This window comes from Somniosus microcephalus, unplaced genomic scaffold, assembly GCF_052327205.1.
Source record: "Somniosus microcephalus isolate GS21.2 unplaced genomic scaffold, FLI_Smic_1.0 scaffold476, whole genome shotgun sequence".
NCBI classification, from domain to species: Eukaryota; Metazoa; Chordata; class Chondrichthyes; order Squaliformes; family Somniosidae; genus Somniosus; species Somniosus microcephalus.
Window position 1 is genome coordinate 1 of NW_028225663.1, and position 222,781 is coordinate 222,781.

At 54.8% G+C, this 222,781-nt stretch overlaps 2 protein-coding genes across 2 annotated transcripts; both read left to right on the forward strand.

Moving 5' to 3' along the window:
- Positions 1-9,646: 9,646 nt before the first annotated feature.
- On the forward strand, positions 9,647-150,000 carry LOC147081739 (KIF-binding protein-like). Its single transcript, XM_085980731.1, has 6 exons — positions 9,647-10,134; positions 15,676-15,755; positions 144,528-144,711; positions 145,142-145,235; positions 147,681-147,793; positions 149,026-150,000. Exons 1-6 carry the CDS (start codon positions 10,081-10,083, stop codon positions 149,902-149,904), a joined length of 1,404 nt encoding a protein of 467 aa, XP_085836857.1. The 5' UTR covers positions 9,647-10,080; the 3' UTR covers positions 149,905-150,000.
- A 56,036-nt stretch (positions 150,001-206,036) lies between these two features.
- On the forward strand, positions 206,037-208,384 carry LOC147081740 (KIF-binding protein-like; the record flags this gene model as incomplete). The annotated part of the gene is made up of 2 exons (XM_085980732.1): positions 206,037-206,177; positions 207,410-208,384. Coding segments are annotated over 2 exons (1,020 nt in total), but the record flags the coding sequence as incomplete, so codon positions are not given.
- Between the last annotated feature and the right edge of the window lie 14,397 nt (positions 208,385-222,781).

The following is a 222,781-nucleotide window of genomic DNA, read 5'->3' on the forward strand; positions in this document are numbered from 1 at the left end:
CCTCAAAAAATTCAATCAAATTAGTCAGACATGATCTTCCCTTGACAAAGCCATGTTGACTATCCCTGATTAATCCTTGCCTCTCCAAGTGGAGACAAATTTTGTCCCTCAGGATTTTTTCCAATAATTTTCCTACCACTGATGTTAGGCTCACTGGCCTGTAGTTCCCCGGTTTTTCCCTACTACCCTTCTTGAATAATGGAACTACATTAGCGGTTCTCCAGTCCTCTGGCACATCCCCTGTGGCCAGAGAGGTCCTGAATATATGTGTTAGAGCCCCCGCAATCTCCTCCTTTGCCTCACACAGCAGCCTGGGATACATTTCATCCGGGCCTGGGGATTTATCCATTTTTAGGCCAGCTAAAACCGCCAATACCTCCTCCCTCTCGATGTTAATATGTTCGAGCATATCACAGTCCCCCCGCCCTATTTCTATGTCTACATCGTCCTTCTCCATAGTGAAAACAGATGCAAAAAATTCATTTAGAACCCCTCCTACATCTTCCGGCTCCACACACAGATTGCCACTTTTGTCCCTAATGGGCCCTATTTTTTCCCTAGTTATCCTCTTACCCTTAATATACTTCTAAAACATCTTCGGATTTTCCTTTATTTTGCTCGCCAGTGTTATTTCATGGCCCCTCCTTGATCTCCTAATTTCTTTTTTAAGTATCCCCCTGCACTTTTTGTACTCCTCTAGGGCTTCCTCCGTCTTTAGCCTTTTGTATCTACCAAAAGCCCTCCTTTTTTTCCTAATCCATTCTCGTATATCCCCTGACATCCAAGGTTCCCTGTGGTTTTTGGAACCACCCTTGACCTTTACGGGAACATGTTGCCATTGTATGATCTCAATCTCCCTTCTGAAAGCCTCCCATTGCTCCGATGCGAATTTTCCTACAAGTAGCTGATCCCAGTCCATTTTGGCCAGATCCTGCCTTATCCTATTAAAATCGGCTTTCCCCCAATTTAGAACCTTTATTTCCGGCCCATCCCTGTCCTTTTCCATGACCACCTTAAATCTTACCATATTATGGTCACTATCACCAAAGTGCTCACCTACTAGCACTTTTTCCACTTGGCCGGCCACATTCCCTAGAATTAGGTCCAGTACCGCCCCCTCTCTTGTAGGACTTTCTACATGCTGGCTCAAAAAGCTCTCCTGGATGCACTTTAAGAATTCTACACCCTCTGAGCCTTTCACACTCTGACTATCCCAGTTAATATTGGGGAAGTTGAAATCCCCCATTATTATTACCCTATTATTTGCACATTTCTCTGAGATTTGCCTACATATCTGTTCCTCTATCTCCCCCTGACTGTTTGGAGGCCTATAGTACACTCCCAGCAAAGTGCTTGCCCCCTTTTTGTTTTTAAGCTCCACCCATATGGCCTCATTAGAGGACCCTGCTAATATATCATCCCTCCTTACTGCAGTAATTGACTCCTTAATTAATATTGCGACACCCCCTCCTCTTATACCTCCCCCTCTGTCTCGCCTGAAGATTCTGTACCCCGGAATATTGAGCTGCCAGTCTTGCCCTTCCCTCAACCATGTCTCCGTGATAGCAACAATATCATACTCCCATGTGTTTATCAACACCTTCAGTTCATCCACCTTATTCGCAAGACTCCTTGCATTAAAATAGATGCCATCCAGCCTTGCCCTTATATATTTGCCCTGTCTACCAAGCTGACTTGTTTTTTTCTCTATAATTGGCAGCACATCCCCCCCTATTTCAGCTCCCCTCTGTATCCCATCCCCCTGCCAAGTTAGTTTAACCCCCCCAACAGTGCTAGCAAACCTCCCCGCAAGGATATTTGTCCCGCTCTGGTTCAGGTGCAACCCGTCCGACTTGTACAAGTCCCACCTTTCCCAGAAGCAGGCCCAGTGATCCAGGAAAGTAAAACCCTCCCCCCCCTACACCAACTCTTTAGCCACGCATTCATCTGCTCTATCCTCCCATTCCTATACTTACTAGCATGTGACATCTGGGGACTTGTGCCAAAATTGGGAGAGTTGTCCCACAGACTAGTCAAACAACAGCCTGACATAGTCATACTCACAGAGTCATACCTTTCAGCCAATGTCCCAAACTCCTCCATCACCATCCCTGGGTATGTCCTGTCCCACTGGCAGGACAGACCCACCAGAGGTGGCGGTACAGTGGTATACAGTTGGGAGGGAGTGGCCCTGGGAGTTCTGAACATAGACTCCGGACCCCATGAAGTCTCATGGCTTCAGGTCAAGCATGGGCAAGGAAACCTCCTGCTGATTACCACCCTAGTTGATGAATCAGTACTCCTCCATGTTCAACACCACTTGGAAGAAGCACTGAGGGTAGCAAGGCCACAGAATGTACTCTGGGTGGGGGACTTCAATGTCCATCCCCAAGAGTGGCCCAGTAGCAGGTGGTGAGAGAACCAACACAAGGGAAAAAACCTTCTTTACCTCGTCCTCACCAATCTACCTGTTGCAGATGTATCTGTCCATGACAGCATTGGTAGCAGTGACCTCCGCACAGTCCTTGTGGAGACGAAGTCCCGTCTTCACACTGAGGACACCCTCCATCGTGTTGTGTGACACTACCACTGTGCTAAATGGGATAGATTCAGAACAGATCTAGCAGCTCAAAACTGGGCATCCATGAGGTGCTGTGGGCCATCAGCAGCAGCAGAATTGTATTCGACCACAATCTATAACCTCATGGCCCGGCATATCCCTCACTCTACCATTACCATCAAGCCAGGGGACCAAACCTGGTTCAATGAGGAGTGCAGAAGAGCATGCCAGGAGCAGCACCAGGCGTACCTAAAAATGAGGTGCCAACCTGGGGAAGCTGCAACACAGGACTACATGCATGCTAAAAAGCAGAAGCAGCACGTTATAGACAGGGCTAAGCGATCCCACAATCAACGGATCAGATCAAAGCTCTGCAGTCCTGCCACATCTAGTCATGAATGGTGTTGGACCATTAAACACCTAACGGGAGGAGGGGGCTCCATGAATATCCCCATCCTCAATGATGGTGGAGCCCAGCACATGAGTGCAAAAGACAAGGCTGAAGCGTTTGCAACCATCTTCAGCCAGAAGTGCCGAGTGGATGATCCATATCGGCCTCCTCCTGAGGTCCCCATCATCATAGAAGCCAGTCTTCAGCCAATTCAATTCACTCCACATGATATCAAGAAACAGCTGAGTGCACTGGATACAGCAAAGGCTATGGCCCCCGACAACACTGGCATCTATCCGACAATGTGGAAAACTGCCCAGGTATGTCCTGTCCACAAAAAGTAGGACAAATCCAATCCAGCCAATTACCGCCCCATCAGTCTACTTTCAATCATCAGCAAAGTGATGGAAGGTGTCGTCGACAGTGGTATCAAGCGGCACTTACTCACCAATAACCTGCTCACTGATGCTTAGTTTGGGTTTCACCAGGACCACTCGGCTCCAGACCTCATTACAGCCTTGGTCCAAACATGGACAAAAGAGCTTAATTCCAGAGGTGAGGTGAAAGTGACTGCCCTTGACATTAAGGCATCATTTAACCGAGTGTGGCATCAAGGAGCCCTAGTAAAACTGAAGTCAATGGGAATCAGGGGGAGAACTCTCCACTGGCTGGAGTCATACCTAGCAAAAAGGGAGATGGTTGTGGTTGTTGGTGGTCAATCATCTCAGCCCCAGGACATTGCTGCAGGAGTTCCTCAGGGCAGTGTCTTAGGCCCAACCATCTTCAGCTGCTTCATCAATGACCTTCCCTCCATCATAAGGTCAGAAGTGGGGATGTTCGCTGATGATTGCAGTGTTCAGTTCCATTTGCAACTCCTCAGATAATGAAGCAGCCTATGCCCGCATGCAGCAAGACCTGGACTTGGGCTGATAAATGGCAGGTAAGATTCGCGCCACACAAGTGCCAGGCAATGACTATCTCCAACAAGAGAGAGTATAACCACCGCCCCTTGACATTCAACGGCATTACCATCAATATCCTGGGGGTCACCATTGACCAGAAACTTAACTGGACCAGCCACATAAAGAGTGGGTCAGAGGCTGGGTGTTCTGCAGCGAGTGTCTCACCTCCTGACTCCCCAAAGCCTTTCCACCATCTACAAGGCACAAGTCAGGAGTGTGATGGAATACACTCCACTTGCCTGGATGAGTGCAGCTCCAACAACACTCAAGAAGCTCAACGCCATCCAGGACAAAGCAGCCCGCTTGATTGGCACCCCATCCACCACCTTAAACATTCACTCCCTCCACCACCGGCGTACCGTGGCTGCAGTGTGTACCATCTACAAGATGCACTGCAGCAACTCCCAAACCCGTGACCTCTACCACCTAGAAGGACAAGGGCAGCAGGCGCATGGGAACACCATCACCTGCAAGTTCCCCTCCAAGTTCCAAACCATCCTGACTTAGAAATATATTGCCGTTCCTTCATCGTCAATGGGTCAAAATCCTGGAACTCCCTCCCTAACAACACCACCACCTTCTTGAGGGCAATTAGGAATGGGCAATAAATGCTGGCCTTGCCAGCGACGCCCACATCCCCATAACAAACATAAAAAAAATAGGGACATAGGAACAGGAGTAGGCCATTGAACCCCTCGAGCCTGTTCCGCCATTCAACGAGATCATGGCTGATCTGTGACCTAACTCCATATACCCACCTTTGGCCCATATACCTTCATACCTTTGGTGAACAAAAATCTATCAATCTCAGATTTAAAATTAACAATTGATCTAGCATCAAATTGCCATTTGCGGAAGAGAGTTCCAAACTTCTACCGCTCTTTGTGTGTAGAAGTGTTTCCTAATTTCACTCCTGAAAGGTCTGGCTCTAGTTTTTAGACTGTGCCCCCAGTCCTAGAATCCCCAAGCAGCGGAAATAGTTTCTCTCTCTCTACCCTATCTGTTCCCCTTAATATCCTGAAAACTTCAATCAGATCACCCCTTAACCTTCTAAATTCTAGGGAATACAACCCTAATTTGTGTAATCTCTCCTCTTATCTTAACCCATGGAGTCCGGGTATCATTCTGGTAAACCTACGCTGCACTCCCTCCAAGGCCAGTATATCCTTCCTACGGTGTGGTGCCCAGAACTGCTCACAGTACTCCAGGTGTGGTCTAACCAGGGCTTTGTACAGCTGCAGCATAACTTCTACCCCCTTGTACTCTAGTCCTCTCGATATAAAGGCCTGCATTCCATTAGCCTTTTTGATTATTTTCTGTACCTATTCGTGACATTTTAATGATCTATGTACCTGAACCCCCCAAGTCTCTTTGGACCTCCACTGTTTTTAGCTTTTCACCATTTAGAAAGTACCCTGTTATATCCTTTTTAGGTCCAAAGTGGATGACCTCACATTTGCCTACATTGAAATCCATTTGCTACAGTTTTGCCCATTCACTTAGTATTAGATTAAAAGAAGAAGCTTATAATGTTGCGAAGAATAGTAGTAAATGTGAGGATTAGGAGAGCTTTAGAAACCAGCAAAGGATGACCAAAAAATTGACAAAAAAGTAGAAAATGGAATATGCAAGTAAACTAGTAAGAAATATAAAAACAGATTGTAAGCTTCTACAAGTATGTAAAAAGGAAGAGAGTAGCAAAAGTAAGCGTTGGTCCCTTAGAGGCTGAGACAGGCGAAATTATAATGGGGAATAAGGAAATGGCAGAGACTTTCAACAAATATGTTGTATCTGTCTTGTGAAGACACAAAAAGTGTACCAAAAATAGTGGGGAACCAAGGGGCTAATGAGAGTGAGGAACTTAAAGTAATTAATATCAATAGAGAAAAAGTACTTGAGAAACTAATGGGACTAAAAGCTGATAAATCCCCTGGACCCGACGGCCTACGTCCTAGGGGTCTGAAAGAGGTGGCTGCAGAGATAGTTGTGATCTTCCAAAATTCCCTCGATTCTAGAATGGTCCCAGTGGATTGGAAGGTAACAAATGTAACCCCGCTATTCAAGAACGGAGGGAGAGAGAAAACAGGGAACTACAGGCCAGTTAGCCTGACATCAGTCGTCAGGAAAATGCTGGAATCCATTATTAAGGAAATTAAGCTCAATATAGAAAGTTCAGAGGGGAAGTGAAAAAGGAAATAAGAGGGTCAAAAAGAGTATGAGAATAGATTGGCAGTTAACATAAAAGGGAATCCAAAATTCTTCTATAGGCATATAAATAATAAACTCGGAGTAAGAGGCCGGGCCGGGCCAATTAGGGACCAAAATGGAGACCTACACATGGAGGCAGAGGGCATGGCTGAGGTTCTAAATGAGTACTTTGCATCTGTCTTTACCAAGGAAGAAGATGCTGCCAAAGTCATAGTGAAAGAGGAGGTAGTTGAGATACTGGATGGGATAAAAATCAATAAAGAGGCACTAGAAAGGCTGGCTGTACTTTAAGTAGATAAGTCACCAGGACCGGATGGGATGCATCGGGAAGTAAAAATGGAAATTGCGGAGGTACTGACCATAATCTTCCAATCCTCCTCAGACACGGGGGTGGTGCCAGAGGACTGGAGAATTGCAAATGTTACACCCTTGTTCAACAAAGTGAGTAAGGATAAATCCCGCAACTACAGGCCAGTCAGTTTAACCTCGGTAGTGGGGAAACTTTTAGAAACAAAACTAACAGACAAAATTAACAGTCACTTGGACAAGTGGATTAATTAAGGAAAACCAGCACGGATTTGTTAAAGGCAAATCGTGTTTAACCAACTTGATTGAGTTTTTTGCTGAGGTAACAGAGAGGGTTGATGAGGGCAATGCGGTTGATGTGGGGTACATGGACTTACAAAAGGCATTTGATAAAGTGCCACATAATAGGCTTGCCAGCAAAGATGAAGCCCATGGAATAAAAGGGACAGTGGCAGCATGGATATGAAATTGGCTAAATGACAGGAAACAGAGAGTAGCGGTGAATGGTTGTTTGTCGGACTGGAGGAAGGTATACAGTGGTGTTCACCAGGGGTCGGTACTAGGACCACTGCTTTTCTTGATATATATTAATGACTTGGATGTGGGTGTACAGGGCACAATTTCAAAATTTGCAGATGACAAAAAACTTAGAAGTATAGTGAACAGTGAGGAGGAGAGTGATAGACTTCAAGAGGACATAGACAGGTTGGTGGAAAGAGCAGACATGTGGCAGATGAAATTTAATGCAGAAAAGTCCGAAGTGATACATCTTGGTAAGAAGAACGAGGAGAGGCAATATAAACTCAAGGGTACAATTCTAAAGGGGGTGCATGAACAAAGAGACCTGGGGGTATATGTGCCCAAATCGTTGAAGGTGGCAGGGCAGGTTGAGAAAGTGATTAAAAAAGCATACGGGATCCTGGGCTTCATAAATAGAGGCATAGAGTACAAAAGAAAGGAGGTTATGATGAACATTTATAAAAGACTGGTTTGGCCTCGACTGGAGCATTGGGCCAAAAATTCGGGTCGGGGGCTCCCCGCGGGTGCAAGCCCCCGATCTGCACTCACCCTGCGCGCTGACATCTGAAGCCCGGGCCTGCTTGCATTTCCTGTCCCTGGCCCGGTTCAGATGTCAGCGCACTGTGCTTACCTGATCCAGTGGCGTAGTTAGTGCGATGTGCCGGCTGGGATCAGGTGAGCACTGTACAACCAATCGGGAGGGGAAGGTTCATTCATGAGTTTGAGAGTAAGAACTGTCAAACTCATGAAAACTACGGGGGCCCAAAACACTATTTAAACTTTAAATAAAAATTTAAAAAACATCCCAATCATTAAATTAAGTATAAATAAGTTAAAAAAAAAAAATTTAAACAATTTTTTTTTTGAAAAAAATAAATTTTTAATAAAAAGGGTCTAAAACTAAACTTACCTTATTGTAGATTCTTTAAAATAATAAACCTGTGGGAAAAAAATTCTAAATTACACTAAAACACCACTTACCTGTAAAAATAAATACTTACGTGTGCTTTTTACAAGCATAAAGACCGGAGGCCTTTACACATGCGCAAATCCCCCAAAACAGAGGAAATCCAAGACGCACGCGCTGCCCCCTACAGTGCTAGCCTCTTCAACTCTTGGGTTGGAGGAGAGGAAATGCCGGTTTTCAGCGCATGCGCTGTGCATGCTGAAAACCGGCATTTCCTCCAGCCAGACGCGTGAGTACCCCTTCCGTACTCACGCGTTTGGGGAGGAATTTCTGCCCCAATGTGTCCAATTCTGGGCACCGCACTTTAGGAAGGATGTGAAGGCCTTAGAGAGGGTGCAGAAAAGATTTACAAGATTAGTTCCAGGGATGAGGGACTTCAGTTACACGGATAGACCAGAGAAGGTGGGGTTGTTCTTGGTGCAGAGAAGATTGAGAGGAGATTTGATAGAGGTGTTCAAAATCATGAGGGGTCTGGACAGAGCAGATAGAGAGAAACTGTCCCCATTGGCAGAAGGGTCGAGAACCAGAGGACACAGATTTAAGGTGATTGACAGAAGAACCAAAGGCGACATGAGGAAAAACTTTTTTACACAGCGAGTGGTTAGGATCTGGAATGCACTGCCTGAGAGGGTGGTGGAGGCAGATTCAATCGTGGCTTTCATAAGCGAATTGGATAAGTACCTGAAGGAAAAAAAATTGCAGGGCTACAGGGAAAAGGCGGTGGAGTGGGACTAGCTGAAGTGCTCTTGCAGAGAGCCGACACGGGCTCGACGGGCCGAATGGCCTCCTTCTGTGCTGTAACCATTCTTTGATTCTGTGAAATGGTAACGGTACTTAGAAAATCATAACATGATTAGGCAGAGTCAACATGGTTTTATGACAGGGAAATCGTGTTTAACACACTTATTAGAGTTTTTTGAGGATGTAACTAGCAGGGTAGATAAAGGGAAACCAGTGGATATAGTATATCTGGATTTCCAAAAGGCATTCGATAAGATGCCACATAAAAGGTTGCTACGCAAGATAAGGGCTCGTGGGATTGGGGGTAATATACTAGCATGGATTGAGGATTGGTTAACGGACAGAAAACAGAGAGTAGTGTAGGGGGGTGGCGTGTGTGCGCCCAGTCAGCTTCGCCTCTGACTGTCCCTTGAGCGGTTCGAATCGCTCCCACACCCCTGGGTTCTAGACACCGGACTTAGGTACAGGCGGCGATACAGAAAGTTGAGTAGGCAAGTGGTTTGGTGTAAGAAAACCAAGATTTTATTAAAACAGAATGCAACAATCTTATGAAAAATTACTGGTATAAAATACAGGCATGAAACAATTACACTTATATGGGAATGGGGAACACACAGCACATCGAGGGAAAAACAACTGCATTAACAATCCCCTTATCTCTATCCCACCCCCTATACCTAACTAGATTAAGCTATGAGGGGCCAGGAATTCATGCTCACCAATCCAAAACCTGTTGCTTTAACGGTTGTGAGTTTTGAGGTCTGGTCCTGCTGTCCTTTGGGGTACCCCGTCGCCACGTGGTCTCAGGGCGCGGCGCTGGAGTTGCTGCTGTGACACACCTTCCCTCTCCTCAGCTACCGTCGTCGTCTCGTCGCGATGGGTTTTCTTCTTCTACCTCGGGCGGTCGCCGGCGGTAATGTCGTGGTTGGGGGTCGGTTGACGGTTTTCACTGCTTATTTGATTTTACTACCCATCCTTTGAACGCCAGTATATTCGTTGCGGCATGGACACCCGCGTCTAACGCCAGCTTATTCGCAGTGTTCTAACGCCAGCTTATTCCCACTGTCCATACATACACTGCTAATTTCTTCCCCAAACGCCAGCTTATAACTAGGCGTTTGGTGTTTACCAATGCGTCTTTTGCTGCCCTTCTCTGCTCTTGTCGGTTTTACCTTCTTCGTCTCGTCTCGTCTCGTCTCGTCTCTTTTGCCCCTTTTCGGCCTGTGTGTCCGGTGTTGTATTAAACTCGGGTCTCGTTCTTCTCCCGCGTTTGGCCCCAGTGTAATGGGCGTCCTCGGTTGTTGAGCGGTGCGGGGAGCGAGAAGAGAGCCCGCCACGAGGCCAGGGCGCGAGTACGAGCGGCAGCCGGCCAAGGCCACAGACGAGTCAAAGTCAAGAGCAAGGGTCAAGAGAGCGATTGTTACTGATGGGCCTCCAATTATACCCGTTTCTTCAACTCCTTATCTGCGCGCCAAATCAGGTCAGTCCATTGTTTAACTTTTGGCGGGCGTTTTAAATGATTACAACCATTTGTTTTAACGACTTTAGGAGTGGTTATCTCCGGGTCTAATGGCCCCGATGTCCTGGTTGCTTTGTCATGGATAAGACTTAATTGTCCCCATCCTGACTTGATCGCTACTGTGAGCTGTTATCGATTAAACATGCAGGAAACTAATGGCCACGATCATAGGCCCATTCTATTTTGATTTGATTCAAGTCGAACAAATGTGTATTCAGTGTTTACTTTGTCTGGCTGGCTCCAAAGAGTCCCTGCTCACAGATTCCTGCATTTTAATGTTTCGTCTCCGGGCCTGCTTGTTGGCAGAGCCTTGCTTTTAAAATCCTGTCAGTATTGGTCACGAGGTTTACAGAAGCCATTTTGGGTACCCTGTTTTTAATAACTTGTCTAAAACAGGGCCCCTTGATCCATAACTTGGGGAGTGCGGGAATTTTGAGAACCCTGCAACTTCCACTAGGAATAAACAGATCATTTTCAGGTTGGCCAGCTGTAACTAGTGGGGTACTGCAAGGATCAGTGCTTGGGCCTTAGCTATTCACAATCTATATCAATGATTTGGATGAGGGGACCAAATGTAATATATCCAAGTTTGCTGATGATACAAAGCTGGGTGGGAATGTAAGTTGTGAGAAGGATGCAAAGAAGCTTCAAGGGGATAGAGACAGGTTAAGTGAAGTGGGCAAGAACACGGCAAATGGAATATAATGTGGAGAAATGTGAAGTTATCCACTTTGGTAGGAAAAATAGAAAAGCAGAGTTTTTTAAATGGTGAGAGATTGGGAAATGCTGGTGTTCAGAGGGACCTGGGTGTCCTTGTACACGAATCACAAAGTTAACATGCAGGTACAGCAAACAATTAGGAAAGCAAATGATATGTTGGCCTTTATTACAAGAGGATTTGAGTATAAGAGTAAAGACGTCTTACTGCAGTTATATAGGGCCCCGGTAAGACCATACCTGGAGTATTGGGTACAGTTTTGGTCTCCTTACTTAAGGAAGGATGTACTTGCCATAGAGGTAGTGCAACGAAGGTTCACCAGACTGGTTCCTGGGATGGGGGGATTGTCCTATGATGAGAGATTGAGTAGACAAGGCCTATATTCTCTCGAGTTTAGAAGAATGAGAGGGGATTGTTAAGTCTGTGAATTATTTAGTTAATTAAGACACAGACTAATGAGTAACAATAAAACAGGTCTTTACTGGTTGGAGGTAGGGACTATACTGAATACAAGATTACTGCACAGTGCTTATATACCGGTGTGTTCACCCCCGGTATTACGTCTACAGCAGCCTGAGAAAGTAGTACATCTCTTAAGGTGGAACAGGCTTAAGCTCTCCTAAGGTGGAACAGGTTACATACACAACACTCCTCCCTTCCTAGCTTTATAGTCATCCCCCCCATTTAACATAACGTAATAACATATATACATATATAACTTCATGTTTAACGTAACATATCACAGATTCAGTCTCTGCGGAAAACAGTTCACAGATTCAATCTCTGTGGTGTAGTCGGTTCACGTTACTCATTCAATAGTCCTTTCATGGATTTAACAGCTTGAACTTCCGAACTGATTTGGCTCCGTTCGGAGGGACCACGTGTGTGATCTGGTAGAGGTGATAATGGTTCAGATGGGTCATCTTCTGTTTTTACTTTTCCTTTTCTGCTTCTTGGAGACTCTCTGGGCTCCATTGTCAGCTGCCAGCTGCATGCGCAGTTCCTCCTTCTCTTCCTCCTGTTTCCGTCGTAGAGCCAGCTTCTCCCGATGTTCCGTAGACTTTTGGTGCTCCTCCATGATTTCTGCACTTTGGGAGTCGAAGTTACAAGCTGGGCAGGACAGGACATCGTAATATTCGGTGTCGTCCACCAGGTCATGGTAATATTCGGTGTCGTCCTGAGCTAGACCAGTGAGAGGGTCGTCTATTTCCTCCATACCCAGCTGGACGTTAGCCAGCTCTTGTTCCAAATCCAGACATCTTTCCTGAAGAGACTTCTTCATGTGTACCTCTGCATCCAGCTTTTTCTGGGCTTTCAGCAAGTCGTTTACTAGTGACCTCATTTGTGATTTTAATACTTCAACTTCCTTTGGAGATTGATTGATCGGACTATGCAATCCCTCTACCGGAGCAGCTGTTTCAGCGGTCTGTTGTTCTACATTGACGTGAGTCAGCGTACTTTTGGCATCCAATGGCTGCTCTGTTGCAGTCGTTTCAGTCTGTGTCGTCACATCAGCCATCTCAATGACTTTTGAGAGCTCCGAACCCTTTTCCTTTGAAGATCGCAGCTCGTGTTCAAGTTTTTCCCATTTCAGAGTCTTGTCCCTCAGCATATGAAGGAGTTGGCTGACCGTTAACTCTTCTGACACCAGATTATGGCACGCACCTTCAGAACCTGAATCAGCTTTGATTCGTTCGGCCTCCTCGCGCAGATGGTTGGTGTGCTCCTGCTCCATTTTCTCCCACTCTGTAACAAAGAACTTTTTTATTTCATTCATCTCTTGCTCAAAACGGCGAATCATTTGTTCTAATTGCTGTTGTAGTTTGAAATGGAGTTGAGTTCGAGCCCAGTGTCCCTCAAAAATGTGCATATCAGTAGACTTGACAGACTCAGAATTCTCTGTTAAACTATGTTGTTGTTGCTCAGTGGAATTCTGTGCTGAAACTTTGTCTTTTGCACATGGGTTGGTCTTACCATCATCAGTTCTAGAGTCTGGGCTGATTATCTGCACCGAGTTCTCACTCTTTATGGCTTTTAGCGAATGCCAGTCCATATTTATGTTTCTAAACCACTCCCGGCCTAGTAGTGGTGGACCTCCCTCCGGTAGCACATATAAGTCCATTATTTGACTTCCTTCGCCCTTGTTGGCCACTGCAACCTTTATTGTCCCGATGGGGTACACTCTCTGCCCCGTGTAGGTTGTCAATATAATCTCCGTATCCTGTAGGGGAATATGTTGGAATAACCTTCTGTAATCTTTCTTATTCATGGCCGACAATGCCGATCCAGTGTCCAATTCCATTTTTACTTGGACTCCTTCTATCTGAAGAGTAACCCAAATTGTCTGGAGGTCTGCACCCTTACCAACGTTGAGTACCCTTAAGCTAGCCAGTTCAATACTGCTTAAGCCAGCCAGTTCATTACTGCTAGCGTCTGAATCGGACTCCTGTTCGGCCACCTTGTGTACCTTTGCGTATTTTCCTTGCGGTGACTTCTTGTTGCTGGTCTTCTTCCCTGACCTGCATACTCTAGCTATATGTCCAAGCCTACCACATGTTCTGCATTCTTGGTTTTTAAACCAACACTGGTTCTGATCATGCGTTGTCTTTCCACAACGATAACATTTGCCAGAACTCTCACCCAATTTGTGTGCACTGAGCTCCGGTGACCGTAGCTGCATTACTGCCGTGCCTCTCGCTGCGGCTTCGTGTGCTGCTGCCATAGTGACCGCCTTCTCAAGCGTCAGCTCATTCTCCTCGAGCAGTCGCTTTTGTGTATCCTGTTTAAATAAACCACACACAAATTTGTCTCGTAGTGCATCTGTCAGTCCCGTTCCAAACTGGCAATATTTCGCTAATTTACGCAATTCCAGCAAATATTCAGCATTGCTTTCATGCTGTAGCTGCCTTCTGTCGTAAAATTTAAATCGTTCCGCTAGCATCAGCGGCGTGGGGTTTAGATGATCTTTCAGGACAGTAACAATCTCATCGAACGTCTTATCCGCCGGTTCATCTGGTGATAACAGGTGTTTCAATTGCCCGTATGTCTTCGCACCCATTAAATTTAATAATGTTAGAGCTTTATCTTGGTCACGAATTTTATTGGCCTTACAATAATTTTTTACTCTTTCAACATATATGGCCCAATCTTCGAGGTCACTATCAAAGGTGCTAATATTCCCGTGTTTAGGCATTGTAGATTTGCAATTTCTCAGATTTTATTTTGTTTACTTGTTATCAAAGATGGCGGCTTCCCGCTCTTGCCGTCGTCCTCCGCCCACAAAATGGCGGTTTTCCCGCGCTTGGCAGTCTTCACCCGTCCCCCGACGCCGTCTCCCTTCAGCCCCCGAGTGCGGCCCTTATCTTCGCCGCGATCGCCCGAGTGCGGCCCTTATCAGCGGATGCGATCGATGGCCCGGCTGCGCCTCGCACTTGAAAGCGGCCCGGCCCTTATCAGTGCTTGCGATCGATGGCCCGGCTGCGCCTCGCACTCCAAAGCCCTTATCTCCCGATCGCGATCGATGGCCCGCGCTGTGCACCGCGGCTCTCGCGCCTTCAATTTCTGCAGCCGCTGCCCTTTCAGCCCGAGTGCGGCCCTTATCGGTGGTTGCGATCGATGGCCCGGCTGCGCCCCTCACTTCAAAGCGGCCCGGCCCTTATCTGCCGATCGCTATCGCCCTGTACCTCTGTCTTCCCCCAGCCCTGTCTTCTACTCCGGTTCACAAGCTGATGGAGGCTTAAGGGTCCTAATGCCTGTCGCTTCCATTGGGGTGGTGTGGTTTGAAACCTCTCTTCAACCGCCGTGGAATAACTGCCGCAGGGTAAGAACCTGACTCGTCGCCAGTGTTAAGTCTGTGAATTATTTAGTTAATTAAGACACAGACTAATGAGTAACAATAAAACAGGTCTTTACTGGTTGGAGGTAGGGACTATACTGAATACAAGATTACTGCACAGTGCTTATATACCGGTGTGTTCACCCCCGGTATTACGTCTACAGCAGCCTGAGAAAGTAGTACATCTCTTAAGGTGGAACAGGCTTAAGCTCTCCTAAGGTGGAACAGGTTACATACACAACAGGGATCTCATTGAAACATACAACATTTTTACAGGGCTTGACAGGGTAGATGCAGGGAGGATGTTTCCGCTGGCTGGGGAGTCTAGAACCAGGGGTCACAGTCTCAGAATAAGGGGTCGGCCATTTAGGACTGAGATGAGGAGAAATTTCTTCACTCAGAGGGTGGTGAATCTTTGGAATTCTCTACCCCAGAGGGCTGTGGAGGCTCAGTCGTTGAGTATATTCAGGACAGAGATCGATGGATTTTTGAATATTAAGGGAATCAAGGGATATGGGGATAGTGCAGGAAAGTGGAGTTGAAGTAGATGATCAGCCATGATCTTATTGAATGGCGGAGCAGGCTCAAGGGGCCAAATGGGCTACTCCTTCCCCTAATTCTTATGTTAGTTTCATGGTCACCATTACTGATACTAGCTTTTTATTCCAGATTTATTTAAATAACTGAATTTAAATTCCCCAGCTGTCGCGGGATTTGAACACATGTCTCTGGATGATCAGTCCAGGCCTCTGGATTACTAGCCCAGTGACATAACCACTATGCATCCGTTCCTGGGTGAGGTGCCCGCCAGCTGCTGTGAAACTGGTGCCTTCAGGAGAGGAGGGGGAACTGGGTGAAGAAAGGAACACTGGCCAGTGATTGCAGAGGAAGGAGATGTGTGAATATAAGTCAGCAGCTGTGTAAAGCCAGTGTGTTATTTATTGTTTAGATCGGGACTCCACCGTTGGATACCCATGAGCACTTCCTGGCAGAAGAAGAGAGGCTGAGTGAGCAGGAGAGACATAAAAGGTAGGGTGGTTCTAGACGTGCATTCGTCAGAGATTGGACATTGAGTTTGTTTGTAAACTCCTGAGAGTCTCGCAAGTTCTGAGTGCCAGGAAGTGTGTTACTAAGATTATATAGAAACTTTGTGTGCCAACTCATGACAGAGCAAATGAGACTGAAGTTCAGCGACTTATTAGTTTATCTTTTACCTCTTGTCTAACGAACCTAGTTGAATTTTTTGAGGGGGTAACTAACATGGTAGATAAGGGAGTGTCAATGGATGTTATTTATGTGGACTTGGAGAAGGCATTGGACAAGGTTCCACACAAGAGACTGTTAACAAAAATGAGCGCATGGAATTGGAGGCAACCTATTGACATGGGTAGGGAATTGGTTAGGAGGTCGGAGACAGAGTAAGCATAATGGGTGTGTACTCAAATTGGCAGGATATGACTAGTGGTGTCCCCCGGGGGCGTGTCCTGGGGCTTCAGCTTTTCACTATGTTTATAAATGTCATGGATGAAACAATAGAGAGCCAGATCTCGAAGTTTGCTGATGACACTAAGTTAGGTGGCACAGTGTAGTGTAGATGGGATCAGAAAGTTGCAAAGCGACATTGATGGATTGAGTGAGCGGACAAAACTGTGGCAGATGCCGTTCAATGTGGGGAATTGTGAGGTCCTCCATTATGGACCTAAGAAAGATAAATCGGAGTATTTTCTCAATGGCAAGAAGCTCAGAACTGTGGAGGAGCAAAGAGATTTAGGGGCCCAAGTGCAGAAATCACTAACAGCTAGTGGACAAGTCCAAAAAATAATGAAACAGGTGAGTGACATTTATCTCAAGAGGGCTGGAATACAAAGAGGTGTAAAGTGATGTTGCAGCTGTACAGAGCTCTGGTTAGACTCCATCTGGACACTGCGTTCAGTTCTGGGCACCGGGCCTCAGGAAGGATAGGTTGGGCTTGGAGGAGGTGCAGCGCAGATTCACCAGAATGATATCGGGGAACCTTCCAGTGAACAAATGATCCTTAGCACAAAAACCCTTCCTGCAGAATTCTGCAATAGGGATCCATCTCCTGCGAGGGGCCGAGGAACTTTTAGACTTAGCTTCAAAATTGATCGGCTCTCTCATTTGCTTTAGTTGGTAAAGATACTGCCCCGTGTGTAAATGACCATTCACCGCCCCATGTGTAACTTAACCATTCACCGCCCCGTGTGTAACTTACCATTCACCGCCCCATGTGTAAATGACCATTCACCGCCCCGTGTGTAACTTACCATTCACCGCCCCGTGTGTAACTGACCATTCACTGCCCTGTGTGTAACTGACCGTTCACTGCCCCGTGTGCAACTGACCATTCACCGCCCCGTGTGGAACTGACCGTTAACCGCCCCGTGTGTAACTGACCGTTAGCCGCCCCGTGTGTAACTGACCGTTCACGGCCCGTGTGTAACTGACCGTTAGCCGCCCCGTGTGTAACTGACCATTCACCGCCCCGTGTGTAACTGACCGTTCACGGCCCGTGTGTAACTGACCATTCACCGCAATGTGTGTAACTGACCATTCACCACCCTGTGTGTAACTGACCATTCACCGCCCCGTGTGTAACTGACCATTCACCGCAATGTGTGTAACTGACCATTCACCGCCCCGTGTGTAACTGACCATTCACCGCAATGGCCCAGTAATTCGGGTCCAAATGCGTGAGTACGGTCTGGGTACTCACGCATCTGGCCGGATGAAATGCCGGCGTTCAGGAAACACCGTGCATGTGGAGAACGCCGGCATTTCCGGTCCTCTGAACGAAGGGGTTCAGAGGCACAGCGCGTGCGACTGCACAGGCAGCGCGTGCGCAGTGAACTTCGTCGATTTCATTCATGGATTCAGTGAGGGTAAGTCCTTACAAGTTACACTTGAAAAAAGCATGTGTAAAGTTGTTCCAAGGCTGCGGAGGAAGATATATTTTATCGTGGAGCTTCTGAAAGGCAATATTTTTGTTTGGGAAAGTGAGGAAAGTTATTTTAAGAAATGCTGAGGTTAGTTTTAAAGTGAAATTTTTTTTTTTAAACGGGTTTTCAGTACAGTAGGTAGAAGGAGCAATTGTGGCTGTGTGAATTGAATGTGAGAATGAGTGTTCTAAAATGAGTAATGTAACATTTCCAACACTTTTAAGATAGAAACTTTTCATCAGTAATAAGTGATTATGTATGTATGTCCGCATATATTCCTTTCCGTATATGTATGTATGTTTTATATTCCTTTACTTATGTGTATGTATGTTTTTAATTATGATTTTCCAATAAGTTACTTTCTCTGAAAGTCATAATTAAATACATACATTCATACACATAAGTAAAGGAATATATACATACACGCAAAGGAATATATACAGACATACATACATAATTACTTAAAAGAATATATTACTGATGAAAAGTTTCTTTCTTAAAAATGTTGGAGTCATTTTCACATTTAATGAACACAGCAAATTCAATTCACATTGCCACAATTGATCCTTCTACCTACAGTACTGAAAACCCGTTTTAAAAAACAAAAATAAACTTTAAAACTTACCTCAGCATTTCTTAAAATACCTTTCCTCCCTTTCCCAAACAACCGCAGCCTCTGGAGCAACTGTACTCATGCTTTTTTCATGTGTAAGTTGTAAGGACTTGACCTCACTGAAAGCACGAATGAAAGCGGCGAATTTTACTGCGCACGCGCTGCCTGTACAGTCGCACGCGTTCTGCCTCTGAACCCCTTCGTTCAGAGGACAGGAAATGCCGGTTTTCCCCGCATGCGCTGTGCATGCTGAAAACCGGCATTTCCTCCGGACAGACGCGTAAGTACCCCGACCGTACTCGCGCGTTTGGAAGGGAATTACTGGGCCAACATTTTACATGTCAATAAAATGAAAAATTTAACAATTGCACGATTTGCCCCCTCGCATCTGCGACTGAGGGTCCAAGGAGGTGCATTGCGCAACAGGTCATCGTCGTACGTATCCTCACACTGTTCCCTTTCGGGAACTGTATGAAGTGGTGGAAGGATTTCTGGCCACGTTAACACTCCTTCCGTGACCATAACCATCTTCATACCAGTCATTAGGGTGGTTAGTCCTATGGCGTGAGGGTTTTACGGGCTCCCACAACCCATCTGATGGGGGGGGGGCCACCCACACCCGCGGACGCAAGTATCCCGCTGGATGCCCACCCAGAATTTATAGTTGGAGCTCCGACTCCACTTGCCGGGACTGTCTGGAGCGGGGTTCGAAACCCTACTCCTTCTGGCCCAGCGGCGGGGATGCTTACCGCTACGCAAAAGGCCCACTCCGCGCAAAAGGTGACACCCATACGTTTCCTGCGCCTTTTCCCTTCCCGTGACTGGAGCTCTATGCTGCCACTTGAAAGACCAAGCTATCGTCTGTCCTTTTTGCGGCGCCTTTGACTTCTCATTACCAATGATGAGCAGGCGCTGCGCCTCCACCTCTTTGAGGAGATTGCTGAGGTCATCATCAGTTCAATTGTGAGTTCTTTTAATGCCGTGAATTGTGCTCATTCCAGCCATTTCACGTTGCTAATCGGATTGGGCCTTTGGCGTAGCGGTAGGATCCCCGCCGCTGGGCCAGACGGGGTAGGGTTTCGAACCCCGCTCCACACAGTCCCGGCAAGTGGAGTCAGAGCTCCGGCTCTAAATTCTGGGTTGACATCCAGTGGGATATTTGCGTCCGTGGGTGTGGGTGGCCCCCCCTCCTTGTATAGCTTGTGGGAGCCCGTAAAACCCTCCCGCCATAGGACTAACCACCCTAATGGCTGGTTCAAAGATGGTTACGATCACGGAATGAGTGTTAATCACGGCCATAAATCCTTCCACCGCTTCATACAGTTCCCCAAAGGGGTACGTATGACGACGACATTGGTAAATAAATAAATGGAATAAAAAAAATTATTTTAGGGCTTTTAAAAGTCTTTAAATTGCTTTAATTCTGTTTAAAACTACTTCAGATTCTTCAAAATAATGTAAACGTTTTTAAAAGCTTATAAAAGTTACCAAAAGCTTCATAAAAATACCAAAAACCTATTTAAAATGCTGCTTTGCATGTAAAAATGCTTAGCAGCTTGTGAGAAACATTGGGGGCGTGCCCTATTAAACTGAGACCTCAAGGGGCGTGTCTCACTTGCACAGCGCGCTCCAGGCTTCGCGCTGGCTGCACTCCTGGGCGGCCTGACGTCAGACGCTGCCCGGGATTCTTCTTTTTCAAACACGAATTCCAGGCGTCCCTGGAGGTGAAATGTCAGCGCGTCGGGTAAGTGCATATACGGGGCTTGCGCGCGCGGCAAGCCACCGACCCGAATTACTGGGCCAATGTGTATAACTGACCATTCACCGCCCCGTGTGTAACTGACCATTCACCGCCCCGTGTGTAACTGACCATTCACCGCAATGTGTGTAACTGACCATTCACCGCCCCGTGTGTAAATGACCATTCACCGCAATGTGTGTAACTGACCATTCACCGCCCCGTGTGTAACTGACCATTCACCGCCCCGTGTGTAACTGACCATTCACCGCAATGTGTGTAACTGACCATTCACCGCCCCGTGTGTAACTGACCATTCATCGCCCCTGTGTAACTGACCATTCACCGCCCCGTGTGTAACTGACGATTCACCGTCCGGTGTGTAACTGACCACTGACCACCCCGTCTGTAACTGACCATTCACCGCCCCGTGTGCAACTGACCATTCACCGCCCCGTGTGTATCTGACCATTCACCGCCCCGTGTGTAACTGACCATTCACCGCCCCGTGTGTAACTGACCGTTCACCGCCCCGTGTGTAACTGACCGTTCACCGCCCCGTGTTACTGACCGTTCACCGCCCCGTGTGTAACTGACCGTTCACGGCCCGTGTGTAACTGACCGTTCACCGCCCCGTGTGTAACTGACCGTTCACCGCCCCGTGTGTAACTGACCATTCACCGCAATGTGTGTAACTGACCATTCACCGCCGCGTGTGTAACTGACCATTCACATTCCGGTGTGTAACTGACCACTGAGCGCCCCGTGTGTATCTGACCATTCACCACCCCGTGTGTAACTGACCGTTCACCGCCCCGAGTGTATCTGACCATTCACCGCCCCGTGTGTAACTGACCACTGACCGCCCCGTGTGTATCTGACCATTCACCGCCCTGTGCGTAACTGACCGTTCACTGCCCCTGTGTAACTGACCGTTCACAGCCCGTGTGTAACTGACCGTTCACCGCCCCATGTGTAACTGACCATTCACCGCCCCGTGTGTAACTGACCATTCACCGCCATGTGTAACTGACCATTCACTGCCCTTTCTGTAACTGACCATTCACCGCCCTTTCTGTAACTGACCGTTCACCGCCCCGTGTGTAACTGACCATTCACCGCCCCGTGTGTAACTGACCATTCACCGCCCCGTGTTTAACTGACCATTCACCGCAATGTGTGTAACTGACCGCTCACCGCCCCGTGTGTAACTGACCCTTCACCGCCCCGTGTGTAACTGACCATTCACCGCAATGTGTGTAACTGAGCATTCACCGCCCCATGTGTAACTGACCATTCACTGCCCCGTGTGTAACTGACCATTCACCGCAATGTGTGTAACTGACCATTCACCGCCCCGTGTGTAACTGACCATTCACCGCCCCTGTGTAACTGACCATTCACCGCCCCGTGTGTAACTGACCATTCACCGCCATGTGTGTAACTGACCATTCACCAGCCCGTGTGTAACTGACCATTCACCGCCCCGTGTGTAACTGACCATTCACCGCAATGTGTGTAACTGACCATTCACCGCCCCGTGTGTAACTGACCATTCACCGCCCCGTGTGTAACTGACCATTCACCGCCCCGTGTGTAACTGACCATTCACCGCAATGTGTGTAACTGACCATTCACTGCCCCGTGTGTAACTGACCATTCACCGCCCCTGTGTAACTGACCATTCACCGCCCCGTGTGTAACTGACCATTCACCGCCCCGTGTGTAACTGACCATTCACCGCCCCGTGTGTAACTGACCATTCACCGCCCCGTGTGTATCTGACCATTCACCGCCCCGTGTATAACTGACCACTGACCGCCCCGTGTGAAACTGACCATTCACCGCAATGTGTGTAACTGACCATTCACCGCCGCGTGTGTAACTGACCATTCACCGTCCGGTGTGTAACTGACCACAGACCGCCCCGTGTGTATCTGATCATTCACCGCCCCGTGTGTAACTGACCGTTCACCGCCCCGAGTGTATCTGACCATTCACCCCCCCGTGTGTAACTGACCACTGACCGCCCCGTGTGTATCTAACCATTCACCGCCTTGTGTGTAACTGACCGTTCACAGCCCGTGTGTAACTGACCGTTCACCGCCCCATGTGTAACTGACCATTCACCGCCATGTGTAACTGACCATTCACCGCCCTTTCTGTAACTGACCGTTCACCGCAATGTGTGTAACTGACCATTCACCGCCCCGTGTGTAACTGACCATTCACCGCCCCGTGTGTAACTGACCATTCACCGCCCCGTGTGTAACTGACCGTTCACCGCCCCGTGTGTAACTGACCCTTTACCGCCCCGTGTGTAACTGACCGTTCACGGCCCGTGTGTAACTGACCGTTCACCGCCCCGTGTGCAACTGACCATTCACCGCAATGTGTGTAACTGACCATTCACCGCCCCGTATGTAACTGACCATTCACCGCCCCGTGTGTAACTGACCATTCACCGCCCCGTGTGTAACTGACCATTCACCGCCCCGTGTGTAACTGACCATTCACCGCCCCGTGTGTAACTGACCATTCACCGTCCGGTGTGTAACTGACCGCCCCGTGTGTAACTGACCATTCACCGTCCGGTGTGTAACTGACCATTCATCGCCCCGTGTGTAACTGACCATTCACCCCCCCCCCATGTGTAACTGACCATTCACCGCCCCGTGTGTATCTGACCGTTCACCGCCCCGTGTGTAACTGACCGTTCACCGCCCCGAGTGTAACTGATCGTTCACCGCCCCGAGTGTAACTGATCGTTCACCGCCCCGTGTGTAACTGACCATTCACCGCCATGTGTAACTCACCATTCACCGCCCTTTGTGTAACTGACCGTTCACCGCCCCGTGTGTAACTGACCATTCACCGCCCCGTGTGTAACTGGCCGTTCACCGTCCAGTCTGTAACTGACCGCTCACCGCCCCGTGTGTAACTGACCATTCACCGCCCCGTGTGTAACTGACCATTCACTGTCCAGTCTGTAACTGACCATTCACCGCAATGTGTGTAACTGACCATTCACCGCCCCGTGTGTAACTGACCATTCACCGCCCCTGTGTAACTGACCATTCACCGCCCCGTGTGTAACTGACCATTCACCGCCCCGTGTGTAACTGACCATTCACCGCCCCGTGTGTATCTGACCATTCACCGCCCCGTGTATAACTGACCACTGACCGCCCCGTGTGAAACTGACCATTCACCGCAATGTGTGTAACTGACCATTCACCGCCGCGTGTGTAACTGACCATTCACCGTCCGGTGTGTAACTGACCACAGACCGCCCCGTGTGTATCTGATCATTCACCGCCCCGTGTGTAACTGACCGTTCACCGCCCCGAGTGTATCTGACCATTCACCCCCCCGTGTGTAACTGACCACTGACCGCCCCGTGTGTATCTAACCATTCACCGCCTTGTGTGTAACTGACCGTTCACTGCCCCTGTGTAACTGACCGTTCACAGCCCGTGTGTAACTGACCGTTCACCGCCCCATGTGTAACTGACCATTCACCGCCATGTGTAACTGACCATTCACCGCCCTTTCTGTAACTGACCGTTCACCGCCCCGTGTGTAACTGACCATTCACCGCCCCGTGTGTAACTGACCGTTCACCGCCCCGTGTGTAACTGACCCTTTACCGCCCCGTGTGTAACTGACCGTTCACGGCCCGTGTGTAACTGACCGTTCACCGCCCCGTGTGTAACTGACCATTCACCGCAATGTGTGTAACTGACCATTCACCGCCCCGTATGTAACTGACCATTCACCGCCCCGTGTGTAACTGACCATTCACCGCAATGTGTGTAACTGACCATTCACCGCCCCGTGTGTAACTGACCATTCACCGCCCCGTGTGTAACTGACCATTCACCGTCCGGTGTGTAACTGACCACTGACCGCCCCGTGTGTAACTGACCATTCACCGTCCGGTGTGTAACTGACCATTCATCGCCCCGTGTGTAACTGACCATTCACCCCCCCCATGTGTAACTGACCACCGCCCCGTGTGTATCTGACCGTTCACCGCCCCGTGTGTAACTGACCGTTCACCGCCCCGAGTGTAACTGATCGTTCACCGCCCCGAGTGTAACTGACCGTTCACCGCCCCGTGTGTGACTGACCATTCACCGCCCCATGTGTAACTGACCGTTCACCGCAATGTGTGTAACTGACCGTTCACCGCCCCGTGTGTAACTGACCATTCACCACAATGTGTGTAACTGACCGTTCACGGCCCGTGTGTAACTGACCGTTCACGGCCCGTGTGTAACTGACCGTTCACCGCCCCGTGTGTAACTGACCATTCACCGCAATGTGTGTAACTGACCATTTACCGCCCCGTATGTAACTGACCATTCACCGCCCCGTGTGTAACTGACCATTCACCGCAATGTGCGTAACTGACCAGTCACCGGCCCAGTGTGTATCTGACCATTCACCGCCCAGTGTGTATCTGACCATTCACCGCCCTGTGTGTAACTGACCATTCACCGCCCCGTGTGTAACTGACCATTCACCGCCCCGTGTGTAACTGACCATTCACCGCCCCGTGTGTAACTGACCATTCACCGTACGGTGTGTAACTGACCACTGACCGCCCCGTGTGTAACTGACCATTCACCGTCCGGTGTGTAACTGACCATTCACCGCCCGGTGTGTAACTGAACACTGACCGCCCCGTGTGTAACTGACCATTCACCGCCCCGTGTGTAACTGACCGTTCACCGCCCCGTGTGTAACTGACCGTTCACCGCCCCGTGTGTAACTGACCGTTCACCGCCCCGTGTGTAACTGACCGTTCACCGCCCCGTGTGTAACTGACCGTTCACCGCCCCGTGTGTAATTGACCGTTCACGGCCCGTGTGTAACTGACCGTTCACCGCCCCGTGTGTAACTGACCATTCACCGCCCCGTGTGTAACTGACCATTCACCGCCCCGTGTGTAACTGACCGTTCACCGCCCCGTATGTAACTGACCATTCACCGCCCCGTGTGTAACTGACCATTCACCACAATGTGTGTAACTCACCATTCACCGCCCCGTGTGTAACTGACCATTCACCGCAATGTGTGTAACTGACCGTTCACCGCCCCGTGTGTAACTGACCATTCACCGCAATGTGTGTAACTGACCATTCACCGCCCCGTATGTAACTGACCATTCACCGCCCCGTGTGTAACTGACCATTCACCGCAATGTGTGTAACTGACCGTTCACCGGCCCGTGTGTAACTGACCGTTCACGGCCCGTGTGTAACTGACCGTTCACCGCCCCGTGTGCAACTGACCGTTCACCGCCCCGTGTGCAACTGACCGTTCACCGCCCCGTGTGTAACTGACCATTCACCGCAATGTGTGTAACTGACCATTTACCGCCCCGTATGTAACTGACCATTCACCGCCCCATGTGTAACTGACCATTCAGCGCAATGTGTGTAACTGACCATTCACCGCCCCATGTGTAACTGACCATTCACCGCCCCGTGTGTAACTGACCATTCACCGCCCAGTGTGTATCTGACCATTCACCACCCCGTGTGTAACTGACCATTCACCGCCCCGTGTGTAACTGACCATTCACCGCCCCGTGTGTAAGTGACCATTCACCGCCCCGCGTGTAACTGACCATTCACCGTACGGTGTGTAACTGACCACTGACTGCCCCGTGTGTAACTGACCATTCACCGCAATGTGTGTAACTGACCATTCACCGCCCCGTATGTAACTGACCATTCACCGCCCCGTGTGTAACTGACCATTCACCGCCCCGTGTGTAACTGACCATTCACCGCCCCGTGTGTAACTGACCATTCACCGCCCCGTGTGTAACTGACCATTCACCGTCCGGTGTGTAACTGACCACTGACCGCCCCGTGTGTAACTGACCATTCACCGTCCGGTGTGTAACTGACCATTCATCGCCCCGTGTGTAACTGACCATTCACCCCCCCCCCATGTGTGACTGACCATTCACCGCCCCGTGTGTATCTGACCGTTCACCGCCCCGTGTGTAACTGACCGTTCACCGCCCCGAGTGTAACTGATCGTTCACCGCCCCGAGTGTAACTGATCGTTCACCGCCCCGTGTGTAACTGACCATTCACCGCCATGTGTAACTCACCATTCACCGCCCTTTGTGTAACTGACCGTTCACCGCCCCGTGTGTAACTGACCATTCACCGCCCCGTGTGTAACTGGCCGTTCACCGTCCAGTCTGTAACTGACCGCTCACCGCCCCGTGTGTAACTGACCATTCACCGCCCCGTGTGTAACTGACCATTCACCGCCCCGTGTGTAACTGACCATTCACTGTCCAGTCTGTAACTGACCATTCACCGCAATGTGTGTAACTGACCATTCACCGCCCCGTGTGTAACTGACCATTCACCCCCCCCATGTGTAACTGACCACCGCCCCGTGTGTATCTGACCGTTCACCGCTCCGTGTGTAACTGACCGTTCACCGCCCCGAGTGTAACTGATCGTTCACCGCCCCGAGTGTAACTGATCGTTCACCACCCCGTGTGTAACTGACCATTCACCGCCATGTGTAACTGACCATTCACCGCCCTTTGTGTAACTGACCGTTCACCGCCCCGTGTGTGACTGACCATTCACCGCCCCATGTGTAACTGACCGTTCACCGCAATGTGTGTAACTGACCGTTCACCGCCCCGTGTGTAACTGACCATTCACCGGCCCGAGTGTAACTGACCATTCACCGCCCCGTGTGTATCTGACCGTTCACCGCCCCGTGTGTAACTGACCATTCACCGCCCCGTGTGTGACTGACCATTCACCGCCCCGTGTGTAACTGACCATTCACCGCCCCGTGTGTAACTGACCATTCACCGCCCCGTTTGTAACTGACCCTTCACCGCCCAGTGTGTAACTGACCGTTCACGGCCCGTGTGTAACTGACCGTTCACCGCCCCGTGTGGAACTGACCATTCACCGCAATGTGTGTAACTGACCATTCACCGCCCCGTATGTAACTGACCATCACTGCGCCGTGTGTAACTGACCATTCACCGCAATGTGTGTAACTGACCATTCAGCGCCCCGTGTGTAACTGACCATTCACCGCCCCGTATGTAACTGACCATTCACCGCGCCATGTGTAACTGACCATTCACCGCAATGTGTGCAACTGACCATTCAGCGCCCCGTGGGTAACTGACCATTCGCCGCCCCGTGTGTAACTGACCGATCACCGCAATGTGTGCAACTGACCATTCACCGCCCCGTGTGCAACTGACCATTCACCGCCCCGTGTGTAACTGACCATTCACCGCCCCGTGTGTAACTGACCATTCACCGCAATGTGTGTAACTGACCAGTCACCGCCCCGTGTGTAACTGACCATTCACCGCCCCGTGTGTAACTGACCATTCACCGCCCCGTGTGTAACTGACCATTCACCGCCCCTTGTGTAACTGACCATTCACCGCCCGGTGTGTAACTGACCACTGACCGCCCCGTGTGTAACTGACCATTCACCGTCCGGTGTGTAACTAACCATTCGCCGCCCCGTGTGTAACTGACCGTTCACCGTCCGGTGTGTAACTGACCACTGAACGCCCCGTGTGTGACTGACCATTCACTGCCCCGTGTGTAACTGACCGTGCACCGCCCCGTGTGTAACTGACCGTGCACCGCCCCGTGTGTAACTGACCGTTCATTGCCCCGTGTGTAACTGACCGTGCACCGCCCCGTGTGTAACTGGCCATTCAGTGCCCCGTGTGTAACTGACCGTGCACCGCCCCGTGTGTAACTGACCGTGCACCGCCCCGTGTGTAACTGACCATTCACCGCCCCGTGTGCAACTGACCGTTCACCGCCCCATGTGCAACTGACCGTTCACCGCCCCGTGTGTAACTGACCATTCACCGCAATGTGTGTAACTGACCATTTACCGCCCCGTATGTAACTGACCATTCACCGCCCCATGTGTAACTGACCATTCAGCGCAATGTGTGTAACTGACCATTCACCGCCCCATGTGTAACTGACCATTCACCGCCCCGTGTGTAACTGACCATTCACCGCCCAGTGTGTATCTGACCATTCACCGCCCCGTGTGTAACTGACCATTCACCGCCCCGTGTGTAACTGACCATTCACCGCCCCGTGTGTAACTGACCATTCACCGCCCCGCGTGTAACTGACCATTCACCGTACGGTGTGTAACTGACCACTGACTGCCCCGTGTGTAACTGACCATTCACCGCAATGTGTGTAACTGACCATTCACCGCCCCGTATGTAACTGACCATTCACCGCCCCGTGTGTAACTGACCATTCACCGCCCCGTGTGTAACTGACCATTCACCGCCCCGTGTGTAACTGACCATTCACCGCCCGGTGTGTAACTGACCACTGACCGCCCCGTGTGTAACTGACCATTCACCGTCCGGTGTGTAACTGACCATTCATCGCCCCGTGTGTAACTGACCATTCACCCCCCCCCATGTGTAACTGACCATTCACCGCCCCGTGTGTATCTGACCGTTCACCGCCCCGTGTGTAACTGACCGTTCACCGCCCCGAGTGTAACTGATCGTTCACCGCCCCGAGTGTAACTGATCGTTCACCGCCCCGTGTGTAACTGACCATTCACCGCCATGTGTAACTCACCATTCACCGCCCTTTGTGTCACTGACCGTTCACCGCCCCGTGTGTAACTGACCATTCACCGCCCCGTGTGTAACTGGCCGTTCACCGTCCAGTCTGTAACTGACCGCTCACCGCCCCGTGTGTAACTGACCATTCACCGCCCCGTGTGTAACTGACCATTCACCGCCCCGTGTGTAACTGACCATTCACCGCCCCGTGTGTAACTGACCATTCACTGTCCAGTCTGTAACTGACCATTCACCGCAATGTGTGTAACTGACCATTCACCGCCCCGTGTGTAACTGACCATTCACCCCCCCCATGTGTAACTGACCACCGCCCCGTGTGTATCTGACCGTTCACCGCCCCGTGTGTAACTGACCGTTCACCGCCCCGAGTGTAACTGATCGTTCACCGCCCCGAGTGTAACTGATCGTTCACCACCCCGTGTGTAACTGACCATTCACCGCCATGTGTAACTGACCATTCACCGCCCTTTGTGTAACTGACCGTTCACCGCCCCGTGTGTGACTGACCATTCACCGCCCCATGTGTAACTGACCGTTCACCGCAATGTGTGTAACTGACCGTTCACCGCCCCGTGTGTAACTGACCATTCACCGGCCCGAGTGTAACTGACCATTCACCGCCCCGTGTGTATCTGACCGTTCACCGCCCCGTGTGTAACTGACCATTCACCGCCCCGTGTGTGACTGACCATTCACCGCCCCGTGTGTAACTGACCATTCACCGCCCCGTTTGTAACTGACCCTTCACCGCCCAGTGTGTAACTGACCGTTCACGGCCCGTGTGTAACTGACCGTTCACCGCCCCGTGTGGAACTGACCATTCACCGCAATGTGTGTAACTGACCATTCACCGCCCCGTATGTAACTGACCATTCACCGCGCCGTGTGTAACTGACCATTCACCGCAATGTGTGTAACTGACCATTCAGCGCCCCGTGTGTAACTGACCATTCACCGCCCCGTATGTAACTGACCATTCACCGCGCCATGTGTAACTGACCATTCACCGCAATGTGTGCAACTGACCATTCAGCGCCCCGTGGGTAACTGACCATTCGCCGCCCCGTGTGTAACTGACCAATCACCGCAATGTGTGCAACTGACCATTCACCGCCCCGTGTGCAACTGACCATTCACCGCCCCGTGTGTAACTGACCATTCACCGCCCCGTGTGTAACTGACCATTCACCGCAATGTGTGTAACTGACCAGTCACCGGCCCGTGTGTAACTGACCATTCACCGCCCCGTGTGTAACTGACCATTCACCGCCCCGTGTGTAACTGACCATTCACCGCCCCTTGTGTAACTGACCATTCACCGCCCGGTGTGTAACTGACCACTGACCGCCCCGTGTGTAACTGACCATTCACCGTCCGGTGTGTAACTAACCATTCGCCGCCCCGTGTGTAACTGACCGTTCACCGTCCGGTGTGTAACTGACCACTGAACGCCCCGTGTGTAACTGACCATTCACCGTCCGGTGTGTAACTGACCATTCACCGCCCGGTGTGTAACTGAACACTGACCGCCCCGTGTGTAACTGACCATTCACCGCCCCGTGTGTAACTGACCATTCACCGCCCCGTGTGTAACTGACCGTTCACCGCCCCGTGTGTAACTGACCATTCACCGCCCCGTGTGTAACTGACCGTTCACCGCCCCGTGTGTAACTGACCGTTCACCGCCCCGTGTGTAACTGACCGTTCACCGCCCCGTGTGTAACTGACCGTTCACCGCCCCGTGTGTAACTGACCGTTCACCGCCTTGTGTGTAACTGACCGTTCACCGCCCCGTGTGTAACTGACCGTTCACCGCCCCGTGTGTAACTGACCGTTCACCGCCCCGTGTGTAACTGACCCTTCACCGCCCCGTGTGTAACTGACCGTTCACCGCCCCGAGTGTAACTGACCGTTCACCGTCCCGTGTGTAACTGACCATTCACCGCCTTGTGTGTAACTGACCGTTCACTGCCCCTGTGTAACTGACCATTCACCGCCCAATGTGTAACTGACCGTTCACCGCCCCGTGTGTAACTGACCATTCACCGCAATGTGTGTAACTGACCATTCACCGCCCCGTGTGTAACTGACCATTCACCGTCCGGTGTGTAACTGACCATTCACCACCACGTGTGTAACTGACCACTGACCGCCCCCTGTGTATCTGACCATTCACCGCCCCGTGTGTAACTGACCGTTCACCGCCCCGAGTGTAACTGACCGTTCACCGTCCCGTGTGTAACTGACCATTCACCGCCTTGTGTGTAACTGACCATTCACTGCCCCTGTGTAACTGACCGTTCACAGCCCGTGTGTAACTGACCGTTCACCGCCCCGTGTGTAACTGACCATTCACCGCCCCGGTGTGTAACTGACCATCACCGCCATGTGTAACTGACCATTCACCGCCCCGTGTGTAACTGACCGTTCACCGCCCCGTGTGGAACTGACCGTTCACCGCCCCGTGTGTAACTGACCATTCACCGCCCCGTGTGTAACTGACCATTCACCGTACGGTGTGTAACTGACCACTGACCGCCCCGTGTGTAACTGACCATTCACCGTCCGGTGTGTAACTGACCATTCACCGCCCGGTGTGTAACTGAACACTGACCGCCCCGTGTGTAACTGACCATTCACCGCCCCGTGTGTAACTGACCATTCACCGCCCCGTGTGTAACTGACCGTTCACCGCCCCGTGTGTAACTGACGGTTCACCGCCCCGTGTGTAACTGACCGTTCACCGCCCCGTGTGTAACTGACCGTTCACCGCCCCGTGTGTAACTGACCGTTCACCGCCCCGTGTGTAACTGACCGTTCACCGCCCCGTGTGTAACTGACCGTTCACCGCCCCGTGTGTAACTGACCGTTCACCGCCCCGTGTGTAACTGACCGTTCACCGCCCCGTGTGTAACTGACCGTTCACCGCCCCGTGTGTAACTGACCGTTCACCGCCCCGTGTGTAACTGACCGTTCACCGCCCCGTGTGTAACTGACCATTCACCACAATGTGTGTAACTGACCGTTCACGGCCCGTGTGTAACTGACCGTTCACGGCCCGTGTGTAACTGACCGTTCACCGCCCCGTGTGTAACTGACCATTCACCGCAATGTGTGTAACTGACCATTTACCGCCCCGTATGTAACTGACCATTCACCGCCCCGTGTGTAACTGACCATTCACCGCAATGTGCGTAACTGACCAGTCACCGGCCCAGTGTGTATCTGACCATTCACCGCCCAGTGTGTATCTGACCATTCACCGCCCTGTGTGTAACTGACCATTCACCGCCCCGTGTGTAACTGACCATTCACCGCCCCGTGTGTAACTGACCATTCACCGCCCCGTGTGTAACTGACCATTCACCGTACGGTGTGTAACTGACCACTGACCGCCCCGTGTGTAACTGACCATTCACCGTCCGGTGTGTAACTGACCATTCACCGCCCGGTGTGTAACTGAACACTGACCGCCCCGTGTGTAACTGACCATTCACCGCCCCGTGTGTAACTGACCATTCACCGCCCCGTGTGTAACTGACCGTTCACCGCCCCGTGTGTAACTGACCGTTCACCGCCCCGTGTGTAACTGACCGTTCACCGCCCCGTGTGTAACTGACCGTTCACCGCCCCGTGTGTAATTGACCGTTCACGGCCCGTGTGTAACTGACCGTTCACCGCCCCGTGTGTAACTGACCATTCACCGCCCCGTGTGTAACTGACCATTCACCGCCCCGTGTGTAACTGACCATTCACCGCCCCGTATGTAACTGACCATTCACCGCCCCGTGTGTAACTGACCATTCACCACAATGTGTGTAACTCACCATTCACCGCCCCGTGTGTAACTGACCATTCACCGCAATGTGTGTAACTGACCGTTCACCGCCCCGTGTGTAACTGACCATTCACCGCAATGTGTGTAACTGACCATTCACCGCCCCGTATGTAACTGACCATTCACCGCCCCGTGTGTAACTGACCATTCACCGCAATGTGTGTAACTGACCGTTCACCGGCCCGTGTGTAACTGACCGTTCACGGCCCGTGTGTAACTGACCGTTCACCGCCCCGTGTGCAACTGACCGTTCACCGCCCCGTGTGCAACTGACCGTTCACCGCCCCGTGTGTAACTGACCATTCACCGCAATGTGTGTAACTGACCATTTACCGCCCCGTATGTAACTGACCATTCACCGCCCCATGTGTAACTGACCATTCAGCGCAATGTGTGTAACTGACCATTCACCGCCCCATGTGTAACTGACCATTCACCGCCCCGTGTGTAACTGACCATTCACCGCCCAGTGTGTATCTGACCATTCACCACCCCGTGTGTAACTGACCATTCACCGCCCCGTGTGTAACTGACCATTCACCGCCCCGTGTGTAAGTGACCATTCACCGCCCCGCGTGTAACTGACCATTCACCGTACGGTGTGTAACTGACCACTGACTGCCCCGTGTGTAACTGACCATTCACCGCAATGTGTGTAACTGACCATTCACCGCCCCGTATGTAACTGACCATTCACCGCCCCGTGTGTAACTGACCATTCACCGCCCCGTGTGTAACTGACCATTCACCGCCCCGTGTGTAACTGACCATTCACCGCCCCGTGTGTAACTGACCATTCACCGTCCGGTGTGTAACTGACCACTGACCGCCCCGTGTGTAACTGACCATTCACCGTCCGGTGTGTAACTGACCATTCATCGCCCCGTGTGTAACTGACCATTCACCCCCCCCCCATGTGTGACTGACCATTCACCGCCCCGTGTGTATCTGACCGTTCACCGCCCCGTGTGTAACTGACCGTTCACCGCCCCGAGTGTAACTGATCGTTCACCGCCCCGAGTGTAACTGATCGTTCACCGCCCCGTGTGTAACTGACCATTCACCGCCATGTGTAACTCACCATTCACCGCCCTTTGTGTAACTGACCGTTCACCGCCCCGTGTGTAACTGACCATTCACCGCCCCGTGTGTAACTGGCCGTTCACCGTCCAGTCTGTAACTGACCGCTCACCGCCCCGTGTGTAACTGACCATTCACCGCCCCGTGTGTAACTGACCATTCACCGCCCCGTGTGTAACTGACCATTCACTGTCCAGTCTGTAACTGACCATTCACCGCAATGTGTGTAACTGACCATTCACCGCCCCGTGTGTAACTGACCATTCACCCCCCCCATGTGTAACTGACCACCGCCCCGTGTGTATCTGACCGTTCACCGCTCCGTGTGTAACTGACCGTTCACCGCCCCGAGTGTAACTGATCGTTCACCGCCCCGAGTGTAACTGATCGTTCACCACCCCGTGTGTAACTGACCATTCACCGCCATGTGTAACTGACCATTCACCGCCCTTTGTGTAACTGACCGTTCACCGCCCCGTGTGTGACTGACCATTCACCGCCCCATGTGTAACTGACCGTTCACCGCAATGTGTGTAACTGACCGTTCACCGCCCCGTGTGTAACTGACCATTCACCGGCCCGAGTGTAACTGACCATTCACCGCCCCGTGTGTATCTGACCGTTCACCGCCCCGTGTGTAACTGACCATTCACCGCCCCGTGTGTGACTGACCATTCACCGCCCCGTGTGTAACTGACCATTCACCGCCCCGTGTGTAACTGACCATTCACCGCCCCGTTTGTAACTGACCCTTCACCGCCCAGTGTGTAACTGACCGTTCACGGCCCGTGTGTAACTGACCGTTCACCGCCCCGTGTGGAACTGACCATTCACCGCAATGTGTGTAACTGACCATTCACCGCCCCGTATGTAACTGACCATCACTGCGCCGTGTGTAACTGACCATTCACCGCAATGTGTGTAACTGACCATTCAGCGCCCCGTGTGTAACTGACCATTCACCGCCCCGTATGTAACTGACCATTCACCGCGCCATGTGTAACTGACCATTCACCGCAATGTGTGCAACTGACCATTCAGCGCCCCGTGGGTAACTGACCATTCGCCGCCCCGTGTGTAACTGACCAATCACCGCAATGTGTGCAACTGACCATTCACCGCCCCGTGTGCAACTGACCATTCACCGCCCCGTGTGTAACTGACCATTCACCGCCCCGTGTGTAACTGACCATTCACCGCAATGTGTGTAACTGACCAGTCACCGCCCCGTGTGTAACTGACCATTCACCGCCCCGTGTGTAACTGACCATTCACCGCCCCGTGTGTAACTGACCATTCACCGCCCCTTGTGTAACTGACCATTCACCGCCCGGTGTGTAACTGACCACTGACCGCCCCGTGTGTAACTGACCATTCACCGTCCGGTGTGTAACTAACCATTCGCCGCCCCGTGTGTAACTGACCGTTCACCGTCCGGTGTGTAACTGACCACTGAACGCCCCGTGTGTGACTGACCATTCACTGCCCCGTGTGTAACTGACCGTGCACCGCCCCGTGTGTAACTGACCGTGCACCGCCCCGTGTGTAACTGACCGTTCATTGCCCCGTGTGTAACTGACCGTGCACCGCCCCGTGTGTAACTGGCCATTCAGTGCCCCGTGTGTAACTGACCGTGCACCGCCCCGTGTGTAACTGACCGTGCACCGCCCCGTGTGTAACTGACCATTCACCGCCCCGTGTGCAACTGACCGTTCACCGCCCCATGTGCAACTGACCGTTCACCGCCCCGTGTGTAACTGACCATTCACCGCAATGTGTGTAACTGACCATTTACCGCCCCGTATGTAACTGACCATTCACCGCCCCATGTGTAACTGACCATTCAGCGCAATGTGTGTAACTGACCATTCACCGCCCCATGTGTAACTGACCATTCACCGCCCCGTGTGTAACTGACCATTCACCGCCCAGTGTGTATCTGACCATTCACCGCCCCGTGTGTAACTGACCATTCACCGCCCCGTGTGTAACTGACCATTCACCGCCCCGTGTGTAACTGACCATTCACCGCCCCGCGTGTAACTGACCATTCACCGTACGGTGTGTAACTGACCACTGACTGCCCCGTGTGTAACTGACCATTCACCGCAATGTGTGTAACTGACCATTCACCGCCCCGTATGTAACTGACCATTCACCGCCCCGTGTGTAACTGACCATTCACCGCCCCGTGTGTAACTGACCATTCACCGCCCCGTGTGTAACTGACCATTCACCGCCCGGTGTGTAACTGACCACTGACCGCCCCGTGTGTAACTGACCATTCACCGTCCGGTGTGTAACTGACCATTCATCGCCCCGTGTGTAACTGACCATTCACCCCCCCCCATGTGTAACTGACCATTCACCGCCCCGTGTGTATCTGACCGTTCACCGCCCCGTGTGTAACTGACCGTTCACCGCCCCGAGTGTAACTGATCGTTCACCGCCCCGAGTGTAACTGATCGTTCACCGCCCCGTGTGTAACTGACCATTCACCGCCATGTGTAACTCACCATTCACCGCCCTTTGTGTCACTGACCGTTCACCGCCCCGTGTGTAACTGACCATTCACCGCCCCGTGTGTAACTGGCCGTTCACCGTCCAGTCTGTAACTGACCGCTCACCGCCCCGTGTGTAACTGACCATTCACCGCCCCGTGTGTAACTGACCATTCACCGCCCCGTGTGTAACTGACCATTCACCGCCCCGTGTGTAACTGACCATTCACTGTCCAGTCTGTAACTGACCATTCACCGCAATGTGTGTAACTGACCATTCACCGCCCCGTGTGTAACTGACCATTCACCCCCCCCATGTGTAACTGACCACCGCCCCGTGTGTATCTGACCGTTCACCGCCCCGTGTGTAACTGACCGTTCACCGCCCCGAGTGTAACTGATCGTTCACCGCCCCGAGTGTAACTGATCGTTCACCACCCCGTGTGTAACTGACCATTCACCGCCATGTGTAACTGACCATTCACCGCCCTTTGTGTAACTGACCGTTCACCGCCCCGTGTGTGACTGACCATTCACCGCCCCATGTGTAACTGACCGTTCACCGCAATGTGTGTAACTGACCGTTCACCGCCCCGTGTGTAACTGACCATTCACCGGCCCGAGTGTAACTGACCATTCACCGCCCCGTGTGTATCTGACCGTTCACCGCCCCGTGTGTAACTGACCATTCACCGCCCCGTGTGTGACTGACCATTCACCGCCCCGTGTGTAACTGACCATTCACCGCCCCGTTTGTAACTGACCCTTCACCGCCCAGTGTGTAACTGACCGTTCACGGCCCGTGTGTAACTGACCGTTCACCGCCCCGTGTGGAACTGACCATTCACCGCAATGTGTGTAACTGACCATTCACCGCCCCGTATGTAACTGACCATTCACCGCGCCGTGTGTAACTGACCATTCACCGCAATGTGTGTAACTGACCATTCAGCGCCCCGTGTGTAACTGACCATTCACCGCCCCGTATGTAACTGACCATTCACCGCGCCATGTGTAACTGACCATTCACCGCAATGTGTGCAACTGACCATTCAGCGCCCCGTGGGTAACTGACCATTCGCCGCCCCGTGTGTAACTGACCAATCACCGCAATGTGTGCAACTGACCATTCACCGCCCCGTGTGCAACTGACCATTCACCGCCCCGTGTGTAACTGACCATTCACCGCCCCGTGTGTAACTGACCATTCACCGCAATGTGTGTAACTGACCAGTCACCGGCCCGTGTGTAACTGACCATTCACCGCCCCGTGTGTAACTGACCATTCACCGCCCCGTGTGTAACTGACCATTCACCGCCCCTTGTGTAACTGACCATTCACCGCCCGGTGTGTAACTGACCACTGACCGCCCCGTGTGTAACTGACCATTCACCGTCCGGTGTGTAACTAACCATTCGCCGCCCCGTGTGTAACTGACCGTTCACCGTCCGGTGTGTAACTGACCACTGAACGCCCCGTGTGTAACTGACCATTCACCGTCCGGTGTGTAACTGACCATTCACCGCCCGGTGTGTAACTGAACACTGACCGCCCCGTGTGTAACTGACCATTCACCGCCCCGTGTGTAACTGACCATTCACCGCCCCGTGTGTAACTGACCGTTCACCGCCCCGTGTGTAACTGACCATTCACCGCCCCGTGTGTAACTGACCGTTCACCGCCCCGTGTGTAACTGACCGTTCACCGCCCCGTGTGTAACTGACCGTTCACCGCCCCGTGTGTAACTGACCGTTCACCGCCCCGTGTGTAACTGACCGTTCACCGCCCCGTGTGTAATTGACCGTTCACGGCCCGTGTGTAACTGACCGTTCACCGCCCCGTGTGTAACTGACCATTCACCGCCCCGTGTGTAACTGACCATTCACCGCCCCGTGTGTAACTGACCATTCACCGCCCCGTATGTAACTGACCATTCACCGCCCCGTGTGTAACTGACCATTCACCACAATGTGTGTAACTCACCATTCACCGCCCCGTGTGTAACTGACCATTCACCGCAATGTGTGTAACTGACCGTTCACCGCCCCGTGTGTAACTGACCATTCACCGCAATGTGTGTAACTGACCATTCACCGCCCCGTATGTAACTGACCATTCACCGCCCCGTGTGTAACTGACCATTCACCGCAATGTGTGTAACTGACCGTTCACCGGCCCGTGTGTAACTGACCGTTCACGGCCCGTGTGTAACTGACCGTTCACCGCCCCGTGTGCAACTGACCGTTCACCGCCCCGTGTGCAACTGACCGTTCACCGCCCCGTGTGTAACTGACCATTCACCGCAATGTGTGTAACTGACCATTTACCGCCCCGTATGTAACTGACCATTCACCGCCCCATGTGTAACTGACCATTCAGCGCAATGTGTGTAACTGACCATTCACCGCCCCATGTGTAACTGACCATTCACCGCCCCGTGTGTAACTGACCATTCACCGCCCAGTGTGTATCTGACCATTCACCACCCCGTGTGTAACTGACCATTCACCGCCCCGTGTGTAACTGACCATTCACCGCCCCGTGTGTAAGTGACCATTCACCGCCCCGCGTGTAACTGACCATTCACCGTACGGTGTGTAACTGACCACTGACTGCCCCGTGTGTAACTGACCATTCACCGCAATGTGTGTAACTGACCATTCACCGCCCCGTATGTAACTGACCATTCACCGCCCCGTGTGTAACTGACCATTCACCGCCCCGTGTGTAACTGACCATTCACCGCCCCGTGTGTAACTGACCATTCACCGCCCCGTGTGTAACTGACCATTCACCGTCCGGTGTGTAACTGACCACTGACCGCCCCGTGTGTAACTGACCATTCACCGTCCGGTGTGTAACTGACCATTCATCGCCCCGTGTGTAACTGACCATTCACCCCCCCCCCATGTGTAACTGACCATTCACCGCCCCGTGTGTATCTGACCGTTCACCGCCCCGTGTGTAACTGACCGTTCACCGCCCCGAGTGTAACTGATCGTTCACCGCCCCGAGTGTAACTGATCGTTCACCGCCCCGTGTGTAACTGACCATTCACCGCCATGTGTAACTCACCATTCACCGCCCTTTGTGTAACTGACCGTTCACCGCCCCGTGTGTAACTGACCATTCACCGCCCCGTGTGTAACTGGCCGTTCACCGTCCAGTCTGTAACTGACCGCTCACCGCCCCGTGTGTAACTGACCATTCACCGCCCCGTGTGTAACTGACCATTCACCGCCCCGTGTGTAACTGACCATTCACTGTCCAGTCTGTAACTGACCATTCACCGCAATGTGTGTAACTGACCATTCACCGCCCCGTGTGTAACTGACCATTCACCCCCCCCATGTGTAACTGACCACCGCCCCGTGTGTATCTGACCGTTCACCGCTCCGTGTGTAACTGACCGTTCACCGCCCCGAGTGTAACTGATCGTTCACCGCCCCGAGTGTAACTGATCGTTCACCACCCCGTGTGTAACTGACCATTCACCGCCATGTGTAACTGACCATTCACCGCCCTTTGTGTAACTGACCGTTCACCGCCCCGTGTGTGACTGACCATTCACCGCCCCATGTGTAACTGACCGTTCACCGCAATGTGTGTAACTGACCGTTCACCGCCCCGTGTGTAACTGACCATTCACCGGCCCGAGTGTAACTGACCATTCACCGCCCCGTGTGTATCTGACCGTTCACCGCCCCGTGTGTAACTGACCATTCACCGCCCCGTGTGTGACTGACCATTCACCGCCCCGTGTGTAACTGACCATTCACCGCCCCGTGTGTAACTGACCATTCACCGCCCCGTTTGTAACTGACCCTTCACCGCCCAGTGTGTAACTGACCGTTCACGGCCCGTGTGTAACTGACCGTTCACCGCCCCGTGTGGAACTGACCATTCACCGCAATGTGTGTAACTGACCATTCACCGCCCCGTATGTAACTGACCATCACTGCGCCGTGTGTAACTGACCATTCACCGCAATGTGTGTAACTGACCATTCAGCGCCCCGTGTGTAACTGACCATTCACCGCCCCGTATGTAACTGACCATTCACCGCGCCATGTGTAACTGACCATTCACCGCAATGTGTGCAACTGACCATTCAGCGCCCCGTGGGTAACTGACCATTCGCCGCCCCGTGTGTAACTGACCAATCACCGCAATGTGTGCAACTGACCATTCACCGCCCCGTGTGCAACTGACCATTCACCGCCCCGTGTGTAACTGACCATTCACCGCCCCGTGTGTAACTGACCATTCACCGCAATGTGTGTAACTGACCAGTCACCGCCCCGTGTGTAACTGACCATTCACCGCCCCGTGTGTAACTGACCATTCACCGCCCCGTGTGTAACTGACCATTCACCGCCCCTTGTGTAACTGACCATTCACCGCCCGGTGTGTAACTGACCACTGACCGCCCCGTGTGTAACTGACCATTCACCGTCCGGTGTGTAACTAACCATTCGCCGCCCCGTGTGTAACTGACCGTTCACCGTCCGGTGTGTAACTGACCACTGAACGCCCCGTGTGTGACTGACCATTCACTGCCCCGTGTGTAACTGACCGTGCACCGCCCCGTGTGTAACTGACCGTGCACCGCCCCGTGTGTAACTGACCGTTCATTGCCCCGTGTGTAACTGACCGTGCACCGCCCCGTGTGTAACTGGCCATTCAGTGCCCCGTGTGTAACTGACCGTGCACCGCCCCGTGTGTAACTGACCGTGCACCGCCCCGTGTGTAACTGACCATTCACCGCCCCGTGTGCAACTGACCGTTCACCGCCCCATGTGCAACTGACCGTTCACCGCCCCGTGTGTAACTGACCATTCACCGCAATGTGTGTAACTGACCATTTACCGCCCCGTATGTAACTGACCATTCACCGCCCCATGTGTAACTGACCATTCAGCGCAATGTGTGTAACTGACCATTCACCGCCCCATGTGTAACTGACCATTCACCGCCCCGTGTGTAACTGACCATTCACCGCCCAGTGTGTATCTGACCATTCACCGCCCCGTGTGTAACTGACCATTCACCGCCCCGTGTGTAACTGACCATTCACCGCCCCGTGTGTAACTGACCATTCACCGCCCCGCGTGTAACTGACCATTCACCGTACGGTGTGTAACTGACCACTGACTGCCCCGTGTGTAACTGACCATTCACCGCAATGTGTGTAACTGACCATTCACCGCCCCGTATGTAACTGACCATTCACCGCCCCGTGTGTAACTGACCATTCACCGCCCCGTGTGTAACTGACCATTCACCGCCCCGTGTGTAACTGACCATTCACCGCCCGGTGTGTAACTGACCACTGACCGCCCCGTGTGTAACTGACCATTCACCGTCCGGTGTGTAACTGACCATTCATCGCCCCGTGTGTATCTGACCATTCACCCCCCCCCATGTGTAACTGACCATTCACCGCCCCGTGTGTATCTGACCGTTCACCGCCCCGTGTGTAACTGACCGTTCACCGCCCCGAGTGTAACTGATCGTTCACCGCCCCGAGTGTAACTGATCGTTCACCGCCCCGTGTGTAACTGACCATTCACCGCCATGTGTAACTCACCATTCACCGCCCTTTGTGTCACTGACCGTTCACCGCCCCGTGTGTAACTGACCATTCACCGCCCCGTGTGTAACTGGCCGTTCACCGTCCAGTCTGTAACTGACCGCTCACCGCCCCGTGTGTAACTGACCATTCACCGCCCCGTGTGTAACTGACCATTCACCGCCCCGTGTGTAACTGACCATTCACCGCCCCGTGTGTAACTGACCATTCACTGTCCAGTCTGTAACTGACCATTCACCGCAATGTGTGTAACTGACCATTCACCGCCCCGTGTGTAACTGACCATTCACCCCCCCCATGTGTAACTGACCACCGCCCCGTGTGTATCTGACCGTTCACCGCCCCGTGTGTAACTGACCGTTCACCGCCCCGAGTGTAACTGATCGTTCACCGCCCCGAGTGTAACTGATCGTTCACCACCCCGTGTGTAACTGACCATTCACCGCCATGTGTAACTGACCATTCACCGCCCTTTGTGTAACTGACCGTTCACCGCCCCGTGTGTGACTGACCATTCACCGCCCCATGTGTAACTGACCGTTCACCGCAATGTGTGTAACTGACCGTTCACCGCCCCGTGTGTAACTGACCATTCACCGGCCCGAGTGTAACTGACCATTCACCGCCCCGTGTGTATCTGACCGTTCACCGCCCCGTGTGTAACTGACCATTCACCGCCCCGTGTGTGACTGACCATTCACCGCCCCGTGTGTAACTGACCATTCACCGCCCCGTTTGTAACTGACCCTTCACCGCCCAGTGTGTAACTGACCGTTCACGGCCCGTGTGTAACTGACCGTTCACCGCCCCGTGTGGAACTGACCATTCACCGCAATGTGTGTAACTGACCATTCACCGCCCCGTATGTAACTGACCATTCACCGCGCCGTGTGCAACTGACCATTCACCGCAATGTGTGTAACTGACCATTCAGCGCCCCGTGTGTAACTGACCATTCACCGCCCCGTATGTAACTGACCATTCACCGCGCCATGTGTAACTGACCATTCACCGCAATGTGTGCAACTGACCATTCAGCGCCCCGTGGGTAACTGACCATTCGCCGCCCCGTGTGTAACTGACCAATCACCGCAATGTGTGCAACTGACCATTCACCGCCCCGTGTGCAACTGACCATTCACCGCCCCGTGTGTAACTGACCATTCACCGCCCCGTGTGTAACTGACCATTCACCGCAATGTGTGTAACTGACCAGTCACCGGCCCGTGTGTAACTGACCATTCACCGCCCCGTGTGTAACTGACCATTCACCGCCCCGTGTGTAACTGACCATTCACCGCCCCTTGTGTAACTGACCATTCACCGCCCGGTGTGTAACTGACCACTGACCGCCCCGTGTGTAACTGACCATTCACCGTCCGGTGTGTAACTAACCATTCGCCGCCCCGTGTGTAACTGACCGTTCACCGTCCGGTGTGTAACTGACCACTGAACGCCCCGTGTGTGACTGACCATTCACTGCCCCGTGTGTAACTGACCGTGCACCGCCCCGTGTGTAACTGACCGTGCACCGCCCCGTGTGTAACTGACCGTTCATTGCCCCGTGTGTAACTGACCGTGCACCGCCCCGTGTGTAACTGGCCATTCAGTGCCCCGTGTGTAACTGACCGTGCACCGCCCCGTGTGTAACTGACCGTGCACCGCCCCGTGTGTAACTGACCATTCACCGCAATGTGTGTAAGTGACCATTCAGCGCCCCGTGTGTAACTGACCGTGCACCGCCCCGTGTGTAACTGACCATTCACCGCAATGTGTGTAACTGACCATTCACCGCCCCGTGTGCAACTGACCATTCACCGCCCCGTGTGTAACTGACCATTCACAGCTCCGTGTGTAACTGACCGTTCACTGCCCCGTGTGTAACTGACCATTCACCGCCACGTGTGTAACTGACCGTTCACCGCCCCGTGTGTAACTGACCGTTCACCGCCCCGTGTGTAACTGACCGTTCACCGCCCCGTGTGTAACTGACCGTTCACCGCCCCGTGTGTAACTGACCCTTCACCGCCCCGTGTGTAACTGACCGTTCACGGCCGGTGTGTAACTGACCATTCACCGCCCCGTGTGTAACTGACCGTTCACCGCCCCGTGTGTAACTGACCGTTCACCGCCCCGTGTGTAACTGACCGTTCACCGCCCCGTGTGTAACTGACCCTTCACCGCCCCGTGTGTAACTGACCCTTCACCGCCCCGTGTGTAACTGACCGTTCACCGCCCCGTGTGTAACTGACCGTTCACCGCCCCGTGTGTAACTGACCGTTCACCGCCCCGTGTGTAACTGACCGTTCACCGCCCCGTGTGTAACTGACCGTTCACCGCCCCGTGTGTAACTGACCGTTCACCGCCTTGTGTGTAACTGACCGTTCACAGCCCGTGTGTAACTGACCATTCACCGTCCGGTGTGTAACTGACCGTTCACCGCCCCGAGTGTAACTGACCGTTCACCGTCCCGTGTGTAACTGACCATTCACCGCCTTGTGTGTAACTGACCGTTCACTGCCCCTGTGTAACACCATTCACCGCCCAATGTGTAACTGACCGTTCACCGCCCCGTGTGTAACTGACCATTCACCGCAATGTGTGTAACTGACCATTCACCGCCCCGTGTGTAACTGACCATTCACCGTCCGGTGTGTAACTGACCACTGACCACCCCGTGTGTAACTGACCATTCACCGCCCCGTGTGTAACTGACCATTCACCACCACGTGTGTAACTGACCACTGACCGCCCCGTGTGTATCTGACCATTCACCGCCCCGTGTGTAACTGACCGTTCACCGCCCCGAGTGTAACTGACCGTTCACCGTCCCGTGTGTAACTGACCATTCACCGCCTTGTGTGTAACTGACCATTCACTGCCCCTGTGTAACTGACCGTTCACAGCCCGTGTGTAACTGACCGTTCACCGCCCCGTGTGTAACTGACCATTCACCGCCCCGGTGTGTAACTGACCATCACCGCCATGTGTAACTGACCGTTCACCGCCCCGTGTGTAACTGACCGTTCACCGCCCCGTGTGGAACTGACCGTTCACCGCCCCGTGTGTAACTGACCATTCACCGCCCCGTGTGTAACTGACCATTCACCGCCCCGTGTGTAACTGACCATTCACCGTACGGTGTGTAACTGACCACTGACCGCCCCGTGTGTAACTGACCATTCACCGTCCGGTGTGTAACTGACCATTCACCGCCCGGTGTGTAACTGAACACTGACCGCCCCGTGTGTAACTGACCATTCACCGCCCCGTGTGTAACTGACCATTCACCGCCCCGTGTGTAACTGACCGTTCACCGCCCCGTGTGTCACTGACCGTTCACCGCCCCGTGTGTAACTGACCGTTCATGGCCCGTGTGTAACTGACGGTTCACCGCCCCGTGTGTAACTGACGGTTCACCGCCCCGTGTGTAACTGACCGTTCACCGCCCCGTGTGTAACTGACCGTTCACCGCCCCGTGTGTAACTGACCGTTCACCGCCCCGTGTGTAACTGACCGTTCACCGCCCCGTGTGTAACTGACCGTTCACCGCCCCGCGTGTAACTGACCGTTCACCGCCCCGTGTGTAACTGACCATTCACCACAATGTGTGTAACTGACCATTCACCGCCCCATGTGTAACTGACCATTCACCGCCCCGTGTGTAACTGACCATTCACCGCAATGTGTGTAACTGACCGTTCAGCGCCCCGTGTGTAACTGACCATTCACCGCAATGTGTGTAACTGACCATTCACCGCCCCGTATGTAACTGACCATTCACCGCCCCGTGTGTAACTGACCATTCACCGCAATGTGTGTAACTGACCGTTCACCGCCCCGTGTGTAACTGACCGTTCACCACCCCGTGTGTAACTGACCGTTCACCGCCCCGTGTGTAACTGACCCTTCACCGCCCCGTGTGTAACTGACCGTTCACGGCCCGTGTGTAACTGACCGTTCACCGCCCCGTGTGTAACTGACCATTCACCGCAATGTGTGTAACTGACCATTTACCGCCCCGTATGTAACTGACCATTCACCGCCCCGTGTGTAACTGACCATTCACCGCAATGTGTGTAACTGACCAGTCACCGGCCCGTGTGTAACTGACCATTCACCGCCCAGTGTGTATCTGACCATTCACCGCCCCGTGTGTAACTGACCATTCACCGCCCCGTGTGTAACTGACCATTCACCGCCCCGTGTGTAACTGACCATTCACCGCCCCGTGTGTAACTGACCATTCACCGTACGGTGTGTAACTGACCACTGACCGCCCCGTGTGTAACTGACCATTCACCGTCCGGTGTGTAACTGACCATTCACCGCCCGGTGTGTAACTGAACACTGACCGCCCCGTGTGTAACTGACCATTCACCGCCCCGTGTGTAACTGACCATTCACCGCCCCGTGTGTAACTGACCGTTCACCGCCCCGTGTGTAACTGACCGTTCACCGCCCCGTGTGTAACTGACCGTTCACCGCCCCGTGTGTAACTGACCGTTCACCGCCCCGTGTGTAATTGACCGTTCACGGCCCGTGTGTAACTGACCGTTCACCGCCCCGTGTGTAACTGACCATTCACCGCCCCGTGTGTAACTGACCATTCACCGCCCCGTGTGTAACTGACCATTCACCGCCCCGTATGTAACTGACCATTCACCGCCCCGTGTGTAACTGACCATTCACCACAATGTGTGTAACTCACCATTCACCGCCCCATGTGTAACTGACCATTCACCGCCCCGTGTGTAACTGACCATTCACCGCAATGTGTGTAACTGACCGTTCACCGCCCCGTGTGTAACTGACCATTCACCGCAATGTGTGTAACTGACCATTCACCGCCCCGTATGTAACTGACCATTCACCGCCCCGTGTGTAACTGACCATTCACCGCAATGTGTGTAACTGACCGTTCACCGGCCCGTGTGTAACTGACCGTTCACGGCCCGTGTGTAACTGACCATTCACCGCCCCGTGTGCAACTGACCGTTCACCGCCCCGTGTGTAACTGACCGTTCACCGCCCCGTGTGTAACTGACCATTCACCGCAATGTGTGTAACTGACCATTTACCGCCCCGTATGTAACTGACCATTCACCGCCCCATGTGTAACTGACCATTCAGCGCAATGTGTGTAACTGACCATTCACTGCCCCATGTGTAACTGACCATTCACCGCCCAGTGTGTATCTGACCATTCACCGCCCCGTGTGTAACTGACCATTCACCGCCCCGTGTGTAACTGACCATTCACCGCCCCGTGTGTAACTGACCATTCACCGTACGGTGTGTAACTGACCACTGACTGCCCCGTGTGTAACTGACCATTCACCGTCCGGTGTGTAACTGACCATTCCCCGCCCGGTGTGTAACTGAACACTGATCGCCCCGTGTGTAACTGACCATTCACCGCCCCGTGTGTAACTGACCATTCACCGCCCCGTGTGTAACTGACGACTGACCGCCCGTGTGTATCTGACCGTTCACCGCCCCGTGTGTAACTGACCGTTCACCGCCCCGTGTGTATCTGACCATTCACCGCCCCGTGTGTAACTGACCGTTCACTGCCCCGTGTTTAACTGACCATTCACCGTCCGGTGTGTAACTGACCATTCACCGCCCCATGTGTATCTGACCATTCACCGCCCCGTGTGTAACTGACCATTCACCGCCATGTGTAACTGACCATTCACCGCCCTTTGTGTAACTGACCGTTCACCGCCCCATGTGTAACTGACCGTTCACTGCCGCGTGTGTAACTGACCATTCACCGCCCCGTGCGTAACTGACCATTCACCGCAATGCGTGTAACTGACCATTCACCGCCCCGTGTGTAACTGACCATTCGCCGCCCCGTGTGTAACTGACCAATCACCGCAATGTGTGTAACTGACCATTGACCGCCCCATGTGTAACTGACCATTCACCGCCCCGTGTGTAACTGCCCATTCACCGCAATGTGTGTAACTGACCAGTCACCGGCCCGTGTGTAACTGACCATTCACCGCCCCGTGTGTAACTGACCATTCACCGTCCGGTGTGTAACTGACCATTCACCGCCCCGTGTGTAACTGACCATTCACCGTCCGGTGCGTAACTGACCATTCACCGCCCCGTGTGCAACTGACCACTGACCGCCCGTGTGTATCTGACCGTTCACCGCCCCGTGTGTAACTGACCGTTCACCGCCCCGAGTGTAACTGACCGTTCACCGCCCCGTGTGTAACTGACCATTAACCGCTCCGTGTGTACCTGACCGTTCACCGCCCTTTGTGCAACTGACCGTTCACCGCCCCGTGTGTAACTGACCGTTCACCGCCCCGAGTGTAACTGACCGTTCACCGCCCCGTGTGTAACTGACCATTAACCGCCCCGTGTGTAACTGACCGTTCACCGCCCTTTGTGCAACTGACCGTTCACCGCCCCGTGTGTAACTGGCCGTTCACCGTCCCGTCTGTAACTGACCATTCACCGCCCCGTGTGTAACTGACCATTCACCGCCCCGTGTGTAACTGACCATTCACCGTCCGGTGCGTAATTGACCATTCACCGCCCCGTGTGTAACTGACCACTGACCGCACGTGTGTATCTGACCGTTCACCGCCCCGTGTGTAACTGACCGTTCACCGCCCCGAGTGTAACTGACCGTTCACCGCCCCGTGTGTAACTGACCATTAACCGCTCCGTGTGTACCTGACCGTTCACTGCCCCTGTGTAACTGACCATTCACCGCCATGTGTAACTGACCATTCACCGCCCTTTGTGCAACTGACCGTTCACCGCCCCGTGTGTAACTGGCCGTTCACCGTCCCGTCTGTAACTGACCATTCACCGCCCCGTGTGTAACTGACCATTCACCGCCCCGTGTGTAACTGACCATTCACCGTCCGGTGCGTAATTGACCATTCACCGCCCCGTGTGTAACTGACCACTGACCGCACGTGTGTATCTGACCGTTCACCGCCCCGTGTGTAACTGACCGTTCACCGCCCCGAGTGTAACTGACCGTTCACCGCCCCGTGTGTAACTGACCATTAACCGCTCCGTGTGTACCTGACCGTTCACTGCCCCTGTGTAACTGACCATTCACCGCCATGTGTAACTGACCATTCACCGCCCTTTGTGTAATTGACCGTTCACCGCCCCGTGTGTAACTGGCCGTTCACCGTCCCGTCTGTAACTGACCGTTCACCGCCCCGTGTGTAACTGACCGTTCACAGCTCCGTGTGTAACTGACCGTTCACTGCCCCGTGTGTAACTGACCATTCACCGCCCCACGTGTAACTGACCGTTCACCGCCCCGTGTGTAACTGAACATTCACCGCCCCGTGTGTAACTGACCATTCACTGCCCCGTGTGTAACTGACCATTCACCGCCCCGTGTGCAACTGACCATTCACCGCCCCGTGTGTAACTGACCATTCACCGCCCCGTGTGTAGCTGACGGTTCACCGCCCCGTGTGTAACTGACCGTTCACCGCCCCGTGTGTAACTGACCGTTCACCGCCCCGTGTGTAACTGACCATTCACCGCCACGTGTGTAACTGACCACTGACCGCCACGTGTGTAACTGACCACTGACCGCCCTGTGTGTATCTGACCATTCACCGCCCGTGTGTATCTGACCGTTCACCGCCCCGTGTGTAACTGACCGTTCACCGCCCCGTGTGTACCTGACCATTCACCGCCCCGTGTGTAACTAACCGTTCACAGCCCGTGTGTAACTGACCATTCACCGCCCCGTGTGTAACTGACCATTCACCGTCCGGTGCGTAATTGACCATTCACCGCCCCGTGTGTAACTGACCACTGACCGCACGTGTGTATCTGACCGTTCACCGCCCCGTGTGTAACTGACCGTTCACCGCCCCGAGTGTAACTGACCGTTCACCGCCCCGTGTGTAACTGACCATTAACCGCTCCGTGTGTACCTGACCGTTCACTGCCCCTGTGTAACTGACCATTCACCGCCATGTGTAACTGACCATTCACCGCCCTTTGTGCAACTGACCGTTCACCGCCCCGTGTGTAACTGGCCGTTCACCGTCCCGTCTGTAACTGACCATTCACCGCCCCGTGTGTAACTGACCATTCACCGCCCCGTGTGTAACTGACCATTCACCGTCCGGTGCGTAATTGACCATTCACCGCCCCGTGTGTAACTGACCACTGACCGCACGTGTGTATCTGACCGTTCACCGCCCCGTGTGTAACTGACCGTTCACCGCCCCGAGTGTAACTGACCGTTCACCGCCCCGTGTGTAACTGACCATTAACCGCTCCGTGTGTACCTGACCGTTCACTGCCCCTGTGTAACTGACCATTCACCGCCATGTGTAACTGACCATTCACCGCCCTTTGTGTAATTGACCGTTCACCGCCCCGTGTGTAACTGGCCGTTCACCGTCCCGTCTGTAACTGACCGTTCACCGCCCCGTGTGTAACTGACCGTTCACAGCTCCGTGTGTAACTGACCGTTCACTGCCCCGTGTGTAACTGACCATTCACCGCCCCACGTGTAACTGACCGTTCACCGCCCCGTGTGTAACTGAACATTCACCGCCCCGTGTGTAACTGACCATTCACTGCCCCGTGTGTAACTGACCATTCACCGCCCCGTGTGCAACTGACCATTCACCGCCCCGTGTGTAACTGACCATTCACCGCCCCGTGTGTAGCTGACGGTTCACCGCCCCGTGTGTAACTGACCGTTCACCGCCCCGTGTGTAACTGACCGTTCACCGCCCCGTGTGTAACTGACCATTCACCGCCACGTGTGTAACTGACCACTGACCGCCACGTGTGTAACTGACCACTGACCGCCCTGTGTGTATCTGACCATTCACCGCCCCGTGTGTAACTGACCGTTCACCGCCCCGAGTGTAACTGACCGTTCACCGTCCCGTGTGTAACTGACCATTCACCGCCCTGTGTGTAACTGACCGTTCACTGCCACTGTGTAACTGACCGTTCACAGCCCGTGTGTTACTGACTGTTCACCGCCCTGGTGTGTAACTGACCATTCACCGCCCTTTGTGTAACTGACCATTCACCGCCCTTTGTGTAACTGACCATTCACCGCCCTTTGTGTAACTGACCGTTCACCGCAATGTGTGTAACTGACCATTCACCGCAATGTGTGTAACTGACCACTGACCACCCCGTGTGTAACTGACCATTCACCGCCCCGTGTGTAACTGACCATTCACCACCACGTGTGTAACTGACCACTGACCGCCCCGTGTGTATCTGACCATTCACCGCCCCGTGTGTAACTGACCGTTCACCGCCCCGAGTGTAACTGACCGTTCACTGCCCCTGTGTAACTGACCGTTCACAGCCCGTGTGTAACTGACCGTTCACCGCCCCGTGTGTAACTGACCATTCACCGCCCCGGTGTGTAACTGACCATTCACCGCCATGTGTAACTGACCGTTCACCGCCCTTTGTGTAACTGACCGTTCACCGCCCCGTGTGTAACTGACCGTTCACCGCCCCGTGTGTAACTGACCATTCACCGCCCCGTGTGTAACTGACCATTCACCGCCCCGTGTGTAACTGACCACTGCCCGCACGTGTGTATCTGACCGTTCACCGCCCCGTGTGTATCTGACCGTTCACCGCCCCGTGTGTAACTGACCGTTCACCGCCCCGAGTGTAACTGACCGTTCACCGTCCCGTGTGTAACTGACCATTAACCGCTCCGTGTGTACCTGACCGTTCACTGCCCCTGTGTAACTGACCGTTCACAGCCCGTGTGTAACTGACCATTCACCGCCATGTGTAACTGACCATTCACCGCCCTTTGTGTAATTGACCGTTCACCGCCCCGTGTGTAACTGGCCGTTCACCGTCCCGTCTGTAACTGACCGTTCACCGCCCCGTGTGTAACTGACCGTTCACCGCCCCGTGTGTAACTGACCGTTCACAGCTCCGTGTGTAACTGACCGTTCACTGCCCCGTGTGTAACTGACCATTCACCGCCCCACGTGTAACTGACCGTTCACCGCCCCGTGTGTAACTGAACATTCACCGCCCCGTGTGTAACTGACCATTCACCGCCCCGTGTGTAACTGACCATTCACCGCCCCGTGTGCAACTGACCATTCACCGCCCCGTGTGTAACTGACCATTCACCGCCCCGTGTGTAGCTGACGGTTCACCGCCCCGTGTGTAACTGACCGTTCACCGCCCCGTGTGTAACTGACCGTTCACCGCCCCGTGTGTAACTGACCGTTCACCGCCCCGTGTGTAACTGACCCTTCACCGCCCCGTGTGTAACTGACCGTTCACGGCCGGTGTGTAACTGACCGTTCACCGCCCCGTGTGTAACTGACCGTTCACCGCCCCGTGTGTAACTGACCATTCACCGCAATGTGTGTAACTGACCATTCACCACCCCGTATGTAACTGACCATTCACCGTCCGGTGTGTAACTGACCACCCCGTGTGTAACTGACCGTTCACCACCCCGTGTGTAACTGACCGTTCACCGCCCCGTGTGTAACTGACCATTCACCGCAATGTGTGTAACTGACCATTCACCGCCCCGTGTGTTACTGACCATTCACCGTCCGGTGTGTAACTGACCACTGACCACCCCGTGTGTAACTGACCATTCACCGCCCCGAGTGTAACTGACCATTCACCGCCACGTGTGTAACTGACCACTGACCGCCCTGTGTGCATCTGACCATTCACCGCCCCGAGTGTAACTGACCGTTCACCGTCCCGTGTGTAACTGACCATTCACCGCCCTGTGTGTAACTGACCGTTCACTGCCACTGTGTAACTGACCGTTCACAGCCCGTGTGTAACTGACCGTTCACCGCCCCGGTGTGTAACTGACCATTCACCGCCCCGGTGTGTAACTGACCATTCACCGCCCTTTGTGTAACTGACCATTCACCGCTCTTTGTGTAACTGACCGTTCACCGCAATGTGTGTAACTGACCATTCACCGCAATGTGTGTAACTGACCATTCACCGCCCCGTGTGTAACTGACCATTCACCGCCCCGTGTGTAACTGACCATTCACCGTCCGGTGTGTAACTGACCACTGACCACCCCGTGTGTAACTGACCATTCACCGCCCCGTGTGTAACTGACCATTCACCACCACGTGTGTAACTGACCACTGACCGCCCCGTGTGTATCTGACCATTCACCGCCCCGTGTGTAACTGACCGTTCACCGCCCCGAGTGTAACTGACCGTTCACCGTCCCGTGTGTAACTGACCATTCACCGCCTTGTGTGTAACTGACCATTCACCGCCCCGTGTGTAACTGACGGTTCACCGCCCCGTGTGTAACTGACCGTTCACCGCCCCGTGTGTCAATGACCATTGACCGCAATGTGTGTAACTGACCATTCACCGCCCCGTGTGTAACTGACCGTTCACCGCCCCGTGTGTAACTGACCGTTCACCGCCCCGTGTGTAACTGACCGTTCACCGCCCCGTGTGTAACTGACCGTTCACCGCCCCGTGTGTAACTGACCGTTCACGGCCCGTGTGTAACTGACCGTTCACCGCCCCGTGTGTAACTGACCGTTCACCGCCCCGTGTGTAACTGACCATTCACCACAATGTGTGTAACTGACCATTCACCGCCCCATGTGTAACTGACCATTCACCGCCCCGTGTGTAACTGACCATTCACCGCAATGTGTGTAACTGACCATTCACCGCCCCGTATGTAACTGACCATTCACCGCCCCGTGTGTAACTGACCATTCACCGCAATGTGTGTAACTGACCGTTCACCGCCCCGTGTGTAACTGACCGTTCACCGCCCCGTGTGTAACTGACCGTTCACGGCCCGTGTGTAACTGACCGTTCACCGCCCCGTGTGTAACTGACCGTTCACCGCCCCGTGTGTAACTGACCATTCACCGCAATGTGTGTAACTGACCATTTACCGCCCCGTGTGTAACTGACCATTCACCGCCCCATGTGTAACTGACCATTCACCGCAATGTGTGTAACTGACCATTCACCGCCCCATGTGTAACTGACCATTCACCGCCCCGTGTGTAACTGACCATTCACCGCAATGTGTGTAACTGACCAGTCACCGGCCCGTGTGTAACTGACCATTCACCGCCCCGTGTGTAACTGACCATTCACCGCCCCGTGTGTAACTGACCATTCACCGCCCCGTGTGTAACTGACCATTCACCGCCCCGTGTGTAACTGACCATTCACCGTACGGTGTGTAACTGACCATTCACCGTCCGGTGTGTAACTGACCACTGACCGCCCCGTGTGTAACTGACCATTCACCGCACCGTGTGTAACTGACCGTTCACCGCCCCGTGTGTAACTGACCGTTCACCGCCCCGTGTGTAACTGACCGTTCACCGCCCCGTGTGTAACTGACCGTTCACGGCCCGTGTGTAACTGACCGTTCACCGCCCTGTGTGTAACTGACCGTTCACCGCCCCGTGTGTAACTGACCATTCACCGCAATGTGTGTAACTGACCATTCACCGCCCCATGTGTAACTGACCATTCACCGCCCCGTGTGTAACTGACCATTCACCACAATGTGTGTAACTGACCATTCACCGCCCCATGTGTAACTGACCATTCACCGCCCCGTGTGTAACTGACCATTCACCGCAATGTGTGTAACTGACCGTTCACCGCCCCGTGTGTGACTGACCATTCACCGCAATGTGTGTAACTGACCATTCACCGCCCCGTATGTAACTGACCATTCACCGCCCCGTGTGTAACTGACCATTCACCGCAATGTGTGTAACTGACCGTTCACCGCCCCGTGTGTAACTGACCGTTCACCACCCCGTGTGTAACTGACCGTTCACCGCCACGTGTGTAACTGACCCTTCACCGCCCCGTGTGTAACTGACCGTTCACCGGCCCGTGTGCAACTGACCGTTCACCGCCCCGTGTGTAACTGACCGTTCACCGCCCCGTGTGTAACTGACCGTTCACCGCCCCGTGTGTAACTGACCATTCACCGCCCCATGTGTAACTGACCATTCAGCGCAATGTGTGTAACTGACCATTCACCGCCCCATGTGTAACTGACCATTCACCGCCCCGTGTGTAACTGACCATTCACCGCAATGTGTGTAACTGACCAGTCACCGGCCCGTGTGTAACTGACCATTCACCGCCCCGTGTGTAACTGACCATTCACCGCCCCGTGTGTAACTGACCATTCACCGTACGGTGTGTAACTGACCACTGACTGCCCCGTGTGTAACTGACCATTCACCGTCCGGTGTGTAACTGACCATTCCCCGCCCGGTGTGTAACTGAACACTGATCGCCCCGTGTGTAACTGACGACTGACCGCCCGTGTGTATCTGACCGTTCACCGCCCCGTGTGTAACTGACCATTCACCGCTCCGTGTGTACCTGACCATTCACCGCCCTGTGTGTAACTGACCGTTCACCGCCCCTGTGTAACTGACCGTTCACCGCCACGCGTGTAACTGACCATTCACCGCCCCGTGTGTCACTGACCATTGACCGCAATGTGTGTAACTGACCATTCACCGCCCCGTGTGTAACTGACCGTTCACCGCTCCGTGTGTAACTGACCGTTCACCGCCCCGTGTGTAACTGACCGTTCACCGCCCCGTGTGTAACTGACCGTTCACGGCCCGTGTGTAACTGACCGTTCACCGCCCCGTGTGTAACTGACCGTTCACCGCCCCGTGTGTAACTGACCATTCACCACAATGTGTGTAACTGACCATTCACCGCCCCATGTGTAACTGACCATTCACCGCCCCGTGTGTAACTGACCATTCACCGCAATGTGTGTAACTGACCATTCACCGCCCCGTATGTAACTGACCATTCACCGCCCCGTGTGTAACTGACCATTCACCGCAATGTGTGTAACTGACCGTTCACCGCCCCGTGTGTAACTGACCGTTCACCGCCCCGTGTGTAACTGACCGTTCACGGCCCGTGTGTAACTGACCGTTCACCGCCCCGTGTGTAACTGACCGTTCACCGCCCCGTGTGTAACTGACCATTCACCGCAATGTGTGTAACTGACCATTTACCGCCCCGTGTGTAACTGACCATTCACCGCCCCATGTGTAACTGACCATTCACCGCAATGTGTGTAACTGACCATTCACCGCCCCATGTGTAACTGACCATTCACCGCCCCGTGTGTAACTGACCATTCACCGCAATGTGTGTAACTGACCAGTCACCGGCCCGTGTGTAACTGACCATTCACCGCCCCGTGTGTAACTGACCATTCACCGCCCCGTGTGTAACTGACCATTCACCGCCCCGTGTGTAACTGACCATTCACCGCCCCGTGTGTAACTGACCATTCACCGTACGGTGTGTAACTGACCATTCACCGTCCGGTGTGTAACTGACCACTGACCGCCCCGTGTGTAACTGACCATTCACCGCACCGTGTGTAACTGACCGTTCACCGCCCCGTGTGTAACTGACCGTTCACCGCCCCGTGTGTAACTGACCGTTCACCGCCCCGTGTGTAACTGACCGTTCACGGCCCGTGTGTAACTGACCGTTCACCGCCCTGTGTGTAACTGACCGTTCACCGCCCCGTGTGTAACTGACCATTCACCGCAATGTGTGTAACTGACCATTCACCGCCCCATGTGTAACTGACCATTCACCGCCCCGTGTGTAACTGACCATTCACCACAATGCGTGTAACTGACCATTCACCGCCCCATGTGTAACTGACCATTCACCGCCCCGTGTGTAACTGACCATTCACCGCAATGTGTGTAACTGACCGTTCACCGCCCCGTGTGTGACTGACCATTCACCGCAATGTGTGTAACTGACCATTCACCGCCCCGTATGTAACTGACCATTCACCGCCCCGTGTGTAACTGACCATTCACCGCAATGTGTGTAACTGACCGTTCACCGCCCCGTGTGTAACTGACCGTTCACCACCCCGTGTGTAACTGACCGTTCACCGCCACGTGTGTAACTGACCCTTCACCGCCCCGTGTGTAACTGACCGTTCACCGGCCCGTGTGCAACTGACCGTTCACCGCCCCGTGTGTAACTGACCGTTCACCGCCCCGTGTGTAACTGACCGTTCACCGCCCCGTGTGTAACTGACCATTCACCGCCCCATGTGTAACTGACCATTCAGCGCAATGTGTGTAACTGACCATTCACCGCCCCATGTGTAACTGACCATTCACCGCCCCGTGTGTAACTGACCATTCACCGCAATGTGTGTAACTGACCAGTCACCGGCCCGTGTGTAACTGACCATTCACCGCCCCGTGTGTAACTGACCATTCACCGCCCCGTGTGTAACTGACCATTCACCGCCCCGTGTGTAACTGACCATTCACCGCCCCGTGTGTAACTGACCATTCACCGTACGGTGTGTAACTGACCACTGACTGCCCCGTGTGTAACTGACCATTCACCGTCCGGTGTGTAACTGACCATTCCCCGCCCGGTGTGTAACTGAACACTGATCGCCCCGTGTGTAACTGACGACTGACCGCCCGTGTGTATCTGACCGTTCACCGCCCCGTGTGTAGCTGACCATTCACCGCTCCGTGTGTACCTGACCGTTCACCGCCCTGTGTGTAACTGACCGTTCACCGCCCCTGTGTAACTGACCGTTCACCGCCACGCGTGTAACTGACCATTCACCGCCCCGTGTGTAACTGACCATTCACCGCCCCGTGTGTAACTGACCATTCACCGCCCCGTGTGTAACTGACCATTCACCGCCTCGTCTGTAACTCACCATTCACCGCCCCGTGTGTAACTGACCGTTCACAGCCCGTGTGTAACTGACCGTTCACTGCCCCGTGTTTAACTGACCATTCACCGTCCGGTGTGTAACTGACCATACACCGCCCCATGTGTATCTGACCATTCACCGCCCCGTGTGTAACTGACCATTCACCGCAATGTGTGTAACTGACCAGTCACCGGCCCGTGTGTAACTGACCATTCACCGCCCCGTGTGTAACTGACCATTCACCGTCCGGTGTGTAACTGACCATTCACCGCCCCGTGTGTAACTGACCATTCACCGTCCCGTGTGTAACTGACCATTCACCGTCCGGTGCGTAACTGACCATTCACCGCCCCATGTGTAACTGACCACTGACCGCCCGTGTGTATCTGACCGTTCACCGCCCCGTGTGTAACTGACCGTTCACCGCCCCGAGTGTAACTGACCGTTCACCGCCCCGTGTGTAACTGACCATTAACCGCTCCGTGTGTACCTGACCGTTCACCGCCCTGTGTGCAACTGACCGTTCACTGCCCCTGTGTAACTGACCGTTCACAGCCCGTGGGTAACTGACCGTTCACCGCCATGTGTAACTGACCATTCACCGCCCTTTGTGCAACTGACCGTTCACCGCCCCGTGTGTAACTGGCCATTCACCGCCCCGTGTGTAACTGACCATTCACCGTCCGGTGCGTAACTGACCATTCACCGCCCCGTGTGTAACTGACCACTGACCGCACGTGTGTATCTGACCGTTCACCGCCCCGTGTGTAACTGACCGTTCACCGCCCCGAGTGTAACTGACCGTTCACCGCCCCGTGTGTAACTGACCATTAACCGCTCCGTGTGTACCTGACCGTTCACTGCCCCTGTGTAACTGACCGTTCACAGCCCGTGTGTAACTGACCATTCACTGCCATGTGTAACTGACCATTCACCGCCCTTTGTGTAATTGACCGTTCACCGCCCCGTGTGTAACTGGCCGTTCACCGTCCCGTCTGTAACTGACCGTTCACAGCTCCGTGTGTAACTGACCGTTCACTGCCCCGTGTGTAACTGACCATTCACCGCCCCATGTTTAACTGACCATTCACCGCCACGTGTGTAACTGACCATTCACCGCCCCGTGTGTAACTGAACATTCACCGCCCCGTGTGTAACTGACCATTCACTGCCCCGTGTGCAACTGACCACTGACCGCCCCGTGTGTATCTGACCATTCACCGCCCCGTGTGTAACTGACCGTTCACCGCCCCGAGTGTAACTGACCGTTCACCGTCCCGTGTGTAACTGACCATTCACCGCCTTGTGTGTAACTGACCGTTCACTGCCCCTGTGTAACTGACCGTTCACAGCCCGTGTGTAACTGACCGTTCACCGCCCCGTGTGTAACTGACCATTCACCGCCCCGGTGTGTAACTGACCATTCACCGCCATGTGTAACTGACCGTTCACCGCCCTTTGTGTAACTGACCGTTCACCGCCCCGTGTGTAACTGACCGTTCACCGCCCCGTGTGTAACTGGCCGTTCACCGTCCCGTCTGTAACTGACCATTCACCGCCCCGTGTGTAACTGACCATTCACCGCCCCGTGTGTAACTGACCATTCACCGTCCGGTGCGTAACTGACCATTCACCGCCCCGTGTGTAACTGACCACTGCCCGCACGTGTGTATCTGACCGTTCACCGCCCCGTGTGTAACTGACCGTTCACCGTCCCGTGTGTAACTGACCATTAACCGCTCCGTGTGTACCTGACCGTTCACTGCCCCTGTGTAACTGACCGTTCACAGCCCGTGTGTAACTGACCATTCACCGCCATGTGAAACTGACCATTCACCGCCCTTTGTGTAATTGACCGTTCACCGCCCCGTGTGTAACTGGCCGTTCACCGTCCCGTCTGTAACTGACCGTTCACCGCCCCGTGTGTAACTGACCGTTCACCGCCCCGTGTGTAACTGACCGTTCACAGCTCCGTGTGTAACTGACCGTTCACCGCCCCGTGTGTAACTGAACATTCACCGCCCCGTGTGTAACTGACCATTCACTGCCCCGTGTGTAACTGACCATTCACCGCCCCGTGTGCAACTGACCATTCACCGCCCCGTGTGTAACTGACCATTCACCGCCCCGTGTGTAGCTGACGGTTCACCGCCCCGTGTGTAACTGACCGTTCACCGCCCCGTGTGTAACTGACCGTTCACCGGCCCGTGTGTAACTGACCCTTCACCGCCCCGTGTGTAACTGACCGTTCACGGCCGGTGTGTAACTGACCGTTCACCGCCCCGTGTGTAACTGACCGTTCACCGCCCCGTGTGTAACTGACCATTCACCGCAATGTGTGTAACTGACCATTCACCACCCCGTATGTAACTGACCATTCACCGTCCGGTGTGTAACTGACCACCCCGTGTGTAACTGACCGTTCACCACCCCGTGTGTAACTGACCGTTCACCGCCCCGTGTGTAACTGACCATTCACCGCAATGTGTGTAACTGACCATTCACCGCCCCGTGTGTAACTGACCATTCACCGTCCGGTGTGTAACTGACCACTGACCACCCCGTGTGTAACTGACCATTCACCGCCCCGTGTGTAACTGACCATTCACCGCCACGTGTGTAACTGACCACTGACCGCCCCGTGTGTATCTGACCATTCACCGCCCCGTGTGTAACTGACCGTTCACCGCCCCGAGTGTAACTGACCGTTCACCGTCCCGTGTGTAACTGACCATTCACCGCCCTGTGTGTAACTGACCGTTCACTGCCACTGTGCAACTGACCGTTCACAGCCCGTGTGTAACTGACCGTTCACCGCCCCGTGTGTAACTGACCATTCACCGCCCCGGTGTGTAACTGACCATTCACCGCCCTTTGTGTAACTGACCATTCACCGCCCTTTGTGTAACTGACCGTTCACCGCAATGTGTGTAACTGACCATTCACCGCAATGTGTGTAACTGACCATTCACCGCCCCGTGTGTAACTGACCATTCACCGTCCGGTGTGTAACTGACCACTGACCACCCCGTGTGTAACTGACCATTCACCGCCCCGTGTGTAACTGACCATTCACCACCACGTGTGTAACTGACCACTGACCGCCCCGTGTGTAACTGACCGTTCACCGCCCCGAGTGTAACTGACCGTTCACCGTCCCGTGTGTAACTGACCATTCACCGCCTTGTGTGTAACTGACCGTTCACTGCCCCTGTGTAACTGACCGTTCACAGCCCGTGTGTAACTGACCGTTCACCGCCCCGTGTGTAACTGACCATTCACCGCCCCGGTGTGTAACTGACCATTCACCGCCATGTGTAACTGACCATTCACCGCCCTTTGTGTAACTGACCGTTCACCGCCCCGTGTGTAACTGACCGTTCACCGCCCCGTGTGTAACTGACCATTCACCGCCCCGTGTGTAACTGACCATTCACCGCCCCGTGTGTAACTGACCATTCACCTTACGGTGTGTAACTGACCACTGACCGCCCCGTGTGTAACTGACCATTCACCGCCCGGTGTGTAACTGAACACTGACCGCCCCGTGTGTAACTTACCATTCACCGCCCCGTGTGTAAGTGACCGTTCACCGCCCCGTGTGTAACTGACTGTTCACCGCCCCGTGTGTAACTGACCGTTCACGCCCCGTGTGTAACTGACGGTTCACCGCCCCGTGTGTAACTGACCGTTCACCGCCCCGTGTGTAACTGACCATTGACCGCAATGTGTGTAACTGACCATTCACCGCCCCGTGTGTAACTGACCGTTCACCGCCCCGTGTGTAACTGACCGTTCACCGCCCCGTGTGTAACTGACCGTTCACCGCCCCGTGTGTAACTGACCGTTCACCGCCCCGTGTGTAACTGACCGTTCACCGCCCCGTGTGTAACTGACCGTTCACCGCCCCGTGTGTAACTGACCGTTCACGGCCCGTGTGTAACTGACCGTTCACCGCCCCGTGTGTAACTGACCGTTCACCGCCCCGTGTGTAACTGACCATTCACCACAATGTGTGTAACTGACCATTCACCGCCCCGTGTGTAACTGACCATTCACCGCAATGTGTGTAACTGACCGTTCAGCGCCCCGTGTGTAACTGACCATTCACCGCAATGTGTGTAACTGACCATTCACCGCCCCGTATGTAACTGACCATTCACCGCCCCGTGTGTAACTGACCATTCACCGCAATGTGTGTAACTGACCGTTCACCGCCCCGTGTGTAACTGACCGTTCACCACCCCGTGTGTAACTGACCGTTCACCACCCCGTGTGTAACTGACCCTTCACCGCCCCGTGTGTAACTGACCGTTCACGGCCCGTGTGTAACTGACCGTTCACCGCCCCGTGTGTAACTGACCGTTCACCGCCCCGTGTGTAACTGACCATTCACCGCCCCGTGTGTAACTGACCATTCACCGCAATGTGTGTAACTGACCATTCACCGCCCCATGTGTAACTGACCATTCACCGCCCCGTGTGTAACTGACCATTCACCGCAATGTGTGTAACTGACCAGTCACCGGCCCGTGTGTAACTGACCATTCACCGCCCCGTGTGTAACTGACCATTCACCGCCCCGTGTGTAACTGACCATTCACCGCCCCGTGTGTAACTGACCATTCACCGCCCCGTGTGTAACTGACCATTCACCGTACGGTGTGTAACTGACCACTGACCGCCCCGTGTGTAACTGACCATTCACCGTCCGGTGTGTAACTGACCACTGACCGCCCCGTGTGTAACTGACCATTCACCGCCCCGTGTGTAACTGACCGTTCACCGCCCCGTGTGTAACTGACCGTTCACCGCCCCGTGTGTAACTGACCGTTCACGGCCCGTGTGTAACTGACCGTTCACCGCCCTGTGTGTAACTGACCGTTCACCGCCCCGTGTGTAACTGACCATTCACCGCAATGTGTGTAACTGACCATTCACCGCCCCGTATGTAACTGACCATTCACCGCCCCGTGTGTAACTGACCATTCACCACAATGTGTGTAACTGACCATTCACCGCCCCATGTGTAACTGACCATTCACCGCCCCGTGTGTAACTGACCATTCACCGCCCCGTGTGTAACTGACCATTCACCGCTATGTGTGTAACTGACCGTTCACCGCCCCGTGTGTAACTGACCATTCACCGCAATGTGTGTAACTGACCATTCACCGCCCCGTATGTAACTGACCATTCACCGCCCCGTGTGTAACTGACCATTCACCGCAATGTGTGTAACTGACCGTTCACCGCCCCGTGTGCAACTGACCGTTCACCGCCCCGTGTGTAACTGACCGTTCACCGCCCCGTGTGTAACTGACCATTCACCGCCCCATGTGTAACTGACCATTCAGCGCAATGTGTGTAACTGACCATTCACCGCCCCATGTGTAACTGACCATTCACCGCCCCGTGTGTAACTGACCATTCACCGCAATGTGTGTAACTGACCAGTCACCGGCCCGTGTGTAACTGACCATTCACCACCCAGTGTGTATCTGACCATTCACCGCCCCGTGTGTAACTGACCATTCACCGCCCCGTGTGTAACTGACCATTCACCGCCCCGTGTGTAACTGACCATTCACCGCCCCGTGTGTAACTGACCATTCACCGTACGGTGTGTAACTGACCACTGACTGCCCCGTGTGTAACTGACCATTCACCGTCCGGTGTGTAACTGAGCATTCCCCGCCCGGTGTGTAACTGAACACTGATCGCCCCGTGTGTATCTGACCGTTCACCGCCCCGTGTGTAACTGACCATTCACCGCTCCGTGTGTACCTGACCATTCACCGCCCTGTGTGTAACTGACCGTTCACCGCCCCTGTGTAACTGACCGTTCACCGCCCCGCGTGTAACTGACCATTCACCGCCCCGTGTGTAACTGACCATTCACAGCCCCGTGTGTAACTGACCATTCACCGCCCCGTGTGTAACTGACCATTCACCGCCTCGTCTGTAACTGACCATTCACCGCCCCGTGTGTATCTGACCATTCACCGCCACGTGTGTAACTGACCGTTCACCACCCCGCATGTAACTGACCGTTCACAGCCCGCGTGTAACTGACCGTTCACTGCCCCGTGTGTAACTGACCATTCACCGCCCCGTGTGTAACTGACCATTCACAGCCCCGTGTGTAACTGACCATTCACCGCCCCGTGTGTAACTGACCATTCACCGCCTCGTCTGTAACTGACCATTCACCGCCCCGTGTGTATCTGACCATTCACCGCCACGTGTGTAACTGACCGTTCACCACCCCGCATGTAACTGACCGTTCACAGCCCGCGTGTAACTGACCGTTCACCGCCCCGCGTGTAACTGACCATTCACCGCCCCGTGTGTAACTGACCATTCACAGCCCCGTGTGTAACTGACCATTCACCGCCCCGTGTGTAACTGACCATTCACCGCCTCGTCTGTAACTGACCATTCACCGCCCCGTGTGTATCTGACCATTCACCGCCACGTGTGTAACTGACCGTTCACCACCCCGCATGTAACTGACCGTTCACAGCCCGCGTGTAACTGACCGTTCACTGCCCCGTGTTTAACTGACCATTCACCGTCCGGTGTGTAACTGACCATTCACCGCCCCATGTGTATCTGACCATTCACCGCCCCGTGTGTAACTGACCATTCACCGCCATGTGTAACTGACCATTCACCGCCCTTTGTGTAACTGACCGTTCACCGCCCCATGTGTAACTGACCGTTCACTGCCGCGTGTGTAACTGACCATTCACCGCCCCGTGTGTAACTGACAATTCACCGCCCCGTGTGTAACTGACCATTCACCGCAATGCGTGTAACTGACCATTCACCGCCCCGTGTGTAACTGACCATTCGCCGCCCCGTGTGTAACTGACCAATCAGCGCAATGTGTGTAACTGACCATTGACCGCCCCATGTGTAACTGACCATTCACCGCCCCGTGTGTAACTGACCATTCACCGCAATGTGTGTAACTGACCAGTCACCGGCCCGTGTGTAACTGACCATTCACCGCCCCGTGTGTAACTGACCATTCACCGTCCGGTGTGTAACTGACCATTCACCGCCCCGTGTGTAACTGACCATTCACCGTCCGGTGCGTAACTGACCATTCACCGCCCCGTGTGTAACTGACCACTGACCGCCCGTGTGTATCTGACATTTCACCGCCCCGTGTGTAACTGACCGTTCACCGCCCCGAGTGTAACTGACCGTTCACCGCCCCGTGTGTAACTGACCATTAACCGTTCCGTGTGTACCTGACCGTTCACCGCCCTGTGTGCAACTGACCGTTCACTGCCCCGTGTAACTGACCGTTCACAGCCCGTGTGTAACTGACCGTTCACCGCCATGTGTAACTGACCATTCACCGCCCTTTGTGCAACTGACCGTTCACCGCCCCGTGTGTAACTGGCCGTTCACCGTCCCGTCTGTAACTGACCATTCACCGCCCCGTGTGTAACTGACCATTCACCGCCCCGTGTGTAACTAACCATTCACCGTCCGGTGCGTAACTGACCATTCACCGCCCCGTGTGTAACTGACCACTGACCGCACGTGTGTATCTGACCGTTCACCGCCCCGTGTGTAACTGACCGTTCACCGCCCCGAGTGTAACTGACCGTTCACCGCCCCGTGTGTAACTGACCATTAACCGCTCCGTGTGTACCTGACCGTTCACTGCCCCTGTGTAACTGACCGTTCACAGCCCGTGTGTAACTGACCATTCACTGCCATGTGTAACTGACCATTCACCGCCCTTTGTGTAATTGACCGTTCACCACCCCGTGTGTAACTGGCCGTTCACCGTCCCGTCTGTAACTGACCGTTCACCGCCCCGTGTGTAACTGACCGTTCACAGCTCCGTGTGTCACTGACCGTTCACTGCCCCGTGTGTAACTGACCATTCACCGCCCCATGTGTAACTGACCGTTCACCGCCACGTGTGTAACTGACCATTCACCGCCCCGTGTGTAACTGAACATTCACCGCCCCGTGTGTAACTGACCATTCACCGCCCCGTGTGCAACTGACCATTCACCGCCCCGTGTGTAACTGACCGTTCACCGCCCCGTGTGTAGCTGACCGTTCACTGCCCCGTGTGTAACTGACCGTTCACTGCCCCGTGTGTAACTGACCGTTCACCGCCCCGTGTGTAACTGACCCTTCACCGCACCGTGTGTAACTGACCGTTCACGGCCGGTGTGCAACTGACCGTTCACCGCCCCGTCTGTAACTGACCGTTCACCGCCCCGTGTGTAACTGACCATTCACCGCAATGTGTGTAACTGACCATTCACCACCCCGTATGTAACTGACCATTCACCGTCCGGTGTGTAACTGACCACCCCGTGTGTAACTGACCATTCACCGTCCGGTGTGTAACTGACCACCCCGTGTGTAACTGACCGTTCACCGCCCCGTGTGTAACTGACCATTCACCGCAATGTGTGTAACTGACCATTCACCGCCCCGTGTGTAACTGACCATTCACCGTCCGGTGTGTAACTGACCACTGACCACCCCGTGTGTAACTGACCATTCACCGCCCCGTGTGTAACTGACCATTCACCGCCACGTGTGTAACTGACCACTGACCGCCCTGTGTGTATCTGACCATTCACCGGCCCGTGTGTAACTGACCGTTCACCGCCCCGAGTGTAACTGACCGTTCACCGTCCCGTGTGTAACTGACCATTCACTGCCCTGTGTGTAACTGACCGTTCACTGCCACTGTGTAACTGACCGTTCACTGCCACTGTGTAACTGACCGTTCACAGCCCGTGTGTAACTGACCATTCACCGCCCCGTGTGTAACTGACCATTCACCGTCCGGTGTGTAACTGACCATTCACCGCCCCGTGTGTAACTGACCATTCACCGCCCTTTGTGTAACTGACCATTCACTGCCCCGTGTGTAACTGACCGCCCGTGTGTATCTGACCGTTCACCGCCCCGTGTGTAACTGACCGTTCACCGCCCCGAGTGTAACTGACCGTTCACCGCCCCGTGTGTAACTGACCATTAACCGCTCCGTGTGTACCTGACCGTTCACCGCCCTGTGTGCAACTGACCGTTCACTGCCCCTGTGTAATTGACCGTTCACAGCCCGTGTGTAACTGACCATTCACCGCCATGTGTAACTGACCATTCACCGCCCTTTGTGCAACTGACCGTTCACCGCCCCGTGTGTAACTGGCCGTTCACCGTCCCGTCTGTAACTGACCATTCACCGCCCCGTGTGTAACTGACCATTCACCGTCCGGTGCGTAACTGGCCATTCACCGCCCCGTGTGTAACTGACCACTGACCGCACGTGTGTATCTGACCGTTCACCGCCCCGTGTGTAACTGACCGTTCACCGCACCGAGTGTAACTGACCGTTCACCGCCCCGTGTGTAACTGACCGTTCACAGCCCGTGTGTAACTGACCATTCACTGCCATGTGTAACTGACCATTCACCGCCCTTTGTGTAATTGACCGTTCACTGCCCCGTGTGTAACTGGCCGTTCACCGTCCCGTCTGTAACTGACCGTTCACCGCCCCGTGTGTAACTGACCGTTCACAGCTCCGTGTGTAACTGACCGTTCACTGCCCCGTGTGTAACTGACCATTCACCGCCCCATGTGTAACTGACCGTTCACCGCCACGTGTGTAACTGACCATTCACCGCCCCGTGTGTAACTGAACATTCACCGCCCCGTGTGTAACTGACCATTCACTGCCCCGTGTGCAACTGACCATTCACTGCCCCGTGTGTAACTGACCATTCACTGCCCCGTGTGTAACTGACCATTCACCGTCCGGTGTGTAACTGACCACTGCCCGCCCCGTGTGTAACAGACCATTCACCGTCCGGTGTGTAACTGACCATTCACCGCCCGGTGTGTAACTGAACACTGACCGCCCCGTGCGTAACTGACCATTCACCGCAATGTGTGTAACTGACCATTCACCACCCCGTGTGTAAACTGACCATTCACCGTCCGGTGTGTAACTGACCACTGACCCACCCGTGTGTAACTGACCATTCACCGCCACGTGTGTAACTGACCACTCACTGCCCCGTGTGTAACTGACCATTCACCGCCCCGGTGTGTAACTGACCATTCACCGCCCTTTGTGTAACTGACCATTCACCGCCCTTTGTGTAACTGACCGTTCACCGCAATGTGTGTAACTGACCTTTCACCGCAATGTGCGTAACTGACCATTCACCGCCCCAAGTGTAACTGACCATTCACCGCCCCGTGTGTAACTGACCATTCACCGCAATGTGTGTAACTGACCGTTCACACGCCCCGTGTGCAACTGACCATTCACCGCCCCGTATGTAACTGACCATTCACCGCCCCGTGTGTAACTGACCGTTCACCGCAATGTGTGTAACTGACCGTTCACCACCCCGTGTGTAACTGACCGTTCACCGCCCCGTGTGTAACTGACCCTTCACCGCCCCGTGTGTAACTGACCGTTCACGGCCGTGTGTAACTGACCGTTCACCGCCCCGTGTGTAACTGACGTTCACCGCCCCGTGTGTAACTGACCATTCACCGCAATGTGTGTAACTGACCATTCACCGCAATGTGTGTAAAACACTGAACCATTCACCGCCCCCGTGTGTAACTGACCATTCACCGCCCCGTGTGTAACTGACCGTTCACCGCCCGTGTGTAACTGACCGTTCACCGCCCCGTGTGTAACTGACCGTTCACCGCCCCGTGTGTAACTGACCGTTCACCGCCCCGTGTGTAACTGACCGTTCACCGCCCCGTGTGTAACTGACCGTTCACCGCCCCGTGTGTAACTGACGGTTCACCGCCCGTGTGTAACTGACCGTTCACCGCCCCGTGTGTAACTGACCGTTCACCGCCCCGTGTGTAACTGACCGTTCACCGCCCCGTGTGTAACGGACCGTTCACCGCCCCATGTGTAACTGACCATTCACCGCCCCGTGTGTAACTGACGATTCACCGCAATGTGTGTAACTGACCGTTCACCGCCCCGTGTGTAACTGACCATTCACCGCAATGGGTGTAACTGACCATTCACCGCCCCGTGTGTAACTGACCATTCACCGCAATGTGTGTAACTGACCGTTCACCGCCCCGTGTGTAACTGACCATTCACCGCCCCGTGTGTAACTGACCGTTCACCGCCCCGTGTGTAACTGACCGTTCACCGCCCCGTGTGTAACTGACCGTTCACCGCCCCGTGTGTAACTGACCGTTCACCGCCCCGTGTGTAACTGACCGTTCACCGCCACGTGTGTAACTGACCGTTCACCGCCACGTGTGTAACTGACCGTTCACGGCCCGTGTGTAACTGACGTTCACCGCCTCGTGTGTAACTGACCATTCACCGCCCCGTGTGTAACTGACCATTCACTGCCCCGTGTGCAACTGACCATTCACCGCCCCGTGTGTAACTGACCATTCACCGCCCCGTGTGTATCTGTCCATTCACCGCCCCGTGTGTACCATGACCATTCACCGCCCCGTGTATAACTGACCGCTGGCCGCCCCGTGTGTAACTGACCGTTCACGGCCCGTGTGTAACTGACCATTCACCGCCCCGTGTGTAACTGACCATTCACCGCCCCGTGTGTAACTGACCATTCACCGCAATGTGTGTAACTGACCGTTCACCACCCCGTGTGTAACTGACAGTTCACCACCCGTGTGTAACTGACCGTTCACGCCCCGTGTGTAACTGACCGTTCACAACGCCCCGTGTGTAACTGACCATTCACCGCAATGTGTGTAACTGACCATTCACCGCAATGTGTGTAACTGACATTCACCGCCCCGTGTGTAACTGACCATTCACCGCCCCGTGTGTAACTGACCATTCACCGCCCAGTGTGTATCTGACCATTCACCGCCCCGTGTGTAACTGACCATTCACCGCCCGTGTGTAACTGACCATTCACCGCCCCGTGTGTAACTGACCATTCACCGCCCCGTGTGTAACTGACCATTCACCGTCCGGTGTGTAACTGACCATTCACCGCCCGGTGTGTAACTGAACACTGACCGCCCCGTGTGTAACTGACCATTCACCGCAATGTGTGTAACTGACCATTCACCGCCCCGTGTGTAACTGACCATTCACCGTCCGGTGTGTAACTGACCACTGACCACCCCGTGTGTAACTGACCATTCACCGCCACGTGTGTAACTGACCACTGACCGCCCTGTGTGTATCTGACCATTCACCGCCCCGTGTGTAAACTGACCGTTCACTGCCCCGAGTGTAACTGACCGTTCACCGTCCCGTGTGTAACTGACCATTCACCGCCCTGTGTGTAACTGACCGTTCACCGCCCTTTGTGTAACTGACCGTTCACAGCCCGTGTGTAACTGACCGTTCACTGCCCCGTGTGTAACTGACCATTCACCGCCCCGGTGTGTAACTGACCATTCACCGCCCTTTGTGTAACTGACCATTCACCGCCCTTTGTGTAACTGACCGTTCACCGCAATGTGTGTAACTGACCATTCACCGCAATGTGCGTAACTGACCATTCACCGCCCCATGTGTAACTGACCATTCACCGCCCCGTGTGTAACTGACCATTCACCGCAATGTGTGTAACTGACCGTTCACCGCCCCGTGTGTAACTGACCATTCACCGCAATGTGTGTAACTGACCATTCACCGCCCCGTATGTAACTGACCATTCACCGCCCCGTGTGTAACTGACCGTTCACCGCAATGTGTGTAACTGACCGTTCCAACACCCCGTGTGTAACTGACAGTTCACCGCCCCGTGTGTAACTGACCCTTCACCGCCCCCGTGTGTAACTGACCGTTCACGGCCCGTGTGTAACTGACCGTTCACCGCCCCGTGTGTAACTGACCGTTCACCGCCCCGTGTGTAACTGACCATTCACCGTCCGGTGTGTAACTGACCATTCACCGCCCCGTGTGTAACTGACCATTCACCGTCCGGTGCGTAACTGACCATTCACCGCCCCGTGTGTAACTGACCACTGACTGCCCGTGTGTATCTGACCGTTCACCGCCCCGTGTGTAACTGACCGTTCACCGCCCCGAGTGTAACTGACCGTTCACCGCCACCGTGTGTAACTGACCATTAACCGCTCCGTGTGTACCTGACCATTCACCGCCCTGTGTGCAACTGACCGTTCACTGCCCCTGTGTAACTGACCGTTCACAGCCCGTGTGTAACTGACCATTCACCGCCATGTGTAACTGACCATTCACCGTCCGGTGCGTAACCTGACCATTCACCGCCCCGTGTGTAACTGACGTTCACCGCCCCGTGTGTAACTGACCATTAACCGCTCCGTGTGTACCTGACCGTTCACTGCCCCTGTGTAACTGACCGTTCACAGCCCCGTGTGTAACTGACCATTCACCGCCCTTTGTGCAATTGACCGTTCACCGCCCCGTCTGTAACTGACCGTTCACCGCCCCGTCTGTAACTGACCGTTCACAGCTCCGTGTGTAACTGACCATTCACTGCCCCATGTGTAACTGACCGTTCACCGCCACGTGTGTAACTGACCATTCACCGCCCCGTGTGTAACTGAACATTCACCGCCCCGTGTGTAACTGACCATTCACTGCCCCGTGTGCAACTGACCAATTCACCCGCCCCCGTGTGTAACTGACCATTCACCGCCCCGTGTGTAACTGACCATTCACCGTCCGGTGTGTAACTGACCACTGACCACCCCGTGTGTAACTGACCATTCACCGCCCCGTGTGTAACTGACCATTCACCGCCACGTGTGTAACTGACCACTGACCGCCCTGTGTGCTGACCATTCACTGCCCCGTGTGCAACTGACCATTCACCGCCCCGTGTGTAACTGACCATTCACCGCCCCGTGTGTAACTGACCATTCACCGTCCAGTGTGTAACTGACCACTGACCACCCCGTGTGTAACTGACCATTCACCGCCCCGTGTGTAACTGACCATTCACCGCCACGTGTGTAACTGACCACTGACCGCCCTGTGTGTATCTGACCATTCACCGGCCCGTGTGTAACTGACCGTTCACCGCCCCGAGTGTAACTGACCGTTCACCGTCCCGTGTGTAACTGACCATTCACCGCCCTGTGTGTAACTGACCGTTCACTGCCACTGTGTAACTGACCGTTCACAGCCCGTGTGTAACTGACCGTTCACCGCCCCGTGTGTAACTGACCATTCACCGCCCTTTGTGTAACTGACCATTCACCGCCCTTTGTGTAACTGACCGTTCACCGCAATGTGTGTAACTGACCATTCACCGCAATGTGTGTAACTGACCATTCACCGCCCCGTGTGTAACTGACCATTCACCGTCTGGTGTGTAACTGACCACTGACCACCCCGTGTGTAACTGACCATTCACCGCCCCGTGTGTAACTGACCATTCACCACCACGTGTGTAACTGACCACTGACCGCCCCGTGTGTATCTGACCATTCACCGCCCCGTGTGTAACTGACCGTTCACCGCCCCGAGTGTAACTGACCGTTCACCGTCCCGTGTGTAACTGACCATTCACCGCCTTGTGTGTAACTGACCGTTCACTGCCCCTGTGTAACTGACCGTTCACAGCCCGTGTGTAACTGACCGTTCACCGCCCCGTGTGTAACTGACCATTCACCGCCCCGGTGTGTAACTGACCATTCACCGCCATGTGTAACTGACCATTCACCGCCCTTTGTGTAACTGACTGTTCACCGCCCCGTGTGTAACTGACCATTCACCGCCCCGTGTGTAACTGACCATTCACCGTACGGTGTGTAACTGACCACTGACCGCCCTGTGTGTAACTGACCATTCACCGTCCGGTGTGTAACTGACCATTCACCGCCCGGTGTGTAACTGAACACTGATCGCCCCGTGTGTATCTGACCGTTCACCGCCCCGTGTGTAACTGACCGTTCACAGCCCGTGTGTAACTGACCGTTCACTGCCCCGTGTTTAACTGACCATTCACCGTCCGGTGTGTAACTGACCATTCACCGCCCCATGTGTATCTGACCATTCACCGCCCCGTGTGTAACTGACCATTCACCGCCATGTGTAACTGACCATTCACCGCCCTTTGTGTAACTGACCGTTCACCGCCCCATGTGTAACTGACCGTTCACTGCCGCGTGTGTAACTGACCATTCACCGCCCCGTGTGTAACTGACAATTCACCGCCCCGTGTGTAACTGACCATTCACCGCAATGCGTGTAACTGACCATTGACCGCCCCGTGTGTAACTGACCATTCGCCGCCCCGTGTGTAACTGACCAATCAGCGCAATGTGTGTAACTGACCATTGACCGCCCCATGTGTAACTGACCATTCACCGCCCCGTGTGTAACTGACCATTCACCGCAATGTGTGTAACTGACCAGTCACCGGCCCGTGTGTAACTGACCATTCACCGCCCCGTGTGTAACTGACCATTCACCGTCCGGTGTGTAACTGACCATTCACCGCCCCGTGTGTAACTGACCATTCACCGTCCGGTGCGTAACTGACCATTCACCGCCCCGTGTGTAACTGACCACTGACCGCCCGTGTGTATCTGACCGTTCACCGCCCCGTGTGTAACTGACCGTTCACCGCCCCGAGTGTAACTGACCGTTCACCGCCCCGTGTGTAACTGACCATTAACCGCTCCGTGTGTACCTGACCGTTCACCGCCCTGTGTGCAACTGACCGTTCACTGCCCCTGTGTAACTGACCGTTCACAGCCCGTGTGTAACTGACCGTTCACCGCCATGTGTAACTGACCATTCACCGCCCTTTGTGCAACTGACCGTTCACCGCCCCGTGTGTAACTGGCCGTTCACCGTCCCGTCTGTAACTGACCATTCACCGCCCCGTGTGTAACTGACCATTCACCGCCCCGTGTGTAACTAACCATTCACCGTCCGGTGCGTAACTGACCATTCACCGCCCCGTGTGTAACTGACCACTGACCGCACGTGTGTATCTGACCGTTCACCGCCCCGTGTGTAACTGACCGTTCACCGCCCCGAGTGTAACTGACCGTTCACCGCCCCGTGTGTAACTGACCATTAACCGCTCCGTGTGTACCTGACCGTTCACTGCCCCTGTGTAACTGACCGTTCACAGCCCGTGTGTAACTGACCATTCACTGCCATGTGTAACTGACCATTCACCGCCCTTTGTGTAATTGACCGTTCACCGCCCCGTGTGTAACTGGCCGTTCACCGTCCCGTCTGTAACTGACCGTTCACCGCCCCGTGTGTAACTGACCGTTCACAGCTCCGTGTGTAACTGACCGTTCACTGCCCCGTGTGTAACTGACCATTCACCGCCCCATGTGTAACTGACCGTTCACCGCCACGTGTGTAACTGACCATTCACCGCCCCGTGTGTAACTGAACATTCACCGCCCCGTGTGTAACTGACCATTCACCGCCCCGTGTGCAACTGACCATTCACCGCCCCGTGTGTAACTGACCGTTCACCGCCCCGTGTGTAGCTGACCGTTCACTGCCCCGTGTGTAACTGACCGTTCACCGCCCCGTGTGTAACTGACCGTTCACCGCCCCGTGTGTAACTGACCCTTCACCGCCCCGTGTGTAACTGACCGTTCACGGCCGGTGTGCAACTGACCGTTCACCGCCCCGTCTGTAACTGACCATTCACCGCCCCGTGTGTAACTGACCATTCACCGCAATGTGTGTAACTGACCATTCACCACCCCGTATGTAACTGACCATTCACCGTCCGGTGTGTAACTGACCACCCCGTGTGTAACTGACCATTCACCGTCCGGTGTGTAACTGACCACCCCGTGTGTAACTGACCGTTCACCGCCCCGTGTGTAACTGACCATTCACCGCAATGTGTGTAACTGACCATTCACACCCCCGTGTGTAACTGACCATTCACCGTCCGGTGTGTAACTGACCACTGACCACCCCGTGTGTAACTGACCATTCACCGCCCCGTGTGTAACTGACCATTCACCGCCACGTGTGTAACTGACCACTGACCGCCCTGTGTGTATCTGACCATTCACCGGCCCGTGTGTAACTGACCGTTCACCGCCCCGAGTGTAACTGACCGTTCACCGTCCCGTGTGTAACTGACCGTTCACTGCCACTGTGTAACTGACCGTTCACAGCCCGTGTGTAACTGACCATTCACCGCCCCGTGTGTAACTGACCATTCACCGTCCGGTGTGTAACTGACCATTCACCGCCCCGTGTGTAACTGACCATTCACCGCCCTTTGTGTAACTGACCATTCACTGCCCCGTGTGTAACTGACCACTGACCGCCCGTGTGTATCTGACCATTCACCGCCCCGTGTGTAACTGACCGTTCACCGCCCCGAGTGTAACTGACCGTTCACCGCCCCGTGTGTAACTGACCATTAACCGCTCCGTGTGTACCTGACCGTTCACCGCCCTGTGTGCAACTGACCGTTCACTGCCCCTGTGTAATTGACCGTTCACAGCCCGTGTGTAACTGACCATTCACCGCCATGTGTAACTGACCATTCACCGCCCTTTGTGCAACTGACCGTTCACCGCCCCGTGTGTAACTGGCCGTTCACCGTCCCGTCTGTAACTGACCATTCACCGCCCCGTGTGTAACTGACCATTCACCGTCCGGTGCGTAACTGACCATTCACCGCCCCGTGTGTAACTGACCACTGACCGCACGTGTGTATCTGACCGTTCACCGCCCCGTGTGTAACTGACCGTTCACCGCACCGAGTGTAACTGACCGTTCACCGCCCCGTGTGTAACTGACCGTTCACAGCCCGTGTGTAACTGACCATTCACTGCCATGTGTAACTGACCATTCACCGCCCCGTGTGTAACTGGCCGTTCACCGTCCCGTCTGTAACTGACCGTTCACCGCCCCGTGTGTAACTGACCGTTCACAGCTCCGTGTGTAACTGACCGTTCACTGCCCCGTGTGTAACTGACCATTCACCGCCCCGTGTGTAACTGACCATTCACCGCCCCGTGTGTAACTGAACATTCACCGCCCCGTGTGTAACTGACCATTCACTGCCCCGTGTGCAACTGACCATTCACTGCCCCGTGTGTAACTGACCATTCACTGCCCCGTGTGTAACTGACCATTCACCGTCCGGTGTGTAACTGACCACTGACCACCCCGTGTGTAACTGACCATTCACCGCCCCGTGTGTAACTGACCATTCACCGCCACGTGTGTAACTGACCACTGACCGCCCTGTGTGTATCTGACCATTCACTGCCCCGTGTGCAACTGACCATTCACCGCCCCGTGTGTAACTGACCATTCACCGCCCCGTGTGTAACTGACCATTCACCATCCGGTGTGTAACTGACCACTGACCACCCCGTGTGTAACTGACCATTCACCGCCCCGTGTGTACCTGACCATTCACCGCCACGTGTGTAACTGACCGTTCACCGTCCCGTGTGTAACTGACCATTCACCGCCCTGTGTGTAACTGACCGTTCACTGCCACTGTGTAACTGACCGTTCACAGCCCGTGTGTAACTGACCGTTCACCGCCCCGTGTGTAACTGACCATTCACCGCCCCGGTGTGTAACTGACCATTCACCGCCCTTTGTGTGACTGACCATTCACCGCCCTTTGTGTAACTGACCGTTCACCGCAATGTGTGTAACTGACCATTCACCGCAATGTGTGTAACTGACCATTCACCGCCCCGTGTGTAACTGACCATTCACCGTCTGGTGTGCAACTGACCACTGACCACCCCGTGTGTCACTGACCATTCACCGCCCCGTGTGTAACTGTCCATTCGCCACCACGTGTGCAACTGACCACTGACCGCCCCGTGTGTATCTGACCATTCACCGCCCCGTGTGTAACTGACCGTTCACCGTCCCGTGTGTAACTGACCGTTCACCGCCTTGTGTGTAACTGACCGTTCACTGCCCCTGTGTAACTGACCGTTCACAGCCCGTGTGTAACTGACCGTTCACCGCCCCGTGTGTAACTGACCATTCACCGCCCCGGTGTGTAACTGACCATTCACCGCCATGTGTAACTGACCATTCACCGCCCTTTGTGTAACTGACCGTTCACCGCCCCGTGTGTAACTGACCGTTCACCGCCCCGTGTGTAACTGACCATTCACCGCCCCGTGTGTAACTGACCATTCACCGTACGGTGTGTAACTGACCACTGACCGCCCCGTGTGTAACTGACCATTCACCGTCCGGTGTGTAACTGACCATTCACCGCCCGGTGTGTAACTGAACACTGACCGCCCCGTGTGTAACTGACCATTCACCGCCCCGTGTGTAACTGACCATTCACCGCCCCGTGTGTAACTGACCGTTCACCGCCCCGTGTGTAACTGACCGTTCACCGCCCCGTGTGTAACTGACCGTTCACCGCCCCGTGTGTAACTGACCGTTCACCGCCCCGTGTGTAACTGACCGTTCACGCCCCGTGTGTAACTGACGGTTCACCGCCCCGTGTGTAACTGGCCGTTCACCGTCCCGTCTGTAACTGACCGTTCACCGCCCCGTGTGTAACTGACCGTTCACAGCTCCGTGTGTAACTGACCGTTCACTGCCCCGTGTGTAACTGACCATTCACCGCCCCATGTGTAACTGACCGTTCACCGCCACGTGTGTAACTGACCACTGACCGCCCTGTGTGTATCTGACCATTCACCGGCCCGTGTGTAACTGACCGTTCACCGCCCCGAGTGTAACTGACCGTTCACCGTCCCGTGTGTAACTGACCATTCACCGCCCTGTGTGTAACTGACCGTTCACTGCCACTGTGTAACTGACCGTTCACAGCCCGTGTGTAACTGACCATTCACCGCCCCGTGTGTAACTGACCATTCACCGCCCCGGTGTGTAACTGACCATTCACCGCCCTTTGTGTAACTGACCATTCACCGCCCTTTGTGTAACTGACCGTTCACCGCAATGTGTGTAACTGACCATTCACCGCAATGTGTGTAACTGACCATTCACCGCCCCGTGTGTAACTGACCATTCACCGTCTGGTGTGTAACTGACCACTGACCACCCCGTGTGTAACTGACCATTCACCGCCCCGTGTGTAACTGACCATTCGCCACCACGTGTGCTACTGACCACTGACCGCCCCGTGTGTATCTGACCATTCACCGCCCCGTGTGTAACTGACCGTTCACCGCCCCGAGTGTAACTGACCGTTCACCGTCCCGTGTGTAACTGACCATTCACCGCCTTGTGTGTAACTGACCGTTCACTGCCCCTGTGTAACTGACCGTTCACAGCCCGTGTGTAACTGACCATTCACCGCCCCGTGTGTAACTGACCATTCACCGCCCCGGTGTGTAACTGACCATTCACCGCCATGTGTAACTGACCGTTCACCGCCCTTTGTGTAACTGACCGTTCACCGCCCCGTGTGTAACTGACCGTTCACCGCCCCGTGTGTAACTGACCATTCACCGCCCCGTGTGTAACTGACCATTCACCGTCCGGTGTGTAACTGACCACTGTCCGCCCTGTGTGTATCTGACCATTCACTGCCCCGTGTGCAACTGACCATTCACCGCCCCGTGTGTAACTGACCATTCACCGCCCCGTGTGTAACTGACCATTCACCGTCCGGTGTGTAACTGACCACTGACCACCCCGTGTGTAACTGACCATTCACCGCCCCGTGTGTAACTGACCATTCACCGCCACGTGTGTAACTGACCACTGACCGCCCTGTGTGTATCTGACCATTCACCGGCCCGTGTGTAACTGACCGTTCACCGCCCCGAGTGCAACTGACCGTTCACCGTCCCGTGTGTAACTGACCATTCACCGCCCTGTGTGTAACTGACCGTTCACTGCCACTGTGTAACTGACCGTTCACAGCCCGTGTGCAACTGACCGTTCACCGCCCCGTGTGTAACTGACCATTCACCGCCCCGGTGTGCAACTGACCATTCACCGCCCTTTGTGTAACTGACCATTCACCGCCCTTTGTGTAACTGACCGTTCACCGCAATGTGTGTAACTGACCATTCACCGCAATGTGTGTAACTGACCATTCACCGCCCCGTGTGTAACTGACCATTCACCGCCCGTGTGTATCTGACCGTTCACCGCCCCGTGTGTAACTGACCGTTCACCGCCCCGAGTGTAACTGACCGTTCACCGCCCCGTGTGTAACTGACCATTAACCGCTCCGTGTGTACCTGACCGTTCACCGCCCTGTGTGCAACTGACCGTTCACTGCCCCTGTGTAACTGACCGTTCACAGCCCGTGTGTAACTGACCATTCACTGCCATGTGTAACTGACCATTCACCGCCCTTTGTGTAATTGACCGTTCACCGCCCCGTGTGTAACTGGCCGTTCACCGTCCCGTCTGTAACTGACCGTTCACCGCCCCGTGTGTAACTGACCGTTCACAGCTCCGTGTGTAACTGACCGTTCACTGCCCCGTGTGTAACTGACCATTCACCGCCCCATGTGTAACTGACCGTTCACCGCCACGTGTGTAACTGACCATTCACCGCCCCGTGTGTAACTGAACATTCACCGCCCCGTGTGTAACTGACCATTCACCGCCCCGTGTGCAACTGACCATTCACCGCCCCGTGTGTAGCTGACCGTTCACCGCCCCGTGTGTAACTGACCGTTCACTGCCCCGTGTGTAACTGACCGTTCACCGCCCCGTGTGTAACTGACCCTTCACCGCCCCGTGTGTAACTGACCGTTCACGGCCGGTGTGCAACTGACCGTTCACCGCCCCGTCTGTAACTGACCGTTCACCGCCCCGTGTGTAACTGACCATTCACCGCAATGTGTGTAACTGACCATTCACCACCCCGTATGTAACTGACCATTCACCGTCCGGTGTGTAACTGACCACCCCGTGTGTAACTGACCATTCACCGTCCGGTGTGTAACTGACCACCCCGTGTGTAACTGACCGTTCACCGCCCCGTGTGTAACTGACCATTCACCGCAATGTGTGTAACTGACCATTCACCGCCCCGTGTGTAACTGACCATTCACCGTCCGGTGTGTAACTGACCACTGACCACCCCGTGTGTAACTGACCATTCACCGCCCCGTGTGTAACTGACCATTCACCGCCACGTGTGTAACTGACCACTGACCGCCCTGTGTGTATCTGACCATTCACCGGCCCGTGTGTAACTGACCGTTCACCGCCCCGAGTGTAACTGACCGTTCACCGTCCCGTGTGTAACTGACCATTCACTGCCCTGTGTGTAACTGACCGTTCACTGCCACTGTGTAACTGACCGTTCACAGCCCGTGTGTAACTGACCATTCACCGCCCCGTGTGTAACTGACCATTCACCGTCCGGTGTGTAACTGACCATTCACCGCCCCGTGTGTAACTGACCATTCACCGCCCTTTGTGTAACTGACCATTCACTGCCCCGTGTGTAACTGACCACTGACCGCCCGTGTGTATCTGACCATTCACCGCCCCGTGTGTAACTGACCGTTCACCGCCCCGAGTGTAACTGACCGTTCACCGCCCCGTGTGTAACTGACCATTCACCGCTCCGTGTGTACCTGACCGTTCACCGCCCTGTGTGCAACTGACCGTTCACTGCCCCTGTGTAATTGACCGTTCACAGCCCGTGTGTAACTGACCATTCACCGCCATGTGTAACTGACCATTCACCGCCCTTTGTGCAACTGACCGTTCACCGCCCCGTGTGTAACTGGCCGTTCACCGTCCCGTCTGTAACTGACCATTCACCGCCCCGTGTGTAACTGACCATTCACCGTCCGGTGCGTAACTGACCATTCACCGCCCCGTGTGTAACTGACCACTGACCGCACGTGTGTATCTGACCGTTCACCGCCCCGTGTGTAACTGACCGTTCACCGCACCGAGTGTAACTGACCGTTCACCGCCCCGTGTGTAACTGACCGTTCACCGTCCCGTCTGTAACTGACCGTTCACCGCCCCATGTGTAACTGACCGTTCACAGCCCGTGTGTAACTGACCATTCACTGCCATGTGTAACTGACCATTCACCGCCCCGTGTGTAACTGGCCGTTCACCGTCCCGTCTGTAACTGACCGTTCACCGCCCCATGTGTAACTGACCGTTCACAGCTCCGTGTGTAACTGACCGTTCACTGCCCCCTGTGTAACTGACCATTCACCGCCCCGTGTGTAACTGACCGTTCACCGCCACGTGTGTAACTGACCATTCACCGCCCCGTGTATAACTGAACATTCACCGCCCCGTGTGTAACTGACCATTCACTGCCCCGTGTGCAACTGACCATTCACTGCCCCGTGTGTAACTGACCATTCACTGCCCCGTGTGTAACTGACCATTCACCGTCCGGTGTGTAACTGACCATTCACCGCCCCGTGTGTAACTGACCATTCACCGCCCCGTGTGTAACTGACCATTCACCGCCACGTGTGTAACTGACCACTGACCGCCCTGTGTGTATCTGACCATTCACTGCCCCGTGTGCAACTGACCATTCACCGCCCCGTGTGTAACTGACCATTCACCGCCCCGTGTGTAACTGACCATTCACCATCCGGTGTGTAACTGACCACTGACCACCCCGTGTGTAACTGACCATTCACCGCCCCGTGTGTACCTGACCATTCACCGCCACGTGTGTAACTGACCGTTCACCGTCCCGTGTGTAACTGACCATTCACCGCCCTGTGTGTAACTGACCGTTCACTGCCACTGTGTAACTGACCGTTCACAGCCCGTGTGTAACTGACCGTTCACCGCCCCGTGTGTAACTGACCATTCACCGCCCCGGTGTGTAACTGACCATTCACCGCCCTTTGTGTAACTGACCATTCACCGCCCTTTGTGTAACTGACCGTTCACCGCAATGTGTGTAACTGACCATTCACCGCAATGTGTGTAACTGACCATTCACCGCCCCGTGTGTAACTGACCATTCACCGTCTGGTGTGCAACTGACCACTGACCACCCCGTGTGTCACTGACCATTCACCGCCCCGTGTGTCACTGTCCATTCGCCACCACGTGTGCAACTGACCACTGACCGCCCCGTGTGTATCTGACCATTCACCGCCCCGTGTGTAACTGACCGTTCACCGTCCCGTGTGTAACTGACCGTTCACCGCCTTGTGTGTAACTGACCGTTCACTGCCCCTGTGTAACTGACCGTTCACAGCCCGTGTGTAACTGACCGTTCACCGCCCCGTGTGTAACTGACCATTCACCGCCCCGGTGTGTAACTGACCATTCACCGCCATGTGTAACTGACCATTCACCGCCCTTTGTGTAACTGACCGTTCACCGCCCCGTGTGTAACTGACCGTTCACCGCCCCGTGTGTAACTGACCATTCACCGCCCCGTGTGTAACTGACCATTCACCGTACGGTGTGTAACTGACCACTGACCGCCCCGTGTGTAACTGACCATTCACCGTCCGGTGTGTAACTGACCATTCACCGCCCGGTGTGTAACTGAACACTGACCGCCCCGTGTGTAACTGACCATTCACCGCCCCGTGTGTAACTGACCATTCACCGCCCCGTGTGTAACTGACCGTTCACCGCCCCGTGTGTAACTGACCGTTCACCGCCCCGTGTGTAACTGACCGTTCACCGCCCCGTGTGTAACTGACCGTTCACCGCCCCGTGTGTAACTGACCGTTCACGCCCCGTGTGTAACTGACGGTTCACCGCCCCGTGTGTAACTGACCGTTCACCGCCCCGTGTGTAACTGACCATTCACTGCCATGTGTAACTGACCATTCACCGCCCTTTGTGTAATTGATCGTTCACCGCCCCGTGTGTAACTGGCCGTTCACCGTCCCGTCTGTAACTGACCGTTCACCGCCCCGTGTGTAACTGACCGTTCACAGCTCCGTGTGTAACTGACCGTTCACTGCCCCGTGTGTAACTGACCATTCACCGCCCCATGTGTAACTGACCGTTCACCGCCACGTGTGTAACTGACCACTGACCGCCCTGTGTGTATCTGACCATTCACCGGCCCGTGTGTAACTGACCGTTCACCGCCCCGAGTGTAACTGACCGTTCACCGTCCCGTGTGTAACTGACCATTCACCGCCCTGTGTGTAACTGACCGTTCACTGCCACTGTGTAACTGACCGTTCACAGCCCGTGTGTAACTGACCATTCACCGCCCCGTGTGTAACTGACCATTCACCGCCCCGGTGTGTAACTGACCATTCACCGCCCCGGTGTGTAACTGACCATTCACCGCCCTTTGTGTAACTGACCATTCACCGCCCTTTGTGTAACTGACCGTTCACCGCAATGTGTGTAACTGACCATTCACCGCAATGTGTGTAACTGACCATTCACCGCCCCGTGTGTAACTGACCATTCACCGTCTGGTGTGTAACTGACCACTGACCACCCCGTGTGTAACTGACCATTCACCGCCCCGTGTGTAACTGACCATTCGCCACCACGTGTGCTACTGACCACTGACCGCCCCGTGTGTATCTGACCATTCACCGCCCCGTGTGTAACTGACCGTTCACCGCCCCGAGTGTAACTGACCGTTCACCGTCCCGTGTGTAACTGACCATTCACCGCCTTGTGTGTAACTGACCGTTCACTGCCCCTGTGTAACTGACCGTTCACAGCCCGTGTGTAACTGACCGTTCACCGCCCCGTGTGTAACTGACCATTCACCGCCCCGGTGTGTAACTGACCATTCACCGCCATGTGTAACTGACCGTTCACCGCCCTTTGTGTAACTGACCGTTCACCGCCCCGTGTGTAACTGACCGTTCACCGCCCCGTGTGTAACTGACCATTCACCGCCCCGTGTGTAACTGACCATTCACCGTCCGGTGTGTAACTGACCACTGACCACCCCGTGTGTAACTGACCATTCACCGCCCCGTGTGTAACTGACCATTCACCGCCACGTGTGTAACTGACCACTGACCGCCCTGTGTGTATCTGACCATTCACCGGCCCGTGTGTAACTGACCGTTCACCGCCCCGAGTGCAACTGACCGTTCACCGTCCCGTGTGTAACTGACCATTCACCGCCCTGTGTGTAACTGACCGTTCACTGCCACTGTGTAACTGACCGTTCACAGCCCGTGTGCAACTGACCGTTCACCGCCCCGTGTGTAACTGACCATTCACCGCCCCGGTGTGCAACTGACCATTCACCGCCCTTTGTGTAACTGACCATTCACCGCCCTTTGTGTAACTGACCGTTCACCGCAATGTGTGTAACTGACCATTCACCGCAATGTGTGTAACTGACCATTCACCGCCCCGTGTGTAACTGACCATTCACCGTCTGGTGTGTAACTGACCACTGACCACCCCGTGTGTAACTGACCATTCACCGCCCCGTGTGTAACTGACCATTCACCACCACGTGTGTAACTGACCACTGACCGCCCCGTGTGTATCTGACCATTCACCGCCCCGTGTGTAACTGACCGTTCACCGCCCCGAGTGTAACTGACCGTTCACCGTCCCGTGTGTAACTGACCATTCACCGCCTTGTGTGTAACTGACCGTTCACTGCCCCTGTGTAACTGACCGTTCACAGCCCGTGTGTAACTGACCGTTCACCGCCCCGTGTGTAACTGACCATTCACCGCCCCGGTGTGTAACTGACCATTCACCGCCATGTGTAACTGACCATTCACCGCCCTTTGTGTAACTGACCGTTCACCGCCCCGTGTGTAACTGACCATTCACCGCCCCGTGTGTAACTGACCATTCACCGCACGGTGTGTAACTGACCATTCACCGCCCGGTGTGTAACTGAACACTGACCGCCCCGTGTGTAACTGACCATTCACCGCCCCGTGTGTAACTGACCATTCACCGCCCCGTGTGTAACTGACCGTTCACCGCCCCGTGTGTAACTGACCGTTCACCGCCCCGTGTGTAACTGACCGTTCACCGCCCCGTGTGTAACTGACCGTTCACGCCCCGTGTGTAACTGACCGTTCACCGCCCCGTGTGTAACTGACCATTCACCGCAATGTGTGTAACTGACCATTCACCGCCCCGTGTGTAACTGACCGTTCACCGCCCCGTGTGTAACTGACCGTTCACCGCCCCGTGTGTAACTGACCGTTCACCGCCCCGTGTGTAACTGACCGTTCACCGCCCCGTGTGTAACTGACCGTTCACCGCCCCGTGTGTAACTGACCGTTCACCGCCCCGTGTGTAACTGACCGTTCACCGCCCCGTGTGTAACTGACCATTCACCACAATGTGTGTAACTGACCATTCACCGCCCCATGTGTAACGGACTATTCACCGCCCCGTGTGTAACTGACCATTCACTGCAATGTGTGTAACTGACCGTTCAGCGCCCCGTGTGTAACTGACCATTCACCGCAATGTGTGTAACTGACCATTCACCGCCCCGTATGTAACTGACCATTCACCGCAATGTGTGTAACTGACCGTTCACCGCAATGTGTGTAACTGACCATTCACCGCCCCGTATGTAACTGACCATTCACCGCCCCGTGTGTAACTGACCATTCACCGCAATGTGTGTAACTGACCGTTCACCGCCCCGTGTGTAACTGACCGTTCACCACCCCGTGTGTAACTAACCGTTCACCACCCCGTGTGTAACTGACCGTTCACGGCCCGTGTGTAACTGACCGTTCACGCCCCGTGTGTAACTGACCGTTCACCGCCCCGTGTGTAACTGACCATTCACCGCAATGTGTGTAACTGACCATTCACCGCCCCGTGTGTAACTGACCATTCACCGCCCCGTGTGTAACTGACCATTCACCGCCCAGTGTGTATCTGACCATTCACCGCCCCATGTGTAACTGACCATTCACCGCCCCGTGTGTAACTGACCATTCACCGCCCCGTGTGTAACTGACCATTCACCGCCCCGTGTGTAACTGACCATTCACCGTACGGTGTGTAACTGACCACTGCCCGCCCCGTGTGTAACAGACCATTCACCGTCCGGTGTGTAACTGACCATTCACCGCCCGGTGTGTAACTGAACACTGACCGCCCCGTGCGTAACTGACCATTCACCGCAATGTGTGTAACTGACCATTCACCACCCCGTGTGTAACTGACCATTCACCGTCCGGTGTGTAACTGACCACTGACCACCCCGTGTGTAACTGACCATTCACCGCCACGTGTGTAACTGACCACTCACTGCCCCGTGTGTAACTGACCATTCACCGCCCCGGTGTGTAACTGACCATTCACCGCCCTTTGTGTAACTGACCATTCACCGCCCTTTGTGTAACTGACCGTTCACCGCAATGTGTGTAACTGACCTTTCACCGCAATGTGCGTAACTGACCATTCACCGCCCCAAGTGTAACTGACCATTCACCGCCCCGTGTGTAACTGACCATTCACCGCAATGTGTGTAACTGACCGTTCACCGCCCCGTGTGTAACTGACCATTCACCGCAATGTGTGCAACTGACCATTCACCGCCCCGTATGTAACTGACCATTCACCGCCCCGTGTGTAACTGACCGTTCACCGCAATGTGTGTAACTGACCGTTCACCACCCCGTGTGTAACTGACCATTCACCGCCCCGTGTGTAACTGACCCTTCACCGCCCCGTGTGTAACTGACCGTTCACGGCCCGTGTGTAACTGACCGTTCACCGCCCCGTGTGTAACTGACCGTTCACCGCCCCGTGTGTAACTGACCATTCACCGCAATGTGTGTAACTGACCATTCACCGCAATGTGTGTAACTGACCGTTCACCGCCCCGTGTGTAACTGACCGTTCACCGCCCCGTGTGTAACTGACCGTTCACCGCCCCGTGTGTAACTGACGGTTCACCGCCCCGTGTGTAACTGACCGTTCACGGCCCGTGTGTAACTGACCGTTCACCGCCTCGTGTGTAACTGACCATTCACCGCCCCGTGTGTAACTGACCATTCACTGCCCCGTGTGCAACTGACCATTCACCGCCCCGTGTGTAACTGACCATTCACCGCCCCGTGTGTATCTGTCCATTCACCGCCCCGTGTGTACCTGACCATTCACCGCCCCGTGTATAACTGACCGCTGGCCGCCCCGTGTGTAACTGACCGTTCACGGCCCGTGTGTAACTGACCATTCACCGCCCCGTGTGTAACTGACCATTCACCGCCCCGTGTGTAACTGAACACTGACCGCCCCGTGTGTAACTGACCATTCACCGCAATGTGTGTAACTGACCATTCACCGCCCCGTGTGTAACTGACCATTCACCGTCCGGTGTGTAACTGACCACTGACCACCCCGTGTGTAACTGACCATTCACCGCCACGTGTGTAACTGACCACTGACCGCCCTGTGTGTATCTGACCATTCACCGCCCTGTGTGTAACTGACCGTTCACCGCCCCGAGTGTAACTGACCGTTCACCGTCCCGTGTGTAACTGACCATTCACCGCCCTGTGTGTAACTGACCGTTCACCGCCCTTTGTGTAACTGACCGTTCACAGCCCGTGTGTAACTGACCGTTCACTGCCCCGTGTGTAACTGACCATTCACCGCCCCGGTGTGTAACTGACCATTCACCGCCCTTTGTGTAACTGACCATTCACCGCCCTTTGTGTAACTGACCGTTCACCGCAATGTGTGTAACTGACCATTCACCGCAATGTGCGTAACTGACCATTCACCGCCCCATGTGTAACTGACCATTCACCGTCCGGTGCGTAACTGACCATTCACCGCCCCGTGTGTAACTGACCACTGACCGCACGTGTGTATCTGACCGTTCACCGCCCCGTGTGTAACTGACCGTTCACCGCACCGAGTGTAACTGACCGTTCACCGCCCCGTGTGTAACTGACCGTTCACAGCCCGTGTGTAACTGACCATTCACTGCCATGTGTAACTGACCATTCACCGCCCCGTGTGTAACTGGCCGTTCACCGTCCCGTCTGTAACTGACCGTTCACCGCCCCATGTGTAACTGACCGTTCACAGCTCCGTGTGTAACTGACCGTTCACTGCCCCCTGTGTAACTGACCATTCACCGCCCCGTGTGTAACTGACCGTTCACCGCCACGTGTGTAACTGACCATTCACCGCCCCGTGTATAACTGAACATTCACCGCCCCGTGTGTAACTGACCATTCACTGCCCCGTGTGCAACTGACCATTCACTGCCCCGTGTGTAACTGACCATTCACTGCCCCGTGTGTAACTGACCATTCACCGTCCGGTGTGTAACTGACCATTCACCGCCCCGTGTGTAACTGACCATTCACCGCCCCGTGTGTAACTGACCATTCACCGCCACGTGTGTAACTGACCACTGACCGCCCTGTGTGTATCTGACCATTCACTGCCCCGTGTGCAACTGACCATTCACCGCCCCGTGTGTAACTGACCATTCACCGCCCCGTGTGTAACTGACCATTCACCATCCGGTGTGTAACTGACCACTGACCACCCCGTGTGTAACTGACCATTCACCGCCCCGTGTGTACCTGACCATTCACCGCCACGTGTGTAACTGACCGTTCACCGTCCCGTGTGTAACTGACCATTCACCGCCCTGTGTGTAACTGACCGTTCACTGCCACTGTGTAACTGACCGTTCACAGCCCGTGTGTAACTGACCGTTCACCGCCCCGTGTGTAACTGACCATTCACCGCCCCGGTGTGTAACTGACCATTCACCGCCCTTTGTGTAACTGACCATTCACCGCCCTTTGTGTAACTGACCGTTCACCGCAATGTGTGTAACTGACCATTCACCGCAATGTGTGTAACTGACCATTCACCGCCCCGTGTGTAACTGACCATTCACCGTCTGGTGTGCAACTGACCACTGACCACCCCGTGTGTCACTGACCATTCACCGCCCCGTGTGTCACTGTCCATTCGCCACCACGTGTGCAACTGACCACTGACCGCCCCGTGTGTATCTGACCATTCACCGCCCCGTGTGTAACTGACCGTTCACCGTCCCGTGTGTAACTGACCGTTCACCGCCTTGTGTGTAACTGACCGTTCACTGCCCCTGTGTAACTGACCGTTCACAGCCCGTGTGTAACTGACCGTTCACCGCCCCGTGTGTAACTGACCATTCACCGCCCCGGTGTGTAACTGACCATTCACCGCCATGTGTAACTGACCATTCACCGCCCTTTGTGTAACTGACCGTTCACCGCCCCGTGTGTAACTGACCGTTCACCGCCCCGTGTGTAACTGACCATTCACCGCCCCGTGTGTAACTGACCATTCACCGTACGGTGTGTAACTGACCACTGACCGCCCCGTGTGTAACTGACCATTCACCGTCCGGTGTGTAACTGACCATTCACCGCCCGGTGTGTAACTGAACACTGACCGCCCCGTGTGTAACTGACCATTCACCGCCCCGTGTGTAACTGACCATTCACCGCCCCGTGTGTAACTGACCGTTCACCGCCCCGTGTGTAACTGACCGTTCACCGCCCCGTGTGTAACTGACCGTTCACCGCCCCGTGTGTAACTGACCGTTCACCGCCCCGTGTGTAACTGACCGTTCACGCCCCGTGTGTAACTGACGGTTCACCGCCCCGTGTGTAACTGACCGTTCACCGCCCCGTGTGTAACTGACCATTCACTGCCATGTGTAACTGACCATTCACCGCCCTTTGTGTAATTGATCGTTCACCGCCCCGTGTGTAACTGGCCGTTCACCGTCCCGTCTGTAACTGACCGTTCACCGCCCCGTGTGTAACTGACCGTTCACAGCTCCGTGTGTAACTGACCGTTCACTGCCCCGTGTGTAACTGACCATTCACCGCCCCATGTGTAACTGACCGTTCACCGCCACGTGTGTAACTGACCACTGACCGCCCTGTGTGTATCTGACCATTCACCGGCCCGTGTGTAACTGACCGTTCACCGCCCCGAGTGTAACTGACCGTTCACCGTCCCGTGTGTAACTGACCATTCACCGCCCTGTGTGTAACTGACCGTTCACTGCCACTGTGTAACTGACCGTTCACAGCCCGTGTGTAACTGACCATTCACCGCCCCGTGTGTAACTGACCATTCACCGCCCCGGTGTGTAACTGACCATTCACCGCCCCGGTGTGTAACTGACCATTCACCGCCCTTTGTGTAACTGACCATTCACCGCCCTTTGTGTAACTGACCGTTCACCGCAATGTGTGTAACTGACCATTCACCGCAATGTGTGTAACTGACCATTCACCGCCCCGTGTGTAACTGACCATTCACCGTCTGGTGTGTAACTGACCACTGACCACCCCGTGTGTAACTGACCATTCACCGCCCCGTGTGTAACTGACCATTCGCCACCACGTGTGCTACTGACCACTGACCGCCCCGTGTGTATCTGACCATTCACCGCCCCGTGTGTAACTGACCGTTCACCGCCCCGAGTGTAACTGACCGTTCACCGTCCCGTGTGTAACTGACCATTCACCGCCTTGTGTGTAACTGACCGTTCACTGCCCCTGTGTAACTGACCGTTCACAGCCCGTGTGTAACTGACCGTTCACCGCCCCGTGTGTAACTGACCATTCACCGCCCCGGTGTGTAACTGACCATTCACCGCCATGTGTAACTGACCGTTCACCGCCCTTTGTGTAACTGACCGTTCACCGCCCCGTGTGTAACTGACCGTTCACCGCCCCGTGTGTAACTGACCATTCACCGCCCCGTGTGTAACTGACCATTCACCGTCCGGTGTGTAACTGACCACTGACCACCCCGTGTGTAACTGACCATTCACCGCCCCGTGTGTAACTGACCATTCACCGCCACGTGTGTAACTGACCACTGACCGCCCTGTGTGTATCTGACCATTCACCGGCCCGTGTGTAACTGACCGTTCACCGCCCCGAGTGCAACTGACCGTTCACCGTCCCGTGTGTAACTGACCATTCACCGCCCTGTGTGTAACTGACCGTTCACTGCCACTGTGTAACTGACCGTTCACAGCCCGTGTGCAACTGACCGTTCACCGCCCCGTGTGTAACTGACCATTCACCGCCCCGGTGTGCAACTGACCATTCACCGCCCTTTGTGTAACTGACCATTCACCGCCCTTTGTGTAACTGACCGTTCACCGCAATGTGTGTAACTGACCATTCACCGCAATGTGTGTAACTGACCATTCACCGCCCCGTGTGTAACTGACCATTCACCGTCTGGTGTGTAACTGACCACTGACCACCCCGTGTGTAACTGACCATTCACCGCCCCGTGTGTAACTGACCATTCACCACCACGTGTGTAACTGACCACTGACCGCCCCGTGTGTATCTGACCATTCACCGCCCCGTGTGTAACTGACCGTTCACCGCCCCGAGTGTAACTGACCGTTCACCGTCCCGTGTGTAACTGACCATTCACCGCCTTGTGTGTAACTGACCGTTCACTGCCCCTGTGTAACTGACCGTTCACAGCCCGTGTGTAACTGACCGTTCACCGCCCCGTGTGTAACTGACCATTCACCGCCCCGGTGTGTAACTGACCATTCACCGCCATGTGTAACTGACCATTCACCGCCCTTTGTGTAACTGACCGTTCACCGCCCCGTGTGTAACTGACCATTCACCGCCCCGTGTGTAACTGACCATTCACCGCACGGTGTGTAACTGACCATTCACCGCCCGGTGTGTAACTGAACACTGACCGCCCCGTGTGTAACTGACCATTCACCGCCCCGTGTGTAACTGACCATTCACCGCCCCGTGTGTAACTGACCGTTCACCGCCCCGTGTGTAACTGACCGTTCACCGCCCCGTGTGTAACTGACCGTTCACCGCCCCGTGTGTAACTGACCGTTCACGCCCCGTGTGTAACTGACCGTTCACCGCCCCGTGTGTAACTGACCATTCACCGCAATGTGTGTAACTGACCATTCACCGCCCCGTGTGTAACTGACCGTTCACCGCCCCGTGTGTAACTGACCGTTCACCGCCCCGTGTGTAACTGACCGTTCACCGCCCCGTGTGTAACTGACCGTTCACCGCCCCGTGTGTAACTGACCGTTCACCGCCCCGTGTGTAACTGACCGTTCACCGCCCCGTGTGTAACTGACCGTTCACCGCCCCGTGTGTAACTGACCATTCACCACAATGTGTGTAACTGACCATTCACCGCCCCATGTGTAACGGACTATTCACCGCCCCGTGTGTAACTGACCATTCACTGCAATGTGTGTAACTGACCGTTCAGCGCCCCGTGTGTAACTGACCATTCACCGCAATGTGTGTAACTGACCATTCACCGCCCCGTATGTAACTGACCATTCACCGCAATGTGTGTAACTGACCGTTCACCGCAATGTGTGTAACTGACCATTCACCGCCCCGTATGTAACTGACCATTCACCGCCCCGTGTGTAACTGACCATTCACCGCAATGTGTGTAACTGACCGTTCACCGCCCCGTGTGTAACTGACCGTTCACCACCCCGTGTGTAACTAACCGTTCACCACCCCGTGTGTAACTGACCGTTCACGGCCCGTGTGTAACTGACCGTTCACGCCCCGTGTGTAACTGACCGTTCACCGCCCCGTGTGTAACTGACCATTCACCGCAATGTGTGTAACTGACCATTCACCGCCCCGTGTGTAACTGACCATTCACCGCCCCGTGTGTAACTGACCATTCACCGCCCAGTGTGTATCTGACCATTCACCGCCCCATGTGTAACTGACCATTCACCGCCCCGTGTGTAACTGACCATTCACCGCCCCGTGTGTAACTGACCATTCACCGCCCCGTGTGTAACTGACCATTCACCGTACGGTGTGTAACTGACCACTGCCCGCCCCGTGTGTAACAGACCATTCACCGTCCGGTGTGTAACTGACCATTCACCGCCCGGTGTGTAACTGAACACTGACCGCCCCGTGCGTAACTGACCATTCACCGCAATGTGTGTAACTGACCATTCACCACCCCGTGTGTAACTGACCATTCACCGTCCGGTGTGTAACTGACCACTGACCACCCCGTGTGTAACTGACCATTCACCGCCACGTGTGTAACTGACCACTCACTGCCCCGTGTGTAACTGACCATTCACCGCCCCGGTGTGTAACTGACCATTCACCGCCCTTTGTGTAACTGACCATTCACCGCCCTTTGTGTAACTGACCGTTCACCGCAATGTGTGTAACTGACCTTTCACCGCAATGTGCGTAACTGACCATTCACCGCCCCAAGTGTAACTGACCATTCACCGCCCCGTGTGTAACTGACCATTCACCGCAATGTGTGTAACTGACCGTTCACCGCCCCGTGTGTAACTGACCATTCACCGCAATGTGTGCAACTGACCATTCACCGCCCCGTATGTAACTGACCATTCACCGCCCCGTGTGTAACTGACCGTTCACCGCAATGTGTGTAACTGACCGTTCACCACCCCGTGTGTAACTGACCATTCACCGCCCCGTGTGTAACTGACCCTTCACCGCCCCGTGTGTAACTGACCGTTCACGGCCCGTGTGTAACTGACCGTTCACCGCCCCGTGTGTAACTGACCGTTCACCGCCCCGTGTGTAACTGACCATTCACCGCAATGTGTGTAACTGACCATTCACCGCAATGTGTGTAACTGACCGTTCACCGCCCCGTGTGTAACTGACCGTTCACCGCCCCGTGTGTAACTGACCGTTCACCGCCCCGTGTGTAACTGACGGTTCACCGCCCCGTGTGTAACTGACCGTTCACGGCCCGTGTGTAACTGACCGTTCACCGCCTCGTGTGTAACTGACCATTCACCGCCCCGTGTGTAACTGACCATTCACTGCCCCGTGTGCAACTGACCATTCACCGCCCCGTGTGTAACTGACCATTCACCGCCCCGTGTGTATCTGTCCATTCACCGCCCCGTGTGTACCTGACCATTCACCGCCCCGTGTATAACTGACCGCTGGCCGCCCCGTGTGTAACTGACCGTTCACGGCCCGTGTGTAACTGACCATTCACCGCCCCGTGTGTAACTGACCATTCACCGCCCCGTGTGTAACTGAACACTGACCGCCCCGTGTGTAACTGACCATTCACCGCAATGTGTGTAACTGACCATTCACCGCCCCGTGTGTAACTGACCATTCACCGTCCGGTGTGTAACTGACCACTGACCACCCCGTGTGTAACTGACCATTCACCGCCACGTGTGTAACTGACCACTGACCGCCCTGTGTGTATCTGACCATTCACCGCCCTGTGTGTAACTGACCGTTCACCGCCCCGAGTGTAACTGACCGTTCACCGTCCCGTGTGTAACTGACCATTCACCGCCCTGTGTGTAACTGACCGTTCACCGCCCTTTGTGTAACTGACCGTTCACAGCCCGTGTGTAACTGACCGTTCACTGCCCCGTGTGTAACTGACCATTCACCGCCCCGGTGTGTAACTGACCATTCACCGCCCTTTGTGTAACTGACCATTCACCGCCCTTTGTGTAACTGACCGTTCACCGCAATGTGTGTAACTGACCATTCACCGCAATGTGCGTAACTGACCATTCACCGCCCCATGTGTAACTGACCATTCACCGCCCCGTGTGTAACTGACCATTCACCGCAATGTGTGTAACTGACCGTTCACCGCCCCGTGTGTAACTGACCATTCACCGCAATGTGTGTAACTGACCATTCACCGCCCCGTATGTAACTGACCATTCACCGCCCCGTGTGTAACTGACCGTTCACCGCAATGTGTGTAACTGACCGTTCAACACCCCGTGTGTAACTGACCGTTCACCGCCCCGTGTGTAACTGACCCTTCACCGCCCCGTGTGGAACTGACCGTTCACGGCCCGTGTGTAACTGACCGTTCACCGCCCCGTGTGTAACTGACCGTTCACCGCCCCGTGTGTAACTGACCATTCACCGTCCGGTGTGTAACTGACCATTCACCGCCCCGTGTGTAACTGACCATTCACCGTCCGGTGCGTAACTGACCATTCACCGCCCCGTGTGTAACTGACCACTGACTGCCCGTGTGTATCTGACCGTTCACCGCCCCGAGTGTAACTGACCGTTCACCGCCCCGTGTGTAACTGACCACTGACTTCCCGTGTGTAACTGACCGTTCACCGCCCCGAGTGTAACTGACCGTTCACCGCCCCGTGTGTAACTGACCATTAACCGCTCCGTGTGTACCTGACCATTCACCGCCCTGTGTGCAACTGACCGTTCACTGCCCCTGTGTAACTGACCGTTCACAGCCCGTGTGTAACTGACCATTCACCGCCATGTGTAACTGACCATTCACCGTCCGGTGCGTAACTGACCATTCACCGCCCCGTGTGTAACTGACCGTTCACCGCCCCGTGTGTAACTGACCATTAACCGCTCCGTGTGTACCTGACCGTTCACTGCCCCTGTGTAACTGACCGTTCACAGCCCGTGTGTAACTGACCATTCACCGCCCTTTGTGCAATTGACCGTTCACCGCCCCGTCTGTAACTGACCGTTCACCGCCCCGTGTGTAACTGACCGTTCACAGCTCCGTGTGCAACTGACCATTCACTGCCCCATGTGTAACTGACCGTTCACCGCCACGTGTGTAACTGACCATTCACCGCCCCGTGTGTAACTGAACATTCACCGCCCCGTGTGTAACTGACCATTCACTGCCCCGTGTGCAACTGACCATTCACCGCCCCGTGTGTAACTGACCATTCACCGCCCCGTGTGTAACTGACCATTCACCGTCCGGTGTGTAACTGACCACTGACCACCCCGTGTGTAACTGACCATTCACCGCCCCGTGTGTAACTGACCATTCACCGCCACGTGTGTAACTGACCACTGACCGCCCTGTGTGTATCTGACCATTCACTGCCCCGTGTGCAACTGACCATTCACCGCCCCGTGTGTAACTGACCATTCACCGCCCCGTGTGTAACTGACCATTCACCGTCCAGTGTGTAACTGACCACTGACCACCCCGTGTGTAACTGACCATTCACCGCCCCGTGTGTAACTGACCATTCACCGCCACGTGTGTAACTGACCACTGACCGCCCTGTGTGTATCTGACCATTCACCGGCCCGTGTGTAACTGACCGTTCACCGCCCCGAGTGTAACTGACCGTTCACCGCCCTGTGTGTAACTGACCATTCACCGCCCTGTGTGTAACTGACCGTTCACTGCCACTGTGTAACTGACCGTTCACAGCCCGTGTGTAACTGACCGTTCACCGCCCCGTGTGTAACTGACCATTCACCGCCCTTTGTGTAACTGACCGTTCACCGCAATGTGTGTAACTGACCATTCACCGCAATGTGTGTAACTGACCATTCACCGCCCCGTGTGTAACTGACCATTCACCGTCTGGTGTGTAACTGACCACTGACCACCCCGTGTGTAACTGACCATTCACCGCCCCGTGTGTAACTGACCATTCACCACCACGTGTGTAACTGACCACTGACCGCCCCGTGTGTATCTGACCATTCACCGCCCCGTGTGTAACTGACCGTTCACCGCCCCGAGTCTAACTGACCGTTCACCGTCCCGTGTGTAACTGACCATTCACCGCCTTGTGTGTAACTGACCGTTCACTGCCCCTGTGTAACTGACCGTTCACAGCCCGTGTGTAACTGACCGTTCACCGCCCCGTGTGTAACTGACCATTCACCGCCCCGGTGTGTAACTGACCATTCACCGCCATGTGTAACTGACCATTCACCGCCCTTTGTGTAACTGACCGTTCACCGCCCCGTGTGTAACTGACCGTTCACCGCCCCGTGTGTAACTGACCATTCACCGCCCCGTGTGTAACTGACCATTCACCGCCCCGTGTGTAACTGACCATTCACCGTACGGTGTGTAACTGACCACTGACCGCCCTGTGTGTAACTGACCATTCACCGTCCGGTGTGTAACTGACCATTCACCGCCCGGTGTGTAACTGAACACTGACCGCCCCGTGTGCAACTGACCATTCACCGCCCCGTGTGTAACTGACCATTCACCGCCCCGTGTGTAACTGACCGTTCACCGCCCCGTGTGTAACTGACCGTTCACGCCCCGTGTGTAACTGACGGTTCACCGCCCCGTGTGTAACTGACCGTTCACCGCCCCGTGTGTAACTGACCATTCACCGCAATGTGTGTAACTGACCATTCACCGCCCCATGTGTAACTGACCGTTCACCGCCCCGTGTGTAACTGACCGTTCACCGCCCCGTGTGTAACTGACCGTTCACCGCCCCGTGTGTAACTGACCGTTCACCGCCCCGTGTGTAACTGACCGTTCACCGCCCCGTGTGTAACTGACCGTTCACCGCCCCGTGTGTAACTGACCATTCACCACAATGTGTGTAACTGACCATTCACCGCCCCATGTGTAACGGACCATTCACCGCCCCGTGTGTAACTGACCATTCACCGCAATGTGTGTAACTGACCGTTCAGCGCCCCGTGTGTAACTGACCATTCACCGCAATGTGTGTAACTGACCATTCACCGCCCCGTATGTAACTGACCATTCACCGCCCCGTGTGTAACTGACCATTCACCGCAATGTGTGTAACTGACCGTTCACCGCCCCGTGTGTAACTGACCGTTCACCACCCCGTGTGTAACTGACCGTTCAACGCCCCGTGTGTAACTGACCATTCACCGCAATGTGTGTAACTGACCATTCACCGCAATGTGTGTAACTGACCATTCACCGCCCCGTATGTAGCTGACCATTCACCGCCCCGTGTGTAACTGACCATTCACCGCAATGTGTGTAACTGACCGTTCACCGCCCCATGTGTAACTGACCGTTCACCACCCCGTGTGTAACTGACCGTTCACGGCCCGTGTGTAACTGACCGTTCACGCCCCGTGTGTAACTGACCGTTCACCGCCCCGTGTGTAACTGACCATTCACCGCAATGTGTGTAACTGACCATTCACCGCAATGTGTGTAACTGACCATTCACCGCCCCGTGTGTAACTGACCATTCACCGCCCCGTGTGTAACTGACCATTCACCGCCCCGTGTGTAACTGACCATTCACCGCCCCGTGTGTAACTGACCATTCACCGCCCCGTGTGTAACTGACCATTCACCGTACGGTGTGTAACTGACCACTGCCCGCCCCGTGTGTAACTGACCATTCACCGTCCGGTGTGTAACTGACCATTCACCGCCCGGTGTGTAACTGAACACTGACCGCCCCGTGTGTAACTGACCATTCACCGCAATGTGTGTAACTGACCATTCACCGCCCCGTGTGTAACTGACCATTCACCGTCCGGTGTGTAACTGACCACTGACCACCCCGTGTGTAACTGACCATTCACCGCCACGTGTGTAACTGACCACTGACCGCCCTGTGTGTATCTGACCATTCACCGCCCCGTGTGTAACTGACCGTTCACCGCCCCGAGTGTAACTGACCGTTCACCGTCCCGTGTGTAACTGACCATTCACCGCCCTGTGTGTAACTGACCGTTCACTGCCCCTGTGTAACTGACCGTTCACAGCCCGTGTGTAACTGACCGTTCACTGCCCCGTGTGTAACTGACCATTCACCGCCCCGGTGTGTAACTGACCATTCACCGCCCTTTGTGTAACTGACCATTCACCGCCCTTTGTGTAACTGACCGTTCACCGCAATGTGTGTAACTGACCTTTCACCGCAATGTGCGTAACTGACCATTCACCGCCCCATGTGTAACTGACCATTCACCGCCCCGTGTGTAACTGACCGTTCACCGCCCCGTGTGTAACTGACCATTCACCGCAATGTGTGTAACTGACCATTCACCGCCCCGTATGTAACTGACCATTCACCGCCCCGTGTGTAACTGACCGTTCACCGCAATGTGTGTAACTGACCGTTCACCACCCCGTGTTTAACTGACCGTTCACCGCCCCGTGTGTAACTGACCCTTCACCGCCCCGTGTGTAACTGACCGTTCACGGCCCGTGTGTAACTGACCGTTCACCGACCCGTGTGTAACTGACCGTTCACCGCCCCGTGTGTAACTGACCATTCACCGCAATGTGTGTAACTGACCATTCACCGCAATGTGTGTAACTGACCATTCACCGCCCCGTGTGTAACTGACCATTCACCGCCCCGTGCGTAACTGACCACTGACCACCCCGTGTGTAACTGACCATTCACCGCCCCGTGTGTAACTGACCATTCACCGCCACGTGTGTAACTGACCACTGACCGCCCTGTGTGTATCTGACCATTCACTGCCCCGTGTGCAACTGACCATTCACCGCCCCGTGTGTAACTGACCATTCACCGCCCCGTGTGTAACTGACCATTCACCGTCCAGTGTGTAACTGACCACTGACCACCCCGTGTGTAACTGACCATTCACCGCCCCGTGTGTAACTGACCATTCACCGCCACGTGTGTAACTGACCACTGACCGCCCTGTGTGTATCTGACCATTCACCGGCCCGTGTGTAACTGACCGTTCACCGCCCCGAGTGTAACTGACCGTTCACCGCCCTGTGTGTAACTGACCATTCACCGCCCTGTGTGTAACTGACCGTTCACTGCCACTGTGTAACTGACCGTTCACAGCCCGTGTGTAACTGACCGTTCACCGCCCCGTGTGTAACTGACCATTCACCGCCCTTTGTGTAACTGACCATTCACCGCCCTTTGTGTAACTGACCGTTCACCGCAATGTGTGTAACTGACCATTCACCGCAATGTGTGTAACTGACCATTCACCGCCCCGTGTGTAACTGACCATTCACCGTCTGGTGTGTAACTGACCACTGACCACCCCGTGTGTAACTGACCATTCACCGCCCCGTGTGTAACTGACCATTCACCACCACGTGTGTAACTGACCACTGACCGCCCCGTGTGTATCTGACCATTCACCGCCCCGTGTGTAACTGACCGTTCACCGCCCCGAGTGTAACTGACCGTTCACCGTCCCGTGTGTAACTGACCATTCACCGCCTTGTGTGTAACTGACCGTTCACTGCCCCTGTGTAACTGACCGTTCACAGCCCGTGTGTAACTGACCGTTCACAGCCCGTGTGTAACTGACCGTTCACCGCCCCGTGTGTAACTGACCATTCACCGCCCCGGTGTGTAACTGACCATTCACCGCCATGTGTAACTGACCATTCACCGCCCTTTGTGTAACTGACCGTTCACCGCCCCGTGTGTAACTGACCGTTCACCGCCCCGTGTGTAACTGACCATTCACCGCCCCGTGTGTAACTGACCATTCACCGCCCCGTGTGTAACTGACCATTCACCGTACGGTGTGTAACTGACCACTGACCGCCCTGTGTGTAACTGACCATTCACCGTCCGGTGTGTAACTGACCATTCACCGCCCGGTGTGTAACTGAACACTGACCGCCCCGTGTGCAACTGACCATTCACCGCCCCGTGTGCAACTGACCATTCACCGCCCCGTGTGTAACTGACCATTCACCGCCCCGTGTGTAACTGACCGTTCACCGCCCCGTGTGTAACTGACCGTTCACGCCCCGTGTGTAACTGACGGTTCACCGCCCCGTGTGTAACTGACCGTTCACCGCCCCGTGTGTAACTGACCATTCACCGCAATGTGTGTAACTGACCATTCACCGCCCCATGTGTAACTGACCATTCACCGCCCCGTGTGTAACTGACCGTTCACCGCCCCGTGTGTAACTGACCGTTCACCGCCCCGTGTGCAACTGACCGTTCACCGCCCCGTGTGTAACTGACCGTTCACCGCCCCGTGTGTAACTGATCGTTCACCGCCCCGTGTGTAACTGACCATTCACCACAATGTGTGTAACTGACCATTCACCGCCCCATGTGTAACGGACCATTCACCGCCCCGTGTGTAACTGACCATTCACCGCAATGTGTGTAACTGACCGTTCAGCGCCCCGTGTGTAACTGACCATTCACCGCAATGTGTGTAACTGACCATTCACCGCCCCGTATGTAACTGACCATTCACCGCCCCGTGTGTAACTGACCATTCACCGCAATGTGTGTAACTGACCGTTCACCGCCCCGTGTGTAACTGACCGTTCACCACCCCGTGTGTAACTGACCGTTCACCGCCCCGTGTGTAACTGACCATTCACCGCAATGTGTGTAACTGACCATTCACCGCAATGTGTGTAACTGACCATTCACCGCCCCGTATGTAGCTGACCATTCACCGCCCCGTGTGTAACTGACCATTCACCGCAATGTGTGTAACTGACCGTTCACCGCCCCATGTGTAACTGACCGTTCACCACCCCGTGTGTAACTGACCGTTCACGGCCCGTGTGTAACTGACCGTTCACGCCCCGTGTGTAACTGACCGTTCACCGCCCCGTGTGTAACTGACCATTCACCGCAATGTGTGTAACTGACCATTCACCGCAATGTGTGTAACTGACCATTCACCGCCCCGTGTGTAACTGACCATTCACCGCCCCGTGTGTAACTGACCATTCACCGCCCCGTGTGTAACTGACCATTCACCGCCCCGTGTGTAACTGACCATTCACCGCCCCGTGTGTAACTGACCATTCACTGTACGGTGTGTAACTGACCACTGCCCGCCCCGTGTGTAACTGACCATTCACCGTCCGGTGTGTAACTGACCATTCACCGCCCGGTGTGTAACTGAACACTGACCGCCCCGTGTGTAACTGACCATTCACCGCAATGTGTGTAACTGACCATTCACCGCCCCGTGTGTAACTGACCATTCACCGTCCGGTGTGTAACTGACCACTGACCACCCCGTGTGTAACTGACCATTCACCGCCACGTGTGTAACTGACCACTGACCGCCCTGTGTGTATCTGACCATTCACCGCCCCGTGTGTAACTGACCGTTCACCGCCCCGAGTGTAACTGACCGTTCACCGTCCCGTGTGTAACTGACCATTCACCGCCCTGTGTGTAACTGACCGTTCACTGCCCCTGTGTAACTGACCGTTCACAGCCCGTGTGTAACTGACCGTTCACTGCCCCGTGTGTAACTGACCATTCACCGCCCCGGTGTGTAACTGACCATTCACCGCCCTTTGTGTAACTGACCATTCACCGCCCTTTGTGTAACTGACCGTTCACCGCAATGTGTGTAACTGACCTTTCACCGCAATGTGCGTAACTGACCATTCACCGCCCCATGTGTAACTGACCATTCACCGCCCCGTGTGTAACTGACCATTCACCGCAATGTGTGTAACTGACCGTTCACCGCCCCGTGTGTAACTGACCATTCACCGCAATGTGTGTAACTGACCATTCACCGCCCCGTATGTAACTGACCATTCACCGCCCCGTGTGTAACTGACCGTTCACCGCAATGTGTGTAACTGACCGTTCACCACCCCGTGTTTAACTGACCGTTCACCGCCCCGTGTGTAACTGACCCTTCACCGCCCCGTGTGTAACTGACCGTTCACGGCCCGTGTGTAACTGACCGTTCACCGCCCCGTGTGTAACTGACCGTTCACCGCCCCGTGTGTAACTGACCGTTCACCGCCCCGTGTGTAACTGACCATTCACCGCAATGTGTGTAACTGACCATTCACCGCAATGTGTGTAACTGACCATTCACCGCCCCGTGTGTAACTGACCATTCACCGCCCCGTGTGTAACTGACCGTTCACCGCCCCGTGTGTAACTGACCGTTCACCGCCCCGTGTGTAACTGACGGTTCACCGCCCCGTGTGTAACTGACGGTTCACCGCCCCGTGTGTAACTGACCGTTCACCGCCCCGTGTGTAACTGACCGTTGACGGCCCGTGTGTAACTGACCGTTCACCGCCCCGTGTGTAACTGACCGTTCACCGCCCCGTGTGTAACGGACCATTTACCGCCCCATGTGTAACTGACCATTCACCGCCCCGTGTGTAACTGACCGTTCACCGCAATGTGTGTAACTGACCATTCACCACCCCGTGTGTAACTGACCGTTCATCGCCCCGTGTGTAACTGACCGTTCACCGCCCCGTGTGTAACTGACCGTTCACCGCCCCGTGTGTAACTGACCGTTCACCGCCACGTGTGTAACTGACCGTTCACCGCCACGTGTGTAACTGACCGTTCACGGCCCGTGTGTAACTGACCGTTCACGGCCCGTGTGTAACTGACCGTTCACGGCCCGTGTGTAACTGACCGTTCACGGCCCGTGTGTAACTGACCGTTCACCGCCTCGTGTGTAACTGACCGTTCACCGCCCCGTGTGTAACTGACCGTTCACCGCCCCGTGTGCAACTGACCATTCACCGCCCCGTGTGTAACTGACCATTCACCGCCCCGTGTGTATCTGACCATTCACCGCCCCGTGTGTAACTGACCGCTGGCCGCCCCGTGTGTAACTGACCGTTCACGGCTCGTGTGTATCTGACCGTTCACCGCCCCGTGTGTAACTGACCGTTCACCGCCCCGTGTGTAACTGACCATTCACCGCAATGTGTGTAACTGACCATTCACCGCCCCGTGTGTAACTGACCATTCACCGTCCGGTGTGTAACTGACCACTGACCACCCCGTGTGTAACTGACCATTCACCGCCCCGTGTGTAACTGACCATTCACCGCCCCGTGTGTAACTGACCATTCACCGCAATGTGTGTAACTGACCGTTCACTGCCCCGTGTGTAACTGACCGTTCACCACCCCGTGTGTAACTGACCGTTCACCACCCCGTGTGTAACTGACCGTTCACGGCCCGTGTGTAACTGACCGTTCACGGCCCGTGTGTAACTGACAGTTCACCGCCCCGTGTGTAACTGACAGTTCACCGCCCCGTGTGTAACTGACCATTCACCGCAATGTGTGTAACTGACCATTCACCGCCCCGTGTGTAACTGACCATTCACCGCCCAGTGTGTATCTGACCATTCACCGCCCCGTGTGTAACTGACCATTCACCGCCCCGTGTGTAACTGACCATTCACCGCCCCGTGTGTAACTGACCATTCACCGCCCCGTGTGTAACTGACCATTCACCGTCCGGTGTGTAACTGACCACTGACCACCCCGTGTGTAACTGACCATTCACCGCCCCGTGTGTAACTGACCATTCACCGCCCCGTGTGTAACTGACGACTGACCGCCCCGTGTGTATCTGACCATTCACCACCCCGTGTGTAACTGACCGTTCACCGCCCCGAGTGTAACTGACCGTTCACCGTCCCGTGTGTAACTGACCGTTCACCGCCCTGTGTGTAACTGACGGTTCACTGCCCCTGTGTAACTGACCGTTCACAGCCCGTGTGTAACTGACCGTTCACCGCCCCGTGTGTAACAGACCATTCACCGCCCCGGTGTGTAACTGACCATTCACCGCCATGTTTAACTGACCATTCACCGCCCTTTGTGTAACTGACCGTTCACCGCAATGTGTGTAACTGACCATTCACCGCCCCGTGTGTAACTGACCATTCACCGCCCCGTGTGTAACTGACCCTTCACCGCCCCGTGTGTAACTGACCGTTCACGGCCCGTGTGTAACTGACCGTTCACCGCCCAGTGTGTGACTGACCATTCACCGCAATGTGTGTAATTGACCATTCACCGCCCCATGTGTAACTGACCATTCACCGCCCCGTGTGTAACTGACCATTCACCGCCATGTGTAACTGACCATTCACCGCCCTTTGTGTAACTGACCGTTCACCGCCCCATGTGTAACTGACCGTTCACTGCCGCGTGTGTAACTGACCATTCACTGCCCCGTGTGTAACTGACCATTCACTGCCCCGTGTGTGACTGACCATTCACCGCCCCGTGTGTAACTGACCATTCACCGCCCAGTGTGTATCTGGCCATTCACCGCCCCGTGTGTAACTGACCGTTCACCGCCCGGTGTGTAACTGACCATTCACCGCCCCATGTGAAACCGACCATTCACCGCCCCGTGTGAAACTGACCCTTCACCGCCCCGTGTGTAACTGACCGTTCACGGCCCGTGTGTAACTGACCGCTCACCGCCCCGTGTGTAACTGACCATTCGCCGCCCCGTATGTAACTGACCATTCACCGCCCCGTGTGTAACTGACCATTCACCGCAATGTGTGTAACTGACCATTCACCGCCCCGTGGTAACTGACCATTCGCCGCCCCGTGTGTAACTGACCAATCACCGCAATGTGTGTAACTGACCATTCACCGCCCCATGTGTAACTGACCATTCACCGCCCCGTGTGTAACTGACCATTCACCGCCCCGTGTGTAACTGACCATTCACCGCAATGTGTGTAACTGACCAGTCACCGGCCGGTGTGCAACTGACCATTCACCGCCCAGTGTGTAACTGACCATTCACCGCCCCGTGTGTAACTGACCATTCACCGCCCCGTGTGTAACTGACCATTCACCGCCTGGTGTGTAACTGACCACTGACCGCCCCGTGTGCAACTGACCATTCACCGTCCGGTGTGTAACTAACCATTCACCGCCCTGTGTGTAACTGACCACTGACCGCCCCGTGTGTAACTGACCATTCACTGCCCCGTGTGTAACTGACCGTGCACCGCCCCGTGTGTAACTGACCGTGCACCGCCCCGTGTGTAACTGACCATTCACCGCAATGTGTGTAACTGACCATTCACCGCCCCGTGTGTAACTGACCATTCACCGCCTGGTGTGTAACTAACCATTCACCGCCCCGTGTGTAACTGACCACTGACCGCCCCGTGTGTAAGTGACCATTCACTGCCCCGTGTGTAACTGACCGTGCACCGCCCCGTGTGTAACTGACCGTGCACCGCCCCGTGTGTAACTGACCGTGCACCGCCCCGTGTGTAACTGACCGTTCACCGCCCCGTGTGTAACTGACCATACACCGCAATGTGTGTAACTGACCATTCACCGCCCCGTGTGTAACTGACCATTCACCGTCCGGTGTGTAACTGACCACTGACCACCCCGTGTGTAACTGACCATTCACCGCCCCGTGTGTAACTAACCATTCACCGCCCCGTGTGTAACTGACCACTGACCGCCCCGTATGTAAGTGACCATTCACTGCCCCGTGTGTAACTGACCGTGCACCGCCCCGTGTGTAACTGACCGTGCACCGCCCCGTGTGTAACTGACCGTGCACCGCCCCGTGTGTAACTGACCGTTCACCGCCCCGTGTGTAACTGACCACTGACCACCCCGTGTGTAACTGACCGTTCACCGCCTTGTGTGTAACTGACCATTCACCGCCTTGTGTGTAACTGACCGTTCACTGCCCCTGTGTAACTGACCGTTCACAGCCCGTGTGTAACTGACCGTTCACCGCCCCGTGTGTAACTGACCATTCACCGCCCCGGTGTGTAACTGACCATTCACCGCCCCGTGTGTAACTGACCGTTCACCGCCCCATGTGTAACTGACCGTTCACCGCCCCGTGTGTAACTGACCGTTCACCGCCCCGTGTGTAACTGACCGTTCACCGCCCCGTGTGTAACTGACCGTTCACGGCCCGTGTGTAACTGACCGTTCACCGCCCCGTGTGTAACTGACCGTTCACCGCCCCGTGTGTAACTGACCATTCACCACAATGTGTGTAACTGACCATTCACCGCCCCATGTGTAACTGACCATTCACCGCCCCGTGTGTAACTGACCGTTCAGCACCCCGTGTGTAACTGACCATTCACCGTAATGTGTGTAACTGACCATTCACCGCCCCGTATGTAACTGACCATTCACCGCCCCGTGTGTAACTGACCATTCACCGCAATGTGTGTAACTGACCGTTCACCGCCCCGTGTGTAACTGACCGTTCACCTCCCCGTGTGTAACTGACCATTCACCGCAATGTGTGTAACTGACCATTCACCGCCCCGTGTGCAACTGACCATTCACCGCCCCGTTTGTAACTGACCATTCACCGCCCCGTGTGTAACTGACCACTGACCGCCCCGTGTGTATCTGACCATTCACCGCCCCGTGTGTAACTGACCGTTCACCGCCCCGAGTGTAACTGACCGTTCACCGCCCCGTGTGTAACTGACCATTCACCGCCCTGTGTGTAACTGACGGTTCACTGCCCCTGTGTAACTGACCGTTCACAGCCCGTGTGTAACTGACCATTCACCGCCCCGGTGTGTAACTGACCATTCACCGCCATGTGTAACTGACCATTCACCGCCCTTTGTGCAACTGACCGTTCACCGCAATGTGTGTAACTGACCATTCACCGCCCCGTCTGTAACTGACCGTTCACCGCCCCGTGTGTAACTGACCCTTCACTGCCCCGTGTGTAACTGACCGTTCACCGCCCAATGTGTGACTGACCATTCACCGCAATGTGTGTAACTGACCATTCACCGCCCCATGTGTAACTGACCATTCACCGCCCCGTGTGTAACTGACCATTCACCGCCCCGTGTGTAACTGACCGTTCACCGCCCCGTGTGTAACTGACTGTTCACGGCCCGTGTGTAACTGACCGTTCACCGCCCCGTGTGTAACTGACCGTTCACCGCCCCGTGTGTAACTGACCATTCACCACAATGTGTGTAACTGACCATTCACCGCCCCATGTGTAACTGACCATTCACCGCCCCGTGTGTAACTGACCATTCACCGCAATGTGTGTAACTGACCATTCACCGCCCCATGTGTAACTGACCATTCACCGCCCCGTGTGTAACTGACCATTCACCGCAATGTGTGTAACTGACCAGTCACCGGCCCGTGTGTAACTGACCATTCACCGCCCAGTGTGTATCTGACCATTCACCGCCCCGTGTGTAACTGACCATTCACCGCCCCGTGTGTAACTGACCATTCACCGCCCCGTGTGTAACTGACCATTCACCGTACGGTGTGTAACTGACCGCCCCGTGTGTAACTGACCATTCACTGTCCGGTGTGGAACTGACCATTCACCGCCCGGTGTGGAACTGACCATTCACCGCCCGGTGTGTAACTGAACACTGACCGCCCCGTGTGTAACTGACCATTCACCGCCCCGTGTGTAACTGACCATTCACCGCCCCGTGTGTAACTGACCGTTCACCGCCCCGTGTGTAACTGACCGTTCACCGCCCCGTGTGTAACTGACCGTTCACCGCCCCGTGTGTAACTGACCGTTCACCGCCCCGTGTGTAACTGACCGTTCACGGCCCGTGTGTAACTGACCGTTCACCGCCCCGTGTGTAACTGACCGTTCACCGCCCCGTGTGTAACTGACCATTCACCGCCCCGTGTGTAACTGACCATTCACCACAATGTGTGTAACTGACCATTCACCGCCCCGTGTGTAACTGACCATTCACCGCCCCGTGTGTAACTGACCATTCACCGCAATGTGTGTAACTGACCGTTCACCGCCCCGTGTGTAACTGACCATTCACCGCAATGTGTGTAACTGACCATTCACCGCCCCGTATGTAACTGACCATTCACCGCCCCGTGTGTAACTGACCATTCACCGCCCCGTGTGTAACTGACCGTTCACCACCCCGTGTGTAACTGACCGTTCACCGCCCCGTGTGTAACTGACCCTTCACCGCCCCGTGTGTAACTGACCGTTCACGGCCCGTGTGTAACTGACCGTTCACCGCCCCGTGTGTAACTGACCGTTCACCGCCCCGTGTGTAACTGACCGTTCACCGCCCCGTGTGTAACTGACCATTCACCGCAATGTGTGTAACTGACCATTTACCGCCCCGTATGTAACTGACCATTCACCGCCCCATGTGTAACTGACCATTCACCGCCCCGTGTGTAACTGACCATTCACCGCAATGTGTGTAACTGACCAGTCACCGGCCCGTGTGTAACTGACCATTCACCGCCCAGTGTGTATCTGACCATTCACCGCCCCGTGTGTAACTGACCATTCACCGCCCCGTGTGTAACTGACTGTTCACCGCCCCGTGTGTAACTGACCGTTCACCACCCCGTGTGTAACTGACCGTTCACCGCCCCGTGTGTAACTGACCATTCACCGCCCCGTGTGTAACTGACCATTCACCGTACGGTGTGTAACTGACCACTGACTGCCCCGTGTGTAACTGACCATTCACCATCCGGTGTGTAACTGAACACTGATCGCCCCGTGTGTTACTGACCATTCACCGCCCCGTGTGTAACTGACCATTCACCGCCCCGGGTGTAACTGACGACTGACCGCCCGTGTGTATCTGACCGTTCACCGCCCCGTGTGTAACTGACCGTTCACCGCCCCGTGTGTAACTGACCATTCACCGCTCCGTGTGTACCTGACCATTCACCGCCCTGTGTGTTACTAACCGTTCACCGCCCCTGTGTAACTGACCGTTCACCGCCCTGTGTGTAACTGACCGTTCACCGCCCCTGTGTTACTGACCGTTCACCGCCCCGCGTGTAACTGACCATTCACCGCCCAGTGTGTTACTGACCATTCACCGCCCCGTGTGTAACTGACCATTCACCGCCCCGTGAGTAACTGACCATTCACCGCCTCGTCTGTAACTGACCATTCACCGCCCCGGGTGTAACTGACCATTCACCGCCCAGTGTGTATTTGACCATTCACCGCCCCGTGTGTAACTGACCGTTCACAGCCCGTGTGTAACTGACCGTTCACTGCCTCGTGTTTAACTGACCATTCACCGTCAGGTGTGTAACTGACCATTCACCGCCCCATGTGTATCTGACCATTCACCGCCCCGTGTGTAACTGACCATTCACCGCCATGTGTAACTGACCATTCACCGCCCTTTGTGTAACTGACCGTTCACCGCCCCATGTGTAACTGACCGTTCACCGCCGCGTGTGTAACTGACCATTCACCGCCCCGTGTGTAACTGACAATTCACCGCCCCGTGTGTAACTGACCATTCACTGCCCAGTGTGTAACTGACCGTTCACCGCCCCGTGTGTAACTGACCGTTCACCGCCCCGTGTGTTACTGACCCTACACCGCCCCGTGTGTAACTGACAGTTCACGGCCCGTGTGTAACTGACCGTTCACCGCCCCGTGTGTAACTGACCATTCACCGCCCCGTGTGTAAATGACCATTCACCGCAATGCGTGTAACTGCCCATTCGCCGCCCCGTGTGTAACTGACCAATCACCGCAATGTGTGTAACTGACCATTGACCGCCCCATGTGTAACTGACCATTCACCGCCCCGTGTGTAACTGACCATTCACCGCAATGTGTGTAACTGACCATTCACCGCCCCGTGTGTAACTGACCATTCACCGCCCCGTGTGTAACTGACCATTCACCGCCCCGTGTGTAACTGACCATTCACCGTCCGGTGCGTAACTGACCATTCACCGCCCCGTGTGTAACTGACCACTGACCGCCCGTGTGTATCTGACCGTTCACCGCCCCGTGTGTAACTGACCGTTCACCGCCCCGAGTGTAACTGACCGTTCACTGCCCCTGTGTAACTGACCGTTCACAGCCCGTGTGTAACTGACCATTCACCGCCATGTGTAACTGACCATTCACCGCCCTTTGTGTAATTGACCGTTCACCGCCCCGTGTGTAACTGGTCGTTCACCGTCCCGTCTGTAACTGACCGTTCACCGCCCCGTGTGTAACTGACCGTTCACAGCTCCGTGTGTAACTGACCGTTCACTGCCCCGTGTGTAACTGACCATTCACCGCCCCGTGTGTAACTGACCGTTCACCGCCCCATGTGTAACTGAACATTCACCGCCCCGTGTGTAACTGACCATTCACCGCCCCGTGTGCAACTGACCATTCACCGCCCCGTGTGTAACTGACCATTCACCGCCCCGTGTGTAGCTGACCGTTCACCGCCCCGTGTGTAACTGACCGTTCACCGCCCCGTGTGTAACTGACCGTTCACCGCCCCGTGTGTAACTGACCCTTCACCGCCCCGTGTGTAACTGACCGTTCACGGCCGGTGTGTAACTGACCGTTCACCGCCCCGTGTGTAACTGACCGTTCACCGCCCCGTGTGTAACTGACCATTCACCGCAATGTGTGTAACTGACCATTCACCACCCCGTATGTAACTGACCATTCACCGTCCGGTGTGTAACTGACCACCCCGTGTGTAACTGACCGTTCACCACCCCGTGTGTAACTGACCGTTCACCGCCCCGTGTGTAACTGACCATTCACCGCAATGTGTGTAACTGACCGTTCACCACCCCGTGTGTAACTGACCATTCACCGTCCGGTGTTTAACTGACCACTGACCACCCCGTGTGTAACTGACCATTCACCGCCCCGTGTGTAACTGACCATTCACCGCCACGTGTGTGACTGACCACTGACCGCCCTGTGTGTATCTGACCATTCACCGCCCCGAGTGTAACTGACCGTTCACCGTCCCGTGTGTAACTGACCATTCACCGCCCTGTGTGTAACTGACCGTTCACTGCCCCTGTGTAACTGACCGTTCACAGCCCGTGTGTAACTGACCGTTCACCGCCCCGTGTGTAACTGACCATTCACCGCCCCGGTGTGTAACTGACCATTCACCGCCCCGGTGTGTAACTGACCATTCACCGCCCTTTGTGTAACTGACCATTCACCGCCCTTTGTGTAACTGACCGTTCACTGCCCCTGTGTAACTGACCGTTCACAGCCCGTGTGTAACTGACCGTTCACCGCCCCGTGTGTAACTGACCATTCACCGCCCCGGTGTGTAACTGACCATTCACCGCCCTTTGTGTAACTGACCGTTCACCGCCCTTTGTGTAACTGACCATTCACCGCAATGTGTGTAACTGACCATTCACCGCCCCGTATGTAACTGACCATTCACCGCCCCGTGTGTAACTGACCATTCACCGCAATGTGTGTAACTGACCATTCACCGCCCCGTGTGTAACTGACCGTTCACCACCCCGTGTGTAACTGACCGTTCACCGCCCCGTGTGTAACTGACCCTTCACCGCCCCATGTGTAACTGACCGTTCACGGCCCGTGTGTAACTGACCGTTCACCGCCCCGTGTGTAACTGACCGTTCACCGCCCCGTGTGTAACTGACCATTCACCGCAATGTGTGTAACTGACCATTCACTGCAATGTGTGTAACTGACCATTCACCGCCCCGTGTGTAACTGACCATTCACCGCCCCGTGTGTAACTGACCGTTCACCGCCCCGTGTGTAACTGACCGTTCACCGCCCCGTGTGTAACTGACCGTTCACCGCCCCGTGTGTAACTGACCGTTCACCGCCCCGTGTGTAACTGACCGTTCACCGCCCCGTGTGTAACTGACCGTTCACCGCCCCGTGTGTAACTGACCGTTCACCGCCCCGTGTGTAACTGACCGTTCACCGCCCCGTGTGTAACTGACCGTTCACGGCCCGTGTGTAACTGACCGTTCACCGCCCCGTGTGTAACTGACCGTTCACCGCCCCGTGTGTAACGGACCATTCACCGCCCCGTGTGTAACTGACCATTCACTGCCCCGTGTGTAACTGACCGTTCACCGCAATGTGTGTAACTGACCGTTCACCGCCCCGTGTGTAACTGACCATTCACCGCAATGGGAGTAACTGACCATTCACCGCAATGTGTGTAACTGACCGTTCACCGCCCCGTGTGTAACTGACCGTTCACCGCCTCGTGTGTAACTGGCCATTCACCGCCCCGTGTGTAACTGACCATTCACTGGCCCGTGTGCAACTGACCATTCACCGCCTCGTGTGTAACTGACCATTCACCGCCCCGTGTGTAACTGACCATTCACCGCCCCGTGTGTATCTGACCATTCACCGCCCCGTGTGTACCTGACCATTCACCGCCCCGTGTATAACTGACCATTCACCGCCCCGTGTATAACTGACCGCTGGCCGCCCCGTGTGTAACTGACCGTTCACGGCCTGTGTGTAACTGACCGTTCACCGCCCCGTGTGTAACTGACCGTTCACGGCCCGTGTGTAACTGACCGTTCACCGCCCCGTGTGTAACTGACCGTTCACCGCCCCGTGTGTAACTGACCATTCACCGCCCCGTGTGTAACTGACCATTCACCGTCCGGTGTGTAACTGACCACTGACCACCCCGTGTGTAACTGACCATTCACCGCCCCGTGTGTAACTGACCACTGAGCGCCCCGTGTGTATCTGACCATTCACCGCCCCGTGTGTAACTGACCGTTCACCGCCCCGAGTGTAACTGACCGTTCACCGTCCCGTGTGTAACTGACCATTCACCGCCCTGTGTGAAACTGACCGTTCACTGCCCCTGTGTAACTGACCGTTCACAGCCCGTGTGTAACTGACCGTTCACCGCCCCGTGTGTAACAGACCATTCACCGCCCCGGTGTGTAACTGACCATTCACCGCCATGTGTAACTGACCATTCACTGCCCTTTGTGTAACTGACCGTTCACCGCAATGTGTGTAACTGACCATTCACCACCCCGTGTGTAACTGACCGTTCACCGCCCCGTGTGTAACTGACCCTTCACCGCCCCGTGTGTAACTGACCGTTCACGGCCCGTGTGTAACTGACCGTTCACCGCCCAGTGTGTGACTGACCATTCACCGCAATGTGTGTAACTGACCATTCACCGCCCCATGTGTGACTGACCATTCACCGCCCCGTGTGTAACTGACCATTCACCGCCATGTGTAACTGACCATTCACCGCCCCATGTGTAACTGACCGTTCACTGCCGCGTGTGTAACTGACCATTCACCGCCCCGTGTGTAACTGACAATTCACCGCCCCGTGTGTAACTGACCATTCACTGCCCCGTGTGTGACTGACCATTCACCGCCCCGTGTGTAACTGACCATTCACCGCAATGTGTGTAACTGACCGTTCACCGCCCCTTGTGTAACTGACCGTTCACCGCCCCGTGTGTAACTGACCGTTCACCGCCCCGTGTGTAACTGACCATTCACCGCAATGCGTGTAACTGACCATTCACCGCCCCGTGTGTAACTGACCATTCGCCCCCCCGTGTGTAACTGACCAGTCACCGCAATGTGTGTAACTGACCATTGACCGCCCCATGTGTAACTGACCATTCACCGCCCCGTGTGTAACTGACCATTCTCCGCAATGTGTGTAACTGACCAGTCACCGGCCCGTGTGTAACTGACCATTCACCGCCCAGTGTGTATCTGACCATTCACCGCCCCGTGTGTAACTGACCGTTCACGACCCGGTGTGTAACTGACCATTCACCGCCCCATGTGAAACCGACCATTCACCGCCCCGTGTGGAACTGACCCTTCACCGCCCCGTGTGTAACTGACCGTTCACGGCCCGAGTGTAACTGACCGCTCACCGCCCCGTGTGTAACTGACCATTCACCGCAATGTGTGTAACTGACCATTCGCCGCCCCGTATGTAACTGACCATTCACCGCCCCGTGTGTAACTGACCATTCACCGCAATGTGTGTAACTGACCATTCACCGCCCCGTGGTAACTGACCATTCGCCGCCCCGTGTGTAACTGACCAATCACCGCAATGTGTGTAACTGACCATTCACCGCCCCATGTGTAACTGACCATTCACCGCCCCGTGTGTAACTGACCATTCACCGCAATGTGTGTAACTGACCAGTCACCGGCCCGTGTGCAACTGACCATTCACCGCCCAGTGTGTAACTGACCATTCACCGCCCCGTGTGTAACTGACCATTCGCCGCCTGGTGTGTAACTGACCACTGACCGCCCCGTGTGTAACTGACCATTCACCGTCCGGTGTGTAACTAACCATTCACCGCCCCGTGTGTAACTGACCACTGACCGCCCCGTGTGTAACTGACCATTCACTGCCCCGTGTGTAACTGACCGTGCACCGCCCCGTGTGTAACTGACCGTGCACCGCCCCATGTGTAACTGACCATTCACCGCCCCGTGTGTAACTGACCATTCTCCGCAATGTGTGTAACTGACCAGTCACCGGCCCGTGTGTAACTGACCATTCACCGCCCAGTGTGTATCTGACCATTCACCGCCCCGTGTGTAACTGACCGTTCACGACCCGGTGTGTAACTGACCATTCACCGCCCCATGTGAAACCGACCATTCACCGCCCCGTGTGGAACTGACCCTTCACCGCCCCGTGTGTAACTGACCGTTCACGGCCCGAGTGTAACTGACCGCTCACCGCCCCGTGTGTAACTGACCATTCACCGCAATGTGTGTAACTGACCATTCGCCGCCCCGTATGTAACTGACCATTCACCGCCCCGTGTGTAACTGACCATTCACCGCAATGTGTGTAACTGACCATTCACCGCCCCGTGGTAACTGACCATTCGCCGCCCCGTGTGTAACTGACCAATCACCGCAATGTGTGTAACTGACCATTCACCGCCCCATGTGTAACTGACCATTCACCGCCCCGTGTGTAACTGACCATTCACCGCAATGTGTGTAACTGACCAGTCACCGGCCCGTGTGCAACTGACCATTCACCGCCCAGTGTGTAACTGACCATTCACCGCCCCGTGTGTAACTGACCATTCACCGCCCCGTGTGTAACTGACCATTCGCCGCCTGGTGTGTAACTGACCACTGACCGCCCCGTGTGTAACTGACCATTCACCGTCCGGTGTGTAACTAACCATTCACCGCCCCGTGTGTAACTGACCACTGACCGCCCCGTGTGTAACTGACCATTCACTGCCCCGTGTGTAACTGACCGTGCACCGCCCCGTGTGTAACTGACCGTGCACCGCCCCGTGTGTAACTGACCGTTCACCGCCCCGTGTGTAACTGACCATTTACCGCAATGTGTGTAACTGACCATTCACCGCCCCGTGTGTAACTGACCATTCACCGTCCGGTGTGTAACTGACCACTGACCACCCTGTGTGTAACTGACCATTCACCGCCCCGTGTGTAACTGACCATTCACCACCACGTGTGTAACTGACCACTGACCGCCCCGTGTGTATCTGACCATTCACCGCCCCATGTGTAACTGACCGTTCACCGTCCCGTGTGTAACTGACCATTCACCGCCTTGTGTGTAACTGACCGTTCACCGCCCCGTGTGTAACTGACCGTTCACAGCTCCGTGTGTAACTGACCGTTCACTGCCCCGTGTGTAACTGACCATTCACCGCCCCGTGTGTAACTGACCGTTCACCGCCCCATGTGTAACTGAACATTCACCGCCCCGTGTGTAACTGACCATTCACCGCCCCGTGTGCAACTGACCATTCACCGCCCCGTGTGTAACTGACCATTCACCGCCCCGTGTGTAGCTGACCGTTCACCGCCCCGTGTGTAACTGACCGTTCACCGCCCCGTGTGTAACTGACCGTTCACCGCCCCGTGTGTAACTGACCCTTCACCGCCCCGTGTGTAACTGACCGTTCACGGCCGGTGTGTAACTGACCGTTCACCGCCCCGTGTGTAACTGACCGTTCACCGCCCCGTGTGTAACTGACCATTCACCGCAATGTGTGTAACTGACCATTCACCACCCCGTATGTAACTGACCATTCTCCGCAATGTGTGTAACTGACCAGTCACCGGCCCGTGTGTAACTGACCATTCACCGCCCCGTGTGTAACTGACCATTGACCGCCCCATGTGTAACTGACCATTCACCGCCCCGTGTGTAACTGACCATTCTCCGCAATGTGTGTAACTGACCAGTCACCGGCCCGTGTGTAACTGACCATTCACCGCCCCGTGTGTAACTGACCGTTCACCGCCCCATGTGTAACTGAACATTCACCGCCCCGTGTGTAACTGACCATTCACCGCCCCGTGTGCAACTGACCATTCACCGCCCCGTGTGTAACTGACCATTCACCGCCCCGTGTGTAGCTGACCGTTCACCGCCCCGTGTGTAACTGACCGTTCACCGCCCCGTGTGTAACTGACCGTTCACCGCCCCGTGTGTAACTGACCCTTCACCGCCCCGTGTGTAACTGACCGTTCACGGCCGGTGTGTAACTGACCGTTCACCGCCCCGTGTGTAACTGACCGTTCACCGCCCCGTGTGTAACTGACCATTCACCGCAATGTGTGTAACTGACCATTCACCACCCCGTATGTAACTGACCATTCACCGTCCGGTGTGTAACTGACCACCCCGTGTGTAACTGACCGTTCACCACCCCGTGTGTAACTGACCGTTCACCGCCCCGTGTGTAACTGACCATTCACCGCAATGTGTGTAACTGACCGTTCACCACCCCGTGTGTAACTGACCATTCACCGTCCGGTGTTTAACTGACCACTGACCACCCCGTGTGTAACTGACCATTCACCGCCCCGTGTGTAACTGACCATTCACCGCCACGTGTGTGACTGACCACTGACCGCCCTGTGTGTATCTGACCATTCACCGCCCCGTGTGTAACTGACCGTTCACCGCCCCGAGTGTAACTGACCGTTCACCGTCCCGTGTGTAACTGACCATTCACCGCCCTGTGTGTAACTGACCGTTCACTGCCCCTGTGTAACTGACCGTTCACAGCCCGTGTGTAACTGACCGTTCACCGCCCCGTGTGTAACTGACCATTCACCGCCCCGGTGTGTAACTGACCATTCACCGCCCCGGTGTGTAACTGACCATTCACCGCCCTTTGTGTAACTGACCATTCACCGCCCTTTGTGTAACTGACCGTTCACTGCCCCTGTGTAACTGACCGTTCACAGCCCGTGTGTAACTGACCGTTCACCGCCCCGTGTGTAACTGACCATTCACCGCCCCGGTGTGTAACTGACCATTCACCGCCCTTTGTGTAACTGACCGTTCACCGCCCTTTGTGTAACTGACCATTCACCGCAATGTGTGTAACTGACCATTCACCGCCCCGTGTGTAACTGACCGTTCACGGCCCGAGTGTAACTGACCGCTCACCGCCCCGTGTGTAACTGACCATTCACCGCAATGTGTGTAACTGACCATTCGCCGCCCCGTATGTAACTGACCATTCACCGCCCCGTGTGTAACTGACCATTCACCGCAATGTGTGTAACTGACCATTCACCGCCCCGTGGTAACTGACCATTCGCCGCCCCGTGTGTAACTGACCAATCACCGCAATGTGTGTAACTGACCATTCACCGCCCCATGTGTAACTGACCATTCACCGCCCCGTGTGTAACTGACCATTCACCGCAATGTGTGTAACTGACCAGTCACCGGCCCGTGTGCAACTGACCATTCACCGCCCAGTGTGTAACTGACCATTCACCGCCCCGTGTGTAACTGACCATTCACCGCCCCGTGTGTAACTGACCATTCGCCGCCTGGTGTGTAACTGACCACTGACCGCCCCGTGTGTAACTGACCATTCACCGTCCGGTGTGTAACTAACCATTCACCGCCCCGTGTGTAACTGACCACTGACCGCCCCGTGTGTAACTGACCATTCACTGCCCCGTGTGTAACTGACCGTGCACCGCCCCGTGTGTAACTGACCGTGCACCGCCCCGTGTGTAACTGACCGTTCACCGCCCCGTGTGTAACTGACCATTTACCGCAATGTGTGTAACTGACCATTCACCGCCCCGTGTGTAACTGACCATTCACCGTCCGGTGTGTAACTGACCACTGACCACCCTGTGTGTAACTGACCATTCACCGCCCCGTGTGTAACTGACCATTCACCACCACGTGTGTAACTGACCACTGACCGCCCCGTGTGTATCTGACCATTCACCGCCCCATGTGTAACTGACCGTTCACCGTCCCGTGTGTAACTGACCATTCACCGCCTTGTGTGTAACTGACCGTTCACTGCCCCTGTGTAACTGACCGTTCACAGCCCGTGTGTAAGTGACCGTTCACCGCCCCGTGTGTAACTGACCATTCACCGCCTTGTGTGTAACTGACCGTTCACTGCCCCTGTGTAACTGACCGTTCACAGCCCGTGTGTAACTGACCGTTCACCGCCCCGTGTGTATCTGACCATTCACCGCCCCGAGTGTAACTGACCGTTCACCGTCCCGTGTGTAACTGACCATTCACCGCCTTGTGTGTAACTGACCGTTCACTGCCCCTGTGTAACTGACCGTTCACAGCCCGTGTGTAACTGACCGTTCACCGCCCCGGTGTGTAACTGACCATTCACCGCCATGTGTAACTGACCATTCACCGCCCCGTGTGTAACTGACCGTTCACCGCCCCGTGTGTAACTGACCGTTCACCGCCCCGTGTGTAACTGACCGTTCACCGCCCCGTGTGTAACTGACCGTTCACCGCCCCGTGTGTAACTGACCGTTCACCGCCCCGTGTGTAACTGACCGTTCACCGCCCCGTGTGTAACTGACCATTCACCACAATGTGTGTAACTGACCATTCACCGCCCCATGTGTAACTGACCATTCACCGCAATGTGTGTAACTGACCATTTACCGCCCCGAATGTAACTGACCATTCACCGCCCCATGTGTAACTGACCATTCACCGCAATGTGTGTAACTGACCATTCACCGCCCCATGTGTAACTGACCATTCACCGCCCAGTGTGTATCTGACCATTCACCGCCCCGTGTGTAACTGACCATTCACCGCCCCGTGTGTAACTGACCATTCACCGCCCCGTGTGTAACTGACCATTCACCGCCCCGTGTGTAACTGACCATTCACCGTACGGTGTGTAACTGACCACTGACCGCCCCGTGTGTAACTGACCATTCACCGTCTGGTGTGTAACTGACCATTCACCGCCCGGTGTGTAACTGAACACTGACCGCCCCGTGTGTAACTGACCATTCACCGCCCCGTGTGTAACTGACCGTTCACCACCCCGTGTGTAACTGACCGTTCACCGCCCCGTGTGTAACTGACCGTTCACCGCCCCGTGTGTAACTGACCGTTCACCGCCCCGTGTGTAACTGACCGTTCACCGCCCCGTGTGTAACTGACCGTTCACGGCCCGTGTGTAACTGACCATTCACCGCAATGTGTGTAACTGACCATTCACCGCTCCGTATGTAACTGACCATTCACCGCCCCGTGTGTAACTGACCATTCACCACAACGTGTGTAACTGACCATTCACCGCCCCATGTGTAACTGACCATTCACCGCCCCGTGTGTAACTGACCATTCACCGCAATGTGTGTAACTGACCGTTCACCGCAATGTGTGTAACTGACCATTCACCGCCCCGTATGTAACTGACCATTCACCGCCCCGTGTGTAACTGACCATTCACCGCAATGTGTGTAACTGACCGTTCACCGCCCCGTGTGTAACTGACCGTTCACCGCCCCGTGTGTAACTGACCATTCACCGCCCCGTGTGTAACTGACCATTCACCGCCCCGTGTGTAACTGACCATTCACCGCCCCGTGTGTAACTGACCATTCACCGCCCCGTGTGTAACTGACCATTCACCGTACGGTGTGTAACTGACCACTGACTGCCCCGTGTGTAACTGACCATTCACCGTCCGGTGTGTAACTGACCATTCACCGCCCCGGGTGTAACTGACGACTGACCGCCCGTGTGTATCTGACCGTTCACCGCCCCGTGTGTAACTGACCATTCACCGCTCCGTGTGTACCTGACCATTCACCGCCCTGTGTGTAACTAACCGTTCACCGCCCCTGTGTAACTGACCGTTCACCGCCCCGTGTGTAACTGACCATTCACCGCCCTGTGTGTAACTGACCGTTCACCGCCCCTGTGTAACTGACCGTTCACCGCCCCTGTGTAACTGACCGTTCACCGCCCCGCGTGTAACTGACCATTCACCTCCCCGTGTGTAACTGACCATTCACCACCCCGTGTGTAACTGACCATTCACCGCCTCGTCTGTAACTGACCATTCACCGCCCCGGGTGTAACTGACCATTCACCGCCCAGTGTTTTCCTGACCATTCACCGCCCCGTGTGTAACTGACCATTCACCGCCCCGTGTGTAACTGACCATTCACCGCCCCGTGTGTAACTGACCATTCACCGCCTCGTCTGTAACTGACCATTCACCGCCCCGGGTGTAACTGACCATTCACCGCCCAGTGTGTATCTGACCGTTCACCGCCACGTGTGTAACTGACCGTTCACCACCCCGTGTGTAACTGACCGTTCACTGCCTCGTGTTTAACTGACCATTCACCGTCCGGTGTGTAACTGACCATTCACCGCCCCATGTGTATCTGACCATTCACCGCCCCGTGTGTAACTGACCATTCACCGCCATGTGTAACTGACCATTCACCGCCCTTTGTGTAACTGACCGTTCACCGCCCCATGTGTAACTGACCGTTCACCGCCGCGTGTGTAACTGACCATTCACCGCCCCGTGTGTAACTGACAATTCACCGCCCCGTGTGTAACTGACCATTCACCGCCCCGTGTGTAACTGACCATTCACTGCCCCGTGTGTGACTGACCATTCACCGCAATGTGTGTAACTGACCGTTCACCGCCCCGTGTGCAACTGACCGTTCACCGCCCCGTGTGTAACTGACCCTTCACCGCCCCGTGTGTAACTGACTGTTCACGGCCCGTGTGTAACTGACCGTTCACCGCCCCGTGTGTAACTGACCATTCACCGCCCCGTGTGTAACTGAGCATTCACCGCAATGCGTGTAACTGCCCATTGACCGCCCCATGTGTAACTGACCATTCACCGCCCCGTGTGTAACTGACCATTCACCGCAATGTGTGTAACTGACCAGTCACCGCCCCGTGTGTAACTGACCATTCACCGCCCCGTGTGTAACTGACCATTCACCGCCCCGTGTGTAACTGACCATTCACCGCCCCGTGTGTAACTGACCATTCACCGTCCGGTGCGTAACTGACCATTCACCGCCCCGTGTGTAACTGACCACTGACCGCCCGTGTGTATCTGACCGTTCACCGCCCCGTGTGTAACTGACCGTTCACTGCCCCGTGTGTACTGACCATTAACCGCTCCGTGTGTACCTGACCGTTCACTGCCCCTGTGTAACTGACCGTTCACAGCCCGTGTGTAACTGACCATTCACCGCCATGTGTAACTGACCATTCACCGCCCTTTGTGTAATTGACCGTTCACCGCCCCGTGTGTAACTGGCCGTTCACCGTCCCGTCTGTAACTGACCGTTCACCGCCCCGTGTGTAACTGACCGTTCACAGCTCCGTGTGTAACTGACCGTTCACTGCCCCGTGTGTAACTGACCGTTCACCGCCCCGTGTGTAACTGACCGTTCACCGCCCCATGTGTAACTGAACATTCACCGCCCCGTGTGCAACTGACCATTCACCGCCCCGTGTGCAACTGACCATTCACCGCCCCGTGTGCAACTGACCATTCACCGCCCCGTGTGTAGCTGACCGTTCACCGCCCCGTGTGTAACTGACCGTTCACTGCCCCGTGTGCAACTGACCGTTCACCGCCCCGTGTGCAACTGACCATTCACCGCCCCGTGTGCAACTGACCATTCACCGCCCCGTGTGTAGCTGACCGTTCACCGCCCCGTGTGCAACTGACCCTTCACCGCCCCGTGTGTAACTGACCGTTCACGGCCGGTGTGTAACTGACCATTCACCACCCCGTATGTAACTGACCATTCACCGTCCGGTGTGTAACTGACCACCACATGTGTAACTGACCGTTCACCACCCCGTGTGTAACTGACCGTTCACCGCAATGTGTGTAACTGACCATTCACCGCCCCGTGTGTAACTGACCATTCACCGTCCGGTGTGTAACTGACCACTGACCACCCCGTGTGTAACTGACCATTCACCGCCCCGTGTGTAACTGACCATTCACCGCCACGTGTGTAACTGACCACTGACCGCCCTGTGTGTATCTGACCATTCACCGCCCCGTGTGTAAATGACCGTTTACCGCCCCGAGTGTAACTGACCGTTCACCGTCCCGTGTGTAACTGACCATTCACCGCCCTGTGTGTAACTGACCGTTCACAGCCCGTGTGTAACTGACCGTTCACCGCCCCGTGTGTAACTGACCATTCACCGCCCCGGTGTGTAACTGACCATTCACCGCCCTTTGTCTAACTGACCATTCACCGCCCTTTGTGTAACTGACCGTTCACCGCAATGTGTGTAACTGACCATTCACCGCAATGTGTGTAACTGACCAGTCACCGCCCCATGTGTAACTGACCATTCACCGCCCCGTGTGTAACTGACCATTCACCGCAATGTGTGTAACTGACCAGTCACCGCCCCGTGTGTAACTGACCATTCACCGTCCGGTGTGTAACTGACCACTGACCACCCCGTGTGTAACTGACCATTCACCGTCCGGTGTGTATCTGACCATTCACCGCCCCGTGTGTAAATGACCGTTTACCGCCCCGAGTGTAACTGACCGTTCACCGTCCCGTGTGTAACTGACCATTCACCGCCCTGTGTGTAACTGACCGTTCACAGCCCGTGTGTAACTGACCGTTCACCGCCCCGTGTGTAACTGACCATTCACCGCCCCGGTGTGTAACTGACCATTCACCGCCCTTTGTCTAACTGACCATTCACCGCCCTTTGTGTAACTGACCGTTCACCGCAATGTGTGTAACTGACCATTCACCGCAATGTGTGTAACTGACCATTCACCGCCCCATGTGTAACTGACCATTCACCGCCCCGTGTGTAACTGACCATTCACCGCAATGTGTGTAACTGACCATTCACCGCAATGTGTGTAACTGACCATTCACCGCAATGTGTGTAACTGACCGTTCACCGCCCCGTGTGTAACTGACCATTCAACGCAATGTGTGTAACTGACCATTCACCGCCCCGTATGTAACTGACCATTCACCGCCCCGTGTGTAACTGACCATTCACCGCCCCGTGTGTAACTGACCGTTCACCGCCCCGTGTGTAACTGACCGTTCACCACCCCGTGTGTAACTGACCGTTCACGGCCCGTGTGTAACTGACCGTTCATCGGCCCGTGTGTAACTGACCGTTCACCGCCCCGTGTGTAACTGACCATTCACCGCAATGTGTGTAACTGACCATTCACCGCAATGTGTGTAACTGACCATTCACCGCCCCATGTGTAACTGACCATTCACCGCAATGTGTGTAACTGACCAGTCACCGGCCCGTGTGTAACTGACCATTCACCGCCCAGTGTGTATCTGACCATTCACCGCCCCGTGTGTAACTGACCATTCACCGTCCGGTGTGTAACTGACCATTCACCGACCCGGGTGTAACTGACGACTGACCGCCCGTGTGTATCTGACCGTTCACCGCCCCGTGTGTAACTGACCATTCACCGCTCCGTGTGTACCTGACCATTCACCGCCCTGTGTGTAACTAACCGTTCACCGCCCCTGTGTAACTGACCGTTCACCGCCCCGTGTGTAACTGACCATTCACCGCCCTGTGTGTAACTGACCGTTCACCGCCCCTGTGTAACTGACCGTTCACCGCCCCTGTGTAACTGACCGTTCACCGCCCCGCGTGTAACTGACCATTCACCGCCCCGTGTGTAACTGACCATTCACCGCCCCGTGTGTAACTGACCATTCACCGCCTCGTCTGTAACTGACCATTCACCGCCCCGGGTGTAACTGACCATTCACCGCCCAGTGTGTTCCTGACCATTCACCGCCCCGTGTGTAACTGACCATTCACCGCCCCGTGTGTAACTGACCATTCACCGCCCCGTGTGTAACTGACCATTCACCGCCTCGTCTGTAACTGACCATTCACCGCCTCGTCTGTAACTGACCATTCACCGCCCAGTGTGTATCTGACCGTTCACCGCCACGTGTGTAACTGACCGTTCACCACCCCGTGTGTAACTGACCGTTCACAGCCCGTGTGTAACTGACCGTTCACTGCCTCGTGTTTAACTGACCATTCACCGTCCGGTGTGTAACTGACCATTCACCGCCCCATGTGTATCTGACCATTCACCGCCCCGTGTGTAACTGACCATTCACCGCCATGTGTAACTGACCATTCACCGCCCTTTGTGTAACTGACCGTTCACCGCCCCATGTGTAACTGACCGTTCACTGCCGCGTGTGTAACTGACCATTCACCGCCCCGTGTGTAACTGACAATTCACCGCCCCGTGTGTAACTGACCATTCACTGCCCCGTGTGTGACTGACCATTCACCGCAATGTGTGTAACTGACCGTTCACCGCCCCGTGTGCAACTGACTGTTCACGGCCCGTGTGTAACTGACCGTTCACCGCCCCGTGTGTAACTGACCATTCACCGCCCCGTGTGTAACTGAGCATTCACCGCAATGCGTGTAACTGCCCATTGACCGCCCCATGTGTAACTGACCATTCACCGCCCCGTGTGTAACTGACCATTCACCGCAATGTGTGTAACTGACCAGTCACCGCCCCGTGTGTAACTGACCAGTCACCGCCCCGTGTGTAACTGACCATTCACCGCCCCGTGTGTAACTGACCATTCACCGCCCCGTGTGTAACTGACCATTCACCGCCCCGTGTGTAACTGACCATTCACCGTCCGGTGCGTAACTGACCATTCACCGCCCCGTGTGTAACTGACCACTGACCGCCCGTGTGTATCTGACCGTTCACCGCCCCGTGTGTAACTGACCGTTCACTGCCCCGTGTGTACTGACCATTAACCGCCCCGTGTGTACCTGACCGTTCACTGCCCCTGTGTAACTGACCGTTCACAGCCCGTGTGTAACTGACCATTCACCGCCATGTGTAACTGACCATTCACCGCCCTTTGTGTAATTGACCGTTCACCGCCCCGTGTGTAACTGGCCGTTCACCGTCCCGTCTGTAACTGACCGTTCACCGCCCCGTGTGTAACTGACCGTTCACAGCTCCGTGTGTAACTGACCGTTCACTGCCCCATGTGTAACTGACCGTTCACCGCCCCATGTGTAACTGAACATTCACCGCCCCGTGTGCAACTGACCATTCACCGCCCCGTGTGCAACTGTCCATTCACCGCCCCGTGTGCAACTGACCATTCACCGCCCCGTGTGTAGCTGACCGTTCACCGCCCCGTGTGTAACTGACCGTTCACTGCCCCGTGTGTAACTGACCGTTCACTGCCCCGTGTGCAACTGACCATTCACCGCCCCGTGTGCAACTGACCGTTCACCGCCCCGTGTGTAGCTGACCGTTCACCGCCCCGTGTGCAACTGACCCTTCACCGCCCCGTGTGTAACTGACCGTTCACGGCCGGTGTGTAACTGACCATTCACCACCCCGTATGTAACTGACCATTCACCGTCCGGTGTGTAACTGACCACCACATGTGTAACTGACCGTTCACCACCCCGTGTGTAACTGACCGTTCACCGCAATGTGTGTAACTGACCATTCACCGCCCCGTGTGTAACTGACCATTCACCGTCCGGTGTGTAACTGACCACTGACCACCCCGTGTGTAACTGACCATTCACCGCCCCGTGTGTAACTGACCATTCACCGCCACGTGTGTAACTGACCACTGACCGCCCTGTGTGTATCTGACCATTCACCGCCCCGTGTGTAAATGACCGTTTACCGCCCCGAGTGTAACTGACCATTCACCGCCCTGTGTGTAACTGACCATTCACCGCCCCGTGTTTAACTGACCATTCACCGCCCTGTGTGTAACTGACCGTTCACCGCCCCGTGTGTAACTGACCGTTCACCGCCCCGTGTGTAACTGACCATTCACCGCCCCGTGTGTATCTGACCATTCACCGCCCCGTGTGTAACTGACCGTTCACCGCCCCGTGTGTAACTGACCATTCACCGCAAAGTGTGTAACTGACCATTCACCACCCCATGTGTAACTGACCATTCACCGCCCCGTGTGTAACTGACCATTCACCGCAATGTGTGTAACTGACCATTCACCGCCCCTGTGTAACAGACCGTTCACCGCCCGTGTGTAACTGACCATTCACCGCCCCGTGTGACTCTGACCACTCACCGCCCCGTGTGTAACTGACCACTCACCGCCCCGTGTGTAACTGACCATTCACCGCCCCGTGTGTAACTGACCATTCACCGTCCGGTGTACCACTGACCACTGACCACCCCGTGTGTAACTGACCATTCACCGCCCCGTGTGTAACTGACCACTGACCGCCCCGTGTGTATCTGACCATTCACCGCCCCGTGTGTAACTGACCGTTCACCGCCCCGAGTGTAACTGACCGTTCACCGCCCCGTGTGTAACTGACCATTCACCGCTCCCGAGTGTACCTGACCATTCACCGCCCTGTGTGTAACTGACCGTTCACAGCCCGTGTGTAACTGACCGTTCACAGCCCGTGTGTAACTGACCGTTCACCGCCCCGTGTGTAACTGACCATTCACCGCCCCGTGTGTAACTGACCATTCACTGCCCCGTGTGTAACTGACCATTCACCGCCATGTGTAACTGACCATTCACCGCCCCGTGTGTAACTGACCATTCACCGCCCCGTGTGTAACTGACCATTCACCGCCCGGTGTGTAACTGAACACTGACCGCCCCGTGTGTAACTGACCATTCACCGCCCCGTGTGTAACTGACGACTGACCGCCCGTGTGTGTCTGACTGTTCACCGCCCCGTGTGTAACTGACCGTTCACCACCCCGAGTGTAACTGAACGTTCACCGCTCCGTGTGTAACTGACCATTCACCGCAATGTGTGTAACTGACCATTCACCGCCCCGTGTGTAACTGACGACTGACCGCCCGTGTGTGTCTGACCATTCACCGCCCTGTGTGTACCTGACCGTTCACCGCCCTGTGTGTAACTGACCATTCACGGCCCGTGTGTAACTGACCATTCACCGCAATGTGTGTAACTGACCATTCACCACCCCATGTGTAACTGACCATTCACCGCCCAGTGTGTAACTGACCGTTCACCGCAATGTGTGTAACTGACCATTCACCGCCCCTGTGTAACTGACCGTTCACCGCAATGTGTGTAACTGACCACTCACCGCCCCGTGTGTAACTGACCATTCACCGCCACGTGAGTATCTGACCATTCACGGCCCGTGTGTAACTGACCATTCACCGCCCCGTGTGTAACTGACCGTTCACCGCCCCGTGTGTAACTGACCATTCACCGCAAAGTGTGTAACTGACCATTCACCACCCCATGTGTAACTGACCATTCACCGCCCCGAGTGTAACTGACCGTTCACCGCCCCGTGTGTAACTGACCATTCACCGCTCCGAGTGTACCTGACCATTCACCGCCCTGTGTGTAACTGACTGTTCACAGCCCGTGTGTAACTGACCGTTCACAGCCCGTGTGTAACTGACCGTTCACCGCCCCGTGTGTAACTGACCATTCACCGCCCGGTGTGTAACTGACCATTCACCGCCATGTGTAACTGACCATTCACCGACCTTTGTGTAACTGACCGTTCACCGCCCCGTGTGTAACTGACCATTCACCGCCCCGTGTGTAACTGACCGTTCACCGTCCCGTGTGTAACTGACCGTTCACCGTCCCGTCTGTAACTGACCGTTCACCGCCCCATGTGTAACTGACCATTCACCGCCCTGTGTGTAACTGACCATTCACCGCCCCGTGTGTAACTGACCATTCACTGCCCCGTGTGTAACTGACCATTCACCGTCCCGTGTGTATCTGACCATTCACCGCCCCATGTATAACTGACTACTGACCGCCCCGTGTGTAACTGACCATTCACCGCCCTGTGTGTAACTGACCATTCACCGCCCCGTGTTTAACTGACCATTCACCGCCCTGTGTGTAACTGACCGTTCACCGCCCCGTGTGTAACTGACCGTTCACCGCCCCGTGTGTAACTGACCATTCACCGCCCCGTGTGTATCTGACCATTCACGGCCCGTGTGTAACTGACCATTCACCGCCCCGTGTGTAACTGACCGTTCACCACCCCGAGTGTAACTGACCGTTCACCGCTCCGTGTGTACCTGACCATTCACCGCCCTGTGTGTACCTGACCGTTCACCGCCCTGTGTGTAACTGACCGTTCACCGCCCCTGTGTAACTGACCGTTCACCGCCCCGGGTGTAACTGACCATTCACCGCCACGTGTGTAACTGACCGTTCACCACCCCGTGTGTAACTGACCGTTCACAGCCTGTGTGTAACTGACCGTTCACTGCCCCGTGTTTAACTGACCAATCACCGCAATGTGTGTAACTGACCATTCACCGCCCCGACTGTAACTGACCATTCACCGCCCCGTGTGTAACTGACCATTCACCGCAATGTGTGTAACTGACCAGTCACCGGCCCGTGTGCAACTGACCATTCACCGCCCAGTGTGTATCTGACCATTCACCGCCCCGTGTGTAACTGACCATTCACCGCCCCGTGTGTAACTGACCATTCAGCGCCCCGTGTGTAACTGACCATTCACCGCCTGGTGTGTAACTGACCACTGACCGCCCCGTGTGTAACTGACCATTCACCGTCCGGTGTGTTACTAACCATTCACCGCCCCGTGTGTAACTGACCACTGACCGCCCCGTGTGTAACTGACCATTCACTGCCCCGTGTGTAACTGACCATTCACCGCCCCGTGTGTAACTGACCGTTCACCGTCCCGTCTGTAACTGACCGTTCACCGCCCCATGTGTAACTGACCGTTCACCGCCCCGTGTGTAACTGACCATTCACGGCCCGTGTGTAACTGACCATTCACGGCCCGTGTGTAACTGACCGTTAGCCGCCCCGTGTGTAACTGACCGTTAGCCGCCCCGTGTGTAACTGACCGTTCACCGCCCCGTGTGTAACTGACCGTTCACCGCCCCGTGTGTAACTGATCATTCACCGCCCCGTGTGTATCTGACCATTCACGGCCCGTGTGTAACTGACCATTCACCGCAATGTGTGTAACTGACCATTCACCACTCCATGTGTAACTGACCATTCACCGCCCAGTGTGTAACTGACCTTTCACCGCAATGTGTGTAACTGACCATTCACCGCCCCTGTGTAACTGACCGTTCACTGCAATGTGTGTAACTGACCATTCACCGCCCCTGTGTAACAGACCGTTCACCGCCCGTGTGTAACTGACCATTCACCGCCCCGTGTGACTCTGACCATTCACCGTCCGGTGTGTAACTGACCACTCACCGCCCCGTGTGTTACTGACCATTCACCGCCCCGTGTGTATCTGACCATTCACGGCCCGTGTGTAACTGACCGTTCACCGCCCCGTGTGTAACTGACCGTTCACCGCCCCGTGTGTAACTGACCGTTCACCGCCCCGTGTGTAACTGACCATTCACCGCAAAGTGTGTAACTGACCATTCACCACCCCATGTGTAACTGACCATTCACCGCCCCGTGTGTAACTGACCATTCACCGCAATGTGTGTAACTGACCATTCACCGCCCCTGTGTAACAGACCGTTCACCGCCCGTGTGTAACTGACCATTCACCGCCCCGTGTGACTCTGACCATTCACCGTCCGGTGTGTAACTGACCACTCACCGCCCCGTGTGTAACTGACCATTCACCGCCCCGTGTGTAACTGACCATTCACCGTCCGGTGTACCACTGACCACTGACCACCCCGTGTGTAACTGACCATTCACCGCCCCGTGTGTAACTGACCATTCACCGCCCCGAGTGTAACTGACCGTTTACCGCCCCGTGTGTAACTGACCATTCACCGCTCCGAGTTTACCTGACCATTCACCGCCCTGTGTGTAACTGACCGTTCACAGCCCGTGTGTAACTGACCGTTCACAGCCCGTGTGTAACTGACCGTTCACAGCCCGTGTGTAACTGACCGTTCACCGCCCCGTGTGTAACTGACCATTCACCGCCCCGTGTGTAACTGACCATTCACCGCCCGGTGTGTAACTGAACACTGACCGCCCCGTGTGTAACTGACCATTCACCGCCCCGTGTGTAACTGACCATTCACCGCCCCGTGTGTGTCTGACTGTTCACCGCCCCGTGTGTAACTGACCGTTCACCGCTCCGTGTCTCCCTGACCATTCACCGCCCTGTGTGTAACTGACCGTTCACCGCCCCTGTGTAACTGACCGTTCAATGCCTCTGTGTAACTGACCGTTCACCGCCCCGGGTGTAACTGACCATTCACCGCCCAGTGTGTATCTGACCATTCACCGCCACGTGTGTAACTGACCGTTCACCACCCCGTGTGTAACTGACCGTTCACAGCCCGTGTGTAACTCACCGTTCACTGCCCCGTGTTTAACTGACCATTCACCGCCATGTGTAACTGACCGTTCACCGCCCCATGTGTAACTGACCGTTCACTGCCGCGTGTGTAACTGACCATTCACCGCCCCGTGTGTAACTGACAATTCACCGCCCCGTGTGTAACTGACCATTCACAGCCCCGTGTGTGACTGACCATTCACCGCCCCGTGTGTAACTGACCATTCACCGCAATGTGTGGAACTGACCGTTCACGGCCCCGTGTGTAACTGACCCTTCACCGCCCCGAGTGTAACTGACCATTCACCGCAATGTGTGTAACTGACCATTCACCGCCCCGTATGTAACTGACCATTCACCGCCCCGTGTGTAACTGACCATTCACCGCAATGTGTGTAACTGACCATTCACCGCCCCGTATGTAACTGACCATTCACCGCCCCGTGTGTAACTGACCATTCACCGCAATGCGTGTAACTGACCATTCACCGCCCCGTGTGTAACTGACCATTCGCCGCCCCGTGTGTAACTGACCAATCACCGCAATGTGTGTAACTGAACATTGACCGCCCCATGTGTAACTGACCATTCACCGCCCCGTGTGTAACTGACCATTCACCGCAATGTGTGTAACTGACCAGTCACCGGCCCGTGTGTGAGTGACCATTCACCGCCCAGTGTGTAACTGACCATTCACCGCCCCGTGTGTAACTGACCATTCACCGCCCCGTGTGTAACTGACCATTCACCGCCCCGTGTGCAACTGACCACTGACCGCCCCGTGTGTAACTGACCATTCACCGTCCGGTGTGTAACTAACCATTCACCGCCCCATGTGTAACTGACCGTGCACCGCCCCGTGTGTAACTGACCGTTCACCTCCCCGTGTGTAACTGACCATTCACCGTTAGGTGTGTAACTGACCACTGACCACCCCGTGTGTAACTGACCATTCACCGCCCCGTGTGTAACTGACCATTCACCGCAATGTGTGTAACTGACCATTCACCGCCCCGTATGTAACTGACCATTCACCGCAATGTGTGTAACTGACCATTCACCGCCCCGTGGTAACTGACCATTTGCCGCCCCGTGTGTAACTGACCAATCACTGCAATGTGTGTAACTGACCATTCACCGCCCCGTGTGCAACTGACCATTCACCGCCCCGTGTGTAACTGACCATTCACCGCAATGTGTGTAACTGACCAGTCACCGCCCCGTGTGTAACTGACCATTCACCGCAACGTGTGTAACTGACCAGTCACCGGCCCGTGTGCAACTGACCATTCACCGCCCAGTGTGTATCTGACATTTCACCGCCCCGTGTGTAACTGACCATTCACCGCCCCGTGTGTAACTGACCATTCACCGCCCCGTGTGTAACTGACCATTCACCGCCCCGTGTGTAACTGACCATTCACCGCCTGGTGTGTAACTGACCACTGACCGCCCCGTGTGTAACTGACCATTCACCGTCCGGTGTGTAACTATCCATTCACCGCCCCGTGTGTAACTGACCACTGACCGCCCCGTGTGTAACTGACCATTCACTGCCCCGTGTGTAACTGACCGTTCACAGCCCATGTGTAACTGACCGTTCACCGCCCCATGTGTAACTGACCACTGACCGCCCCGTGTGTAACTGACCGTTCACCACCCCGTGTGTAACTGACCGTTCACAGTCCATGTGTAACTGACCGTTCACCGCCCCATGTGTAACTGACCGTTCACTGCCCCGTGTGTAACTGACCCTTCACCGCCCCGTGTGCAACTGACCATTCACAGCCCCGTGTGTGACTGACCATTCACCGCCCCGTGTGCAACTGACCATTCACAGCCCCGTGTGTGACTGACCATTCACCGCCCCGTGTGTAACTGACCATTCACCGCAATGTGTGTAACTGACCGTTCACCGCCCCGTGTGTAACTGACCGTTCACCGCCCCGTGTGTAACTGACCCTTCACCGCCCCGTGTGCAACTGACCGTTCACCGCAATGTGTGTAACTGACCATTCACCGCCCCTTGTGTAACTGACCATTCACCGCCCCGTGTGTAACTGACCACTTACCGCCCCGTGTGTAACTGACCATTCACCGCCCCGTGTGTAACTGACCGTTCACGGCCCCGTGTGTAACTGACCGTTCACCGCCCCGTGTGTAACTGACCATTCACCGCCCCGTGTGTAACTGACCATTCACCGCAATGTGTGTAACTGACCATTCACCGCCCCGTGTGTAACTGACCATTCACCGCCCCGTGTGTAACTGACCATTCACCGTCCGGTGTGTAACTGACCACTGACCACCCCGTGTGTAACTGACCATTCACCGCCCCGTGTAACTGACCATTCACCGCCCCGTGTGTAACTGACCATTCACCGCAATGTGTGTAACTGACCATTCACCGCCCCGTGGTAACTGACCATTCGCCGCCCCGTGTGTAACTGACCATTCACCGCCCCGTGTGTAACTGACCATTCACCGCAATGTGTGTAACTGACAATTCACCGCCCCGTGTGTAACTGACCATTCACCGCCCCGTGTGTAACTGACCATTCACCGCCCCGTGTGTAACTGACCATTCACCGCCTGGTGTGTAACTGACCACTGACCGCCCCGTGTGCAACTGACCATTCACTGCCCCGTGTGTAACTGACCGTGCACCGGCCCGTGTGTAACTGACCGTGCACCGCCCCGTGTGTAACTGACCGTTCACCGCCCCGTGTGTAACTGACCATTCACCGCCCCGTGTGTAACTGACCGTTCACCGTCCCGTCTGTAACTGAACGTTCACCGCCCCATGTGTAACTGACCGCCACGTGTGTAACTGACCACTTACCGCCCCGTGTGTAACTGACCATTCACCGCCCTGTGTGTAACTGACCGTTCACCGCCCTGTGTGTAACTGACCGTTCACCGCCCCGTGTGTAACTGACCATTCACGGCCCGTGTGTAACTGACCGTTAGCCGCCCCGTGTGTAACTGACCATTAGCCGCCCTGTGTGTAACTGACCGTTCACCGCCCTGTGTGTAACTGACCGTTCACCGCCCCGTGTGTAACTGACCATTCACTGCCCCGTGTGTATCTGACCATTCACAGCCCGTGTGTAACTGACCGTTCACTGCCCCGTGTTTAACTGACCATTCACCGTCCGGTGTGTAACTGACCGTTCACAGCCCGTGTGTAACTGACCGTTCACTGCCCCGTGTTTAACTGACCATTCACCGTCCGGTGTGTAACTGACCATTCACCGCCCCGTGTGTAACTGACCATTCACCGCCATGTGTAACTGACCGTTCACCGACCCGTGTGTAACTGACCATTCACTGCCCCGTGTGTATCTGACCATTCACGGCCCGTGTGTAACTGACCGTTCACCGCCACGTGTGTAACTGACCGTTCACCACCCCGTGTGTAACTGACCGTTCACAGCCCGTGTGTAACTGACCGTTCACTGCCCCGTGTTTAACTGACCATTCACCGTCCGGTGTGTAACTGACCATTCACCGCCCCGTGTGTAACTGACCATTCACCGCCATGTGTAACTGACCGTTCACCGCCCCATGTGTAACTGACCGTTCACTGCCGCGTGTGTAACTGACCATTCACAGCCCCGTGTGTGACTGACCATTCACCGCCCCGTGTGTAACTGACCATTCACCGCAATGTGTGGAACTGACCGTTCATGGCCCCGTGTGTAACTGACCGTTCACCGCCCCGTGTGTAACTGACCCTTCACCGCCCCGAGTGTAACTGACTGTTCACCGCCCCGTGTGTAACTGACCATTCACCGCCCCGTATGTAACTGACCATTCACCGCCCCGTGTGTAACTGACCATTCACCGCAATGCGTGCAACTGACCATTCATCGCCCCGTGTGTAACTGACCATTCACCGCCCCGTGTGTAACTGACCATTCACCGCAATGTGTGTAACTGACCAGTCACCGGCCCGTGTGTAAGTGACCATTCACCGCCCAGTGTGTATCTGACCATTCACCGCCCCGTGTGTATCTGACCATTCACCGCCCCGTGTGTAACTGACCATTCACCGCCCCGTGTGTAACTGACCATTCACCGCCACGTGTGTAACTGACCATTCACCGCCCGGTGTGTAACTGACCACTGACCGCCCCGTGTGTAACTGACCATTCACCGCCCCGTGTGTAACTGACCATTCACCGCCCCGTGTGTAACTGACCGTTCACCGCCCCGTGTGTAACTGACCATTCACCGCCCCGTGTGTAACTGACCATTCACCGCAATGTGTGTAACTGACCATTCACCGCCCCGTGTGTAACTGACCATTCACCGCCCCGTGTGTAACTGACCATTCACCGCCCCGTGTGTAACTGACCATTCACCGCCCCGTGTGTAACTGACCATTCACCGCCCCGTGTTTAACTGACCATTCACCGCCCCGTGTGTAACTGACCATTCACCGTCCCGTGTGTATCTGACCATTCACCGCCCCGTGTATAACTGACTACTCACCACCCCGTGTGTAACTGACCATTCACCGCCCCGTGTGTAACTGACCATTCACCGCCCCGTGTGTAACTGACCGTTCACCGCCCCGTGTGTAACTGACCGTTCACCGCCCCGTGTGTAACTGACCGTTCACCGCCCCGTGTGTAACTGTCCGTTCACCGCCCCGTGTGTAACTGTCCGTTCACCGCCCCGTGTGTAACTGTCCGTTCACCGCCCCGTGTGTAACTGACCGTTCACGGCCCGTGTGTAACTGACCGTTCACCGCCCCGTGTGTAACTGGCCGTTCACCGCCCCGTGTGTAACTGACCATTCACCGCAATGTGTGTAACTGACCATTCACAGCCCTGTGTGTAACTGACCATTCACCGCCCTGTGTGTAACTGACCATTCACCGCAATGTGTGTAACTGACCATTCACCGCCCCGTGTGTAACTGACCATTCACCGCCCCGTCTGTAACTGACCATTCACCGCAATGTGTGTAACTGACCATTCACCGCCCCGTGTGTAACTGACCGTTCACCGCCCCGTGTGTAACTGACCATTCACCGCCCCGTGTGTATCTGACCATTCACGGCCCGTGTGTAACTGACCGTTCACCGCCCCGTGTGTAACTGACCGTTCACCGCCCCGTGTGTAACTGACCATTCACCGTCCGGTGTGTAACTGACCACTGACCACCCCGTGTGTAACTGACCATTCACCGACCCGTGTGTAACTGACCATTCACCGCCCCGTGTGTAACTGACCATTCACCGCAATGTGTGTAACTGACCATTCACCGCCCCGTATGTAACTGACCATTCACCGCCCCGTGTGTAACTGACCATTCACCGCAATGTGTGTAACTGACCATTCACCACCCCGTGTGTAACTGACCATTCACCGCCCCGTGTTAACTGACCATTCACCGCCCCGTGTGTAACTGACCATTCACCGCAATGTGTGTAACTGACCAGTCACCGGCCCGTGTGCAACTGACCATTCACCGCCCAGTGTGTATCTGACAATTCACCGCCCCGTGTGTAACTGACCATTCACCGCCCCGTGTGTAACTGACCATTCACCGCCCCGTGTGTAACTGACCATTCACCGCCCCGTGTGTAACTGACCATTCACCGCCCCGTGTGTAACTGACCATTCACCGCCTGGTGTGTAACTGACCACTGACCGCCCCGTGTGTAACTGACCATTCACCGTCCGGTGTGTAACTATCCATTCACCGCCCCGTGTGTAACTGACCACTGACCCACCCGTGTGTAACTGACCATTTACTGCCCCGTGTGTAACTGACCGTGCACCGGCCCGTGCGTAACTGACCGTGCACCGCCCCGTGTGTAACTGACCGTTCACCGCCCCGTGCTTAACTGACCATTCACCGCAATGTGTGTAACTGACCAGTCACCGGCCCGTGTGTAAGTGACCATTCACCGCCCAGTGTGTATCTGACCATTCACCGCCCCGTGTGTAACTGACCATTCACCGCCCCGTGTGTAACTGACCATTCACCGCCACATGTGTAACTGACCATTCACCGCCCGGTGTGTAACTGACCACTGACCGCCCCGTGTGTAACTGACCATTCACCGCCCCGTGTGTAACTGACCGTTCACCGCCCCGTGTGTAACTGACCATTCACCGCCCCGTGTGTAACTGACCATTCACCGCCCCGTGTGTAACTGACCATTCACCGCCCCGTGTGTAACTGACCATTCACCGCCCCGTGTGTAACTGACCATTCACCGCCCCGTGTGTAACTGACCATTCACCGCCCCGTGTGTAACTGACCATTCACCGCCCCATGTTTAACTGACCATTCACCGCCCCATGTGTAACTGACCATTCACCGTCCCGTGTATCTGACCATTCACCGCCCCGTGTATAACTGACCACTCACCACCCCGTGTGTAACTGACCATTCACCGCCCCGTGTGTAACTGACCATTCACCGCCCCGTGTGTAACTGACCATTCACCACCCCGTGTGTAACTGACCGTTCACCGCCCCGTGTGTAACTGACCGTTCACCGCCCCGTGTGTAACTGTCCGTTCACCGCCCCGTGTGTAACTGTCCGTTCACCGCCCCGTGTGTAACTGACCGTTCACGGCCCGTGTGTAACTGACCGTTCACGGCCCGTGTGTAACTGACCGTTCACGGCCCGTGTGTAACTGACCGTTCACCGCCCCGTGTGTAACTGGCCGTTCACCGCCCCGTGTGTAACTGACCATTCACCGCAATGTGTGTAACTGACCATTCACAGCCCCGTGTGTAACTGACCATTCACCGCCCCGTGTGTAACTGACCATTCACCGCAATGTGTGTAACTGACCATTCACCGCCCCGTGTGTAACTGACCATTCACCGCAATGTGTGTAACTGACCGTTCACCGCCCCGTGTGTAACTGACCGTTCACCGCCCCGTGTGTAACTGACCGTTCACCGCCCCGTGTGTAACTGACCGTTCACCGCCCCGTGTGTAACTGACCATTCACCACAATGTGTGTAACTGACCATTCACCGCCCCGTGTGTAACTGACCATTCACCGCAATGTGTGTAACTGACCATTCACCGCCCCGTGTGTAACTGACCATTCACCGCCCCGTGTGTAACTGACCATTCACCGCCCCGTGTGTAACTGACCATTCACCGCAATGTGTGTTACTGACCAGTCACCGGCCCGTGTGCAACTGACCATTCACCGCCCCGTGTGTATCTGACAATTCACCGCCCCGTGTGTATCTGACAATTCACCGCCCCGTGTGTAACTGACCATTCACCGCCCCGTGTGTAACTGACCATTCACCGCCCCGTGTGTAACTGACCATTCACCGCCCCGTGTGTAACTGACCATTCACCGTCCGGTGTGTCACTATCCATTCACCGCCCCGTGTGTAACTGACCACTGACCAACCCGTGTGTAACTGACCATTTACTGCCCCGTCTGTAACTGACCGTGCACCGGCCCGTGCGTAACTGACCGTGCAGCGCCCCGTGTGTAACTGACCATTCACCGCCATGTGTAACTGACCGTTCACCGCCCCGTGCGTAACTGACCGTTCACCGCCCCGTGTGTAACTGACCATTCACCGCCCCGTGTGTAACTGACCGTTCACCGTCCCGTCTGTAACTGACCGTTCACCGCCCCATGTGTAACTGACCATTCACCGCCCCGTGTGTAACTGACCGTTCACCGCCCCGTGTGTAACTGACCATTCACCGCCCCGTGTGTAACTGACCATTCACGGCCCGTGTGTAACTGACCGTTAACCGCGCCGTGTGTAACTGACCATTAGCCGCCCCGTGTGTAACTGACCGTTCACCGCCCTGTGTGTAACTGACCGTTCACCGCCCCGTGTGTAACTGACCATTCACTGCCCCGTGTGTATCTGACCATTCACGGCCCGTGTGTAACTGACCATTCACCGCCCCGTGTGTAACTGACCGTTCACAGCCCGTGTGTAACTGACCGTTCACTGCCCCGTGTTTAACTGACCATTCACCGTCCGGTGTGTAACTGACCATTCACCGCCCCGTGTGTAACTGACCATTCACCGCCATGTGTAACTGACCGTTCACCGCCCCATGTGTAACTGACCGTTCACTGCCGCGTGTGTAACTGACCATTCACCGCCCCGTGTGCAACTGACAATTCACCGCCATGTGTGTAACTGACCATTCACAGCCCTGTGTGTGACTGACCATTCACCGCCCCGTGTGTAACTGACCATTCACCGCAATGTGTGGAACTGACCGTTCACGGCCCTGTGTGTAACTGACCGTTCACCGCCCCGTGTGTAACTGACCCTTCACCGCCCCGAGTGTAACTGACTGTTCACGGCCCGTGTGTAACTGACCGTTCACCGCCCCGTGTGTAACTGACCATTCACCGCAATGTGTGTAACTGACCATTCACCGCCCCGTATGTAACTGACCATTCACCGCCCCGTGTGTAACTGACCATTCACCGCAATGCGTGCAACTGACCATTCACCGCCCCGTGTGTAACTGACCAATCACCGCAATGTGTGTAACTGACCATTGACCGCCCCATGTGTAACTGACCATTCACCGCCCCGTGTGTAACTGACCATTCACCGCAATGTGTGTAACTGACCAGTCACCGGCCCGTGTGTAAGTGACCATTCACCGCCCCGTGTGTATCTGACCATTCACCGCCCCGTGTGTAACTGACCATTCACCGCCCCGTGTGTAACTGACCATTCACCGCCCCGTGTGTAACTGACCATTCACCGCCACGTGTGTAACTGACCATTCCCCGCCCCGTGTGTAACTGACCACTGACCGCCCCGTGTGTAACTGACCGTTCACCGCCCCGTGTGTAACTGGCCGTTCACCGCCCCGTGTGTAACTGGCCGTTCACCGCCCCGTGTGTAACTGACCATTCACCGCAATGTGTGTAACTGACCATTCACAGCCCCGTGTGTAACTGACCATTCACCGCCCCGTGTGTAACTGACCATTCACCGCAATGTGTGTAACTGACCGTTCACGGCCCGTGTGTAACTGACCATTCACCGCCCCGTGTGTAACTGGCCGTTCACCGCCCCGTGTGTAACTGACCTTTCACCGCAATGTGTGTAACTGACCATTCACAGCCCCGTGTGTAACTGACCATTCACCGCCCCGTGTGTAACTGACCATTCACCGCAATGTGTGTAACTGACCATTCACCGCCCCGTGTGTAACTGACCGTTCACCGCCCCGTGTGTAACTGACCGTTCACCGCCCCGTGTGTATCTGACCATTCAAGGCCCGTGTGCAACTGACCGTTCACCGCCCCGTGTGTAACTGACCGTTCACCGCCCCGTGTGTAACTGACCATTCACCACAATGTGTGTAACTGACCATTCACCGCCCCGTGTGTAACTGACCATTCACCGTCCGGTGTGTAACTGACCACTGACCACCCCGTGTGTAACTGACCATTCACCGCCCCGTGTGTAACTGACCATTCACCGCCCCGTGTGTAACTGACCATTCACCGCAATGTGTGTAACTGACCATTCACCGCCCCGTATGTAACTGACCATTCACCGCCCCGTGTGTAACTGACCATTCACCGCAATGTGTGTAACTGACCATTCACCGCCCCGTGTGTAACTGACCATTCACCGCCCCGTGTGTAACTGACCATTCACCGCCCCGTGTGTAACTGACCATTCACCGCAATGTGTGTAACTGACCAGTCACCGGCCCGTGTGCAACTGACCATTCACCGCCCAGTGTGTATCTGACAATTCACCGCCCCGTGTGTATCTGACAATTCACCGCCCCGTGTGTAACTGACCATTCACCGCCCCGTGTGTAACTGACCATTCACCGCCCCGTGTGTAACTGACCATTCACCGCCTGGTGTGTAACTGACCACTGACCGCCCCGTGTGTAACTGACCATTCACCGTCCGGTGTGTAACTATCCATTCACCGCCCCGTGTGTAACTGACCACTGACCGCCCCGTGTGTAACTGACCATTTACTGCCCCGTGTGTAACTGACCACTGACCGCCCCGTGTGTAACTGACCATTCACCGCCCTGTGTGTAACTGACCGTTCACCGCCCTGTGTGTAACTGACCGTTCACCGCCCCGTGTGTAACTGACCACTGACCGCCCCGTGTGTAACTGACCACTGACCGCCCCGTGTGTAACTGACCATTTACTGCCCCGTGTGTAACTGACCACTGACCGCCCCGTGTGTAACTGACCATTCACCGCCCTGTGTGTAACTGACCGTTCACCGCCCTGTGTGTAACTGACCGTTCACCGCCCCGTGTGTAACTGACCATTCACGCCCCTTGTGTAACTGACCGTTAACCGCCCCGTGTGTAACTGACCATTAGCCGCCCCGTGTGTAACTGACCGTTCACCGCCCTGTGTGTAACTGACCGTTCACCGCCCCGTGTGTATCTGACCATTCACGGCCCGTGTGTAACTGACCATTCACCGCCCCGTGTGTAACTGACCATTCACGGCCCGTGTGTAACTGACCATTCACCGCCCCGTGTGTAACTGACCATTCACCGCCATGTGTAACTGACCATTCACCGACCTTTGTGTAACTGACCGTTCACCGCCCCGTGTGTAACTGACCATTCACCGCCCCGTGTGTAACTGACCGTTCACCGCCCCGTGTGTAACTGACCATTCACCGCCCTGTGTGTAACTGACCATTCACCGCCCCGTGTGTAACTGACCATTCACCGCCCCGTGTGTAACTGACCATTCACCGTCCCGTGTGTATCTGACCATTCACCGCCCCATGTATAACTGACTACTGACCGCCCCGTGTGTAACTGACCATTCACCGCAATGTGTGTAACTGACCATTCACCGCCCCGTGTGTAACTGACCGTTCACCGCCCTGTGTGTAACTGACCGTTCACCGCCCCGTGTGTAACTGACCAATCACGGCCCGTGTGTAACTGACCGTTAACCGCCCCATGTGTAACTGATCGTTAGCCACCCCATGTGTAACTGACCGTTCACCGCCCCGTGTGTAACTGACCATTCACCGCAATGTGTGTAACTGACCATTCACCACCCCATGTGTAACTGACCATTCACCGCCACGTGTGTAACTGACCATTCACCGCAATGTGTGTAACTGACCATTCACAGCCCCTGTGCAACAGACCGTTCACCGCCCGTGTGTAAGTGACCATTCACCGCCCCGTGTGACTCTGACCATTCACCGTCCGGTGTGTAACTGACCACTCACCGCCCCGTGTGTAACTGACCATTCACCGCCCTGTGTGTAACTGACCGTTCACCGCCCCTGTGTAACTGACCGTTCACCGCCCCGTGTGTAACTGACCGTTCACCGCCCAGTGTGTTACTGACCATTCACCGCCCCGTGTGTAACTGACCATTCACCGCCCCGTGTGTAACTGACCATTCACCGCCTCGTCTGTAACTGACCATTCACCGCCCCGGGTGTAACTGACCATTCACCGCCCAGTGTGTATCTGACCATTCACCGCCACGTGTGTAACTGACCGTTCACCACCCCGTGTGTAACTGACCGTTCACAGCCCATGTGCAACTGACCGTTCACCGCCCCATGTGTAACTGACCGTTCACCACCACGTTTGTAACTGACCGTTCACCGCCCCGTGTGCAACTGACCATTCACCGCCCCGTGTGTAACTGACCATTCACCGCCCCGTGTGTAACTGACCATTTACCGCCCCGTGTGTAACTGACCATTCACCGCCCCGTGTGTAACTGACCCTTCACCGCCCCGTGTGTAACTGACCGTTCACGGCCCGTGTGTAACTGACCATTCACCGCAATGTGTGTAACTGACCATTCACAGCCCCGTGTGTAACTGACCATTCACCGCCCCGTGTGTAACTGACTATTCACCGCAATGTGTGTAACTGACCATTCACCGCCCCGTGTGTAACTGACCGTTCACCGCCCCGTGTGTAACTGACCATTCACCGCAATGTGTGTAACTGACCATTCACCGCCCCTGTGTAACAGACCATTCACTGCCCCGGGTGTAACTGACCATTCACCGCCCAGTGTGTTTCTGACCATTCACCGCCACGTGTGTAACTGACCGTTCACCACCCCGTGTGTAACTGACCCTTCACCGCCCCGAGTGTAACTGACTGTTCACGGCCCGTGTGTAACTGACCGTTAACCGCCCCGTGTGTAACTGACCATTCACCGCCCGGTGTGTAACTGACCACTGACCGCCCCGTGTGTAACTGACCATTCACCGTCCGGTGTGTAACTAACCATTCACCGCCCCGTGTGTAACTGACCGTGCACCGCCCCGTGTGTAACTGACCGTTCACCGCCCCGTGTGTAACTGACCGTTCACCGCCCCGTGTGTAACTGACCATTCACCGTCCGGTATGTAACTGACCACTGACCACCCCGTGTGTAACTGACCATTCACCGCCCCGTGTGTAACTGACCATTCACCGCCCCGTGTGTAACTGACCATTCACCGCCCTGTGTGTAACTGACCACTTACCGCCCCGTATGTAACTGACCATTCACCGCCCCGTGTGTAATTGACCATTCACCGCAATGTGTGTAACTGACCATTCACAGCCCCTGTGCAACAGACCGTTCACCGCCCGTGTGTAAGTGACCATTCACCGCCCCGTGTGACTCTGACCATTCACCGTCCGGTGTGTAACTGACCACTCACCGCCCCGTGTGTAACTGACCATTCACCGCCCCGTGTGTAACTGACCGTTCACCGCCCCGTGTGTAACTGACCGTTCACCGCCCCGTGTGTAACTGACCGTTCACCGCCCAGTGTGTTACTGACCATTCACCGCCCCGTGTGTAACTGACCATTCACCGCCCCGTGTGTAACTGACCATTCACCGCCTCGTCTGTAACTGACCATTCACCGCCCCGGGTGTAACTGACCATTCACGGCCCGTGTGTAACTGACCATTCACGGCCCGTGTGTAACTGACCATTCACCGCCTCGTCTGTAACTGACCGTTCACCGCCCAGTGTGTTACTGACCATTCACCGCCCCGTGTGTAACTGACCATTCACCGCCCCGTGTGTAACTGACCATTCACCGCCTCGTCTGTAACTGACCATTCACCGCCTCGTCTGTAACTGACCATTCACCGCCCCGTGTGTAACTGACCATTCACCGCCATGTGTAACTGACCGTTCACCGCCCCATGTGTAACTGACCGTTCACTGCCGCGTGTGTAACTGACCATTCACCGCCCCGTGTGCAACTGACAATTCACCGCCATGTGTGTAACTGACCATTCACAGCCCTGTGTGTGACTGACCATTCACCGCCCCGTGTGTAACTGACCATTCACCGCAATGTGTGGAACTGACCGTTCACGGCCCTGTGTGTAACTGACCGTTCACCGCCCCGTGTGTAACTGACCCTTCACCGCCCCGAGTGTAACTGACTGTTCACGGCCCGTGTGTAACTGACCGTTCACGGCCCGTGCGTAACTGACCGTTCACGGCCCGTGCGTAACTGACCATTCACCGTCCGGTTTGTAACTGACCACTGACCACCCCGTGTGTAACTGACCATTCACCGCCCCGTGTGTGACTGACCATTCACCGCCAAGTGTGTAACTGACCATTCACCGCCCCGTGTGTAACTGACCTCTTACCGCCCCGTATGTAACTGACCATTCACCGCCCCGTGTGTAATTGACCATTCACCGCAATGTGTGTAACTGACCATTCACCGCCCCGTGGTAACTGACCATTCGCCGCCCCGTGTGTAACTGACCAATCACCGCAATGTGTGTAACTGACCATTCACCGCCCCGTGTGTAACTGACCATTCACCGCCCCGTGTGTAACTGACCATTCACCGCCCCGTGTATAACTGACCATTCACCGCAATGTGTGTAACTGACCAGTCACCGGCCCGTGTGCAACTGACCATTCACCGCCTGGTGTGTAACTGACCACTGACCGCCCCGTGTGTAACTGACCATTCACCGTCCGGTGTGTAACTATCCATTCACCGCCCCGTGTGTAACTGACCGTGCACCGGCCCGTGTGTAACTGACCGTGCACCGCCCCGTGTGTAACTGACCGTTCACCGCCCCGTGTGTAACTGACCGTTCACCGCCCCGTGTGTAACTGACCCTTCACCGCCCCGTGTGTAACTGACCCTTCACCGCCCCGTGTGTTTTGCCTCACCCTTTCTTTGAATGACACTGTGTGTTGTTCACTTTTGGTAGGTTTGAGAAGGTTTACACTCACACTTTGTATTACCTGGCACAAGTCTACAAACACCTAGATATGAATGAGAAGGCTGCCTGGTACTGCCACACTACCCTGCAACGCCAGCTGCAATTCACCTCCTACAACCCTGTGGAGTGGGCCATCAATGCTGCCACCTTGTCGCAGTATTATATCACCAAGGTAAGTGTGCCTGCAGCAGCCCTTGCTAGTATTATTAGCGCCTGGTCCCAGGAGAGAGCCGGGGAGCGGGGCGGGAGGCGGGGAGGGAGGGAGGCGGGGAGCGGGGAGGGAGGCGGGGAGGGGGGCGGGAGGCGGAGAGCGGGGCGGGGGGAGGGAAGCGGGGAGGGAGGCGGAGAGCGGGGAGGGAGGCGGGGTGGGAGGCGGTGAGCGGGGCGGGAAGCGGGGAGGGAGGCGGGGAGGGAGGCGGAGAGCTGGGAGGGCAGGGAGGCGGGGAGCGGGGCGGGAGGCGGAGAGCGGGGCGGGAGGCGGAGAGCGGGGCGGGAGGCGGAGAGCGGGGAGGGGAGCGGGGAGAGAGCCGGAGAGCGGGCTGCGGGCCACATGGCTCCGGCTGTTCCCGGCAGGCTGACTGTTTGTGTTTTATCTGGAGCAGCAGTGGTTTATGGAAGGTCGGCTGTGCCTCGCTGCTTCCACCGTGATCTTCAACCAGGTGGGAGGCGTGTCCTCCGAATCTTCCGCCGAGGAAAGTAAGTTTGCTTCTCCAGTGATGGTCTCAGTGTCTCAGCAATATTGTGTATGAGAAACATTCCGAGCCTTTAAAGGTTGAACTGCTGAAGTGTTTTAACAGTATGTTCCATGTGTGCAGAATCATGTCCCGTCTGAACACGGTCGTGAACTAGCTGCGATACATGGGGCTGGGTGTTGGACCGTGTGATATCTGGGCCCTGGAGCACACTTACCAGGGAGTTCTCCCCTCCAAGGTGCTGCCTCATGCTAGAGATGGTTCTGCAGGCTCCCAACTGATCATTCTTTGTGTGTTGACAGGCTATTGAACCACTTTTTTCAAAGGGCACTGAGGCCAATGGAAGTGTCCCAACCCCTGCCCTGGGCTGAGACTGGCTCCCTGGGCCCTGAACCCCAACCCCTGCCCTGGGCTGAGACTGGCTCCCTGGGCCCTGAACCCCAACCCCTGCCCTGTGCTGAGACTGGCTCCCTGGGCCCTGAACCCCAACCCCTGCCCTGGGCTGAGACTGGCTCCCTGGGCCCTGAACCCCAACCCCTGCCCTGTGCTGAGACTGGCTCCCTGGGCCCTGAACCCCAACCCCTGCCCTGGGCTGAGACTGGCTCCCTGGGCCCTGAACCCCAACCCCTGCCCTGGGCTGAGACTGGCTCCCTGGGCCCTGAACCCCAACCCCTGCCCTGTGCTGAGACTGGCTCCCTGGGCCCTGATTGGAAATGGATCGGGACCTTTTGGCGTTTCTGGCTAAGCACCACATCACATGGGCCATTCAGCCACTGAGCCAGCAGGGAGCTCCCAGAGAGCTTTGAACAGAGCCCCAGAGGCTGAGGTGGGGCAGTGGATGTTGACCATTTCTCCTTTTACCCCACGGTGATTCGGAAGCTGTTTCTGGAAGAAGCCCCATCAGTCCCATAACCCAATGACCATTGATCCCAACTAAAAGCACAGCAGGCACACCAACGCCTGAGAGATTTCATCAGAACATCGATCGGAGCTTTATGGAGCAGACACTCTGCAGGACGCCTGTCCCCTGCCCCAGAGCAGGACGCCTGTCCCCTGCCCCAGAGCAGGACGCCTGTCCCCTGCCCCAGAGCAGGACGCCTGTCCCCTGCCCCAGAGCAGGACGCCTGTCCCCTGCCCCAGAGCAGGACGCCTGTCCCCTGCCCCAGAGCAGGACGCCTGTCCCCTGCCCCAGAGCAGGACGCCTGTCCCCTGCCCCAGAGCAGGACGCCTGTCCCCTGCCCCAGAGCAGGACGCCTGTCCCCTGCCCCAGAGCAGGACGCCTGTCCCCTGCCCCAGAGCAGGACGCCTGTCCCCTGCCCCAGAGCAGGACGCCTGTCCCCTGCCCCAGAGCAGGACGCCTGTCCCCTGCCCCAGAGCAGGACGCCTGTCCCCTGCCCCAGAGCAGGACGCCTGTCCCCTGCCCCAGAGCAGGACGCCTGTCCCCTGCCCCAGAGCAGGACGCCTGTCCCCTGCCCCAGAGCAGGACGCCTGTCCCCTGCCCCAGAGCAGGACGCCTGTCCCCTGCCCCAGAGCAGGACGCCTGTCCCCTGCCCCAGAGCAGGACGCCTGTCCCCTGCCCCAGAGCAGGACGCCTGTCCCCTGCCCCAGAGCAGGACGCCTGTCCCCTGCCCCAGAGCAGGACGCCTGTCCCCTGCCCCAGAGCAGGACGCCTGTCCCCTGCCCCAGAGCAGGACGCCTGTCCCCTGCCCCAGAGCAGGACGCCTGTCCCCTGCCCCAGAGCAGGACGCCTGTCCCCTGCCCCAGAGCAGGACGCCTGTCCCCTGCCCCAGAGCAGGACGCCTGTCCCCTGCCCCAGAGCAGGACGCCTGTCCCCTGCCCCAGAGCAGGACGCCTGCCCCCTGCCCCAGAGCAGGACGCCTGCCCCCTGCCCCAGAGCAGGACGCCTGCCCCCTGCCCCAGAGCAGGACGCCTGCCCCCTGCCCCAGAGCAGGACGCCTGCCCCCTGCCCCAGAGCAGGACGCCTGCCCCCTGCCCCAGAGCAGGACGCCTGCCCCCTGCCCCAGAGCAGGACGCCTGCCCCCTGCCCCAGAGCAGGACGCCTGCCCCCTGCCCCAGAGCAGGACGCCTGCCCCCTGCCCCAGAGCAGGACGCCTGCCCCCTGCCCCAGAGCAGGACGCCTGCCCCCTGCCCCAGAGCAGGACGCCTGCCCCCTGCCCCAGAGCAGGATGCCTGCCCCCTGCCCCAGAGCAAGATGCAGGACACCTGTTCCCTGTCCCAACTTCACTGGAAAATTGAAGTGTTTACAGTGAATCGAAGTCCAGGGATGTGGAACGATGTGAGCTGCTCGCAGAGACTGCTTCTCTTTTAACTCAGATTGTTCTAAAAAATTCAACCCTAAGAGGTTACTGCCCGAATCCTTGCCTCATATTTCCACTCGCTGAGTGGGGCTAATGGGAAACACTCAGCAAGATCTTTATCTCCAACACAGGTGAAGAGGAGAGGGAACGCCGTGACCAGCTCCAACAGAAGAAGGCAGAAATAGCCCGGTGTTGGATAAAGTACTGTCTCAATCTGCTGCAAGACGCGCGCAAGCTGCTCGAGGTATCTGCAATGGGTTTGTTTGGTATCTGTATCTTTGTGCTAGGCCCCTACACAGAAATACATGGGATCCTGCAAGTGACTGCCTTGAACTTCGATAAGATGAATGGCAGGGGGGGGTGGAGAGGGGAAATTCCATGATTCTGCACGAAAATGTGGCGGAGAATGTGGGAAATTTCAGACAGTGAGGCCAACCAGCCGGGATCCTCCTCCCCCCTTCCCCTGTCATGACTGCCACTGGCCAATCCATTCCCATTCCCACCCCCCAGATCTCCCGCCCGTCCCACTGACAGCTTCCTGGGGCCGCTATGTGGAAGGTGGCAGGAGGCCCTGTAGTGAACTCCTCTCCCCATCTAGGGCCCAGCACTTAACTGCTGAAGGTCACCGCCTGGGCCTACAATGGAAGCCTTGCAGCCCCTTTTAGGTCCCTCGCCGTCCCTTCTGGAGCTGGGATCCCCATTACACTGTTGCCGGTTTTTAGTGTCCCCGCCCTGGCAGGATCACTCGTGGCGGCAGGATTCCTCCCCAGAACTCGCCATGTTTGAGGAGTGAACCCCAACCCAGGGTCAGGGCTGGTGAGGACCCGGAGGTGCGGGCAGAAGTCCCGCCACCCCTGACGGGAATTGCCGATCCATCTCCTGATGTCTCTGGGCTGCCGCACACTGGCTCCAGTAGATGGGGCTGTGGTCCTTACTCGGGTGTTTTGTATCAGGCCAGCTCCTCTGTTCAAAGGTGCTCTCTCTTCCTAGCAAGTGGTGCCACAGGCCCCAGTCACACTCGGGTACAGCCCCTCACCCAAGTGACCATTATCACACTGGCAGATCCTCAACTAAGACCAGCTAACCAAGCACACATCTGGGGTTAAACCCCCGACCGTCCCTGCTCAGTGCCATCCTCCCCAGTGGATCGACTCACTGGCCTTGTTTGAAGCCCGGGTGTGAGTCCAAGCTCACTGTGTCTGGTGGCTGTGTGACCAACATAGAGCCGAGATCCTCGCCACCTTCAAATAACCTGCGCACAAACACGTGCCATTTCGGAGGGATCACCCCATAGCCATCAGGAGTGGAGCAGAGATGAGGGATGTTCCTGGTGTGTGGAGTTTAGTAGACCACTGATTTTATCATATACCTCTAACTGTGTTAGATGGTAAAGGTGAAAGTGTAAATGTCATACACAATGTCACGGTAACTCCAAGGGGGCACCTTGTTTGCTGTAGCTGTCGTCTTTTCTTACAGGATGATATTGGTGAACTGGATTGGGATCGGCAGGAAGAGTTGAAAATCCAACTGAAAAAAGAAGAGGAGGAAAAGGAGCAGGGGAGGAAAAGTGCGGTGCTGTTTGGATCTAGCGATACGTTCGATCTGATCCAGTCTGTCGAGGAGAAGGTGAGCTGCACTTACCCTGTGGACTTTGCGGACGCCCGTAAGGTGTTCTTGGTCGGACAGAACTATGTGCAAGAGGCCAAGGAATTCTTCCAGCTTGACGACCACGTGACAGACCACATTGAGGTGGTTCAGGATCACAGCGCGTTATTCAAGGCCCTGGCATTCTTCGAAGAGGACCAAGAGAGACGTTGCAAGATGCACAAACGGCGCATAGACATGCTGGACACGGTCTACACAGAGCTAAACCCACAGTATTACCTCTTGGTCTGCAGGCAGCTTCAGTTTGAGGTAGGAGATACATATTATGAAATGATGGAGCTAAAGGTCTCCATCGCCAACCGGCTGGACGAGCTCGATAGCCACAACATCAAGAAGATCAACCACCTGGCCCAATCAGCCATTGCCTACTACAACCTCTTCCTGGACTCCCTGAAGAACTCCGACAAGAAGTTTCCGGAGAAGCTGGAAGCTGATGTTGTGCGGCCGGCCCTGGTGGGCAAGTTTCGCATTGGTTGGTTATACAGCAAGATGATCACTTCTGATCTGAAGACACAGCTGGAGAACATGCAGCAGTCGGTGGACTGTTACCGATTTGTAGTGAATTACTGTGAGAGCCAGCCCGAGGCTGCCAAGGTGATGGAACCCGAGCTGGAGCTCTGTGCTGAGATGGCCACCCTACTGCCAGCAAGAATGGAGAAACTAAGGGCTAAATTACTGGCATTCAACTAGTGCCAACAGCTATGACCTACTCCAGAGACCTGCTTCATTATCCCACCCCAGTGGCTGTACTTCCCTGTGTAATAAACATACCTGACGTGCTCAGCTCAGCTGCCTTTGTGTTTTGTCTCTCCAGATGTAAATAGAAAGAAAGACTTGCATTTATATAGCGCCTTTCACAACATCAGGATGACCCAAAGCGCTGTAATGTAGGAAACACAGCAACTAATTTACGCACAGCAAGCTCCCGGAAACAGCAATGAGATAATGATAAGAAAGAATGACTTGCATTTATATAGTGCCTTTCACGACCACCAGAACTCATAGAAACAAAGAAGATAGGAGCAGGAGTAGGCCATTCGGCTCCTCGAGCCTGTTCCACCATTTAACAAGATCATGGCTGATCATCCAAATTCAGTACCCTGTCCCTGCTTTCTCCCCATATCCCTTGATCCCTTTAGCCTTAAGAAATATATCTAACTCCTTCTTGAATATATTTAATGAATTGGCCTCAACTGCCTTCTGTGGTAGAGAATTCCACAGGTTCACCACTCTGTGGGTGAAGAAATTCCTCCTCATCTCAGTCCTAAATGGCTTACCCCTTATTTTTAGACTGTGACCCCTGGTTGTGGACTCCCCCGCCATCGGGAACATCCTTCCTGCATCTAGTCTGTCTAGTCCTGTTAGAATTTTATAAGTTTCAATGAGATCCCCTCTCATTCTTCTAAACTCTAGCGAATATAAGCCTAATCGACCCACTCTCTCCTCAAACGTCATTCCTGCCATCCCAGGTATCAGTCTGGTGAATCTTCGCTGAACTTCTTCCATGGCATGAACATCCTTCCTCAGGTAAGGCGACCAAAACTGCACACAATATTCAAGGTGTGGTCTCATCAAAGCCCTGTACAACTGCAGCAAGACATCCTTGCTCCTGTACTCGAATCCTCTCGCTATGAAGGCCAACATACCATTTGCCTTCTTAACCGCCTGCTGCACCTGCATGCTTACCTTCAGCGACTGGTACACAAGGACACCCAGGTCTCGTTGCACTTCCCCTTCTCCCAATCTATTGCCATTCAGATAATAATCTGCCTTCCTGTTTTTGCCACCAAAGTGGATAACCTCGCATTTATCCACATTATACTGCATCTGCCATGCATCTGCCCAATCGCCCAACCTGTCCAAATCGCACTGGAGTTTCTCTGCATCCTCCTCACAGCACACACGACAACCCAGCTTTCTGCACTACACCGTACCCTACAGTTATAGGCTCTGTGTCCTGTACTACACCGTACCCTACAGTTATAGGGTCTGTGTCTGTACTACACCGTACCCTACAGTTATAGGGTCTCTGCACTGTACTACACTGTACCCTACAGTTATAGGGTCTGTGTACTGTACTACACCGTACCCTACAGTTATAGGGTCTGTGTACTGTACTAAACCATACACTAGTTATAGGGTCTGTGTACTGTCCTACACCGTACCCTACAGTTATAGGATCTGTGTACTGTCCTAAACCGTACCCTACAATTATAGGGTCTCTGTACTGTCCTACACTGTACCCTACAGTTATAGGGTCTGTGTCTGTACTACACTGTACCCTACAGTTATAAGGTCTCTGTACTGTCCTACACCATACACTACAGTTATAGGGTCTGTGTACTGTTAACATAGAAGATAGGAGCAGGAGTAGGCCATTCGGCCCCTCAAGCCTATTCTGCCATTTAATGCGATTATGGATGATCATCCAAATTTAGTACCCTGTCCCTGTTTTCTCCCCATATCCCTTGATCCCTTTAGCCTTAAGGAATATGTCTAACTCCTTCTTGAATATATTTAATGAATTGACCTCAACTGTCTTCTGTGGTAGAGAATTCCACAGGTTCACCACTCTCTGGGTGAAGAAATTCCTCCTCATCTCTGTCCTAAATGGCTTACCCCTTATCTTTAGACTGCGACCCCTGGTTCTGGACTCCCCCGCCATCGGGAACATCCTGCATCTAGTCTATTAGAATTTTATAAGTTTCAATGAGATCCCCTCTCATTCTTCTAAACATCCAGCGAATATAAGCCCAATCGACCCAATCTCTCCTCATACGCCATTCCTGCCATCCCAGGTATCAGCCTGGTGAATCTTCGCTGCACTCCCTCCATGGCAAGAACATCCTTCCTCAGATAAGGCGACCAAAACTGCACACAATACTCAAGGTGTGGTCTCACCAAGGCCCTGTACAACTGCAGCAAGACATCCTTGCTCCTGTATTCGAATCCTCTTGCTATGAAGGCCAACATACCATTTGCTTTCTTAACCGCCTGCTGCACCTGCATGCTTACCTTCAGCGACTGGTGCACAAGGACACCCAGGTCTCGTTGCATGTCCCCTTTTCCCGATCTATTGCCATTCAGATAATCTGTCTTCCTGTTTTTGCGACCGAAGTGGATAACCTCACATTTATCCACGTTATACTGCATTTGCCATACATCTGCCCAATCACCCAACCTGTCCAAATCATGCTGGAGTTTCTCGGCATCCTCCTCACAGCACACATGCCCACCCAGCTTTGTGTCGTCTGCAAACTTGGAGATATTACATCTAGTTCCCTCGTCTAGATCATTATATATTGTGAATAGCTGGGGTCCTAGCACCGATCCCTGCGGTACCCCACTAGTCACTGCCTGCCATTCGTTTATTCCAACTTTTTGCTTCCTGTCTGCCAACCAGTTCTCTATCCAAGTCAGTACCTTACTCCCAATCCCATGTGCCTTAACTTTACACGCTAATCTCTTATGCGGGACCTTATTGAAAGCCTTCTGAAAGTCCAAATACACCACATCCACTGATTCTCTCAAAGTGCTTTATAGCCAATGAAGTACTTTTTTGAAGTGTAGTCACTGTTGTAGGAAACGCGGCAGCCAATTTGCGCACAGCAAGGTCCCACAAACAGCAATATGATCATGATCAGATAATCTGTTTTTAGTGATGTTGGTTGAGGGATAAATATTAGCCAGGAAACCAGGGAGAACTTCCCTGTTCCTTGAATAATGCAGTGGGATCTTTTACGTCCACATCGGTTTAATGTCACATCCAAAAGACGACACCTCAGACAGTACTGCCCTGGAGTGTCAGCCTAGGTTATATGCTCAAGTCTCTGGAGTGGGATTTGAACCCACAACCTGCTGACTCAAAGGTGAGGGTGTACCCACTGCGCCAAGGCTGAATTTCTGGAAAACCCACCGAACACATTATTTGTGTACAGCTTCTCCCCACCCCACAACCATGGAGTGTGAACGACATACTGACAGGGGCCAGACATCACAGTATCGCTGCACTCACACCTGCTCCCATTAATTTTTAAAGGTTCAGTTATTCTTGCCGCCCAAGCTCAGAACTAAACTCATTTTAAAAGTATTTCTCAGAAGTAGGAAAAGACATCAGTCCCAAGGCCATCTCTCCTGTTCATAGATCAGCCCCATTTACCCGCCCACCTTTGCCCCATATCTCAATCTCTTCCCAAATCTTTTCCAAAGGAAACCAGCCTCCTTCCCTTCCTCATCATAAATTCAAATGTTTGATTCATGGACTAATATCCTTCCCCTCGTTCAGTGACTAGGTCCTCACAGTACTCTAGACAGAGTCTGACCAGCCCCTGCACACTAATAATACATCCCCTTTAGTTTAATCATCAACAGACCTTTGATAATACAATTCACACCCGTATTTACATGTTTACTGTGACTTTACATTGTGCTGATGGTTTTATAAACTAATTCACTATGAACTGGCGATCTCTCCCTGTGTTATGTAATATTTAGCATCGATCCCCAGTTTTAGTTCAGTGACAATGGCTGTATCCCAGGTGTCCCGAGTGCCCCAGGAGACTGAAACTGTCTCCGGTAGAGATTCTGTGATGCACTAACCGGAACTCTCCTGCCCTGTTTTCTGCCGAGTTGCTCGCAGTGCTGACATTAATCTTTATTTCCTGGAGACTCCATGACAGTCTAGGAAACATAGAAGATAGGAGCAGGAGTAGGCCATTCGGCCCCTCGAGCCTGCTCTGCCATTCAATGCGATCATGGCTGATCATCCAAATTCAGTACCCGGTCCCTGCTTTCTCCCCATACCCCTTGATCCCTTTAGCCTTAAGAAATATATCCAACTCGTTCTTGAATATATTTAATGAATTGGCCTCTACTGCCTTCTGTGGTAGAGAATTCCACAGGTTCACCACTCTCTGGGTGAAGAAATTCCTCCTCATCTCTGTCCTAAATGGCTTACCCCTTATCCTTAGACTGTGACCCCTGGTTCTGGACTCCCCGACCATCGGGAACATCCTTCCAGCATCTAGTCTGTCCAGTCCTGTCAGAATTTTATAAGTTTCGATGAGATCCCCTCTCATTCTTCGAAACTCCAGCGAGTATAAGCCCAATCGACCCAATCTCTCCTCATACGTCATTCTTGCCATCCCAGGTATCAGCCTGGTGAATCTTCGCTGAACTCCTTCCATGGCAAGAACATCCTTCCTCAGTTAAGGTGTCCAAAACTGCACACAATACTCAAGATGTGGTCTCACCAAGGCCCTGTACAACTGCAGCAAGACATCCTTGTTCCTGGACTCAAACCCTCTCGCTACGAAGGCCAACATACCATTTGCCTTCTTAACCACCTGCTGCACCTGCATGCTTACCTTCAGCGACTGGTGCACAAGGACACCCAGGTTTTGTTGCACTTCCCCTTCTCCCAATCTATTACCATTCAGATAATAATCTGCCTTCATGTTTTTGCCACCAAAGTGGATAACCTCACATTTATCCACGTTATATTGCATCTGCCATGCTTCTGCCCAATGACCCAACCTGTTCAAATCATCCTGGAGTTTCTCGGCATCCTCCTCACCGCACACACGCCCACCCAGCTTTGTGTCGTCTGCAAACTTGGAGATATTACATCTAGTTCCCTTGTCTAGATCATTAATATATATTGTGAATAGCTGGGGTCCAAGGACCGATCCTTGCGGTACCCCACTAGTCACTGCCTGCCACTCGGAAAAAGACCCGTTTATTCCAACTCTTTGCTTTCTGTCTGCCAACCAGTTCTCTATCCAAGTCAATACCTTGCCCCCAATCCCATGTGCCTTAACTTTACACGCTAATCTCTTATGCGGGTCCTTATCGAAAGCCTTCTGAAAGTTCAAATACACCACATCCACTGGTTCTCCCTTATCTATTTTACCAGTTACATCCTCAAAAAATTCCAGTAGATTAGTCAAGCACGATTTACCTTTTGTAAATCCATGTTGACTTTGTCCGATCCTGTCACTGTTTTCCAAGTGCTCTGCTATTACATCTTTTATCATGGACTCTAGCATTTTCCCCACTACCGATGTCTGTAATTCCCCGTTTTCTCTCTACCACCTTTTTTGAATAGTGGGGTAACATTAGCTACCCTCCAATCCATGGGTACTGTTCCAGATTCCATCGAATGTTGGAAGATGATCAATGAATCTACTATTTCTAGGGCCACTTCCTTAAGTACCCTAGGATGTAGATTATCAGGCCCTGGGGATTTATCGGCCTTCAATCCCGTCAATTTCCCTAACACCATTTCCCTACAAATACTGATTTCTTTCAGTTCCTCCCTCTCATTAGACCCTATGTTCCCCGACATCTCTAGAAGGTTATTTGTGTCCTCCTTTGTGAAGACAGAACCAAAATATGTATTTAATTGGTCTGCCATTTCTTTGTTCCCCATGATAAATTCCCCTGATCCTGACTGCAGGAGGGTTGGAATCGTGAGTCTTGGTGCGTTTTACTGGGCTCCAGAGTGGGAGTTTCCTGGGACCTGCTCCTGCTCCTCCACTGCAACTTCACCGCAAGTGTGGCGGTGACCCCATTTACACGCGTGAACCCTTTACACTGTTGAGCAGTTTACACAGGTGAACAGGGTTTCCACTGCACTTGTACCAAAGTTCGACTGGCCAAGGCAATTTCCGACCAGAGTTCAGGCCTGCAGATGGAGTGGAGAAAATATATGGGGCTTGTGTCTTTTATCAGCTTTAGTGGAAGCACTGGAGGGAGGAGAGGGTGAATTAGCCTCACCAGAAAAGTCACCAACCTCGCCCTCCCTTTAATTATAGGCACTGAGTCACAAACGCCTCACAGCTCATTGGTCACCTCCACACTTCCTCATTGACAACTTGCTGCTCACCCCTTCTCTCATGGACCTCAGAAAACCTTGAGTCCAGATTCTCTCTCACTGCCCTCTGTGTCCGTTCCCTCTCACTGCCCCGTGTCTGTTCCCTCTCACTGCCCCCTGTGTCCGTTCCCTCTCACTGCCCCCTGTGTCCGTTCCCCCTCTCGCTGCCCCCTGTGTCCGTTCCCTCTCACTGCCCCCTGTGTCCGTTCCCCCTCTCACTGCCGCCTGTGTCCGTTCCCTCTCACTGCCCCCTGTGTCCGTTCCCCCTCTCACTGCCCCCTGTGTCCGTTCCCCCTCTCACTGCCTCTTGTGTCCGTTCCCCCCCTCACTGCCCCCTGTGTCTGTTCCCCCTCTCACTGCCCCCTGTGTCCGTTCCCTCTCACTGCCCCGTGTCCGTTCCCCCTCTCACTGCCCCGTGTCCGTTCCCCCTCTCACTGCCCCCTGTGTCCGTTCCCTCTCTCACTGCCCCCTGTGTCCGTTCCCCCTCTCACTGCCCCCTGTGTCCGTTCCCCCTCTCACTGCCCCGTGTCCGTTCCCCCTCACTGCCCCCTGTGTCCGTTCCCCCTCTCACTGCCCCCTGTGTCCGTTCCCCCTCTCACTGCCCCCTGTGTCCGTTCCCCCTCTCACTGCCCCCTGTGTCCGTTCCCCCTCTCGCTGCCCCCTGTGTCCGTTCCCCCTCTCGCTGCCCCCTGTGTCCGTTCCCCCTCTCGCTGCCCCCTGTGTCCGTTCCCCCTCTCGCTGCCCCCTGTGTCCGTTCCCCCTCTCGCTGCCCCCTGTGTCCGTTCCCTCTCGCTGCCCCCTGTGTCCGTTCCCCCTCTCACTGCCCCCTGTGTCCGTTCCCCCTCTCACTGCCCCCTGTGTCCGTTCCCTCTCACTGCCCCCTGTGTCCGTTCCCTCTCACTGCCCTGTGTCCGTTCCCCCTCTCTCACTGCCCTCTGTGTCCGTTCCCTCTCACTGCCCTCTGTGTCCGTTCCCTCTCACTGCCCCGTGTCCTTTCCCCCTCTCACGGCCCTGTGTCCATTCCCTCTCACTGCCCCCTGTGTCCGTTCCCCCTCACTGCCCTCTGTGTCCGTTCCCTCTCCCTGCCTTCTGTGTCCGTTCCCTCTCACTGCCCCCGTGTCCGTTCCCTCTCACTGCCCTGTGTCCGTTCCCCCTCTCACTGCCCGCTGTGTCCATTCCCTCTCACTGCCCCCTGTGTCAGTTCCCTCTCACTGCCCCCGTGTCCGTTCCCTCTCACTGCCCTGTGTCCGTTCCCCCTCTCACTGCCCGCTGTGTCCATTCCCTCTCACTGCCCCCTGTGTCCATTCCCTCTCACTGCCCGCTGTGTCCATTCCCTCTCACTGCCCCCTGTGTCCGTTCCCTCTCACTGCCCTGTGTCCGTTCCCTCTCACTGCCCCCTGTGTCCGTTCCCCCTCTCACTGCCCCCTGTGTCCGTTCCCTCTCACTGCCCCCTGTGTCCGTTCCCTCTCACTGCCCTGTGTCCGTTCCCTCTCACTGCCCCCTGTGTCCGTTCCCCCTCTCACTGCCCCGTGTCCGTTCCCCCTCTCACTGCCCTGTGTCCGTTCCCTCTCACTGCCCCCTGTGTCCGTTCCCCCTCTCACTGCCCCGTGTCCGTTCCCCCTCTCACTGCCCTGTGTCCGTTCCCTCTCACTGCCCTCTGTGTCCGTTCCCTCTCACTGCCCTGTGTCCGTTCCCCCTCTCACTGCCCCCTGTGTCCGTTCCCTCTCACTGCCCCCTGTGTCCGTTCCCTCTCACTGCCCCCTGTGTCCGTTCCCTCTCACTGCCCCGTGTCCATTCCCTCTCACTGCCCCGTGTCCGTTCCCCCTCTCACTGCCCTGTGTCCGTTCCCTCTCACTGCCCCCTGTGTCCGTTCCCTCTCACTGCCCCTGTGTCCGTTCCCTCTCACTGCCCTGTGTCCATTCCCTCTCACTGCCCTGTGTCCATTCCCTCTCACTGCCCCTGTGTCCGTTCCCTCTCACTGCCCCCTGTGTCCGTTCCCTCTCACTGCCGCCTGTGTCCGTTCCCTCTCACTGCCCCTGTGTCCATTCCCTCTCACTGCCCTGTGTCCATTCCCTCTCACTGCCGTGTCCGTTCCCTCTCACTGCCCCTGTGTCCGTTCCCTCTCACTGCCCTCTGTGTACGTTCCCTCTCACTGCCCTGTGTACGTTCCCTCTCACTGCCCTGTGTACGTTCCCTCTCACTGCCCTGTGTCCGTTCCCTCTCACTGCCCCCTGTGTCCGTTCCCTCTCACTGCCCCGTGTCCGTTCCCTCTCACTGCCCCCTGTGTCCGTTCCCTCTCACTGCCCCGTGTCCATTCCCTCTCACTGCCCCCTGTGTCCGTTCCCCCTCTCACTGCCCCCTGTGTCCGTTCCCTCTCACTGCCCCCTGTGTCCGTTCCCTCTCACTGCCCTGTGTCCGTTCCCTCTCACTGCCCTGTGTCCGTTCCCTCTCACTGCCCTGTGTCCATTCCCTCTCACTGCCCCGTGTCCGTTCCCCCTCACTGCCCTGTGTCCATTCCCTCTCACTGCCCCCGTGTCCGTTCCCCCCTCTCACTGCCCTCTGTGTCCGTTCCCCCTGAGGAAATCTACATGATATAAGGGGTTAATTTCAAGTGCTTGCTGGGTAAAAGTTTTCAGACTTGACACTGGGCAAGTGTCGATGTGTAACTAGAGCTATTGTAAGTACTCGGACTGCAGCCAGGAACAGATGTCTACCCACCTAATGAGAATGTAGAAGTGGAATAATGAGTTTCTTTGATGTACCAATGACCTGATAACTTGTGACCGAAAGCAAAGCTTGCCTCCCTTATATATGATTAAAGAGGACCTCCGGTTACACGATTCATGCCCTGTTATAGATTAACGGTTGACTTATGTGTCCAGGATCCTTCTGTCAATATGTTATTTCTACCTGATGATTAATCTAAAATGTATCCTGATAGAGGAACAAAGGGATTTCAATCAAACTTGTTTGTTACACTGTATAAATATAGAACGTTTACACTGTATCATTGGAATAGTAGCCTCACCCCTTGAGTGGAGGTACTGATTCCCCTTGCAAGAGAAGTTAAATAAAAGGCCTGTCCGTCTGACGAATCCAAGTGTGTATTGAGTCATTACCCAGAGCTAAGAAGTAAGGCACTTCTACAATTTGGAGGTTCCACCGAGATGGCTTGCTGTACCAATTGGTGAGTTAACAGACGCCGAGTACGTTGCTCGGTTGGGAAAATCCCATCGGCCGAAGGTGGTGTTTTGCCACATTTTTGGGACTTTCCCTGCCATAAGCATAGCTGCGCACAGTCTGTTTATTCCATTGGACAGCACTGCCATCGGGTAATTGACTCACAAGGTTCGGGGGTTAAACTGCCGTTGTGACTGCTTCCCTTTCAGAAACGGAACAGAGGACCAGCCATGAGGCGCTGACGCCCCGCGAACAGGATCGTGCAGAAAAGGACTGTAGGAAGCGCTGAAATAAAGGTACCAGAGAGAGAAGGTTAAGTCAGGAATTTGATTAACTAAGGAGCTAGCGATTTATTGGAAATTGAACTAGCAAGGTTCCAGCTTGCTGAGAGAGAAGGTTAAGTCAGGAATTTGATTAACTAAGGAGCTAGCGATTTACTGGAAATTGAACTAGCAAGGTTCCAGCTTGAAGTTAGCTGGGACAAATTGAAGGCCCTTTTTGCTAAAGATTTGGCTAAAGGGAGTAGGGTAGAAGGAGAGAAGAGCTTGAAGTTAGCTGGGACAAATTGAAGGCCCTTTTTGCTAAAGATTTGGCTAAAGGGAATAGGGTAAAAAAAAGAGAGAAGAGTGGGCGGTTGTCTGAAACACAGTGTCAATGTTTAATGTTTATGAGAGTGAGTATTTAACTACTTGTTATTATCAATCAACTTTGCAGCTTTGTCCAGTAAGGCTGCATAGGTTGGGGATTTAGTAACACTTTGGTTGTTGTTTAACAAGTGTATTGTTTATTGTTTATTGTTATATGTATTAATGTTTAGTCATGTCTGATCTGTAGAGGCGTCCCACGCAGATCATAGAGTGTTACGGAATTGTTGTATGTTTTAACTAAAATATTTAAGCTGAAAAAAAACTGCAGAAGGGGTTGGAAAAGACCCAAGCCGGGGAAGTGAGTCCCGCGGCGAAATGTATGGTTGAGAAAATAGTGATGTCTTTTACATGATCCACTAAGCTATTGTGGATTCAGTATTTTCCCCAGTTAGAAATACCTTCCACGAGGGTTGAGAACCCTCGAGTTTTATACGTATGTATAGTTTATTAATCTGATCTGTAGGGGCGTACAACGCAGATCATGGATTGTCACGGGAGTTTAGATTGTTTTAAGTGAACCATTTAAGCTGCTAAAATGAGTGCTAGCGCCAGTAAGCCACCCGAGAAAGGCACGCCAGCAGCTTTTATGTTAAAGAACTGGTCAATCATCCATTGATCACCTACCAAATTGGTCCAAATGGACTGTAAATAAGACTAGACCCTTTCCCTCAGATAGTCATTTAACATAGAAAGAATTACTTGCCTCGAGAAATGTTTAACGGACGAGAGAGAAATAGAGAACAGCCAGATAAAAAGACTGCCTCTATGTTTGTTGAGTCAGAAAAAAAAATTACCCCGAAGAAACACCTTTCTCCTCTATTATGGTAGGATAACAAGGTAACTATAGAAGGATGAATAGAGGGGAATATAGAGGAAGACGTGGTAGAGTAAGAGGGTATGGACGATCTGGTAATTGTTACAATTGCGGACAACCCGGACATTGGGCAAACCAATGCCCTGTGAAAAATCGTCAGAACAAAACCTCCAATAATGGACCTCCGTTAGAGAATAAAGGTCCTAATTTCACTGTCCATAACCCTTTTTCGGACCAGTCAGGAGGTTACCCTACAAACGGACAGGGATTTAGGAGAAATAGAGATCAGAATTACTGACTGACACCAGCAGCCCCAGACCACCAAATGCCCGTTGTTTCTTTAAATTCACGCAGCGAACCTGAAATTAAAATGCAAATAGCTGGGAGACCTATGTCATTTTAGTAGATACAGGAGCAACCTTTTCAGTGTTAGGGAAAGGATATTCTGAAGGAATGCCTATTAATGGGAAAAAGACCCCGATAGCTGGATTGGCTGGAATACTACAACGCTTGAATCAATCGACTCCCCTCACAGTAAAAGTAGAAGAATTTGAGGAAGAACACTCCTTTCTGTTATCAGGAGATGTCTCTATGAATTTATGTGGAAGAGACTTGCTGTGCAAAATTAATGCTACAATTATTTGCTCCCCAGGAGTAATGGTAGAAATCCAAGTAGATAAGGCATATGCGTACCCAGTAACAGAAATAAAACACCCTGTTCTTTACGCATGGGAAATTGCCGACCCAAGTTTGAGTCCCAAACTTGTCAGTCTGTTAGGAGCGTGGGGATTCGTTACAAGCTCCATAAAACAACACCAGGAATCCCTGAAACTAGGGAAATGGCATTCAAAATTGCACTGCACGGCCTGCTATGACAAAACAGGACAAGATTATCAGCCGTTTTTAAATTTAAAATACCTCCTAACTATTAGACTGCACAGCCCTATAAAGTTACAATTAATCCAGCTGCACCATTACCCAAAAGGTCACAGTATCCATTGTCAGAGAAAGCAGAAAAAAAAGGAATTGAGCCAGTGATGGAATCATTGTTAAAACAGGGAGTTAACGCCGGATAGAATAAAGGTTGTTTGCAACACATCGTTGCCAAAAACTAAAAGAGAAATGAAGCATTTTCTAGGAATGACTGGTTATTGTAGACAATGAATACATGAGCATGACAAATTTGGAAAATTCGCGGTTACCTGACTTCCTCAGGAACCCAGATTAAAAATGCACAAGAAGTGAAAAATCTTTTACTAGCTATTCAAAGACGTAAACAGATTGCAATTATTAAGTGCCAAGCGCACACGGGGCATTTGGACAAGGTTGCGCTTGGAAACGCTGCTGCAGATAGCGCTGCTAAGTCAGTAGCTATATCAAGTACTGAACGACAAGTTTCAGCCTTCCCTGTTAGTGAAAAGCCAGAGATACCGCAGCCCCCGTCCTTAGATGATGTGCTGACCCATCAAGATAGGGCCAGTTCTGATGAAGTAAAGGAATGGGTTGTTAATCATTGTTTTAAAAACACTGACGGCTTATGGGTTCATCATGACGGCCGCATGGTGGCACCCAAATCATTACTATCACCAATTGCCCGATGTGTTCATAAATTCACCCATGCGGGCAAAAGGGGGATGGCGGACTATATCCTCAAGACCTGGTATGCACCAGGAATCTCAAAAGTTGGCAAAACAAATATGTGAAAATTGTATTATCTGCCAGACCATGAATGCAGGAAAAAAAAATAAAGAAGGTACAGCCCGCATCCCATCCAAACCCCATGGGTCCTTTTGTACACTTGCAAATGGATTTTATTGAACTACCTGTGTGTATAAGCTTTAAATATGTATTAGTTATTGTTGATATGTTTTCAAGATGGATTGAAGCGTTTCCTTGTAGAAAGAGTGACGCCACCACTGTTGCTAAATGTTTATTGAAGGACATTGTACCTCGCTTTGGGATACCAGCAAAACTGTCAAGTGACAATGGGTCCCATTTTACGGGAACAGTGATTAAGGAACTATGCAAAGCTTTACAGATTAACCAGCACCTTCATTGTAGTTATCATCCACAGTCGGCTGGACTAGTGGAAAGATATAACGGGATGCTGAAAAACAAGCTTGCAAAACTGTGTAAAGAAACTGGACTTAAATGGGTTGATTTGTTACCCATAGCTTTAATGACAATGCGGTCTGCTACCAACAGAACTACAGGATTGTCGCCTCACGAGATCGTCATGGGAAGACCACAAAGATTGCCTTTTTCGGCACCTTTAACAGCTAAACAAATGGACATTCATAAAATGGAGGAAGAGATGTTGAGTTATTGCATTGCACTAACCAAATGCATTTCTAGTTTCCATCAACAGGTGAAGGAAGCCCAGGTCGATCCCGCTGAAGGAAAGTGCCATACTTTCGAGCCAGGAGATAACGTTTACATAAAAATCTTCAAACGAAAGAATGGCCTTCAACCCAGATTTGAGGGACCCTTCCAAGTACTCCTGACCACAAACACCGCTGTAAAAGTAAAGGAGCGACCAACATGGATACACGCGTCCCATTGTAAGAAGGCATCAGTTGAAGACAATACACTACCAAGATGAACTGGATTTGGACTCTGATGAGATTGTTCCTTTTGTTAACGATAATTGAAACTGCCATATGGATTTACCCAGATCCTCTGAAAGGCAAACTATGTATAGAAGAATGTGTACTTTTAACCAAAAATCTCTTTTATGTTATATGCTATAATGAGACCATGAAAGTTCAGCTTCAGGACCATACTATGCAGGTACCCCCGTATCAACCCCTAAATCTTAGGGTAAGACAGGGTAAGATAGTAGAAGAAGATAGTGGACAGAGGCTTGATAAGCTGTGGGTCACATGCCCTGATACTGTATTACCAAGTGACAGAACTGCGAACGGAGGGGTTTTCTGCAATGGTAATTCAAGAGGAGGACTGGCCCTGACAGCTAAGTTAATGTTTTGTGATAATCCTTTTACACAACCCCTCGTTTCAACATCAATTACTCAGAAAAGAAAAATTAATAGGACCGCTAGGAAACAAGGAGGGAGAAGTAGAAGACTGTTAAATAAGCATAACTATCATCAAGTTAATACCTTTGTATACATGAGCTATCTGTATGCTAAAAAAACAGAACCTTGCCAAATGCTGGATATGCAGCCACATCCCTGTGCATGCAGAGGGTGGAATACCTCTAAGGCCCATTCCCTTCGAGATAGAAGAGATGGTAGGGTGGTTATTACAGTCTAATACCACCTGGAATAAGGAGGCAGCCAGTACATTTCAGACCCAAAATAGTTTAAACCCAGATCAGTTGGAAAATGAATGGAAAGATGCAGGATACAACCTTATAAAATTTGAAGGGTGGTTTCATCCCCTATATGATAATCGAAGGAATCCAGAGAGTCTATTAGTTACGTCAATGGGAACCATAAATAAAACAAAAGGAGAAGTCTGTCTTGTAAACGACAATGGAGAAGGATTGATGGTTGGATGGAGTGAGTGCAAATGTAACTACACTTTGACTAAAACTACTACTAAACCACCAGGTGCAATCGAATGGCCTTATTGGGGATGGTGGAATCTGTCCACAGTACAAAATTTGACTAGCAAAAAAATCTGGAAAGGAGAATACGGAATAGGAATGATGCACCAGATATGGAACAAATTTGAAGCCTATAATAACACCTATTTCATCTGTGGGCATAGAGCATACCCTTGGTTACCACAAAATTGGACTGGGTCATGTTACTTGGGATATGTAGTGCCCTATATACATCATATTTCATCTTTGGATAGCCACCCTGGGACACGAGTAAAACGAGCCATTACAGAAACTGAAAGGTTCTTTGCTATAGCATTTCCCTGGTATGGAACAGGGAAGCTGGCAAGAGAATCTATAAACATGGCAGCAGTGCTGGAACAAATAGCCAATGATAAACGCAGAAATGGTGGCTATGCGCACTGTTGCTTTACAAAACCGCATGGCTCTGGACTAATTGTTGGCAAAAGGGGGCACATGTGCAATCATAAAAACCGAATGTTGCACCTATATCCCAGATAGCTCAGAAAATATCACCAACCTGGTAAACCACATAAAGGAGGCTGTAGAGAAACTACGTCAACCTGAACCATGGTCCATGTGGGATTGGATTTCAGGATGGGGAGGAGCACTAGGAAAGCAAATTTTGGAAACCTTAATCGCAATTGTGATGATAATAATTTTAATTAGTTTATTGATTGGTTGTTTAAAATTATTGTGTACAAAAGTCCTTTCCTTATTAACGTCAACTCCTCCAGTACCAATGATGTCTGAATATGAGGATATTAAGGGTGAGACCTTTGATGTAGAGTTTCTTAAACTTAGCGAAATAGATTGTCCTTAGAAAGGACAAAAGGGGGGAATGAGGAAATCTACATGATATAAGGGGTTAATTTCAAGTGCTTGCTGGGTAAAAGTTTTCAGACTTGACACTGGGCAAGTGTCGATGTGTAACTAGAGCTATTGTAAGTACTCGGACTGCAGCCAGGAACAGATGTCTACCCACCTAATGAGAATGTAGAAGTGGAATAATGAGTTTCTTTGATGTACCAATGACCTGATAACTTGTGACCGAAAGCAAAGCTTGCCTCCCTTATATATGATTAAAGAGGACCTCCGGTTACACGATTCATGCCCTGTTATAGATTAACGGTTGACTTATGTGTCCAGGATCCTTCTGTCAATATGTTATTTCTACCTGATGATTAATCTAAAATGTATCCTGATAGAGGAACAAAGGGATTTCAATCAAACTTGTTTGTTACACTGTATAAATATAGAACGTTTACACTGTATCATTGGAATAGTAGCCTCACCCCTTGAGTGGAGGTACTGATTCCCCTTGCAAGAGAAGTTAAATAAAAGGCCTGTCCGTCTGACGAATCCAAGTGTGTATTGAGTCATTACCCAGAGCTAAGAAGTAAGGCACTTCTACACCCCTCTCACTGCCCTCTGTGTCCGTTCCCTCTCACTGCCCTGTGTCCGTTCCCTCTCACTGCCCTCTGTGTCCATTCCCTCTCACTGCCCCCTGTGTCCATTCCCTCTCACTGCCCTCTGTGTCCATTCCCTCTCAATGCCCCGTGTCCGTTCCCTCTCACTGCCCCCTGTGTCCATTCCCTCTCACTGCCCCCGTGTCCGTTCCCTCTCACTGCCCCCGTGTCCGTTCCCTCTCACTGCCCCCTGTGTCCGTTCCCTCTCACTGCCCCCCTGTGTCCGTTCCCTCTCACTGCCCCCTGTGTCCGTTCCCTCTCACTGCCCCCTTTGTCCGTTCCCTCTCACTGCCCCCTGTATCCGTTCCCCCTCTCACTGCCCCCTGTGTCCGTTCCCTCTCACTGCCCTGTGTCCGTTCCCTCTCACTGCCCCGTGTCCGTTCCCCCTCACTGCCCTGTGTCCATTCCCTCTCACTGCCCCCGTGTCCGTTCCCCCTCTCACTGCCCTCTGTGTCCATTCCCTCTCACTGCCCTGTGTCCGTTCCCTCTCACTGCCCCTGTGTCCGTTCCCTCTCACTGCCCTCTGTGTCCGTTCCCTCTCACTGCCCCCTGTGTCCGTTCCCTCTCACTGCCCCCTGTGTCCGTTCCCTCTCACTGCCCCCTGTGTCCGTTCCCTCGCACTGCCCTCTGTGTCCGTTCCCTCGCACTGCCCTCTGTGTCCGTTCCCTCTCACTGCCCTGTGTCCGTTCCCTCTCACTGCCCTCTGTGTCCGTTCCCTCTCACTGCCCCCTGTGTCCATTCCCTCTCACTGCCCCCTGTGTCCATTCCCTCTCAATGCCCCCTGTGTCCGTTCCCTCTCACTGCCCCCTGTGTCCATTCCCTCTCACTGCCCCCGTGTCCGTTCCCTCTCACTGCCCCCGTGTCCGTTCCCTCTCACTGCCCCCTGTGTCCGTTCCCTCTCACTGCCCCCCTGTGTCCGTTCCCTCTCACTGCCCTTTGTCCATTCCCTCTCACTGCCCCCTGTATCCGTTCCCCCTCTCACTGCCCCCTGTGTCCATTCCCTCTCACGGCCCCCTGTGTCCGTTCCCTCTCACTGCCCCGTGTCCGTTCCCTCTCACTGCCCTCTGTGTCCATTCCCTCTCACTGCCCTGTGTCCGTTCCCTCTCACTGCCCTCTGTGTCCATTCCCTCTCACTGCCCTGTGTCCATTCCCTCTCACTGCCCTGTGTCCGTTCCCTCTCACTACCCCCATGTCCGTTCCCTCCCACTGCCCCGTGTCTGTTCCCCCTCTCACTGCCCTGTGTCCGTTCCCTCTCACTGCCCCCCTGTGTCCGTTCCCTCTCACTGCCCTTTGTCCGTTCCCTCTCACTGCCCCCTGTATCCGTTCCCCCTCTCACTGCCCCGTGTCCATTCCCTCTCACGGCCCCCTGTGTCCGTTCCCTCTCACTGCCCTCTATGTCCATTCCCTCTCACTGCCCTGTCCGTTCCCTCTCACTGCCCTCTGTGTCCATTCCCTCTCACTGCCCTGTGTCCATTCCCTCTCACTGCCCTGTGTCCGTTCCCTCTCACTGCCCCCATGTCCGTTCCCTCTCACTGCCCCGTGTCTGTTCCCCCTCTCACTGCCCTGTGTCCGTTCCCTCTCACTGCCCCCTGTGTCCGTTCCCCCTCTCACTGCCCTGTGTCCATTCCCTCTCACTGCCCCCTGTGTCCATTCCCCCTCTCACTGCCCTGTGTCTATTCCCTCTCACTGCCCTGTGTCCGTTTCCTCTCACTGCCCCGTGTCCATTCCCTCTCACTGCCCTCTGTGTCCGTTCCCTCTCACTGCCCTGTGTCCGTTCCCTCTCACTGTCCCCTGTGTCCGTTCCCTCGCACTGCCCCCTGTGTCCGTTCCCTCTCACTGCCCCCTGTGTCCGTTCCCTCTCACTGCCCTGTGTCCATTCCCTCTCACTGCCTCCTGTGTCCATTCCCTCTCACTGCCTCCTGTGTCCATTCCCTCTCACTGCTCTCTGTGTCCATTCCCTCTCACGCCCTCTGTGTCCATTCCCTCTCACTGCTCTGTGTCCATTCCCTCTCACGCCCTCTGTGTCCATTCCCTCTCACTGCTCTCTGTGTCCATTCCCTCTCACGCCCTCTGTGTCCATTCCCTCTCACTGCTCTGTGTCCATTCCCTCTCATGCCCTCTGTGTCCATTCCCTCTCACTGCCCTGTGTCCGTTCCCTCGCACTGCACTCTGTGTCCGTTCCCTTTTCGCTGCCCTCTGTGTCATAGAAACATTAAAGATAAGAGCAGGAGTAGGCCATTCAACCCCTCGAGCCTGCTCCGCATTCAATGAGATCATGGCTGATCATCCAAATTCAGTACCCTGTCACTGCCTTCTCCCCATATTCCTTGATCCCTTTAGCCTTAAGAAATATATCTAACTCCTTCTTGAATATATTTAATGAATTGGCCTCAACTGCCTTCTGTGGTAGAGAATTCCACAGGTTCACCACTCTCTGGATAATGAAATTCCTCCTCATCTCTGTCCTAAATGGCTTATTCCTTATCTTTAGACTGTGACCCCTGGTTCTGGACTCCCCGGCCATCGGGAACATTCTTCCTGCACCTAGTCTGTCTAGTCCTGTTAGAATTTTATAAGTTTCAATGAGATCCCCTCTCATTCTTCTAAACTCCAGCGAGTACAAGCCCAATCGACCCAGTCTCCTCATACGAGGAAACTATAGACCGGTTAGCCTAACATCTGTGGTAGGTAAAATTTTGGAGTCCATTATTAAGGAGACAGTAACAGGACATTTGGATAATCATAATTTAATAGGACAAAGTCAGCATGGTTTTATGAAGGGGAAGTCATGTTTGACAAATTTGCTGGAGTTCTTTGAGGAAGTAACATATAGGGTGGATAAAGGGGAACCAGTGGACGTAGTGTATTTAGACTTCCAAAAGGCATTTGACAAGGTGCCACACAGAAGATTATTGCTTAAGATAAAAAATCACAGGATTGGGGGTAATATTCTGGCATGGATAGAGGATTGGCTATCTAACAGAAGGCAGAGAGTTGGGATAAATGGTTCATTCTCAGATTGGCAGTCAGTAACTAGTGGTGTTCCACAGGGGTCAGTGCTGGGTTCCCAACTCTTTACAATCTATATTAACGATTTGGAGGAGGGGACCGAGTGTAACATATCAAAGTTTGCAGATGATACTAAGATGGGAGGGAAAGTAGTGAGTGAGGAGGACATAAAAAACCTGCAAGGGGACATAGACAGGCTAAGTAAGTGGGCAGAGATTTGGCAGATGGAATACAATACTGGGAAGTGTGAGGTTATGCACTTTGGCAGGAAAAATCGTAGAGCAAGTTATCTTAATGGCAAGAAACTGGAAAGTACTGAAGTACAAAGGGATCTGGGGGTCCTGGTGCACGAAACTCAAAAGGTTAGTATGCAGGTGCAGCAAGTGATTAAGAAGGCCAATTGAATGTTGGCTTTCATTGCTAGGGGGATAGAATATAAAAATAGGGAGGTATTGCTTCAGTTGTACAAGGTATTGGTGAGACCGCACCTGGAATACTGCATACAGTTTTGGTGTCCATACTTAAGAAAGGACATACTTGCTCTCGAGTCAGTACAAAGAAGGTTCACTCGGTTAATCCCGGGGATGAGGGGATGGACATATGAGGAGAGGTTGAGTTGATTGGGACTCATTGGAGTTCAGAAGAATGAGAGGCGATCTTATTGAAACATATAAGATTGTGAAGGGGTTGGATCGGGTGGATGCGGGGAGGATGTTCCCAATGATGGGTGAAACTAGAACTAGGGGGCATAGTCTTAGAATAAGGGGCTGCTCTTTCAAAACTGAGATGAGGAGGAACTACTTCACTCAGAGGGTGGTAGGTCCATGGAATATGCTGCCCCAAAAAGCTGTAGAAGCTACATCATTACATAAATTTAAAACAGAAATAGACAGTTTCCTAGAAGTAAAGGGATTTAAGGGTTATGGGGAGCGGGCAGGAATTTGGACATGAGTCTAGGTTCGGATCGGTCATGGCCCTGTGGGTAGCGGAGCGGGCCCAGGCGCCGTGTAGCCTGATCCTGCTCCTATTTCATGTGTCTAATTCTGTTAGATTCAGGAGATGGTTCTGTGATAGTGGATTGGCGGTTAGGATCAGATCAGCCATGATCCTATTGAATGGCGGAGCAGGCTCGAGGGGCCGATTGGCCTACTCCTGCTCCTATTTCTTATGTTCTTATGTACGTCATTCCTGCCGTCCCAGGTATCAGTCTGGTGAATCTTCGCTGCACTCCTTCCATGGCAAGAACATCCTTCCTCAGATAAGGCGACCAAAACTGCACACAATACTCAAAGTGTGGTCTCACCAAGGCCCTGTACAACTGCAGCAAGACATCCTTGTTCTTGTACTCGAATCCTCTCGCTACGAAGGCCAACGTACCATTTGCCTTCTTAACCGCCTGCTGCACCTGCATGCTTACCTTCAGCGAGTGGTGCACAAGGACACCCAGGTCTCGTTGCACTTCCCCTTCTCCCAATCTATTGCCATTCAGATAATAATCTGCCTTCCTGTTTTTGCCACCAAAGTGGATAACCCCGCATTTATCCACATTATACTGCATCTGCCATACATCTGCCCAATCACCCAACCTGTCCAAATTATACTGGAGTTTCTCGGCATCCTCACAGCTCACACGCCCACCCAGCTTTGTGTCATCTGCAAACTTGGAGATATTACATCTAGTTCCCTCGTCTAGATCATTAATATATATTGTGAATAGCTGGGGTCCTAGCACCAATCCCTGCGGTACCCCACAAGTCACTGCCTGCCACTCGGAAAAAGCCGTTTATTCCAACGCTTTGCTTCCTGCCTGCCAACCAGTTCTCTATCCAAGTCAGTACCTTGCCCCCAATCACGCCAATTTCCCTAACACCATTTCCCTACACATACTGATTTCATTTCAGTTCCTCCCTCTCATGAGACCCTATGTTCCCCGACATCTCTGGGAGGTTATTTGTGTCCTCCTTTGAGACGACAGAATCGAAGTATGTATTTAATTGGTCTGCCATTATAAATTCCCCTGATTCTGACTGCAAGGGACCTACGCTTGACTTCACCAATCTTTTATTCTTCACATATCTAGAGAAGCTTTTACAATCAATTTTTATGTTCCCTGCAAGCTTACTCTCATACTCTATTTAATTAATCCCTTTGTCCTCCTTTGCTGAATCCTAAACTGCTCCCAATCCTCAGGTTTGCTGCTTTTTCTGGCCAATTTATCTGTCCTCTCCTTGGATCTTATGCTATCCCTAATTTCCCTTGTTAGTCACGGTTGAGTCACCTTTTTTGTTTTATTTTTATGCCAAGCAGGGATGAACAAATTCTGTAGTTCATCCATGCGATCTTTAAATGTTTGCCATTGCCTATCCACCGTCAACCCTTTATGTAACGCTCCCCAATCCATCCTAACCAACTCGCGCCTCATACCAGCGTAGTTTCTTTTATTTAAATTCAGGACCCTCGTCTGAGTCAAATACTTTACTCTCCATCTTAATGAAGAATTCTATCATATTATGATCGCTCCACTCCAAGGGGCCTCGCACAACAAGATTGCTAATTAACCCTTTCTCGTTACATAATACCCAGTCTAAGATGGCCTGATCGCTAGTTGGTTCCTCGACATATAGGTCCAGGAAACCATCCCGTATACACTCCAGGAATTCCTCCTCCACAATATTGTTACTAATTTGGTTAGCCCAATCTATATGTAGATTAAAGTCACCCATGATAACTGCTGTGCCCTTATTGCACGCGTCTCTAATTTCCCGTTTAATGCCATCCCCGACCTCCACATTACTGTATACCACTCCCACTAATGTTTTCTGCCCCTTGGTATTTCTCAGCTCTACCCATACAGATTCCACATCATCAGAGCTAATATCCTTCCTTACTATTGTGTTAATCTCCTCTTTAACCAGCAATGCTAACCCACCTCCTTTTCCTTTTTGCCTATCTTTCCTGAATATTGAATACCCCTGGATGTTGAGTTCCCAACCTTGGTCAGCCTGGAGCCATGTTTCTGTAATCCCAATCATATCATATCCATTTATATCTATTTGCGCAGCTAATTCATCCATCTTATTACGAATGCTCCTCGCATTAAGACACAAAGCCTTCAGGCTTGCTTTTTTTAATACTCTCAGACCTTTTAGAATTATTATTTACTGTGGCCATGTTTGATTTAAACCCTTGATTTCTCTGACTGCCACTTTTGCTTTTCTCCTTCCTGTCTTTTGCTTCTATCCTTGTTTCCCTTTCCTCTGTCTCCCTGCACAGGTTCCCAACCCCCTGCCATGTTAGTTTAAACCCTCCCCAACAGCACTAGCAAGCACTCCCCCAAGGACATTGGTCCTGGTCCTGCCCAGGTGCAAACCGTCCAGTTTGTACAGGTCCCACCTCCCCCAGAACCGGTTCCAATGTCCCAGGAATTTGAATCCCTCCCGCTTGCACCATTCTTCTCGCCACATATTCAGCTGAAATACCCTTCTATTTCTACTCTGACTAGCACGTGGCACTGGTAGCAATCCTGAGATTACTACCTTTTGAGGTCCTATTTTTAAATTTACCTCCTAACTCCCTATATTCAGCTTTTAGGACCTCATCCCGGTTTTTACCTATATCGTTGGTACCTATATGCACCACGACAACTGGCTGTTCACCCTCCCCCCCCCCCCGAGAATGCCCTGCAGCTGCTCCGAGACATCCTTGAACGTTGCACCAGGGAGGCAACATACCATCCTGCAGTCTCATTTTTGGCCGCAGAAACGACTATCTATTCCCCTGACAATAGAATCCCCTATGACTGTAGCTCTCCCACTCTTTTTCCTCCCGTCCTATATAGCAGAACCACTCATGGTGCCAGGAAGTTGGCTGCTACTGCCTTCCCCCGATAAGCCATCTCCCTCAGCAATATCCAAAGCGGTATATCTGTTTGAGAGGGGGATGGCCACAGGGGAACCCTCCACTACCTACCTGCGCCTACTACTCTGCTTGGCGGTCACCCATTCCCTTCCTGCCTGTGCAGCCTTTACCTGCGGTGTGACCAACTGATTCAACGTGATATCCACGACGTCCTCAGCATCGCGAATGCTCCAGTATGTATCCATTCACAGCTACAGCGCCGCAATGCGGTCTGCCAGTAGCTGCAGCTGGATAAACTTCCCGCACATATGGTCGTCAGGGACACAGGAAGTGTTCCTGATTTCCCACGTAGTGCAGGAGGAGCATGCCACGGGGCCGAGCTGTCCTGCCATGACTTACCCTTTAATCAATTCAAATTAAATCAAATCAAATCAATACCATTAATTACACTACAATTAAATGATATGCTCAAGGGCCCTTGTTTCCTAGCACTCCCCGCTACACAACAGAGACCTTAGCAACTATAAACCACAAAATTAAGACCTTTTAAACTTTATAAACTATTAACCATAACTGTCAAACTATAGATTAGTATAAATACTCACCTGGCCGTACTCACCCAATCAGCTGCTTCCCCCGCGCCGGCGTCACTTTCTGTACTGTGACGACACTCTCGAATTCTGCCGCAGCTCCCGCTGCTCGACTGGGCCTGAAAATCAACGACCTTTATTTTCACCCACAGCCGCTGCTCCCTCGCAGGTTCGCCGCTGCTGCCGCTGTCCATTCCCTCTCACTGCCCCCTGTGTCCGTTCCCCCTCTCACTGCCCCCTGTGTCCGTTCCCCCTCTCACTGCCCCCTGTGTCCGTTCCCCCTCTCACTGCCCCCTGTGTCCGTTCCCCCTCTCACTGCCCCCTGTGTCCGTTCCCCCTCTCACTGCCCCCTGTGTCCGTTCCCCCTCTCACTGCCCCCTGTGTCCGTTCCCCCTCTCACTGCCCCCTGTGTCCGTTCCCCCTCTCACTGCCCCCTGTGTCCGTTCCCCCTCTCACTGCCCCCTGTGTCCGTTCCCCCTCTCACTGCCCCCTGTGTCCGTTCCCCCTCTCACTGCCCCCTGTGTCCGTTCCCCCTCTCACTGCCCCCTGTGTCCGTTCCCCCCTCACTGCCCCCTGTGTCCGTTCCCCCTCTCACTGCCCCCTGTGTCCGTTCCCCCTCTCACTGCCCCCTGTGTCCGTTCCCCCTCTCACTACCCCCTGTGTCCGTTCCCTCTCACTGCCCCCTGTGTCCGTTCCCCCTCTCACTGCCCCGTGTCCCTTCCCCCTCTGCCCCCTGTGTCCGTTCCCCCTCTCACTGCCCCCTGTGTCCGTTCCCCCTCTCACTACCCCCTGTGTCCGTTCCCTCTCACTGCCCCCTGTGTCCGTTCCCCCTCTCACTGCCCCCTGTGTCCGTTCCCTCTCACTGCCCACTGTGTCCATTCCCCCTCTCACTGCCCCCTGTGTCCCTTCCCCCTCTCACTGCCCCCTGTGTCCGTTCCCTCTCTCACTGCCCCGTGTCCCTTCCCCCTCTCACTGCCCCCTGTGTCCCTTCCCCCTCTCACTGCCCCCTGTGTCCCTTCCCCCTCTCACTGCCCCCTGTGTCCGTTCCCTCTCTCACTGCTCCCTGTGTCCATTCCCTCTCTCACTGCTCCCTGTGTCCGTTCCCTCTCTCACTGCCCCGTGTCCCTTCCCTCTCTCACTGCCCCCTGTGTCTGTTCCCCCTCTCACTGCCCCCTGTGTCCCTTCCCCCTCTCACTGCCCCCTGTGTCCCTTCCCCGTCTCACTGCCCCCTGTGTCCATTCCCCCTCTCACTGCCCCCTGTGTCCGTTCCCCCTCTCACTGCCCCCTGTGTCCGTTCCCCCTCTCACTGCCCCCTGTGTCCGTTCTCCCTCTCACTGCCCCCTGTGTCCGTTCCCCCTCTCACTGTCCCCTGTGTCCGTTCCCCCTCTCACTGCCCCCTGTGTCCCTTCCCCCTCTCACTGCCCCCTGTGTCCGTTCCCCCTCTCACTGCCCCCTGTGTCCGTTCCCCCTCTCACTGCCCCCTGTGTCCCTTCCCCCTCTCACTGCCCCCTGTGTCCCTTCCCCCTCTCACTGCCCCCTGTGTCCCTTCCCCCTCTCACTGCCCCCTGTGTCCGTTCCCCCTCTCACTGCCCCCTGTGTCCGTTCCCCCTCTCACTGCCCCCTGTGTCCCTTCCCCCTCTCACTGCCCCCTGTGTCCCTTCCCCCTCTCACTGCCCCCTGTGTCCCTTCCCCCTCTCACTGCCCCCTGTGTCCGTTCCCCCTCTCACTGCCCCCTGTGTCCCTTCCCCCTCTCACTGCCCCCTGTGTCCCTTCCCCCTCTCACTGCCCCCTGTGTCCGTTCCCCCTCTCACTGCCCCCTGTGTCCCTTCCCCCTCTCACTGCCCCCTGTGTCCCTTCCCCCTCTCACTGCCCCCTGTGTCCATTCCCCCTCTCACTGCCCCCTGTGTCCATTCCCCCTCTCACTGCCCCCTGTGTCCATTCCCCCTCTCACTGCCCCGTGTCCGTTCCCCCTCTCACTGCCCCGTGTCCGTTCCCCCTCTCACTGCCCCCTGTGTCCGTTCCCCCTCTCACTGCCCCCTGTGTCCATTCCCCCTCTCACTGCCCCCTGTGTCCGTTCCCTCTCACTGCCCCCTGTGTCCGTTCCCTCTCACTGCCCCCTGTGTCCGTTCCCTCTCACTGCCCCCTGTGTCCGTTCCCTCTCACTGCCCCCTGTGTCCGTTCCCTCTCACTGCCCCCTGTGTCCGTTCCCCCTCTGTGGTAAACCACTGTTTGTTATTGTTGTTGTTGTTGCACACTGTTGTGCTATGCATGCCTCAGCTGACTCCGCCCCTGGCTCCACCCACATGCCCGGGTATAAAGGTGACTGCTCTGCAGCCCCCTGCCCTTTTGGATACCAGGCAACCACGAGAGGCATGCTCTGTTCTTTGCTAATAAAAGCCTATTAATTAACTCTCTGTCTTTTATGAGGAATTGATAGCGCATCAATTTTATTAGCAAAACAAAATGTCGGGTCCAAATGCTGAACAGCAGGAGCTGCATCAACCGACGGCGCCAAACGCTGAGCAACAGGTGCTGCTGCGAGCCCTCAGACCAACATGCCTGGACCTAGACCCCCAAGAAGCGGGTTCGGCTACCAAATTCGCACAATGGCTGCGTTGCTTCGAGGCTTACCTGGAAGCCTCAGCTGTGACCCTAGACGAAAACAAGCTGAAAATCCTGGCCTCAAAGGTGAGCCACCAAGTTTATACACTAATCCAGGATGCGACAACCTACGCGGCGGCTATCGATCTGCTTAAAGGGCAATACACACACCCGGTAAATACGGTCTATGCCAGGCACCTCTTAAAATCCCGCAGACAGCAGCCCGGGGAATCGGTGGAGGCTTTCCTACGGGCACTACGGATACTCGGCCGAGGCTGCGATTGCAAAGAAGTATCAACCGCAGCACACACGGAGGGACTGACCCGAGATGCTTTCGTTGCGGGTTTAAGGTCCGACTACTCCCAGCAGAGACTGTTGGAGAAGGGAGAAATAGACCTGAAAAAGGCAGTGTCCCTCGCGCTCTCGCTCGACGCGGCCCACAGGAATATGGACGCTTTCTCCCCTAACTGCTCCGCACCGTGGACGCCGCAACCTTGGGTCATGGGACCGCCGCCTCCAACTGCTGCAGCGATGTCCAAGGCACAGAAATGTTATTTTTGTGGCCAGGCAAAACACCCCAGAGCACGCTGCCCGGCGAAAAACGCTACCTGCTCCGGCTGCGGGAAGAAAGGACACTATGTCAGCGCCTGCAAAGGTAAAACCGCTAACGCCAGCAGCGCCGCGTGCGAACCGTGGGGGCAGCCATCTTGTCCGCCATCTTGGGCTCCCCCAGCCGCGCGGGGATCGGGATCATGGGCGCCGCCATTTTGTCCGCCATCTTGGACGCCTCCAACTTCAATCACGGGGAACCCGGACTCAACCACCGCCTCATCTGACGTCCACATCGACTCGCTTGACCATACGCTGGCCTCCGTGACGCTGGACCAATCTCTCCCTCATCAACTGTCCAGGTCCATGATGGACATTACGGTAAACGGCCGCGCCACTACCTGCCTTTTTGACAGCGGGAGCACGGAGAGCTTTATCCACCCCGACACGGTGCGCAGTTACTCTCTCCCGATCCTGCCGACGCGCCATCGGATCTCTATGGCTTCCAAAGCCCAGTCAGCGGACGTCGGTGGCTACTGTGTAGTGACCCTTTCAGTACGGGGCACAGAATACAAAAATTTTAAACTTCTGGTCCTGCCCCATCTCTGCGCTGCCGTTCTACTGGGGTTGGATTTTCAGTGCCACCTTGAGTGTCACATTAGCGTACGACGGACCCCTCCCCCCACTCACAGTCTGCAACCAGCAGCTTTTAAATCGTCCGCCGCGCACCATTTGCAGCCTCTCCACCCTTAAAGTCTCCCCCCCTCCTTGTTCGCTAACCTCACCCGCGACTGTAAGCCCATCGCTACCAAAAGCAGGCGTTACAGTGCCGGGGATAGGAGCTTCATTAAATCCGAGGTAGCGAGACTCCTGAAGGAAGGGATTATTGAGAGTAGCACCAGCCCATGGCGAGCACAAGTGGTGGTGGTGAAGACTGGCGGAAAACAGCGCCTAGTTATTGACTACAGCCAGACGATCAATCGCTACACCCAGTTGGATGCATACCCACTCCCCCGCATATCTGACATGGTCAATCAGATAGCACAATACCGGGTGTTCTCGACGATTGATCTGAAGTCGGCATACCACCAGCTCTCCATCAGGGCTGAGGACCGCCAGTACACAGCTTTTGAAGCTGATGGTCGTCTCTACCACTTCCTCAGAGTTCCCTTCGGCGTCACCAACGGGGTTTCAGTCTTCCAACGGGAGATGGACGGGATGGTTGACCAGAACGCGCTCCAGGCCACTTTCCCCTATCTAGAAAACGTCACCATCTGCGGCCACGACCAGCAGGACCATGATGTTAATCTAGAGAAATTCCTCCATACGGCCCAGCGGCTGAATCTAACATACAACAAGGACAAATGTATGTTTCGTACCACGCGCCTTGCCATTCTTGGCTGCGTAGTGGAGAACGGAGTCATCGGCCCCGACCCCGACAGAATGCGCCCCCTTATGGAGCTCCCCCTCCCCCACTGCCAAAAAGCACTGAAGAGATGCCTGGGGTTTTTCTCTTACTGTGCTCAGTGGGTGCCCAACTATGCGGACAAAGCCAGACCCCTCATCAAGTCCGCCTCCTTCCCCCTGACAGCAGAGGCATGTGCAGCCTTCACTCTCATAAAAAGAGATATTGCGAAAGCCACAATGCACACAGTGGATGAGTCCATCCCTTTCCAAGTGGAGAGCGAGGCATCCGACTTTGCCCTAGCTGCAACCCTTAACCAGGCGGGGAGACCTGTGGCCTTTTTCTCAAGGACCCTCCAGGGCCCCGAGATTCGACACTCCTCTGTCGAAAAGGAGGCCCAGGCCATTGTGGAAGCTGTGCGACATTGGAGGCATTACCTGGCCGGAAAACGATTTACCCTGCTCACTGACCAGCGTTCAGTAGCTTTTATGTTTAATAATAAGCAGAGGGGCAAAATCAAGAATGACAAGATCTTGAGGTGGAGAATCGAACTCTCCACCTACAATTACGATATCTTGTACCGGCCCGGGAAACTCAATGAGCCCCCAGATGCCCTATCACGTGGTACATGCGCCAACGTGCAGGTTGATAGACTGAAGACCCTCCACAATGACCTCTGCCACCCGGGCGTCACCAGGTTTTTCCACTTCATCAAATCCCGTAACCTGCCCTACTCCATCGAGGAGGTCAGGACCTTGACCAGGAACTGCCAAATCTGTGCCGAGTGCAAACCGCATTTTTATAGGCCAGACAGAGCGAGCCTGATCAAAGCCACGTGCCCCTTCGAGCGGCTGAGCGGCGATTTTAAAGGGCCCCTCCCCTCCTCTGACCGCAATGTGTACTTCCTCAATATAATTGATGAGTACTCCCGTTTCCCGTTTGCCATCCCTTGCTCAGACATGACCAGTACCACGGTCATTAAATGTCTGAATGACCTCTTTGCCTTGTTCGGTTTCCCTAGCGATATTCATAGCGACAGGGGCTCATCCTTTATGAGCGACGAACTTCGTCAGTACCTGCTCGCGAGAGGTACTGCTACAAGCAGGACCACCAGCTACAACCCCCGGGGGAATGGCCAGGTGGAAAGAGAGAATGCGACGGTCTGGAAGGCAGTCCTTTTAAACTTGAATTCTAAGGGCCTTCCGACCTCTCGCTGGCAGGAGGTCCTCCCTGCGGCGCTCCATTCCATTCGGTCACTGCTCTGTACAGCCACCAATGCCACCCCTCATGAGAGAATGTTCTCCTTCCCCAGGAAGTCCACATCGAGGATCTCATTACCGACATGGCTGACTTCTCCAGGACCCGTCCTACTGCGGAAGCACGTGAGGTCCCATAAGACGGACCCCCTGGTCGAGAGGGTGAGCCTCCTCCACGCCAACCCTCAGTATGCTTACGTGGTGTACCCGGACGGGCAGGAGGACACAGTCTCCATACGAGACCTCGCACCTTCGGGTGCTCCCGAACCACTCCCTTCGCCACCCACCACTACCCACGCCTACCCCCAGTATGCTTACGTAGCGTACCCGGACGGGCGGGAGGACACAGTCTCCACACGAGACCTCGCACGTTCGGGTGCCCCTGAGACACCACCATTGCCACCCACCACAACCCACACCCCGACCCCTGTAGACGGCATGCCGCAGCCCCAGGACCCACCATTGACTACACAACCTCTCAACGAGACGCCAGGTTCGGCGTTGGATGCTGCACCATCACCGCCGCTGCTACGACGATCAGGACGGCATACAAGGCCACCTGATAGACTTAATTACACGAACTTTTAGTTTACACGAACTTTTAGTACACTTCACCCCGCCGGACTCAATTTTAAACAAGGGGTGAATGTGGTAAACCACTGTTTGTTATTGTTGTTGTTGTTGTTGCACACTGTTGTGCCTATGCATGCCTCAGCTGACTCCGCCCCTGGCTCCACCCACATGCCCGGGTATAAAGGTGACTGCTCTGCAGCCCCCTGCCCTTTTGGATACCAGGCAACCACGAGAGGCATGCTCTGTTCTTTGCTAATAAAAGCCTATTAATTAACTCTGTCTTTTATGAGGAATTGATAGCGCATCACCCTCTCACTGCCCCCTGTGTCCATTCCCTCTCACTGCCCCCTGTGTCCGTTCCCCCCTCTCACTGCCCCCTGTGTCCATTCCCTCTCACTGCCCCCTGTGTCCGTTCCCTCTCACTGCCCCCTGTGCCCGTTCCCCCTCTCACTGCCCCCTGTGTCCGTTCCCTCTCACTGCCCCGTGTCCATTCCCCCTCTCACTGCCCCCTGTGCCCGTTCCCCCTCACTGCCCCCTGTGTCCGTTCCCCCTCACTGCCCCCTGTGTCCGTTCCCTCTAACTGCCCCCTGTGTCCGTTCCCTCTCACTGCCCCCTGTGTCCGTTCCCCCTCACTGCCCCCTGTGTCCATTCCCCCCCTCACTGCCCCCTGTGTCTGTTCCCTCTCTCACTGCCCCCTGTGTCCATTCCCCCTCTCACTGCCCCCTGTGTCCGTTCCCTCTTTCACTGCCCCCTGTGTCCGTTCCCTCTCTCACTGCCCCCTGTATCCGTTCCCCCTCTCACTGCCCTGTGTCCGTTCCCTCTCTCACTGCCCCCTGTGTCCGTTCCCCCTCTCACTGCCCCCTGTGTCCGTTCCCCCTCTCACTGCCCCCTGTGTCCGTTCCCCCTCTCACTGCCCCCTGTGTCCGTTCCCCTTCTCACTGCCCCCTGTGTCCGTTCCCCCTCTCACTGCCCCCTGTGTCTGTTCCCCCTCTCACTGCCCCGTGTCCGTTCCCCCTCTCACTGCCCCCTGTGTCCGTTCCCCCTCTCACTGCCCCCTGTGTCCGTTCCCCCTCTCACTGCCCCCTGTGTCCGTTCCCCCTCTCACTGCCCCCTGTGTCCGTTCCCCCTCTCACTGCCCCCTGTGTCCGTTCCCCCTCTCACTGCCCCCTGTGTCCGTTCCCCCTCTCACTGCCCCCTGTGTCCGTTCCCCCTCTCACTGCCCCCTGTGTCCGTTCCCCCTCTCACTGCCCCCTGTGTCCGTTCCCCCTCTCACTGCCCCGTGTCCGTTCCCCCTCTCACTGCCCCCTGTGTCCGTTCCCCCTCTCACTGCCCCCTGTGTCCGTTCCCCCTCTCACTGCCCCCTGTGTCCGTTCCCCCTCTCACTGCCCCCTGTGTCCGTTCCCCCTCTCACTGCCCCCTGTGTCCGTTCCCCCTCTCACTGCCCCCTGTGTCCGTTCCCCCTCTCACTGCCCCCTGTGTCCGTTCCCCCTCTCACTGCCCCCTGTGTCCGTTCCCCCTCTCACTGCCCCCTGTGTCCGTTCCCCCTCTCACTGCCCCGTGTGTCCGTTCCCCCTCTCACTGCCCCCTGTGTCCGTTCCCCCTCTCACTGCCCCCTGTGTCCGTTCCCCCTCTCACTGCCCCCTGTGTCCGTTCCCCCTCTCACTGCCCCCTGTGTCCGTTCCCCCTCTCACTGCCCCCTGTGTCCGTTCCCCCTCTCACTGCCCCCTGTGTCCGTTCCCCCTCTCACTGCCCCCTGTGTCCGTTCCCCCTCTCACTGCCCCCTGTGTCCGTTCCCCCTCTCACTGCCCCCTGTGTCCGTTCATCCTCTCACTGCCCCCTGTGTCCGTTCCCCCTCTCACTGCCCCCTGTGTCCGTTCCCCCTCTCACTGCCCCCCGTGTCCGTTCCCTCTCACTGCCCCCCGTGTCCATTCCCCCTCTCACTGCCCCCCGTGTCCGTTCCCTCTCACTGCCCCCCGTGTCCGTTCCCCCTCTCACTGCCCCCCGTGTCCGTTCCCCCTCTCACTGCCCCCCGTGTCCGTTCCCCCTCTCACTGCCCCGTGTGTCCGTTCCCCCTCTCACTGCCCCCTGTGTCCGTTCCCCCTCTCACTGCCCCCTGTGTCCGTTCCCTCTCACTGCCCCCTGTGTCCGTTCCCTCTCTCACTGCCCCCTGTGTCCGTTCCCCCTCTCACTGCCCCCTGTGTCCGTTCCCCCTCTCACTGCCCCCTGTGTCCGTTCCCTCTCACTGCCCCCCGTGTCCGTTCCCCCTCTCACTGCCCCCCGTGTCCGTTCCCCCTCTCACTGCCCCCTGTGTCCGTTCCCTCTCTCACTGCTCCCTGTGTCCATTCCCCCTCACTGCCCCCTGTGTCCGTTCCCTCTCTCACTGCCCCCTGTGTCCGTCCCACCTCTCACTGTTCCCATCCCTCCCAGGGTACCCACTCGCTGCCACCAAAGACACCAGCTTGTATTGGCAGTGCCTCTTTATGACACGGGGGAAAAGAGAGCAAAAGTGAATGGGCATCGAGCTAAAGAGTGAGAGTCAGGAGGGCTGACCGAGAGACCCTGGACAGGGTGGGCTTTGACCGAGAGCCCCTGGACAGGGTGGCCTTTGACCGAGAGCCCCTGACAGTTTAGGCTTTGACCGAGAGCCCCCGGACAGGATGGGCTTTGACCGAGAGCTCCTGGACAGGATGGGCTTTGACCGAGAGCTCATGGACAGGATGGGCTTTGACCGAGAGCTCATGGACAGGATGGGCTTTGACCGTGAGCTCATGGACAGGATGGGCTTTGACCGAGAGCCCCTGGACAGGGTGGGCTTTGACTGAGAGCCCCTGACAGTTTAGGCTTTGACCGAGAGCTCATGGACCGGATGGGCTTTGACCGAGAGCTCCTGGACAGGATGGGCTTTGACCGAGAGCTCATGGACAGGATGGGCTTTGACCGAGAGCCCCTGGACAGGGTGGGCTTTGACTGAGAGCCCCTGACAGTTTAGGCTTTGACCGAGAGCTCATGGACAGGATGGGCTTTGACCGAGAGCTCCTGGACAGGATGGGCTTTGACCGAGAGCTCATGGACAGGATGGGGTTTGACCGAGAGCCCCTGGATAGGATGGGCTTTGACCGAGAGCTCCTGACAGTTTAGGCTTTGACCGAGAGCTCATGGACAGGATGGGCTTTGACTGAGAGCCCCTGGAGAGGATGGGCTTTGACCACGAGCCCCCAGACAGGATTGGCTTTGACCGAGAGCTCGTGGACAGGATGGGCTTTGACCGAGAGCCCCCGGACAGGGCGGGCTTTGACCGAGAGCCCCTGGACAGGATGGCTTTGATCGAGAGCTCGTGGACAGGATGGGCTTTGAGCGAGAGTTCGTGGACAGGATGGGCTTTGACCGAGAGCCCCTGTACAGGATGGACTTTGACCGAGAGACCTCGGACAGGGTGGGCTTTGACTGAGAGCCCCTGGACAGGATGGCTTTGATCGAGAGCTCGTGGACAGGATGGGCTTTGACCGAGAGCCCCTGGACAGGATGGCTTTGACCGAGAGCTCGTGGACAGGATGGGCTTTGACCGAGAGCCCCCGGCCAGGATGGGCTTTGACCGAGAGCTCGTGGACAGGATGGGCCTTGACCGAGAGCCCCAGACAGGATGGGCTTTGACCGAGAGCCCCTGGACAGGATGGCTTTGACCGAGAGCTCGTGGACAGGATGGGCTTTGATCGAGAGCTCGTGGACAGGATGGGCTTTGACCGAGAGCTCCTGGACAGGATGGGCTTTGTCCGAGAGCCCCCGGACAGGATGGGCTTTGACCGAGAGCCCCCGGACAGGATGGGCTTTGACCGAGAGCCTCCAGACAGGATGGGCTTTGAGCGAGAGCCCCCGGACAGGATGGGCTTTGACTGAGAGCCTCCAGACAGGATGGGCTTTGACTGAGAGCCTCCAGACAGGATGGGCTTTGACCGAGAGCCCCTGGACAGGATGGCTTTGACCGAGAGCTCGTGGACAGGATGGGCTTTGACCGAGAGCCCCCGGACAGGATGGGCTTTGACCGAGAGCTCGTGGACAGGATGGGCTTTGACCGAGAGCCCCCGGACAGGGCGGGCTTTGACCGAGAGCCCCTGGAGAGGATGGGCTTTGATTGAGAGCCCCCAGACAGGATGGGCTTTGACCGAGAGCCCCCGGACAGGATGGGCTTTGACCGAGAGCCCCTGGAAAGGATTGCTTTGACCGAGAGCTCGTGGACAGGATGGGCTTTGACCGAGAGCTCGTGGACAGGATGGGCTTTGACCGAGAGCCCCCGGAGAGGATGGACTTTGACCCAGAGCTCCTGGACAGGATGGGCTTTGACCGAGAGCCCCCGGACAGGATGGGCTTTGACCGAGAGACCCTGGAAAGGATGTGCTTTGACCGAGAGCTCATGGACAGGATGGGCTTTGACCGAGAGCTCTTGGACAGGATGGCCTTTAACCGAGAGCTCGTAGATAGGATGGGCTTTGACCGAGAGCTTGTGGACAGGATGGGCTTTGACCGAGAGCTCGTGGACAGGATGGGCTTTGACCGAGAGCCCCCGGAGAGGATGGACTTTGACCGAGAGCTCCTGGACAGGATGGGCTTTGACCGAGAGCCCCCGGACAGGATGGGCTTTGACCGAGAGACCCTGGAAAGGATGTGCTTTGACCGAGAGCTCATGGACAGGATGGGCTTTGACCGAGAGCTCTTGGACAGGATGGCCTTTAACCGAGAGCTCGTAGATAGGATGGGCTTTGACCGAGAATCCCTGGACAGGATGGGCTTTGACCGAGAGACCCTGGACAGGATGGGCTTTGACCGAGAGCCCCTGGACACGATGGGCTTTGACCGAGAGCCCCCAGACAGGATGGGCTTTGACCGAGAGTCCCCAGACAGGATGGGCTTTGACCGAGAGCCCCTGGAGAGGATGGCTTTTGACCGAGACCCCCTGGAAACGATGGGGTTCGACCGAGAGCCCTCGGACAGTTTAGGCTTTGACTGAGACGTCGTGGACAGGATAGGCTTTGACCGAGAGCCCCTGGACAGGATGTTCTTTGACCGAGAGCTCGTGGACAGGATGAGCTTTGACCGAGAGCTCTTGGACAGGATGGCCTTTGACCGAGAGCTCGTAGATAGGATGGGCTTTGACCGAGAGCCCCCAGACAGGATCGGCTTTGACCGAGAGACCTCGGACAGGATGGGCTTCGACCGAGAGCCCCTGGACAGGATGGGCTTTGACCGAGAGCCCTTGGACGGGATGGGCTTTGACCGAGAGCTCGGAGATAGGATGGGCTTTGACTGAGAGCCCCTGGACAGGATGGGCTTTGACCGAGAGCTCGTGGACAGGATGGGCTTTGACCGAGAGCCCCCAGACAGGATGGGCTTTGACCGAGAGCCCCTGGATGGGATGGGTTTGACCGAGAGCTCGTGGATAGGATGGCTTTGACCGAGAGCTCGTAGATAGGATGGGCTTTGACTGAGCGCCCCTGGACAGGATGGGCTTTGACCGAGCGCCCCTGGACAGGATGGCCTTTGACCGAGAGCCCCCGGACAGGATGTGCTTTGACTGAGAGCCCCTGTACAGGATGGGCTTTGACCGAGAGCCCCCGGACAGGGCGGGCTTTGACCGAGAGCCCCTGGACAGGATGGGCTTTGACTGAGAGCCTCCAGACAGGATGGGCTTTGACCGAGAGCTCGTGGACAGGATGGGCTTTGACCGAGAGCCCCCGGACAGGATGGGCTTTGACCGAGAGCTCGTGGACAGGATGGGCCTTGACCGAGAGCCCCCGGACAGGATGGGCTTTGACCGAGAGCCCCCGGACAGTGCGGGCTTTGACCGAGAGCCTCCAGACAGGATGGGCTTTGACCGAGAGCCCCTGGACAGGATGGGCTTTGACTGAGAGCCCCCGGACAGTGCGGGCTTTGACCGAGAGCCTCCAGACAGGATGGGCTTTGAGCGAGAGCCCCCGGACAGGATGGCTTTGACCGAGAGCTCTTGGACAGGATGGGCTTTGACCGAGAGCTCGTGGACAGGATGGGCTTTGACCGAGAGCCCCCGGACAGGATGGGCTTTGACCGAGAGCTCGTGGACAGGATGGGCCTTGACCGAGAGCCCCCGGACAGGATGGGCTTTGACCGAGAGCCCCCGGACGGGGCGGGCTTTGACCGAGAGCCCCTGGACAGGATGGGCTTTGACCGAGAGCCTCCAGACAGGATGGGCTTTGAGCGAGAGCCCCCGGACAGGATGGGCTTTGACTGAGAGCCTGCAGACAGGATGGGCTTTGACCGAGAGCCCCTGGACAGGATGGCTTTGACCGAGAGCCCCTGGAGAGCATGGGCTTTGATTGAGAGCCCCCAGACAGGATGGGCTTTGACTGGGAGCCCCCGGACAGGATGGGCTTTGACCGAGAGCCCCTGGAAAGGATTGCTTTGACCGAGAGCTCGTGGACAGGATGGGCTTTGACCGAGAGCTCGTGGACAGGATGGGCTTTGACCGAGAGCCCCCGGAGAGGATGGGCTTTGACCGAGAGCTCCTGGACAGGATGGGCTTTGACCGAGAGACCCTGGAAAGGATGTGCTTTGACCGAGAGCTCGTGGACAGGATGGGCTTTGACCGAGAGCTCTTGGACAGGATGGCCTTTAACCGAGAGCTCGTAGATAGGATGGGCTTTGCCCGAGAGCCCCCAGACAGGATCGGCTTTGACCGAGAATCCCTGGACAGGATGGGCTTTGACCGAGAGCCCCTGGACAGGATGGGCTTTGACCGAGAGACCCTGGACAGGATGGCTTTTGACCGAGACCCCCTGGAAACGATGGGGTTCGACCGAGAGCCCTCGGACAGTTTAGGCTTTGACTGAGAGGTCGTGGACAGGATAGGCTTTGACCGAGAGCCCCTGGACAGGATGTTCTTTGACCGAGAGCTCGTGGACAGGATGAGCTTTGACCGAGAGCTCTTGGACAGGATGGCCTTTGACCGAGAGCCCCCAGACAGGATCGGCTTTGACCGAGAGACCTCGGACAGGTTTGGCTTTGACCGAGAGCCCCTGGACAGGATGGGCTTTGACCGAGAGCCCTTGGACAGGATGGGCTTTGACCGAGAGCCCTTGGACGGGATGGGCTTTGACCGAGAGCTCGTGGACAGGATGGCTTTGACCGAGAGCTCGTAGATAGGATGGGCTTTGACTGAGAGCCCCTGGAGAGGATGGGCTTTGACCGAGAGCCCCCAGACAGGATGGGCTTTGACCGAGAGCTCGTGGACAGGATGGGCTTTGACCGAGAGCCCCCAGACAGGATGGGCTTTGACCGAGAGCCCCTGGACGGGATGGGTTTGACCGAGAGCTCGTGGACAGGATGGCTTTGGCCGAGAGCTCGTAGTTAGGATGGGCTTTGACCGAGAGCCCCTGGACAGGATGGGCTTTGACCGAGCGCCCCTGGACAGGATGGCCTTTGACCGAGAGCCCCTGGACAGGATGGCCTTTGACCGAGAGCCCTCGGACAGGATGTGCTTTGACTGAGAGCCCCTGTACAGGATGGGCTTTGACCGAGAGCCCCTGGACAGGATGGGCTTTGACCGAGAGCCCCTGGACAGGGCGGGCTTTGACCGAGAGCCCCGGGACAGGATGGGCATTGACTGAGAGCCCCAGACAGGATGGGCTTTGACCGAGAGCCCCTGGACAGGATGGCTTTGACCGAGAGCTCGTGGACAGGATGGGCTTTGATCGAGAGCTCGTGGACAGGATGGGCTTTGACCGAGAGCCCCCGGACAGGATGCGCTTTGACCGAGAGCTCCTGGACAGGATGGGCCTTGACCGAGAGCCCCCGGACAGGATGGGCTTTGACCGAGAGCCCCTCGACAGGATGGCTTTGACCGAGAGCTCGTGGACAGGATGGGCTTTGATCGAGAGCTCGTGGACAGGATGGGCTTTGACCGAGAGCCCCCGGACAGGATGGGCTTTGACCGAGAGCTCCTGGACAGGATGGGCTTTGACCGAGAGCCCCCGGACAGGATGGGCTTTGACCGAGAGCCCCTGGACAGGATGGGCTTTGACCGAGAGCTCGTGGACAGGATGGGCTTTGATCGAGAGCTCGTGGACAGGATGGGCTTTGACCGAGAGCCCCCAGACAGGATGGGCTTTGACCGAGAGCTCCTGGACTGGATGGGCTTTGACCGAGAGCCCCCGGACAGGATGGGCTTTGACCGAGAGCCCCTGGACAGGATGGGCTTTGACCGAGAGCCCCCGGACAGTGCGGGCTTTGACCGAGTGCCTCCAGACAGGATGGGCTTTGAGCGAGAGCTCGTGGACAGGATGGGCTTTGACCGAGAGCTCGTGGACAGGATGGGCTTTGACCGAGAGCCCCCGGACAGGATGGGCTTTGACCGACACCCCCTGGAAACGATGGGGTTCGACCGAGAGCCCTCGGACAGTTTAGGCTTTGACTGAGAGGTCGTGGACAGGATAGGCTTTGACCGAGAGCCCTTGGACAGGATGTTCTTTGACCGAGAGCTCGTGGACAGGATGAGCTTTGACCGAGAGCTCTTGGACAGGATGGCCTTCGACCGAGAGCCCCCAGACAGGATCGGCTTTGACCGAGAGTCCTCGGACAGGATGGGCTTTGACCGAGAGCCCCTGGACAGGATGGGCTTTGACCGAGAGCCCTTGGACGGGATGGGCTTTGACCGAGAGCTCGTGGACAGGATGGCTTTGACCGAGAGCTCGTAGATAGGATGGGCTTTGACTGAGAGCCCCTGGAGAGGATGGGCTTTGACCGAGAGCCCCTGGACAGGATGGCTTTGACCGAGAGCTCATGGACAGGATGGGCTTTGACCGAGAGCTCGTGGACAGGATGGGCTTTGACTGAGAGCCCCAGACAGGATGGGCTTTGACCGAGAGCCCCTGGACAGGATGGCTTTGACCGAGAGCTCGTGGACAGGATGGGCTTTGATCGAGAGCTCGTGGACAGGATGGGCTTTGACCGAGAGCTCCTGGACAGGATGGGCTTTGTCCGAGAGCCCCCGGACAGGATGGGCTTTGACCGAGAGCCCCCGGACAGGATGGGCTTTGACCGAGAGCCTCCAGACAGGATGGGCTTTGAGCGAGAGCCCCCGGACAGGATGGGCTTTGACTGAGAGCCTCCAGACAGGATGGGCTTTGACTGAGAGCCTCCAGACAGGATGGGCTTTGACCGAGAGCCCCTGGACAGGATGGCTTTGACCGAGAGCTCGTGGACAGGATGGGCTTTGACCGAGAGCCCCCGGACAGGATGGGCTTTGACCGAGAGCTCGTGGACAGGATGGGCTTTGACCGAGAGCCCCCGGACAGGGCGGGCTTTGACCGAGAGCCCCTGGAGAGGATGGGCTTTGATTGAGAGCCCCCAGACAGGATGGGCTTTGACCGAGAGCCCCCGGACAGGATGGGCTTTGACCGAGAGCCCCTGGAAAGGATTGCTTTGACCGAGAGCTCGTGGACAGGATGGGCTTTGACCGAGAGCACGTGGACAGGATGGGCTTTGACCGAGAGCCCCCGGAGAGGATGGACTTTGACCCAGAGCTCCTGGACAGGATGGGCTTTGACCGAGAGCCCCCGGACAGGATGGGCTTTGACCGAGAGACCCTGGAAAGGATGTGCTTTGACCGAGAGCTCATGGACAGGATGGGCTTTGACCGAGAGCTCTTGGACAGGATGGCCTTTAACCGAGAGCTCGTAGATAGGATGGGCTTTGACCGAGAGCTTGTGGACAGGATGGGCTTTGACCGAGAGCTCGTGGACAGGATGGGCTTTGACCGAGAGCCCCCGGAGAGGATGGACTTTGACCGAGAGCTCCTGGACAGGATGGGCTTTGACCGAGAGCCCCCGGACAGGATGGGCTTTGACCGAGAGACCCTGGAAAGGATGTGCTTTGACCGAGAGCTCATGGACAGGATGGGCTTTGACCGAGAGCTCTTGGACAGGATGGCCTTTAACCGAGAGCTCGTAGATAGGATGGGCTTTGACCGAGAATCCCTGGACAGGATGGGCTTTGACCGAGAGACCCTGGACAGGATGGGCTTTGACCGAGAGCCCCTGGACACGATGGGCTTTGACCGAGAGCCCCCAGACAGGATGGGCTTTGACCGAGAGTCCCTGGAGAGGATGGCTTTTGACCGAGACCCCCTGGAAACGATGGGGTTCGACCGAGAGCCCTCGGACAGTTTAGGCTTTGACTGAGACGTCGTGGACAGGATAGGCTTTGACCGAGAGCCCCTGGACAGGATGTTCTTTGACCGAGAGCTCGTGGACAGGATGAGCTTTGACCGAGAGCTCTTGGACAGGATGGCCTTTGACCGAGAGCTCGTAGATAGGATGGGCTTTGACCGAGAGCCCCCAGACAGGATCGGCTTTGACCGAGAGACCTCGGACAGGATGGGCTTCGACCGAGAGCCCCTGGACAGGATGGGCTTTGACCGAGAGCCCTTGGACGGGATGGGCTTTGACCGAGAGCTCGGAGATAGGATGGGCTTTGACTGAGAGCCCCTGGACAGGATGGGCTTTGACCGAGAGCTCGTGGACAGGATGGGCTTTGACCGAGAGCCCCCAGACAGGATGGGCTTTGACCGAGAGCCCCTGGACGGGATGGGTTTGACCGAGAGCTCGTGGATAGGATGGCTTTGACCGAGAGCTCGTAGATAGGATGGGCTTTGACTGAGCGCCCCTGGACAGGATGGGCTTTGACCGAGCGCCCCTGGACAGGATGGCCTTTGACCGAGAGCCCCCGGACAGGATGTGCTTTGACTGAGAGCCCCTGTACAGGATGGGCTTTGACCGAGAGCCCCCGGACAGGGCGGGCTTTGACCGAGAGCCCCTGGACAGGATGGGCTTTGACTGAGAGCCTCCAGACAGGATGGGCTTTGACCGAGAGCTCGTGGACAGGATGGGCTTTGACCGAGAGCCCCCGGACAGGATGGGCTTTGACCGAGAGCTCGTGGACAGGATGGGCCTTGACCGAGAGCCCCCGGACAGGATGGGCTTTGACCGAGAGCCCCCGGACAGTGCGGGCTTTGACCGAGAGCCTCCAGACAGGATGGGCTTTGACCGAGAGCCCCTGGACAGGATGGGCTTTGACTGAGAGCCCCCGGACAGTGCGGGCTTTGACCGAGAGCCTCCAGACAGGATGGGCTTTGAGCGAGAGCCCCCGGACAGGATGGCTTTGACCGAGAGCTCTTGGACAGGATGGGCTTTGACCGAGAGCTCGTGGACAGGATGGGCTTTGACCGAGAGCCCCCGGACAGGATGGGCTTTGACCGAGAGCTCGTGGACAGGATGGGCCTTGACCGAGAGCCCCCGGACAGGATGGGCTTTGACCGAGAGCCCCCGGACGGGGCGGGCTTTGACCGAGAGCCCCTGGACAGGATGGGCTTTGACCGAGAGCCTCCAGACAGGATGGGCTTTGAGCGAGAGCCCCCGGACAGGATGGGCTTTGACTGAGAGCCTGCAGACAGGATGGGCTTTGACCGAGAGCCCCTGGACAGGATGGCTTTGACCGAGAGCCCCTGGAGAGCATGGGCTTTGATTGAGAGCCCCCAGACAGGATGGGCTTTGACTGGGAGCCCCCGGACAGGATGGGCTTTGACCGAGAGCCCCTGGAAAGGATTGCTTTGACCGAGAGCTCGTGGACAGGATGGGCTTTGACCGAGAGCTCGTGGACAGGATGGGCTTTGACCGAGAGCCCCCGGAGAGGATGGGCTTTGACCGAGAGCTCCTGGACAGGATGGGCTTTGACCGAGAGACCCTGGAAAGGATGTGCTTTGACCGAGAGCTCGTGGACAGGATGGGCTTTGACCGAGAGCTCTTGGACAGGATGGCCTTTAACCGAGAGCTCGTAGATAGGATGGGCTTTGACCGAGAGCCCCCAGACAGGATCGGCTTTGACCGAGAATCCCTGGACAGGATGGGCTTTGACCGAGAGCCCCTGGACAGGATGGGCTTTGACCGAGAGACCCTGGACAGGATGGCTTTTGACCGAGACCCCCTGGAAACGATGGGGTTCGACCGAGAGCCCTCGGACAGTTTAGGCTTTGACTGAGAGGTCGTGGACAGGATAGGCTTTGACCGAGAGCCCCTGGACAGGATGTTCTTTGACCGAGAGCTCGTGGACAGGATGAGCTTTGACCGAGAGCTCTTGGACAGGATGGTCTTTGACCGAGAGCCCCCAGACAGGATCGGCTTTGACCGAGAGACCTCGGACAGGTTTGGCTTTGACCGAGAGCCCCTGGACAGGATGGGCTTTGACCGAGAGCCCTTGGACAGGATGGGCTTTGACCGAGAGCCCTTGGACGGGATGGGCTTTGACCGAGAGCTCGTGGACAGGATGGCTTTGACCGAGAGCTCGTAGATAGGATGGGCTTTGACTGAGAGCCCCTGGAGAGGATGGGCTTTGACCGAGAGCCCCCAGACAGGATGGGCTTTGACCGAGAGCTCGTGGACAGGATGGGCTTTGACCGAGAGCCCCCAGACAGGATGGGCTTTGACCGAGAGCCCCTGGACGGGATGGGTTTGACCGAGAGCTCGTGGACAGGATGGCTTTGACCGAGAGCTCGTAGTTAGGATGGGCTTTGACCGAGAGCCCCTGGACAGGATGGGCTTTGACCGAGCGCCCCTGGACAGGATGGCCTTTGACCGAGAGCCCCTGGACAGGATGGCCTTTGACCGAGAGCCCCCGGACAGGATGTGCTTTGACTGAGAGCCCCTGTACAGGATGGGCTTTGACCGAGAGCCCCTGGACAGGATGGGCTTTGACCGAGAGCCCCTGGACAGGGCGGGCTTTGACCGAGAGCCCCGGGACAGGATGGGCATTGACTGAGAGCCCCAGACAGGATGGGCTTTGACCGAGAGCCCCTGGACAGGATGGCTTTGACCGAGAGCTCGTGGACAGGATGGGCTTTGATCGAGAGCTCGTGGACAGGATGGGCTTTGACCGAGAGCCCCCGGACAGGATGCGCTTTGACCGAGAGCTCCTGGACAGGATGGGCCTTGACCGAGAGCCCCCGGACAGGATGGGCTTTGACCGAGAGCCCCTCGACAGGATGGCTTTGACCGAGAGCTCGTGGACAGGATGGGCTTTGATCGAGAGCTCGTGGACAGGATGGGCTTTGACCGAGAGCCCCCGGACAGGATGGGCTTTGACCGAGAGCTCCTGGACAGGATGGGCTTTGACCGAGAGCCCCCGGACAGGATGGGCTTTGACCGAGAGCCCCTGGACAGGATGGGCTTTGACCGAGAGCTCGTGGACAGGATGGGCTTTGATCGAGAGCTCGTGGACAGGATGGGCTTTGACCGAGAGCCCCCAGACAGGATGGGCTTTGACCGAGAGCTCCTGGACTGGATGGGCTTTGACCGAGAGCCCCCGGACAGGATGGGCTTTGACCGAGAGCCCCTGGACAGGATGGGCTTTGACCGAGAGCCCCCGGACAGTGCGGGCTTTGACCGAGAGCCTCCAGACAGGATGGGCTTTGAGCGAGAGCTCGTGGACAGGATGGGCTTTGACCGAGAGCTCGTGGACAGGATGGGCTTTGACCGAGAGCCCCCGGACAGGATGGGCTTTGACCGACACCCCCTGGAAACGATGGGGTTCGACCGAGAGCCCTCGGACAGTTTAGGCTTTGACTGAGAGGTCGTGGACAGGATAGGCTTTGACCGAGAGCCCTTGGACAGGATGTTCTTTGACCGAGAGCTCGTGGACAGGATGAGCTTTGACCGAGAGCTCTTGGACAGGATGGCCTTCGACCGAGAGCCCCCAGACAGGATCGGCTTTGACCGAGAGTCCTCGGACAGGATGGGCTTTGACCGAGAGCCCCTGGACAGGATGGGCTTTGACCGAGAGCCCATGGACGGGATGGGCTTTGACCGAGAGCTCGTGGACAGGATGGCTTTGACCGAGAGCTCGTAGATAGGATGGGCTTTGACTGAGAGCCCCTGGAGAGGATGGGCTTTGACCGAGAGCCCCTGGACAGGATGGCTTTGACCGAGAGCTCATGGACAGGATGGGCTTTGACCGAGAGCTCGTGGACAGGATGGGCTTTGACTGAGAGCCCCCGGACAGGATGGGCTTTGACCGAGAGCTCGTGGACAGGATGGGCCTTGACCGAGAGCCCCCGGACAGGATGGGCTTTGACCGAGAGCCCCCGGACGGGGCGGGCTTTGACCGAGAGCCCCTGGACAGGATGGGCTTCGACCGAGAGCCTCCAGACAGGATGGGCTTTGAGCGAGAGCCCCCGGACAGGATGGGCTTTGACTGAGAGCCTGCAGACAGGATGGGCTTTGACTGAGAGCCCCTGGACAGGATGGCTTTGACCGAGAGCCCCTGGAGAGGATGGGCTTTGATTGAGAGCCCCCAGACAGGATGGGCTTTGACCGAGAGCCCCTGGACAGGATGGGCTTTGACCGAGAGCCCCTGGAAAGGATTGCTTTGACCGAGAGCTCGTGGACAGGATGGGCTTTGACCGAGAGCTCGTGGACAGGATGGGCTTTGACCGAGAGCCCCCGGAGAGGATGGGCTTTGACCGAGAGCTCCTGGACAGGATGGGCTTTGACCGAGAGACCCTGGAAAGGATGTGCTTTGACCGAGAGCCCCTGGAAAGGATTGCTTTGACCGAGAGCTCGTGGACAGGATGGGCTTTGACCGAGAGCTCGTGGACAGGATGGGCTTTGACCGAGAGCCCCCGGAGAGGATGGGCTTTGACCGAGAGCTCCTGGACAGGATGGGCTTTGACCGAGAGACCCTGGAAAGGATGTGCTTTGACCGAGAGCTCGTGGACAGGATGGGCTTTGACCGAGAGCTCTTGGACAGGATGGCCTTTAACCGAGAGCTTGTAGATAGGATGGGCTTTGACCGAGAGCCCCCAGACAGGATCGGCTTTGACCGAGAATCCCTGGACAGGATGGGCTTTGACCGAGAGACCCTGGACAGGATGGCTTTGACCGAGAGTCCCTGGACAGGATGGGCTTTGACCGAGAGCCCCCAGACAGGATGGGCTTTGACCGAGAATCCCTGGACAGGATGTGCTTTGACCGAGAGACCCTGGACAGGATGGCTTTGAACGAGACCCCCTGGAAACGATGGGGTTCGACCGAGAGCCCTCGGACAGTTTAGGCTTTGAGAGGTCGTGGACAGGATAGGCTTTGACCGAGAGCCCCTGGACAGGATGTTCTTTGACCGAGAGCTCGTGGACAGGATGAGCTTTGACCGAGAGCTCTTGGACAGGATGGCCTTTGACCGAGAGCCCCCAGACAGGATCGGCTTTGACCGAGAGACCTCGGACAGGATGGGCTTTGACCGAGAGCCCCTGGACAGGATGGGCTTTGACCGAGAGCCCTTGGACGGGATGGGCTTTGACCGAGAGCTCGTGGACAGGATGGCTTTGACCGAGAGCTCGTAGATAGGATGGGCTTTGACTGAGAGCCCCTAGACAGGATGGGCTTTGACCGAGAGCTCGTTGACAGGATGGGCTTTGACCGAGAGCCCCCAGACAGGATGGGCTTTGACCGAGAGCCCCTGGACGGGATGGGTTTGACCGAGAGCTCGTGGACAGGATGGCTTTGACCGAGAGCTCGTAGATAGGATGGGCTTCGACCGAGAGCTCGTAGTTAGGATGGGCTTTGACCGAGAGCCCCTGGACAGGATGGGCTTTGACCGAGCGCCCCTGGACAGGATGGCCTTTGACCGAGAGCCCCTGGACAGGATGGCCTTTGACCGAGAGCCCCCGGACAGGATGTGCTTTGACTGAGAGCCCCTGTACAGGATGGGCTTTGACCGAGAGCCCCTGGACAGGATGGGCTTTGACCGAGAGCCCCTGGACAGGGCGGGCTTTGACCGAGAGCCCCGGGACAGGATGGGCATTGACTGAGAGCCCCAGACAGGATGGGCTTTGACCGAGAGCCCCTGGACAGGATGGCTTTGACCGAGAGCTCGTGGACAGGATGGGCTTTGATCGAGAGCTCGTGGACAGGATGGGCTTTGACCGAGAGCCCCCGGACAGGATGCGCTTTGACCGAGAGCTCCTGGACAGGATGGGCCTTGACCGAGAGCCCCCGGACAGGATGGGCTTTGACCGAGAGCCCCTCGACAGGATGGCTTTGACCGAGAGCTCGTGGACAGGATGGGCTTTGATCGAGAGCTCGTGGACAGGATGGGCTTTGACCGAGAGCCCCCGGACAGGATGGGCTTTGATCGAGAGCTCCTGGACAGGATGGGCTTTGACCGAGAGCCCCCGGACAGGATGGGCTTTGACCGAGAGCCCCTGGACAGGATGGGCTTTGACCGAGAGCTCGTGGACAGGATGGGCTTTGATCGAGAGCTCGTGGACAGGATGGGCTTTGACCGAGAGCCCCCAGACAGGATGGGCTTTGACCGAGAGCTCCTGGACTGGATGGGCTTTGACCGAGAGCCCCCGGACAGGATGGGCTTTGACCGAGAGCCCCTGGACAGGATGGGCTTTGACCGAGAGCCCCCGGACAGTGCGGGCTTTGACCGAGAGCCTCCAGACAGGATGGGCTTTGAGCGAGAGCTCGTGGACAGGATGGGCTTTGACCGAGAGCTCGTGGACAGGATGGGCTTTGACCGAGAGCCCCCGGACAGGATGGGCTTTGACCGAGACCCCCTGGAAACGATGGGGTTCGACCGAGAGCCCTCGGACAGTTTAGGCTTTGACTGAGTGGTCGTGGACAGGATAGGCTTTGACCGAGAGCCCTTGGACAGGATGTTCTTTGACCGAGAGCTCGTGGACAGGATGAGCTTTGACCGAGAGCTCTTGGACAGGATGGCCTTCGACCGAGAGCCCCCAGACAGGATCGGCTTTGACCGAGAGTCCTCGGACAGGATGGGCTTTGACCGAGAGCCCCTGGACAGGATGGGCTTTGACCGAGAGCCCATGGACGGGATGGGCTTTGACCGAGAGCTCGTGGACAGGATGGCTTTGACCGAGAGCTCGTAGATAGGATGGGCTTTGACTGAGAGCCCCTGGAGAGGATGGGCTTTGACCGAGAGCCCCTGGACAGGATGGCTTTGACCGAGAGCTCATGGACAGGATGGGCTTTGACCGAGAGCTCGTGGACAGGATGGGCTTTGACTGAGAGCCCCCGGACAGGATGGGCTTTGACCGAGAGCTCGTGGACAGGATGGGCCTTGACCGAGAGCCCCCGGACAGGATGGGCTTTGACCGAGAGCCCCCGGACGGGGCGGGCTTTGACCGAGAGCCCCTGGACAGGATGGGCTTCGACCGAGAGCCTCCAGACAGGATGGGCTTTGAGCGAGAGCCCCCGGACAGGATGGGCTTTGACTGAGAGCCTGCAGACAGGATGGGCTTTGACTGAGAGCCCCTGGACAGGATGGCTTTGACCGAGAGCCCCTGGAGAGGATGGGCTTTGATTGAGAGCCCCCAGACAGGATGGGCTTTGACCGAGAGCCCCTGGACAGGATGGGCTTTGACCGAGAGCCCCTGGAAAGGATTGCTTTGACCGAGAGCTCGTGGACAGGATGGGCTTTGACCGAGAGCTCGTGGACAGGATGGGCTTTGACCGAGAGCCCCCGGAGAGGATGGGCTTTGACCGAGAGCTCCTGGACAGGATGGGCTTTGACCGAGAGACCCTGGAAAGGATGTGCTTTGACCGAGAGCCCCTGGAAAGGATTGCTTTGACCGAGAGCTCGTGGACAGGATGGGCTTTGACCGAGAGCTCGTGGACAGGATGGGCTTTGACCGAGAGCCCCCGGAGAGGATGGGCTTTGACCGAGAGCTCCTGGACAGGATGGGCTTTGACCGAGAGACCCTGGAAAGGATGTGCTTTGACCGAGAGCTCGTGGACAGGATGGGCTTTGACCGAGAGCTCTTGGACAGGATGGCCTTTAACCGAGAGCTTGTAGATAGGATGGGCTTTGACCGAGAGCCCCCAGACAGGATCGGCTTTGACCGAGAATCCCTGGACAGGATGGGCTTTGACCGAGAGACCCTGGACAGGATGGCTTTGACCGAGAGTCCCTGGACAGGATGGGCTTTGACCGAGAGCCCCCAGACAGGATGGGCTTTGACCGAGAATCCCTGGACAGGATGTGCTTTGACCGAGAGACCCTGGACAGGATGGCTTTGAACGAGACCCCCTGGAAACGATGGGGTTCGACCGAGAGCCCTCGGACAGTTTAGGCTTTGAGAGGTCGTGGACAGGATAGGCTTTGACCGAGAGCCCCTGGACAGGATGTTCTTTGACCGAGAGCTCGTGGACAGGATGAGCTTTGACCGAGAGCTCTTGGACAGGATGGCCTTTGACCGAGAGCCCCCAGACAGGATCGGCTTTGACCGAGAGACCTCGGACAGGATGGGCTTTGACCGAGAGCCCCTGGACAGGATGGGCTTTGACCGAGAGCCCTTGGACGGGATGGGCTTTGACCGAGAGCTCGTGGACAGGATGGCTTTGACCGAGAGCTCGTAGATAGGATGGGCTTTGACTGAGAGCCCCTAGACAGGATGGGCTTTGACCGAGAGCTCGTTGACAGGATGGGCTTTGACCGAGAGCCCCCAGACAGGATGGGCTTTGACCAAGAGCCCCTGGACGGGATGGGTTTGACCGAGAGCTCGTGGACAGGATGGCTTTGACCGAGAGCTCGTAGATAGGATGGGCTTCGACCGAGAGCCCCTGGACAGGATGGGCTTTGACCGAGCGCCCCTGGACAGGATGGCCTTTGACCGAGAGCCCCTGGACAGGATGGCCTTTGACCGAGAGCCCCCGGACAGGATGGGCTTTGACCGAGAGCTCGTGGACAGGATGGGCCTTGACCGAGAGCCCCCGGACAGGATGGGCTTTGACCGAGAGCCCCCGGACAGGGCGGGCTTTGACCGAGAGCCCCTGGACAGGATGGGCATTGACTGAGAGCCCCAGACAGGATCGGCTTTGACCGAGAGCCGCTGGACAGGATGGCTTTGACCGAGAGCTCGTTGACAGGATGGGCTTTGATCGAGAGCTCGTGGACAGGATGGGCTTTGACCGAGAGCCCCCGGACAGGATGGGCTTTGACCGAGAGCCCCCGGACAGGATGGGCTTTGACCGAGAGCCCTTGGAAAGGATTGCTTTGACCGAGAGCTCGTGGACAGGATGGGCTTTGACCGAGAGCTCGTGGACAGGATGGGCTTTGACCGAGAGCCCCCGGAGAGGATGGGCTTTGACCGAGAGCTCCTGGACAGGATGGGCTTTGACCGAGAGCCCCCGGACAGGATGGGCTTTGACCGAGAGACCCTGGAAAGGATGTGCTTTGACCGAGAGCTCGTGGACAGGATGGGCTTTGACCGAGAGCTCTTGGACAGGATGTGCTTTGACCGAGAGCTCGTAGATAGGATGGGCTTTGACCGAGAGCCCCCAGACAGGATCGGCTTTGACCGAGAATCCCTGGACAGGATGGGCTTTGACCGAGAGACCCTGGACAGGATGGCTTTGACCGAGAGCCCCTGAACAGGATGGGCTTTGACCGAGAGCCCCCAGACAGGATGGGCTTTGACCGAGAATCCCTGGACATGATGGGCTTTGACCGAGAGACCCTGGACAGGATGGCTTTGACCGAGAGCCCCTGGACAGGATGGGCTTTGACCGAGAGCCCCCAGACAGGATGGGCTTTGACCGAGAGTCCCCAGACAGGATGGGCTTTGACCGAGAGCCCCTGGAGAGGATGGCTTTTGACCGAGACCCCCTGGAAACGATGGGGTTCGACCGAGAGCCCTCGGACAGTTTAGGCTTTGACTGAGAGGTCGTAGACAGGATAGGCTTTGACCGAGAGCCCCTGGACAGGATGTTCTTTGACCGAGAGCTCGTGGACAGGATGAGCTTTGACCGAGAGCTCTTGGACAGGATGGCCTTTGACCGAGAGCTCGTAGATAGGATGGGCTTTGACCGAGAGCCCCCAGACAGGATCGGCTTTGACCGAGAGCCCCTGGAGAGGATGGCCTTTGACCGAGAGCCCCCAGACAGGATGGGCTTTGACCGAGAGCTCGTGGACAGGACGGGCTTTGACCGAGAGCCCCCAGACAGGATGGGCTTTGACCGAGAGCCCCTGGACGGGATGGGTTTGACCGAGAGCTCGTGGACAGGATGGCTTTGACCGAGAGCTCGTAGATAGGATGGGCTTTGACTGAGAGCCTCTGGACAGGATGGGCTTTGACCGAGCGCCCCTGGACAGGATGGCCTTTGAACGAGAGCCCCTGGACAGGATGGCCTTTGACCGAGAGCCCCCGGACAGGATGTGCTTTGACTGAGAGCCCCTGTACAGGATGGGCTTTGACCGAGCGCCCCTGGACAGGATGGCCTTTGAACGAGAGCCCCTGGACAGCATGGGCTTTGACCGAGAGCCCCCGGACAGGATGGGCTTTGACCGAGAGCTCGTGGACAGGATGGGCCTTGACCGAGAGCCCCCGGACAGGATGGGCTTTGATGAGAGCCCCGGACAGGGCGGGCTTTGACCGAGAGCCCCTGGACAGGATGGGCATTGACTGAGAGCCCCAGACAGGATGGGCTTTGACCGAGAGCCCCTGGACAGGATGGCTTTGACCGAGAGCTCGTGGACAGGATGGGCTTTGATCGAGAGCTCGTGGACAGGATGGGCTTTGACCGAGAGCTCCTGGACAGGATGGGCTTTGACCGAGAGCCCCCGGACAGGATGGGCTTTGACCGAGAGCCCCTGGACAGGATGGGCTTTGACCGAGAGCCCCCGGACAGTGCGGGCTGTGACTGAGAGCCTCCAGACAGGATGGGCTTTGAGCGAGAGCCCCCGGACAGGATGGGCTTTGACCGAGAGCTCGTGGACAGGATGGGCTTTGACCGAGAGCTCGTGGACAGGATGGGCTTTGACCGAGAGCCCCCGGACAGGATGGGCTTTGACCGAGAGCTCGTGGACAGGATGGGCCTTGACCGAGAGCCCCCGGACAGGATGGGCTTTGACCGAGAGCCCCCGGACAGGGCGGGCTTTGACCGAGAGCCCCTGGACAGGATGTTCTTTGACCGAGAGCTCGTGGACAGGATGAGCTTTGACCGAGAGCTCTTGGACAGGATGGCCTTTGACCGAGAGCTCGTAGATAGGATGGGCTTTGACCGAGAGCCCCCAGACAGGATCGGCTTTGACCGAGAGACCTTGGACAGGATGGGCTTTGACCGAGAGCACCCGGACAGGATGGGCTTTGACCGAGAGCCCCTGGACAGGATGGGCTTTGACCGAGAATCCCTGGACAGGATGGGCTTTGACCGAGAGCCCCTGGACAGGATGGGCTTTGACCGAGAGCCCTTGGACGGGATGGGCTTTGACCGAGAGCTCGTGGACAGGATGGCTTTGACCGAGAGCTCGTAGATAGGATGGGCTTTGACTGAGAGCCCCTGGAGAGGATGGGCTTTGACCGAGAGCCCCCAGACAGGATGGGCTTTGACCGAGAGCTCGTGGACAGGATGGGCTTTGACCGAGAGCCCCCAGACAGGATGGGCTTTGACCGAGAGCCCCTGGACGGGATGGTTTTGACCGAGAGCTCGTGGACAGGATGGCTTTGACCGAGAGCTCGTAGATAGGATGGGCTTTGACCGAGAGCCCCTGGACAGGATGGGCTTTGACCGAGCGCCCCTGGACAGGATGGCCTTTGACCGAGAGCCCCTGGACAGGATGGCCTTTGACCGAGAGCCCCCGGACAGGATGTGCTTTGACTGAGAGCCCCTGTACAGGATGGGCTTTTACCGAGAGCCCCCGGACAGGGCGTGCTTTGACCGAGAGCCCCTGGACAGGATGGGCTTTGACTGAGAGCCTCCAGACAGGATGGGCTTTGACCGAGAGCTCGTGGACAGGATGGGCTTTGACCGAGAGCCCCCGGACAGGATGGGCTTTGACCGAGAGCTCGTGGACAGGATGGGCCTTGACCGAGAGCCCCCGGACAGGATGGGCTTTGACCGAGAGCCCCCGGACAGGGCGGGCTTTGACCGAGAGCCCCTGGACAGGATGGGCATTGACTGAGAGCCCCAGACAGGATGGGCTTTGACCGAGAGCCCCTGGACAGGATGGCTTTGACCGAGAGCTCGTGGACAGGATGGGCTTTGACCGAGAGCCCCTGGACAGGATGGGCTTTGACCGAGAGCCCCCGGACAGTGCGGGCTTTGACCGAGAGCCTCCAGACAGGATGGGCTTTGAGCGAGAGCCCCCGGACAGGATGGGCTTTGACTGAGAGCCTCCAGACAGGATGGGCTTTGACCGAGAGCCCCTGGACAGGATGGCTTTGACCGAGAGCTCGTGGACAGGATGGGCTTTGTCCGAGAGCTCGTGGACAGGATGGGCTTTGACCGAGAGCCCCCGGACAGGATGGGCTTTGACCGAGAGCTCGTGGTCAGGATGGGCTTTGACCGAGAGCCCCCGGACAGGGCGGGCTTTGACCGAGAGCCCCTGGAGAGGATGGGCTTTGATTGAGAGCCCCCAGACAGGATGGGCTTTGACCGAGAGCCCCCGGACAGGATGGGCTTTGACCGAGAGCCCCTGGAAAGGATTGCTTTGACCGAGAGCTCGTGGACAGGATGGGCTTTGACCGAGAGCTCGTGGACAGGATGGGCTTTGACCGAGAGCTCTTGGACAGGATGGCCTTTCACCGAGAGCTCGTAGATAGGATGGGCTTTGACCGAGAGCTCGTGGACAGGATGGGCTTTGACCGAGAGCCCCCGGACAGGGCGGGCTTTGACCGAGAGCCCCTGGAGAGGATGGGCTTTGATTGAGAGCCCCCAGACAGGATGGGCTTTGACCGAGAGCCCCTGGACAGGATGGGCATTGACCGAGAGCTCGTGGACAGGATGGGCTTTGATCGAGAGCTCGTGGACAGGATGGGCTTTGACCGAGAGCTCCTGGACAGGATGGGCTTTGACCGAGAGCCCCCGGACAGGATGGGCTTTGACCGAGAGCCCCTGGACAGGATGGGCTTTGACCGAGAGCCCCCGGACAGTGCGGGCTGTGACCGAGAGCCTCCAGACAGGATGGGCTTTGAGCGAGAGCCCCCGGACAGGATGGGCTTTGACTGAGAGCCTCCAGACAGGATGGGCTTTGACCGAGAGCCCCTGGACAGGATGGCTTTGACCGAGAGCTCGTGGACAGGATGGGCTTTGACCGAGAGCTCGTGGACAGGATGGGCTTTGACCGAGAGCCCCCGGACAGGATGGGCTTTGACCGAGAGCTCGTGGACAGGATGGGCCTTGACCGAGAGCCCCCGGACAGGATGGGCTTTGACCGAGAGCCCCCGGACAGGGCGGGCTTTGACCGAGAGCCCCTGGACAGGATGTTCTTTGACCGAGAGCTCGTGGACAGGATGAGCTTTGACCGAGAGCTGTTGGACAGGATGGCCTTTGACCGAGAGCTCGTAGATAGGATGGGCTTTGACCGAGAGCCCCCAGACAGGATCGGCTTTGACCGAGAGACCTCGGACAGGATGGGCTTTGACCGAGAGCACCCGGACAGGATGGGCTTTGACCGAGAGCCCCTGGACAGGATGGGCTTTGACCGAGAATCCCTGGACAGGATGGGCTTTGACCGAGAGCCCCTGGACAGGATGGGCTTTGACCGAGAGCCCTTGGACGGGATGGGCTTTGACCGAGAGCTCGTGGACAGGATGGCTTTGACCGAGAGCTCGTAGATAGGATGGGCTTTGACTGAGAGCCCCTGGAGAGGATGGGCTTTGACCGAGAGCCCCCAGACCGGATGGGCTATGACCGAGAGCTCGTGGACAGGATGGGCTTTGACCGAGAGCCCCCAGACAGGATGGGCTTTGACCGAGAGCCCCTGGACGGGATGGTTTTGACCGAGAGCTCGTGGACAGGATGGCTTTGACCGAGAGCTCATAGATAGGATGGGCTTTGACCGAGAGCCCCTGGACAGGATGGGCTTTGACCGAGCGCCCCTGGACAGGATGGCCTTTGACCGAGAGCCCCTGGACAGGATGGCCTTTGACCGAGAGCCCCCGGACAGGATGTGCTTTGACTGAGAGCCCCTGTACAGGATGGGCTTTGACTGAGAGCCCCCGGACAGTGCGGGCTTTGACCGAGAGCCCCTGGACAGGATGGGCTTTGACTGAGAGCCTCCAGACAGGATGGGCTTTGACCGAGAGCTCGTGGACAGGATGGGCTTTGACCGAGAGCCCCCGGACTGGATGGGCTTTGACCGAGAGCTCGTGGACAGGATGGGCCTTGACCGAGAGCCCCCGGACAGGATGGGCTTTGACCGAGAGCCCCCGGACAGGGCGGGCTTTGACCGAGAGCCCCTGGACAGGATGGGTATTGACTGAGAGCCCCAGACAGGATGGGCTTTGACCGAGAGCCCTTGGACAGGATGGCTTTGACCGAGAGCTCGTGGACAGGATGGGCTTTGACCGAGAGCCCCTGGACAGGATGGGCTTTGACCGAGAGCCCCCGGACAGTGCGGGCTTTGACCGAGAGCCTCCAGACAGGATGGGCTTTGACCGAGAGCCCCTGGACAGGATGGCTTTGACCGAGAGCTCGTGGACAGGATGGGCTTTGTCCGAGAGCTCGTGGACAGGATGGGCTTTGACCGAGAGCCCCCGGACAGGATGGGCTTTGACCGAGAGCTCGTGGACAGGATGGGCTTTGACCGAGAGCCCCCGGACAGGGCGGGCTTTGACCGAGAGCCCCTGGAGAGGATGGGCTTTGATTGAGAGCCCCCAGACAGGATGGGCTTTGACCGAGAGCCCCCGGACAGGATGAGCTTTGACCGAGAGCCCCTGGAAAGGATTGCTTTGACCGAGAGCTCGTGGACAGGATGGACTTTGACCGAGAGCTCGTGGACAGGATGGGCTTTGACCGAGAGCCCCCGGAGAGGATGGGCTTTGACCGAGAGCTCCTGGACAGGATGGACTTTGACCGAGAGACCCTGGAAAGGATGTGCTTTGACCGAGAGCTCGTGGACAGGATGGGCTTTGACCGAGAGCTCTTGGACAGGATGGCCTTTAACCGAGAGCTCGTAGATAGGATGGGCTTTGACCGAGAGCCCCCAGACAGGATCGGCTTTGACCGAGAATCCCTGGACAGGATGGGCTTTGACCGAGAGACCCTGGACAGGATGGCTTTGACCGAGAGCCCCCAGACAGGATGGGCTTTGACCGAGAGTCCCCAGACAGGATGGGCTTTGACTGAGAGCCCCTGGAGAGGATGGCTTTTGACCGAGACCCCCTGGAAACGATGGGGTTCGACCGAGAGCCCTCGGACAGTTTAGTCTTTGACTGAGAGGTCGTGGACAGGATAGGCTTTGACCGAGAGCCCCTGGACAGGATGTGCTTTGACCGAGAGCCCCTGTACAGGATGGGCTTTGACCGAGAGCCCCCGGACAGGATGGGCTTTGACCGAGAGCCCCCGGACAGGATGGCCTTTGACCGAGAGCCCCTGTAGAGGATGGGCTTTGAACGAGAGCCCCTGGACAGGATGGCCTTTGACCAAGAGCCCCTGTACAGGATGGGCTTTGACCGAGAGACCTCGGACAGGGTGGGCTTTGACCGAGAGCCCCTGGACAGGATGGGCTTTGACCGAGAGCCCCTGGACAGGATGATCTTTGACCGAGAGCCCCCGGACAGTTTAGGCTTTGACCAAGAGCTCATGGCAGGACGCCTGTCCCCTGCCCCAGAGCAGGACGCCTGTCCCCTGCCCCAGAGCAGGACGCCTGTCCCCTGCCCCAGAGCAGGACGCCTGCCCCCTGCCCCAGAGCAGGACGCCTGCCCCCTGCCCCAGAGCAGGACGCCTGCCCCCTGCCCCAGAGCAGGACGCCTGCCCCCTGCCCCAGAGCAGGACGCCTGCCCCCTGCCCCAGAGCAGGACGCCTGCCCCCTGCCCCAGAGCAGGACGCCTGCCCCCTGCCCCAGAGCAGGACGCCTGCCCCCTGCCCCAGAGCAGGACGCCTGCCCCCTGCCCCAGAGCAGGACGCCTGCCCCCTGCCCCAGAGCAGGACGCCTGCCCCCTGCCCCAGAGCAGGACGCCTGCCCCCTGCCCCAGAGCAGGACGCCTGCCCCCTGCCCCAGAGCAGGACGCCTGCCCCCTGCCCCAGAGCAGGACGCCTGCCCCCTGCCCCAGAGCAGGACGCCTGCCCCCTGCCCCAGAGCAGGACGCCTGCCCCCTGCCCCAGAGCAGGACGCCTGCCCCCTGCCCCAGAGCAGGATGCCTGCCCCCTGCCCCAGAGCAAGATGCAGGACACCTGTTCCCTGTCCCAACTTCACTGGAAAATTGAAGTGTTTACAGTGAATCGAAGTCCAGGGATGTGGAACGATGTGAGCTGCTCGCAGAGACTGCTTCTCTTTTAACTCAGATTGTTCTAAAAAATTCAACCCTAAGAGGTTACTGCCCGAATCCTTGCCTCATATTTCCACTCGCTGAGTGGGGCTAATGGGAAACACTCAGCAAGATCTTTATCTCCAACACAGGTGAAGAGGAGAGGGAACGCCGTGACCAGCTCCAACAGAAGAAGGCAGAAATAGCCCGGTGTTGGATAAAGTACTGTCTCAATCTGCTGCAAGACGCGCGCAAGCTGCTCGAGGTATCTGCAATGGGTTTGTTTGGTATCTGTATCTTTGTGCTAGGCCCCTACACAGAAATACATGGGATCCTGCAAGTGACTGCCTTGAACTTCGATAAGATGAATGGCAGGGGGGGGTGGAGAGGGGAAATTCCATGATTCTGCACGAAAATGTGGCGGAGAATGTGGGAAATTTCAGACAGTGAGGCCAACCAGCCGGGATCCTCCTCCCCCCTTCCCCTGTCATGACTGCCACTGGCCAATCCATTCCCATTCCCACCCCCCAGATCTCCCGCCCGTCCCACTGACAGCTTCCTGGGGCCGCTATGTGGAAGGTGGCAGGAGGCCCTGTAGTGAACTCCTCTCCCCATCTAGGGCCCAGCACTTAACTGCTGAAGGTCACCGCCTGGGCCTACAATGGAAGCCTTGCAGCCCCTTTTAGGTCCCTCGCCGTCCCTTCTGGAGCTGGGATCCCCATTACACTGTTGCCGGTTTTTAGTGTCCCCGCCCTGGCAGGATCACTCGTGGCGGCAGGATTCCTCCCCAGAACTCGCCATGTTTGAGGAGTGAACCCCAACCCAGGGTCAGGGCTGGTGAGGACCCGGAGGTGCGGGCAGAAGTCCCGCCACCCCTGACGGGAATTGCCGATCCATCTCCTGATGTCTCTGGGCTGCCGCACACTGGCTCCAGTAGATGGGGCTGTGGTCCTTACTCGGGTGTTTTGTATCAGGCCAGCTCCTCTGTTCAAAGGTGCTCTCTCTTCCTAGCAAGTGGTGCCACAGGCCCCAGTCACACTCGGGTACAGCCCCTCACCCAAGTGACCATTATCACACTGGCAGATCCTCAACTAAGACCAGCTAACCAAGCACACATCTGGGGTTAAACCCCCGACCGTCCCTGCTCAGTGCCATCCTCCCCAGTGGATCGACTCACTGGCCTTGTTTGAAGCCCGGGTGTGAGTCCAAGCTCACTGTGTCTGGTGGCTGTGTGACCAACATAGAGCCGAGATCCTCGCCACCTTCAAATAACCTGCGCACAAACACGTGCCATTTCGGAGGGATCACCCCATAGCCATCAGGAGTGGAGCAGAGATGAGGGATGTTCCTGGTGTGTGGAGTTTAGTAGACCACTGATTTTATCATATACCTCTAACTGTGTTAGATGGTAAAGGTGAAAGTGTAAATGTCATACACAATGTCACGGTAACTCCAAGGGGGCACCTTGTTTGCTGTAGCTGTCGTCTTTTCTTACAGGATGATATTGGTGAACTGGATTGGGATCGGCAGGAAGAGTTGAAAATCCAACTGAAAAAAGAAGAGGAGGAAAAGGAGCAGGGGAGGAAAAGTGCGGTGCTGTTTGGATCTAGCGATACGTTCGATCTGATCCAGTCTGTCGAGGAGAAGGTGAGCTGCACTTACCCTGTGGACTTTGCGGACGCCCGTAAGGTGTTCTTGGTCGGACAGAACTATGTGCAAGAGGCCAAGGAATTCTTCCAGCTTGACGACCACGTGACAGACCACATTGAGGTGGTTCAGGATCACAGCGCGTTATTCAAGGCCCTGGCATTCTTCGAAGAGGACCAAGAGAGACGTTGCAAGATGCACAAACGGCGCATAGACATGCTGGACACGGTCTACACAGAGCTAAACCCACAGTATTACCTCTTGGTCTGCAGGCAGCTTCAGTTTGAGGTAGGAGATACATATTATGAAATGATGGAGCTAAAGGTCTCCATCGCCAACCGGCTGGACGAGCTCGATAGCCACAACATCAAGAAGATCAACCACCTGGCCCAATCAGCCATTGCCTACTACAACCTCTTCCTGGACTCCCTGAAGAACTCCGACAAGAAGTTTCCGGAGAAGCTGGAAGCTGATGTTGTGCGGCCGGCCCTGGTGGGCAAGTTTCGCATTGGTTGGTTATACAGCAAGATGATCACTTCTGATCTGAAGACACAGCTGGAGAACATGCAGCAGTCGGTGGACTGTTACCGATTTGTAGTGAATTACTGTGAGAGCCAGCCCGAGGCTGCCAAGGTGATGGAACCCGAGCTGGAGCTCTGTGCTGAGATGGCCACCCTACTGCCAGCAAGAATGGAGAAACTAAGGGCTAAATTACTGGCATTCAACTAGTGCCAACAGCTATGACCTACTCCAGAGACCTGCTTCATTATCCCACCCCAGTGGCTGTACTTCCCTGTGTAATAAACATACCTGACGTGCTCAGCTCAGCTGCCTTTGTGTTTTGTCTCTCCAGATGTAAATAGAAAGAAAGACTTGCATTTATATAGCGCCTTTCACAACATCAGGATGACCCAAAGCGCTGTAATGTAGGAAACACAGCAACTAATTTACGCACAGCAAGCTCCCGGAAACAGCAATGAGATAATGATAAGAAAGAATGACTTGCATTTATATAGTGCCTTTCACGACCACCAGAACTCATAGAAACAAAGAAGATAGGAGCAGGAGTAGGCCATTCGGCCCCTCGAGCCTGTTCCACCATTTAACAAGATCATGGCTGATCATCCAAATTCAGTACCCTGTCCCTGCTTTCTCCCCATATCCCTTGATCCCTTTAGCCTTAAGAAATATATCTAACTCCTTCTTGAATATATTTAATGAATTGGCCTCAACTGCCTTCTGTGGTAGAGAATTCCACAGGTTCACCACTCTGTGGGTGAAGAAATTCCTCCTCATCTCAGTCCTAAATGGCTTACCCCTTATTTTTAGACTGTGACCCCTGGTTGTGGACTCCCCCGCCATCGGGAACATCCTTCCTGCATCTAGTCTGTCTAGTCCTGTTAGAATTTTATAAGTTTCAATGAGATCCCCTCTCATTCTTCTAAACTCTAGCGAATATAAGCCTAATCGACCCACTCTCTCCTCAAACGTCATTCCTGCCATCCCAGGTATCAGTCTGGTGAATCTTCGCTGAACTTCTTCCATGGCATGAACATCCTTCCTCAGGTAAGGCGACCAAAACTGCACACAATATTCAAGGTGTGGTCTCATCAAAGCCCTGTACAACTGCAGCAAGACATCCTTGCTCCTGTACTCGAATCCTCTCGCTATGAAGGCCAACATACCATTTGCCTTCTTAACCGCCTGCTGCACCTGCATGCTTACCTTCAGCGACTGGTACACAAGGACACCCAGGTCTCGTTGCACTTCCCCTTCTCCCAATCTATTGCCATTCAGATAATAATCTGCCTTCCTGTTTTTGCCACCAAAGTGGATAACCTCGCATTTATCCACATTATACTGCATCTGCCATGCATCTGCCCAATCGCCCAACCTGTCCAAATCGCACTGGAGTTTCTCTGCATCCTCCTCACAGCACACACGACAACCCAGCTTTCTGCACTACACCGTACCCTACAGTTATAGGCTCTGTGTCCTGTACTACACCGTACCCTACAGTTATAGGGTCTGTGTCTGTACTACACCGTACCCTACAGTTATAGGGTCTCTGCACTGTACTACACTGTACCCTACAGTTATAGGGTCTGTGTACTGTACTACACCGTACCCTACAGTTATAGGGTCTGTGTACTGTACTAAACCATACACTAGTTATAGGGTCTGTGTACTGTCCTACACCGTACCCTACAGTTATAGGATCTGTGTACTGTCCTAAACCGTACCCTACAATTATAGGGTCTCTGTACTGTCCTACACTGTACCCTACAGTTATAGGGTCTGTGTCTGTACTACACTGTACCCTACAGTTATAAGGTCTCTGTACTGTCCTACACCATACACTACAGTTATAGGGTCTGTGTACTGTTAACATAGAAGATAGGAGCAGGAGTAGGCCATTCGGCCCCTCAAGCCTATTCTGCCATTTAATGCGATTATGGATGATCATCCAAATTTAGTACCCTGTCCCTGTTTTCTCCCCATATCCCTTGATCCCTTTAGCCTTAAGGAATATGTCTAACTCCTTCTTGAATATATTTAATGAATTGACCTCAACTGTCTTCTGTGGTAGAGAATTCCACAGGTTCACCACTCTCTGGGTGAAGAAATTCCTCCTCATCTCTGTCCTAAATGGCTTACCCCTTATCTTTAGACTGCGACCCCTGGTTCTGGACTCCCCCGCCATCGGGAACATCCTGCATCTAGTCTATTAGAATTTTATAAGTTTCAATGAGATCCCCTCTCATTCTTCTAAACATCCAGCGAATATAAGCCCAATCGACCCAATCTCTCCTCATACGCCATTCCTGCCATCCCAGGTATCAGCCTGGTGAATCTTCGCTGCACTCCCTCCATGGCAAGAACATCCTTCCTCAGATAAGGCGACCAAAACTGCACACAATACTCAAGGTGTGGTCTCACCAAGGCCCTGTACAACTGCAGCAAGACATCCTTGCTCCTGTATTCGAATCCTCTTGCTATGAAGGCCAACATACCATTTGCTTTCTTAACCGCCTGCTGCACCTGCATGCTTACCTTCAGCGACTGGTGCACAAGGACACCCAGGTCTCGTTGCATGTCCCCTTTTCCCGATCTATTGCCATTCAGATAATCTGTCTTCCTGTTTTTGCGACCGAAGTGGATAACCTCACATTTATCCACGTTATACTGCATTTGCCATACATCTGCCCAATCACCCAACCTGTCCAAATCATGCTGGAGTTTCTCGGCATCCTCCTCACAGCACACATGCCCACCCAGCTTTGTGTCGTCTGCAAACTTGGAGATATTACATCTAGTTCCCTCGTCTAGATCATTATATATTGTGAATAGCTGGGGTCCTAGCACCGATCCCTGCGGTACCCCACTAGTCACTGCCTGCCATTCGTTTATTCCAACTTTTTGCTTCCTGTCTGCCAACCAGTTCTCTATCCAAGTCAGTACCTTACTCCCAATCCCATGTGCCTTAACTTTACACGCTAATCTCTTATGCGGGACCTTATTGAAAGCCTTCTGAAAGTCCAAATACACCACATCCACTGATTCTCTCAAAGTGCTTTATAGCCAATGAAGTACTTTTTTGAAGTGTAGTCACTGTTGTAGGAAACGCGGCAGCCAATTTGCGCACAGCAAGGTCCCACAAACAGCAATATGATCATGATCAGATAATCTGTTTTTAGTGATGTTGGTTGAGGGATAAATATTAGCCAGGAAACCAGGGAGAACTTCCCTGTTCCTTGAATAATGCAGTGGGATCTTTTACGTCCACATCGGTTTAATGTCACATCCAAAAGACGACACCTCAGACAGTACTGCCCTGGAGTGTCAGCCTAGGTTATATGCTCAAGTCTCTGGAGTGGGATTTGAACCCACAACCTGCTGATTCAAAGGTGAGGGTGTACCCACTGCGCCAAGGCTGAATTTCTGGAAAACCCACCGAACACATTATTTGTGTACAGCTTCTCCCCACCCCACAACCATGGAGTGTGAACGACATACTGACAGGGGCCAGACATCACAGTATCGCTGCACTCACACCTGCTCCCATTAATTTTTAAAGGTTCAGTTATTCTTGCCGCCCAAGCTCAGAACTAAACTCATTTTAAAAGTATTTCTCAGAAGTAGGAAAAGACATCAGTCCCAAGGCCATCTCTCCTGTTCATAGATCAGCCCCATTTACCCGCCCACCTTTGCCCCATATCTCAATCTCTTCCCAAATCTTTTCCAAAGGAAACCAGCCTCCTTCCCTTCCTCATCATAAATTCAAATGTTTGATTCATGGACTAATATCCTTCCCCTCGTTCAGTGACTAGGTCCTCACAGTACTCTAGACAGAGTCTGACCAGCCCCTGCACACTAATAATACATCCCCTTTAGTTTAATCATCAACAGACCTTTGATAATACAATTCACACCCGTATTTACATGTTTACTGTGACTTTACATTGTGCTGATGGTTTTATAAACTAATTCACTATGAACTGGCGATCTCTCCCTGTGTTATGTAATATTTAGCATCGATCCCCAGTTTTAGTTCAGTGACAATGGCTGTATCCCAGGTGTCCCGAGTGCCCCAGGAGACTGAAACTGTCTCCGGTAGAGATTCTGTGATGCACTAACCGGAACTCTCCTGCCCTGTTTTCTGCCGAGTTGCTCGCAGTGCTGACATTAATCTTTATTTCCTGGAGACTCCATGACAGTCTAGGAAACATAGAAGATAGGAGCAGGAGTAGGCCATTCGGCCCCTCGAGCCTGCTCTGCCATTCAATGCGATCATGGCTGATCATCCAAATTCAGTACCCGGTCCCTGCTTTCTCCCCATACCCCTTGATCCCTTTAGCCTTAAGAAATATATCCAACTCGTTCTTGAATATATTTAATGAATTGGCCTCTACTGCCTTCTGTGGTAGAGAATTCCACAGGTTCACCACTCTCTGGGTGAAGAAATTCCTCCTCATCTCTGTCCTAAATGGCTTACCCCTTATCCTTAGACTGTGACCCCTGGTTCTGGACTCCCCGACCATCGGGAACATCCTTCCAGCATCTAGTCTGTCCAGTCCTGTCAGAATTTTATAAGTTTCGATGAGATCCCCTCTCATTCTTCGAAACTCCAGCGAGTATAAGCCCAATCGACCCAATCTCTCCTCATACGTCATTCTTGCCATCCCAGGTATCAGCCTGGTGAATCTTCGCTGAACTCCTTCCATGGCAAGAACATCCTTCCTCAGTTAAGGTGTCCAAAACTGCACACAATACTCAAGATGTGGTCTCACCAAGGCCCTGTACAACTGCAGCAAGACATCCTTGTTCCTGTACTCAAACCCTCTCGCTACGAAGGCCAACATACCATTTGCCTTCTTAACCACCTGCTGCACCTGCATGCTTACCTTCAGCGACTGGTGCACAAGGACACCCAGGTTTTGTTGCACTTCCCCTTCTCCCAATCTATTACCATTCAGATAATAATCTGCCTTCATGTTTTTGCCACCAAAGTGGATAACCTCACATTTATCCACGTTATATTGCATCTGCCATGCTTCTGCCCAATGACCCAACCTGTTCAAATCATCCTGGAGTTTCTCGGCATCCTCCTCACCGCACACACGCCCACCCAGCTTTGTGTCGTCTGCAAACTTGGAGATATTACATCTAGTTCCCTTGTCTAGATCATTAATATATATTGTGAATAGCTGGGGTCCAAGGACCGATCCTTGCGGTACCCCACTAGTCACTGCCTGCCACTCGGAAAAAGACCCGTTTATTCCAACTCTTTGCTTTCTGTCTGCCAACCAGTTCTCTATCCAAGTCAATACCTTGCCCCCAATCCCATGTGCCTTAACTTTACACGCTAATCTCTTATGCGGGTCCTTATCGAAAGCCTTCTGAAAGTTCAAATACACCACATCCACTGGTTCTCCCTTATCTATTTTACCAGTTACATCCTCAAAAAATTCCAGTAGATTAGTCAAGCACGATTTACCTTTTGTAAATCCATGTTGACTTTGTCCGATCCTGTCACTGTTTTCCAAGTGCTCTGCTATTACATCTTTTATCATGGACTCTAGCATTTTCCCCACTACCGATGTCTGTAATTCCCCGTTTTCTCTCTACCACCTTTTTTGAATAGTGGGGTAACATTAGCTACCCTCCAATCCATGGGTACTGTTCCAGATTCCATCGAATGTTGGAAGATGATCAATGAATCTACTATTTCTAGGGCCACTTCCTTAAGTACCCTAGGATGTAGATTATCAGGCCCTGGGGATTTATCGGCCTTCAATCCCGTCAATTTCCCTAACACCATTTCCCTACAAATACTGATTTCTTTCAGTTCCTCCCTCTCATTAGACCCTATGTTCCCCGACATCTCTAGAAGGTTATTTGTGTCCTCCTTTGTGAAGACAGAACCAAAATATGTATTTAATTGGTCTGCCATTTCTTTGTTCCCCATGATAAATTCCCCTGATCCTGACTGCAGGAGGGTTGGAATCGTGAGTCTTGGTGCGTTTTACTGGGCTCCAGAGTGGGAGTTTCCTGGGACCTGCTCCTGCTCCTCCACTGCAACTTCACCGCAAGTGTGGCGGTGACCCCATTTACACGCGTGAACCCTTTACACTGTTGAGCAGTTTACACAGGTGAACAGGGTTTCCACTGCACTTGTACCAAAGTTCGACTGGCCAAGGCAATTTCCGACCAGAGTTCAGGCCTGCAGATGGAGTGGAGAAAATATATGGGGCTTGTGTCTTTTATCAGCTTTAGTGGAAGCACTGGAGGGAGGAGAGGGTGAATTAGCCTCACCAGAAAAGTCACCAACCTCGCCCTCCCTTTAATTATAGGCACTGAGTCACAAACGCCTCACAGCTCATTGGTCACCTCCACACTTCCTCATTGACAACTTGCTGCTCACCCCTTCTCTCATGGACCTCAGAAAACCTTGAGTCCAGATTCTCTCTCACTGCCCTCTGTGTCCGTTCCCTCTCACTGCCCCGTGTCTGTTCCCTCTCACTGCCCCCTGTGTCCGTTCCCTCTCACTGCCCCCTGTGTCCGTTCCCCCTCTCGCTGCCCCCTGTGTCCGTTCCCTCTCACTGCCCCCTGTGTCCGTTCCCCCTCTCACTGCCGCCTGTGTCCGTTCCCTCTCACTGCCCCCTGTGTCCGTTCCCCCTCTCACTGCCCCCTGTGTCCGTTCCCCCTCTCACTGCCTCTTGTGTCCGTTCCCCCCCTCACTGCCCCCTGTGTCTGTTCCCCCTCTCACTGCCCCCTGTGTCCGTTCCCTCTCACTGCCCCGTGTCCGTTCCCCCTCTCACTGCCCCGTGTCCGTTCCCCCTCTCACTGCCCCCTGTGTCCGTTCCCTCTCTCACTGCCCCCTGTGTCCGTTCCCCCTCTCACTGCCCCCTGTGTCCGTTCCCCCTCTCACTGCCCCGTGTCCGTTCCCCCTCACTGCCCCCTGTGTCCGTTCCCCCTCTCACTGCCCCCTGTGTCCGTTCCCCCTCTCACTGCCCCCTGTGTCCGTTCCCCCTCTCACTGCCCCCTGTGTCCGTTCCCCCTCTCGCTGCCCCCTGTGTCCGTTCCCCCTCTCGCTGCCCCCTGTGTCCGTTCCCCCTCTCGCTGCCCCCTGTGTCCGTTCCCCCTCTCGCTGCCCCCTGTGTCCGTTCCCCCTCTCGCTGCCCCCTGTGTCCGTTCCCTCTCGCTGCCCCCTGTGTCCGTTCCCCCTCTCACTGCCCCCTGTGTCCGTTCCCCCTCTCACTGCCCCCTGTGTCCGTTCCCTCTCACTGCCCCCTGTGTCCGTTCCCTCTCACTGCCCTGTGTCCGTTCCCCCTCTCTCACTGCCCTCTGTGTCCGTTCCCTCTCACTGCCCTCTGTGTCCGTTCCCTCTCACTGCCCCGTGTCCTTTCCCCCTCTCACGGCCCTGTGTCCATTCCCTCTCACTGCCCCCTGTGTCCGTTCCCCCTCACTGCCCTCTGTGTCCGTTCCCTCTCCCTGCCTTCTGTGTCCGTTCCCTCTCACTGCCCCCGTGTCCGTTCCCTCTCACTGCCCTGTGTCCGTTCCCCCTCTCACTGCCCGCTGTGTCCATTCCCTCTCACTGCCCCCTGTGTCAGTTCCCTCTCACTGCCCCCGTGTCCGTTCCCTCTCACTGCCCTGTGTCCGTTCCCCCTCTCACTGCCCGCTGTGTCCATTCCCTCTCACTGCCCCCTGTGTCCATTCCCTCTCACTGCCCGCTGTGTCCATTCCCTCTCACTGCCCCCTGTGTCCGTTCCCTCTCACTGCCCTGTGTCCGTTCCCTCTCACTGCCCCCTGTGTCCGTTCCCCCTCTCACTGCCCCCTGTGTCCGTTCCCTCTCACTGCCCCCTGTGTCCGTTCCCTCTCACTGCCCTGTGTCCGTTCCCTCTCACTGCCCCCTGTGTCCGTTCCCCCTCTCACTGCCCCGTGTCCGTTCCCCCTCTCACTGCCCTGTGTCCGTTCCCTCTCACTGCCCCCTGTGTCCGTTCCCCCTCTCACTGCCCCGTGTCCGTTCCCCCTCTCACTGCCCTGTGTCCGTTCCCTCTCACTGCCCTCTGTGTCCGTTCCCTCTCACTGCCCTGTGTCCGTTCCCCCTCTCACTGCCCCCTGTGTCCGTTCCCTCTCACTGCCCCCTGTGTCCGTTCCCTCTCACTGCCCCCTGTGTCCGTTCCCTCTCACTGCCCCGTGTCCATTCCCTCTCACTGCCCCGTGTCCGTTCCCCCTCTCACTGCCCTGTGTCCGTTCCCTCTCACTGCCCCCTGTGTCCGTTCCCTCTCACTGCCCCTGTGTCCGTTCCCTCTCACTGCCCTGTGTCCATTCCCTCTCACTGCCCTGTGTCCATTCCCTCTCACTGCCCCTGTGTCCGTTCCCTCTCACTGCCCCCTGTGTCCGTTCCCTCTCACTGCCGCCTGTGTCCGTTCCCTCTCACTGCCCCTGTGTCCATTCCCTCTCACTGCCCTGTGTCCATTCCCTCTCACTGCCGTGTCCGTTCCCTCTCACTGCCCCTGTGTCCGTTCCCTCTCACTGCCCTCTGTGTACGTTCCCTCTCACTGCCCTGTGTACGTTCCCTCTCACTGCCCTGTGTACGTTCCCTCTCACTGCCCTGTGTCCGTTCCCTCTCACTGCCCCCTGTGTCCGTTCCCTCTCACTGCCCCGTGTCCGTTCCCTCTCACTGCCCCCTGTGTCCGTTCCCTCTCACTGCCCCGTGTCCATTCCCTCTCACTGCCCCCTGTGTCCGTTCCCCCTCTCACTGCCCCCTGTGTCCGTTCCCTCTCACTGCCCCCTGTGTCCGTTCCCTCTCACTGCCCTGTGTCCGTTCCCTCTCACTGCCCTGTGTCCGTTCCCTCTCACTGCCCTGTGTCCATTCCCTCTCACTGCCCCGTGTCCGTTCCCCCTCACTGCCCTGTGTCCATTCCCTCTCACTGCCCCCGTGTCCGTTCCCCCCTCTCACTGCCCTCTGTGTCCGTTCCCCCTGAGGAAATCTACATGATATAAGGGGTTAATTTCAAGTGCTTGCTGGGTAAAAGTTTTCAGACTTGACACTGGGCAAGTGTCGATGTGTAACTAGAGCTATTGTAAGTACTCGGACTGCAGCCAGGAACAGATGTCTACCCACCTAATGAGAATGTAGAAGTGGAATAATGAGTTTCTTTGATGTACCAATGACCTGATAACTTGTGACCGAAAGCAAAGCTTGCCTCCCTTATATATGATTAAAGAGGACCTCCGGTTACACGATTCATGCCCTGTTATAGATTAACGGTTGACTTATGTGTCCAGGATCCTTCTGTCAATATGTTATTTCTACCTGATGATTAATCTAAAATGTATCCTGATAGAGGAACAAAGGGATTTCAATCAAACTTGTTTGTTACACTGTATAAATATAGAACGTTTACACTGTATCATTGGAATAGTAGCCTCACCCCTTGAGTGGAGGTACTGATTCCCCTTGCAAGAGAAGTTAAATAAAAGGCCTGTCCGTCTGACGAATCCAAGTGTGTATTGAGTCATTACCCAGAGCTAAGAAGTAAGGCACTTCTACAATTTGGAGGTTCCACCGAGATGGCTTGCTGTACCAATTGGTGAGTTAACAGACGCCGAGTACGTTGCTCGGTTGGGAAAATCCCATCGGCCGAAGGTGGTGTTTTGCCACATTTTTGGGACTTTCCCTGCCATAAGCATAGCTGCGCACAGTCTGTTTATTCCATTGGACAGCACTGCCATCGGGTAATTGACTCACAAGGTTCGGGGGTTAAACTGCCGTTGTGACTGCTTCCCTTTCAGAAACGGAACAGAGGACCAGCCATGAGGCGCTGACGCCCCGCGAACAGGATCGTGCAGAAAAGGACTGTAGGAAGCGCTGAAATAAAGGTACCAGAGAGAGAAGGTTAAGTCAGGAATTTGATTAACTAAGGAGCTAGCGATTTATTGGAAATTGAACTAGCAAGGTTCCAGCTTGCTGAGAGAGAAGGTTAAGTCAGGAATTTGATTAACTAAGGAGCTAGCGATTTACTGGAAATTGAACTAGCAAGGTTCCAGCTTGAAGTTAGCTGGGACAAATTGAAGGCCCTTTTTGCTAAAGATTTGGCTAAAGGGAGTAGGGTAGAAGGAGAGAAGAGCTTGAAGTTAGCTGGGACAAATTGAAGGCCCTTTTTGCTAAAGATTTGGCTAAAGGGAATAGGGTAAAAAAAAGAGAGAAGAGTGGGCGGTTGTCTGAAACACAGTGTCAATGTTTAATGTTTATGAGAGTGAGTATTTAACTACTTGTTATTATCAATCAACTTTGCAGCTTTGTCCAGTAAGGCTGCATAGGTTGGGGATTTAGTAACACTTTGGTTGTTGTTTAACAAGTGTATTGTTTATTGTTTATTGTTATATGTATTAATGTTTAGTCATGTCTGATCTGTAGAGGCGTCCCACGCAGATCATAGAGTGTTACGGAATTGTTGTATGTTTTAACTAAAATATTTAAGCTGAAAAAAAACTGCAGAAGGGGTTGGAAAAGACCCAAGCCGGGGAAGTGAGTCCCGCGGCGAAATGTATGGTTGAGAAAATAGTGATGTCTTTTACATGATCCACTAAGCTATTGTGGATTCAGTATTTTCCCCAGTTAGAAATACCTTCCACGAGGGTTGAGAACCCTCGAGTTTTATACGTATGTATAGTTTATTAATCTGATCTGTAGGGGCGTACAACGCAGATCATGGATTGTCACGGGAGTTTAGATTGTTTTAAGTGAACCATTTAAGCTGCTAAAATGAGTGCTAGCGCCAGTAAGCCACCCGAGAAAGGCACGCCAGCAGCTTTTATGTTAAAGAACTGGTCAATCATCCATTGATCACCTACCAAATTGGTCCAAATGGACTGTAAATAAGACTAGACCCTTTCCCTCAGATAGTCATTTAACATAGAAAGAATTACTTGCCTCGAGAAATGTTTAACGGACGAGAGAGAAATAGAGAACAGCCAGATAAAAAGACTGCCTCTATGTTTGTTGAGTCAGAAAAAAAAATTACCCCGAAGAAACACCTTTCTCCTCTATTATGGTAGGATAACAAGGTAACTATAGAAGGATGAATAGAGGGGAATATAGAGGAAGACGTGGTAGAGTAAGAGGGTATGGACGATCTGGTAATTGTTACAATTGCGGACAACCCGGACATTGGGCAAACCAATGCCCTGTGAAAAATCGTCAGAACAAAACCTCCAATAATGGACCTCCGTTAGAGAATAAAGGTCCTAATTTCACTGTCCATAACCCTTTTTCGGACCAGTCAGGAGGTTACCCTACAAACGGACAGGGATTTAGGAGAAATAGAGATCAGAATTACTGACTGACACCAGCAGCCCCAGACCACCAAATGCCCGTTGTTTCTTTAAATTCACGCAGCGAACCTGAAATTAAAATGCAAATAGCTGGGAGACCTATGTCATTTTAGTAGATACAGGAGCAACCTTTTCAGTGTTAGGGAAAGGATATTCTGAAGGAATGCCTATTAATGGGAAAAAGACCCCGATAGCTGGATTGGCTGGAATACTACAACGCTTGAATCAATCGACTCCCCTCACAGTAAAAGTAGAAGAATTTGAGGAAGAACACTCCTTTCTGTTATCAGGAGATGTCTCTATGAATTTATGTGGAAGAGACTTGCTGTGCAAAATTAATGCTACAATTATTTGCTCCCCAGGAGTAATGGTAGAAATCCAAGTAGATAAGGCATATGCGTACCCAGTAACAGAAATAAAACACCCTGTTCTTTACGCATGGGAAATTGCCGACCCAAGTTTGAGTCCCAAACTTGTCAGTCTGTTAGGAGCGTGGGGATTCGTTACAAGCTCCATAAAACAACACCAGGAATCCCTGAAACTAGGGAAATGGCATTCAAAATTGCACTGCACGGCCTGCTATGACAAAACAGGACAAGATTATCAGCCGTTTTTAAATTTAAAATACCTCCTAACTATTAGACTGCACAGCCCTATAAAGTTACAATTAATCCAGCTGCACCATTACCCAAAAGGTCACAGTATCCATTGTCAGAGAAAGCAGAAAAAAAAGGAATTGAGCCAGTGATGGAATCATTGTTAAAACAGGGAGTTAACGCCGGATAGAATAAAGGTTGTTTGCAACACATCGTTGCCAAAAACTAAAAGAGAAATGAAGCATTTTCTAGGAATGACTGGTTATTGTAGACAATGAATACATGAGCATGACAAATTTGGAAAATTCGCGGTTACCTGACTTCCTCAGGAACCCAGATTAAAAATGCACAAGAAGTGAAAAATCTTTTACTAGCTATTCAAAGACGTAAACAGATTGCAATTATTAAGTGCCAAGCGCACACGGGGCATTTGGACAAGGTTGCGCTTGGAAACGCTGCTGCAGATAGCGCTGCTAAGTCAGTAGCTATATCAAGTACTGAACGACAAGTTTCAGCCTTCCCTGTTAGTGAAAAGCCAGAGATACCGCAGCCCCCGTCCTTAGATGATGTGCTGACCCATCAAGATAGGGCCAGTTCTGATGAAGTAAAGGAATGGGTTGTTAATCATTGTTTTAAAAACACTGACGGCTTATGGGTTCATCATGACGGCCGCATGGTGGCACCCAAATCATTACTATCACCAATTGCCCGATGTGTTCATAAATTCACCCATGCGGGCAAAAGGGGGATGGCGGACTATATCCTCAAGACCTGGTATGCACCAGGAATCTCAAAAGTTGGCAAAACAAATATGTGAAAATTGTATTATCTGCCAGACCATGAATGCAGGAAAAAAAAATAAAGAAGGTACAGCCCGCATCCCATCCAAACCCCATGGGTCCTTTTGTACACTTGCAAATGGATTTTATTGAACTACCTGTGTGTATAAGCTTTAAATATGTATTAGTTATTGTTGATATGTTTTCAAGATGGATTGAAGCGTTTCCTTGTAGAAAGAGTGACGCCACCACTGTTGCTAAATGTTTATTGAAGGACATTGTACCTCGCTTTGGGATACCAGCAAAACTGTCAAGTGACAATGGGTCCCATTTTACGGGAACAGTGATTAAGGAACTATGCAAAGCTTTACAGATTAACCAGCACCTTCATTGTAGTTATCATCCACAGTCGGCTGGACTAGTGGAAAGATATAACGGGATGCTGAAAAACAAGCTTGCAAAACTGTGTAAAGAAACTGGACTTAAATGGGTTGATTTGTTACCCATAGCTTTAATGACAATGCGGTCTGCTACCAACAGAACTACAGGATTGTCGCCTCACGAGATCGTCATGGGAAGACCACAAAGATTGCCTTTTTCGGCACCTTTAACAGCTAAACAAATGGACATTCATAAAATGGAGGAAGAGATGTTGAGTTATTGCATTGCACTAACCAAATGCATTTCTAGTTTCCATCAACAGGTGAAGGAAGCCCAGGTCGATCCCGCTGAAGGAAAGTGCCATACTTTCGAGCCAGGAGATAACGTTTACATAAAAATCTTCAAACGAAAGAATGGCCTTCAACCCAGATTTGAGGGACCCTTCCAAGTACTCCTGACCACAAACACCGCTGTAAAAGTAAAGGAGCGACCAACATGGATACACGCGTCCCATTGTAAGAAGGCATCAGTTGAAGACAATACACTACCAAGATGAACTGGATTTGGACTCTGATGAGATTGTTCCTTTTGTTAACGATAATTGAAACTGCCATATGGATTTACCCAGATCCTCTGAAAGGCAAACTATGTATAGAAGAATGTGTACTTTTAACCAAAAATCTCTTTTATGTTATATGCTATAATGAGACCATGAAAGTTCAGCTTCAGGACCATACTATGCAGGTACCCCCGTATCAACCCCTAAATCTTAGGGTAAGACAGGGTAAGATAGTAGAAGAAGATAGTGGACAGAGGCTTGATAAGCTGTGGGTCACATGCCCTGATACTGTATTACCAAGTGACAGAACTGCGAACGGAGGGGTTTTCTGCAATGGTAATTCAAGAGGAGGACTGGCCCTGACAGCTAAGTTAATGTTTTGTGATAATCCTTTTACACAACCCCTCGTTTCAACATCAATTACTCAGAAAAGAAAAATTAATAGGACCGCTAGGAAACAAGGAGGGAGAAGTAGAAGACTGTTAAATAAGCATAACTATCATCAAGTTAATACCTTTGTATACATGAGCTATCTGTATGCTAAAAAAACAGAACCTTGCCAAATGCTGGATATGCAGCCACATCCCTGTGCATGCAGAGGGTGGAATACCTCTAAGGCCCATTCCCTTCGAGATAGAAGAGATGGTAGGGTGGTTATTACAGTCTAATACCACCTGGAATAAGGAGGCAGCCAGTACATTTCAGACCCAAAATAGTTTAAACCCAGATCAGTTGGAAAATGAATGGAAAGATGCAGGATACAACCTTATAAAATTTGAAGGGTGGTTTCATCCCCTATATGATAATCGAAGGAATCCAGAGAGTCTATTAGTTACGTCAATGGGAACCATAAATAAAACAAAAGGAGAAGTCTGTCTTGTAAACGACAATGGAGAAGGATTGATGGTTGGATGGAGTGAGTGCAAATGTAACTACACTTTGACTAAAACTACTACTAAACCACCAGGTGCAATCGAATGGCCTTATTGGGGATGGTGGAATCTGTCCACAGTACAAAATTTGACTAGCAAAAAAATCTGGAAAGGAGAATACGGAATAGGAA

Bases quoted from the DNA above. Each gene is read 5' to 3' on its own strand.
- LOC147081739 (XM_085980731.1), top strand. From the start codon at position 10,081: ATGGGCCTCCAATTATACCCGTTTCTTCAACTCCTTATCTGCGCGCCA. The intron at 10,135-15,675 runs GTCAGTCCATTG...TTTATTGTTTAG, and splicing joins TTATCTGCGCGCCAAATCAG to ATCGGGACTCCACCGTTGGA. The intron at 145,236-147,680 runs GTAAGTTTGCTT...TCTCCAACACAG, and splicing joins CGAATCTTCCGCCGAGGAAA to GTGAAGAGGAGAGGGAACGC.